Source organism: Colletotrichum aenigma (assembly GCF_013390185.1).
Source record: "Colletotrichum aenigma strain Cg56 chromosome Unknown KSG_Cg56_contig04, whole genome shotgun sequence".
Classification (NCBI taxonomy): domain Eukaryota; kingdom Fungi; phylum Ascomycota; class Sordariomycetes; order Glomerellales; family Glomerellaceae; genus Colletotrichum; species Colletotrichum aenigma.
Genome location: NW_023500910.1, coordinates 1,630,950 through 1,838,688, shown reverse-complemented (window position 1 = coordinate 1,838,688; position 207,739 = coordinate 1,630,950). Strand labels below are relative to the sequence as shown.

The 207,739-nt window shown below is 51.1% G+C and overlaps 59 protein-coding genes across 59 annotated transcripts; 30 read left to right on the top strand and 29 right to left on the bottom strand.

Annotated features, from left to right (window-relative positions):
- Positions 1–909: 909 nt before the first annotated feature.
- Positions 910–1,867, bottom strand: CGCA056_v006369 (uncharacterized protein; the record flags this gene model as incomplete). The annotated part of the gene is made up of 4 exons (XM_037321620.1): positions 910–1,282; positions 1,334–1,661; positions 1,714–1,782; positions 1,840–1,867. The coding sequence occupies 4 exons, from the start codon at positions 1,865–1,867 to the stop codon at positions 910–912; spliced, it is 798 nt and encodes a 265-aa protein (XP_037179269.1).
- A 4,102-nt stretch (positions 1,868–5,969) lies between these two features.
- On the top strand, positions 5,970–8,393 carry RINT1 (RAD50-interacting protein 1; the record flags this gene model as incomplete). Its single annotated transcript, XM_037321619.1, has 2 exons — positions 5,970–7,872; positions 7,924–8,393. 2 exons carry the CDS (start codon positions 5,970–5,972, stop codon positions 8,391–8,393), a joined length of 2,373 nt encoding a protein of 790 aa, XP_037179268.1.
- An 870-nt stretch (positions 8,394–9,263) lies between these two features.
- CGCA056_v006367 (putative prefoldin subunit 3) lies at positions 9,264–10,213 on the top strand (the record flags this gene model as incomplete). Its single annotated transcript, XM_037321618.1, has 6 exons — positions 9,264–9,298; positions 9,362–9,487; positions 9,604–9,715; positions 9,769–9,867; positions 9,918–10,043; positions 10,097–10,213. 6 exons carry the CDS (start codon positions 9,264–9,266, stop codon positions 10,211–10,213), a joined length of 615 nt encoding a protein of 204 aa, XP_037179263.1.
- A 1,064-nt stretch (positions 10,214–11,277) lies between these two features.
- sec14 (Sec14 cytosolic factor) lies at positions 11,278–12,493 on the top strand (the record flags this gene model as incomplete). Its single annotated transcript, XM_037321617.1, has 4 exons — positions 11,278–11,454; positions 11,527–11,576; positions 11,638–11,761; positions 11,819–12,493. The coding sequence occupies 4 exons, from the start codon at positions 11,278–11,280 to the stop codon at positions 12,491–12,493; spliced, it is 1,026 nt and encodes a 341-aa protein (XP_037179262.1).
- Positions 12,494–12,894: 401 nt separating this feature from the next.
- On the bottom strand, positions 12,895–13,652 carry mis14 (Kinetochore protein mis14; the record flags this gene model as incomplete). Its single annotated transcript, XM_037321616.1, has 2 exons — positions 12,895–13,389; positions 13,479–13,652. The coding sequence occupies 2 exons, from the start codon at positions 13,650–13,652 to the stop codon at positions 12,895–12,897; spliced, it is 669 nt and encodes a 222-aa protein (XP_037179261.1).
- A 9,698-nt stretch (positions 13,653–23,350) lies between these two features.
- Positions 23,351–25,339, top strand: CGCA056_v006364 (uncharacterized protein; the record flags this gene model as incomplete). Its single annotated transcript, XM_037321615.1, has 1 exon — positions 23,351–25,339. One exon carries the CDS (start codon positions 23,351–23,353, stop codon positions 25,337–25,339), a length of 1,989 nt encoding a protein of 662 aa, XP_037179260.1.
- A 1,653-nt stretch (positions 25,340–26,992) lies between these two features.
- CGCA056_v006363 (putative bolA-like protein) lies at positions 26,993–27,472 on the top strand (the record flags this gene model as incomplete). Its single annotated transcript, XM_037321614.1, has 2 exons — positions 26,993–27,080; positions 27,234–27,472. The coding sequence occupies 2 exons, from the start codon at positions 26,993–26,995 to the stop codon at positions 27,470–27,472; spliced, it is 327 nt and encodes a 108-aa protein (XP_037179267.1).
- Positions 27,473–27,831: 359 nt separating this feature from the next.
- Positions 27,832–30,210, bottom strand: Ap2b1 (AP-2 complex subunit beta; the record flags this gene model as incomplete). Its single annotated transcript, XM_037321613.1, has 3 exons — positions 27,832–28,656; positions 28,701–29,907; positions 29,981–30,210. The coding sequence occupies 3 exons, from the start codon at positions 30,208–30,210 to the stop codon at positions 27,832–27,834; spliced, it is 2,262 nt and encodes a 753-aa protein (XP_037179266.1).
- Positions 30,211–31,879: 1,669 nt separating this feature from the next.
- yjlB-2 (Uncharacterized protein) lies at positions 31,880–32,582 on the bottom strand (the record flags this gene model as incomplete). Its single annotated transcript, XM_037321612.1, has 2 exons — positions 31,880–32,226; positions 32,402–32,582. The coding sequence occupies 2 exons, from the start codon at positions 32,580–32,582 to the stop codon at positions 31,880–31,882; spliced, it is 528 nt and encodes a 175-aa protein (XP_037179265.1).
- Positions 32,583–32,948: 366 nt separating this feature from the next.
- On the bottom strand, positions 32,949–35,603 carry adl1 (DNA ligase 3; the record flags this gene model as incomplete). Its single annotated transcript, XM_037321611.1, has 2 exons — positions 32,949–34,535; positions 34,587–35,603. The coding sequence occupies 2 exons, from the start codon at positions 35,601–35,603 to the stop codon at positions 32,949–32,951; spliced, it is 2,604 nt and encodes an 867-aa protein (XP_037179264.1).
- A 573-nt stretch (positions 35,604–36,176) lies between these two features.
- On the top strand, positions 36,177–37,187 carry CGCA056_v006359 (Eukaryotic translation initiation factor 3 subunit K; the record flags this gene model as incomplete). The annotated part of the gene is made up of 2 exons (XM_037321610.1): positions 36,177–36,343; positions 36,653–37,187. The coding sequence occupies 2 exons, from the start codon at positions 36,177–36,179 to the stop codon at positions 37,185–37,187; spliced, it is 702 nt and encodes a 233-aa protein (XP_037180227.1).
- Positions 37,188–37,530: 343 nt separating this feature from the next.
- On the bottom strand, positions 37,531–38,845 carry CGCA056_v006358 (putative 20S rRNA accumulation protein 4; the record flags this gene model as incomplete). The annotated part of the gene is made up of 2 exons (XM_037321609.1): positions 37,531–38,655; positions 38,729–38,845. 2 exons carry the CDS (start codon positions 38,843–38,845, stop codon positions 37,531–37,533), a joined length of 1,242 nt encoding a protein of 413 aa, XP_037180228.1.
- Positions 38,846–39,172: 327 nt separating this feature from the next.
- Positions 39,173–41,078, bottom strand: cct6 (T-complex protein 1 subunit zeta; the record flags this gene model as incomplete). Its single annotated transcript, XM_037321608.1, has 6 exons — positions 39,173–39,411; positions 39,461–40,460; positions 40,517–40,753; positions 40,809–40,830; positions 40,886–40,980; positions 41,037–41,078. 6 exons carry the CDS (start codon positions 41,076–41,078, stop codon positions 39,173–39,175), a joined length of 1,635 nt encoding a protein of 544 aa, XP_037179731.1.
- Positions 41,079–41,978: 900 nt separating this feature from the next.
- FLCY (Farnesylcysteine lyase) lies at positions 41,979–43,773 on the top strand (the record flags this gene model as incomplete). The annotated part of the gene is made up of 3 exons (XM_037321607.1): positions 41,979–42,105; positions 42,176–42,696; positions 42,745–43,773. The coding sequence occupies 3 exons, from the start codon at positions 41,979–41,981 to the stop codon at positions 43,771–43,773; spliced, it is 1,677 nt and encodes a 558-aa protein (XP_037179003.1).
- A 1,240-nt stretch (positions 43,774–45,013) lies between these two features.
- On the top strand, positions 45,014–47,699 carry vid27 (Vacuolar import and degradation protein 27; the record flags this gene model as incomplete). Its single annotated transcript, XM_037321606.1, has 2 exons — positions 45,014–45,032; positions 45,265–47,699. The coding sequence occupies 2 exons, from the start codon at positions 45,014–45,016 to the stop codon at positions 47,697–47,699; spliced, it is 2,454 nt and encodes an 817-aa protein (XP_037179001.1).
- Positions 47,700–48,489: 790 nt separating this feature from the next.
- tpsA (Alpha,alpha-trehalose-phosphate synthase [UDP-forming] 1) lies at positions 48,490–50,186 on the bottom strand (the record flags this gene model as incomplete). Its single annotated transcript, XM_037321605.1, has 3 exons — positions 48,490–49,396; positions 49,449–49,821; positions 49,883–50,186. 3 exons carry the CDS (start codon positions 50,184–50,186, stop codon positions 48,490–48,492), a joined length of 1,584 nt encoding a protein of 527 aa, XP_037179002.1.
- Positions 50,187–52,698: 2,512 nt separating this feature from the next.
- Positions 52,699–54,054, top strand: CGCA056_v006353 (uncharacterized protein; the record flags this gene model as incomplete). The annotated part of the gene is made up of 2 exons (XM_037321604.1): positions 52,699–52,890; positions 52,954–54,054. The coding sequence occupies 2 exons, from the start codon at positions 52,699–52,701 to the stop codon at positions 54,052–54,054; spliced, it is 1,293 nt and encodes a 430-aa protein (XP_037179727.1).
- An 875-nt stretch (positions 54,055–54,929) lies between these two features.
- CGCA056_v006352 (Bifunctional protein gal10) lies at positions 54,930–55,952 on the top strand (the record flags this gene model as incomplete). The annotated part of the gene is made up of 1 exon (XM_037321603.1): positions 54,930–55,952. One exon carries the CDS (start codon positions 54,930–54,932, stop codon positions 55,950–55,952), a length of 1,023 nt encoding a protein of 340 aa, XP_037179000.1.
- Positions 55,953–56,581: 629 nt separating this feature from the next.
- On the top strand, positions 56,582–57,595 carry CGCA056_v006351 (uncharacterized protein; the record flags this gene model as incomplete). The annotated part of the gene is made up of 1 exon (XM_037321602.1): positions 56,582–57,595. One exon carries the CDS (start codon positions 56,582–56,584, stop codon positions 57,593–57,595), a length of 1,014 nt encoding a protein of 337 aa, XP_037178998.1.
- A 468-nt stretch (positions 57,596–58,063) lies between these two features.
- CGCA056_v006350 (Cytochrome c oxidase assembly protein COX20) lies at positions 58,064–58,751 on the bottom strand (the record flags this gene model as incomplete). Its single annotated transcript, XM_037321601.1, has 2 exons — positions 58,064–58,302; positions 58,382–58,751. 2 exons carry the CDS (start codon positions 58,749–58,751, stop codon positions 58,064–58,066), a joined length of 609 nt encoding a protein of 202 aa, XP_037178999.1.
- A 795-nt stretch (positions 58,752–59,546) lies between these two features.
- Positions 59,547–66,345, top strand: pol2 (DNA polymerase epsilon catalytic subunit A; the record flags this gene model as incomplete). The annotated part of the gene is made up of 3 exons (XM_037321600.1): positions 59,547–60,157; positions 60,224–60,366; positions 60,413–66,345. 3 exons carry the CDS (start codon positions 59,547–59,549, stop codon positions 66,343–66,345), a joined length of 6,687 nt encoding a protein of 2,228 aa, XP_037179342.1.
- A 970-nt stretch (positions 66,346–67,315) lies between these two features.
- On the bottom strand, positions 67,316–69,721 carry CGCA056_v006348 (putative transcriptional regulatory protein; the record flags this gene model as incomplete). The annotated part of the gene is made up of 5 exons (XM_037321599.1): positions 67,316–67,811; positions 67,870–68,442; positions 68,498–68,919; positions 68,971–69,191; positions 69,244–69,721. The coding sequence occupies 5 exons, from the start codon at positions 69,719–69,721 to the stop codon at positions 67,316–67,318; spliced, it is 2,190 nt and encodes a 729-aa protein (XP_037179341.1).
- A 645-nt stretch (positions 69,722–70,366) lies between these two features.
- On the bottom strand, positions 70,367–71,510 carry CGCA056_v006347 (2,3-dihydroxybenzoate decarboxylase; the record flags this gene model as incomplete). Its single annotated transcript, XM_037321598.1, has 3 exons — positions 70,367–70,709; positions 70,764–71,141; positions 71,209–71,510. 3 exons carry the CDS (start codon positions 71,508–71,510, stop codon positions 70,367–70,369), a joined length of 1,023 nt encoding a protein of 340 aa, XP_037179344.1.
- Positions 71,511–72,511: 1,001 nt separating this feature from the next.
- CGCA056_v006346 (uncharacterized protein) lies at positions 72,512–73,133 on the bottom strand (the record flags this gene model as incomplete). Its single annotated transcript, XM_037321597.1, has 3 exons — positions 72,512–72,649; positions 72,698–72,927; positions 73,052–73,133. The coding sequence occupies 3 exons, from the start codon at positions 73,131–73,133 to the stop codon at positions 72,512–72,514; spliced, it is 450 nt and encodes a 149-aa protein (XP_037179343.1).
- Positions 73,134–74,535: 1,402 nt separating this feature from the next.
- Positions 74,536–75,993, bottom strand: CGCA056_v006345 (Uncharacterized protein; the record flags this gene model as incomplete). Its single annotated transcript, XM_037321596.1, has 1 exon — positions 74,536–75,993. The coding sequence occupies one exon, from the start codon at positions 75,991–75,993 to the stop codon at positions 74,536–74,538; it is 1,458 nt and encodes a 485-aa protein (XP_037179346.1).
- Positions 75,994–76,350: 357 nt separating this feature from the next.
- sirI (putative aminotransferase sirI) lies at positions 76,351–77,235 on the top strand (the record flags this gene model as incomplete). Its single annotated transcript, XM_037321595.1, has 1 exon — positions 76,351–77,235. One exon carries the CDS (start codon positions 76,351–76,353, stop codon positions 77,233–77,235), a length of 885 nt encoding a protein of 294 aa, XP_037179345.1.
- Positions 77,236–78,015: 780 nt separating this feature from the next.
- On the bottom strand, positions 78,016–79,119 carry CGCA056_v006343 (uncharacterized protein; the record flags this gene model as incomplete). Its single annotated transcript, XM_037321594.1, has 1 exon — positions 78,016–79,119. One exon carries the CDS (start codon positions 79,117–79,119, stop codon positions 78,016–78,018), a length of 1,104 nt encoding a protein of 367 aa, XP_037179348.1.
- A 1,082-nt stretch (positions 79,120–80,201) lies between these two features.
- Positions 80,202–81,374, top strand: CGCA056_v006342 (Uncharacterized protein; the record flags this gene model as incomplete). The annotated part of the gene is made up of 1 exon (XM_037321593.1): positions 80,202–81,374. The coding sequence occupies one exon, from the start codon at positions 80,202–80,204 to the stop codon at positions 81,372–81,374; it is 1,173 nt and encodes a 390-aa protein (XP_037179347.1).
- A 3,888-nt stretch (positions 81,375–85,262) lies between these two features.
- Positions 85,263–87,644, top strand: YSL1 (Metal-nicotianamine transporter YSL1; the record flags this gene model as incomplete). The annotated part of the gene is made up of 5 exons (XM_037321592.1): positions 85,263–85,515; positions 85,584–85,669; positions 85,740–86,553; positions 86,701–87,511; positions 87,620–87,644. The coding sequence occupies 5 exons, from the start codon at positions 85,263–85,265 to the stop codon at positions 87,642–87,644; spliced, it is 1,989 nt and encodes a 662-aa protein (XP_037179350.1).
- A 757-nt stretch (positions 87,645–88,401) lies between these two features.
- CGCA056_v006340 (Carboxypeptidase Y-like protein) lies at positions 88,402–89,757 on the bottom strand (the record flags this gene model as incomplete). The annotated part of the gene is made up of 5 exons (XM_037321591.1): positions 88,402–88,475; positions 88,594–89,147; positions 89,204–89,329; positions 89,377–89,434; positions 89,505–89,757. 5 exons carry the CDS (start codon positions 89,755–89,757, stop codon positions 88,402–88,404), a joined length of 1,065 nt encoding a protein of 354 aa, XP_037179349.1.
- A 402-nt stretch (positions 89,758–90,159) lies between these two features.
- Positions 90,160–91,923, top strand: cpy1 (Carboxypeptidase Y; the record flags this gene model as incomplete). The annotated part of the gene is made up of 4 exons (XM_037321590.1): positions 90,160–90,491; positions 90,557–90,688; positions 90,763–91,522; positions 91,633–91,923. The coding sequence occupies 4 exons, from the start codon at positions 90,160–90,162 to the stop codon at positions 91,921–91,923; spliced, it is 1,515 nt and encodes a 504-aa protein (XP_037180290.1).
- A 709-nt stretch (positions 91,924–92,632) lies between these two features.
- sdnM (Transcriptional regulator sdnM) lies at positions 92,633–94,161 on the top strand (the record flags this gene model as incomplete). The annotated part of the gene is made up of 2 exons (XM_037321589.1): positions 92,633–92,854; positions 92,920–94,161. 2 exons carry the CDS (start codon positions 92,633–92,635, stop codon positions 94,159–94,161), a joined length of 1,464 nt encoding a protein of 487 aa, XP_037180291.1.
- Positions 94,162–94,365: 204 nt separating this feature from the next.
- Positions 94,366–94,876, bottom strand: CGCA056_v006337 (uncharacterized protein; the record flags this gene model as incomplete). The annotated part of the gene is made up of 2 exons (XM_037321588.1): positions 94,366–94,557; positions 94,616–94,876. The coding sequence occupies 2 exons, from the start codon at positions 94,874–94,876 to the stop codon at positions 94,366–94,368; spliced, it is 453 nt and encodes a 150-aa protein (XP_037180296.1).
- A 2,769-nt stretch (positions 94,877–97,645) lies between these two features.
- On the top strand, positions 97,646–99,602 carry CGCA056_v006336 (uncharacterized protein; the record flags this gene model as incomplete). The annotated part of the gene is made up of 5 exons (XM_037321587.1): positions 97,646–98,431; positions 98,498–98,581; positions 98,646–99,129; positions 99,239–99,547; positions 99,595–99,602. 5 exons carry the CDS (start codon positions 97,646–97,648, stop codon positions 99,600–99,602), a joined length of 1,671 nt encoding a protein of 556 aa, XP_037180297.1.
- Positions 99,603–100,409: 807 nt separating this feature from the next.
- On the top strand, positions 100,410–101,126 carry CGCA056_v006335 (uncharacterized protein; the record flags this gene model as incomplete). Its single annotated transcript, XM_037321586.1, has 1 exon — positions 100,410–101,126. The coding sequence occupies one exon, from the start codon at positions 100,410–100,412 to the stop codon at positions 101,124–101,126; it is 717 nt and encodes a 238-aa protein (XP_037180298.1).
- A 189-nt stretch (positions 101,127–101,315) lies between these two features.
- Positions 101,316–103,570, bottom strand: CGCA056_v006334 (uncharacterized protein; the record flags this gene model as incomplete). Its single annotated transcript, XM_037321585.1, has 4 exons — positions 101,316–101,804; positions 101,864–102,273; positions 102,341–103,382; positions 103,529–103,570. The coding sequence occupies 4 exons, from the start codon at positions 103,568–103,570 to the stop codon at positions 101,316–101,318; spliced, it is 1,983 nt and encodes a 660-aa protein (XP_037180299.1).
- Positions 103,571–104,827: 1,257 nt separating this feature from the next.
- On the bottom strand, positions 104,828–106,059 carry CGCA056_v006333 (uncharacterized protein; the record flags this gene model as incomplete). The annotated part of the gene is made up of 4 exons (XM_037321584.1): positions 104,828–104,871; positions 104,930–104,975; positions 105,034–105,532; positions 105,785–106,059. 4 exons carry the CDS (start codon positions 106,057–106,059, stop codon positions 104,828–104,830), a joined length of 864 nt encoding a protein of 287 aa, XP_037180292.1.
- Positions 106,060–108,382: 2,323 nt separating this feature from the next.
- On the top strand, positions 108,383–108,889 carry CGCA056_v006332 (uncharacterized protein; the record flags this gene model as incomplete). Its single annotated transcript, XM_037321583.1, has 1 exon — positions 108,383–108,889. One exon carries the CDS (start codon positions 108,383–108,385, stop codon positions 108,887–108,889), a length of 507 nt encoding a protein of 168 aa, XP_037180293.1.
- A 1,191-nt stretch (positions 108,890–110,080) lies between these two features.
- Positions 110,081–110,820, top strand: CGCA056_v006331 (uncharacterized protein; the record flags this gene model as incomplete). The annotated part of the gene is made up of 4 exons (XM_037321582.1): positions 110,081–110,260; positions 110,335–110,374; positions 110,443–110,544; positions 110,738–110,820. 4 exons carry the CDS (start codon positions 110,081–110,083, stop codon positions 110,818–110,820), a joined length of 405 nt encoding a protein of 134 aa, XP_037180294.1.
- A 2,908-nt stretch (positions 110,821–113,728) lies between these two features.
- On the top strand, positions 113,729–114,060 carry RALF (Rapid alkalinization factor; the record flags this gene model as incomplete). The annotated part of the gene is made up of 2 exons (XM_037321581.1): positions 113,729–113,975; positions 114,041–114,060. 2 exons carry the CDS (start codon positions 113,729–113,731, stop codon positions 114,058–114,060), a joined length of 267 nt encoding a protein of 88 aa, XP_037180295.1.
- Positions 114,061–117,344: 3,284 nt separating this feature from the next.
- CGCA056_v006329 (uncharacterized protein) lies at positions 117,345–118,593 on the bottom strand (the record flags this gene model as incomplete). The annotated part of the gene is made up of 2 exons (XM_037321580.1): positions 117,345–117,818; positions 117,883–118,593. The coding sequence occupies 2 exons, from the start codon at positions 118,591–118,593 to the stop codon at positions 117,345–117,347; spliced, it is 1,185 nt and encodes a 394-aa protein (XP_037179399.1).
- A 1,804-nt stretch (positions 118,594–120,397) lies between these two features.
- On the bottom strand, positions 120,398–121,087 carry CGCA056_v006328 (uncharacterized protein; the record flags this gene model as incomplete). Its single annotated transcript, XM_037321579.1, has 3 exons — positions 120,398–120,430; positions 120,480–120,696; positions 120,753–121,087. 3 exons carry the CDS (start codon positions 121,085–121,087, stop codon positions 120,398–120,400), a joined length of 585 nt encoding a protein of 194 aa, XP_037179398.1.
- Positions 121,088–127,574: 6,487 nt separating this feature from the next.
- On the top strand, positions 127,575–127,916 carry CGCA056_v006327 (uncharacterized protein; the record flags this gene model as incomplete). Its single annotated transcript, XM_037321578.1, has 1 exon — positions 127,575–127,916. One exon carries the CDS (start codon positions 127,575–127,577, stop codon positions 127,914–127,916), a length of 342 nt encoding a protein of 113 aa, XP_037179407.1.
- A 4,716-nt stretch (positions 127,917–132,632) lies between these two features.
- On the top strand, positions 132,633–133,627 carry wsc1 (Cell wall integrity and stress response component 1; the record flags this gene model as incomplete). The annotated part of the gene is made up of 3 exons (XM_037321577.1): positions 132,633–132,981; positions 133,049–133,539; positions 133,613–133,627. 3 exons carry the CDS (start codon positions 132,633–132,635, stop codon positions 133,625–133,627), a joined length of 855 nt encoding a protein of 284 aa, XP_037179406.1.
- Positions 133,628–136,457: 2,830 nt separating this feature from the next.
- Positions 136,458–138,248, bottom strand: CGCA056_v006325 (Vegetative incompatibility protein HET-E-1; the record flags this gene model as incomplete). Its single annotated transcript, XM_037321576.1, has 3 exons — positions 136,458–137,133; positions 137,389–137,886; positions 137,977–138,248. 3 exons carry the CDS (start codon positions 138,246–138,248, stop codon positions 136,458–136,460), a joined length of 1,446 nt encoding a protein of 481 aa, XP_037179405.1.
- Positions 138,249–138,760: 512 nt separating this feature from the next.
- On the bottom strand, positions 138,761–142,553 carry CGCA056_v006324 (uncharacterized protein; the record flags this gene model as incomplete). Its single annotated transcript, XM_037321575.1, has 3 exons — positions 138,761–142,221; positions 142,273–142,323; positions 142,382–142,553. The coding sequence occupies 3 exons, from the start codon at positions 142,551–142,553 to the stop codon at positions 138,761–138,763; spliced, it is 3,684 nt and encodes a 1,227-aa protein (XP_037179404.1).
- Positions 142,554–143,407: 854 nt separating this feature from the next.
- Positions 143,408–145,592, top strand: NUP37 (Nucleoporin NUP37; the record flags this gene model as incomplete). The annotated part of the gene is made up of 2 exons (XM_037321574.1): positions 143,408–143,460; positions 143,516–145,592. 2 exons carry the CDS (start codon positions 143,408–143,410, stop codon positions 145,590–145,592), a joined length of 2,130 nt encoding a protein of 709 aa, XP_037179403.1.
- A 1,605-nt stretch (positions 145,593–147,197) lies between these two features.
- Positions 147,198–147,581, bottom strand: CGCA056_v006322 (uncharacterized protein; the record flags this gene model as incomplete). Its single annotated transcript, XM_037321573.1, has 2 exons — positions 147,198–147,421; positions 147,482–147,581. 2 exons carry the CDS (start codon positions 147,579–147,581, stop codon positions 147,198–147,200), a joined length of 324 nt encoding a protein of 107 aa, XP_037179402.1.
- A 1,352-nt stretch (positions 147,582–148,933) lies between these two features.
- CGCA056_v006321 (uncharacterized protein) lies at positions 148,934–149,250 on the top strand (the record flags this gene model as incomplete). Its single annotated transcript, XM_037321572.1, has 2 exons — positions 148,934–149,122; positions 149,179–149,250. 2 exons carry the CDS (start codon positions 148,934–148,936, stop codon positions 149,248–149,250), a joined length of 261 nt encoding a protein of 86 aa, XP_037179401.1.
- Positions 149,251–150,464: 1,214 nt separating this feature from the next.
- ace2-0 (Metallothionein expression activator) lies at positions 150,465–152,948 on the bottom strand (the record flags this gene model as incomplete). Its single annotated transcript, XM_037321571.1, has 3 exons — positions 150,465–152,113; positions 152,162–152,693; positions 152,736–152,948. The coding sequence occupies 3 exons, from the start codon at positions 152,946–152,948 to the stop codon at positions 150,465–150,467; spliced, it is 2,394 nt and encodes a 797-aa protein (XP_037179400.1).
- A 4,367-nt stretch (positions 152,949–157,315) lies between these two features.
- On the top strand, positions 157,316–159,749 carry CBSCBSPB3 (CBS domain-containing protein CBSCBSPB3; the record flags this gene model as incomplete). Its single annotated transcript, XM_037321570.1, has 3 exons — positions 157,316–157,549; positions 157,796–158,723; positions 158,782–159,749. 3 exons carry the CDS (start codon positions 157,316–157,318, stop codon positions 159,747–159,749), a joined length of 2,130 nt encoding a protein of 709 aa, XP_037180374.1.
- Positions 159,750–165,445: 5,696 nt separating this feature from the next.
- Positions 165,446–167,380, bottom strand: CGCA056_v006318 (Heterokaryon incompatibility protein 6, OR allele; the record flags this gene model as incomplete). The annotated part of the gene is made up of 1 exon (XM_037321569.1): positions 165,446–167,380. One exon carries the CDS (start codon positions 167,378–167,380, stop codon positions 165,446–165,448), a length of 1,935 nt encoding a protein of 644 aa, XP_037179807.1.
- Positions 167,381–168,796: 1,416 nt separating this feature from the next.
- Positions 168,797–170,434, top strand: SPT10 (the record flags this gene model as incomplete). Its single annotated transcript, XM_037321568.1, has 1 exon — positions 168,797–170,434. The coding sequence occupies one exon, from the start codon at positions 168,797–168,799 to the stop codon at positions 170,432–170,434; it is 1,638 nt and encodes a 545-aa protein (XP_037179803.1).
- A 1,073-nt stretch (positions 170,435–171,507) lies between these two features.
- Positions 171,508–173,350, bottom strand: cct7 (putative T-complex protein 1 subunit eta; the record flags this gene model as incomplete). The annotated part of the gene is made up of 4 exons (XM_037321567.1): positions 171,508–172,646; positions 172,697–173,018; positions 173,076–173,242; positions 173,305–173,350. The coding sequence occupies 4 exons, from the start codon at positions 173,348–173,350 to the stop codon at positions 171,508–171,510; spliced, it is 1,674 nt and encodes a 557-aa protein (XP_037179804.1).
- A 633-nt stretch (positions 173,351–173,983) lies between these two features.
- CGCA056_v006315 (Heterokaryon incompatibility protein 6, OR allele) lies at positions 173,984–175,696 on the top strand (the record flags this gene model as incomplete). Its single annotated transcript, XM_037321566.1, has 1 exon — positions 173,984–175,696. The coding sequence occupies one exon, from the start codon at positions 173,984–173,986 to the stop codon at positions 175,694–175,696; it is 1,713 nt and encodes a 570-aa protein (XP_037179800.1).
- A 4,891-nt stretch (positions 175,697–180,587) lies between these two features.
- Positions 180,588–181,040, bottom strand: CGCA056_v006314 (uncharacterized protein; the record flags this gene model as incomplete). Its single annotated transcript, XM_037321565.1, has 1 exon — positions 180,588–181,040. One exon carries the CDS (start codon positions 181,038–181,040, stop codon positions 180,588–180,590), a length of 453 nt encoding a protein of 150 aa, XP_037179801.1.
- Positions 181,041–181,211: 171 nt separating this feature from the next.
- Positions 181,212–181,544, bottom strand: CGCA056_v006313 (uncharacterized protein; the record flags this gene model as incomplete). The annotated part of the gene is made up of 1 exon (XM_037321564.1): positions 181,212–181,544. The coding sequence occupies one exon, from the start codon at positions 181,542–181,544 to the stop codon at positions 181,212–181,214; it is 333 nt and encodes a 110-aa protein (XP_037179794.1).
- Positions 181,545–182,303: 759 nt separating this feature from the next.
- CGCA056_v006312 (uncharacterized protein) lies at positions 182,304–182,689 on the bottom strand (the record flags this gene model as incomplete). The annotated part of the gene is made up of 2 exons (XM_037321563.1): positions 182,304–182,373; positions 182,427–182,689. 2 exons carry the CDS (start codon positions 182,687–182,689, stop codon positions 182,304–182,306), a joined length of 333 nt encoding a protein of 110 aa, XP_037179806.1.
- A 1,342-nt stretch (positions 182,690–184,031) lies between these two features.
- CGCA056_v006311 (uncharacterized protein) lies at positions 184,032–184,586 on the top strand (the record flags this gene model as incomplete). The annotated part of the gene is made up of 1 exon (XM_037321562.1): positions 184,032–184,586. One exon carries the CDS (start codon positions 184,032–184,034, stop codon positions 184,584–184,586), a length of 555 nt encoding a protein of 184 aa, XP_037179805.1.
- Between the last annotated feature and the right edge of the window lie 23,153 nt (positions 184,587–207,739).

Genomic DNA, 207,739 nt, shown 5'->3' with positions numbered 1-207,739 from the left:
TTGACTCTTTTCTTGTATAAAGTGCAAAAACAAAAGCTACCTAATTGTGATGTTTCCCTGTCCACTCTCCACATAGTCAAAAAGTCGATCATTATCCGAGGGGTAGGTTATCGTAGAGTCACCGCAAGCAGAATAAGACGAGGTGTGTGTGTTTTGGCATGTTCAATTTCATTTCCTCTCATCTCATCTTCATCTTTGGTTCGAGGCCATGACACTCTTATCCCGTAATCATGGTCGACATACTCCTACACACATTTCCCATCCCGTTGATCCGTCCAAGTAAAAAAAAGTTTGTTTCCCTTCATTTCCCTCATGCCGTTCTCTTTTCGGTCTTCTCTTTTTCTCGTGCTGCACATACCACAATCCTCTCTCGTCGACTCTTCCCGTTCATTACCCTCGGGTACTAATCCAAAGAGTTCAAGTGACCGTGTGCCACGGCCTCGGTATCGTCGTCGTCGTAAGAGTTGAGGGTCATGAGCGAGAAGTGGCTAAAAAGACCCGCGCGGCGTTGCTGATATCGTCTATGCGTTTCATGCTCTCTCTTCTCTTTCTTTGCTCATCCGCCGCTTGCGAGGAAGCGTTCAACATTAAAAACATGGGGGGTCCCATGGAAACTTCGACATGTTTCCTGGTGTCGTGGGCCCCCTGCCGGCCCAAAAAATTGAAATGCCAAAACAGCAAATAGAGTATAAAAACAAAACACAATTCGAAACGAAAACGCCAATGTCCCTGATGCTTGGTGTGTTTTTTTGTGCTGGACGATGATGAATGTGCTGATGGGTCTCGGTGAGGCGTAAAATCGCGCTCTCCCCATGTACAAAGCGTTCCTTTCGGGCTTCGGGCCCCATCTTCTACACATCCTGTCGTCGTCGTCAAATCTTGTTCATCTCTTCAACTCGGTTGGCGCGACTAGCCGACCATTTGGCTCAGGACGCGGATACTCAGGATCATGACTAGCAGACCGATGGTGACGATGATGAGTAGTGTGAAGCTGAACCAACCGAGGACCATGGCGGACGATCCGACACCAGATTTGACGGCTCCGTTGCCAAAGTCTTGAGCGATGATGGAAGCTGCTACGGAGGCGGTGTGCTGCCATAATACCGACACCAGCACGAAGATGGAGGCGATGAAGATGATGGCGAGGGAGATCTGGGAGACGGGTCGCGAGGGGAAGGGCTTCACTTCGCGGTCGGAGCCCTCAGAGTCCTCCTCCTCGTGCCATCCGGGGAAGGTAGCCAGAAGCAGGAAGCAGACGAAGGCAAAGATAATGGCGATGATGCTGGTGGTTGTCAGTAGGCGGTTTTAGAGGTGATTGGTAGACGAGACTCACATTAGGTAGGGGAAAACAATCATATCCTTGAATTGGGCGGCGAGCCAAATCAGGTTGAGAGGATCCTGGTCGACGGAGACTTCATTGGCCAGAGCGGTGGCATTGTTGCTGCAAAGCCAACTGCCACCGTCGGGGCTGATGCAGATACCAAAGTAGCCGACACGAGCGGCGAGACGCGCGTCGCCAGCGATGTTCTCGATGGCGGTGTGAACATTGTAGTCTACTTGCGCCGTGTCAGGGACGGCAGTGTAGCTGTCATAGTACAGGGACAGGAGGAAGATATCGGGGATCAAAGGTGATGACGATGAGCAGCCTGCCAGTAATAGAGCTGCCGGGTGCGTTAGTGATGGTTCTTGGAGATGGCGACCGATGGAGCTTACAAAGAAGGATGATGGCAATTGCGATCAAGATCATCAAGACATGGTGGTATCCTAGGAACGGCACAAACCCTATGGAAGTGTTAGCTCAAGCTGCCGCTTTCCCAGAACGGAGAGGGGTCGACTCACGATACCAGCCAACCTGGAATTTCGCCATGTTGACTATGTGTTCCTACTCCTCCACTCTAATTAGAGGTCTCAAGCAACCCTCGCCCGTCCTCCGTGATAGCGGAGCGACGGTCGGGTTCTGGTCCAGGCACCTTCAGCGTTGGCACGCTGCTTGTCTTTCCTTGTCGTCTAGGGAAGGACTAATCGTGCGGGGAGTCGACTCGTGGTGCGAGGAATGCGAGGTCTCGGAAGTGAATGGCGTTGGTGCCTCGCGAAGAGTGAGGAATGTAAAGCTGGATTCAAGAAGAACCGGACTGCTGGAGAACACCGCGAGGAATGCGGGACGGTGTTGGACCTGCGAGGTAGACGATGGAGACTCTTTCCTGTATGTCAGACACTAAACAAACTACCACTTTTTGGACGCTGTCTCTTTTGGAATTGACGGTGAAAGAAGGACGCAAAGTGTTTGAGTGAGGGTAGTGTAGAGTGGATGTGACGGGTAAGGTCTTCAAAGGTGGGCGCGGGAAGAGGTAGGTAGGTAGATCTTCTCGTGGATATTGGGATGGCTGGGGAGCTCAAGGGGAGGGGAGGGTGGACTTAGTTTTGTCTCTGGATCAGGTTCCCGCACAAAAAAAAGGTGTGTCCAGAGTTTGAAGGCGGGATGTGCCCGCAGATTCGGGATGGACGGGAGGTTTGTACGTAGAGGCGGTTGCAGAGGTGAATATTCAGATGGCTGGGTGATGGGCAAGAGAGAAAAAGGGTGATGGATGGATCTTGATGGATGGGAAAAAAGGCTCCAGGATGAGGTGCAATTGGTCCTGCCATCCCACTTAGGACCCAAACGCAGCCAAGATGGACAGGAAGTGCGGTCGTTGCAAGGCGTTACGTAGCTACGCCAACCTCCTCTATTTACTCGTGGCGCAAGGAGCGCGTTGTCCGGGCGATTCGCAGCGTTGCAGCGGTTCCTGGGCAGCCCCACTTTGACGCTGTTCTGGCTCCCAGGTTCGTCCGGGGGTGGCCTTCCAGGCGTTGGGTACGTACCTTTCCCTAGCTGCTGTGGCTGCTGCGTTGCCCGACTTGGAAGGCGGGGGCCCACTCTAGCCTGTCGCCAACTGCAAAAAAAGCCCGGTGGCTGGGTGACGTCTTTCCCTTATTCCAGGGGTCCCCCCCATCCCGCGCCAGGTATGCCCATCGTGTCCAGGCGCTCACCCCCCGTCAATCTAAGTCTGCATCTTAGCGCACCTCTTGTTCCTGGCATCGAATTCTAGCCCAAGCTCTTTTCGGGCGCAATTCAGGCCCTCTTCTCTTCTCTCTTGCACTCAGCTCCTCTTCAACGACGCGGGATTGTGGCCGGCATCGTGCAGCTTTCCCTGTTTGTCCGTCGCTTGCTTCAGCCTGCCGCTCACCTAACCCAATCCAAGCATGCACACGACTCGACGCGGGAACAAGGCCTCGGGGGTTCCTGCATTTGAAGATGACACCCGGAGCATGGGTCCAGCTGTTGCCTTGCTTTTCTCCCTCTTCGACTCGCTGTCGTCGATTCTTGGTGATGCGTTGTTTCCGGCATCCCAAGCCCGTCCGTCTTTGCCCACCCCTTGTTGGCACGGCGACTGCATCTGAATCTCGGATCCCATAACCCAACACGACGGGCCAAGAATCCTCTCGTGGGACCTTACAGACTCGGCGCACCCTGCCACAGATACGGTCAGCTACTTTATCTTCTACAGCTTGCCACTTCTGGACGATATACGCAGTCGACTGGCTCCCCTGCTGGGCGGATCCCTCTCGCAGGAACCCCAGACGGCTCCGTGCTTTTTTACCCATCGTCAAGACCCATCGGTTTCCTATCAACTCCACCACACAAAGTCGGACAGCCGTTGCCCAACACACCGCTTGCGTCTCTGATGGCGGTCAACGATCTCCATTCTCACGCATCGTTCGAAGATGCCCGTTGACAAAAATATCTTCCATCCCATCGACATCTGTCACTTCAGCTGACTGCTGTCTCTCGATCCCGCATGGACGGATGTTGGTGGGCGCTAACGCTGTCTTGCCTCCACTGGCTTAAAATACCCGGCTCGCCGGCACCCGATTTGTGTAGATCTCGGGAGTCCATGTGTTCAACCTTTCCAGCCATCTCCCGTAGCATCACTATCTTTAGGCGTCCTTGACAGCATGGAAATGCCGCCATCACCATCTGTTCGCACAGAACCAAGCCACAAGCCATTGACGCAATCTGCCTGCGTCTCTCAGCTTCCTTCACGGATACACAGACAGTACACTAGCCAGCTGTTCAGTCTGTTCTGGCCATCAGGAGCAACAACAATCTCATGGTGACTCACTATCAGCCCGTGTAAACCCTAAGCCACAACTCATCAAGCGCTACCAAGCCTTCTTGCGAGATTTTGTGACTGACTGTTGCTGGGCTGGACGGATGTTGGAGGTGCCGAAGCGCTGCGTCTATTGACAATAATATGTGGCTGGTGACTAACTTCGGTCTGTGCACTCGTTGAGCTGTCTCTTGACCCAGGATCTATCGAAAGTCTGGCATCTGCTTCGGCTTCCATTCAGCCGACAAGATTACGGACATCGTCTTCGATGCTAAAGTAAAAGTTGGATCTGCAATGCAGACCATTCCCCCAGCAGCTCCAGTGTCGTCTTCACGATCCGCGGGTCGATCGCCAGCAGTCTCCGCAGTGGCCTCGGCCAGCCTTGTCCAACCCACTCTAATCAGATGGTTATTTCCTTTCCGATGGCATACAGGAGCGAGAATATACGATGAAATTATTGTCGGTCGTCCGATATGGTCCTGGAAATCTGACGGAGAGAGTGCAGGGCACCGGTGACTTTTTGTGACTATTGTCGTTATCGTCGTCTTCGTCTTCGTCCTCGTCTTCGTCCTCGTCGTCGTCTTCGTCCTCGTCGTCGTCTTCGTCTTCCGTCGTCGTCGTCGTCGTCGTCGTCGTTATCGTCACTGTCGTCGTTCATTATGTAAGTAGTTAAATACGTAGGAAATACAGCCACGCGGACACAGGAAAATTAGACCGTCTCGGGCATAGTTTCCTGGAAAACAAGGTCATCGAGCTCTATGCCAGCTGCCTTGGCTCGGTCGGTTCCGGGGTCTCACGTCCTCCACACATCCGGTCCGAATTGTGGGTCTACCGGTCCCGGCCTGCATCCACTGAAATGTGAATGTCCGCGCGGTCTCCTCCGTTCCGTGTTCGTGTAATTTCTCGTCTGCACGTCCTCCTAGAAAAGGTGAATATGTGTTTTCAGGCAGGATGATCCAGCTTCAAGCTCCAGCGATTAAAGGATACTTAAGAAATCCCCTAATATGTAACCGCGCGTGAGTTATACTTCTAGTGGAGACTGGATAACGGCTATTAGGGACCTCTGAATGAGACCACCTAATTTTCCCGTGTCTGCGCGGCTATATTTCCTGTGTTCTTAAGTACACCTACTTTATCGGAGACGATAGTAGCAACGACGACGACGGTGAGGTAGAATATTGCCACGAGAAAAGTAGTCGCTCTGCCACAGGAAAAGTAGGCGGCCTTCTCTGAATTATTGATGTTAGCTTGATACAGTCTAAAACGAGATGCTAAACAGTAGGTCTTGAAGCTCTCCTGCGGTTTTGACCAATCTGAGGTGTGATAGCTTCAGTGTAAAGTGAGCAAGCAGGGGCCTACACCCTGGCTTGTCCGCTCTTGAGATCAAACTTTGCGCAATGATACCCACACAACGTCCCGCGTAGCCCAGCGGACAGAAAATGGGTTAGATGCTCCGGTGTCGCAATGCAAACTTCTCAGTTTCATAGGTCCGATTCTCATCGGACTGAACTTTTGCCCTTTTTTTTTTTTTTTTTTTTTTTTTGCTCATGAAGAGAGGCCGTGTTATCGAAGTGCACGCTCTTTATTATTGTTTTCAGCATTATCCAATCCGTTCTCTGTCGCTTAAGCAAGGTGCCCGGAGAACATCGGTTAACTACATAACTACCGTACATTAGCACACAGCTCGATAAATGCGTATAACCCCACTACGGAGAAGCTCAAGCTCCACGTCATTGTTCAGACCATACACTACCTTAAGGTACGTTGCGATCTCAATATCCCGACTCGCACTGTCGCAACACCACGCCGGACCAGCCCGCTATGGCAACTATACCCGATGCGCGCGTCCAGACGGGCGGCGCCTTAGACATTCGAGTCGAAGATTTCCTCGACGACAAGCTTCAATCCACCACCGACCTCGAGAACCTCGACTCCCTGATCGCCAATGTAGAGGTCCAGCGCAGCCAGCTCCAGTCCCAGCTCGACAACGCCGTCAAACAGCTCGACGAAGCCCGCCGCACCGCTGGCGACCGCCAGTCCTCGCTGGCTCAGCGTATACAAGACTTCCAGGAGCTGCAGCACAGCATCGACGTCCGTGTCAAGATCGCCGCAGCGTCTGATGCGCCGAACCAGGCCATTGCCAGGCTGCAAAGGCCTATGAAGAAGCTGCAGACGATTGAGTTGGCGCAGAAATACCTGATACTTTTGCAGGACGTGGACAGGTTGAGGGCTGAAGCCCGGTCGCATCTACCTGAGAGCCCCAAGGCCGCGCTGGAGCCGTACTCGAAGCTGAAGCAGCTGTCTAGGCGGTTGGAGGAGCTATCCGGGCCGGCGGACGACGCGGCTGTGCACCTCGTCAACCATGTTCGCAACGTCGCTGATAAGTTATGGGACGAGATGAAGAAGATTATGTCTGGCGAGCTTGAGGCTATACTGAGCAAGAGGTCGTGGCCCTTGATTGATCCGACATCTGAGATGGATGAGGAGTGGCTGGCATGCTTCGAGAAGCTAATCGACCTACAAATTCCCGAGGTCACACTAAACAAGTCGATCGTCAGCCTTCTTCCGTTTGACGTCATGAGCAAGATCTTTGTATCAGAGTTCCGCTTCCACTTCATGAGCGACAAACCAACAAGCAAACCTGACGCGATAGGGACACACTGCTTCCCTTGGTTTCTGGCAACCATTGAAAAGTGGGAGGACTTCTTTAGGGATAACCTCGGCTTTGCTCTAGCTGCCAAGCTTCGCGATACTCCTGCTGGAAACAGCTTGGTGTACGTCGACCCAGTTTGCGCCTTCATCACGAGCATGCTCCCTGTCATGAGGGAAAAGGTCAAAGCCGCGACCGCAGATGCTGCTAATAACCCGACATTCCTGAGCAGTCTCATGGGCCAGCTTATGACTTTTGATGAGAACATCCGCTCCAAGTTCAACTACGACGGCGGAAATGCGGACCAAGGCTGGCCTGGTCTTGCGTCCGAGGTTCTGGAGGAGTGGTTCGAGCCCTGGTTCCAGGCGGAGAAGGCATTCGCCATGGAACGTTTCCAGGCCATCATGGCAACACCGGACGCGCGCAACATCGATTACGACTATACTGGCACCGGAAAGACGAAGCCCACCTTTGGCGCTGTGCGGGTTACTGACCTGCTGAGATCGATCACGACCCAGTACGAGAGAGTCCGGACGTTCAAGCACAAGATCCGCTTCTTGATCGGCATCCAGCTCGACATCCTCGACGAGTTTCATGATCGCCTGCGGGGTTCTCTCGAGGCCTACCAAGCGCTCACATCAACCGTCGGCAGGACATTGCACGGCGTCACGAAAGAACAGCTTGCAGCTCTCGAAGGCACGGGCGCTCTCGAATCACTGTGCAAGGTCTACGGTAGTGCTGATCACGTCGTCAACACCCTCAAGGATTGGAGCAACGAGGAGTTCTTCGTCACGCTGTGGGACCAGCTTCAATCACGCGCGACCAAAGATGGCGAGCCTTCCAGAATGTCTGGCGAGATGAGTTACGAAGAGGTCAAGGATCGCACGTCCACGGCTGTTGGGTCCGATACGGACGATGGCATTCTGTTTGACGAGACGATCGCGGCGTATAGTCTGCGACGTAAGACGGCGCAGGATTTCTTGGTCAACGCGCTTGCCGACTCCCATTACAAGGCCTCCAGGGCCTATGCAACGAGAACGCAGTGGACGACCATTAGCGATAGTGGCTCAGAGGGTAAGTAGACCTGCGATACCGACACCGAAGCATTGACTAACGTTGCCGCAGTCGACCCGTCTCAACTGGCCGTCACCCCTGAGCTGGACGAGCCACTGAGAATCCTAAAGCGCAATCTCGACTTCCTCGTCAAGGCACTCAGCACCGCCGCCTTCCGCCGCACATGGCGCTCCACCCTCGACAAACTGCAGGATCTGCTCTGGGGCGAGGTTCTTATGAGGGCTAGCTTCACGGCGTTCGGTGCAGCGCAATTCACCCGCGACGTGAACGCCATCTTTTCGCTCGTTGAGAGGTACATCCCCAACGGCGTCGGGGCGATGACTAGCCTGGTCGATGCACTGAAACTGCTCAACCTGCCGACCGAACCTGTAGAGGGAGGGCTGTCACTCAAGGAGGCGAGCGATAGGGTGTTCACTGATAACACGGAGGCGAAGAAGACGTTGGAGGAGCTGGATATCGACACGCTTACCCCCGCGAACGCGAGACACATTCTGCAGCGCAGGGTTGAGAATAAGGAATAGAAGGGGGTTGGTTTGTGCCCGGCATTAGACTTGTATGACGGCGGCATGAAAGGCTTTGTAGAATATCATGATGATGAAAGAGGCTGGAACCAATGAACACTTCAAGCTGTATCTATCCACTCCTGGCCCTAATCGCGGGATCGTGCAGACTTTGCGGCCCCGCTCCACCACACACAAGTCTCCGCAACGGCGCAGGTTTTCAACAGTTGAATCCGATATGGTGTAGTGGCCAACATGATGCCCTCTCATCTTCGATGCGAGGTTAGGCATAGCCCCGAGTTCGATTCTCGGTTTCGGAAAATGATCATTTCTTTTGCCTTTGTTTACTATTTTTTGCTTCGAATGTGCTTATGAGTTCCTTTTAGGCGGTATGGAGAGATGGCTTCCAGCGCTGTAAATGGGTTAATGATATTTGAGGCCGTAAAAGATAGAGTTGATGCAAGTCGAAACAATGATGCGTGTGTAGTTGACGACGAAGACGGCAGTGGGTGGATGATTTGAAGTCAGAAGTCACTATAATTACGATGGTGGTAAATCAGCTGAAGAAACTGACGTGCACTTGCAAGAAACATGAAACCACCATTCCCATTAACGAACAGGATAATCATATAGAAGTATTTGAGGCGACCATTTACATCTCTGTGTCTCGGTGTGGCATCTGTGTTAAGGTAGCTAGCTACCCCACCATCCGCCCGTACCAAGTCAAGTTCGGTGGCAGGGAAGGTACCCCTCACCTCGGTGAACAGGCCACCGTAGATCGGGTGAGTAGCGGACCGTCACTGCAGCTCCCCTCCACACCGTTGGCGAAAAATCGCAAGCTCCTTCCGACCAACAGATGATGCGCTGAAGCACCATCTCTTTATTTCTACAATGTCGGCAGAGGGAAAGAAGCCGGAGACGGCCAGGTAGTTGCCTCCAGTTTATGTTCAGTCATTTCGACGAAGCTGACCGATTTTCTCTGTACGCAGCAAGGATGCTACGCCTAGCAACCCTCGAGGAATCCCCAAGGCGCCGTTCGTCGACAAGGTCGAGGACTACGTCACGACCCGCGAAGATGTCGAGCCCACTCTGCGCAACTTCCAGGAGATGATTTCGTGAGTCGCCCAGCAATGGACGAGCGCCCGCCCGCAATTCGAATCGGAACGGACACCGAAACGACGAAAGAGGGACACACGACAGGACAATTTGGTAACACTTGGTGTACGTGCAGGAAATACCAGTTCATGGAGCTGAACCTTCAGAAGCGCATGGCTGGATTGAAGGACAAGATTCCCGACATCCAGAAGACGCTCGACTCCGTGCAGTTCTTGAAGCTGAGACAGGTTGGAGTCCCCAGTCGCAGGGCAACAAGATAGGGGGTGTTGACACTGCGCAGGATGAGGACGAGCCGATTGAGACGACTTTCGAGCTGAACGACACTCTATACTCCAAGGCGAAGATCCCGCCGACGAACGAGGTCTACATCTGGCTGGGCGTGCGTTTTCTCTGAACAGAAGGCGTAATGATGATGCTGATCGAAGCCAGGCCAACGTGATGCTGTCGTACCCCATCGATGAGGCCGAGACGCTGCTGCAATCCAAGCTGTCGACGGCGAAACTGAGTCTATCAAACTGCGAGGAGGACTTGGACTTCCTGAGAGAGCAGATTACGGTACGTTCACGCCCCTTGCGCTACCTGGAACACCACCCATTGACAGAGAGCAGACCATGGAAGTTGCCATTGCGAGAGTCTACAACTGGGAGGTTGTTCAGAAGCGCAAAGACAAGGAAGACGGAAAGGGCGCCGAAAAGGACGAGGACAAGACCAAGGCCGGTGGCTAGTCGGAGAGTTGATACCAATTAAAAGATTTCATGATATTTTTTCAGCAATTCAAGGAGGCCTCGTGTGCGAATGTTCCATCCCCTAAAAGATTCGTCATGATGCGGCCCCGGAAATTGAGAGCCTCAAACGAGTCCCAGGGTTAAATGACGGGCAACCGGCCTAATGAGCGTGGCTTAGCCATCAAATACATAGTCCGGATTGTGAAAGACCCCGGCTGCCGATGGTGTCTTGAGCCTAACAGAATTGTTCCGTGCAACACCACGGACGGAATCGTCCCAGCGCAGCGAACCGCCCACCAGCAGACATATGTCACATCCCAACAGCAACCTCGTTGAGAACCATCCGATGTCTCATAGGGCCGGAATTAAGCCAGTCAGCCACTTTTTTCCGTGCCACTGCCACCACTCGAGTTGCTCGACTCATGTCGCCCAACGAAATAGTGCTGGAACACTGCATGCTACCACGCTTGCTGGCCGGGTTCCAGGTTCACTGGCAGGGCTGGGTGCCGTTCGCCGAGATGCACTAATCTACCAATCTACAGCGCCTCTGGCCGCGCGTGGGCGGCGGTTTAGTGGGTTACGTAAGTGTCGTGGCGGGCGATGCTCATGGAGCTGATGGGAAAGAGCATACGTACTTCGTATCTATTAGATGCGGGTGCGCAAGTGCGGTGTAGGCTGGCTAGTACCATTTTGAGGGGCAACCAGGGGCAACAGCGTGCGGGACCGGTCGCTATGACGAATTTTGGCATACGGCCAGCGAAGTGCACTTTAATTCAACCTCTCAAGCCGCCCCTACACTTGTGCAGGAGATCTCTCTTCCTTCCCCACAGCCAGGCCAGCTCCAGTGTCTATTCTCTCCTGAACACCTACGATCCCGGTCGCCCTCTCTGTGCTCTTCTTCCTTGGAACAACAACTGACTGACCGTCGTGTTGATTCAAAACCACCGCCTCTCCCTCCTTCTTCCAACCCCGCCTTTTTGGGAAATTCCCTCTTCAACCACAACCACCTCCTCCCTCTACACCGTTCTTCTTCCTCGTGAAGAAGACCCTTAAACAGCCCCACCATGGCCCAAACCGAACTCGACCCCAAGTATGACCAGTTCGACTACCCGACTGTCGCCCCGACGGCCCAGCCCGGTCACCCTGGCCACCTCACCGAGGAGCAGAAGGCTCAGGTCGCCCAGCTGCGTCTGATGCTCGAGTCTGAGGGCTACTCTAAGCGTCTCGATACCCTGACTCTGGTACGACTTCCCGGAAGCTAGACCGCAAGATAAGGGTTGCGTGTCCAGTCCCGGCTAACATGGCATACACAGCTGCGTTTCCTGCGCGCCCGCAAGTTCGATGTCAACCTCTCCAAGCAGATGTGAGCTTGCCCGCCGTGTTTCCACGATTTACAAGACCGTCGACTAATCTTCCGTTTCCAGGTTCGTCGAGTTCGAGACCTGGCGTAAAACGACCAACCTGGACGACACCATTGCCGGCTGGGACTACCCCGAGAAGGCCGACATCTTCAAGTACTACCCCCAGTACTACCACAAGACCGACAAGGTTCGAATTGAGAAACACCTTTGGTCCATAGGCAAGGTTCGCTAACGATCACAACAGGATGGCCGTCCCGTCTACATCGAGCACTACGGTGGCATCGACTTGACCGCCATGTACAAGATCACCACGGCCGAGCGCATGTTGACCAACCTTGCTGTCGAGTACGAGAAGTGCGCCGACCCCCGCTTCCCCGCCTGCTCCCGCAAGTACAACCACCTTGTCGAGACCTGCTGCACAATCATGGATATGAAGGGAGTTCCCATCACTCGCCTGCCCCAGGTCTACGACTACGTCAAGAAGGCCTCCGTCATCTCCCAGAACTACTACCCCGAGCGTCTCGGAAAGCTCTACATCATCAACGCTCCCTGGGGATTCTCCACCGCCTGGAGTGTTATCAAGGGCTGGCTCGACCCCGTCACCGTCTCCAAGATCAACATCCTCGGCGGTGGCTACCAGAAGGAGCTCCTCAACCAGATCCCGCCCGAGAACCTGCCCAAGTCTTTGGGTGGTAAGTGCGAGTGCCAGGGCGGCTGCGAGTGGAGCGACGCCGGCCCGTGGCAAGAGAAGGAGTTCACGAACGAGCCCTGGTGGGCCAAGCCCAAGGCCGCTGGCGACGTCATCGAGAACAAGGGCGGCGAGACCGTCACCGCCCCCGCTGGCGGCGCGGCCCCCGCCGGCACCGCCGTCACCACTGACGGTGCTGCCGACCCCGCCAAGGCCCCTGCTGCGGCATAAGCGTCTCCTGGTAGATTGCCATGCTTGAGTCGAAGCTCGGGGAGATTGTTGTTTTGGGGGCCAGGCGCTATTGATACTGGACGACACCAGTCAAAGGTGAGGCGTTGGCGAGGCTTGTTGCATGAGAGTTGATGAAATTGGAGCGGGCTTGGGGATGGTTAAAAATAAGAGCTTCTGTTGTAGAGTCGCTCATACACGCGTTGGCCTTGGCTGAAATGTTACCTTATCTACAATATACATACTATCGCTTTCACTTTAACTTCTCGTCGTGAATTAGCATATTTCGTGACAACCAGATCCAACATGGATAGACGTGAGATTTTGACGATTAACGCGTAGAAACGCGTCGGCAGACTTTATGTGGTATAACCCAACGCCGAAAACTCCTGAACCCAACCGCCCTACGATCTTTCCGTGACGGTATACTCGCCGGCGACCCTCGCCCTCTCCATCTTGGCCACAGTCGCAGGCATATCCTTCTTCAGCTTGCCCAGCCTCTCCACCGCGCCCCCGAACGCCGCCTTCGTCTCGCCCTGCCTCTCCACCTCGTCCAGCGGCAGCACCTCCGCGTCCCTCGCCTTCAGCTCGTCCTCGCGCGCCTTCTTAGCTGCCTCGACCGCCGCCTCGTCTGCGGCGGTCGACGTCTTGAAGTCCTGGGTGATGGCGGCCGCGACGCCGCCGGGCACGCTCTTCTTCAGGGCGGCTATCTCGTTGAGGAGGTCCTCCTCCTCGCGGGCGAGGTCCTCGACGCGCTGGCGCAGGCGCGCGTCCCAGGGCTCGTAGGCCTCTTCGGGCTCGTCGGGGTTGCGGTTGGGGGAGAGGAAGACGGCGGGGTCGGCGTCGAGGCCGTTTATGGAGAGGTTCGGGGCGGCGTAGGTGAATGTCTTGTTGATGTACTGTTTTTCGCGGGAGAAGGTTAGCATTCTGGATTTGCTGTTTTTCGTTTCTTGTGTTTGGTGTTTGGTTGGTGGATTTGGGTCCTTACCTCGTTGACGAGACGCTCGATGGGCGCCCTCAGTTCGTCCTCCTGCGCGCTGCTCCCTTCGATCTGGGGGAAAGCCTTGTCGAGCTGGTCCTGCGCGGCGCGGCGCACGTTGTCGAGCAGGTATGCCAGGTCCTCATTGGACTGCAGCTCGATTTTGCGGTGCGCTTCCTCCATGGCCGCGATAGCCCCCCCTTTTTGTTTTTCGCCCTTGATGTGAAGTTCAGAGACGCGCTGTTTTTTTTTTCCCCGCCGGAGGAGAGTCGTCTGTCAGCGGCCGGAGGCGGGGGTCGTTGTGAGAGGTGACAGCCCGGTCGCGATGTTAATCTGGCCGTACAATTCAGATCGGCACGCGTCTAGATCCGTCGGCCGACTTCTGGGAGCGCACTTGTTGACGGCCCCTCCTTCTACAATATCTTATCGCGTCCCAATTGTCATATCTTATCTCTATCGATAGGCACGCTGCTGTGCCACTGCCGCATGTGACCCCAAGCCACATCCACTGCAACGTCCCCCGAACAACTGCCGACGTAGCGGGGACTCGATTTGCACTTTTTCCCCATCATCCTTCGTTCCTTCCCTGTTGCCCCTACCATGTTTTGTCAGTGAGGCGAGCGAGTTGGCAAGCAGGCCATTCCCAGTAATCGGGGCCGTCCCCCAATGCAAGGGTTTTGACCTCAGATATTCCGACTTACCAAGCTGAGGATCAACCGCTTGGACTCATTTAGTTCCTCAGCCTAGACTTTGAGAAAACGACAACCTGGTGTCATCTGCCCTCATGAAGGTACTCAGCAGAGGAGATTTTGGCCTGCTGAAGAGGTGTACTCGGAGCCGATCTCGGCCCCACACCGAGCCGGTGCGCCCCCATTGATCATGGGATCGGACGCACGGCAATGCTCTTCGCAGCATCACGTCTGCTAGGTACGACGGAGAAAGTAGAGGATACTTGGACACTGATCCGGATAGAAAGTCACTATCTCACGACAGTCAGAACGGACTTTGCGGTCTGCTCTCCTCTCCTTCTGTCCCTCTGTCACCCTCTTCTCTCACCCCCTTCTCTCACCCCCTTCTCTCACCCCCTTCTCTCATCCCCTTCTCTCATCCGCACTGGATAGATTCATCTCGTGGCAATCTCGTGGCATACCTAGAAAAGTTGTGCAATCCTCTTCACGGCATCACATTTCACTTCCTTGATAGAGACACAGTCTTGAACATATCGATTCCTAACAAACGAAACATCTCCATTTCCGTCACGATCGGAACGAGTTTGCCTCTCACTCGACAATCATGATGTGACCCGTCTCTGCCTCTCATATCTACCTACCCTTACAAGCTAATGCTGTTCTAAAGGCATTCTACTCCTCACGTGCCGCTTCCCCTGTTCCCGCTTGCTCCGTTCCTGCTGCTGCTGCGGCCTCCGTGGACTTTTCTGCGTATCTGCCGAGCAATAAAGCCTCCATGTCTATGGCCTCGCCCTCGCTGGTTTGTGGCTTCTTCATTGCCGGTAGTTCTGTCATGTTTAAAAGATCCAGCGGTACCACATCCAAAGTCACTTCCTCACGACCCAGGTCTTGCATGGCAAGACGGGCCGCGGGCACATCCTTCAGGAGGTCACCCGTGAACACAGACACTTCCAGTCTTCCTCCCCCAATTCCCCCACGCAGCACAGCCTCACGCCACAGCTGCGGTGCGGTGGTGTCCTCCAGAATGGTCTGATCAGGCGCACGGATGAAGATGTGGGCTAGAGTGTCGTAAATCTCTACTGCACTCATTTGCGTTTGCCTTACCTGAAACCCCTGTTAGTGCGTAATTTATTGCCCCTCCACGCTACTTTTACTTATTTATACGTGCTAACGCTAAAAATATATTAATTAATACGAATTATTATATAGATTAATTATTAATAGCTTTAGAATATTTTTTTTTCTTAGAATCTATATATTATCTTTTTTTTATAAAGTTAACTCTTCTTAAGTATATATTTTAAAACGCTAAGGGGGCTAAAACTATTGCTGAATATATTAATTTAAAGTTTATAGTATTATTATTATCTATTCTGTTTATATTATTAGTAAATTAATATACATTATTATAAAATCTAAATATAAATTAACTATTAATATTATTAAAAAGTCTTTTTTATAAAATAATATTTATATAACTATGTTTTATTTTTTAGTAGTAATATATTTTAAATATATTACTAATAAAAATTTTATTATTAAATTTATCTAGGAATATAAAATATATAAAATATAGCTTTTTTGTTATTTATTCTCTTTATTAGTGCTATATTTAATTAAAGTTATATTAATATTATAAAATAGATAATATTAAAGCTATTAAATAATAAGTAATAAGCTTAATTAAAGAAGTTTTTATTTATCTATTATTTTAGTAATAAATTAATTATAAAGTTTATTAAATATAATATTTTAATAGTTCAAATCTATTATTAATAATAAGAGGTATCTAAAGATATATTAAAACTATATTAAATAATAGGTTTTAGATATTATAAGATATTATTAATTTATAAAGAAGTGATTTTTAAGTTTTTATATAATACAATTAATTATTATTTGAATAAAGTTTAAGGTTTTTTTATAGAAAAGTTTAATTTATTTATATTTATATTAATAATTTCACGTTATTTTAAAAAGATATAATAAAAAAGATTTAATGTATTATTTAATAATAGAATTAAGCTATATAAGAAGTATATATTATACTAATTTATAACTATATTATTAATATATTTATTTTTATTAACAAAAATAGTATTACTTATTAAAATAATATTAAATATATAAATTAAACGCTGAAAAATATCAAGCCATTAAAATAGAGTATTATAAAAAGAAGTATATAGTATTATATTTGCTAGCTTTTATTATTAATAGTTTTCTTAATTATATTATTTATCTTAGATATATAGATATTAATAGCTTTTTAACGTTATATTAGATTAAGAACTTTATACTACTGAAAATAGAGAGGTTTTAGCTTAAAATCAGTTTTAATTATTAATAATATAATATAATATAACTAGAAACAATTAGAAAATACTTACTAATAGTATAATATTAAGTTACTATATTTACTTATATTTTTATTAAACTTTAATTTTTTTTTAAAATGTTTTTTAGTAATTTTAAAAACTATTTATAGAGGTAGTATATAAAATATAAATAGATTAAAATAATGAACGCCTTTTTTATAAACTTTCTTTATAACTATATTTTTAAAATAGCTAAAAATATTAACATGATTTTACATTATTTTTATTACTATAGTATTAATATTAAAATAGATAGAGATATTAATCAAAAAGAGAGTTTATTATAAAGTTAAATTTATAGTTATAGTTATATTTAATTTTAATATTATTAAAAACATTTTATTTAAAACATTATGATATTAATATAAAATAAACATAATTTAATCTTAATAGTTAGTTAGCTTCATAAAATTTGAATTATAATATATTTCTCTTTAGTTATAATATTAGAGGTATATTTTATTTATTAAATAAATTATTATAAGTTATTAAAATTAAGATCTTTATATTTATATAAAAAAATAAAAAACAACCTCTCTCTATTTATTAAAGTTTACTATTATTATTATTAAGAAATTAAATAAGAGAAATAATAAGAAAGTAAATATTATTAGTTACTTTAATTAGAAAGTTTTATTTAATAATATTAGCTAGAAATATTATATTATTTAGAAATATCATCTTATTTATTTAAAAATCTATTAGCTTTTAATATTATAAAAGAATAGATATAAACTATGATTAATTATTAAATCTATAATATTTCGCTTAATTTGAAATTATTTAATTTTACTTTTAATTATTTTTATAGTATTTATAAAGATATTATTCTTATTAAACTGATTAGTTAGTGCTTTTTAAAGAGATTTAAATTAAAAATAAGCTTATAAAATAGTATAAAAAATAATAAAGAGATTAATATCTTATTTAGTATTTTTAGTCCTTTTTATTTTTTAGAGATATTTTAGATATTTATAGACAAGTTTTAATATAAACTTAATCGAAAGAATAAATAGAGAAAAAATGAAATTAGTAAATCTTATTTTTTAGTATATAGTAATATTAATAATAATTTTATTAATAATAATATTAATAATAATAACTAAATAGAAATATAATACTTATAATAAGAATAAATTAATAATATAATAATAGTAATAATATATTAATTTAGTTTATTATATAGAGGCTAAAATAAAATACATTAAGCTTATGAATACTATTTCTATTATTTCTATTACTATTCATTTTTAATATAACTTTGCTTTATAGTTTAAGTTTATTTCTATAGAAATATTTATTATAATATAAAGTTATATTAATAACAATATTCTCTAAAAACTTATTAATAGTTATTTCTGTATTAACTATAGCTTCTATTTAAACTATAAGATATTATTTATAAATCTAAAAATAAATAAATAGACTCAATGAAATAAGAAAATAAGTAATATCATAATTGTTGATGATATTATTATAATTATAAAAATATTTAATATTTAATTTATATTTATAGAAAGCTTAAATTACTTAATATATATTTTAGGCTTTTTCTTATTTTAACTTATTAATTAACAACAAATTGCCTTATTATCTCTATTGATATCATAGTTTATTAATATCGCTAACTTTAATAAAAATAAGCTTAATAAAGTTATTATTTTAATATAAAGTTTATAAAGTTATATTAAATTATAAAAATATTTTAACAAAGTTTTAAAATAATATTATTATAACTAAAAAAGTTATTTAAGTAAATTTTATATTAAATAATACTAATAATAACTACTAAGATTTATAATAATAATCTATAAAGATTAATATATACTAATTAAGTAGTTTTAATATAATAAAAATAATAATTTTAACTTATAATAACTTATTTTTCTTTTTATTATTTTTAATAATATTATTAATTTATTTTTAATATTTAAATAGCTATAAATTCTAATTATTAGGCTTTTAGTAGTTAATATAAAACATGTTTTTAGAGAATATAGCTTAATCATTTAAGTTAAAAAAATAACTTAAATAAAGTTAAATATAAAAAAGCAATTATAATACTATAAAGTATATTTATAATAGAAGTTTTTAATTATATTATAGATCATATATTTAGCTTAGTTATTTATATTCTTTTATTTAATCCTTTTAATTTTAATATCTAATTATATTTTAATATTATTCTTAGAAATTTTAATCTCTATATAAACTTAAAATTCTATAGGAAATAATAATAATAATAATAATAATAATAGTTATAATAAAAATAATAATATATATTCTTTAAACAAATTATCCTCTTTAATAATAAAATTAATTAGTAGCTTTATAATAATCTCAATAATAGCTTTAATAATAGCTTTAATATTATTAACTTCTAGCTATTATATCTTTTTAATTTTATTAATATTATTATTTATTACCTCTAATATTAATAAGTTATATTACTTCTTTATAAAATTTATTTATAGCTAAAGCTACTAAGTAGTAACTTTAATTATAGGTTTAAATATACGACTATTAATATAAAACCTTTTGTTTTTTTTATATTTACTCTATTTTAAAAATTAAAACCTATTATTATTCCTCTTAATTAAGTTTATTTTTTTTAAAAGCTAATAGAGGATTTAGCTAACTATTTTATAATTAACTAAAAGTTTTGTATTATAGCTATTGTATTAAAAATAATATCTTTTAAATTTAATTAAAATTAATATAATATAAGCTTTGTTTTATAATCTTCTTTTTAAAAAACTAATAAATAAAAAAGATTTTTATATTATTAGCTCTATTAATAGAGGTTTTAGTTTTAAAAAGATATTTTTATATTTATATAATACTACTAACTTTAATAACTATACTAGTTATATAGGGGTTAGATTATTATTATTTTACTCTAATATTATAAAATTATATTTATATTACGCTCTAAATAGTATTAAAAAGCCTAAATTATGTTAAAAAGCGCGTTAATTAATATTAGTAGCGTCGTTATAGATAGTAAAAAGTAGCGTGGAGGGGTAATAAATCGCGCACTAACAGGGGTTTCAGGTAAGGCAAACGCAAATGAGTGTGATCTGATGCGGTATATAATCTGGTACCCTCCACATTGTGTGAATAGGCTGAGAGCTCCAGGTGGGAGTTCCACAGGATGCGTATGTTCACATCACCACCTGCAGGTTCGTCATATTCCGTATCATCTGCGAGCTCGGTGCTGACGTTTTGTCGCAACCATCTACTTCTTCGACGAGTGATGCCATCTTCACTGCCCTCACTTGGGGATCGAGGGCGTTTTCGTGTCTGGTCCCACTGGCCTTTGGCGTATTTCTCGATCGCTGCGGCATGCTTCGACACTAATCCCGCCTTCTTGCCCTCCTTGCCGTTGGTGGGGCGCACCTTTCCACTCGGTATACCGAAGTCCAACTTGATGCGTGTGTCCGGGAGGCAGCGCACGCAGATGGAATCGATTCTCCCCTCGATGTACGGCAACTTCATCAGCTCTCCGCCTTGGTCCGTGATCAACTTGTTGGCCTTGGCGACCATGAGGAGATGTAGATACAAATCTCTCAGAGTGATGATGTCGTTGGGAGGAGCTGGCAAGGGTCCACCGGCGGCTAGACCCAGGGCTTCGCAATAGAAATCGTAGACAACTTGGAGTTTGCCCTGTTTCCAGGCTGCAGCAACTCTCGCAGAAAACTCCGTCCTCCAGCAGGAGAGCCACAAGGGGTACAGAGGGTCAGTCAGACGCCAAAGCTCGTCCACGGCGTCTTTGCCGTGACGAGCGTCAATCAATATAGCGTCCTGTTCCACCTCGGGGATATGGCCCTTGTTGGCTGGTACCGGGTGGAAACGACGGACGTCCCTGGGATCGAGTCCGCGTTGATCCTTGTATTTGAATTTGCCGCTCTTCACTGTCTGGGCCAGCTTCTTGCCGTGGTCGATCCAATCCTTCGGGTCCTTCCACACCACAATCTTGGCAATGCCAAGCTTCTTGAAAGACTCGTTCACTTTGGAGTCGCCGGGGTTCTTCTCCGGGGACCTGTACTTGTAGGCATGCCGATCGGCGGGCTTGAGAATTGTATCGAATGTGGGGTTGTCATCGGCCATGGCTCTGGGAGATATCAGCAACTGAGGTTGGGTAAGGTAATTTCTTGAGGGGCGGACCTTTGCGGGGGATGAATTCGATACTGATAGAATCGTGAGGACCCTGGAGCCGATGGGGAAGACGACGGCGAGTAAAGAAAGCGGCGGCGGCGACGACGACGACGACGACGACGACGACGACGACGACGACCACGACCACGACCACGACCACGACCACGACCACGACCACGACCACGACCACGACCACGACCACGACAGCGACGGAAGATGATGGTAGCGAGAGATGATGGCCGATGATGATAGCGAGAGCCGGGGATGACGAGATTCGGGGATGTCGAGAGATGAGGATAGAGTGAGACGAGGGTAGTGAGAGATGAGGATGGTGAGAGACGTTGGTGGTGAGAGATGATGTTAGCGACAGACGATGGCGTCAAGAGACGGAGATGGTGCTGAATGGAGAGAGACGGTGTTGAAAGCCAAAGGTGACGCCGATGGCAGTCGGTGGTGTCAATAGAGAGCAGTATCTATCAGGGGATGAGGGGGACGATGGAGATTGAAAGAGAGGAAGAATTCAATCTTTTCGAGAATACTGCTTTGCAGCAGCGGACCTCAGTTCTTTCAGGGTAGCATACGAACGGAAGCTGCCTGACCGTCTCCAGCCTTCTTCCTCCCGTTCCCGTCCCCCTTGTCGTGACTTCGCCGCAGCTTCTTGTACCTCGCCCCTCTGCATTGCATATGCTCAGACTCACAACCAAGTGGGAGGCTGCTCTTGGGTCTTGCCAAACCTGCTACTGGACAGACATTCTGAAACATGCAAACAATTTGGACTGACGATGGTGAACCTGGCATTCCTAATGTGGCTCCTTGTCTGGGAAATGTTCTGGTGAACTCTTTCACAGTCATCTCTGGAAGAAGGTGTGTCTCTTCCTGAGAAGAAACACCTAAGGAATATCTGCCTAAATAAGCACCTTCAAGAACAACAAAAGCATAATATGTTCCTGATTACGAGATGTTCCTCCCTCTACTCTACCTGAACAGCAGGATGGAGAAGGGAATCTGCTCAATTTAGAGTCCCAACGAAGCAAATGCACATCTGAAAGCTGCAGTACCTGCATAATGATGGGGCAGCAGAAACTTCTGCTACCGTCTTATGAGTATCAACCTCCTTCCTTACCTTTCGCCCTCTTTAGCTGTGGGCTCCTTCTCACCTTGGCCTGCTTGAAACCAGCTTGGTGCCAGTGATAACTGGGCAACAGACCCATGCTGTTTGTTTATTGATCGTGCCGCGAAACTTGGTCGTAAGCTTTGCCCATATTCTCAGGCGCGAGTGAGAAGTAGAGCCAAGATAACGTGGTATACGTACTTCTACTTCGTCTTTGGTGTCTAAGACCAGTCAAGATGAGTTCTCTATCTTCACCGCTACGACAAAATGCATTGACCAGACGGATACGGGAAGCCCGCAGTTTACATCACTTTGGTGGATGTCTGATCTACCCGCATCTCTGTTTGTCCTCTTAGCTCGGAGCTGGCGCTCACCTCGCCAGCTGGGAGAATGCCATCCATCATTGCCATTTTAGCTTTCGTTAGTAGAAGAATGCACAAGCTCTCAGAGGCAGGTTCTAGCCATGATAGGATGACATCTCTAATATTGTCTCAACAGTCGCTATCTTTTTGTGTGCTTCCACCGTTCTTTTGCATTTGATGGCATGATCCGGAGCGTAGCTCCTGAGGCGGAGCGGAGCGAGGGAGTTATATTTAGAAAGATTGGGCGTAAAGACGATATCAGGGGTCTCTTCGCTAATTAATCGCCTTTTTTAGCCCCCCCCCCCAAAACCCCCGCTGATTAGTCGGCTGAGCTACCCTAATGTGAGGCTATTCCGAGAGGGCAGGAGGCAGGTCTTTGGGGGACAGGTGTGAAGGCAGATGTGAGGGCTGCGCTCCGGGATTTTCGCTGAAGGCCTGCCGGGCGCCAACCCTTTAGCGTCCGTAGGGTCTGATAATCCGGTGGCCAGAAAGGAGTAGTCTTTGGCTGTTTGACGTGGATGATGCTAGGTTCTGCCTTGTCTGATCAAAGAGCTTCAATGGCGGGAGAGATCACTGGGAGAGATCGCCGCGAGGTCCATGCGCTGACATGCAGGTACCCGACTGATGGATTGACGACGTGTACGTACAACGTAAGTTTGGCACTGTTATGTGGTAGGTTTTTTGATGCCTAGGACGGAGGCCACTGGGCAGCTGCACCTCCAACCCATCAATCTAGCTTGTCTTGGATCATTTGATTGCTTGCGATACAATTTTATTTCCAATACTTTCCGTGTGTTACCTTGACAAGAATGCAGGAAAACTCGGATGTGGCCATTCACATACATGCACCTTTCTCCAGCTGCTTGTACCACAAAGCTTACAAGGTTGTCACCATCTTTTCTGTGTCACCTTTTGATCTTCTGCGTTTCTCTTTGAGCCCCCGAAGTCTACGCACGTTCTCCTTGGAGAGACCACAGATTCTACCGGAACATTGTTTCCTTCTGCAAGCCTTTCGGAGTTCGCCCAGGCTCATTCTACTTATGATTCACTGGAAATCTTCGACAGAATAGCAACTGGTAAGGTGTTCATCGACACTCACTCCCAAGCGCATCTCTCCATCATCACTCATAAGTAGTCTGACATCAACACCATCAGGTCTCAACCACCAGTACCTCTCATCATCATGGCCACTTGGATCAGTCCTTCAGAGGTGTACGCCGTTGGCAAAGAGGTGACTCTGTACCCATACGAACCGGTCCGCCCCCATGGCATGCCACAGTACGACCGCAATTGTCTCCCATCCGACCTCCGCCCTGGCGAGCTGCGCGACTTTGCCAAACCTGATAAGAAACTCGAGGCCAAGATCAGGATCACGGAGGCTATTCGGATTGATCAGAATCGATATTCGCAGATTTTTGCCTGTGAGGTTGTGGCCGTCCCGCGCAAGGAACGCCCCGCCTGGTACCAGCAATCTCTCAGTCGGACCGACAAAAGCATGAAGCAAGAGCCTCTGACCAGGAAGCTTGTCTGCAAGACGATCGACGCGCAATTTTTCCCGAGCAGCTTTGGCGGTCCTTACAGCAACTCGGAGGAGGCCGACGGCTTGCTAAGCCGTATCCACGCAGCCTATGCCTACTATCGCTGGAACAAGAAGACCGGTTACCCGCACACTATGCCGCAATTCTATGGCGGCTGGGCCATGAAAGTCGCTGGCGGTATGGACGAGAAGGGCCACACGGTCTCAAGACACGTTGGTTTAGTTCTCATTGAGCACATTGACGGCTTCTCTGTCGAGGACTTGTGCATTCGCGATGACGATGATCAAGACTGGGGTACCCTCGCACCGCGTCCCGGACCTGTCCGCTTCCGTACAAACGGTAACGAATACAAGAACATCACCTTCGACCTGAAGACTCGGCAGCTTGTGATGCAGCAGGCGATTCACGGTGTTGTACAAGGTTTTCAGCTCGGTGTTGAGCACCACGATTTCGGTCCGTGGAACATATTCGTCACGATGCGAGATGGATACCAGGGCCTCAGAGAGTTACGAGTCGTGATTCTTGACCATAATGACACTCAGGTATGGTACGAGACTAAGTACGCTAAGAAGTCTGGCAGAGCCTACTGTCTACAGAAGCTACCTCATCCCGTCCACCCTGCCGAGAGATGCAGTGCTGTTGCCCTTGAGAAGTGGCGTGGCTTTTGGCCCCCTACCTCTGATCAGTGTTCTGGGGCTGATGCAGACAAGCAGTTCGCCGCCTGGCTACGCCACAAGGACGTGTTTGGGCCCAAGGTCGAAGCGAAGACGCCCCCGTATCGAGGCATACCCGATGAGAACTTGCAGTCAAAGCGGTCCGAGAAGCATTTGAAGAAGTCCGTTGTGCAGAGGCCCTACGCCCAGAAGACGTACTCCACCTTCGACACACTGGACTTGATTGGGGAGAGGGAGGATGCGATAGATAACCCCATCATTCCTACCATCATGGGCGAGCTGGGAGTACAAGATAAGCCGGAAGAGTTCGTGAAGGGCATCGAGATGGCCCTGCGAAGGGCGTTCCTAGGGGGCTACCAAATGAAGTCGGAGGTCAACGGCTCGCCTTATCCTGGACCAGACCATATATGGTGGAAGGCATGGCGAGATGGCAAACCTGCTCCTCATGGTCCGACAAGCGCCTCATCGAAAGAACTCGGTTCAGAATCCCTCGACTTTGTGCAATCCGACGCTCCGACTCCAGTGAACAGCCCGTGTCCGGAGACTACCCTCCAGCGCAAGGTCGAGACATCTCCACCTCCACCAGTCTTAGAGCCCCAGGAGACGACCGCGGTCGTCAGGAATCAAGCATCTCGTCCCGAGGACGCGGACACAATCGCCGGCAGTCAAGCAATCCGTTCGGAGGAGGTAATCAGAATCGCCAGCAGTCAACCACTCCGACCCGAGGACGCGGAAACAATCGCCAGCAGTCAAGCGCTTTGGCCCGAGGAGACTCCATCACATTACCCTTGCGCCGGAGGGAGAACCGTCCGTCCCAGGGCCCAACGACTCCCACGGCTTTGGCTCAACAGTTTCCTGGTCAGGAGAACAGGCCTACATCATCGTCTCAAGAGGAGATGGATCTTGAGGTTGAAGGTGACTATGGTTGTTGAGGCCTGCTTCCGGCCGAAGAGGAGGTGAACGCCGGAAGGGTACGGCGAGGCACATACATGGATGTTAGAGTGATTTTGAAAATGTTTGGTTTAGGTACTTGGGGCTTCAGCTAGACTGCGTCTATTCCCCCGCCTTCTCATATCCAGGGAACTTTGGAAGAACGATGTTTTTGACTATCCCAGACACATGTTGGACAAAGGAAAAGGAGAGATCAGAGGCATAATGACGCGCACACAAATTGTTTTCAGCGGTCACGGAAGTCGGACTAGATGTTGGCATTGTTGAGTGGTTGGACTGGATTTGAATTGGTTTCCTTTCTTCTTATCCGCTCGTCTTTCCTGATCGCTGACTTGTGATGTGTTTGATTCGTGACCTCGCACCGGGTTGCACGAAGAGTCCAAATATGTGACGGGATTAGCCCTTGCTGTGATCGTCAATGAGACTCGAGCATCAAGATGGGCTTTATACCGTGTGGTTATAGCTGTTTCCAATCTTCCCATCCCACCAGTCATGATAGCAACCGAGGTGACCATCTCGTGCCTAATGCCAACAATTGTATGCCGCGATCGCCTTCCGAGCCATTCATCGTCAGGCATAGAACCCACAAGGGGGCAGCATGTCGAGGCAGAAGAAGCGTGACCACCTGTTGTGAGGTACGCCTTGTAGTACCCTCGCCCATATTTTCCTCGAGGTGGTCTGGCATTCAATGGCAGACTGGCGCTGAATGCTTGTGAACGTCTAAATCGTCGCCTCGGTCGGCGGGGTGGCAGTCAATTCCACGGGCGGTTCCAACGGAAATGAGAATCGGGCTGCAAACAAAAACGACAAGCCCTCCTTCCCAGCATCGGCGGGAAAAGAAAAGTGTTTCGACATCCTGTTGGATGTATTCACACGTCCGAGATTACGACCTTGCCGCGGTCTTTCATCCTTTGATCACCGCCACGGCCAATCTCCATCAATGGCGTCGGGACGGGTGTCGCGTACACGGTCCAGGATGAGCAGCGTCTTCTTCAACAACGCAAACTGATTGGACAAGTCATGAGGAAATATGCTTGCAAAGTTCGAATCAGACGTGAATACGAACAAAAGGCCTCTATCCCCAGCGGATCACGACGCTCGAAGAGACCTTCTGAAGCGAAGACTTCAAGGTGATCATCTCGGGTCTCGTACCCTGATAGAGGCGTTCGGAGCGGTTGAGAGAACTGGAGCCATCCAAATCTTTACGGACTATTCCTCAAAGTGCAGCAGCACCTTCCGCAAATTCTTCAGCCTTGAATAATTGTGCAACGCTGGGTTACTCACTCCCCAAGCATCAGATGTCGTGCAAACAAAGCGACCCCCCCTGCCACGAGAAAACATCTCGGGGCAACACCGAAGATACGTACCCCAAAATCCTACCCGCACGGCCCAAGCCACCGAGCCAGACCGCCGCAGTGGAACCCATCCGACAGGCCAGGCGCTGACAGCACTCACAGCTGCACCTCAGTCCAGCGCCCGATAGGAAAACCCCACCATCTTATCAATCTAATCACCGAAACATCCCCAGCACCTCACGTTTTCGACAACCATTCCCTCACCTTCCCCAACCCAACCCAACCCATCGTCGGCGCCTCACTCCCCCTGCTCCTTCCCTCTTCGCCGCCAAAAGCCACAACAAACACAATCTTCGAAACACAGACAATGGCCGACCAAATAACTGAGTCCTCCCTCCGCGACGCCCTCGCCCAGCGCCTGCAGGCCGTCCACGTCGAAGTCACAGACATGTCCGGTACGCGAAACCACCCCCCTCCACCCTCCCACGATACCAAAAACGTCATACCCCGCCGGCGCCGGCGCCGGTGCCGCTTCCGCGATCCGCGCAACCTCCTCCCAACATGACCTGCGACGCAACAGCTGACCTCTTCTCTCTCTACTCACACAGGCGGCTGCGGCCAATCCTTCACCTCGCTAATCGTCTCCCCCGCCTTCGAGAAGCAAACGTCCCTCAAGCGCCACCGCCTCGTCAACGCCGCCCTCAAGGACGAGATCGCCCGCATCCACGCCTGGAGCGCAAAGTGCCAGACCCCCGCCGAGTGGGAGCGCGACCGCGCCGCCGCCGCCGCCGACGGTCCCCCTCTGGACGGCACGGTCGGCGGACGGGTGGAGGGCGTTGCGCAGTAATGGGAAAAGGAGGAACGTTTTCTTTAAATACATACCCAGCCCCTTCCTTCACTTCTCCACGGTCTACGGGTTGTGGGGAAGAAACATGGCATATTTGACGATGCGGCATGAGGTTCGGATATCATGAAACGGAGGACATCATCAGGATCTCTCGGACGGCGCGATAGGTGTTTGGACCAAGACACCCATTTTTTCGAGTATATACATTTTGGTTTGCGGGAAATGTCAATGAAAAGTTGAAAAAAGGAGGCAGGCTTTTTCATGGCTTCGTTCTTTGTCATATATCAACCTATTTGAAACTTGCTGCTCCAAACAGCATGCCTGGACTCCGGACGAAACAGCCCCCATTAGTCCTACATCTAAAACAACCCCAGCAAATCCTCATTCGTCTTCTTTCCGTTGCCTTCACTTGGTTGTGCGGGTGGGTTCTGGGTCTGGTTCAACTGCATGGCCGCCGGCAGGGGCTGGCCTGATCCCGTGTTGCCAAAGTCAAGGCCGGAGAATCCATTCATCAAGTCGTTCATGCCGCCACCTCCTGCTGCTCCAGGGCTCATGGGGTTCGCAGCTGCTTGTTGCTGCTGCGGCGGCGGGGCGTCGAACAGACCCATCATATCAGCCATAGCACTTGATGGCGCGCCACCTGAGGGGCTGGCAACTCTGTCTGGAGTGTTGACATTGCTGTTCTGCTCAGCAGACGCAGGAGCAGCACCGTCGAAGTCGATGTCGAGCAGGTTTTCGATGTTGTTTTGTGGGGGAGGGTTGCCGTTGGCAGCTGCCGCCACCGACGCGGCGATAGGGTTCTCGGCTGCCTCCTGCCGTTGTTCGCGGATGGCCGCCCGCTGAATCTCGTCCGCTCCGAAACGACCCTTGCCGACGAATGATTCCGGTGGCTTGTGGTATACAGATGCAAGAGTGGAAAGCTCAGCCAGCAGCTGCTCCAAGAGGGCAGGGGGAAGACTGGTCATTGTTGTGGAGATGGCCGGCTTTTGTGAGAGAATGATATTCTTGGCGACGTCCAAGTCACCCGACAACAGACGCCAGTAGACATAAGCTCTGTCGCGAATATCGGGGTTGTCGTTATCGGTTGTTGCCGATTGCAGTATCTTCTGTACAAGGCCTTGTGTGTTGCCAGGCTTCTTCAGGAAGAGCTTGACAACTGCTGTGAGAATTTGAAGTTGGGTCTTCTGTAGTTAGCGGTGGAATCGACATGTAGGGAAGAAGGACAAACCTGTGTGAACTCCTCCATGAAGCCGTCTACGAAGCTCTCAAGAATCTCATCCGCATTGCTAATCTTCTCCGCATACTCACCGACGATCCAGATAAGCGATCCTCTCGCTGTGGGCTCGTCGAGTTCATCGATGTGCTGGCATAGCGTAGGAATGACGCCTTCGTAGCCGGGATATTTACGCAGAATATCCTTAATGACAACCACGACCTCCTGCACAACATAGTTGACCTTGGTGGCAATCAGATCCAGCAGCGCATTGACGCACTTCTGGCTGGCGCTCTCAATCTTGATCGCGACCTGTCCAATCGCCTTGACTGCGCGCTTGACAAAGTCCATGTCGACTTCCAGCGCATACTCCTTCAACTCTGCGAGAAGCTGATCAAAGTTCTTGTCGTTGGCTATCCGGACCATAATCTCAAGCTTCTGAAGCTTGACATAGGGTGGGTCGTTGTATTTACAAAAGAAAACACGCAGCTCCTTGCTAAGAATGTCGGGCTTGGCCTGGAGAAGGAGGTCGATGTTGCGCAGAGCGACGTACTGAACTTCGGGAGCGGAGGCGACAAGCGTAACCAGGGGAGGCGCCATCTTCTTGAGATACGCCCGCACCAGCTCGGGGTTGATCGCCTTCATGTGGATAAAGACGACCTTGACAGCAGCCAAAACGACACTAGGGTTGACGTGCTGGAACTGGGGTGCTACTCTCTCGCAAATGTGCTCGGACTCCTTAACGTCCACGGCGGGGTAATCGGCCAGCGTGGTTAAGATCGTGACGCGTCCCCATTCTGTGCACTCATTCAAAGCCATCAAGAGCTTCTTGAGCGTTGCTGGGGTCACCACGAGGGCTCTCGTCTCTGGGGCGGTTTCGGTGATTTCTGAGAGAGCCTGAACCGAGTTTGCGACGACCATGGGGTTCGGGTCGCCGATGAGCTCTTGCAGGGATTCCAAGAAGCCGTTTTCTATACACATGGTCGGGTTCAAGTCGAAAAGCTTCGCCACGCAAATGGCGGCTGTCTTGCGAACGTAGGGCGACTCGTCTCGTAGCGTTTTCCGCAGCGGTTCCTCCATGTAATCCACCATCTTATCGACTCTGATACACCCCATCGTTCGGATCGCTAATGCACGGATAAGTGGATTTGGGTCTTCGGAATCCTGAACGAAGGTATTGACGGCAAGAATGCAGAGGTCGGGGTGCGACTTTGCGTAGTTCCTTTGGCCCCTGTCAGCAACTTGCTTTGACACAGTCGTCGCCGGTGATAGCGACCGACCCCGCGGAAACTCACATGAGGTATAGATAGACGAGCTTCTTCTGGTCCAGATCTCCAGTCGCAATGTTCTTCAGAACGTCGGGGAACAAAGCTGAGACATCCTTGCCCAACGTCATCGCCATGATGGTCTTCTGAATGGACTCCTTGCGCTCGTAGGCATATTGAGAGACAAGACCTGCTCGCAGTTCGAAAGTCTCTCCCTTCCTCGGGGGAGCAAAGGCCCCACGAATGCGATTGACCGCCATGGTGCTGGATGTGTTGCGTGTCGTCGAGGGGCTCGGTGGGTGCGGTGGTAGGACGGAAGATGGAACGGTGAACTCGCGTCAGGAGCGGGTCGGGGGAGTGGGAGAGGTGGCCAGTCCGATCAGGACCTGGACAAGCTCATCCGACACGAAACCGTCGGCGATGTGACAGGCGGGTGCTTTCTTTGTGTCGTCAATGTTTTCGGGAGATGCAGCGAGTGCACCTAGTCGGAATTCGCCAAGAAGATGAGGTGGTCGAAGAAGTACCTGTCAGTGGAATGCCCCCCTACTGCGCAGGCAAGCGTAACCTTAATCCCGGCCTGGCCAGCCTGGCAGTCTGGCAATGCCTGGCTGAGGCGCCGCCTTCCCGCTAAGTGAATGGACCTCACCCCTGGATACCCCCACTTTAGCTGCATGCATGTATCGGGTCGCTCGTCGTCAGAGATACCAAGGCACCTGCTTTCTTGGTGCTCTTACATCAGTCCATCCCGCACTTTCTCATCACCAGAGTCTCGATTATCTTCTGATACTCAAGAGAGAAATCACACTATTTGTGAATAGAAAGCGATCTATAGATCTTAATCTCTATCTGGCGGCTTCGTTGACCCGATAATTACAACCCCTCTTTACCTCAAAGTATACAACCAGGATCACCATGGTAAGCCACAGCCTCGAAGCTTTTGACTGTTGTGTTTCTGACAAAGGTCGTCAAGGCAACATTACCCAATCTTCGCCGTCTCTTCATCGAGGCAAGATCCGATGATGAAGAACGAGAAGTATCGAGGAAAGCCGTAAGTTTATCGACAAGAAGATGTGGCGGTACTCAACTCACAGTCTATTTACAGTTCTATAACGCCGTGCTCTTCATGAGCTCGGTGGCTATCTTCAGTCTGATAGCTCAGAGAATGAACGCAACCAAGTGAGAACAGGTGTAGCCACAAAACGTTCTTATATCCAGGACCGGCATGCCGAGAATCTTGGCGTTGGCGTTTGCACCCGATGGACGCATGGGCAGATGGACGCATAGGCTTGGATGGAATCCCCCCTGCAACGTCCAGCGAGAACGGCACCGACACACTCAGAGTCGTCGATCCGTCAGGAGCAACTCTGGTTATCTTTTGCACGAATAGATCTCGGCATCTCCGATCTCGCGTTCGGATCAGCAGGAGCTTTCCTGGCACCTGGCGATGCGAGCCTGCAATGGCGGCAGCTGGCCGACCTGACGGAATGACGGACAGAAGTCGGATCATAAGACGGCCGTGTAGACTGTTTGCTCTGAACAAAACCTTGCGTTTCGTTCAAATTCGCCGCTCACAAGGACTATGAGCAGCATGACGTTATGAGCTGTGGGAAGCAGCATGACGTTATGAGCTGTGGGAAGCAGCATGAATAATGATTACTTTAATTACTCAAGCATCCGAATGCATTCTAAGCCTTTCAGGTCTACAGACATGAAGCGCCTACGCCTACCACATTTTTTTCCCATTCACGGGCATAGTTCCGACCCCAACATGGTAATCAAATCACTTGATCTTGGTCAGGATTGTTCCTACCTTGAAGCAAATTATTCGTCAAAAAGCATGTCTGGTAAACCCAACAATCAGAAAAGGGTTCAACGCCGAACATGAATTCCGCTTTCCAAATTGAAGCTAGATAATCTATGATTTGAACCTTAACCCCTCGCAGCCTTCCATATCTTTATCAACGGCCCATCGACACCATACAAAGGATCCATCCTCGGCAAACCGACCCCCTCGACCTCTTCGACAAGACCCTGCTTCTCCTGTAATGGCTTTCTCCCCATCTCACTTCGCCACTGCGGAGATTCCTCAGGATACACTCCAACATATCGATACTCCTTCTCCCCCGGTGCCGCCTTCTCATCAGCGACGGAAGCATGCGCCACACCGGCCGGTACGACAACAACATCGCCGGGTCGCACCCAGCACCGCACGCCGCTGCCGGCGGGGTCAGAGCCGCCCTCGCCGAAGACGAGCTCAGAACGGCCTTGGAAAATGCCTGGATGTAAGTCAGTAAGAGAGATCCCGAATGCGTCTAGACAGAATGATGAATGGTTACCGTAACATTCGTGAGTATTGGGATGGAAGTGTTTCAACGTGATCGTTCCCCAAGTCCCCTGCGCAAAACAACCACCTCATCAGTTGAAGGTAGATAAGTAGAAGATCTAGATGACCGACTTTCTTCACCCACCCGTACTGCTGCAACTTCTCTGATACCTCATCCTCATCCAGCTCGTCGCCAGTGCCCAACACTCCACGATACACTAGCACAGGGAAGTCGCTATTGGGGCAGTGTTCCGTGCGCTTCACCAAATACGTTTCCGGCTGGATCTGCTCTCCATCGGTGGTCGTCATATTGGTGGTCGGCTCAGGTGGGATGGATGTCGTCTCCAAATAAACGGGCGGCTGCATTTCTGTTCCCGTGGCCATCGTTTTATCCGCCAACACGTCTGGCAATCAGGTCCCTTTCAGGAAGCTCCAGGCGGGCAGAAGACCTGCGTCATCTTTTTGCCCAAATGATCTTGGCTAAACTGCTGGGTGGGTGTGGTCAAGCGATGATTGACTGCAGGCCAGTGTGGGAGGTACGACGAGTTATCTCCGAACACTCGGAAGTCGACAAGCCAGCTCCGACGATCCCCTCCCATAGCCGCCTTTTGCCTCTCACATATCTGATATTGGTATCTTAAGTTCAAATACTTACAACATCGCCAAACAACTTCTTTATTCCTCATCTTCATCTCCCGCCACAGCACCCTCCTTAACAGGCGCCTTCGCCTCCTGCTTCCTCCACAACCCAGCCAGAAACTCATTTGTGCTCGCCTCTTCGAGCCCCTTGTCCTCCCTCTTCTTCAAAAACCTCGGAAACCGCAGACTCAATCCGCGGTCCTCGCTCACCAGCCCAATAGCAGCTGTGTACGTTGGGCTCAACGTCACATCCGCAAACGCCATCTCCCATACCTCCTGCGGCTCGAACCACACATCCGGCTCCGGGCCAGAGTACTCCACGAACGCAGGCTTCTGCCCCCGAGTGTTGCGCCCCTCCCCCGTCGCCTCGCCGTCGTCGTAAAAGTCCCGGTTTGCCTTGTAGAAGGCGTCGGTGAAGCCCGACATACACTTGCACACCACCTCGAGGGACCCCGTGTCCTCGTTGCGCACAGCCATGAGGATCGGCGACCACCACTTGGCCTTGCGGCCCTGGCCGTGCCAGCCCGCGACGGGGATCATGTCGAGCGTGTCGAAGCTCGAGCTGTAGTCCTTCTTGACCTTGAGCCACGAGTCGAGGCGCTTGTCGGGCTCGTAAGTTGCGAGCAAAGGCTTGCGGCGGCCCTTTTTCTTGGGGGCTTCTTCGTCCTTGGCACTTTTCCCTCGCTTCGTTTTGGAGGGTGTTTTGGGTTCCTCGGCTGTCTCTCCGTCGGCTTCGGCGGCATCGTCGCCTTGATACGGGATGTCTGTCAGGTTATCCAGGATCTTGACCATGATGCCCTCGCATTTGATGTCTGTCGCTTGTTTGAAGAAATCCAGGACGGCGTCGGAATCCTGCGATGTAGCATCCAAATTCTTGACCCAAGTGAACTGGTGTGGAACCTCGATGAACATGGAGCGGAGAAGCTCTCTCCTCTCCCGGAATGGTCTGTCCAGCAGGGGCTGCCCGTTCAGGAACATGAGGTCGAACGCAAACATGCACACATCGACCTGGATGCTGCCAATCGCTACATCTTTGCGAGCGCGGTTCGTGAGTGTCTGGAAGTTTTTCAAGTCTCCAGTTTCTCTATCCACTGCCACAACTTCGCCCTCCATGATGAAGCTGTCCACCCCTTCGCCGCGGATCTTGGGCATCAACGCGACCAAGTCGGGGTATTTGTCGGTCATGAGTTCTAGGTGCCGCGAAAAGATGGTGACCTTCCCCTTCTCATCGCAATGAATTTGTGCGCGCTGGCCATCATACTTGAACTCGCATGCGAAGTCTCTCCCTTGCAGCTTGGTGAGCATTTCCGAGAGGTCTCTTGTGATGCTGCCCAACATGGGTCGTAAAGGAATGTGCAGTGTCAGGCCGCAGCGGATCAGAAGTTCGTCGCAGACACCAATCTCTAGCAAAACCGGGACGAGATCGTTGTAATTTGGCCGCCGCGCAAAGCATGCCTTGACGATTTCTTCTGCCTTGCTCCATACCTCGGCCAACTCATCCTTTTTCAGTTTCTGCAAGTCTTTCGCAGACCGCAGAGGAAATTCTGCTCCTGCAGGACGCGAGAGTAGGAAAGCTCTTGAAAGGGCGATCAGCATAGTCGTCTTCACAGCGCCAATTCGTAGCTGAGGGTCGTGTTAGTTTTGAGGACGTTTGTGAAGAAAGGCTTTACTCACATGCTGGCACAGAGTCCGCACAATGTACCTGCTCTCTTCGCCACCCCGCGCATCTTGAAGCAATCTATCAACGATTCTCTGCTTGGCCTCACCACTGCCCTGCCCTTGACTATTTGCGATCTTAACCAAGGACTGGTAGACAGCCTGAATTGTTAACGGCTTCGGCTTACGCAGTGTGAAGCTTTGTTTCTTCTTCGCCTCAAACGCTACGTCGCCCGCGTCGCCATACTTGTCGTATATTGTCTTCAAAGCCCGACCGTCTAAGCCACACACCTGCTTTAGTGCCTTAGATATTGCCGACCCACCCAGACCCAATTCCAAAGAGATGTAAGGAGGTGAAATGGCATTTGTCGCTAGCCAAACCGCCGGAAGAAGACTGTCTGGATCTGCTTCGATCAGAACCCGGATGGAGTTGACCAAGGTGTCGACGATCTTAATCCGGCTTTGCGTGCCGTTCACTAACACGAAGCATCTTGTCAGGAATGCGTAAGATGCATGGCCTCCTTCAGACGCCCACTGCTCCTTGAGCTGAGGGGTAAACTCTGATGGGTCAAACGTCAGAGGACTTTGATCTAGGGGAATCGTCGCTGATGCGGTGTCTTCCGCGTTGGCTACCGAAGACAGTGACAGAGTGTTCTTCTTGGGCGCCTGCGGTAGCACGACAGCTGGCTTGGACGGTTCGGCGACAGCTGATGGTACTTCCTGAGCTTTAGATGCCTCTACTGGAGTAGACTCTTTTGCAGGCTCAGGATATGGCGTTGAGGCAGCTCTCTCATTCTGGACTTCGGCATCCCACTCGGCTTGCAATTTCCGTGCAAGCTCCTCATCCGTCAACTCCGAATTCTCCCCATTCACTGAGTGGTTGTTCGGCGTGGCCTCTGATGTATCCTTTGGTGTTGCTTTAGGCTTGGTGCTGCCATTCTGCCTCTGTTTTGAAAAGAAGTACTCTAGTCCCCTCGACGGCACTCCGGATGAAGATTGGTCGTTGAGCTTCCGCTTCTTGGATGGGCTGGGCATGGCGGCGAGATCAACGGGGAAAGGCCGTTGCAAAGATCATACCGTTTGAAGTAACGAATGAGGTTGCTCAGCTCAGACAAGATCTTGAGTTAATAAAGAATCGGAAACGGCGTCATTTCTTGTCGATAAACAAGTCACTTTAGGGTCGGCATTTACAACAGCTCCGTCCTCGTCCCCTGCACGCCCAGCGCCTCAGTCAATGACGCTGCACCAGCCATCCAAACAAAGAAGGCCCAAGCTCCCGAAAGAGGTCTTAGTCATCAGGGACAGGTGGGTCTCCGGGAGGACCCGGCGATACCTCTTTTCCGTCGCCGGCGCTAAGCCCCTTCCATCAAGCGACTTTCACACAACTTGAGAAATCTTTCCCTGCCGCTGCTGTGTGCGCGCGCGTGTGTGTGGCCAGCCAAACAGCGAAAAAGAGTGCAGCCCCACCAAGGCGGTTTTCTCTCACGAAGCCCGCCCCCCCTCCACGTCGTGAACGAACCTCGAATCCGACCTCGACCTACACCTCACACCCCCGTGATACCCCCCGCCCACCACAACCACATCTCCCCCCCTTCAGAACCAGCAGCCATGTTGAACGGCGAAGATCCGCCCGAGCGGCCCGACTACATTGTCAACATCATCAATGGCCTCGAGCGTTACAACCCCGAGGCCGTCGTCACCCTCGAGGCCTACCTCCAGGAGCAGTGCGAGCAGAAGACCAGTGACTGCAATGCCAACCGCACACTCCTGAAGCTGTGAGTCTGCTCCCTTTTTCCGTCCTCGTTGTCGTTGGCCCCCTTTTAGCCTCCGAACCGAAACAACCAAGTCTCTTCTACTCTTGCCCAATCTTGTTGGTCTTGCGCCGGTTTACATGATGACCATAAACGTTTCCTATTACCTGACATTGCGCCGGTCCGGCTTCCGTCATGAACCGACCAAACGTCGCAAATGAAGTCAAACCGTGGTGATACCTGAACGAACACCGGAAAACAACCTTCATGTTCATCAGCACCTTTTCGAATCCGACCATCGGCTAACAAAGTCCCCCTTCTCTCTGCCAACAGGTACCAGCTCAACCCCGACCGCATCAAGGACGAGGTCGTCACCAACATCCTCGTCAAGGCCATGACCCAGTTCCCCTCCCCCCAGTTCACCCTGGCCCTCCACCTCATCAACGCCTCCGCCGCCGCCCAGGGCGAGCTCCACGAGGCTGTCACCAAGCTGCGCACCCTCAACTCCCAGCTCGAGGGCGCCCAGTACGCCCGCTTCTGGAACACCATCGACGGCGACGACCTCTGCGCAGACCTCATCGCCGACATCTCCGGCTTCGAGGACCTCATCCGCGCAAACATCGCCGGCCAGGTCTCCCAGGCCTTCCGCGAGGTCTCCCTCTCCCAGCTCGAGTCCTGGCTCGGCCTCAGCGCCGACGCCACCGCCAAGTTCGCCTCCGAGGTCGCCGGCTGGACCGTCGGTGACAACGGCATTGTTTCCATCCCCCGCAACGCCGAGAACGAGGCCAAGAAGGCCGAGATCAGGGAGGACGTCAACGTTGACATGTTCTCGAGGGTTCTCCGCAGATCATGGGAGGAGACGGCTTAAGAATAAAAAAGGTTTGAGGGCCAAAAGTTCTGGATGTTGTGGGCGAGAGGATGAATCAATTCTGCTTTCTCAAGGAGAGAAAGAGAGAAGAAAAGAGGTACCCTTGGCTGCTTGACGGCTCCGTTAATGGAGTTCAGGGCTGGAAGAGAAGCATGGCGGCAAAATTACCGGCGTTCATTGTGACTTTGGAATTGGGAGAGCCATAGAGGATATCCCCGAATATGAGACATGCCACAAAGAAGATCTGTCTAAGAGTGTCGTATGATGTTGTTCACTGCCACGTGTCTATAAACAATGCTTTTCCCATCCCCCGTTGTGTTACATCACGCCTCAAACCAAACGCTCATCGCTTCGCGAGCTCCTCCCACTGCACACCACACCACTCCTCAAGATACCCCGCCTCGCCCGCCTCAACCCCCCTCTCCTGGCAATCCGCCTCGCACACCCCGACAATAACAGTGCCCCAATCCATGCCCTCCAGCGAGACCTCCTCCGCCTCCAGCTCCGCGATCGCGTTCGGCGTCATCTGCACCTCAAACACCCTGCCCGCGCCGCAGTTCCCGCACCGCGGCATCCGGCCCCCGCTCGCCGTCAGCGCCTTCCCCACGGCGTCCGCCTTGGAGTACAGCAGCGGCGCGCCGCCGAACTCGTACCGGATCGCCTGCTCCGGGTTCTGCGCCATGCGGTCCGCGAACTTCTGGAAGACCGCGTCCATCGACGACTCGAACACGTCCTTGGTGTCCATCGCGCCGCTGCTGCCGCCCGGCCCGTCCGTGTCGACCTCCATCCGCGCGTTCGGCGGGATCGCCGCCGGCTCCGGGTCGAGCGTCTCGAACTCCGCGTCCGCGAGGTAGGACAGGCGGTACGGCTTCGGCTGCGCGGCGGCCTCGGGCCAGGGCTCCGGGGCGGGCGGCGGGCCCGACGGCGTTTGCGGGTTGTTCAGGGAGAGCGTCTCGGCGAAGGTCTTGGGGAGGTCGTCTGCGGCCGTGTCTGCGGGCTTCTTCGTCTCGGCGGGCTTGGAGAAGGGGTTGGATGCCGGCGCGGCGGTGCTGAACGGGCTGCTGCTGGACGAGCCCGTGCTGAAGGGGTTCGCGCTGCTGGCGAAGGGGTTCGCTCCGGCAGAGCCACCAGCGCTGCCGCCGAACAGCGCTCTGCCGAGGCCTGGACCGGCCTCCTTCTTGGGCTCTTCTTCCTCCTTCCGCGGGGCCTCCTTCTGCGCGGGGGCGGCCTTCTTGGCGGCGACGGCGGGGGCGTCCTTTGAAATCCTGACGCCCCTGACGGCGCGGATGCTGCCCTGCTTGCGGCGGCAGGTAGGCTTGCGGCAGGCGAAGACGTAGAGGCGGCGCTCGTGGCCGGGGAACTTTTCGGGCAGCTCACCGTTGAGCTGGAGGAGCTGGACCATGATGTCGTTACAGACCTTGCAGCGCGCGAGCGCCGCGGAGGCGGGTTGCTCTGGGTTCAGCCATTCCTGTGGAAGAAGCAGTGTCAGTTTAAGATGTGGTTTTTGGAGGGGCATCAGAGGGGTTGCGATTAGGACTTACGGGGCGTCCGCCGAGGCGACTGATGGTATCTTCGTCAGCATCACTTGTGGCGTATCCGAGTAGAACATTAGTCTCGGTGAATTCCTCCTGCGAGGAATCGCTGTCGTAGTCTGCCATCTTATTTCTTTGGGTGCGCGTAAGTGACTTTTGGACTGCTGAGTTGGGCTGCTGCCGTACGTGGGGTCAAGAATTTTTGGCCGTCGAAAATGTTCGATGCGGGGCTTATCTTATCGCATCTGTAGCGGGCGAGGGGTCAACAACGTCCCAAGCTAAGGTAGCCTCACTCATGGACCGCTTCAACGAATAAAGCAGGCATTGCACGCTACAATTCTCATGGCTTGTTCGTAAATGGATAGCATTCCAGTTCTCAGCTTTTGATAGGTCTAAGAGCAATGCCTTTTGTCTACCGTGCCAATACTTTACATCGAAAATCCGGTGAACCCATCACTCCTCAGGTCCGTCCATACCGGGGCCTGGGCCGCCTTGTCTGCCCATCTGTCTCGCCTTCAGCAACTCGTCGCACAGCAGCAGGTTGGAGGCAATGCTGGAGCTGGAGGCGATGCAGTTTCTCAGCACCCTGAAAGAGTCGAAGATTCCCTCAAGCTCGGGGTCCATCGGCTCACCCGTTGCGAGGTCCAAACCCACAACGTTGCCATCGGCGTGCTCATCTTGCATGGCAGCGACTGCAATGTGTTAGTTCAAGCGTAATAACAGACAGACAAAAATACTTACGGGCATCCTGGATGTCAAGACCAGCGTTAGCAGCCAGGGTCTTGGGAATGATGAGCAGGGCATCGGCGAATGCCTCAACACCCCACTTAGCCTTGCCCTTCACCGTCTTGGAGAAGGCATCGCTCTTCAGGTGCGCCGCGCAGGCCACCTGGAAAGCGCCTGCACCGGGTACAACGCTCTTGTCAACAATCATGTTGTAGACGCTGCGCAGACCGTCACGGACGGCATCGGTAACCTGGGTAATGGTGTGTGCGTTGGGGCCCTTGATGAGAAGGGTAACGGACTTGGGGTCCTTGACCTCCTCGATAAAGGTGTACTTCTCCTCGCCCAAGGTCTGCTCGTAGACGAGACCGGCCCATCCGAGGACATCGGGTGACAGGTCCTCGACACTGTTCTGTGCAACACCACCGCAGATGAGCTGCAGTCTCTCCATGTTTCTCCTCTTGGCGCGACGCAGGGCAAGGATGCCGTTCTTGGCCAGGACATCCAGAGACAGGGGGTCGATACCCTTCTGGTTGACGATAACAAAGTTCTTGTTGGGGTCGTTTCCGCAAACCTCCTTCTTGAGCTCGACAATCTTCTTCAGCTTGGCGTCGACGAATCGGCGCTCGCTCTCCACCAGCTTGTCCCTTTGCTCCGCGCTGGAGTAGAAGAATCCAGAGTTGATCTCGGTCTTCTCATACTCCAAGCTCACGTTCATCGTCAGGATGTAGGCGTTCTCGACGCGCTTCGGCATGTCGGGGTGGCGGGCGCCGTGGTCCAGAGCCAGACCCTTGATAAGCTGGGTGTCGGAGGCGGTACGGTGCTGCATCTTCATAATCTCAACCATGTGCAAGTCGGGCTTGGCGGGGGCCTGGTAGATGGCGAGCACGGCGTCGACGATATCGGGGGTGAGCTTGGCAGCGAGGCCAGAGTTGAGCTTCGTAGACAGCGATGTGCGGGCGACGGAAAGGAGCAACTCGCGGTCGACCTCCTTGGCGAGCTTGAAGCCATCGAGGAACTGTATGTCTAGTTAGTTCCGCATTCTCTGCGTCGTGCCATCTGCGAAAGACGCACCTTCAAGGCCTCGTTCTTTGCAATTTCGAAACCATCCGTGATAATTCTAGGGTGCAGTCCTTCCGAGATGTAGCGATCCGCCTGCTTCAGAAGCTCACCGATCAACAAAACAGCCGACGTCGTACCATCACCACAGATATCGTCCTGGGCAGTCGCAGCTCGCGCAATCATGACGGCGGTGGGGTTCTGTATTTGCATCTCCCTGAGGAGAACGTTTCCATCTTTTGTCAACTTGATCTGTTCGGCGCGCATTAGCAGCGGTCCAGGGGTAGGGAGGGGCGGTATGTCGCACTTGGCCGGAACCGTCAACAAGCCTGGGAGATATTAGCAAACATTATAGCAATGAGTAAAGATTATTTGGTGTCGTACATCTTTATGGTGCCCAGAGGGCCGAGGTTGGACTTGAGGACATCCTGCAGGCCTTCACCAGCACTGATGTTGACCTTCAGGGCTTCACCCCGCCGCTACTTGGCTGATTAGCAACACAAACAAGGCCCGGCAGAAAAAGGGCAATGCGCACCCTGGATTCGGCCTTAGGGTTGAGCAGTTGGGCCGCAGACATGATGGCTGGAGGTCGTCGAGAGGCTCGTGAAGGGGGTATCGATTGGTGAGGTTATTGGATTAGCGACCTGACGTGGAGTGTTCTCGAGGGTTGACCTGGCCTGGTCCGGGGAGCTTCAGATGCGGGACTCTGGTGGTGACTTTTTTTCTGCCTGGAGGTGGCAGGCGGTCAGCTAGCGGTGGAAGGTGCTGGCTCGGTGCCTGAGTGCTTTCTCGTTGGCGCGACTTCTTCTTAGCTGCATATGCCCAATCTACCTTTGAGGGATATGCATCTAAAGGAGTCTACATGTGTCAGCAGATACTGACGGCATGTCCTATGGTCTGTGCGTCGTTAGTGGGCGGCCGATAGCTACTGCAGCACGGCAGGCGGGAGCAGGGACTTTGGGGGTCTTGGGGTACCACCCGAGTGAAACCTCTACTCTCTCTACCACTAAGCTATAAGCCGCTGCTTTATCAGGAGCTTGGAAGAGCTTCATCGCCGGGACAGTCTTTCTCAGAGCCACAGCTGTATCAAACCTTTGCCGATAAGTTTGTCTGGAGCATCGTCGGTGAAGGGCAACTTACGAATTATTCAGTATTTTTCACGGAAAGATGCCCCATATCGACCTCCGCTTCCCCTGAACACGCATCACCCCGGTCCGGCAGGGAGCAGAGCCACAGGAGTAACACCAATAAAGCGGCGGTTTGTTTACTCACCCAGAGTTTAATTCATTTGGGGGACCTCCCGGGCAGTACGAATTACGAATCTCATTCATGCTCCCCCTTTCATCCTCTTCATCCCCCAAAAACATGTATTGAGATCTCGCATCTATCTCTCTTCAATTCTTCATCACTCTTTGCTCTTGCCGTTGCATATAATCCTTCTAAAGCTTGAGATTGACTGATAATCCAACAATACATCATGTGGGGGTCCAAGCTCTCAGCTGTGCTCTCCGCGCTCAGCTTGACGGGAACTGGCGTGCCCGCGACCGAGACAGAGGTCGAGATTGTCGCCTTTGACAGCAGTGTCAAGCAAGTCGCCATTATTGGTTCGTAGGCACCGCCGGCCTCAACAGTATTTGAATTATTTGTAAAATGTAGCGACTAATCCTCCTCCAGGAGCTGGCGCGGGTGGCTCTGCTGCCGCTTACTACCTGCAACAGTATGCCGAGGCAGACGGCATTGAAGTGAACATCACCGTGTTTGAGAAGACCAACCACATCGGCGGTCGGACTTTGACGGTTGAAGCTTACGATAACCCGCTTGAGCAAGTCGAGCTGGGCGCGTCCATCTTCATCGAGGCTAACCAGATTCTCTACAACGCTAGCAGACGGTTCGGCCTTCCCCTCAAGGAGCCCGAGTCCGGCAGCGACGGCTTCCTGGGCATTTGGGATGGCGAGCAGTTTGTGTACACCCAGGACGACAGCTCCTGGCAGTGGTGGAACCTAGCCAAGCTCTTTTGGAAGTACGGCTTGGCTCCCTACAAGGCGCAGAAGCTCGTCCAGTCTACCGTTGATACCTTCCTGCAATTGTATGAGGCGCCTCACTTCCCGTTCCGCTCTCTGACCCAAAGGGCGTTTGAGCTGGACCTTCTGAAGGCGACTTCGGTTACTGGAAAGGAGTTCCTCGCCAACAATGATGTAAGTCATCACACGCGTCAGACTAGATCGCTCGCTCACCTGATGTAGATTGGCGAGCTGTTCTCTGACCACATCATCCAAGCTGCAACTCGCGTCAACTATGCTTCCAACCTGAAGTACATCCATGGTCTGGAGACCATGGTATCCATGGCGCCTGAGGGCGCCAAGCAAGTCATTGGCGGCAACTGGCAAATCTTCGACACCATGCTGCAGAAGACTAACGCGACTGTGAACCGCAACACTACCATAACCTCCATGGAGGTCAAGACTGGCCCTACAAGCTCCAAGTACTTCATTTCGGCCAAGGACTCTCACGCAGATGCCGCTGCCGAGGCGGATCAGTACCCCGTCGCCTTCGACAACGTCGTCATTGCCACCCCTTGGCAATACAGCGACATCAGCGTTGCGGAGGACTTGTTCCAACACAAAATCGACGAGATCCCTTACGTCAAGCTCCACGTCACGCTCTTCGCCTCTCCGTTCCGTCTGTCGCCCGAGTACTTTGGCATGGAGCCCGGGTCCAAGGCGCCCGACACGGTCCTCACGACTCTCAACCCTGCCGACGAGGCCAAGGCCGGAGCTGACGGTGCCGGCAAGGCCGGCTTCTACTCCATCAGCACCCTGAGGACAGCCACGAACCCGGAAACCCTCATGGACGAGTTCATTTACAAGATCTTCTCTCCTAAGCAGGTCACCGCCGAGTTCCTCTCGCAGCTTCTCGGAGTAAAGGTCCCCGAAACCATCGTCTCCAAGGACAAGACCCAGGCCGTTGACCCCATTTCGTGGTACCACCCTCACGTCTTCCACTCCTACCCCATCGAGTATCCCCGCGTCACCTTCCAGGACCCCATCCTGAGAGACGGTCTGTACTACCTCTCCGGCATGGAGAGCTTCATCTCTTGCATGGAGACCAGCGCGCTCATGGGCAAGAATATTGCCAAGCTAATTGCGGAGGACTTTGCCGTCTCTACTGAGGCTGTCAAGGAGGAGGCGGTTATGATTGAGAAGGTGGAGGAGGGTGCCCAGGAGGTGATTGAGCAAACGGAGAAGGAGCCGGTTGTCGCTGACGAGCTATAGGCTGTCTTTACTATGGGCTGGGGCGCAAATGGTCATGGTTTCGTTCATTACAGCGCTCGTTTCAAATGAATTACCACTGTAAGATTGATTTCTCATTTTGAACAACTGCTGTTGGATCATTCTTTTTTGTTGGTTTTAAGTGATGAGCCCCACCATGTTATAGTATGAAGACGTGTGTTGAGGTGTAACATGCGCAAATGCACTTCCAGGAAAGAGGATTGATAATTCCACGGCTCATGTATGATAACTCATATTGGTGAGGAACACCATGGAAAGGACGTGGCGAGCTTCAACCTTCTCTAAGCCTCAATTCACAATCAAAATGTTACTTTGACAGAGACGCCCGACATCAGTAAGTGGTTGGTTTTCAGCTTCCCGAACCACTCGGATGATGAAGTGTTTTTTGGAAACAAACAAACAAAATGGCTTAGTCAGAGTTTGAGAACCTAAATGAGTGCATCCAACGGCTGAGATACCCCCAACTCAAACAAAAAGTGAGCTGATATTCTGTAGGTCGAAGCTCCCGGAACGTCACATCTCGATTTTCAGGTCGCTAGGGATCAACCTTCAAGACATGGCTGAATGATAACTGCGTTATCAATTATCAGAGAGCCGGGAAACGGTATCTTACTCAGCAAAAAGAAGAATATACTTCGTGCACCTGCTGCAAGTAGGTACAAGATCCAAGTTTCTTGCAGTCTGCAGCAGACAGCAGACGGGAGGGAACCCGGGCGGCGGGAAGGTGCTGCTGTCACTCACGGCTTGCGCCGGTAGGTACCTACCTTCCAAGGTGCTGTTGGGCCCAGGCCCAGACCAAGCAGGACTACCCACCCCCGGCATCCAAGGGTCCCCGCCGCTGTGGCTGACGTATCCGCAGGTTGCCGTGGCGAGAAAAATTGGAGGAAAACAGAGGGGCGGGCACCGCCACAGGCCACCTTTGACCCCTCGTCCCCTCCATCAGCAGCAGCAGCACCAGCAGCTACGACCGTGACCCGAAAACCCAGGAAAGCTACCTTTTTGTTATGACGCATTTCCTTCCCGGTCGTACCTTTAGTGCCTGATCTGTCTCTCTCTGTTCATTTCGTGGCCAAGGCCTGGCATTTTCCGCTCTCTCCTCCTCTTTCTCATTCCACGCCGACGGGAATCATTTGCTTTTGCGAAGATCATAAATACAAGCAACTGCGCCCGCGACTGATTCCCTTCTTAAACCGAGCCCCTCCTCCCCTCTCGAGCTCTCAAAATGTTTGTCCTCAGAAACGGTAAGTTTACCCCGCCACCCACCTGTTGCTAACGGTCTGTTCTGCCACTCTGTTTGCTCTTGTCCCGCGACCGCAAATTCCATGTGAGATTTGTTGGTTGGGCCTGTTCGTCATCACCGTTTGCGACCAACAGGTTGGCCGACATTTTCCACTTTTCCTTCTATTTGCGACATCTGCACTACACACACACACACTTCATACGACATTTTCGCTAATACACCTCGTTCAACAGTGGGCAAGCTCATCTTCGGATCCAGTAACCAAGAGTCTTTGATCGAACTCCCCCAAGGACAACTCTACCTCGTCCGCCCACTCTCGCCCAAGGGCTACTCCGAACTCATCTTCAAGGACGCCGCCGCCCGTATCCGACGCACCGCACAGGACTTCCAGTACCAGCTCGTCATCCAGAGAGTCTACGAGGAAGGCGAGGCTGAGCTTCTGGCCGAAGAGGAAGGAGAAGACGCCGAGATCGATGCACTTGCCGCTGCCGAGAGAGACGAGAAGACCTTCCTGCTCGACGAGGCACTCCACTTCCGAGTCGACTTTCGTGACGGCAGTGACAAGATCCTTGCCTGGCGTGATCTGAGCGGTGACACCGGCGACGTCTACGAGTTTGTTTGCGATAACGTCGTCTCTCCCGGCCAAGTCTCCCAGTTCGACCGCATCGCGAAGGAGTGCCAATACGAACGCAAGTACCGCAAGCCACACACTACCGCTTCCGACGCCGACCTCGACCAGTTCGAGTTCGAGGAGGAGCATCCCATTCCTCCTGCGAGCCCTATTCACAGCCCGACGCTGACACGCTCGATCGACTCTTCCGACGGCTTGTTTGTGCCCCAGACCCCGCCCCAGGCCGCAAACACCTCCGCCGAACAAGAGCAAACGCCCGTCAAGACGCCTACCATGCCTAAGAAGAAGGACACGGCTCCGCCCAAGTCTGCCGAGGCTCCTGAGGCCCTCAGCACTTATGCTGCCGAGAAGGCGGAGTTGCACTTCTTCGACTTCCCCTCCGGCTCGTTTGTTCAGCAAGATGCCGCTGTCACTGCCACTGTCACGGAGGTCGGCAAGTGGGAGTACTGGCTGCAGGTCGAGAGCGAGGACCGCGCGTGGCTCGGCATTCCCATTGTAGCCGATATCAACCCCGTCTTCAACTTCGAATTTCTGTCCTTCATTTTCAACCAGTTCTCCCCTGATGGTTCGGCTTACTCTTGGCTTCTTCGGTTCAAAGACCAGCCGACTTTGGAGCGGTTCCAAGACGCTCTCCTCCGTGCCTTGTGGGAGCAATTGAACGAGACCAAGTGGGAGAAGATTAAGGAGAGGGAGCAGGAGTACATCACGGATGCGTTCAACGACCTAACGATGGAAGATACCCCCGAGGAAGAAGAGGAGGAGGAAGAGGATTACGAAGACGCCGAGGATGATGCCCAGCGCAGCGAGCACTACGATAGCGACGAAGAGGAGGATGACGTCGCTACCAAGGACGAGGATGGCAACGTTAACTCACAGCTTGCTGTTGGCTACAAGCACGACCGATCATTTGTCGTGCGCGGATCCAAGATCGGTGTTTTCAAGCACACGCCTAACAACAACCTTGAATTCTCGACCAATATCTCCAAGGTCGAGACGCCGAAGGGCACACTGTTCAGTCCCAAGAAGGTCATGCTTCACAACGAGGACCGTAACATGATTTTGCAGAATGAGACGGACCCCAATAAGCTTTACCGCATGGACCTGGAGTACGGCAAGGTCGTCGACGAATGGAACGTTCACGAGGACATTCCCGTCTTGAACTTCGCGCCAGAGAACAAGTACGCCCAAATGACGCACGAGCCCACCTTCCTGGGTATCTCCAAGAACGCCCTCTACCGTGTCGATCCCCGTCTGTCCGGCACCAAGCTTGTCGACTCCCAGCTCAAGCAGTACGCCTCCAAGAACGACTTCTCCGCCATCTCCACGACAGAGAAGGGCTACATCGCCGTTGCGTCCAACAAGGGAGACGTCCGCCTGTTCGATCGCCTGGGCATCAACGCCAAGACGCACATCCCCGCCCTCGGTGAGGCCATCATCGGCCTCGACGTCTCCGCCGACGGTCGCTGGATTCTTGCCACCTGCAGGACCTACATCCTCTTGATCGACGCCATGCAGAAGTCAGGCAAGAATGAGGGCAAGCTCGGCTTTGAGAAGTCCTTTGCTGCCGACTCCAAGCCTCAGCCGCGCCGTCTCGCTCTTACGCCTGAGCACGTAGCCCAGTTCGCTCACGAGACCGGAAAGCCCGTCTCCTTCACCCCCGCGCGCTTTAACACAGGCACGGACGCAGAGGAGAAGAGCATCATCACGGCCACGGGACCGTACATTGTCGAGTGGAACCTCAAGAAGGTCCTCCGTGGCGCCAAGGCGCCCTACCTCATCAAGCGCTACGCTGAGGAGGTCAAGGCCGACGACTTCAAATTCGGCTCCGACAAGAACGTCATCGTCGCCTTGCCCAACGAGGTCAACATGGTCGGCAAGCAAGGCCTCAAGCGCCCCACGCGCGAGAGCATCGCCGGCCCCGGATGGGCCAGGCTGAGCATGGGCGGAGGACGCAGCAGAGACTCGGGCCGCATCGGAACCCCGCAGAGCAGCCGGTACAAGCTGGGCAAGGATGACATCGTCGACTCGCCTTACTGATTTCCCTCGGACCTTGTGTGTGTATACACACACTCTGCGTTGTTTCTCAGACTTGCGTACGCATTGATGTTGGAACGTCTCTTTTTCACGACGACGGGCGTTTTCCCTGGAAATGGATTTACAGCACCACCAACCCCCTTTCAAGGCACGGATGTGTTTCTTTTTTTTGCTACCATTCAAATGCAGCCCTTTCGCTTGCTTCTATTCTTTGTGTCTCTCTCGAGTGCTCACATGAGAGAGTCACTTTACCCCTTTAGATACCTCTTGACATCAGAACAAATTCAATTACATGAAACAATCCCCTGCTTAGTGTCGTTGTTATGTAATGTGCTCATGGTGATTGCTGTGGTTTCATGCAAATTGTCTGTACTGACGTCATGGGGTTTAGGAGGCGTGGTCTCACGGCAACACTTGAGCTGCATCGGTTAAAACCGTTCCTTCAGTAGGTAGAAAGTCTAATGCTAAACCAACATAAACTCGAAAATACGAATGGGACAAGAGAGATATTGTTCCTGTGTTGTCTGACACTCCCCAATACCCTCTCCTTCCCACGATAGCATGAGAGGAAAGATCCCGTAAAAAAAAACTCCGCTTGGCTCGATGCCCTCTGCCCAACCTGTCGTTAACTGGTGATTTCGCCTCGCTCATGTGCTACCATTTCCCAAACAGCTATGCTTCGGCGTGAGGAGTATTTGCTGGGTGTGTGTGTGGTTTGCGAGGTTGGGGTATGTATGTGTTTCTTCTTTTTCTTCATCATGCTTTCGTCAAATGTGCCGCCTATAGCGGCCCGTTACGCTTCATGCTTCTCCTGCTTGCTCTCCTCGCCATCCTTGACTGTTAGGTTCTGGACGCCCTCGACGGCGCTTTGTAAAGCCTTGCTGACCTGACCGACGACGTTGCCGCTGATGTTTCTCAGAGTCTTCTGTTGGGTCGTTTCCTGAGATAGGCGGGTCATTTCGGCGACGAAGGACTGGCCCCACCACGACGAGGTGTACTTGAAGACGTAGCGCTCGAGCTTGCGGAAGTTCGTCTCGCGCTGCTCGGGAGACATGGTGACAGCGTCGTGTATGGCGTTTGCGAGCTCTTCCGTGTTCCAGGGGTTCACGATGAGGGAACCGTTAAGGGATTGGGCTGCTCCAGTGAATTCGGAGAGAATCATGACACCGTGACGTTCGCGCTGAGTCGCAATGTATTCGTACGAGACCAGGTTCATGCCGTCGCGCGTTGAAGAGACGAGGCAGACATCTGAGACAGCGTACAGAGCGGTGAGCTCGTCGAAGGAGACGCTCTGGTGAAGGAAGTGGATGGGCATAAACTCGATTGTGCCAAACTTTCCGTTGATCCGACCCACCAACTCGTTGACGACAGCGCGGAGGTTCTGGTATTCTTCGACATCCTGACGGGAGGGCACGGCAACCTGGACGAGAACGATCTTGCCAATCCATTCGGGGTGTTCTGTCAGGAAGACCTCGAGTGCGTGGAGCTTCTGGGGAACGCCCTTGATGTAGTCAAGACGATCAACACCGACGATGAGCTTGACGCCGTTAAACTTGCGCTTGAGCGCATCGATGCGCTCCTGGACCTTTGGCTTCTTGAGACCTTCAACGAACTTCTCGGGATCAATACCAATGGGGAATGCGCCGACGGTGACGAATTTGCCGTTGTAGTCGACGCCATTAGGGGTTGTTGGGGTTCCGCTGAAAAATGTTAGTCGCAATACTTTGCTGTAAGTCCCAGGTGTGAACCTACAGGATGCGAGAGCAACTGCTCAAGAAATGGCGAGCGTAGTCGTATGTGTGGAATCCGATGAGATCACAGTCAAGAACACCCGTCAAGAGCGCCTCGCGGACGGGGAGGATGCGGTAGATCTCGGAAGATGGGAAGGGGGTGTGCAAGAAGAAGCCAATCTTGACGTTCTTCTTGGAGTCGCCAATCTCCTCGCGCAGCATCTCGGGAAGGAGCATGAGGTGGTAGTCGTGGACCCAAATCAGGTCGCCATCCTGAACATCGTTCACAACGGCTTTGGCAAACAGGCGGTTGACTTCGCGGTAGGCGCTCCATGCACTCTCGTCGAATGTGATTTCACCGGGGTGGTAGTGGAAGAGGGGCCAGAGGATGGAGTCTGAAGAGCGAATTGTCAGTTTCACTGTTGCAGAAGGCAGATTCGGGAGGATTGTCCGCACTGGAGAAGCCGTTGTAATGCTTGTCGGCAAGCTCATCGTCAATGAAGACGGGGTGGGCATCGTATTCGTCCTTGAGACGCTGCTTCATGCCGGCGATCTCGTTTTCGGGAACCTCGAGGCCCGGCCAGCCGTACCATTGGAAGCTTGTGGTTTTTGACAGTCCACTGAGACCGGTGACGAGACCACCAGAGGACATGGAGAAGGAATAGCTGCCATCGTCGGAGCGCTTGATGGTGATGGGTAATCGGTTGGAGAGGAGCAAGAGGCGCCCGGGGGCGGTGTCATCGTCGACGAGCGCAGGCATGGTGGGAATGGGTTGCCCGGCGGTGCGTTTGAGTTGAAAGGTGGGAAGGGAAGAAAATCGTGGGTTCCTTCGTTCGGGTGGGAATTTGGGGAGCAGCAGCAGCTAGCTTAGTGGTCCTGTGGCGGTGGGAAAGGTGTTAGCTGAGTCGTTGTCAGGCTGGGATGAGCTTGCGGGGGAATGGAGGGGTAAATGTAGGTTCGGCTGGTGTCCTGCACTATGAGGTACCTGATGTGCAAGCGACGCAATAAGGAGCCAGGGTGTTTGTCGCTGTAATCCAAAAGCGATGGGATTGTGAGCCAGGGATAGATGCAAGCTTACCTACCTAGCTTTGTTGCTGGTGGGGAGCTGTTTTTTTGGGGGTGGTTCGCTTGCTCAAGCCGGAGCCGTGAATGAAGCAAGCAAGCAAGCAGCGGGAGGAGACAGCGGTATGTAGATGGAGAGAACAACAGTGATCGGGCTGCCCGAATCACAGGAGAACACCGAGTGCGTGGAGGGTGACACAAGCCAGCACAACAAGTGCGATACAGCGTGGTGGAGGTCTTCGTCTGGGAGGAAAGGAAAAGAAGAAAAAAGTAGCTTGGGATGGATGGCTGGATGGAAAGAGGCGGAACAGGGCGGTTAGTTGATGGTTGGCTAACGTGCTTTCCTAACGTCGAATTACCCGTTTGTTGACTGAAGTGACGGAGCTTCGTTCTGGCTGGGCCGAGCCAGGGTGACAGTAGAAGAAAACGGGAGGTGCGAGGTGTGCGGTGAGAGGTGACAAAGTGCGTTGGGTTTTGAGGGTGTTGAAGAGGAGGGACGGGAGGCAAGGACAACGGGTAATCAGACAGGGCAGCTGCTGCTCCCCGGAAGTAGAGGTACCTACTTGCTTCGTGTGATTTGCTGGGCAGGTTGGGCAAATACATGAAAAGCTACCTTCATAGGTAAAGTACGTCGGCGAGACTCTCAGAGGGATGTTTTACGCGGCCAAACTGCAGATTAGCTTACCTGTATCTAAAGTTGTTGACCAACTGACCTGGGGCCTGGCGTTACTGAGGTGCCATCTACGTAATTTTGGCGTGGACCCATGTCGTGTTAGTCCTGGGGCCAAATTCCGGTCTGTCACTGCTTCCCACGTCTCTGTCATTTTTTATGCTGATTTAATCGCAGCCCGTTCTGGACCCCTCCAGTCATTCCGTCCTCCTCCGGCATATGCATCTGCTCTCTTTGGCCACCTTGAGATACCCATTTGCTCGTCTTACCGAGGAGGTTACCGGACAATTAGGGAATCACGCCGAGCTCATGGTGAGCGATATAAATCTGCAGGGCCGTTGAGCCGGATCTCCTCAGCTGCCCGACTGCAACGACCCAGAAAAGGCCCATTGCCTCGAGAGGGAGAGTGAATAAATCAGGTACCGGTACCTCCAGGACCTTGACGATACCCGCTCGACGGTGGAGAGGCCGGCGCCGAGGAAGTGGGCACCACATCGGCGATAGAACACAGAATGTTCACGATGCCTCTGAATTTTTCCTTCCATCCACTGCGCCAACGACTGGAAATCTTCAACAAGGGAGCCTCATGTCTGACAGGTGAACCCTGACCTGTCGGGCCCCCCAAACATAACGCAAGCGTGCCGTCATCTGTGAACCGTAGTCCGCATCCAAGGAAACGGCTCCAGCCAGAAAGGTGTTACCAGGTTGATACAAGTTGCTGAGGCCCTCAAAAGGAGCTTCCGCCCCGGCAGCTGAGCGACCTTTCAACGTTCAACCCGTCTTGCTGGCCAATTGCGGGCGCCAGAAGCCCAAAGAGCGCTCCAACCCAATCATTCAGCCCACAAGGTCTCCGTTGGGCGACCGCAGGCTGGCATCGAAGGGCCCATTTTCTCCCCGGGAATCCGGACCAAAACTTCCTTGAGCGGGCTGCTTTAGTTCCCGGCCCGAATTGACCCTCGCACCGGTCATGGTTGTGCCGATTTTCTTCGTTGGTAGATTCTAGTTCCTTACAGTTCCTCATAATCTAACCAGATGGATATTCTCAGGTGATTTCAATTGATCATCTCCTACTGCTTGTATTCTTTCAAGCCAACCTGATGGCGCATCGCTTGGTTCACTGTCCTTGAAAACAAGCATAAGGCATGTAACAGTATATTTTCACTTTATGGGGGCACTGAAGATGGATTATATCAAGAGTGCATGTCATAATGCTGGAAGCGCTCAAGGTTTCCTCCATGACTTGGACTCATTCCCTTCGCTGCTTCCAGAGCTTCAGGTACGTAGCGAGAAGCTCAGACCAATGCCGGGTGACTTGAGCCCCACTTCGGTCCAAGCCAGTCGCAGCTGCTCCCCGGTTTCAATTGAGATGCGGGCAAGCGCGCCGGCTTTGTTTCTCTGCGACGCGACGACAACCGCGAAGAGCTGCTCGAGCTCTGCCGGAACACGTGTATCAACCCACGTTCATTAATCCAGTACCTGTGCGCTTCTCTGTTCGAACAAAAGGGATATTTTTCGTTGCTTATCCCTGTCACGCGAGGCCATGGCTCCCTCGGACAAGAAGATCGAGACGGAGCTTCTCAAGACCGTCCGTGAGGTCTTCGAGTCCGACAAGGATGAGCTAACTGTGAACACCATTCGCAAGCGCGTCGAAAGCGACCTCGATCTTGAGGACGGATTCTTTTCTACGGGCGAATGGAAGGACAAGAGCAAGAAGCTGATCAAGGAACTCGCTGTAAGTGGCAGGGCGCGCGCAGGTGCTCTTGCGATCTACAGCAGCTGATGAGCCCCGTGGCAGAACGAACTACTCGCCGAGCCTGGATCCCCGGAACCCGAGGAAGAAGTTGTCGCGAAACCGAAAAAGGGAAAACGTCAGTCGGCTGCGACGTCCCCGCCAGCGAAGCGCAGGAAGCGTGCATCTGCCGCCAAAGAGGAGGAACCCGAGGACGAAGAGTCCGAGGTCGAGAAGCCCAAAGCCAAGAAGAAGGCAGCCCCACGGAAGAAGTCGCGCGCCACCGTCGATTCTGATGAGGAGCCGAGCTCCGTCAAAGCGAAACCCTCCAAAGCCAAGAACGGACGCGCCAAAAAGGCCGAGAAGGTCGAAGACAGCGACTCCGATGCGTTGTCCACCCCGCCCGAGAGTGACGATGACAAGGCCGGCAGTGACAAGGACGAGGCAGAAGATGAGAAGCTCGAGGCTTCCCCCAAGGCGCCGGCCAAGGAGAAGTCACCTGTCGAAGCTAAAGATGAGGAATCTGCCGAGAAGCCGGAAGCTGCCGACGAGAAGAAGGAAGAACACCCGACGCTCGATGATGACACGACCAGCGAATTGTCTGACGTTATAGACGAGCCGCCCAAGCCGAAGCGCAAGAAGAAGGAAGCCGGCGCTCCCAAGGCGCCAAAGGAGAAGAAGGAAAAGAAGGAGAAGAAGGCGGCCGCGCCCGAGAACCCGGACGACGCTGAAATCAAGAAGCTACAGTCTCACTTAGTCAAGTGCGGCATTCGTAAGATTTGGGGCTTCGAGCTGAAGCAATACGGCGACAATTCAAAGGCAAAGATCAAGCACCTCAGAGGCATGCTGAAGGACATTGGCATGGACGGCCGCTTTTCGGAAGCCAGAGCTCGGGAGATCAAGGAGCGCAGAGAGCTCGAGGCCGATTTGGAGGCGGTGCAGGAAATGAACGAGAACTGGGGCGCTGGTGGCCGATCGTCGAGGAGCAAGGCGCGCGGTCAGCCGGCGAAGAAGGTTGTGGAACCAGAGCTCTCTGGCGAGGAGAAGGAGAAGGACGATGAAGGTGATGATGATGAAGAGGAAGAGGCAGTTGTGTCGTCGCGTGCCCGTGGAAAGGCGCGTGCGGACCTGGCGTTCCTCGGCGACGACGATGAAGAGTCGGATTGATCACCGGCACTCGCACAGAGGAGCATTTTCTTACGGACTTGGAGCATGATTTGGCTGACTGCACTTGCTGCAGGTTGTACTGTACTATATACCATTGGCGCACGCATTGTCATGATGTTTGGATGGTCATCGCGGAATGTCGGCCGAGGCGGTAATGAATATGGAGTCGGATGCCATTAGGAACCCCGGCACCCGTAGCTTTTATCCAGCGAATTTGGTTTCTGATTGGGGTTCCTCTCTGACTCTTGGCAAGTTCCCTGCGGCCAGAGCCGATATCCAGTCTGGTGGGAATCCGGACTTGAAGCGAACCTCTCAAGGGCCAGGTATGTCTGCCTATCCATCTGTCACAACAACTGGTTCCGACGGCTCAAAGCTGCTTGTGGGCTTCTTAAACGCGCCAGTCAGACGTCAGCATGGCCGCTGGACACGGGGCTAGGGGCTTGACGGGAGCCGATTTGGCGTCCCTGGTTGCGTGAGGAGAGCGCGTTCCGCAGTACGAGCAAGGAGAGGGGAAGCTTGGACGGGCGAGTGCCCATGCCTGTGTCTCCAATTTACCCCGCCACGAGCGAGTGCCCCGCCGACGCCGTCATCTCTCTTCAGCACCTTCCCCCTCCAATCCTCGTCCAACCACCCCACTGCATCCGCCAACAAGCGCAATACAAGCAGTAATAGCCTGAATTGCAACTCTCGTCGCGTTGCCCAGTGAAGCAAGGCAGATTTGCGACACTTAAAAGACACATCCCCTCTACCGCGTTGCGTGATTTCACCTGGACACGTTGTAAACATTACCTGAATCCGGCAATTCGTGACCCAAATACTCGGATTGGATTCACCATTGCCTCTCACTCACGACCTCGTCACCTACATCCGTAACAATGACTGATGCCCCTTTCGAGTTCTTGCCCCTGGGCGCCATCCTCCAGTCCTTCAAGGTCAAGGGAACCAACATCGTCCAGGGCTTCCCGACCCAGGAGCTCTACGAGAAGCACAACTCGCCTTACTTTGGCGTCACCGTCGGTCGCGTCGCGAACCGCCTCGAGAATGCACAGCTCAAGTCGCTCAACGGCGGCCAGACCTACAAGCTCGCCGCCAACGACGGCGCCAACAACCTGCACGGCGGCAATAAACCCTGGAGCAAGCGTGTGTGGGAGGGCCCCAAGCCCGTCGGCACTCGCGAGATCCCCGGCGTCGAGGGTCTCAAGGGCGGCGAGAGCGTCGAGTTCTCGCTCACCAGCGAGGACGGCGACGAGGGGTTCCCCGGCACCGTCAAGGCCACCGTGATTTACACCGCCGGCACCCAGGAAGTCGAAGGCAAGGAGGTTTCCGTTCTGGGCATGGAGTACGAGGCGAAGCTGGTCGACGGGGCCGACGAGACGGCCATCAACATGACGAACCACTCCTACTTCAACCTCACAGGCGACGAGACCTTTGCCGGCACCATCGCCACGCTGGCGACCAACGCCTACCTGCCCCGCGAGAACGGCATCCCGACCGGCGGCCCCGCGCCATTCCCCGGCATTGAGGGCGGCAAGGCCTTCGAGCTCGGCGTCGACGGCCCCGAGGTCGACGACTGCTTCATCGTCAACGAGAACCCCGACTCCGTGCCCATCGACACGCGCAAGGAGCCGCTGAAGCTGCACGTGCACGCGAAGCACCCCAAGAACGGCGTCAACCTCGAGGTCCTCAGCACGGAGCCCGCTTTCCAGTTCTACACCGGCGAGGGCATCGACGTGCCCGCCGTCGAGGGCGCGCCGGCGAGGGGCAAGAGGAGCGGATTCTGCGTGGAGCCGAGCCGGTGGGTGAACGCGATCAACATGGACGGGTGGAAGAGCCAGATGTTGCTGAAGAAGGGCGAGACTTATGGAACGCGCATCGTGTACAAGGCTTGGAGCGATTGAGTGGGTGCTGGGTGTGAAGCTTGATGAGAATTGAGGATTAAAGTAATGATATCAACGTATTGGCCTCGTACTCATCCGCCAGACGCTATCTTCATCGTGCATGACCTGGGTCAGTTTCCCTGGTACTTCGGCCTGCGGATGAGAATTCGTAAGCGCCTGATTCGGCTCATGAGATACACGCCCGTGTGCCATGAAAAAAATAGCCGATGTGACTGATCTGATGATGGAGATGAGAGCATAAAAGATGGGACGAAGACGAGCTCTCGCAGGGTGCGCAGCTCACCGAGGGGCGCTAGCTTTATCTTAGCGTCTTTTGGCTGCTTATCGCGCCAACGCAACGGTTAGCGCAGGGACTGCCAACCTCCAAGGAAGGATCGCCCCGAAGTGTAGCTGCCGGACGTACTCAACGAACGCCAATTTCAACCTCTCGACAACTCCCTCACCGACTGCGACTTTCCTGTTCTACACACGAGATACCCCTGGTCGAAATAAAACCTCTCTACAGGTTAGGCGGTTCAAGACTCACGGCGACCGCGACGCTCTGCATTCTTCAAACTGACAATCTTGGAGTACCTTCAACGAGTCAGACGCCCATTTCAACACCGCCCAGACGGGGCGAGCCATCAATCATGACAGACGCCTTCCCGACCCCGACGGCGACGCCAAAGCGCAAGAGAGACGAAGAGGCCCCTCCGCTGTCGCCCATCTACACCACAGCCAAGTTCTCCTTTCAGCTCCCGGATGCTAAGAGCGACGAGGACGGGAGCGCGAGCCCGCGCAGCAAGGTGGTGCACAAGTTCCGTGGTTTGGCGCTCAGCGGTGGTGGTGGTAGTGGTGGGGGCGGGGTAGCCCAGCAACAGGGCAGTAGCCAACAACCTCAGCGCCAGGGCCCCTACGACCCGACTCGCGACCTGGGTGACAGCGGCGACGGAGCCTACGACGACGACCCGTTTGCGAGCCGCAAGAGAGCCAAGATACCCGAGCTGGAGATGAAGGACGCCGACGAGGATGAGCCGGTCGCGGTTCCGGACCCTGAGGTCAGAAGTGATCCGGGCCTCGCCCCGACGACGGGTGTGAGCGTGGCCGCGCCTGAGGCAGCGGCTGCCGCGGAGATTTCCCCCGACGGCACAACGGCTATCGCTACGAGCACGGCGGCCGTGCCTGGCCTGCAACGACCACAGACTTTCTTCAACCGGCTACAAGACGCAAAGGCTAGAGGACGCAGACGAGCCGGCACACCGCCCCTCAAAGGCCGCAAGGGCAAGAATGCCGCGGAGGCAGCACCTCGAGACGAGGACGAGGAGATGCAGATTGTGGACCCCGTCAGAGCGGCGCTGACGTGGAAGGAGGAGGAGATTACAATCTACGACCCGGACGACGAAGACGACGACGGCACGGGAATCAACGGGGTCGGGTTCATGCCGACGGCGGCGATGGCGTACGCGCGCACGCAGAAGCGGCGGCTGCAGCTGGCCGAGTATAAGAAGCGGGAGGAGAGCGAGGCGAGAGCCCGGCGGAGTCAGCGCCGACGCGGCAGCGGCGCGGGCTTGGGGGTTAAGATTGACACGAAGCCAGCTTCCGGAAGCGGCGTGCGCAAGGTGCGGTTTGACTCGGAGCCGAATACGATTGTGACGAATGGATGAGCCGGTGGGCACGACGAGGTTGTGCTGGAGAAGGCTTGACTTATGGCTCGGACGAAGGCCGGTGTTTATGGGCGTTTACATGGTTTTGTTATTCTGGCACAGGCGTGGGCGGCAACGGCATGGCTTGCATTTGAGGTATTCGCTACTTGGCTCTTGGGTGTACCGCTGTCATTAGACGATGACCAGTCTGGTATCTTTATTTCATCGACGCAGGAGAAGCGCCACTGCGATTTTGCTACTAGCAAGCAAGGGAGTCTGGGTGGACGACATTGATATAGTCTTTCTTTTATACCCCAAACACGAATTGGACTGGAGATGATACAAAGCTTTTACATCTTCCCATCACGACGCATGCGTCGTGCCCAATGCCACCGACGCTTTCTGTGCATTGCGGAAGAGATATTCGTACATGGAACGATCTGTAAGAGATTCTCCAAAGATAGGGGTTTGCGTATGTTTTTTGCTTTTTCACCAGAACTTATACCAAGCCTTCTGGCTAGCCTTTGCGACCTCCTCGGCCTTCTTCTGCTCCAACGCCGCCGCGGCCTCCTTGCGGCGCTTCTCGGCCATGGTCTCCTGGTAGACCTCGACCGTCCTCTTCATCCTGATGCGCTCCTGGAGGCGCTCGTACTGGCAGTACTCATGGCGGCCGGCCGCACCGAGCAAGAAGCTGCCGACGGCCCAGTTTGAGGCCTTACCGATAGTGCCTGAAGGGTTATGTGTCAGCTCTAGCTCATATGCGTCTTACCGATCCGCCATGGAACGTTAAAGAAAGCGGAGCATTACCCTTGAAGACCAATCTCAACCCGCCCACGACGAATCCCGCCGCGATACCCGTGAGCAAGCCGTCCCTCGCGCAGGGCGCCTGCGCAAACGTTGTGAAATCCTCCGACTTGATGTTCTTGACGACCTCCCAGGCCGTGGTGGGTTTCTGCGCGGCGGTGGCGCCCTCCTGTACGGGGAAATTGGCCTGGAAATCCTTGGGGTCGGGCTTCGGCGCTGCTGCTGCCGTCGTCGGTGGTGATGTCTCTGAGCCAGGTGCGCCCTCGCCCACTGGCCCTTGGGTTGACCTCGACCAGAGGTACAGCTTCTTTCCCTCCTTCCCGTCCTTCCGGGGGTCTGGGATGCTGACGGGCTCTGGTGTTTCTTGCGCCATTGTTGCGTGTTGGGTTTGGCTAACACGATGCGGCCTTTCACTTAAGCTTCTCACTCTCACTCAAAATCTGTTCGTGGTCTGAGATGACGTCCACGGATTTCTGCGTTGAGATGGTCTGTGCGTCTAGGTGGGAGACAGGCACCCCACGCGATTGAGTTGGTGAGTTGGATTACAGCTGATTTGGGTATTTTATTTTGACAAGTTGATGAAGAGATATGAGTCGCCTTGGAATTAGTAGAGTCTAAAAACTTATTGAACACCAATTGAAACACCAAAACCTCCATAGTTGATCACATTAAGATGGCACTGAAGCTGAGGTCCTAGACTGGAACAAGCTTACCTAATTCCCCAATGGAAGCGCCCTAGATGCACCCACCCCGGTCCCCTGGCCAGCCGGCTGGCTTCACTTAATTGATTGCGGGTCCGTCACTGAGACGTGCATTCGTCGCGTAAAGTCGCGCCTGGAAACGCGTCTGGCCGTCGCTCTGGACCACCATCCACCCCGGCCCGCGATCTACCTAAAAGTTGTGCATCCGGCCCCCCCTAGACGTACACAAAAGTGACAATTGCCAAACTCCCACTCGTCCAATTCCAGAGTGTTGGATAATAACCATACCGTTTTTGTTTTCTTCGTCCCTTTTTGTTCCCCAAGCCACCACAACTCCTGAGATACCCCCTTTGACGGCCAGTCCACCTCATACGAAAACTTCAGCATCGATTTCGTCCTAGCATCCCGCCGTCGAATACACCCCGCTACCGAATGAGAGAGAGGACCACGACATAAACGCACCCGCGATGCCCAACACAAGCCTCCGGCGCCCGCAAAAGGGCTTCCGCCGCGGCGGCAAACAAGCATACCATGGCGCCCGCACAACGCGCACCTTTGCCGCATCAGGCCGCAACGAAGCCACCTCGGCCGACGAGAAGTGGGAGCGCACGCGGCTCGCGCACCAAATCGACGAGAACATGGGCTTCGCGCGCTATGAGGGCGGCAAGCGCAAGGAGGGCTGGCTGGTCAACGTGCAGCCGACGTCGGTGGAGGACGACCGCAACCCGAGCGGCCGGGCGGCGCTGGACTGCTACTTCCTCGAGGACGACGGGCAGACGTTCAAGGCGACGGTCGAGTACGACCCGTACTTCCTGATCGCCGTGAAGAAGGGCCGCGAGAGCGAGGTCGAGGAGTGGATCAAGCGCGTGCCGGGCGGCGGCGTCGTCAAGACGATCAAGCGCGTCGAGAAGGAGGACCTGAAGATGCCGAACCACCTGCTGGGGTACCGCCGGACGTTTCTGGAGCTGCGGTTCGCGAACGTGAACGACTTGATGGCGGCGAGGAAGGACATCATGCCCATTGCGGCGAAGAACAGGAAGAATGTGGATGCGATGGACGCATATGCCGAGGTTGCGACGTATGTTTTGGCCCCTGCGAGTGTGTTTTTTTGGAGGGGAGAGCGGTTTTGCTGACTATTTGACAGGACGAACAGCGACTTTGACCTTTTTGACGACTCACGAGATGACGATAGACGAGCTAATGCTTCTTTTGCCGACGCCAGCGACTTCATTGTCGATATTAGAGAGTACGACGTACCGTACCATGTAAGAGTAATGATAGATATGGGTAGGTCTGACTTTGAACGCGGGCGGGATGACGCTGACCGTGGTAGATATTCGGGTGGGAAAATGGTATTTCGTGGACGTCAAGCACGGCGTCACAAAAGTCACAATCAACGAAGACAGGCTAGCCATGGCCGATCCCGTGGTCATGGCCTACGATATCGAGACGACGAAGCTGCCCCTCAAGTTTCCCGACGCTGCCATCGACCAGGTCATGATGATTTCGTACATGATTGACGGCCAGGGATTCCTCATCACCAACCGAGAGATCATTTCCGAAGACATTGGCGACTTCGACTACACCCCCAAACCAGAATACCCCGGCCCTTTTATGATCTTCAACGAGCCGGACGAGAAGGCTGTTCTCGAGCGATTCTTCCTGCACATCAAGGAGGCGCGGCCGACGGTCATTGCGACGTACAACGGTGACTTTTTCGATTGGCCGTTTGTCGAGGCGCGAGCCAGTTTCAACGGTATCGACATGTACCAGGAGATTGGCTGGAAGAAGAACAGCGAGGATCAGTACCAGTGCAACTACAGCGTGCACATGGATTGTTTCCACTGGGTCAATCGAGACTCCTACCTGCCGCAGGGATCTCGAGGTTTGAAGGCAGTTACCGTCGCGAAGCTCGGATACGACCCCGACGAGCTCGATCCCGAACTAATGACGCCGTATGCGCAAGAACGACCCCAGACGTTAGCAGAGTACTCAGTTTCTGATGCCGTGGCGACTTACTACCTGTACATGAAATACGTCCACCCCTTCATCTTCTCGCTTTGCACAATTTTGCCGCTGGGCGGTGACGATACGCTGAGGAAAGGTACCGGTACCCTGTGCGAGATGTTGTTGATGGTCCAGGCGTACCAGAAGGAGATTGTACTGCCGAACAAGCATGTGGCACCAAGAGAAGCCTTCTATGAAGGACACCTGCTTGACTCAGAAACGTACGTCGGCGGTCACGTCGAGAGTATCGAAGCCGGCGTCTTCCGGGCAGATATTCCCGTCAACTTCGCAGTCGATCCGGGCGCGGTGGACGAGCTTTTGAAAGATTTGGATGCTGCGCTTAAGTTCAGTATCACGGTCGAGGAGCAGAAGTCCATGGACGACATTGTGAATTACGACGAGATCAAGGAACAGATTGCGGAAAAACTGCGTTCACTGAAGGAAACACCGAACAGAAGCGAGCGCCCCCTGATCTACCATCTCGACGTTGCTTCCATGTACCCCAACATCATGACGACAAATCGACTGCAGCCTGATTCCATGATTCAGGAGTCGGACTGCGCCGCATGCGACTTCAACAGGCCAGGAAAGACTTGCGACAGGCGCTTGCCGTGGGCTTGGAGAGGAGAGTACCTACCTGCCAAGCGTGACGAGTACAACATGATCAGGAATGCACTGGAAAACGAAAAGTTCCCGGGCAAGTGGCCCAACTCGCCGATGCGGACGTTTCAGGACCTGAGTCCCGACGAGCAGACGGCTCTCCTGAGGAAGCGACTTCAACTTTACTCTCAAAAGGTCTACCACAAAATCCACGACTCGACGACGACCGTCAAGGAGGCCATCATCTGCCAGCGCGAGAACCCCTTCTACATCAATACGGTGCGTGACTTCCGTGACCGTCGCTATGACTACAAGGGCAAGGCGAAGGTGTGGAAGGGCAAGACGGAGTCACTCAAGTCGTCCGGCGCGGCATCTTCCGAGGTGGACGCGGCGAAGAAAATGATCATTCTGTTCGACTCGCTGCAGCTTGCCCACAAGGTCATTTTGAACTCGTTCTACGGCTACGTCATGAGAAAGGGTTCTCGTTGGTACTCCATGGAGATGGCCGGCGTCACCTGCCTGACAGGAGCTACGATTATTCAGCTTGCCCGAAGCCTTGTTGAGCGTCTCGGTCGCCCTCTGGAGCTGGATACTGACGGTATTTGGTGTATGCTTCCAGCCACGTTTCCCGAGAACTTTGCGTTCAAGACCAAGAACGGCAAGAAGGTCACCGTGTCCTACCCCTGTACCATGTTGAACCACTTGGTTCACGCGCAGTTCACCAACCACCAGTACCAGACGCTCAAGGACCCCAAGACGTTCAAGTACGAGACGCACAGCGATAACTCCATCTTCTTCGAGGTCGACGGCCCTTACAAGGCCATGATTCTGCCGACGTCGAAGGAGGAGGACAAGAACTTGAAGAAGCGATACGCTGTCTTCAACGACGACGGTAGTTTGGCTGAGTTGAAGGGTTTCGAAGTGAAGCGCAGAGGTGAGCTGAAGCTCATCAAGATCTTCCAGCAGCAAATCTTCAAGTTCTTCCTGGAGGGCACGACGCTGGCAGAGTGTTATACTGCGGTCGCCAAGGTGGCCAACCAGTGGCTGGACGTGCTGCACAGCAAGGGTGTGACTCTTGCGGACGAGGAACTCATGGAGCTCATTTCAGAAAACAGAAGCATGTCCAAGACGCTCGAGGAGTACGGCAGCCAGAAGTCGACTTCCATTACCACGGCCAAGCGTCTGGCCGATTTCTTGGGCGAGCAGATGGTCAAGGACAAGGGTCTGAACTGCAAGTTTATCATCTGCGCCAGGCCGAAGAATGCTCCAGTCACCGAGCGCGCCGTGCCGGTCGCCATCTTTTCCGCCGAGGAAACCACCAAGCGGTTCTACCTGAAGAAGTGGTTGAAGGAGGAGCCTGCGGACACGGACCCGAGAGCTTTGTTGGACTGGGACTATTACCTTGAACGTCTGGGTTCGGTCATTCAGAAACTCATCACCATCCCAGCCGCTCTGCAGAAAGTCCGCAACCCCGTCCCCCGCGTGCCGCATCCGGACTGGCTTCAGAGGAGGATCAACATCAAGGAGGACAAGATGAAGCAGAAGAAGCTCACCGATCTCTTCACCAAGGGCCCATTGGAGGATATCACTAACCTCAATGGCCGAAACCTGAACGACATGGAAGACTTTGGCAGCCAACTGCTGAAGCCGAAGCCGGTAGCAGCCGTAGTGGCTTCTTCGCAGCCGGCTCCTGTCGCCCAGAAGAGAAAGTCTCCCGAGCCCGCCGAGAAAGCAGACCCGTTTGCTGCGTTGCCAAAGGTTATGCCCTCCCCGTCAGAGGACTACGTCGGCTTCCTCCAGTACCAGAAGCAAAAATGGAAGATTCAGAAGCAGGCCCGCATTCGACGCCGACAGCTTTTCGGTGACCGGCGCGGCAACCAGAGCAATATTCAGGCTACGTTCATGAAGCAGGCGCACATGACCTTCATGAACACCTGGCAGCTTCTGCATCTCAAGGCCACCGAGACCCCTGGCGTCGTCAACGCCCATGTTCTCATCGATGCCAAGATTCACACCCTCAAGATCAAGGTCCCGCGGCAGGTGTTCTTGAACTTGAAGAGTGGCGATATGCCGGACGTAGACATCCCGGGCTGCGAGGTGGAGCAAGTCAACCACACGCTTCCCAACGGGCACTCTTCTGTGCATCTTTTCAAGCTTACGGTCCCTGAAGACACCTACTTTGCCGAGGCGGACAAGTTCTCTTTGCTTTTCAACCACCCCAGTGTCGAGGGCGTGTATGAGAAGCATCTTCCCCTGAATATCAGGGCTGTCCTCCAGCTCGGTAACCTCTGCACAATTGACGAGCAGCAGCACGCTGTACTCGGAAAGGGTCTCGACCAAGGATTTGACCTGTCTGGTCTGAAGCGACCGTTGAAGCCAAGAACATATCTCGACTCGTCCCCAATGGCGTACATTTACATCTCCCATGTCACTGCTGGCGACAAGCAGATTTTCGGAGTCTTCTCAACAACACGGGACGAGGCACACGTCATCATTCTGCAAAAGGGCAGAGACTCTGGACAGGACCTTCCCAACGTCCCCAGAATCTACACGGAACTCCTTGCTCGACGCGCTGAGGAGGCCGAGGGCACCAACTGGCAGGACTGCTTCCGTTACCAGGAGAAACTCACCTTCAAGATCACGCAAGTGACGACCAAGAGAAAGGCGCACCTGGAGCTCAGCGACGTCGTCAAGAAGATGAGAAAGGACGAGCTGCGACCGCAGATGATGGTTATCCAATCCTCACAGCGCAACATGCTCATCACTGACGTGCCGATCCTGGGCGACTTCCCTGTGCTTCCGCTCAAGTACGATCCCGCCGACAGCTCCCTTCCGCCTCTTGGCTGGCAAACCGTCGTGGCGAAGCGTCTCGTGGGACATTACCTCGGTCTGGGGTCCTGGATCTTGCATCTGACGACCCTTGCCCGCTACGGCGATGTACCACTTTGCAACCTGGAGCGAGAAGATCCCCGCTTCCTCATCGACATTACATATGCCCGCCGTCTGCAGAACAACAACATTGTTCTCTGGTGGTCCGGCAGCCCTCGCCCCGATCACGCAGGCTACGAGAAGGACGACATCACGGGGCCGCTGCAAACCGTGCAGATACCCTCCGTCAACAACCCCGGCACGTTCTCCTCGGTCTGCATTGACCTGGAAGTCAGGAATCTCGCCATCAACACTATTCTGACATCGTCTCTGATCAACGAGCTTGAGGGCGCCGACTCCATCTCCTTCAACCCCGCCGGCGACTCTGCGGCCGGAGAAGAAGTCATCACGTCAGAAGGCACCTTTGCCAACGCGGGCGTCCTCGTGCTTCGTGAGATGGTCAAGAGTTGGTGGCAGGAGGCGTGCAAGGGGAACACCATGGCAGACGTCATGGTCCAACACCTTGTCCGCTGGGTCGAGAATCCGGACTCGTTCTTGTACGATCGAGCGCTGCACTACTACGTGCAAATGATGTCCCGCAAAGCGTTCCAGCAGCTCATGGCTGACTTTCGCCGGGTCGGATCACAAGTCGTCTTTGCCAATTCGAACCGCTTGCTTCTGCAGACAACCAAGGCCGAGGTGGGCACGGCGTACGCCTACAGCCAGTACATTATCAAGTCGATCAAGAGCAAGCCTCTGTTCCACTTTATCGATCTCGAGATCAAGGAGTACTGGGACTACCTCGTATGGTACGACGAGTTCAACTACGGAGGTAAAGCGTGTCAGGAGGTCGTCGAGGCGGAGGTTCAGGAGCTCGACACGGTCATGCACTGGCAGATGGCCACTTTCCTGCCCATACGCCTGCAACCCACGTTCCAAGACTGGGTCATTGAGTTCATCCAGCTCATGCACGGCCTCAAACGCCCGCAGGGTGAGTTCGACTCGACGCCCCGGCTGACGCAGCTTCCGCAAAAGTCACTTGCGGAAGGCGCCGAGGGACAAATCATCCTCGGCAAGAAGTTTGAGAAGCCTCTGAAGAAGGACATTGCCAACCTCGTCAACCTGCAGAAGAGGGAGCTCCTGCACCCCGAGCTGGCGGGCGATTACTCCTTCCCCCAGCTCCCGGGCAGCCACCTCGCGCACCTGTCCTCGCGGAACGCGGTGCTGGAGCTGGTCAAGGCCCTGATGCAGGTACTTAGCCTGGACAAGAACATCACGCTCGAGGCGCGGCTGCTGCGGAAGGAGCTTCTCGCCATGTTCGACGTTAGGGAGTTCAGCAAGGAGGGCGCCTTCCAGAACCCGAGCGAGAGCCTCAAGCTGCTGCAGCTCTCGTGCGACAGCTGCACGATGGCGCGCGACCTGGACTTCTGCAGGGACGAGGACCTGCTGCCGGAGATGGGGCCGGACGGGAAGCGGCTGGGCGCCGAGACGCGGCCGTGGCGGTGCACTTTTTGCGAGGCCGAGTACGACCGCAACGCCATCGAGGAGATACTGCTGGCGCAAGTCGAGGCGTTTGTGGTGGAGTGGAGCACGCAGGATCTCAAGTGCACCAAGTGCGGTGCGCTCCGGCTGAACGAGTTTATGGAGCATTGTACGTGCTCCGGAGAGTGGGTTGAGAGCGTGAAAAGACAGGAGATCCTGAGGAAAGTTGGTGTGTATGGGAACGTGGCCAAGTTCTTTGGCTTGAGGATGCTGGGAGAGGTCACGGAGGGGTTGAAGAAGGGGTTGTAAGGGGGTCTGGTGTGCATATACATGGCGTTCATGGTGATTTTCGGGGCTTGATGAGATATTGAATACACATTTAATGCATGAACTTCTAAGCATTTATCTCTTATATTTCTCATCGCTTTGACGTCTTTGTGTCGGCCGGTTGCATGTAAAGCGCCGTTGAAATGCCCGGAGTCCCACTTTTCCTACCCGGGCCCGGGGTTGGCGGGCTTCCTCCAGTGGTGATCGGGATGGATCACGGAGTTACTTCGTGTGTTGATCGCGGTCTAATTTGACAGACTGCCTTTTTCATCATTGTTGACCGTGTGAGCCGGCGACCGGGCGCGGCTTGCGGGTAGAAGCGGATATCGGCCAAGTGTGGCAGGCAGGCTGGCAGCCCTCAAATCGAACACATCACATCAGTTGCGGTAGTTGGGAACGATGGAGCCGAAACCACGACAGCTGTCTCGCTCGTCTCTTCGCGCTTCGGGCTTTCGTGCGTTCGCCTTATCGCTGCTGGTGACGTTGATGGTACAGTATGCAGGCGGGGTGCGGTATCCGACGGCTCGCGCTCGCGCCCTTACCCGCCATCCGGCTGTGCTTAGGTGCTGCTGGTGTTGTTTGATGAACCACCCATACCCGCCGCAAGCCGCGCCGGGAGCTGCGTTTCGGTTGGAGCTGTTTGGGTGCTTATCTATTGAATCCGTCAGATTTCATTTTCGGGGAGGGATGGGAGGGGCCGGGTGTTGGGGTTTTGGATCCCGTGAGGTGCTTCGGATGCGGGGTGTAGTTGTGGTGGTGGTCACTTTGGGATAAATTGCTCTACGTGGTTTGGAGCATCGTGGAAGAGATCTTTGGCTTGTGAACAGTTTTGGTCTAATTCGTGATTTTGCCCATTCGGTGAGAATGATAGATCGTAATATAGTCGTAGATGTACATAGTGTCATAATCTCCATACCCGTAGAAACTCCAGACTCCTGCTGCGCCCTTAACCTCAAGCGTTGAACGGAAAGCTATCCCACTGAAAGATATTCAAACTCTCCCAGTCGATGCTCAAATCATCGTCGTCAAGCTGGACCTCGGGCCAGCTACCCGGGTCCCCCGCGCCCAGCCCACCACCGCTCATACCGCCCTCGCCGACCACGCCCTGCTCGAATCGTGTCAGCGGCCAGAAGCCCGCCTCATCCTCGCCCTGATGTCTTTGAGAAAACAAGTTGCTGCCGCTGCTGACGGGACACGGCGGGTCGAGGCTGAAGAGCTTGGAGACGTAGCGGCTGCCGCCGACGGGCGCGGGCTTGGAGCGCCGCTCGGAGATGGCGTTGGAGAGGGAGGTGAGGATCTCGAGGTAGTGCGCGGCCTGGTGGCTCTGGGCGGCGAGGAAGGCGAGGACGTCGATGGCGCCCTGGAAGGCGCGGTCGGTCTCGATGTCGATGGCGGATTTGGCGAAGTTTTCGACGCCGAGGACGAGGCCTGCTGCGAAGACGAGAGCTCTGTTGGTGGTGATTAGTGCATGTTGTCTTACACGCATAGACGGGGAGAGAGACATACTTCATGATACACATGCTCCGCTGCAACAGCCCCGCCTTGAGCGCGTCGGCGCACGTCTGGGCGAGGTACACGGCGGCGTCGATGCAGGCCGCGGCGAGGGGCGGGTGGTGGATCTTTGCGTCGGAGCGGTTGCTGTTCAGGGAGGAGATGAAGACCGGGCGGGTGGCGAGGGTGACGGCGAAGTAGTACAGGCAGGAGACGTGGATCTTTGCGATGGCGACGCGCTGGGTTGACGACGAGGAGGATTCTGGCTCGGACGGTTGGTGGTGGTGGAGGGAGCCCTTGAGGGACGGGGGCAGGCCGCGCTTCCAGGCGTCGATCTTGAGGAGGAGGTGCTCGACAACGGTGGCGGAGACGTCCTTGTCGTGGTAGAGGGTGTTGTTGATCTCGTTGATGATGTCGATGATCTCGCAGGTCGCGGTGAGGCACTGGGCTGCGTAGTCGTCGGGGTGGGGGGGCAGCTGGTCGAGGGCGGCGCGGATGTCGGTCTGGACGCCGGCTGTGGCAGCGGGGCGGCCGAGGAGGGAGTTGACGAGCTTGTCGAGGATGCGGACGCTGATCCAGACTCGTAATCTGGTGGATATAGATCAGAATGGTGAGAGAGGGTGTGAGTTGGAGGACGACGTACCGTAGTTGGCCCTTTTGGTCCGGCTTGCCCATGAAAGAGCTGGGACTGTGGAGGCCGAGGGCGAGGGCGGCGCGGGCGGCGATGGAGAGGTACATGTAGGCCGTGTTCCTGCGGCACTCGCCCAGCATGTAGAAGGCCATCAAGAGGAAGAGTCGGACCATGTGAAGGTCGGGGTCCTCGAGGAGCTCTGCGAATGCTTGGCGCTGCGCTCGTCGGAAGCAGCTCCGGCCGATGGTTTGCGCCTCGGACGCGCTGCTGCACTGCGCGCCTATCGCTATTACCATTTCTCTGATGGGGTCGGGAAGGATGTTGGGCGGTGTTGAGGGACGGTCGTCGCATGTGTTTGTTGATGACTGGCTCTGAGCTAGGTGGTAGAGCTGCTGGCGTTCACTCGGGTCGAAGATGTCGATGAGGCCTTCGGTCTGTTTTGTTGTGAGTCGTTTGTATTAGACTATGAGAAGGAGTTTACGTACTGCAGAGTAATAGCAATGCAGATACGCCAGCTTTTGTTGCACATTCAGTTCAACTGCGGTTTCTGCCGTTGGGGAAGTCGTGGCGCGTGTTTCTGGTGACTCGACTTCGAGCATCGTCTCGGTGTCATCGTTGTGTGAGAATGGAGAGGGACCGATCTGCCCGGCGACGACTTGGCGGACTGTTTGGAGGAAGGATATCGCTGCGGCGCCTCCCACGTACACTGGCCATGAAGCGTTAGGATGAATAGGAAGTTATCAGGAGACCTCACGCACCCTGTTCACCGTGCAGACTTCGAAGCATTCGCGACGGGTTCGCCAGCAGGGATGGATCCGTCGCAACCTGCGTTTCTCTTGGCGGCGTCAAAGGCCGCGGGTCAACATTCATACTCGTCTCCTCATCCTCTTGCTGAGAAGCGGGCGGCGACAGGCGAAGTTGTCTCTGCCCATTCGCATTCCTACGCGACCGATCCCTTGGTGACACCGGCGAGCTGACCGAGACCGTGATGGACTCATTATCCAAAGCCGGCGTCGCGCGGGACCTCCTCGTCCCCCTGCCCGCACTGCTTTTTGAAATCTTCCTCGTCCTCGACCCTCGCGGCAGCTCAGTCATACAGCAATCCCGCTCCAGCCCGCGGCGCACGCATTGCGTACACGGCGCGGTGCCGCTGCACCTCTTCTTGGCCTCGCGACAGAAGCTGCAGGCCTCCGCGGCCCTCTGGCGCAGGCTCTCGGGGACTTTGGGGCGAGGCATGGCAGATGTGTTTGGAAAATGCGAAACGACTAGCACGAATGGCGAAATCGCATCCCTTGAATTCATGGAGTAATGGGAAAAGGAAAATCTGGGGTTTGGAGGGGTGACTTACACAGACAAGCCTTCTGGATGGGGTCGGCTGCCGGCTTCCGGGGGGGCGCTGGATCCCCTGCTGCCGGGACGAAACCCCACTACGGAAGTTCCTAACGAATTCCGGACCCCATACCCCACACATCATCTGCCAACGTCACTGCGCCCGGTTGATAACGAAGATTTGGGGTTGAAGGATTTGGGGCACGTGAGCTCAGTAAGGGCATGCAGGTAGAGGTGGCTAGTCATCGTTTACAAGCTCTGTGCTGCTGAAGGAATGGCGCCGTATGATGACGTGTCTAGCTCTCTTGAAGGGGGTTGTACACGACGAACATGTGCACGCCAGTCTTTGATGGCGGGGTTTCTTATAAATGGGACTATTGATCGAATTCATAAATCCCATGTCTCTTTTGCGGTTTTGCATGATCGGATTCTGGGAAGGTGATTACAAAATATTGTAATTTTTATCATATTCAATGAACCAAGGATATTGATCTAATCTGCATTAAATGCCACAAAGCCTGTCCATAACTAAGTCCTGGATATTTACATTATCTAACTCGACAGTTTCGCCTCGCTATCCTTGAAATCCGGCAGCTTGAAAAGCTTCTTGGCGTTGTCTCTTCCAATCTTCCTCTTATCAACGACATTGATGGGAAGAGCGTCGTACCAGTCACAACCATCCGCGAACGATTCGAAAGGGTAATCAATGGAGAAAAGAATCTTGTCGGCGCCGACCTCAGTCATGCAGAACTGCAAGGTGGTTGTTGAGAAATGACCACTTGTTGTGATCCACAGGTTGTCCTGGATGTATTCGCGCAGCGTCTTCTTGATGGACAACCCCAGAGGCTTCTTAACGTCTTCAAACCAATGGGAGATTCTCCAAGCATCAAAAGGGCTCGCGATCGTTAATTTGAGGTATTCAGGATGCTTGGAATGTTGGGAAACTCACATATGCTCGCCCAGATGGCCGAGGATGATTTGGAGCTTGGGGTGGCGGTCGAAGACGCCGTTCGTGACCATACCAAGCACGTGCAGACTAACACCCTGCGCAAAGCTCAGGGGAGGACCAATAAGCCATGAGCGCTTAGCCCAGAGCTTCTCGTGAATCGAGCCGGTCGGGTTCCTGGGGTGCAGGTAGAAGGGAACATCCAACTCGGTCACGGTGGACCAGAACACGTCCCACTCAGGGCCATCATAGAAGATCATATCGTCTCCATCAGGACCAGCACGCTGAGTGTCGTTGACAAGAGCGCCGAGGAATCCGTATTGTGTCACACAGCGTCTGAGTTCATCTGCAGCCTCCTGGGGATCGTGCATGGAAAGCGTGCTGGTACCGCATTAGCTCGACGCCGTTCTTTTCTTTTTCCCTAGCGCTAAATTCGGCAGGAACTCACGCGAACGCGCCAAAACGGTTAGGGTGCTTCTTAACTTCCGGGGCGATGTAGTCGTTGATCTCCTTGGCCAGGATCTGAGCCTCCTTGGGGTCCCAGATGTCCTGCACACCGGGCGCGGTGTACGACAGGATTGTGAAGCCGACGCCGTGCTTGTCCATGTAGTTCAGTCTGATGTCGGCGACATCTGAGATCTCGGCGGCGTGCTTCTCGGGGTCGACGGCGAAGAGGGACGCCCACCAACGGGTCTTTTCTTGGAATCTCGGGAGGGCGAAGGCCTCCTCCAAAGCGATCTTGCCAAGCATTTTGAAGGTTTTACTGATTACGAATGAAGGGTTATGAGATCGTTTCCGTAAGGTCGTGTGAGATTCGCAGGAGGATGAAGAGTGTAAATGCATATGAAGTCAGATGAAGCCTGGAATAAGGCTCGACTTCTCTGGGCACGCGAATGACATTTATATGTAGATGCAGCTCCCGGCTGTATGCGACTTCATCGTCACACATAAGCCGAAACGGCCGTGGGATGACCGCTTGGCACAGATGCTTCCCCGTGGGAGCCCCAATTCCCCCTCTCTCCCACCGGAGACGCGACTATGCACCGGGCCGCCGAGGTTCTTTCCGCGTCGGGTGCTTCATGACCCTGTTCCCGGTGTGTTATCAGGGTAGCTTTCTTTTGTATTGCAGAAATAGTGGTAAACCAGACTAGTTTGAACATCTCCAGGAGGAGGTTCCGTCCAGGTGTTCCGCATTGTCGGGTAGCGCACCAGAACACGGTGTGGGGTCTGCGGCGGGTACGGTCGTCTGTTCCCTCAGCCGCTCCGACCCGATGTCTACTGGATCACTGTCTATTGGAATGTGAGACGATGCTGCCGAAAATATCTTCACATTTGGCATCAGACAATTTGTGGAGAAGCGTTCTAAGGCACTATCAAAATATACTGAAGCATGGATACCACACAAAGCTTAAAAAGTTCTTTGAAGTCAGACCGTTCATAGGTGCGTCTTGCCCCAAGAAAAGCGACACAGGTTGATGACAATCGATTGACTATCCTGACCATGTTATTTCACAATTAACAGCCTGAAATCAGACCCTAAACTCAAAAGCTTTTGCTAGGACTGTGAAGGTTCATTTGGCCTTTCCCAACCACGTCCAAAGCCCGGCATGAGATAAAGTCAGGGACACGTTGGCAAGCTGACGGAGAAACGAATCGCGAATACATGAAAAAGATACTCAGTCCGTAGAAAAAGGAGGTAAAAACGATGAAAGAGTTGTCACAGGCCATAGTCACCAGCAATATAGGTACCCTTAAAAGTTATGAAGAGGGTCACCGATCAAGCCAGAGAGTTTACTAACGTCAACGCCACTGCACTGTTTGAAGATACCACCGCCAAACCCAGCCAAGGCAGAGCCCACGGTAGACTGAAGGCTTGCGACGTAGCTCCACTGTGCATAACGGTCAGCTCATGCCCGGTGGAAAGTTGAGCGACTTACCTGAAAGGCTGTTATGCCCTTGTCATGATACGCCAACCAGCGGGAGGTCTGGTTGGAGTTCTGGCCGTACTGAAATGAATCATCGACAATGACGGTGTAATCTCCGTCGTCGGCACTCCTGGAGAAGAAGCTGAAGAGGTAGCTGAACCAACCGGCTGACGAGCGAATGTTTTTGTTCTTGAAAGAGTCGAGATAGCTTGTCTGTATGAAGAGGATGCTCTGCTCATCTCCTGTAGTAGAGTTAGCCGGGGTATCATAAGAACGAAGCTGTTGGCAGAGACTGCAAAGAGTGCTCACCTTTGTCTTTGTTGAAGAAGGGAACAGATTAGTAGTCTTGGGAATGCATCTTGAGACTCTGTTGCCATTCGACCGTCACCTTTTTGTTGGTGATCTCGCTGGCAGGGACGTGGATTCTGTTGCCCTTTTCGACGACCATTTTGACGTGGCTTGATTGATGTATCTTGCTATAATTTTGAGTAGATAGTTTGAGAAGAATTACTCCAAGTAGGTAGGTACAATTGGGGTGTTGTATTGAAGGACAACAGCTCTTTATCAGACCTCATCTCATGCTGATCGACATGTGGCTGCCCCTCATTTCCAAGAGAATTCACAGAACCATTTCGTAGGTTCGAAACCTTACACCAAGCTTTCCCTTGGTCCCCTTCTTTGAGACCCAAATGTCGCGATACTTGGGATAGTGCATTCCTGATCTAGTTCATTCCGTCGGCAATTGGGCGCAGCTGTCATTTGAACTCAGATTGAGACGGCCTCTTCACAGCGCTGCCCCGTGCAATATTCACGTATTGCGCCTCAACGCGATGTTTACGAGCTTCATCGTCAAATACAACATTGCTTCCGCTAAAAGGCAAGGGAGTATGTCGATATGATGTCACTCATCAAATTCACGAATGAGAATTAGAATAGGAAAAACCCCGAAAAGATGGATGGATGAAGCTTTCTCCGAGTCCCTGAGTTCAAATCTGACAAGCCTCCACAACCCTCGGTCCCTTCCGCTCCCTCTGCACCCCGCCTTTGCATTGGTCTAGACCAAGATGTCAGGGTTCAACCCAGGCTGTCACGATTTGCGGTGAGTGTCTCGCCCGATCACTCTCAGCCCAGAACATCCAGTTGCGGGGGAGAAACCACCATCCCAGGCATCCAAGGTGAAGGGTTTCATAATATCCTTTAGCATGTGCATCTCTAAACTGCTTTCACCGTCTCGCCACTCCGTAGAATCAATACTTGGCTTGCGTGTCTAGATACTCCCGTCACTGCCGGAGGGCCGGAAGCCTTGTGCCAATCATAACAGGTACCCCGCCGACACTTCGGCATCCCTACGCAGCAATTGGCCCCACTGATCGGGCCCGGCTGGGCCATCAGGCTTTATAATTTTCGCAAATTCTTAGTCAGGTGTCGCTGAAAGAACTGGGTGGCCGGATGAAGATATCTTCTGGCTTGTGGCGAATTCTGAGGCTGGCGTCCTAGTCTATGCTCTGAGTTGCGAGAGAACGCGTTGAACCTGCTATCTGGCGACTGGGCCGTCTTGTTAACTACGCATGTACCGTAGAATGCCAAACTTCATCCGGAGCCCTTTCCCGATCTTTGCTGCAGACAGATAAGTCATGACACGAAAGGGCCGCCTGTCGATAGGTCAATGCGCATTAAGAATCATGGCTAACTATTTTTACCTGCGGCTGATGGAGAGACCACAGGCTCCCCGCCTCCCCAATGAGAGGCGCCGTTGAAGTGCGACCGTGAAGAGAACAAAATAAATATGATGCTTGAATATGATATATGTATGATGTGCCATATTTTCGTCGGCATCCATGGTCTCGTAGCTAGTTACTGCCAGGTGGCCAAAATATCTTCCCAGGTGATTTAACCAGCTTTCCCCCTTTCCAAACGTATCTAATATTGTCGCGGTCTACAAAAAGCTTCATGTTTTCCAGGGGATCAGCATCAAAAGCAATGAGATCAGCGTCCCATCCCAATTTCACAAGCCCCTTCTTTGGTGTGAAAGCCCCAAGTGTCTCCGCAGCATTAATGGTGGCAGCTTCGATGGCTTGTAGTGGAGTTAAGCCGGCCTTCGTTGCTAGATAGACTTCTTCACAGTTGTGCCCAGGGGATAGAAGGTCCCGAGGGTCGCTGGAGCATATGTCGGTTCCGAGAGCAATCTTTACCCCCAAACTGACCGCTGTACAGTAGGCCTTGTGAGCTATGCCGGCTATGTGCTTCAGCTTCGCTGCTGTCTCAGGGGGCATGCGATCGAGCTTCTTGAGACCGGCATGAGTGATGTAGGCGGTGGCTACGAGAGTCACACCGTGCTTGACCATCAACTGGGCAACTTCCTCGTCAATGTAGCTTCCGTGCTCGATGGTCCGAACTCCAGCCTTCACCGCAGCGATGATGCCTTGCTTGCCATGGGCATGGGCAGCAACAGTTCTCCCTTGCATTGCAGCCTCATCCACAATAGTCCGAAGCTCTTTGTCAGAGTAAGACCGAAAGCTAGGGTCTTCATTGACGCTCATCACGCTGCCGGTGGCGAGCACCTTAATGACGGTTGCCCCACGACGAATCTGCTGGCGGACAGCCTTTCGGCACTCTTCAACACCATCTGCCAACGCGAAAATGGATTGACCAGACCAAAGTCGTTGACCGGCATTATCCGTACCTTGCCGCGACCACACCGTGTCGAGAGGTAGGGTGACAGCATCGCAACCTCCGCCAGTCATGCCGAGGGCAGCACCGGCGCCATAAACAGTCGGTCCCATGATGTAACCAGCTTTGACCGCAGCGTACGCTTCGAGGCCGTAACCGGAGAGCTCCTTCACGCTGGTGACGCCGGACATGAGAGTATCGTAGAAGCCGCGGGTGATGGCTGCGCCAGCCGTGGCGGGATGACCGAGAATTATCTCAGGATAGTCGACTTTACCAATGCCGCAGTAGTGTATGTGACAATCCCAGAGACCGGGCATGAGACAGGCGACGTGGGCTCTGGGGGCAGCCGCAAGCTCATCGTCAATGCCGGCTTGTTTGCCAACATAGGTGATGGTGCCTGACTTGATCGATATTCCTACGGCTGCTTGATAGATGGGGTCGCCGCGGCCTGGGATAAGCTGGTCGGCGAAGATGCATGACAATTCGCTATCCTTAGGCTTTGAATGCTGCGCGTGTTTAAGTCTAGGAGATGAAACGATATGCCATTCATCTTCATCAGAAGGCGAACATGTCGTTTGTGTCTGGCTTGCCTGTTCGGATACGCCAAGCAAAAACTCCGAACAGTGAGCGCAGGCCATAGCTGAAGAAGGGGTCGTCCAGGTGAGGGTCTGACTAGTTGGCAACGAAAGAACATCAATGTCAATCATAACCCTGGAGTCCACAATATAGCCTGTCGTCAAAAAAGATGTCCTCGGTCACAAAAGTCGTGGGGGTAAGTGATTATCAAGATGCCCCCCCACAACGCCACGATAAGCTATCATTTATGCGGGAGCGCAGCCGTTGACTCGATACAGTAACTCGATCGCGGGGGCTCCATGTTGATTGGTCGACATCACCCTTGAATTGAACCGCGTTTTTACGCTGTAATCTGGGCCAACAATACTTGCGGAAAGTCTTGACGTTGTTCTTCAATCATATTCTATTCGTCAACGAAAATGGCTCCAATCTCCGACCTATTATCCCAACGTGCCATCAAAAGCTTCACCCTAGGCGAAGGGGCAGATTACTTCTGGAAAGTAAAGAAACTCCCACAATACGAGGCAGAAAAAAGACCAGATGGGTTCATTGATCTGTCTGGATCTGTGAATAACCTTATGCACGACTGGACGAAGGAATACGCCGACGAAGCGATCCGCGGTATGGATGCCCATTCACTGCTGAACTACGGCCCCCTTCATGGTTCAAAAGACGTCCGGCATGGTGTTGCCAACGTTTACAACAAATTCTTCAGTCCGAAATGTCCCATTTATGTCACGAGTGTTTTCGCAACCAATGGCGTGAGCTCAGCAATCGATATGCTCGCCTGGGTTCTTGCAGACCCAGGTGACAAAATATTGATCCCAGCTCCGACGTTCTTCATGCTGGACTTCGACTTGGCAGCACGGAATGAGATCAAGGTAGTCAAGGTCGTCACAGACCATCTCGAAGATCCTTTTGGTCCCGGTTCCGCTGAAGAGTTTGCCGAAGCCATTGCCATGGCAGCGGACGGTATTCACGGTAGTCGGGTACGTGCCGTCTTTCTCTGTCATCCCCAGAACCCACAAGAACGTTGCTACTCCAAACAAACCCTCCGTGCGTTGGTCGAAACGTGCCGTCAACGGGGCTTGCAACTAGTGGTTGATGAGATATACGGCCTATCGCATTTCGGAGGCGAACTCGAGCCTTTCACCTCGGTCCTGGGTGCCACGGACCAGAGATCAGAAAGCCATGTGCACAGTCTCTGGGGCTTGAGCAAGGATTTTGGAATGGGCGGTCTGAGACTTGGATTCATTGTCTCTAGAAATGAAACATTGAGAGAGGCTTTGGCCAGGATCTCGTGAGTTTCACCCATTACATCTTCGAGCTTGGTTTCTAAACCATGCATGTTAATGAATCATGGCATAAGTTGGTTCACCTGGCCGACTTCGTTCTTCGATAGCTTTGTGTCTCGCCTGCTTCAAGACGAATCAGCTTTTGAGAACTATGTACGCACATACCAAAGCCGGCTTGCACAGGCTTATGAGAAGGTAACGGAAGCTCTCCTTCAACATCAGATTCCGTTTCAGCCGGCAACTGCTGGGTTGTTCATCTGCATTGACCTGAAAAGGTGGATCAACCAATTTGAGGGAGCAGATGACCCCGAGTTGCAGTTGTGGAAATATTTTGTGGATTCAGGGGTTGGCGTCAATCCAGGAAAGGTAAGCTACAGAGTAAAATTGTTGATACGAGTCAAGTGGCTGATCCATAGCTTAGTTCGCAGGCAGTACCGAAGCAGGCTTTTTTCGGCTGGTATTTACCAAAGATGTTGAGGCTACTGTTGTCGCTATCGTGAGGATGGGCTTGGCACTTGAAAGGCTCGAAGCGAATGTCCGAAAGAAATGGGATCCTACTTTGCGGAAGTAAAATCAAGGGTATGAGCGAGAAAATGTCATTTGAACTCGAGAAAGGATTGATTACTATCCTCAAAGATCACCGTGAGAAGGGCATCGTTTGTCGCGCGAGGATATGGGAGATATGTTGCGAATGACTGGCTTGAAGTGGTAGATTGTTGACTTCAATGGGAAAGCCATATGATAGGTCTTCGCGAAGTACTATGCCTATTGACTATGGAAACGAAAATGCTACAATCGGCACTTGTCGTCGTCGAGATTAAATCCATCTCTTAACTGCCATTTCCATACTGTAGCATTGGTATAAGACTGGACCACTTCGAAGCAAGGACCAAGGCTTCCCTCTGTTGGACAAATTATCGGGTCGCCTGACGCCACAATTTTGTACTCATCAACGGCTGATGAGCCAGCATACTTGGTGAGAAGATCAAAGTAGGCGTCTGTTGTACAGGAGGAGTCATCAAATCGACAGAGGTTCATCAACTCGACAACTACGTCGTCCAAACTCCGAGTATTATTCCAGCGAGCGCGCACCTCAGCGTCAACATTGGCCAAGTAGATGAGACCGCGGCCGTAGGGAACGGTTTGTGCCGTTGATACAGTCCACGAGTGATCCACCGCCTCTTGGTCGGTCAAGTTGATTGACGGGTTTTGGTAGTAGGCAATCGCCTTGGTGTTCATTGCCGTCACGTACTCCAACGTGCTGAGCAGCCCCGCGCGCCACAGGTTGCGAAGTGAGTAAAACTCGGCAGTGCCCTCCCAATATCGGGTTTGGTCGGAAAGATTACCATTGTATATGTAAAGCCAGTTATGGGTGATCTCATGAGCGAGAAGTAGCTCAGTGTCATTGGTGGTGGTTTTGTTCCGATCGTGCCACCCGAACGTGAAGGAGTTGTAAAGAGCTGTACCTCCTGTTCCGACGTTCTCATTGTATTGAATGAAGACCTTGTAAGGCTTGATGCCGTCATCTTGCCAGAACTTTGCCGAGTAATCGTAGAAATCTTTGATGAATGAGGCGAGATAGGTTACGTTGAAATGTGGCTGCTCAAGCCAGTACATGTTGAACTGGCTATCTTCTGATACAGGGGAGCTTGAGAGGATGGGTCCGACAGCAAAAAACGTACTCAGGAGATCGTCTGTGGTTCCGTTGATAGTGACAGGCTGAGGCCCTTCGCCCAAAGTCCAGACTCCTCTAGTCCCCGAAGGGGAGTTTGACAGGTCCCAGGACAAGGTAATTTGAAATTCAGTGGAAGTGTCATCGGGGACCGGGACCAAAGCCCATATTGATCCAAGAATGCCACCTGCATTTTCTCGGATGTCGAAAAGAGGACCCATTTTCGTCGTTTCGTTGACTTCACGGAGATGTGCGGTGAAGGAGATTGCGACAGGGGGGACAGCGTCTCTGGTAGCGTTCAAAAACCGGCTTGTCAGGCCAGAAGACCCAGTGCCCTCGGTGATGATCAGAGGAAGGGTTCCAGCTCCATCAGTTACAGTCAAAGACCCCGAATCGTATTGTGCAACGGCTGGCCGGCAATAGTGAGTGGAAGCGCGACCACTGTCTCGTTGGCTTTGAAAGAGATGTCCGTGGTGAGTTGACCACTCAAACTCTTCGTTCCATTATCAGGAGTCAAATTTGGAGTGAGGGTGATGTTGATGTGCGGGAATATAGCTGCGGTTGCCTGATTGGCAAAGGCCAGGGCCAAGAAAATGCTTTTCATCGCTTGATGGTTGGCGAGAAGGGCGAAGTCGACGGGAGAGAAACGAAGTCGTTAAACAAAGAGACTAAGTTGCCCGGATCTGATGAATCAAGAACATGATGAATAGTCATAGAATATCATGGATAGCGGGAGGATAAATACGCCTCCGAGACTGCTTGCAAATCCAGATATCATCAGTATTCTTCAGGAGCATTCCGGCACTCATAGCGCGACAAGGGTTGTTAAATGACAGTTCGTCATCGGTTGTGGAGACACTTTGAACCCATTTCCTAATTCGGGCAACAAGAACGCGGTCTCGTCTGGCGATGGGGCCTAGCCTAGCTTCACGAAGCAACCAAGAGGACGTAAATATACATACAATAGCTAATAGCCATGTCAGCAAAATTTGATCCTCGATCGCTCAGTCATTCTGTTTCAATATTCTTTTGCAATTCTGCACAGCCAACAAAGATGTCTCCTAGACGCGTAGGCTCCATTCTGCGATCCCTGCAAGATGGTCTCATACGTCTTGCTCCTGTTACGATCATCTTACATTCAGCTCAGCTAGCGTCCCCGGTAGCTTCAGCAGCTTCTGTCAACAATAATGCATGGAGTCTGGTGGCTACCGGAGACCTTCTTGGAGACGTCGTCACCACAAATGATTCCCGAACACAGGCATTGTGAGACATCACACGATCGGCGGATTTCGCCTTCTTCAACATGGAGGGCCAACTTTTCCGTGACGCAGATTTCACTGGATATCCTTCTTCGGAGAACGGAGGCGACAACGACTACGGGAATTTTGGTGGCGGACCAACCTATGATCCCAGTCAGGCGCTCCTCCTTGCAGGCCTTGGCTTCAACTTGGCCTCTCAAGCGAATAACCACGTCTGGGACTATGGATTCGACGGTTATCATGAAACAAGAAACAATTTAGAAGCCGCCAACATTACTTCCGCTGGATCTGGAGCTAGTCTGGCGGAAGCTCGCAATGCCTCCTTCGTACAGCGCGGTAATACGCGCCTTTCTCTCGTCTGTGCCGCCGGAACCCATACCCCCGAGTCGGTCGCCGGCGCCGGGGACCCCTCGGACAACCTTGCCCCGCGACCTGGTGTCAGTGCTCTTTGCACATCGCTGACCACAGTTGTTGATGGCGAGACCTTTGCCAACATTCTTCGTGTCGCTCGTGCCCAAGGACAATCGGATTTAACGGACGATGTCGCAGAAGTGACTCTGTATACCGGCGAAAGCCCCATGTTTTGGTCTTCTTGGCGGCGTGCAGACTCCAATGAGACAACTCCCAAACTCGATTGGAACACCAACGAAGATGACTTCAACGGGATTATTTCTTCAATTCGGGACGCAAAGGCCACTGCGTACCCCACCGTATTCTCACTCCACGCCCATGAGAGCGACTCGGGCGCATACGATTCAATCATCCCTCTCCCTCCTGCATCGACGGTACCCGCATCGTATATCACCAATATCAGTCGGTCTGCAATTGAGGCTGGAGCGGATGTGGTGCTCGTACATGGACCGTATCATCTCAGGGGCATTGAGATATACCAGGGTCGCCCCATTTTCTACAGCCTCGGCTCCTTTACTTACAGTCTTGGGCTTCACTTTCGCGGGGTCTCGTTGCAAATCGAATGGGATGATCGTCTCATTGCCCATACCGAGTTTGTTGATGGGACTGTCAACAAGATCGCACTTTACCCCACGATCCACAACCAACTCACCAACGACACATCGGTGGCTGACCGGACCATGCCAAAACTGGCACCTCCTGCCGAGGCCCAACGCATTTTGAACTATTTGCAAGAAGCCTCCAGACCATTCGGAACTCTGATTAATATCAATGGGAGCACAGGTTATATACTTGTATCTCCGTAGTTACGAAGTGAGGGCGGGAATACGGCAGACAAACACGGATGTAAATATAAGTGAACAGTTCTATTACCAACCCTCATGTTATCTTTGCATTGTTGAGCGGTTTTCAGTTCTGCCGACTTCATAGCGTTGTATCCTTCGGATATGACTGTATTCTAAACTACGTTCGACATTTCCATCGTCTCCGTTGTCCCAGCTTGTCGTGACCAATCATTTCCATCCAATTGTTTGGGTGCCGCCATTGTCGCTGGGCGTCTTGAAAAAAAACCATCTTTCACCTGCGCTGCTGGTATATTGTACGATACCTTGGAAGAACTTTTATGTGGGAAAGTAGCCCAATTTCAACTCTAATGAGCTACGATGACATCTCAGAACACCAATCAGAGTTCGAATTATGCATCTACAGGAATGAGGTCGCTCAGGTATCGACCATCAGCCTCTCTGCCACACAAAAGCACATGCTGCCCACCGCCTTTGGAGAAAAGGACTTCGCGGGCTTCCCAGGCTGTATATGTAAATGAGGCTGCAAATATTGCGCGGCCAGGTTTCGCAGCCATGTACCTGAGTAACGCCTGGTTGCAAGATCTGGCGGAGTGCAACGGCGTGAATGGGCCCTCGTAAAGCACGCCGACAGCCATCGACCTCTGAATGAACTGCTGTAGCGCCTCAAAGCCGATTCTGCCGGCTCCGAGAATGGAAACCTGAAACAAAATGGAGAAGATTCCGATTCTGTACGTATTTCTCTTTTGACACTCAACTGGGTCGAGTTCGTCGGTGATCCGAAGCAACAGATTAAGCCATTGGTTGCTTCTCATTGGAGCACAATCGAATGCGTCCGCCTCGTTGTTCACAGTAATTCCTATCTCTTGTGTAAGTCTCAAAACGTTGCTCTCGGTGCATAGTAACTGGGCGAATGCATAGTCAGCCCACGTCATGGCCATTTGATGAGTCGGAAGGCGGAGAGGCGCATAAGGTCTGGCGTAAAATGCTTCCGAGTCGGGTAAAAGAGCAGAAAATATTCCTTCCGGAGCTTCGCATGTAGCCAGGGTAGACTGAAGGTTTCTGAGCTCTTCGAACAGCTCCTCATCTGGGAGCACAGTATCGGGCTCCGTGTGTTCATCTGAAGGTTCTCCAAATGAGGTGCCTTTCAAAATTTCCCACCACTGCGTCACTTTACTCAACGTCGCCGCGGCTGAATCCCCCCTTTCATAGAAACATTTCGAGAAGAGCAGTCGCTGGCTGATCCTCGACGCCTGACACCCAATGACCTGGATCCTTTGTGGTGGATGTACCATACTCGGTCCCAGTTCCACGAGGAGAGATTCACTGGCTGACTCAATCCCCAGAGGATGTTGAGGCCCTCGACAGGCCAGTTCAAGGTATCTGAGGTGTACCCAAATGCGTCCCAAGTCTTTGCCGGCAGTAAGCGAAAGGACCTGACTGCGATGATTGCGGATGCCATCGTCAAGCACCGCAAGAGCCCGCCTGAGATCGATAATTGTCCCAGTCTCTAGTTCGTACAGTGTAGCTAGAATCAGGATGGTTAAACGAGCCTCCCATGACATATCTGGATGCGTTTCAAGAATTTCTGAACATTTGCTGACATAGTTGAGTGCCCTAGACGAATGAATCGGTGCTGGTACCCATTGACTATGGTCGGATGAGTGATGCCCATGTAGGTTGGCGAGACTGGCGGCCGCCAAAGCCATAGCTGCATATCGGAGGGGGGCGTTGTAGAGCATCATCTTCCATAGTTTGTCGAGGCGGACGGGAAGATTGTTCATCAGGTTCAACCTGAAGTGGGCTAGGTATGGCCTATCTTCAACGGGAACTGGGGCCGGCTTTCGTGTCGATGGCAATTCTGGTTGTTTCTCAAGGCCGGTCCAAGAAGCTGGAAGTAATCCGCGTCGCGAAGTCCGATTTGCTGTGCAGAAGGGTGATTGATTCTCAGGATGGGAGGTTTCTGAAGCCAGAAGAGTTTCATCTGGTGGTGTAGGATTGTCCGGCGATGAGATCGTCGTTGCAGCGCAGGAACCCCCGCCACATTGACTTGTGGGTGACGTTGGAGACGGCAGCAAAGACGGCATCAATAAATCCCACGGAAGGCATTGAGTATCCCCTGGCAATATTGGAGACACAGGTATGAAGTCGGTCATTGACGATGTCAGAAGCTGTTCTGCGTCGAGGAAGAACTCAGGTGACAAATGATCCATCGAGTCGTCTCTACGCCATTCATGAATGTCGTAATTGGCGGCTGAGTTGATGTCTTCCTGTCGGCCACCGGACACCAATGATGCGTTGTGGTCATCGGATTCAAGGACTGGTGGGGTAAGCGGCAGTGGAGCAGTGCTTGGCTGCTGCCGTACCGCATCCGCTGTATCAAGCTGATTGACTGTCAATGTAGCTGGATAAACAGGATTTGACCGCTTGCGGTCTCGTGTTGCCAGCTTTCCAACAGCTTGATCTTTGGTTGAAGCAGAACTTCCAGCCATCTTCAAGCGGCGGACCTTGTTGGCAGCCCACTGTGTTGCGTCTTTGAACTCGAAGGCGCCAAACTCATACTCGCACGAACTTGATGTTGCAGAACAACGCCGGCAAGCCGGTCTCTGTTCATCACACTGCTTTTCAATCAGCTTTGCATCACACCAATCCTGTCATCTCACTACAACGCACCTTTCTTCGCTTACGTCGGCACTGGAGACATCCCGTTTTCGTTCGGGTAATGTCTGTTTTCTTAGGTCTAGCCGGTGCGGGATCGTACATGATGACGGAAGGGTGCCAAGCTGGGCGAGTGATGGTCCAGGAGTGTGACAGATGGCCAGAGTCTTCATAAACATTTACGCGAAGACACTAGATCGCAAATTGCTCAGAGATGTAGCTGTGGGCGAATCCAAGGTTCATGATGAATCACAGACGAACATAGCCATCTCAACAGCGATAAGAGTTCGGCCGCGAACCTGGCACTGCCCAGATAGGAGGATTGTGAATGCGGGGAAACAACTGATTCTACATTGTTTGTTTGTCTCCCCGGAGCTACCCTGCCCCCTGGTTTGGCATCCCCACTTTCAGCGGATATCCTTGCAGTACATGGCGTGCGGAATTGAATCGCAAAATATGGGATACCGGCAAAGACCGAAATCGAAAACCTCGACACTAAGAGGCATAGTTCGAGGCAAACATCCGGGTTGGATCCATGTCCTCCGATATGCGATAGATAAAATGGCAAAAACGCGGAAACGGTCAGCGTTACTTGGGCCGCGAATAACCTTACATGGATGTGACAACGGGTGTTCGAGTTGGCGATCTAACCCAATCGGGTCAACGAGAACGCACGGCGAAGAACACCGTGTAAGCCAACTGATCACCCCAAGCTGTTATCATGCTGCCGTGAAAACCGGTATCCTAAATTCAGTTGGTTTCTCTTAGCGCACACTCGGACTGGTTATCACAAACCTGGGACGCACATAGCTTATCTTATTGCCGTCAAATCGCCCATGCAGATGCGTTGATAGCCACAAGATCCTTTCCAGAACGGCATGACGCAAGTACGCAGCGTTGTTGTTGACTCCAACGGGAAGTCAGGAGCCAAAGTACAGTCGTTGCCGCAATGCAGAACTTATCACGGGGTTTGGTTGGCCTTACCAGCTTATCATGCCGCCTGCGAGATAACGATGTAGGGCACTGGTCGATAACAACACACTTGATGCAACGGCTCTCATTGAGCATGATTGTGAATCATTTGAGTATCATTGTGATTGTGCATAAGACGCCCAAATCTGTAAAAGTAATCTTCTCAAAAGGTATTACGGATTGGTATCAAACCCTGTAGGCAACCTATTACTCTCGACTGTCATATGCGCTATGATGGCAAGCAACTCTCAAAGCCCCAACATGCGTTCCAACTCAGGAGTTGAATTTGAGAGCCAGCCCGACGGCACTGGGTTCAAGGATGATGGAGAACGAAAGCAAGAGACCAATATTGAAAAGTCTGAGAGCGTCATTGAAGGCGTCACAGAGGAGCAGGATCAGTTCAAACCTCTTCCTGGAGTGAAGCCCTGCGATGGAAGAAGAATCTTGACCGTGCGTGCCGTCGCGACAGGTGTATTCTTGGGTTCGGTCATCAACTGCTCAAATCTTTATCTTGGTTCGTGACCAACATGGAATTTCCAGCCTCAGAGAAACCGCACTGATCGTGATCCCCGGGGCTCGCAGGTCTGATGACCGGATTTGGCGCTGATGCCACTTTATTTGCGTCCATTTTCGGCTACGCTATTTGCAAAGCTCTGGAAAAGTCAAAGGTACGATGAGTTTTCACCCATATGGCCGGTCATGTAATTTCCAGCTAACCAAGCTTTACTCATGAACTAGATCCCCTTCTTGAGTGGTGATTTCGGGCCTCATGAGAACAACATCATTCAAGCCGCCGCCCTGGGATGCATCAGCATCGGCTTCATGTTCATGAGCGGTGTCCCTGCCATGTACCAACTACATCTCCTGGGGCCGACCCCTCAGTCGGACTTTGGAAGAATGATTTGCTTCGCCCTTGTTGCAGGATTCTGGGGACTTGGGTTCACCGTGCCGCTGCGCAACTTATTCATCCTCCGCCTCGCACGTCAACTCAGCCTGTACTTCCCGCTTGGAACGGCGTCTGCGATCACGATTCAGACGCTGCATTCGATCGAAGGCAGCACAGGACAGGCACGACAACACGTCAAGGCCATCAGCATCTCGTTTATCTTCTCTCTGATTTGGTCTGTGGCAACATCATACGCTCCCGGCATCCTTTACACCTGGAATCCCTTATGGTGGATTTTCAAATGGGGAGGACGGTCTGTGATTTCTGCCATCAGTTGGGGCTGTTTCTCGTGGTCGTGGTCACCTTCAATGATCGGGATAGGCGCCCTCATTGACTTGAACGCGGCACTATCATATTTACTAGGAACGGTACTCGCCTGGGGAGTGGTGGGCCCGATAATTGTCGACAGAGGCGCCGCTGTTGGCATACCCTATGCACCTGACTATCCCGAGCTTCTCACATACAACGCTTTCATCCTGACTCAGTTCAGCACCACGCCCTCCCCACGTTACTGGATGCTTTGGCCCGCGACATTCATGATGCTTGGCGTCTCTCTCACGACAATTCTCCTCGAAGCAAAGAACTTTGCACGGATGTCCAAGTACGGTATCTCTAACGTCCAAGCCAGGGTCACTCGGCGGAGATACTCAGGTGCAGGTTCAGAGATGGTTTTGAAGAAAGGGGAAATCGCCGGGGAAATTGCAGATCCTGTCGCTCCCGAATATCAAGTGCGATGGTGGGAGTGATCCTCAGTGACACTTGTCTCCGTCATCTTTGCCCTTGTGGCTCTCAAATACGTCTTCGGTATCCCGCCAGCACTGAACTTACTCAATCTTGCTCTCGGCTTCATGTGGTCTTTCGTCGTCATTCAGGTTTATGGCGCCTCGGGCACAACACCCATCACAACTGTTGCGAAGGGCTCTCAATTCATCACAGGTGGCATCCTGCGCCACGAGATTCAGCAACGAGGCTATGAATCAGTAGCTCGGATCAACCTCGCAGAATGTGTCATAAGCTCGGCGGCTGCTCAACAGGCAGGTGAGTTGTGTCAAGACTTCCGCACCGGCTTCTTGCTCGGCACTCCGGCACGTCCCCAGTGGCATGCGCAGATGATTGGCAATTTCGTCGCTGTGTTCCTGTCGCCAGCGATCTTCCTCTTATTTGCAAAGGCATTCCCATGCATTCTCGATGCCGAGGCAACGACCTGCCAGTTCACTCTTCCAGCGGTTACATCCTGGCGCGTCGTCACTCAGGCAATCTTCATGGACACATTTCCCATATCTCAGTCCAGTTGGATCTTTTCTATATTGATGACGCTTCTTGGGATGGGGAGTGTTGCCCTGAAGCGATACCTTGTCGGTCACAAGAACCTCAGCGCTTTTCAAGTTTGGGTTCCGAACATGTCGCTGGTGGGTCTGGCGATGACCATTCCAGGGTCCTCAGTGACTTTGACGGTTACTATCGGAGCTGTGGCTGCACATCTGTGGAAGCGATACTCCCCAAGAACTCATGAGAGATTTCTTTACGCTGTTGCGGCAGGTGGAGTGGCCGGCGAGGGCGTTGGGTATGTTGTGCAGAGCATTCTGCAGATTGCTGGGGTGGCGGGGGTGGGAACAACATTAGGATGCGTGGCTGAGATTTGCTGAAGGATGTTTGACTGATCTGCTCATAGAAAGCCTCAGCTTGGAACTCAGTGATCATGTTTAGTCGTACCGCTGTGCTTGTGGGTTTCTATAGCTATTCAGATGAACTTCCCTTACTTGTTTCCCTGATTTAACTATATTTCACATGCGCTGAAAAGGCCTTTGAAACCTGGGCGCTGCACGAAAGAGTCAAACATATAAAATTAAAGCATTCGTTCTCTGTTTGCAAAGTTGCCCCTGGCTCGAGACTTCCTGCGACAAGAAAAAGTGATCAATGATTGAGACCCCTTCTGTCTCACCTAAATCTGAAGCCATCTCCGCACCACTGCGCCTACAGCCTCTGGCTGATTAAAAGGCGCAAAGTGACGTGCCTCATCTACTGTGTACATAGAAAGCCGATCATTGCCTTTGAATGTTCCACCTCTTGATGTGTCTACATTATTGGCTGAGGATACCAAATTCCCTCGCTGATAATGCCAATCGCTAAAGCTCTCTGCGCGAAATGAGGCCTGTCCTTTCCAAGGCTGCTCATCCAGCATGCGAATCTGACCCGGCGTATTACTGTTCAAGAGAATTATCAGCACCAGCCACGAATGATCCGGCAGGAAGAGTTGAAGGATGTGGCTCACATAATAATGTCATTGTTGCCGTTTATGAAAAGGATCCGGATGTCGGTGTTGTCAAGCAGCCATGTCAGTTCCCTAGTAACGGGAAGGAACACATTCTTTGCTTCAGTCCACCTGCCGTTAGTGTCAAAGTCGATAAGCTCGAACGATGTGTTCGGGAACCCTAACATCTCCTGTACCCAGGGCTAATTGAAGAACTCAAAGGTTGCGCCTTTGTCGAAATCTGAGCATAGCGGGGGCTTTTGGCATTTCAGACGACCTGGGGACAAAAGTCAGTTACCTTTCCCATCGCCTGCATCTGAAATAGATGTAAAATGATGCAGTCAATATTGAGCACAGGGGTATCCTTCCTAAGCGTTGAATGAAACCTAACTTACTGTCGTACGGGTTCCAACCTCCAGGTCTGACATCCGCAGCATAGGGCGCCCCCACAGTCTCGTCACAAGACATAGCGGCCGCGAGGCAAACCTCCTTATCATATGTCTCACGGCAGATTTGTCCGAGAATTTCGCAGTGAGGCACTGCAGCTTCCATCAAGTCACACGCCGTGCTGTTCATGAGCGGCGCCTTGCGGCCGTCTCGGCGCCAGTCTGAACAGAAAAAGTCATAGTAACCTACAGTCTGTTGGGTATTATCCACATAGCCATCTGTTATGATAGCAGATTCGATATTCAGCGGCTTGTATGTCGCACGACTTTTTCCAGAGTCGCCAATCTCTCTTTCCGAGCGCATGATGTGATGCGTGTAGCCGGTGACATAGTGACCTCCCATAGATTCGCCAGCAATGTGCAGCGGTCGCTCACTGTGTTCAGGGAATACGTCGTTGGTGAAGGTTCTGAGAAACCTGTGAATATCGCGGCCACCCTCCTCGAGGCTCACTGGAATATGACTGCGGTTGGTAATGTGTGAGAAGCCAACCCGAGCCGGTTGGCTAGAGGAGAAAACCCTTGTCAGTAGGCACCCAGGCGCAGGGAAATGGTGACTTACTCGACGACAACAACATTTGCATAATCAATCCATGAGTATTCCAGAGTATTTGTAGAATTTCCATCCTCGTTGACACACGGGCCGATACCTTTGAAAAGCCCTAGTTCTCCCGTTGCTCCTGGGCCGCTAAAGGGGTGTGAGCCTTCGCTTCGGGGAAGTTGTCGATGACGTACCCGCTCATCCAAAGTACCAAGGGGGCATTTTCAGGATCATGCCGACTCTCAAAGTACCCTACGCAATATCATTAATTTGGATCAAAAGCGAAACCAGTCTCTTGTCGTGTTGAAACGTTTCTACTCACAGAAGAAAATGGATTTATGATCGGTGATATTGACAACACCGGTCCAGTATTGTGACCCTGCATCACAAAGTTCTTTGGGTTGTTTTCGTAAGGTGAACGGTGCGGGCTGTTCTTCCGCTAGCACCGGCGGCCGGGCCCCACCAAGTGTTTTCTGTTCGCCGGGGCCGGAGCCGGGGCCGGGGCCGGGATGCAAGCCGAGTGCGCTAGCACCGGCGGCTGCGACGAGAGCGCAGCATAGGGCCAGCAAAGGCATTGTAGTAATGCTACAAGCGATAACCAGGTATGGCAACACAGCAGAAGAGGGAGAAATTCTTATTGAATAATGATAGGACGTCTGTGGTATTGAAGAAACTGCCCTGCAAGGGGCAATCGCATTGATGGGAGCTTTCTTCATGTACTGTGGCTGCCAACGCTGTTTTGGTGGCCGTTGCATTGGGATTCGTCCATAGTTCCCCAATTTTCTGGGTGGTTATTGACCTTCCCTTTTCGACCTAGGGCGGTTGACATTGCCCAATGTGGTCTGCGAGAGCGCCGATACGTACATCCCGCGCAATGTCCCCGGGGTTTGATGATACAACAGCTTAAGGCTAAAGAGAAGCCCTCAGAACATACTGGCTCACTCCATCAAATCCAATCTGAGAACAAAGACGGAGAAATGAGTGTCTTGGGAGCAACTCCGATCGGCCGAGGCTTACTCCGTTCGGTGGGACTGATCATTCTGATACTGTCGTGTACCACGGCCAGCACCGTCATCCCACCCAAGTCCACTCTGCTCCCAACGAAATCTAACTTTGCTGCAACTCAAGGCACGCCATCATTTTCAATTCGTCTCAGCAACGAGACTTCTCAAGTCTGCAACAGTTCCACCCCGGGCGTCTCGGGATTCATCGACTCCAACATTGGCGATGATGAAAGTCACATGTTCTTCTGGCTTTTCGATTCCAAGAATGATCCGTCGTCGGATCCGCTTATTCTCTGGATGACAGGGTATGCCACTGCTTCACCATGCTGCTTTCATCGAATCGCTTTGCTGATATTTCGTCAAATGACAGAGGCCCTGGTGCTTCCTCTACAGGCTATGGAAACCTCATGGAGTTGGGCCCCTGCCGAATAGCTCCTGAGGGAGGTTATACGATCGAAAATGAGTTTGGATGGAACAAGAATGCCACCGTTCTCTTCGTGGAGTACGTATACAGCATCAATATTGCAAATTATCAAGGGGCTGGGCAAATTTGGTACTGATTATTCAACTTCCTAGCCAGCCGATCAGCGTCGGGTTCTCAAGCGGCTCAAGGGTACCACCAGGCTTGACAGAGGCATCGCGAGCTATGCACACTTTCCTGAATCAGTTTCTCACTGCATTCCCTCTTCTGAAAGAGGTCGACTTTTATATCGCAGGAGAGTCGTACGGAGGCTCTTGGGTGCCGGCACTGGCATCGGAGATTTTGCGCAACCAAGAGAACACTGATGCAGGCAGGGACGAAGATCCTGCACAACGTCCCTTGTCTCGCGGGTTGCCTGGAAGTAACCAGCAAATCAATCTTAAGGGTGTAATGATCGGCAATGGTCTAGTTCGTCAGCCCGTGCAGAACCCTGGAACCTTCGAGGCATTGTGCTCCGGCCCCGACGGACTTTTCAACACACCACAATGTCTCGAATGGGCTCCGAGAGCTCTATGGTGCGAGAAGAATCTCGGAGTGTGTGAGACGAAAGGCTGGACCTTGTCCGAATGCAAAAGCGCACAGAAGCTGTGCTCTGAAATGGCCGAGGTTGCCATCGACGAGATGCATCGTAACCCGTACGACTGGCGCCGCACATGCGGTGACGATCCTTTGGGTTGTTACCCGGAAATGGCTCATATAGACAAGTACCTAAACAGCAGCATCGTCAAGAAAGCTCTCGGGGTACCGGAAGAGGCACCATTCTTTGGTGTCTCTTTCGATGTCTTCAACCTCTGGGAGGAAATCGGAGATTTATGGAAGTCGAGTGCGGTATACGTCAACTATCTTCTCAACTCGGTAGGTCACCCTCCAGTCAGTAAAGCTCCAATCATTGTCACTTATGTTATCGATACATGTAATTTTCTGCCGCTGTGTGGTTGCTGACGCTGAACCTCGTCGTTCCTCAGGGCATTCGAGTCCTCATTTACGTTGGCGACAAAGACCTGTACTGCAACGCAGCAGGTATGAGAAGGCTTGTTAACGAAGGCTTGGAATGGAACGGCCATCCGTTTTTTCGGTTTCGGGAATATCTGCCATGGTATCACGGCTCGAAACGTGTTGGTCGATGGAAGTCGTACGACAGTCTTACCTACGCTGAGATCTTTGAGTCTGGTCACCTTGCGCCGTTCGATTTACCAGCGGAAGTTCTGTCGCTTGTATCTGGCTGGCTGGTCGATGGACAGCCACCGGTGAGATAATGAATAGTCTGGTTCGCTTATAATGCCAAGGAGATCTTGACTGGCCGTGGTCCCGTATCTCCGATATGGATTCTCCAAGATCTCCGAGCCAACACTATGTTGCTGACCTTATCCGCCTTACAAAGATTTACCTGTTCCAAACGACGACATTTTCAAGTGTTCAGGCTATGATCAAATAGATGTCAATGTGTGATAGTCTTCACAATTTGGTGTGCATTTGTGCCACAAGTAGTAGACCAATGCATGGTTTCGCGTATGCTGCGGTAAAATCTGCCGAGCTTTTCGTTTCCCGATTTTGTGTCATGTCCGAATCCAATTCCAATTCGGGCAACTCGTAATTCTCGTTGCCTGCGACTCCTCCCCCAATTGGTCTTTTGTTCTGTCGAATTCATTGAGACCCCCACAAAATTCGGACCTGTCATGGTCTTCCCCAGAGGAATTGTGCAGAAGAAGATTCCGCTCGGTTAGCAGTTTGTTGGATTTCTTCCTTGACTGGAATGGATTTCGCGATTGGACCGAGACATGCCAAGACCCAAGACGGTAGGGGTAGGGCTCCACCAAGTGTTGACCTGGCCACAAGCGGCGGGATGCAGGTGGGAGTGCGCTTAAATACCTTATCAGCAGCGAAAATGAAAGAAAAAACAACCTGCCCACGATCAGATTTCCGTGTCTGTTGCATTTCCATCGCGATTTGCCCGAGATTTTCGCTATGTTTTCGTTCTTCAGAAGCCCGCAGGTCCCTAGCATTGTCCCGACGGACACTATTGTCCCGCTGAGCGCCGGCGATGACAATTTCGTAAATAAAAGCATCGTCATGTTGTTCATGATGCGCTTTGACGACGTTCTTGATCCCGACAAGTTGAGAGTTTCTCTGGAGAAACTCCTTGAACGCGATGGTTGGCGCAAGCTGGGAGCACGGTTAAGACTCAATGTACGATGCATGCGATTTGAGACTCTTGTCAACTGAATCTTACGCGGTCGCTGAACAATTCTCAGGCGAACAAAAAGCTAGAGTACCATATACCTGCTGAGTATGGTCCAAAGAGGCCAGGCATCGCGTACTCTCACGTCACGTATCACGTGGATATCGAAGAGCACCCTCTAGCTTCAAGGTTACCAAAAGCCAGCTTAAAGCCAGCTGTTGTCGGGGATTCCACCGATTTCCTACACTTCACGCATGCTTCCAATGGACCGAAGAGCCTGGATGACTACATCTACTACGACAGGCCGCAACTTGCTCTGCACATTGTAACATTCAACAACGCCACGCTGGTGTCCCTTAATTGGCTGCATACTTTGTTCGACGCCCTGGGACGCCAAGAGCTGATCACCGCATGGACAGCAATGCTCGATGGGCGCGAGGACGACATCAAGCCGTTTCATGGCTTTGGCGACGACCCTCTGGCAGATCTTGGAACGAAGCCGAAAGAGGAGTACGTGTTGGCCGACAAGCTTTTGTCCAAATGGCAAATGGCATGGTTCGTTTTTCGCCAGATCTGGGAAACCATATACTACCGGGAAGAGGAGACAAAGCTAGTCTGCATGCCTGCCACGTACTTGAAAAAGCTGAAGTTATTGGTAAATCAGGAGGTTAAGGCTCAAAATGCCGGCAGTGGCACAGCTTTTGCTAGTGAAGGCGATGTTGTGTCCGCTTTCATAACTCGCCTGTTTATCCAGCACCTACCTAGCACGTCAAACCAGACCATCGTCATCATGAACGCTTTTGGACTGCGTTCTGCCCTAGCCGACGACTACCTCCCACCCGACAGGGCCTACGTTGGAAATGCGGTTACCGCAGTGTTGGCAATCTCATCGGCGAAGGATATCCTCGCCAATCCGCTTAGCTACACGGCCTGGGCCGTACGCAAGGCCATCATTGACCAAGGTAGCAGAGAGCAACTCGAAGCCCGAATTGCCGCCCAAAAGGCCATGGGCTTCCCCCTATATGGTGACGGTGGCATGCAGATGATCACGGTCTCGAACTGGTCAAAGGCGAAGTTCTTCGAAGCAGATTTCTCCGCGGCAGTGATCAAAAAGGGTGCTGACTCGAACACGCGTCCCGATCGATTGGGGAAGCCAGCCTTTGTCATGGGCGATACAATCTCCAAGGGAATCAGCCTCCGAAATGCCTCCAACGTGGTAGGTAGAGATGCCGATGGCAATGTTTGGCTAGGAGGTGTTTTGCGCAAGGGACTATGGCCAAAGATTGCTGAGGCTCTGGAAACCGATTCTTATTGATTCACTTGGAAGCCATGACTGCATAAAACACAATACCGTGCTGATGCACGAAACCTCGAACTGTCTAGAAATTAAGAGTCTTTCATCCCAATTCTCTCGTATACCTATCCTGCAGTTCAAACTGCAGGACCAGAGCTGCCTTTATCCCACACGATGCTTCTTCAGAGTCCTCGAATATATGTGAAAGCTTCCTGTATCGCTTAATCAAGACATAGGGGAAACTTCGCCTTCCGCCGACACTGAGTACTTCTGACCGTCTCTGTTCATCAACTCGATGACCGCGCCGATGATAGCATATAAGTCCGGGGTTTCGCGATTGTTATTTTTGACGTTGTTCATCCATCCATACGCATTTGGAGCATCAAGCATGTTCCCGAAATATGACAGGTGAAAAACTGAATTGAGTTGTCAGAATCATAGCCCAGACCAGAGAGACAACAGGCTTTGGACATACCTCATGCAACATGTTTGCCGTAAGTGATTTGGAAAGCAATCCGTCCATTGGGCGAGTGTCCACAGGAGGCCTTTTCGCTGCACCCTTGCTGTTAAAATCTTTAAGCGCATCGGGCTTTGTCACCTCAGTGAAATCATCCTCAATCCAACCCCCAAAGTTCCTGGACCGCTGAAATTTGATCCATAGCGGGTGGAAATTGATGGATTCAGCTATTCTCTTGCGGCCACCCGTTGGAGGGGCGTCTCTCTGTGTGATCGCCATTGTGCGTGGAGTCGGGACCTTTTCCCAGTCTCCCCCAATTTCCTCGGAGTTTTCCTGCTCAATGAACTTTTCGAGCGTGTGAGGCTGGAACATATGATATTTCCGCACCACATCGTACGGCTTGTCGAAGGGACCACCTGCGGGATCTGGCACTGTGACAATTTCTGGTCGGCAGGTGATAATCTGGGAACTTCAGCAAGCTTATGGATGGAATGGGGCACGGAGGTGGCCGTCAACGACGAGTCTTGGTTCTCAGGACATGCCGTTTAGGGCTGCCCTGTCACTTGTGCGGGTGACATAGCATCGACTGAGGCAAGACTTACAAAGTCATTGAAATGTTTGTCGCTATTCCCAAGATCAATTCAGGCCCTGGACTGTCCGAAGCGGCCCAGTTTGTCAGCGTCGCTGCCGACAGGGCCTTCCATTTCTGCAATCTTATTGAATCTGTCTGTTGGATAAGAAGATCATCGTGTGAGCCGGCACTGTCTCAACGATTGACGTTTATCCAGCCACTTACCTCTTATCTCCTTAGCAGCAGTGTTGTAGTTTTCCAGCCCGCCAACAAGAGGTGCGATGGCGAGCTTGGTAGGAAGACCAGTTATTTGACCGATGCCCGGGATAATTGACAATGTAATCTTGGAAGCAGCTCTCTTCGCCCAGACCTTGGCGTCATTGACACTCTTTATCATAGCATCGGCTAGTTCTTTATCGAATAATTCATCTTCGGGTATTTTTTTTGCCGTTTTCGTCGGTATCCTTCACCGTCATGTCTATTGAATAGTCAGCTTATTACTTGAAGTCCATAATTCTGGAAGACAATGATCAGTGAATACTGAGTTATGGAATCAAAGCTATGTGAGAATGAGGACACAACGACTTACAGCAAGACTTGTGAAGAGTCCAACTGACTTTCGTGGCAGCTTCAACGACAGACACCGCATGCAGGGCAAGAACCGTGACATGAAGTAGGCGCATTGCAAAGACGATAAGAATTGTCGAGAGAGCTCAAAAGGTTATACAGATAATACTTTTTCTCCTGGATAGTTGACAGCTGAAGGTATGATGTGGTTCTGTATGGTTCCAGTGGTGATGCCGTGGTTTGAGATGAAGGAAACTGACGTTTCTTATAAACGAAAAGACCGTGAAAATTACAGACGCATGGTATACAGTACACATGATTATTTCTGATCAGCTGAAAGACTCTTGCCATCAGATGCGTCGAGCAGGTTGTGGCTATCAATAGAATTGCCCACTTGTCTTGGCCTTGGGCTGTACGAGCGTCAATTCCTTTGCCCCAAGGGAACGAAAAAGATTGAGTACATTCTTATCCGGTGCGGCGCAAATTTTGCGTCTCATGGTCCCATTTACAAAAGTTCATCTCTTGATAGCAGAATTCAGTGATTTCGTTCGACGCGAAATGAGGCACAGTAAACCCTGAAGCATTAATCACACAGCCTCTTGGGATGAATGCCTCGGAGGATGCAGTTTGGGGTCAGCAAATCTGCGTTTCCGCCTTGCCACCGACGAGTTCGGGGGCTGCTCAAAGTCACCGGGTCCCGTTTAACGTCACATCGGAGGCCGAATTACTAACAGCAAAATGCATTTCGGAGCCGGGCTGAACATGCGGCACGGAATCGGAAACCTGTACGGCGACCTCGCTCAGCCATACTAAGCGCTCCGAGGCTTACGCCAAGGCGGCACCGAAGTCTCATCATGCGACTCAGGATTCTCTGGGTGGGCTGGATTTAGCATTGTCACCAGCTTTACGGCCGATTTGGAGTCGTGCTGGATGGCGCATTCAATTTAAACATGCTGATCAGGAACCGAGAGGCTGCTATCCGTGCCGCGAACTACTTGTAGACGCAAGGTACGGCCACCCCCATTTGGCAGAATATTTTGAATAACACCAGTTCTGACTTCAGTTAAGGACACAGCCTTGATTATACTGCAGGAGGAAAGCCAGTTCAATGCGGCGGGAGAAAGTAGTATTGAACGCTAGGCTTTCTTGGATTTGAGTGAACAGCCAGGCGTCCCTGAAATAGCATCAAAAATGAGGAGATATCATCTGACCTTTATGAGGGTTCTTTTGTGCTGCAAGTGGCACTACTCTCCGCATATTTAGGACGTCTGTTCTCTCCTAATATGGAGTTCATACAATCTTCTGTGTCACTCAGATCACAAAAGTCAAACTTGAAATTTCTCTCTCTTACTCAGGCATATCTTTATCTTCTCATTTCAATCCAGAAACCATATTATCCTATAAGTCGACTTCCACTTCTTTACGATGAAGGGCATTGTCAACTTGCTTGCCAGCTACGGCTTGTGGATACAAGCCACGACTGCCGTCCAGCTTGCTCACCAACCTGCTGTCACAGTCACTAATGATGCGAAACTAGCCGCTCGACAAACAGCGAGCCCTAGCACCAATCTGTGAGATCTTTTTTGACATTTGACAGAAGCATTGTTATCAACTGACTCTTCTTTCAGAGTGAACATCGCCGCAATCGTGCCGACTGAATCTGGACAGATTGGGATAAATCCGCCTGGTCCTGAGCCTACGTATGCCTCCAAACTTCCGTCCTCTTAAAATACTCCCAAAGTCCCTTTATCAGTTGTTGACGCATAGATGATTTGAAAGCATACTCTACCTTTGTTGCTCGACAGGTGATTCTCTTCTGTGTCCATGAAAGCCCGTTAACATTGAGGCTCACACGAGCTATCTCACAGAAGAAGGAGGTACAACGAAGGCAAGTCACCATCCTGTACTAGATGAAAAACATTCAGCCCACTGACGTACAATTCTCTCAGTGGATTGGAGTTGATCCCAACTACATCGCTGTTACAGTGGTTACTACGACTAAGAAAGGTGGGGAGACAGCAGTGGCCACCATCACCAAGGGCGTTTCCGCTGCGAAGAATGGGGCTGGCGGTTTAAGTATTCTTCTGAGTCCAGCTGTGAAGAGTAAGCTCGAGGCAATTGCCAAGCAAGTCACTCCCTGCGCCGGAAAGCGTCGAAGACAAAACCGCAAGCGTCAAGGCGGACCCTCTTGCGGCCTCGCGGACTTTGTCCAGCGCGTCGGCGCGGACGCCGAGCTACAAGGCAGCTTTGCAGAACCCCTCACAGATCAAGTCTGGGACCAGATTGACGAAGGGTATGAAAGCGACGACCCGATGCAGGACGGTGGCTGGGAAGGCGATGGTGAGGACCATCCTGCTGGAGAAGATGAGGGCTACTTCTCTGGTGACGACGAGGGCTTCTTCGAGGGCGCTGAAGAAGGTGAAGTAGAGACCCTCGTTTTCTCTTCGGAAGAGGAGGCCGTTGCGATTGGAGAGGCGCTGTCCGGCGCCGACGCAGCAGCAAACGCTGCTATCTGGGGAGGATCAACTGTCACGGCTGGCTCTTTCTTGGCCTGGATTTGGGCCCAGGCATCGGCCGGTAAGGGAATCTCAAATGCCCAAGAGATACCCGCAGAAAGTATCCACAAAGTTACGAAGACAAAGACCTCCAGCACAACAACGACGACTTCATCCGCCAGCTGCCCCACTGACGCCCCTGTAAGTACTTTGTTTTCTTTTGTTCATGACAGAAAACATGAATCGATGACTGACTAATGCTTGCAGCCTTCATGTGATGGTTGCCAACCTGCTAGTGTGGAAGTCAAGGAGGCCAAAGCCACAGGCGTGGTAAACTGGCTGTGCTCTGAAGTAAGCGAAGGCGCGATCCATTTACCATCAGCCCCCATGAAAACCTGCTAATACTCGAGAAAAGGGTGACTCTAAGGGCTGCACTTGCGACCCGAAAGTCGAGGATGTGATTCCTATATATGAGGTCAACTATCATCAGGCCATCTTGGGGGCTTTCGACGACCTTTCAAAGAGCCCCGAGCAGCCGACCGAGAAGCCGAGGATTGAGTGCCCCGGAGGCCTCTCGGATGTCCCGAGCGAGTTCTTTGTGAGCAAAACATCCAGTAGCTTCTGTGAAGAGGTCATGAAGGACCTCACCAAGGAGGTGACCGATGCCGGGACGGCCTACGACATCAATGGCAACAGAATCGCGATCCTCAAGCTAGCGAAGGTGGAGGGAGAAGCTGGACAATCAAAACGTTCTCTCTTCGCAAGATCACCTCCTGAAAACTCCGACAATTATCTGGACTACAAGTTCTACATGTCATACAAGCCCGGGAATCGCGGCTGTGTTGTCCCCAAAGAGGACCTTTGCCGCAACGCATACACGGAGCTTGTCAAGAGTAACTGTAAGTGTCCAAGAAGATCCCGCGACACCTATCTGGGCTGACAGATAATGCGTGGGCGGTACGAATCACGGCTCGGCGGGCGACCGCATGTTCTATGATGCTTCTGTAGATGTTGGCTGCGGCAAGTTCACATGGAAGGTTGAGAAGCCGGAAAAAGCTCCGCCTGCGCCGACCCTGGGCGAGAGAATCTGCCACGACAAGCACAGCCAGTACGACGTGTACGACGGCCAGCAAGATGGATGGTCTTCAAATGGATGCAGATTGTCTGCAGCTGGTAAGACAATGAAGGCAGGAGACAAGGAGGTCTACTGGCACCCTGTTGGTCCTGAGGCCGATTACGACCAGAACTTCAAGATCTCATGGATCGATGGATGCGAGACTAGTGTGGCTGAACAGAACCTGGACTCTCCGATCGAAGGTGATGCTGGTGTTACATGCGCGAGCCTCATGAGGGCTAATTACAAGAGCTATAAGTCTTAGTACAATCGTCGGGTTTTCTTCGCAACTCGTGCTAACCGTTGTCAACTTTTAGGCAACAACGGAGGAGCCGGTGGCTACAGGGACGCGGGTTGTCTGAGATACGACTTTTATGTTACAGTACAGTGATTGTGGATTGGTTCTACACAACATTCAGATCATCGGCCTTTTCACTTACCCCATGGATTTGCCATAGAGGTTGGCCCTCGCAAATGTCTCCGTCAGATCATATTCAATATGCCAGAGCCTAATCAAAACTGAGAAGATGGGGAATAAGGATGTATCTTGTTGGCGAGCCGCCATCTCCATACAAGGCAATTGTCTCCCCTAGCTATTCAATTTAGAAATCTTGAAAGGGTTTGAAATGATGAAGTGGTCTCCAAAGTGAAACTGGGGTGAACGGGATGAGCAGCAGGAGAGGTAGGGGTGGAGCAGCCAAGCAAATCAGTTTAGGCTCCAGTGCTTTGCTGAATACAAGATGCAAAGAACCAAAAATAGTCTTCCATTGGCGGTGGGCAAAATAAAAAGTCACCAGTACCCTGAACATTCTCACCATCCTTTCTCCCTAGCTCTATTCATACATCTACATCATCAACCCAGCATCTAGTTCTACCCAAACAATTATTATCACGTCAACCCATTCATTCAATCAACCTAGACGGCCGTCGGTCTCGCAAGCTTTAGTCAGCTTACACAGTGCCCTTTACGCTCACATAAGCGAGCGGCATCCTGATTTTCTCAATCATCTTTTTCTCGCATTACCTCACCCAGGCACTGAGCCATTGTGTTTGCACAAAAGCATCATGGGGAAAAGAGTTTACCCCCGCACCATCGTGGAAGAGGCCCCGAGCCATGATGGCAAGCCCTGCTACGCGGCGTGGGAAATGTTAGAAACGGACCCAGACACCCAGACGTCGCCAAACGCTTCCAATCGACCCAAGTGGTCCATCCATGTCTACGAGACCACGCCCGCGGCTGGCGACCGCGAGTACATCAAAGGAATAGCAAAGAAAATTGAGGAAAAGACGCGCCGGGACCGTGACAGGCGCGGAGCGCCGAATCGCATCGATGTCCACGGCTTCCCGCTCCCCGCCGACTTGCCTGAAGCAGATCGCGTGGCGCGATGCGCTGCGCACCATCGCGCCGAGGTCGCTATGCGAAACGCCTCCGGCACGGCCGACTTCTTCATTCCTCCGAACTTCAGCGAGTTGTGGGAACACCATATCATCATCATTGACAACCCTGGCGCAGGAGAGCCTGGGGGTGGCGCTTTTCTTACCGTGTCTTTCGGTATGAGGCCCGAGGTCGCGGCCGAGGGGCTTGGGGGTCCCGATTATGATATTGCGCGATACACGGGCAAGTGTTTGGGTGATAGGCTGTGGAGTTACATGAGCTTCGTCGAGTATTTCTACGATTCATACGTTGAGAACGGGAGGATCTACAGCGACTTGGAGAAGTGGCGACGAGAGGCCGAGGCTGGAGGGACCATCCAGCAAGTCGAGCAACATGAGGGGGCGTAGCTGATGGACAAGAACATTGACGGGAATAAAAAATCATGTATTACGGAAACAAATACCAGATCGTATTCAAAATTCATATGCTGGCTGAAGGAGCACAACGCCGCCCATAGCAAAAAGGACAAAAAAACAAAAACAAAAAGCAACGCCTGCGCCTCGAAATATATTTCCATTAAACCACGAGCACCTGTATCACAGGAGCGCCGGGGCGCCAATGTTCGCCACCGTGTTGCCGTCCCTGTCCAAGGTCATGGCGGCGTTCCCGTAGGCCCCGTACGGAGATGCAGCCCCAGCAGGCTGCCGGGGAAACGCCATCTTCGCTCGTGTCGCGAAGCCGTTGGTTCCGAAGGCCTTATCCACCCACTGCTTTGCAGCGTTGGTATTGTCGCTGCCATACTTGAGTTTAAACTCTGTCTGAGCTTCGACAGCCCAGATCTGTGCTCTCCCTTCGATGCCGCCGAGATACGTGTCGATCCAGTAGGCGTAGAAGGACCGCAGCGATGGATTGCCACCGCCAGTGCGGGTTGGCTCATCAGGTTGTGATCCCCAGGTGTAGGTCTGGTCGAACTCGTTGAGGACCAAGTCTATCCAGTTGGAAACGCGCATCCACTTGTTCCAGACGTTCTCCTTGGTGCTGGGCTGGGTGTGAGCGTATCTGAGGTAGTGGAAAACGCCGGCATGCTGGAAGACACATGTGAAGTCAATAGTTATTCATATCTGGTTAAGGCAGGATCACTTACACTTCTGATCCAGTTTCTGTTCAGGTTAGCCGCGCTTGGGTGGCTACTTGTCAGACCAGTCGGCTGGCCTTCCCCGAAAAAGGTCCCCTTGTGTTCGTTGACTTCTGCCTCTACGAGAGCAAAGTTCTTCGTCGTCTGGCCAAGCGGCATGCCCCCATTGCGCTCAGATAGGGGATCGGATCGTGCAATGGCGTAGGCAAGGACATCATCAAGCGGCGCCCCTCCCGCGGGGATGCCGAGGGGTGTATTACGTGATTGCAGCTTGTGGTTTCGAGGGTTGTTCTCATCCAAGAAAACTTCTGCGACCCAGAAAGACTGTGGCTTCATGGACATACCGATAGGAGTCAAATCTCCGTCTCCGAGCCACTCGAAGAACCTGGCTAGCGTCTGTTTCTCGTACACGTGGTCGTCTAAGCTTAAATGTTAGCTACAACACCAACACGAAATCGAAGAACTACAAGAGGGGGCAAAACATACTCTGGAATTTCTTCGTATCACCGACGTCTTTTTTAGTATCAAACTTCAGATCTCCGCCGCATTTAGCATCGCCCTCGAGGTAATAGTACTTGTCGATGTTGCTGTCCGTAATTGCGTCCGCACACGGCTTATGTTTGCCACAATCAATAAAGAAGGTCATGCCAGCAACATTAACCTTCGGATCGTCCTTGGTCAAGGCCCGCTCCGATAGAAGGCCGTCACGGGCCTGGAGGCCGGAGGCGGTGCAGCCACTCTCGCTCTTGGGGCTGTCCAGGACGCAAGAGTCGCCAGCCGCCCGCGACACAAACATGGATCCCCATCGGGCGTCCCGCGCTGCGTTCTTCGCCTTCGACGAGCGGCACGAATCGCAGGTAACCGCCGTCTCGCTGGGGCTCGCACTGCTGGTGCTGGTCGTTGTAGTTTGCGGCTTGTCGCTGGTCGTAAGGCCTCCATCTGGCCCAGCGGTTGTTGTCGTGCCGGCATCCTTCGTCGTCGTAGTTGGAGGCTCTTCCATCTTCGTAGTCTTCGGCGCATCATCCTTCTTGGTTGTCTTCGGGTCCGGCTTTGAATCGAGCGTCTTACAGTCGCCCTTCTTCTTCCGCTTGCAACCCGTGCTGGTTCCGACTGAATCGGGCGCGTTGACCAGCGAGTTGAAGGTGCTGTCGTAGTCGAGCTCAATCTTGTCGATGCCGCAGCTCTTCTTGACCCAGCCATCGAAGAAGTCGGTTGGGTTCAGCGAGTTCTCCGCGAATGATTTGGCGCCCTCGACGGCTGCCTTCGTCGCTGCCCGTGCTGAGGCAGCGGCCTGGCCGGCGCCTGGGACGAGGGCGAAACCGATGTTGATGCTCTCGACGACGGCCTGAACGAAGACACCGCAGATGATCTCGTCGAGCTTGGCCAGGCCCTCGATGACTGGAGTGATGAACGCCTCGGCGACTGGGTCAATCTCTTCGGCACAGAAACAGTCGCCCGGGAGCCATTCGTAACCGTCAGGGTCTCGGGGATACGGCCCTTCTCCGTTGGGGATATGGTCAGAGTGGCACTACATTTCATGAATATGATTAGCGAAATTCGCAAGGCCAGATCATTCCTTAAACCCTTGAGGGAAACCACTCACCCCGACCCTGTCTTCTGGCTGGCCCTTTTCCTTGCAAAAGGTCCTACAAGGGGTCAGGCCGTCGTTTTGACGGTCTTGTCAATGTAGATGACGCATGTGCCATCCTTGGCCATGGCGTTATAAAATTGATCCAATTTCTCATCTCTGCGAGATACTTCGGATACCCGAAGAGCGCTGGTGGTGGCAAAGAGCAGACTGCCGAGTAATGGCAAATACGCGAACGCCCTCATCTTTTCGCAATGACGCAGTACAGAAGCCCGGACAAAAGGAGAAGTGAGAAACGATGAATGGTATCAAGTACAATAGCTTCTGGTTTTGGTGAGAGTGTCCAACGACAGCTATCGAGAGTTGCCTTTATATATCCATATGTTAATAGATCATGCTAGGTCATGATAGACCGCAATGAAGTTGAGCCACCTCGAACTATTCCCATATTCTGATTTTGTTCACGAGCGGGTCTTCATCCTTGCTCGTCAATTACCGCCCGAAGCCCAGAGGAACGCATCAAGTTGATGTTACCTTGGCCTCGTGGGGATGTAAGATCTCGGCCGAATGTGTTACCTCTGGAAGCGCAGACGCAGTTGAATAACCCACTGATCAAGAATGTGTCTCTTTTTGTTATTGCCCAAGAACTGCGCCCTTGCTAGCAGCATCCTGAATGCTTTGCGCGCCGCAATCCAAAATAGGATCGCACTCATCCAGGGGTTCGCATATTTCTGAAGGCGGCACGGATAAGGCCTGGCCAATTGCATTGTAGGCTTGTCCGAGGCAGACTCAGACGCAGCTGGTCCCCATGTCTAATTGAGTGTCAGCTTACTGATCTTAATTGCCAAGAACTCCAGCCGTCACAACAGCCAATCAGCCCTGTTCAGTGGCAGCCTGGAAAACGGTCAGCATGTCGCCTGCTCTTTCGAAATGGTTTTGGGTGCGTGAGAAGCCAAGCGCGTAATTGAATCGGACTCTGAGGGAGATATCCCACTTTCCTCTGCACCATTTCAAATGGATGTCTATCAAGCGCCGGCCTAACAGGCCCCAAGGTCACAATTTCTTCGAGGCCCCCAAGGGTACGTTTTCAAAGTCTATTTAGAAATGCGGCATGAAATACCATAGTCCATAGTTGCTCCCGCTACATGTAAGCGATAGTCCCGAGGCCGGTAAAACAGTCTTGCTCAACTGCGCTTATTCCGCATCTATGGATCATTCGTTTGATGAATGCAACTATCCTAGCTCTATTTGCTTGGCCGAATTAAGAGTCTTCTTGGTCTTTATCCAAAGAAACCTGGTTCGGTTCGGCGCTTCTCTGCGCAACGAATCAATCAAGCTGCAGTTTGCCCTCAGGAAGCTACAGTGCAGCCACGATCAAACATCCTTCATGACTTCATAAGTGCCATCCCTTCGTGCAAGTTGAACTTCCCTGAAACATTCCTCGTCAGCACGTACGTGGGATTGGGAAGAGAAAGGGCAACACTCACTCTGTGGGGTGGGTATAAATGAGCCCATCATATACGCAATCCAGCTCTATCAATGTCAGAAATGGATGAAACTTGTCTCCCGAGCCCCGTTTGTAAAGTCGCACACCGGGCGCTGCACCAATATCCACATAGCCCTCTTGAGGGCCGATCCTTTGGCTCAGCGGTGTACTCAGCGTGACGGATTCGATAGTCTTGAATGAGGATAAGATGTTTTTCAACCCCTGGGCGTCGAACTCCTTGATGCAGCAGAAGCTACTGTTAGCTTCAATGCCGCAAGTGAGGGATCGCGCTGCAATCCATATGCAAACGTTTTTTAAATTCTTGAACTTGTCGAACCGTAGCCAGTCGAAGTCGTAAACGTCGTGGCGACGAGGGATACCAGGGAGGTCGTAATTAGCACACATCAGCAGCGCCGGGAAGTCCGGACTTAGAGACTGCTCCAAGCTTCGGGCATGTTTGAAAAACGCCGGGGGCGTTACCCCCGGCTTAGCCGTCTTCATCGCTGGGTGTATGGCGCATGCGCCAAAGAACATTTGGACTGTCGCCAGATCGGTGAATATGAACGTTGTCGACTCGTATATGGATTGAAGGCACTCATTAGAGCTAAAGTTGTAAGTATTCAGTTATGGCCGAGTCATATGATAACGGGTCGCCACCTACATGGCCTTGCACGACAATAGCATGGGAATGTATGCGGTTGCCCACGGTCGATGGGGCGTATTCTTCCTTTCTGTTTTCTAGCAGACTATTGTCGTGGTGCTGGATCCACGGATAGCTGAAATACCGTGCTTTTCGAATGCGCGCTCGCCGTAGAGCCAATGATTCATCTATGGAGACTGCAGTCGTCTGCAGTACCGTGGCGCATTGTCATGCCGGTCTCGCACTATCTTCTGACCCAGCGAGACTCCGAGCTGTTCTCTCATTTTCTCAATGTCGCGTTGTAGTTCGTCCTCGACCTGGTACTCCGCAGTGCACGACCATCGACAGAAGTGCTTGTCCTCCGCGGTGCCATGCCACAGAATATGCTGGCGAAGACCACATGAGCGCCACAATTGGAAGTAGATAGCATCGCGGACCTCGCGCGGCAGACGGCTGATGAAGGCGGACTGTGTCTGGTAGTCGCAAATCATTCTGACGCTGAACGAGTTGGCTAAGATATCAATTGAGCTGTCGAATGTCGTTTTTGTTTGAGCGATCCTGGCGGGGTTGACGAAATGCTGGCAGCAAACCTGCTGTTGCAGTAAACAGCGCAAGCACGACCCACGTGACTGTCTTTTGCATGGGTTGACAGCCCCCAAGTTGAAGGATTTGCAAAGCCACACTCAATATGTGAATGGAAGTTAGGGTCGAAGTAAGAAGGAATCTGTCACAGTTTCATCCATTGTACCTTTTCAGGATTGGCTGGTCATTGGGCCGCTCTTGTTCGCTATCATAAAAGAAGGGGCTCTACTATCAAGAGACCTGCCCGGCGCCTGGTGACACAATCTCAACCATGTAACGAGATGTTCCCGCACGTGAAAATTGTCCATACAACGTGTTTTGGTCATGAACCTTTTGCGATGGACTTACTCCACGCGTCCGTTACCGTGGACATCGGAAAAGAAATAAGAAGAAAAGAAAACATGTCTTACTCTGTGAAGCGTTTTTGACAGAGGCGTTGAACTTTGGTAGTAATTCTCACTAAAGGACCACGTGGTACGTTCCGAGCTGTTCCGTACGAGCTAGATCTCCCTTGGTATGTAGAAAGACTATTCCTCGCAGGTTCTTGCATAGTAAACGGCTGAGCAACATGTCAGCGAGTGAGTGCAGCCTCAAGGTTTCCCCCGTCGTCATTGACGCTCCCGTCAGGAGGTCATGTTTCCAACCTAAAGCTACCTCACGCGATCATAATCATTCGAAAATTCGAGATTCCGATCGATTTTTCGTAGAAAAGCCAGTGAGGGCGAGAGGACAGGCTTGGTAGCAAGGTATGAAGATAATGAGCACTCGCAATAAAACCACTCAATGATCTACATTTTCTTCCACTCATTCGACAAGATCGGCCATCTCCGTTTGTCTTACTCCGCGCCCGTAAGAACAGGATATCATATGGCCGCGTCGACAAGAGGTGTGTAGTTAACAGTCGGGATATCAGCGGGTAACAGCATGCGATGCTTACTGAGTAATTTCTGTGCCAATCAGTCATCTAAACGCCCGATAATCTACTCTCTTGACAGACCACTTTTCTTCCTACATGTTTCGTGAAGTGTGGAAATTGCTCGCTAATGCCGGGCGCTTTTGTTCATGTGCCAAGACTGGCTGCATTAAGAAGGTGGCTTGTAGCCGAGACAAAATCGCGCAAGGAGGAACCGATGTCTCTTAACCGACGTCTCTTACGCATGGCCAGCTACTGGATGCTGACAAGTGCATGTCTAACGACTATCATCTTTGTCAAATTGTCTTGTTGTTTTAGTCAGACTATTCCTTAGACTCTTGCCCAGACCCTAAGCAAATCAAGTAGTGAGAATTTGAGATCCGTAGAAACAATCCATTGGTGCGCCAAGTAAATCCCAGTTTATTATGAATCAAATTGTAACTCTTCTAATGTACCCGTCCGTCAAAGCAGCATAGACCGACGATCGAAATGCAGTCAGCTCGTATTTACTCTGGGGATGTTGTAGAAAGTTTATGGTGCCGATTGACCGCGCTGTACCTTCTCCCCACTTATTCAGGCGCCTGGGTAAATATGCATTGTCTCCACATAGGTATCTGAGCTGTCGTAAGTAGCAGTAGCCAAAGCATTCAACTATAAGCCCATACTGGTGAAAATACTACCGGACATCTCAGTGGCCTGCGATGTTCGAGCAGTGAGAACAGATTTATCTTCTTTTACTTAAAAGAATGGAAGAGCGGGAGGGACAAGAGAGCGGGCAGAGGCGCTATATTTCCTTTTGCCATTGTCAGTAGGCAGTATTATGCATCATGAGAGTAGTGTAGGCCGATCATGCTTATTTCGTTTTTCGTGAAAGACCCCGGTACTAATTTGAGTCCGCCTTTCCACGGTTCCACGAAAGACCCCCCTGTACCTGCATCTCGAAGCCCCTGTCATGCCACACTACCCGGGCGAAAGCGGCTCGGGTCGATCCTTGAAGATCTGGGGATTTTGGGGAGCAATAACGATCCTTTGAGGTCTTGGTGTAAGACAAGCTGCAGGCCGTTAAGCGACGTTATGAACGAGGATTCTTTAGGGGCACGTGATGCGATGCCTTCTTCGTGGTGCAGCGGCGACACAGGTTGTTGATAACTCGACTATAAAGAGGGCGTAGAGTCATCTCCTTTTTTGCAAACATCCGCAAAGCAGATCAGCTCAGTAGCCTCAGTAACCTGATCAGAAGACACCAAAACGGCCACAATACAACTCAAAAATTGTTCAAACTTTGGTCTCATAACACCAACTTATAACTACTCAACACCATGAAGTTCCAACTTTCTGCTCTTGTCTCCCTTGGAGCCTTCCTCGCTGTCGAGGCTGGTGTTGCCGGCGTCTCACAGTCGCAAAGTCTCTCTGCCCGCGATGGCGTCGACCTGGCTGTCCGGTCCGCCGCTGCCAACATGACTTGGGCCGACCTCGAGTCCGGCGCGGATGCTGCTGCCATCTGCGGCTCTCTGGGTGTTTTCGAGCTGCCCGAAGGCTCGGACCCGGCTCTCGTTCGACTTTGTTCCGATCACCCAAGTCTTGGCCGACCCGGCTCCAATGCTGGTGGAGTTGGCACTCTGGCCTGTGCCAAAAACCAGAAGGGTTGCGATAAAGGATACTGCTGGAAGCAGTGTGGCGAGAATGGTGCTGGTTGGTGGTGCTGGACAGCGCTCGGCGACGGCTCGGGCCCCTGGAAGACATGTGTTGCGGGTTCTGATTGCGGTATGGGGGATCCTTGCGGATGGTCGAAGAATTTGTGCCCTAAGTGTGGCTGCAGCTGTTAAGGCAAAATGAGATGCTGAAGAGTACAAGAATATCTGGGGGATTAAAGAGGTCATAGTTGAACAGGCAGAGTCAGTCAGACTCTATGGTCCATTTCTAGAGCACGTCAAGGTACATCTCAGCTTCCACATAGATACTCGCGGCGTTGCGCCATGATCGGCCAGCAAATATCAACACTATAACACATTGAAGTCACAGAGAGTGGACGATGAACCTGTTATTCACTGTAAATTCGATGGTGCAACACCATTTCTCTGCCCATTCCCCCACCTGGTCCACATGAGAAGTAAACTGATGATAGAGGTGCCATAGATGCTGGTTAGTCACGATTTTCAGAACGTCGACTCGAAGACAAAGCCTTGTGAGCACCGCCTGGTTAGCTCCAATAGCAGTGCAGCTGAAGATGGCACATTTCAGACTTGAACGTTAAACAGTCTAGACTCAGTAGCATTAAGAGCTGTAATTGCTATGCTTTACAGGCTGAGCTCTTGTTAACGCAGAGACAAACAGGGATTAACGCGTATGAATTTCACATGGTAATTCCTTTTCAACTGATCAGGTTAACGTCACAACAAGGTAGGCAAAAATTAGCATAATATAAGCAGGATTCACAAAAGAATCGGCCAGCGATGGTCCTCTGCAGCTTTCATTTTAGGACTCGGAAGCTGACTACAGGAACTTGTACTTCGGAGGATTGATTGATCATTGCCATAATTCATATCGGATCTGTAATACCTAGTCTACTGGCAGTCGGGGTAACAAAAGTCCTTCCGAACGACTCCAGCAAGGTACGAGCGACGACACAAGTGGAGTTGGGCTGATCGCTAACGACGCTGAGACGAGAATTGTGATTGAACTGTTACGCCGAAGTCACCCGACCAGGAGACGGGTTCGATCCCACTCAAACCACCCTTGACAAATGGAAGCTTGTACCCCGGATGTCGGGGAGTTCTACCTAAAAAATGGCATAAGCGCGACATAGTGTTGCACTCGGCTCTGAACATGTGGTGCCGTTTCCAGCAAAAAATCGGCAATCGTCGTGTAGGACTCGCGATCTTCCAGGGGCACGATCAAAGCATGTAGCCAGGCGCCAATGCCCATATATACACCTCCGCGCTTGGATATCCCCTAAATCCGTGCTCCAAGAAAACAAGTTTTATCGTTATTTTCCGAGCAGGAGGGTCAAGCCAGAGATGTCGCTCTCAGAGCCGCCCGATGGACTCGACCTCACCGATACCAAGGTCCCGTCGCTGGTGTCTGGGTTCGTCATCACATGGGTTCTTGGAGCAGCCACCGTTGCGCTGCGCGTTACAGCGCGGAAGCTTGTGGGAAACAAAATTTGGTGGGATGACTGGATCATAATCGTGTCTTTGGTAGGATTTCACCCATGTCCCGGACAAGTCGCTATCGTCAATATGGCCAAGGACTAACAAGCTTTTCCTACCAGATATTTTCAGCAGCTTTCATGTTCGACGTTACGTGCTACAGTCAGTTAAGCCTTTGACACCGCAATGTCTGACGGATTACCCTGGACTTTCAACTAACAGTAACGCAGTGACCATAAATGGCGGCTTTGGAAAACATGTTGGGGCTACGCCAAACGGCCTGAGGGTCTACTTCACGGGTGTTTTCATCGCCGAGTATCTGTATACGATCAGTATTTGTTCTCGTTAAAGCGGCGATACTCGCTTTTTACTGGCGAATTTTCAGCGCCCGACGCGAATCACGGCTTGCCATTTATATCTTACTAGGTATTACTTGCGCTTGGGGAATAGCAGTGGTAAGCCCGCCCCTTGACAAAAGCAGTCGCAAGCTCGTCAATGTTATGTTGGCTAACATTTAAGCTGCAGCTCTTGGTGTCGACCTTTCAGTGCCTTCCAGTGTCGGCGTTCTGGCTCCGATTCGACCCGAATGCCAATCTCTCACCGTCTGATTACGAGTGCAGCGTCAACGTCAAGACATTCTTCATTGCGAACGCAATACCAAACATAATGACCGATGTTCTCCTCCTGCTACTACCAGTACCAGGCATTTGGAGTTTGCAACTTCGCAAACCCCAAAAAATAGCTCTGGTGGGAATCTTTACTCTTGGCATATTGTAGGTTCCCCCATCTTAGAGTTGTGGCCAGAACTGGCGCACTCATTTTCGTGCTACTGCTGATACCAAACCTTGCATACACAGCGTCACTGCAGTGTCGTCATCCGTCTGCACTATGTACTTGCAATTGACTTTGCCGACCCTGACACTACGTGGTTACTAACCGAAGAGATGATGTGGACTGGCATCGAAGTCAACATCGGCACTGTCTCCGGTATGTCAATTTCATGACTCCCGTTCTAACAATCATCCGGATACTTACTCCCCCAAGCGTATCTACCGTCTTTGAAACCAATATTCAATTTGGCACTGCATGGTAATGTTCAACAAAGTAAACCAGCCACGGGAAGTGACTTGGGTATCAGCACTGCAGGAGGCTCTAGCGGGCCTTACAAGCGCGGTGGAGACCAAAGGAAGAGTGCATTTGGTACGAGAACCTCTGAACGACGAGTGATGGAGGATATGCATCCATTATCAAGTCACACAACAGATCACGAAATGGACAGCTGGACAGAGCATGAAAGTCAAGAATTGGTAATAGAGCAGACAACCAAAGGGCGGATGGAATCAGGAAAACGCACACAACAATCCTGAGCCTTCATTGGGTATAGCAACAACGTACTGGGGTATCTGAGGTCTAGCAAATTTCTAAACCACGTCTAATCACCATGATATCGGTATCCATACTTACAATGTCAACCCAGTCATCCCCACTTAACATGCCCTCACTCACTAAACCATTTCTCTGAGAGTAGCATCTCGTCTCACTTGAAAATGAGTCCAGTAGTACCTGTTGGAGTCTCGATACGTTATGGTCATCGTCAAGCATGTGATGTGTGTATCGGATCAACGGCGCTCAAAGTATTTGGCTTCGTTAGCTGCCAGGCTGAGTCGTAGTACAACGAATATGCCCGCCAGGGCGATGTTGTTTAATATCCGAGAGTGATCGGGTCCCCTTATGAGTGGGGTTCTAATAGTTTTGATGGTGTTCTTGGAGCCCAGTGGGGCAATATGCGGCCATTTGAAGCTACTTGTCTCCCCAATAAAGTTATGACAGACTTCTAGAAGGTCGCTGACCTCCCTTCAGATGGTCACCGGACGACAAAGACCCTTGAAAGAGATACTTTACTGAAATGTGATTGGACAACAAAGCTCTACGGATCTCCTAGAAAGGGGTTCGAAACGGCCATGCCAGGACATTACATGAGTCCAAACGCTCCCAGCGGTCCGAACTTAGGATGCAGCGCCTATGCCGGAAGCTTTATATAAAGGAATCCTTCATCGGGTGTTCTTCCCTGGCTGGATCTACAAGCTTAGACCTTTTGTATCCATCCCGAGATATAATGCCCGTTAAAAGTAGGGCGAGCGTCAGTCGCCAGTAGCGGAAGCATGGTCGAACATACATGTGTCGCTGACTTTTCCACGCATCCAATCTAACATGATAAACCATGCAATCGACTTCTAAGCGTTGAAAGTATTTTATTAACCGCATAGAATGCATCCTATCTCTCGATTAGCGCCTGTCAATTAAAATCATCCCGAATCGGTCTCAATATTCTGGTACCTTATCGTACGATCGAGGAAGCTTGTTTTCTCAGGCCGGCTACCGGCAACACGATGAGAAGCTTGGGTGAAAACCAAGAACGAAACGAGATCAAAGTTCGGGACGAAATGCCAGATGAGAATCCCGGAAAACTTACTAGTCCGCGATGCTCGCATGCTAGCACGTCGCACGAGTCTCTCGGAGAACGCCCTGCAAGGTCGAGAAATACATACACATACCTATCTAGAGAGCCGAGAAAGTCCTTCCAGTAAATTCACGAACCTTCGTCGACTCTACCTAGCCTTGTTTTCTGATGAACTTACATCCAAGGCGATGGAAATCCATCTTATGCGTTGTCAGACATGGTGTTGTACATCAAAACTAGCAAAAGCCGTGTACGCAGATGGTGCTTGAAGACGAAATTGAAAGCCGGCCTTTCCTGTATTGACTCATTGTATACTGATGCTGCTTCTCACAATGAAGAATTCAGATGTCAATCGGAAGGGTCCGTCCGCAATGGTATGGATGTTGCGCATTACATCTTCTGAAATGGCCATGGAACTTCACCGGGTCTTCAGTTGCGGAATGATTCAGGGCATTGTTCTGTATGTGGTCCCTGATTAACAAAATTCAAATCCTCTTCTCCGTTTACGACGTTTTAATTGCCTTCAAAAGTTGACAGCTATTACTATACACCACAGCCATGACCAAACGGGATGCTTCTGACACGCCGCAAAGTAAAAAGACCATCATGTGAGCCCTGCAGTGCTATCTTCTATGAAATTGGTGCATCAGGTCTCCGTGATACTCGCAAGAATGACTGGACTTCTTCGTTTCCACTCTGTGCCGATCGGTTCTTCTGAAGTGACGCGTTTATTGTTCGCGTCGCCGTTTTATTCTATTGGGGCAAGCAACGAGACCCGAGACCTTCGCGATTTCGCGGTCTTTCAACAAGTCAATATACCTCTAAGTAATGGTACTCGACTCGAAAGAGCATGCTCTTCGAGAATTGCAGATTGAAGTAGCTGAACAGATGTTTCTCTTGTGTCTTTGTTGCCTATTAGAAGGACGGCTGTCGCGCCAATTTCAGACGATGAATCATTTGACTTCACAGTATTCAATACATCGACCAAGCTAGATATCTCTTTTTTCACGTCACTTCAATCCGCTTTATATCCTTGCCTGCTGAACCATTTCAGCATGAAGTTCGCCGTCTTTACCATCATCGCCAACTCGGCCCTGATGATCACCGTCGTTCCCCTTGCGTCCCCGCAGAACAAGAACATCGGGAATCCTGCCCTCAAGAAGGGTAGTACACCTTGTAGCCGACGTGGTGCTAATTACGAAAACTGCAGACCGGGAGGCGGTGGTTCTGGTCCGAACCCCAATTCGAGCCGTGGATGCAACAAGATCACCGGGTGCCGTGGAGGTCCTGGGGCTAAGAAAGGTATGGTTTTATCCTTCAACTTCAAAATTTTCAGAGGAGAAAGTTCATTCCATTTCCCTACCTAGGTGCGAATAAAGCGCCATGACTTGGCCGGTCTGTTCTTTAAAGCTCTCCCGCTGCCTTCGTTAATGAGCACAAGGCAATCAATCATGGCGAACATCACTGACAGTGTTGTTTCAGTATGGCTGCTCAATCATTTCGGTCACTACAAAATTTTATACAAGGCTCTTTTTGAGATTATTCAATAAGACTGTCATTAACTCGATCCAATGTCACCTCATGAGATTATTGCTGGCGGTCTGCGCTACAGTCCGTTGCGTTGACAGCGTCCGCCCCCGACTTTGACCCGGATGGAAAATTTTCCGCTAGCCCGAAAACCCCCTTAACTTCCTAAAACTTCACACTTGAATAACTCTATGCGTACGTAATGCGCGAGAATAAAAATAATACCACTATAATTACCTAATCGAGGGCTATCGATTGATATATTTTTTATTCTCGCGCACTACGTACGCATAGAGGTATCTAAGTGTGAAGTTTCGGGCGATTTGGTGGGTTTTCAGCAAAAAGCCCCTTTTTTTGCCTTTTTTTGGGCCGAAAATTGGGGGGCGGACGCCGTCAACGCAACGGACTGTAGCATCGCTCGCGACGTCTCATCAGACACCAGGACCATGGTCTCCTCCTGTTTAAACTTTCGGTGGACCCAGCTCAATGCATGATTGAAAAATTGAAGGAATAGAGTGGATAGATGCGTTCCTACCTTAGATATCAAGATCTGCCGACATCGTCAGGTCGGGTCCGAGATGAGGCCGATTATTGGCAATAACCAGTGCAGAGATGAACTAAAGACTTCTCAACTCTGCTTCAATAGATTTCCTAGAATACTTTCTTTCGGACATAAAGCACTTGGCTGTCGTGCGACGGACTCTGGTGAAGGCCGGCTACTTCTTGTCGGACGCTATCCCACCGGTTTGTGGAGTATCGTGTCTTCCCCTATGTCATGTTGTTAGAAACCATAGCACCGTGATTGGTCCTTAGATGACTTGATGCTAAGTCATTGACGATGCCAGCCAATCGCTTGCACATACACTGCATGGATACATACGCTACGATCCATTCTGAAAGTCCGTCTCCGTCAGTCCATTCTTGGCAGAGTGCGAATGTCCGCCTCACAACCTTGAGCATAGTGTTTCTGGAACTACGGCAGTTCATGGAGACAGACGAGTTTATGAGTTTCTGTCTTTGTCAGTTTCTGATTTAAACGCAAACAGTTCCTCATGCTATCATGACTCCAAACTCGCAACTTCGATCTACTGCAAAACAAGCAACATACAAGCGATGGACCACCTGCATAATACCTCTACCATTTGGGGTCAGCCATCGATCTATGATGGCGACAACACGTCATTATTGGCTGCCCTCTTAGCCATCACTCTCATTGTGACCATCCCTTCCTTCTTTCTTTTCAGTGGCGCAAGCAAGCTTCCGATCATCAATCCCAAGAAGTTCTATGAACTCACGGCTTCCCGTTCGGTCTTTGAATTTGCTGTAGCTGGGCGGGAGCTTCTTGCATCAGCTCGAGCGAAATTTGGTCCCGTACCTTTCCGCGTTCACACTGATATGGGAACCTTCATCATTCTTCGCCCTGAGCATGGCGAAGAAATTCGCAATGATCCCAGGTTCGGGATTGATGAACCCATCATTGAGGTGCGTCTTGCTTCAAGGGGCTTGGTGCATTTTGCACGGGAGAACTTCAACATGTTCTGACTTCACATGTGGCGTAGTTATTTCAAGCCCATTACGCCGGCTTTGAACCGTTCATGGAGGGGGCTTTGCCAACGAAACCACTACAGAACGTGGTCAAATTCAAGATGACAAAGTCTCTAGGTCGGCAGCCTATCACAAATCTTTGATAGAAATATCGCTAATATCGGGGTTGTCTTTAGCCAAGATAACGCAGCCGCTCTCCGAAGAATGTGCTTCGACACTTCACGCAGCTCTTGGCGATAGCGAAGGTATTCTATAGCCAATACCAAAGCGTCTCCAACTAAGCAAGCATGCTAACATTTTTCTCTAGAATGGCAGCCTGTCGCTCTTGGAAATCTCATCATTCGCCTCATTTCCAAAATGTCTGGTCGCATTTTCGCGGGTCCGAACCTTAGCAACAACGAGCGATGGTTGGATTTGATCGTCAATTACGGAGACAACAGCATTGAGGGGATGCGGAAACTTCGACTTTGGCCCACGATTCTGAAGCCCTTAGCTGTGAAATTCATCCCTGAGTGCAAGAACCTGCAAGCTCAAGTCAAGGAAGCATGGGATCTTGTCGCTGCTGAGATCCAGGCGCGACACGCCAAGGGCGGCGAAGCAGAGTACGAAGATGCCATTCACTGGTTCGAGGAGTTGGCAGGTGGAGATCGATACAACTTTGGTGCATCGCAGTTGATGCTTGCTGTGGTGTCGATTGGAACTACCTCTGATCTGATCACGCAGACCTTGATTGATATCCTTCGTCGCCCTGAGCTGATACAGCCCTTGCGAGAGGAGATCGTGGCTGCTATTTCCGAAGGCGGCTGGAAGAAGACTTCGTTGTACAACATGAAGCTCCTTGACAGTGTCCTGAACGAAAGCCAACGCCTGAAGCCGAATCAGATCGGTAAGCTTTTCGTCCAAGAACGTGTCAATTTTGCGCGACTAACCGCTGTTCTAGCTTCCATGTTCCGGCAAGCACTTGTCAACATTACTCTCTCCGACGGCACCAAGGTCCCAAAGGGCCACAAAGTCGCCGTTTCGACCGATCGAATGCGAGATCCGAGTGTCTACGAGAACCCGGATGTTTTCGACGGCTATCGCTTTTTCCGCATGCGCGCTACTGAGCAAGGAGCACCGAGTCAGCTGGTGACCACAAGTGTGAACCATCTTGGGTTCGGGCATGGCGAACATGGATGCCCCGGTCGTTTCTTCGCCGCCAGCGAGGCTAAAGTCATTATTTCTCATCTTCTTCTGGTGTACGACATGCGCCTAGAAGACGGGACCGAGCACAACATCCGGAAATTTGGTTTCGCAGAGGAGGTTGACCCGACTTTCAGGATCTTTATGAAGAGACGCAAGGCGGAAATCCCCCTATAATTTTCAGATCCATTTGGGTGAGCCACTTCATCCGGAACTATAGATTTTGACAATTTTTGGCAGCGAGATGTATTTAGTCAGGCCAAGGGACTCAAATAATTGTATGTTTTGGTGAGAAATACAGATTGGCTTAGTAACGCTCGATAATCCAATACTTTCCAGTCTACATGATGTTCAGGTGTACCGTCCTTATCCTATTCAACAACGTGTCTTCCGATCCAGTGCATCCTTCAAATATACTCATATCCCGCAACCATCAGAACTGCGGGTATTCATTTTCAAATGCCACTCCGTCATAGAATCCAACGCCCATGGGTCGACATCTCGATTCGCCTTAATGAAAACTGTCTCGTAGGGATGGACATTCATTCCAAAGTACTCCTTGTCAAATAAGACATCTCCAGCTTGTGTAGCTTCACAGTACGCCTCAACTCCACCCATGACTGTATGTGCAGCTGTCATCATTGCATCGACTTCGTAGCCAGCTTTCATGATAAGACCTGTCGTCCCGATTTCAGCATGGACAGCGGCGTTCCAGTCTCCATAACACCCGCTAAGCCCAACCGGGTTTTCTTTTGAACCGAACTCATCATCTTGTGATGCAGAAAGCGCGAAGGCAGGGTCGAGTAGAATACCCATGCCCACATCATCTGTTGCGAGGATCATGGACTGGACATGCATTCTGGGTTGGCAATTCACCGTCATACCAACCAGCTAGTAGGATCGCCCTTTTAGTAACTTGCGGCTAGGAAAGAGAATGAGCATCATAAGTACTTACCTTCGTTGTCTCTGTGATTTTCCCAAGATATAAGTCGGTCCAGCATGATTTGCTCCACCAGGGTAAGAAAGGGCCTCTAATGCTTGCATTCATCGTGATAAAGCGCTTGTACCTCTTCCACAGATTATTCTTTCGAAGGACTTCTCCAATGGCACCCAAGTCGAAGCATGTGTTGTCCCGCTTCACAACCGTGACGTTAGGCTTGCGAGGAACCATTCTCGCCGCCCCTGAATCTCCGTTAAATATGAACACGAAGTCGGCCGCATTGTGAAGCCCCTTTGTAATGAAGAACCTCAGGTTTGCTCGGGCGTTGTCAGACTCAGAATAGGCGTACACAACAAGCGGTCTATCGCCTGCGGTCGTATTGACTGATGCTGAGATTTCGGGCTCAATGTCGTCTTCTGGAAGTGATGTGTTTTCTAAGTCTATATTGGCTGGGCTTGAAAATATTGGCTCTTGATCGTCGTCTGACAACGGTGTGTCTTCCGCAATTATATCAATTGGCGCTGAAAGTACTGGATCTGAAACTCCATATTGTGCAGGCTCAGCTGCCAAGGGCTGGAAAGGTTCCTTGTTAACTGCCGATCTAAACGGTGCGTGATATTGCTTGCTCTTGAAATACTCACTATCCATGCCCGGTGTGGCAAAATCCACCATGCGGATACGATGAGTGACACCGCAACGAATATCGCGATCTTCAGAGGCACCCATTGAGCCTTGAGAAGAGGCATTGTAGAGGTATCGCAAGAAAAAAATGCGTCAAAGAAAAAAAGGAGAACAGACAAATCACTTGGCAGCAGAAGTAAAGGTGTGTGCTGAAGATAAACGTTCCAGGAACGTGGGAGGCTTACGTGCCTTCTCGACGCCAGCGGCTGAATGAGATAACTATTGAACAAACACATTTGAGTTTCAGGCGCTCGGCGCTTCCATATAGTCGAGCTAGAGAAACTGACACACGGATCAGCATTACCATGCTTGAATGCCGAAGAGTAGTGCGGTTCTCCGGAATGTTCCTATCAAGGCTTCGTGGCTCTGGACCTTGGGCCTGGCCGTTTCCGTCAACGAGTCATACCGGCATTTCGCGCGGTGGAGACAACACGCAATTGGCTTTGCGCCGTCAGAAAGCACCGGAACAGCACCCGTATCTTTCACCAACATTTTGAGCACCAAAAGTTCCAACGTGCAGTCCGAAGACGTTGAAATGCCAAGGGAGTGCTCAAGCACCATTGTGACCGGCAGACCTCACCCCTTGCTCAGTGTGACCCACGAGCGATTTGAACGTTGTGGGGTTTGCAGGCCAGTCTAAGGGTATTTCAGGCCAGACCCAAATATCGCGATTGACGGGACATTTCATCCCAAGGTTGATCCAGGCTCCTGGCATCTTTTCGCAGCAGCAGACTCATCTCGACAGCCAATATCACGAATCTCGAGGTTTGTTTCGATTTGACGTTTTCGTCTGGGAAGAATTCATCATCCTCTGTCCACGTAATCAGTGTTTAGTGGTCATGGAATTGCTCTTAGGTGGCGACAGCCGAGACATTCTCCCACTGGTACAAAACGCCCGAGACATAGCTCCTGTCCGGCGCTAATCTCCAGCCACTTGAGCTTCCTTGGTGTCGACGAAAGCAGCTGTTGGGTACCGCAGTCGTCAAGCTCCCTAACGGCTTCATCCGTTGACATTTAGGAAAAGTTGTGGGCTCAAACTTTTTTGCGTCATCTCAAAGTTGGGACACCCGGACAAATGACACGCTGCCTGGCCTAGTGGTTAATAGACGAGCATGTCTCGCTATTTGGAGCCGCAGAATGGACTGACGGCGGTTGCCATGTTCATGACCTCGAATTATGGTACTGCAAGAATGACTTTCTAGCCAAGTGGGTAAGTGCTACCTGGTCATGCCGATCGTCTAATTAAGCTTGTCTTCTGTGCCTAAATACATGTATGCTCTCTTTGATTATTTGGCAGTCTGATGTACTCATCGAAATTTTTATTTTTGCACTTGGGTTGGGTAAAAGGTCCCTTCTCGCCTAGTGCACAAAATGAGATGAGATCTTTTCCCGCCACGAATCGGCATATCAGGGCGCTTGCAAACGCAGTTTCGGTAACTTGACTTCTGATCAGGCTAGTCGAGTAATTTTTTTGATTAATTATTGGGCATCAAATACTCAAACATGGTTTCTATCTAATAAGCTGTTATTATTGTTGTTTAACCTTTCTCACGGTTCGCCGGCATTTCGTGGATAGTTCTTTGTATGTTGATTCCGTCGCTGGATAGCTCATGCTTGTGTCCCGGAATCACCTCCGCTGGAAGCTCGGATTTCCGACCGTAGAATGATGGAGGTTTTACATACGGCAGTTCTTCTAACTCGTTGACAGTCCTCGATCTCCCTCGCCGCCTCCACCACATGAACATGCCACCAACAAGGACAAGCAAAGCAATCACAGCACCAACTGAGGCCCCTACCGTCGTGGAAAGAGGCGGTCCGGATGATTGATTACTTCCCCCTGATGCCCCTCTTACTTGTTCCGTGGTAGTAGGGCCTGGTATCTTTGAAGTTGCCGTCGCAGTCGGGAAAATAGTCGCGCCTGTATTGCTTACGCTCGTCGAACTCGCTGGGAAGTTGTATCCGTTGACTGGTACTGCCCAGATAGTGACTTCAGCCGAATTGACTACGCTTGTAGTCCTTTTGGCTATCCCGCCGTTTGTTCCTATTGTAAGGGATTCGTATGTAATCGTTTGTCCAGGTGTAGCCATCGACAGACACTGAGACGGGAAAACGGGTCTATTCGGTTGCGGCACGTTGAACGAATAATCTCTGCCTCGGGACATCAGCCGCATGTCTCTCAACGGAATCGGTAATTGTGCACGTACGACGGACAGCAGAAAACGTGCTGTACCCCTCCAGCTTCCAGTAGTGTTTGTGCAGCCGTGTAAAGTTGGGGGCACTCGAACGTCGGACCCAAGGCAATCGATGTCGCCTGGCTCACGGTCTGAAACCACCAGGAAGTCACCGCCTCCGGAAAACACGTCACTGCTCCAGAGTCTATGTTCATTCCGAAGTACGGATCCCATGCGAGAATTGGGCCTTCGTCAGATTGACGATACGTTCTCGAAGCACAATCGGAGTTCATCGGCCAGGGGGTCGGTAGCGGGGAGTACACAGTCGGCCGACCGCTGGCCGTGACCACGGTGGGTGTTGTGGCCATCACGAATCCAGGATCATGGGCTTTGGGGGAGAGAAGAAAGCAGAGGAAAAAATGCTAAGAAAGAATATCGTTGCTTCAGAATGCATGCAAAATGAGCGGGAGAGACATGGCGTCCTGCAATACCACACCACCAACCGGCCGGGAAGGTCGCTCATCTTAATGCAGGCGTTTACAGTTCCAACACACTTTTGTCTTCCACGACAACCAGATCAACTCTTCCGGGGCCCGTTGGAAAACCGCTGTTGGTTCTCAAGTGACGAGGCAAGGGCCCTGGTCTGAAAGTCCAGAAAGAGACAAAGAGACTCCGCTTCAGAAAGAACCCGGCATAGCGCCATCTTCAACAGCCTATGGGCACGCGACCGCAATTTGTTGTTGGTAGCAGGTTGGGACAATATCCTGTGAGAGCCGAGCTTGGCGCCTACCCAAGGCCAGAACCTGAGCAACGGGCGGCAACCACCAACCCCTCATAACGGGGTTCCTCGCGCAGCTTTCTTCTTTCGTTGAATCTTCTCGGAGCACGACCCAGATCTGCGTGCGCCCTGCTCTAACGTCTTCCCGACACCGCCAGCGATATCTACGTCTTAAGCGGGCGCAGCCCAATGTTGCGGCGCAGCATATCTATTCCCTGTCTCTCGTCAAACATCAACAATTGATTCGAATAAAAGCATCGACGATGAAAGAGAACGGTCGCGCGCAGTCCTCAGGGTCAAGTTACGCTGTGACCCGGACGCGTCGCTCACGGGGCTGCACGATCTTAATAATCGTCCTTGCCTGTGTCCTGGCTTTCTCATTCTTCAAAGGCAGCAGAGAAGGTTCAAAAGTGAGTCGCTCTGCTCGACGTCAGGCAGTGTCAGAAGCTGCTGCTATTTGCTCTAAGAACTAACTTCACGCGCAGGATGGCGCGATCGCGGATCGACGAGATGTGAGGTCTCTAACCCAGGAGAAAGATCAAGTTCGATTGGGCGGTCCTATGGTAGGAGAACCAGAGTCAGCTGGAGATTCGTTTTACGCGTCGGATTTACTCGCAAAAGCCGCCAAAGACAAGCCTGGTTTTCCTCCTCCTGAGGGAGAAAACAACGGAGTGGACGGTTCGGCTTTCTCCAAGGATGCCGACTTTTATGCATCGGATGCTGTTGCAAAAGCAGAAGAGGCAAAATTAAGGAAAGGAAACACATGAAGTTTTCAGTCGATGAGATTACGCAATACCCATAACCGCTTGACGCTACCTTTCCAACCGAGGACATTCGCGCCAGACGGCTGAGGCATTTTGGTAAGCTTGATGCACAAGCATACCGTGAACACTGAAGATTGCATTATTGAAGCTACATATAAACAGACTTCTAGATATTAGAGCCTGTGAAATGCCACTCCGTTGGTGGCAGTTGCAGTACGATATCATGCGTGCATTGAAGGTCTAGTTGCAAAACAGTCTAGAGGTCTCGATGGCAAAATGCCATCGCACACAGAGGAACCTCGAAACCAATACGAGTGTATTGCTCATCAGATTGATACTAACTGTGATTCGCCGTAGCACGACTGTCATTCGATCAGGTCTGATGTGATCATGAATGATACAAACATATGATGCAAAGTTAAAAGAAACCACAATTGTTTCTGGGTCCATTGTCAATAATGTGAATCATGTTCGAGGAGCTGATGGTGAGTTTACGAACCAATCCTCTTCTAATATTCACAGTAGAGAACTTTCAAATACATCATACTACAAGCTCAAAAACTTCCTAAAATCACAAAAGGCCATAGACATTCCAATAACATACTGATGGCAAAATCCTGAAAAGGTCAATACTTTATGCAAACACATTACATTTCTCTCTCGGATCTTACTACTAGTAGATGGAGGACTTCTTACCCGTCCTTGTGTATCATTGTGGCAACTGGCGTAACGTTTCGTGCTGACCAGACGATTCCTGTCACCCCGTGTGACGCGTGACTAGAACCCAACACAGGATCCCGCCTTGTCCAGGGTCGGCTTCATGCATAATCAGGGATCCGTCGTTACCGTAGCATACGGTATGTGCAATCAAAGTGTTTCCGTTAAGACCTCTCGCCGCTTTTCCGCATCACCGAGTCATTCATGACTGAATTCAGGCGGGGGATTAAATTTGAGAAGAAATCAAATCTTGAGCTTTACACTAAGCCATTGAAACCTTCCATATTATCGATGACAATCGAATAAATGGGACAGCCCCAGAATAATGTCATGTGTAAGTTAATAAATACTGTTGTATTATCGATGATTAGTATTTCTCGAACAATTCTCTCTTGTCAAATACTAGACACAAACAGGAAATTCGTTACACCTGTAGCATGAGATCCATCTGAAGTAACTTAAACAATGGAAAACTTGTGATACATACCAGAAAGGAGCACATTGCGGAAGACAACTTGGAGATATTTTCTCTTGACAAGTTACCGGAGTACATTTCCCAAATAGGATGACCCCAGCAAATGACCTAACGAACGGTTTCCTTTTCTACTCTTCAAAGACTGCTCGGTCTCTTGGATTATGGTCTCTTGCCCACATGTATCCGTGTCATGGTTGAGTTAATGAGAGCCTCTCTTGATCTACTGTTGAGGCAGTCTGAATGGTCACTGAGTTACAAGTGCTGAAAACCTGGTTGTGCTCGAGATTTCCCATGGACGAGAAGAATAGACGAAACGCTTTAATACCGTCACTCATATTATGCACAGGCATTATCAGATAGTAGTAATACTTAATATTAACCATGGAGTGGTACACAGAATATCAAGTCAAGTCAAGTCACGGCCAACAACTCAGTCGCGAGCACCATCATCAAAGCAACAGACGTTGCTTCAATAACTCGCCAACCAATCACCACCTTTGCCGTTACCCGTCACTCATCGTCTGAGCACAGCAACTAAGCCAGCAATTCATATGCGGATCACCGGCCTCCGGCCTCCCACGCGGCTAAGAATCCATCACGTTGATCCGAACGCGGCATTTTCCACGACCTCTCAGCCCCCGATCCTTACTAGGTTCTCCAGAACGTCACGCCGTTGCGAACGAAAACGCCGACTAGTCACCCACTAGTCCATGAAATAGAGCAGCCGAGAAGGGAAAAACTTTAAATACCCCCTTAGTGCCGTTCCCAAGTAGCTCTAGAGTGTCGAGAGGCAGCTGAAGGGACGCAGACAGAGCGTCGAGTACCACCGAGCTTAAAAATCCTTTTACTGGGCACCGCTGCCAAACGCACGCGGCCAGCGGTACGAATTAAACCCTTAGCCAGGAACGCGCGGCCACGGATCCCACTCACGGCTCAAAGGTCGCCCCTTTCCACGTCCGTTTTCAGAAGCACGCACCGAAGGGGGCAATCCCCAGCTAATCCACATCAATCATCAATTGAACACCAGTTCGGACGATTTTTGACGGCAATGTGGGAGGTAGAGGGTTGCATGTAGGGCTTCTTGTTCACTATGTAGTGTGCGAGGCGTAATTCACGGAACCCTTCTTGAACTCCACCGGCAACTTGCAAGGCAGCATCTCCATTTTCATCACAATCGGGTTCAGCCTCTCCCCGTGGCGAAAGAAAGGGGCCGATCGAAGTTGATCAGGAACATTCGAGGCCTGGATACATGACGCAAGAAGCATGCGTGCCTGAGAATGCCGTTTGGGAAGCAAAAAGATACACGATGGTCTAGACTCGATCGGCGCTGGGTGGGCTGGACTGTTCGGCTTTGTGAGTGGTGAGCGGACAGGTTCCCCTCAAGACGCGTCTTGTTGCTCGATTCGATGTGGAGATGTAAATAGGGCCTGGTTGGTGAGGGACACACACTGGGGCTCTTGCGGCTCCGCCCTGCGTTCGAACATCCAACAACGGGCCAGGTTGGGGACGCGAGAACGAGCTGAAGGATGGACTTCTGTGACGGCCGATGAGGAACTATCGAAGAGACCAATGCAAGCCAATGCCCCGTTTGACGTATCTTCTTGCTCGGGATACTTTTTCCTTTCTCTTTGTTGAAAGGAACCTGGACGCGGCATATGCAGATGTTCCTGTCGATATCGGGTCTAGAACTGGAACATGATCCACATTTCCCGAGAGCGAAGGCAGCTGAAAGGATGCGCGCGATCTTGTCGCAGCGGCACAGCGGGTGTTGTGGGCGGCAGGCGTGAGCCGGGCTTCCGGCTCGTGGAACCTGGTTTCTACTTGCCTGCTCGCTGCGGCCTGCAGGGGAAAGGCGTCGCGTGGGGGCTCGGAATAGCTGGTTTTCCCTATTCTGCTGTTCGAATTCCGTGGGATGATCATCACGTTAGGGCTGTGGCATTTTCACAACAAGGCGATGTCCCAGTGGTCCTCTGTAATCATGAATGAGGAACAGGCGATCAGGCAAAGTGCAGATGCGTCTATGTTCTAGATGCAAGCTCTGCGGGCAATGGACGTTGAAGCTAAGAGCTCTAATTTTGGCCTCCGACGGCGTTGTGAGCTATGCGGATGGAAATTTAACCCGTGATGTTGAGGAATTCCACTGAAAGGAGGATGTGTCTTTGGTATATCCTCGAAGTGCGAGATAAAAGGCGATGCGCATTCTTTGAAGACGTGAGCCATCAAGTCGGTACAGAAAACTGCTAGTGGGCCAAGTAAATGTAAACATCAAGCCAGCGTTGCGGCCTCGTGTAATTAAACATTTGAGACTCGGTCTCAGCCGGCTGACGGGACTGCCACAAGCGAAGAAGGTTATGTCCGGAAAAGGACGAAGTTTCTGTCCCAGTCGTTACGTGCCAGGGCCGTTCACACCCAAGCCCTAGGAATCATGACGCTGAGATAAGACCCTGAGGTTGCGACTTCAGATGAAAGGGCGAAATAGCATGTCTGTCCCGCTATCTTCGGGACGGCGGGCTCGGGCCTCGAGGGGGGGATACTAGTTATTATTAGGGCCATGGCGACCCGGCGGGATGTGTGGTAGGGCCAGCGGGAGATAGGAGGCAGAAAGCCATCGTCATTTGACGGGACGGATCCATTTGGAAGCCGTCGAAGCCATCAAAGCCATGAGAGCCCCTTGGGGATTGATCTAGGAGGGCCATGTACTTGTTGCATGGGCGACAGCGGCGCCAAAGATGAATGCGATGGAGATGCACTGAGCCGCACGGGTAGTTCCAATCTCTCTCCTTGTCGGCGTTTAAAGGGGGCTCGGGATCGGTCCCCGCTCGTCGCGGAGGGCGAGGAGAAGGATCGGTGGCACAGCGATTTGACAGAACCCTGAGAACGAGACTGGGCCGCGCCGATGGCGGTTTGGACTATCAGAAGATGGGACGGCCGGTCTGCTGCTTGGGGCGGGATGGCTGTGCCTTGCTTTTCGGGTGACTCGTGGGTTCATATGTCTCTGCTTGGCCTCTGGGCATAGCTGGGAGGGCATCTATCAACTGGGAAGGTGCCCCGGGCACACTGACTCGATTTCCATCTCCAGAGCATCCACAACGAGGGCGGCACGACATTTGTGGGTTTATGATGTTGGCTGTGCAGGATCGCCCCTGTAGAGACGCGTGGTTGTGGACAGCGAGTGGGTGGTTGGGGACTGCATTAGAATAAACAGAACAGCGCAGAATGAGTGCGGTATGCAGTCCCATACGGCGTCGTAGTCACAGGATGGAGTCGGCGGGCACGGCGTTGGTGCGGTGAGCCTGAATGTGTTGGCCGGAGGTCGCAGGCCAGGAGGAACCGGCAGCCGGGTACCGACTCGAGATAGGAAGCTCAGGGGGCCGATCAGCGGGAGAGATGGAATCCCTAGAGTTGTATTCTTCGGGATGCGACTCGTGGGCTATGAACGCTGCTTTGTCGGTGGACTACTACTACTCTGAAGGTGGGATTAAACTGCGGGAGAGAGGTTTCTGTGCATGTTCAGTTCAATGGTTTGCTCGTATTAATCAAGCACGATGGGACCCGTTGGAACGCCGGGAAAGCTTCCTTCGCGAATCACGGCAGAGCCGGGATGGATGCTTGATGCTTGGGCAAGCAATGAACGGTGCACGCACTCGAGCGACAGTGTTGCTTTTGCGACTGACGGGTGGCATCTGGCGATGATTGCGAGAGTCCGGCGTGTCGGATCCTGTCGGCAGATTTCTTTTTTCACACCAAAGCTCGACATGAGCGAGATTGCATGTCTGTTCGTTCGCTGAGGGTTGAACAGCGCCAGACGCAGGGCAGAGTTGACGGCAAGTTCTTAGCAGACAGGGAGAGCGTTGCTTCTTCAAGAGGAGGGGGGCTCGTTTTGTCAGCTGGGAAAAGGGCCCCCAATCAACTCACGACGGTGTAGGTATGTATGCGCGACCAACAGCGGGCTTGCTGTTGCAGAGTTTGCCTGCTGACACATTCTTCGAGGACGAGGCCTTGCCGGAATGCTTTAAGTGAGGGCGAAGTGAGGCGAGGCGAAGAGAGAGAAGAGTCGCGGATACAGGGCGCGCAGCATCCTCCAAACTTGCTGGCAAATGAGTATGAATGCGAACCCGAAAATGGCAGAAGCAAACAAGAACGCGGCTGGCGACGGCAAACCCGACCTGCTATTTGCTGCGATACTGGCACATGCCATTCTCAGTACACGCCTGGAAGATTACCAAAACTCCTTCGGTCGAGATGGCGGCGCGCCTGGCATGCAGATGATCCTCGAGACATTCGACATCATCTCCTCCGCTCTGGGCGGCATTATCGATTACCCTAAAGGCCTAGATTCCGCTGCATTCAGCTCCCTCGTTCATCCTTGCTGGAGAGTCGGACTTTGGTGCATCGAGGGAAGAGTTCTGTCTACGATCAAACAAACCTCCTGCAGACCGCCGAACCGCAACGCTATGGAATGATCAATTATCTCTTATTGATTGCTGAGGCTGTGCCCACAGCACCAACGAGGAAGAAGGAAGAAAAAAGCAACTTGGCCCAGGCCAACCAGGCAAGACCTGCATCGGATGTCCAAGTGTGCGGACGACTAAGGACAAGCTTCTCGATTAAGCGTTTCTCTCCCAAACTCCACCCCCTCTCTTCCGCGGCCCGGCCGGGATGTGCGTGTACACGCACGTATTGAGTCCACTGCAGCCAGAGAGAGTCTAGGGGACTTGGAGAGCCCTGAAGAGCGCTGCTGAACCCGTTCGAGGCACTGCCTCTGCCCAGAGGAGCACCCCTGGAGGATCTCATTCTGAATTGGAGGAAAGGGGAGGCTTTCCCCCTTTGGATCGGGTTGCTTCTTGGGGACGTTTGGCCCGGAACACGTTTTTTTCTGGCGTGATGGATGATGAATGCTCATTTGAGATGTCTCTTTTTTTATCCTCTTACCGTTTCGCAATGAGTCCCGCGTTTCTGTTCACTGCTGTGTCATCCCGTATCACGGGCAATGAAGAGAGGAATCAAGACTCGATAAGAGCCAGACACATGAAATGCACCACTGCACACCATCATCACCTTGATGGCAGTCTTCGAAGGATCCCGTCAACATTTGAAAATGCTCCCATGTGCTGTCCCAATGCAAGCCACCTGCTCACGGCCATGCAATATTGATGACAGATTTAGACATTTTCATCAGAGGATGAACGGGCACGCTGTAAGCCTCTCTGCAAGCCTTTCCCAAGCCTCTTGGCCCGGCCGCCCGTCTCGTGTCCTCTGTCCCCAAGAGTCCCAAGAGAGACACACTGGGGGGAGTGGCATTATCCCGCTGCCCAATCTCGCCTCCATCTGCTGCTGCCGTGCCGAGTGCACACCACTGCACATCCAGAACAGAACACCTGGAGATTCGCTAGACGGGTCTAGACTGCGGGCACAGCATTGTACTCAACGGCGTTTGATATCCAACGTTGTGTACGGGACATTGTAATGCCACGGCATAACCCAGGTGGTTGATGATTCGCAACGGCTTTCTGACATGCAGTCTGCAGCCTGTCATTGGGAGCAATCAACACCTAGGTGTGGCGTACTGATGACCGCACATTCAGCCATCATCATCACCAGACAGGGGCTTCAATACCGGCTGATTTCTCATGCGCGGGCGTTGCATGTACGAAGACACGCACTCACATTCACATTCATAGTCTCCTCCCCAGATGCAAGGCCCAACTCCCTCTCTCGGTAGTCGCTCGGTCTCCAACTCGGCCAGCAGCCAATCTGCCTTACCGATCGCGGCCCTCATCCGGGGGACCCATCCCAGTGGCACCGTCTCCATCTCCCATCTCCAGGCGTGTTGTTGGCGTCGGACAAAAAATAGCTGACGACAGCGCCCCAAACGATAACGGTGCTGTTAAACCCACTGCAGACTGCTGGTAGTGTGAAGCAACGGACAAATGAACGCCGTAGAGAGGCCCTCGGCCGCCTTCGACTTCTTCATATTTCTACCGTTTGTTTCTCTCGTTTCAAGTTTCAACCTGCGACTCTGGTCAGCCCCTTGGCGGGTTTCGTTTTCACCAGCCCGTCGTTTGGGGCGACCAGCTGCCGTCAAGACGCAGAGAGAACAGGATCAGCACCAAGGCAAAACCTGCGACCAAGCCTCCAATGAGGCTTGTCCGTGTCGTGTGTTGCGCTTTGCCCGCCGCGAGCCGTCAATCATCAGCGGTCGCAAAAGTATGAGGTGCCGTCAAATCGCCAGGGACAGGCCGGTGATTGATGGCTGTACGGACAGAGGAGAAGGGAGACAGACCAGCAGCTACACTACTACTACTGCACGCTGGAGCCCCCATCCATAGTCCGTCCGAACAGTCACTGACGGGAAGGAGTCAAACGCCAGAGACGGAGGCACACTCCTTTGCCGCCCTGCACCGCCTTTGCATACACTCAAAGTTCAGACTGTTCCCCCTTCCCAAGCACGTTCAGCTGGGCCGCCAGTTGCGACGAAGCCCAGGAGGAGGAGGGCATTTTGGCGTGGCCGAGCGAAGGTTCATCCTGTCAGGCTATCGTGGCACCAAAAGCCAAAAGGTTGCAACGGACGCCGGTGCGCAGGCGTCCCGTCAGACCGTGTGTACGGCCACGGGTACCTGTGTTTGTGCGGCGGCACAGTCGGCTTTTGTGTACTCCATTGGTCGTCCCAAAGCCTGCCCCGTCCCAGGTTCATCCAGATGCACTCGTGTCTGGGATACCGTATGCAGCGCCAGGCGCGTGGCACCCTGACAATCAGCGTCAAACGAACACACACACAATGGGCTGCAGGATGAACAACGGCCCAGCAGATGAAAGGAGAGAGAGGACTCGTGCTTGTGCCTGCCTGTCTTCATCAATTTGCCGCAGTGTCGCACAGCAGGATACCGGCTCCAAGGCCGAATCTCGCTTCCACAGGCTGCGCCGCTTCTGTACCATCGAGGCTAGATTCTGGCTGCTGGCGTTTGCAGTTTCTCCCAACGGCGACGGTTCATCATCACGACGGTTTGAGCAAACGGCTGTAACGCTCTTCCATGGGGGCATCAGCGTACGGTTCCGTGGTTGGCTCGCGGCTGGCAGCCGGGCGATCGGGTGTGTGTGCCTCCAAAAATGACTCTCCCCATGAGGGAGATCACGAGCATGCATCGCCCAAACCAAGGAACATGGACATGAACCAGGCTCAGTCTTTACAACTCGACAGGATGCCCCCATTCATAAAGCCGTCTGGTATCGTTAGATGATGTAGCGCGTGTGTCAAGTTATCCACCGCCTCCCCCTTTTTTTCTCCTTTGGCACATAGTGTCTGCACAACCACGAGTTATGAAGAACCGCGACGACCTTGGTGGTGGTGTGTTGCATTTTGTGAAGGATTGAATTGGAAAGTGGATCTGATCACTCGACGGCTCGCGACAGCGTGTACCGGGAACCGTTGCTCATGTTAAGACGCAACGAGGCCTCCCAAGCCACGCTGCTAACAGGGTTCCGCGCTCTCAGACGGTAGAGTGTACGACCGCGGCCGATGCTGCAAGTGATCTGCACCAGTCAACTGCGCCCCTCGACGGTAATTCTGGTTCCTGAATTCTTGCCAGGGAAGACCTGATCCGGGACCCCTGCTTCGTTCTGCTGCGGGAACATCCAATCGTCGCCGACGTTGGACAGCAGGACGGGTAACCTATTCCAATGGAATCCAATCAGATGGGCTCTTGGCCAGGCACGGCATGAGGCCATTGGACAACGGCGGCCGCGTCAAGCCTGCTGCCCAGTCTATTCCCAAAACCGCCTGGACGCCAGTAGTAGCGGTTTTTTCTCAGCTCGACTGAGTGTGTGTGTGTGAGTCCAGTGTCTCCTCTTCAAGTCACTCTCTGGGTCTGTCTGGCAACGCTCCCCCAAGCCCAAGAGAGGAGGACTTGCTGCCCGTCTTTCCACCCCTGGCCCCATCACCCCTCTCAGTGTTGCCCCGTCTCGTAGCGCGTGCGTGTGTGTGTGTGTCCCGTCTGAAGGCCTTGGATATTGCCGGGGACCCCCTAGGCTGTGACTGATGCTGCTGCACCACGCTGTTCAGGGCTTGTCCCGGTACGAGCCATTCCCTCACAGACGCTGACTGGCCGACGTGACGGCGCTTTTCCCTTCTGTCGAGAGTGTGTCCACCAGCAGACGACATCGCTGTGGCCCTCTCGACAAGCCCTTCTATGCACGAGTTGTGCACACACCAGATGGCAGAACGGGTCAAGAGACGGCCTAAATGACCCTCAGACGGACCGCCAGAGACTGTAACAGGCAGACAGAGAGAGAGAGAGAACGGTAGAGTTGTGCGCGTGTGGGTGGGCGAGGACTTACATAGAGGACGTGTACGTACTCTGGGTTTACACCCTCCATCTGCTCCCCCGAGCCCCCCGGGATGCCGCAAAGTGGACTCGCAATCTCGCTTTTACTCCTCATCTCAACCCACTCCGCGCTCGTTTCCCTCTTTTCAACAAAACAAGCCATTCCCTCCAATTCCACCCGCTGTCACTCGTTCCTATCTCCTCCCCTCCCCCCCAAGTCTCTCCCTCTTCCATCGCCTGTTACTCATCTTCGATCCGCCAAGGTCTCCTCCTTTCCCTTGCTCCTTTCGCGCTCTCCTTCAATGTCATTTACTCGGTGATACCTCTTTTTCTCCCCCCAGCAAAAGAGACTCGAAGGACACACACGACAACAAGAGAAGGGTTTTTCGACACGAAGGCAGCACGCAAAAGAGAAGATCGTAGGCCCGCTGTGCCCGTACATTCTTTAGGACTCTCGCCTTGTTTCCCGGACGCACGACCTAGACACGGTCCTGCCCGCCCCGACACGCTCGCTCGTCAACATCGACCAACACCCCCGATCAACCGAATCAACGTATTCAATCGACCGACAACTGTCTAATCGAACGGGAGGAATATCAATCAGCAAAGAACAGAAATCGAGGACGTCGCCGAGAATTTCGAGTTGGAAAAATCACATCTGGTGGCCGATTGAATCCGCACGAGCCATTTAGCCCCTGACCCGTTCATCGACCCTCGAACCCGCAAGACACGACACACGAACCTGTCACCGTCTTCGAGTCCTGGATCAGATTCGAGACCGCCCTTCATTCAATCTGCTCTTTTTTGTTTTCTTTCTTTCCTTTCCTCACTCTCGCTATACCCCCTCAAATCGTCATTATGAAGTTCTCATCAGCCTTCCTGGCCGCCGTCTCCGTCGGCGTCGCCACCGCCCAGTCATCAACCGCCAGCTCGGTCCTCCAGAGACCAAGTGAGAACCCAACAGTAAACGCCGTCACCTCTCACGGCTGCTACAACGCCAACGGCACATCATGGAAGATCTACCCCGTCGACGTCACGAAGCTCAGTGTAGGAAAGTGCACGGATGAGTGCAAAACGAACCAGAAGAAGAACGTCGCTGCTCTGAACGGAGAGGACTGCTACTGCGGCGACGACTACCCGCCCAAGATCAACGTCGTCAAAGACGAAAAGTGCAACTTTGGATGTCCAGCATACCCGCTGGAAGCTTGTACGTATTTCCATTTGAAGCCGCTCTCACAATCGAAGATCAAGAAGTAAGCTGACACGAGCATCAGGCGGTGGTGTCGAGGACGGCTTGTTCTACTCCGTCTACAACACCGGTATCAAGATCGTCGTCGCCGACGAGGAGCCCGCCACCACATCCGCCTCCTCCACCGCGAAGGCCACCACAACAAACGCCGGCGGTGCTGTCGAGACCATCATCGAGACCCCGACGCCGCCGCCCGCCGAGACCACCGCCTCCGACGACAGCAAGAAGAGCGGCACCAACGTCGCCGGCATCGCTGCGGGCGTTGTCGTCGGTGTTGTCGCCATCGCCGCCATCGTCGGAGGCATCTTCTTCTACGTCCGCCGCAAGCGCAACGCCGAGATCGAGGAGGAGCACCGCCGCAACGCCGCCGTGAACGCCTTCATCGGCGGCTCCAAGCCCCCGAGCAGCAGCGGCATGTCCATGACCGACTCGCGCATGGATCCCACGCTCGCCCACCGCCGCATGAGCGACGGCAGCATCGCCGACAACCAAGATTACTCGCGGAAGATTCTCCGAGTAAGTTTTTCCCCTCTTCACAGTGAAGAATGTGAGACCCGGAGAGCGACGAAAACTGACATGATATGCCTAGGTTACCAACGCATGAGCACCTCACTTCGTGACGACGAACGACCTAGCCACTGGCTTACTAAATTACTTTAACATTCTGGCATCCGTGGCGTTTAGAGGTGTTCCTATTTCTCCGACGCTGGCTTACTCGGGGAACAAATCTTCCGATAAAAAGAACGACCAGTGTCGTCGGAAATTTCATATGTATCATGGTGTAGGGAACATATCTCGGATTTACGATATGGGTTTGCGTTGGATCATCTTCATCGTTTGGACACAAACCGCCGTCGGCACGAAACACCCTACGCCGTCCACTCCTTTTGCGATCACCTTTAGACATTTCTCTCGGATAACTCACACCTACAAATCAAGGGAGGGAGACGACATGGGGAAATACAAAAACGTCTCGGGATGGTTTGGCCCTTTCTCTCCCTCCCCTGATCAAACCTTCGCCAATCAACCCCATCAATCACCCACACACAACAACATCATCATCAACATCTTAACGCACAAACGTCCTGGCCCGCCAATCGCCCCCGCTGGGCACTTTTCGCTTCTTACGATTCCCTCTCTCCGGGGGAGGTATTGGCGCCGGCCGAGATATTTTACAATCTTCTTGCTTTTTAAAAAATCTCATCGGCGGCGGTTGGGGATATCCTTTTTTTTTATAACGACATTTGATGGAAAGAGTTGCGACGGAGTATTGGTGGCGCCCTTACCCCCATCTTGTGTGTATAGTACAACGGCTCCCTCATATTATGGACGTCCGCGGCGGTTCTTTTAACAATGAAATGGTTTACATATACGGTGGTCTTGTTTTTCAATTATTGCCTGACAGTTTTCCTCATTGGTCAAGAGCCGCCGCGCGACGAAGGGACAAAAGAGGGAGCCGGATTTTTTTTGGGACAGTGTTGGGCTAAATAAAAACCCTCTTCTTGGTTAAACGGGCTCTTTTCTCGACGGAAAAGAGAACATGGGGTTCCAAGGGGTTTGGGGGTTTTCTCGTGGTGCTGGAAATCTTTCTGAAAGCGTGGTCGATTGTACTTGAAGGATTTGGACCGTAGTAATCGAACATTCAAATGACCTCATATCTCACTGCACACTTGGCTTTTGGCGAACGACTTCTGACAGCTTTGCGCGTGGGCTCCCAACTCACGTATTCGCATTGACGGGATGATCTTGACAGTGAACAACGGCCGTGAACTGGTGGTTCCTGGGGAAGCCCACCGACAGCCGTTGGGTGGTGGTGGTGTCTAAACCTCCGAGCGCCGGGCCCTCCGAGCACCGAGCCAAACGGGCGGGCACCGAGCTCAGCTCTGTCACTATATCACCGGGGAAGACTGCCTCGAGAAGTTCAAAGTCACCTGACCAGACGACGAACGGGCTGAGCCTTTTTCTCTCTCGCGTGTCTTCCAAGGTTGCCCGAGTCAAAATTTCTCCGCTGGTGTTCGCCAGCCCCCAAGCGGCGAGAGAAACTGCGCCGCCTGCCCACCGACTGGGCCACTGAAGGGCGGACCGAAGGGACCCAGATCTGGGAGTGAATTAACCTTGCTAATTAACGCTGTCTGCTGCCCACGGCCCTGCCCCGTTGCGTGCGCCTATCTGTTCTCTGCCCGGTTTTTGGGTTGCTTTGGAAGAAAGGCCTCCCAGCACGTGGAGACAAGACAGAGTCAAGAGGAGGAGGGAGAGGGTGATTGGGCGCGGCAGAGGGACAGAAGGACAGAGGGCCAGCGTTTGTTAGGCGCAAGACTTGGGTGGTTCTCAGCTGGTGGGTGCGCTGGGGAAGTTATTATGGGGTGGGTTGTGTCATGTTAAGGACCCCTGACGATCGTTTTTCGGCGGTGGTTTTTTTTTTTTTTTTTTTTTTTTCCTTTCTGTGTGGTTGCTGCGCAGGCCGCGCTAAGAGGGAAGACGGATGTACGTGGGTGTCAGTGTGTGTGTGGTGGTCGGCTGACCAACCGGTCGGCGCTTGGACTGGTCTTCATTGGTTTCGGCGTTGCTCAAGGCGATACGGAGCACGATGGAGATCTTCTTTCTTTCAGTCGACGAGTGGTTTTGGAGGGGGTTGGTTTTGAGTGTGATGTGTTGGATCCTTACTTGCTGCGTTGTTAGGTGTGCTGTGTTATGAATGGGGGGTCTTCTTTGTGACTTGGCATATGGAGGGGCGGACCCTGATCCTCTGGCTTGATTTATCCCACTTGGGCCCCCCGTCCGCCCCCGACGCCCCCGTTTGCCGGCTTGGCCTGACGACATTTGACGGCAACCCGGACACACGTGAGTTTGGTACAGGTCATTGGAGGTTATATTTGACCTACGGCGGTATATGATGAGCTTGGAGGCCTTTTGGGGGCTGGGAGGTGTTTCATCAAGGGAGTCCCCGAGGGGATAATATTTACCGTGATTTACTGGTGTCCACGGGAGCCCTACCGTAATTCGGGTTCGGGGATTGGGTTGTGGAGTTTCTGTGGGCATTTTGATGTTTGCTGCCTTACGGGAATTTGGGTCCTATTCTCCGGTCTGATTACGGTTTGCTGGGTCTTGTTTTGATGGCCTGATAACAGAAAGACGAATGGGGGAACCCTTTGGGTCGATGGTCCTGGCGGGCGGGCGTGTCGTTCGGCGCCGAGACGGTGGTCGGGCTTGGGAAGATGTATGAGGATCTTGGAGGTCGGGTTTGAGGGTGTTGTATTTTGACGAGCGGGATGACGTCGGGATCGCTGGGGGATGAAACGAGGATCGGCTGTTGGATTTCTCTGGGTGCGGCGGGGACTCTGGAGACGAGGGCACGAGGTCTTAGAGACTGATCATGAACAGATCTATCTTCAGCCAGTGATGTGAGATACTCAAATAACGCGCTTCAGAAAAAACTACCACTTCTTCCTCTCCAGTCGCTTGGACCATCTCGGTTTCCGCTCGCCATCAGGTTCCGGTAACACGGCTTTTCTCTTTCGGAACGGCATGTCGTGGCTCTGAGAAGAGGTCGCCCCGTCACTCTCATGATCGGAAGCCTCTTCAACCTCCTCAACAGCACTAGACCATGTTGACAGTGAAATAGTGATCACAAGTTCATTCACCACCGCCTCTACCTTCGTATTATTGTCACCCTCTTCTGGTGAGCAGTTGCATTTGAACAAAACGCTCGCTTTTCGCCCGTACAAATGACTCGACTTCATAGTGCTGTATTCTTTGGACAACTCTTTCAGACCCATCCTGGCGTATCTCAAGATGCCTTCCTCCCTAGGGTCTCCAACTATCCCCCAATGACTGTCTGCCGGATCATCATAGAAGAATCTCACGTCCATGTCTTTGTTGACCAACTTATTGATCACCAACGCTAAACGTAGTGGTTTCAAATCCACCGGGCTTATATAAAGCAGGCCACAAAAGTCGTCGGAGAGGGCGTCGCCGCAGAAGTTGAATGTGCAGCGGTTCCATGCGGTTCCGGGCCATGCGGCCAAATGTGATGTCTTGAATCCCTTCCGAATTTCAATCGGCTTTGACGCGAAGCCTTCAAGAGCCTCACTGTCTTCCGGATCTACCACCCTGCGACAATAGGCACCTTCTGGATTTGTTTGACAACTTGACCGGTCTTGTAGTCGACAACAGCTCTCTGATGATATGCGCACAAATCCCTCTTTAGTGCTCAGAAGGGATATGAAAATTTCGTGAGGTATGTCACAAGTAAGACACTCCATATGAAGTGGTATCTGGACGCACTCGCTTCGAGGGGTTGTAAAAATATCAACATTCAATCTTATCCCTTTATTCTCGAGTCCTGTGCCAGGCCTTAAGGCGAACACTTCGCGACTGATGTGGCCAGAAGACGCAAATTGTTGGGGAGACGTGGCGAAAAGTCCCCTAAAGCTTTGGGTTGGCAGGGGTGGTCTGAAAGGAGCCAGCCAGGCGAATATCGACGTGTCTAAATGCAGGCTCGCGATATTTTCCTGTAGTCGTTGGAATGCTTTCTCGCCCTCGCCGTACAGCATCGGCATGTTGATATCAAAAACACCAAGGAGGCAATATGCGATATCTTCTGGCCGGGTGGTCTCTCGATTCGCTGCCCAAGACATCTTGACTGCGACCAGAACGTCCTTAAGTCGTTTAACCATCTTCAACACGTCAACGTCTATTGTTGTGATAGTGGCCAAAGTTGACACGTTGTTCTCCTTGGTGAACCTGAAGTTCCAGTTGGCGTCGTAAAATCTGATATTAGCTGGGGCTATGAGCTCTTGTAAGGTCCAGCCACGACTGAACCATTTGCAAGAGGCCATCTCTGAAATGTCGTAAAGCTTCTTGCTATGCGACATTATCTTAGATGCCGAAGATAATGGCGCAAGATCATCCAACCAAACGAAACATATAGCTGAGGTTCGGTACCACACAAACATGGCATTGATGGCTTCACTCAATTCGGCACTGCTGGTTTTGTCGATGCAGCAAGTGTCGATCCAGGCGTACCGCAGGTCTTGTTTCAATGCCAGCTTGCAGGTTTTGGCGATTTTGACGAAGCCGGTCCTTTTCATCGCCTTTGGAAGACGCTTCATATCCTTGAATGACACTTCGTCGTCGCCCCACGTGTGCGAGAGGATGGCATAATCGACCGACGACGGATCCACAATCTGCTCGAGACGCAGTGTCTTGGTGTTGATGAGCCACATCTTGTCGCCAAGAACGAGGTACGGAAGGTCAAGGACGGGGGATCGAGATGGAGGAAGGGTGAGAATGGAGAAAGAGTGAGAGGAAGAACAGCTGAGGGTTTGCTTTGAGGAGCATTCCGCCCAAGGCTTGACGTCGTCAGATTCTGGAGAAGAGGTTGAAGAAGGGAAAATGACATTCGCAGCCTGATTTCCAGGCGGCTACTGTCACGCGCTTAGCATCCTGCTGAGACAGCTGCCTCGAGGACGGCTGCGCCAGCCGTGAGCATGCCGATTCCGCCAATCATCTGCGGCTACCAAGCACCTGCTGCCAATCTTGCAGCAATTGCTGATGTGGCCAACACATTGTGGCGTCCATATTTGGAATATAAATTTCGGCATTTCCGTCAGACAGCCAGTCACGTGGGCCATAGCCCTTACCTTGTCTAGGCACCGTCTTGAGTTCCCAAAGATGCATATGGAATACTCCATTTAGAGCAGCATTGTTACTGGCATTCGTTGCGTCTGTCTTACGCTCAGTCTACATCAGGCGCTTCCAGCTTCGAGTGGATGTCACTCTCCGCGCATTCCGCGCGGTGCTTCCTCCAATCCTTCTTCTGACACTCCCCACTGCAGTACTTGACCTGCAAGCAGCGCGTACACTTCTTCAACTTTGTACCGCTCTCAGCCCCCGACTTGCCACAGGCTCTGCACCTCTCCACCTGCTGCTGTCTGCCGCCTCCACTCCTTCCCCAGGTCTCAAAGTCGACGCAGTCATCCACGAACGGGACCGCGAAAGTCGGGCTGATGGCAATGCGCGTGGCATACTTTGACGCGGTATCCCACTCGGGAAGCGCAACGAAGTTGTCCGGCAGTTTTCCCTGACCGCACGAGCAGAGTACCTGCTTCCCCGTCTCCGTCGATACGGGCACCTTGCCCGTCTTGCGGTACTCGCACGACGACTTGTGGTCCCAGGTGCGGGTGCGCTCTGCAAGCGAGGGGAGCACCTTGCGCCAGAGGGTGAGCTCCGCGTCGTCGACGCTAATTTGGGCGCATTCGAGCTCGCGGAGCATGAGAAGGAAGGGCTCGAGCTCGTGGATCATTTTCTCGGTGAAAGGGATCACAGCGGCATCGAGAACGACGGAGCCGGAGGCAGGATCGAGACGGACGGCGGAGACGAGGATGAGCATGTGAACGCCGGTGTCATCCGAGGCGTGGCTCAGGCACATCAGACCAGTCTGCCCTCCCTGTAAGCCCGAGGCGAGCATGAACATGGTGAACACGGATTCTTTGAAGTTGAGGCGAGTGGATCGGGAGATGCCATTGCCGCGGCCTGCTTGGGCTTGCTCGCGGACTTTTTTCTCGCCGAGGGAGAAATGACAGGCAATCATGTTGACCATGAAGCGGTTTGCGGCCTTGTTAGTTATATCGATGATGGGAAGGCGGTCGAGGTTGAAGTGCGGGGTGTTGAAGTCCACCGGAGTGTGTGATAAGCTCTTTGCGAGGGTAGTGGGGAAGGTGAAGTCCACAAGAGGGCTGTCGACGCCTCCGCCTGTGGCAGGGGCAGCAATGGGCGCGATGATTTCGAAGTAAGATGACTTGCGGGCGATTCGGATCTTTGCTTTGCCTTCGCTTGCGTCAACGGGTATTGGAAAGGTGATGGGGTAGATGTGCTGCTTCTTGTCAAAGACAACGTTAACAGTAAACGGAGTCACTTGCTCAGTCTCGATGGGAACTTTATCGGTGAGTAGCTTCTTGCCCTTGGCGGAGAGGAAATCGAGATGGCCAGTGATAGTTGCTATCTTGTCTTGCTCTGCTGTCATGTTGGCGGTAAAAACGGCTTGAGTCTCTCCCTTCGCCTCTGTGGCAGACTCCGCGACGGCACCGGCGGCCTCGCAAGTCGCGGGGTATCGGGTCTGACTAGGCAGATACTCTGTGATGAATACGCTGGATTCATCTGCCAGCTTGCTTTCGTGAACCTTCAAATCTTGGCCAAGTGTTTTCTGGTAGACTGCAATGTTCTGGGCAGAGCTTTGAACCTCGAGACGTACGAAAGCCGTCTTGCGCTCGACTTGAAGCGCGGAAGATGGGACGTAGAATGACGCGATGAGAGGTGAGTTACCGGCCCATCCGGCGGGATCAGGCTCAACTGTGACGGAGAACGTATTGGAGGATTCTCGGTCGCCACTAGGCTTGACGGTGCCCCAGACGAGCTGCACATCATCGAAGAAGTTGTGCCACTTGTGGTCGGCATCCTTGCCGGATACCAGGGAACCTCTGACGGTGGGGGACGCGATCTCCGCCTGGTGCGAGCCAGTAAACATGCGTTTGATCGCATTGTTCGGGACCACAAGGGTTACGGCGACAACCTCTGGGATCGATTCCCAGGAATCGAAACCGCCGAGGTTGCGGTTTGGCTTAATTTCTCTCTGAAGCCAAGGTTCAGAAAACAGCCCCTGGGTGTGCATCTGCAGCGAAAAGTCTTGCCGCAAGTTGCCAGTGAACATGAGGCTTCTTTCGAAAGAGTACTTCTCCAAGAAGAGGTTAACTGTGCGATCAAAGTCGGAAACAGATAATCTTAGCTTGAGGTAGCGCATGAGGGACACCAAAGTCCCTCGGTGGAAGTTTGTGTAGGCTGTATTGCGAATGAGCTGAGCCATCGATGCCTTCGATATGGAAAGAAGCTTCATCGGGTTTTCATGGGCAAAGATCTCGAGGTAAAGCTTAAAGAGCACGCCTGCAAGGACCTCAGGGTCAACCTGAAGTGGCCCGGTGGTGTCAACTCCGGAAAAGAACCTGCTCTGCTTCCAGTTTATGCGAGTGTGTAGCTGAGTTTGGACGTCCTTCTTGTCTTGCAATGTGCCGGCCATGAAACTGATTAACATCTCGTCGACCCATGACACAGCGGTTGTGTTGGTCCAGTATTCCACTGCGCTGGCACCAAGAAGCAAAGACACAGTGGGCCCGTGGCCGTAGAGAACTCTGTCGAATCCTTCCTTGCTTGTGTCCTCTCTCTTCAGCAGAGTTTCCGTGAACACAGAAGACCATGGCTGAGGGGTAAGCAACGGAAGCGCGGACGTGAGGAGGTTGATCGTGCCGACGTGGTCTGCGAGGTTGGATGTATCGATGGCATCAAAAGAGGAGGGCGCGGCTAGCTTGCCTCCGTAAGCATCGGGATCCAGACAAAAGGGCCTTGAGTCAAACTGCCTGCGATACCAACCAGCTGAAGTTTCCTTTGTGGAAACAAAATGCTGAAGAGTCTGGCAGAAAGCAAGAGCCTCGCTCGCGACGAAGCGGATCACAAGCTTTTTCTCGCGTAGGAGTTTGCCGCAAGCAGTGCCCCATTCGCGAAACTGGGTTTTGGCTGCTGCGAATGCCATCAATGGTCCATCCTTCGGATCGGGTTTCAAGGGAGACGCGTCGGTGAGGGCTGCGAAACCGGTCGCAAGGTGAAACCCGAGGATTGGGTCGGCGCCGTGGTGCAGGACTCTGTGGTTTGATAAGGGGGCGATGAACAGAGGATTAGGAATGTCACCGGACCAGCTGTGATTTGGTTTTGAGGTGTCAAAGTAGGCATCGGTCGCGTTGGTGATGGCTTCGAAGTTTCCCGTCGAGAGAGGGGCAGCAGATCGCATGCCGGTTAAGCTTTGTCCTTCGCCGCCCATGACGACCTTTCTAATTTCTAAAGATCGTTTGATGGCAGATTTGAGGGCAGCCTCCTGTCCAGCTCGATCGTCTGCAGAGGCAGTGTCAAAGCATGTTTTCCAGATTGCGCGGATGTCATCAAAGGTAGCCTCATCGACGAAGGGGAGGACCTTGCCATAGGAGCTAGCCTTCCAAGAGTTGAATGATTCGGATGCAGCAAGTAGTTTCTCGAGCTGATTCGAGAGAAGCTGAGTATCGGCCTTGGAGATGCGTAGGTCGTAGAAGAGATTCCAGGCTGTGTTGCCGGCGGCGGCGTTATCGAGGAGCAATGAGAAGAGCAAGACATCGCGAGCTTCGAGACGGTCAGTTGCGGCAGAAAGGGACATCGGAAAAAGTCACATACCAAGAGTTGCCTCATCCCAATCGTTGCATGTCACGTCGAATTTACGACTCGCTATGAGGAGGTCAGTCGCTAATCCGTGAATGCATGTCACATGTGGGTATCGCCGCACGCAGTCCAACCTCGTTGTACGCAGTGTGCAAGATGTTTCTCACATCTCCGCAGCCCAGAAGAAGTAAATTGGCATCAATTCCTTGGGGCAGACCTCTAGCCAAGTTGACGGCAGGAGTGTTGCCTACAGGGTAAAAGAAAGAGATTGAATTGGCGACCGTTGGGGTGAGCATCTTGGCGGCGGCAACGTATTTACGACAAAAAGCCGAAGCTTGTCACGAGTAGACAGAGCGTTCAATCAAGTACTTATTGGCTGTCAGTATAAAGATTCGTAGCCGAGGAGGGGTAACATACGGTCGAGCGAAAACTGGATGAAATAGCCTTGTCCAAATTTGAAGCCGGCGACTGCTCATCGAACGAGGCAACGAGGGGTGAACGTTGCAGTGAGGGGCAGATTCCACCAACTACCTGAGGTAGGGGACCTATCCAGGAGCTGACGTCTTAAGTAGGCAGGCCAGTCAAGGCTCGCGACCAGAAACAAACAAGCAAAAGCCCTTGAGGTCAAGAGAAGGAAGAGGATCACCGATCTGGCGAGTAATGCAGGCTGTCGACTCCCGTCCAAGCCGATCAAGGAAATGTGACGATCGTGTGTAGTAGCTGCTAGAGCTCCCTTCGACAGCTGCTCGCGGGGCATTTTCCTGAGGATGCCGTGAGTGGCGGCAGCTGGCAAAGGCTTATCAGCCACACGATCCAGAGCACGCCGCCTGGACTGGACGTGGCAGAAAAAGCTCAGTGGGTCGTCAGCCACAGCAGCTGCACCTGCCGGCTGCGATGCTTTTCGCGACTGTTGTCGCGTTTTTGCTAGACATCCGGCATCATTTATTGGCAAAACAACCCACCACTGCGTCAGACCCTGCTACGAGCTCTTGCAGCATTCAATTTGAAGCCTCAAACTGCCTCAAAATACCTTAACTTTGATCTTGCACTGTCAAGTCAGACCAATACGACCTAGCGCCTGCTGCTTGCTGATCATCACCTCTGAGAGAGGTCGACGCTCGACACAAACAATCACACGAGACGTCCCGCCATGGCTCAGCCCACGCCGCGAGTCCGGCGCACGTCGCAAAATACGCAATACACGTACGTCTTCGAGACAGAACGCCTGTGAGGAGCGTGAACACTGACCTGACCCAAGCTACAACCTCTCGAGACGTATCCACGATGTCAAGACCTACCCCGTCCAGTCTCCCCAAGGAGCCACCATCTTTCTATACGGCCACGACAACGGCGTTTCCATTGTATGGAAAGGCGGCCGCCGCTTCAAGCCCGTGAAGAAGCAGCCTTCCCCACCCGAAAAGCAGAACGGAGCTACCGACGACGCTGTCATGATCATCGATTCAGACGACGACGAGCCCGCGTCCAAATCATCCAAAGCACCGGCTCCTTTCACCGATAAGCCCGAGTTCGAGGACATCGAGGAGGATACCCCATACCCGGAGATCATTCAAACGCTGGATCTTTCCCTCGGCACGGCCGCGCTGCACTTGGCGGTGTTGCCTATGACGCCATGCCCTGCCGATGATGCGGCCTGGGAAGGAGCCGACGTCCTCAAGGAGAAGATGGTTTTCACCGTGGCCTGCGCTACCAACGAGCTCTATGTCGTTGCACTCCCTCTGACGCCGCCAAGTCCCGAGAGCAAAGCGCGACCTGAGCTGAAATCCAACTTGTTGGCTGGCAAGGCTGGGTCTGGTGTGTGGGGGGAGAGGGTCATTTTCCTCGGTGGACAATACAAGCACAGCGAAGGCATCGCCATGTCATTAATCAAGCCCAAGACTGAAAAGTCTGGCATTTCACAAAAGCCACGCCTGGTCGTGGCCGCGCACACCCGCGAGGCGTCCGGCACTCTCCGTCTCTGGGACGTTCCCCTGGATGTACAGCCCGGCGAAGCCAGCGGCCGCATCAACCCCTTCCAAACCGAATATCTACCGAGTCCTCTTTCAAGCATCTCCTTCAACCCTACACATCTCACACAAATTCTGACGGTTTCTACGCCTCACGCCGTTCGCATCTATGATTACGCGCAGCCCTCCTTGCCTCCGGACGACCAGGCCGTAGGGCCTTTCCCCAGCCAAGGGTCATGGCTTCTCTCCCTGTACCACCCTTTCACTCGTCCCACTTCAACGAGGAAACCTATCCTCGATGCTGCCTGGATTTCCCATGGCAGAGCCGTTCTCGCCCTGCTTGCCGACGGCACCTGGGGAATCTGGGATGTGGACGGCGCCAGCCCGTTGGGTGGTTCCCTCCTTGGAAAGAACAGCTCTGGAATCAAGGGTGCGGCGCTGACAGCCTTCAACGCGACTGGGCATGTTGAGGGAACGGGTCCCTTGCGGGCCACAGCTGCAGTGCCAAGGTCGAATGGCAACGGGCAGTTTGTGCCTATGACACCCCACACCCGCCGTGATGCTGCAGCATCCTTGAGTGCTGCCGGCTCCCTGGAACGCCTCGTAGCCGTTAAAGGAGGCATTGTGGTGACGGCCCTTCCCGGCAACAGCTCAGGTTCCGCCGATGAGAGCGTTGTGCTGTGGATTGGCGGTCTTGATAATGTCTCCGTCATTCCCGCGGTCAGCCGATTCTGGGACTCGCAGCTGCGACGCAGCTCCGGCGGCGGCGTGAACCTGTTCAGCGGTACTACGCCTACAAAGATGATCCGACTCCACGACTTGGCTACAGGGCTATTGGGCGAGAGATGCTGCGGCGTGGGTGCAGCAGTCGACTTTTCCAAGCTCAAGGACAACGATGGTGGTCTTCAAATCGAAGTTTTTGTCATGGGCGAGAGCCGACTGGTCATTGTCCAGGAGTGTGAAGATGCACCCGGCGCGAAGATTGGAGGTGTGGTTTCAACCCGCCGACGACTTTTCGACAAGAAGGAGCAACCTAGCGCCATTATTGTCCACCCCCGACCGGACCAGCCCCGCAACGTCTCCTTCAACCTCAGCGTCAACAAGACGAGAAGCCTGCGCGATCAGTCCTATGGACGTGACAGCATTGCCCCCGACGACGATGCCACCCACGACTTCACGCTGCCCATCGGCAGACCGAAGTCCAGCATGGGCTTCGGCGGCTTCGCCAGTGGCCTGGAAGCCGCGGCGGACGTGCAAGGCGACGACGCAGGCCGCGACTTTGAGGAGGAGATGCTGGATATCATGGAGATTGATCAAGCTTTGACGACGATGGAAAGCGGTGGTGGACGCAAGAGGGTGTCATTCACCTGAGATCTGACCTACCGATGTTGGCTGACGAAAAGATTGAACTAGAGAAACAAAATGTACGATACCCATGGGCCGCCCACACGTACGTCCAACCTCGTTGGTACGCGGCAAAGACTAATGCAAATGATGCCTACTTTTCTTCTTCTTTTCTCTTCCCCTTTCATGCAAACACAATCGCAAACACTCGCCGAGGTCTCTTCAGACCAAGGCATCCGCACTTCAAGGTGGAGCGCAAGGAGAGATTCATCCTTGACTGCTCTGTATTATGAGCGGTACATCAAGAACCCCGTCCTCTGGGTTTACCACCGCAAGGCACAAGATCGCAAGATGAAGTGTTGTCGGGGGTAGGCCAACCATGACGGGGCGAGCCGACGTTTCCTATTTCAATGGACAGGGAATTTTTACGGGTGGGGGCATCTGGGTGGTTCGGTCTTGCGAATTGACCATTTGCTCTCCCAGCCTCCGCGTCATCCTGTCATCTGTCTCGGTTCCCGGACTCCGGTTGCTTTTGCGGCCGGGGGAAGATGGGACGGGCGGGGGATGTCAGGGTTGGGAGGTGGTGTCGTCGGTACATTTTCCCAAGTGATTGTGCGTGCAACGGTCCAGACTTGTGATGCGTGACTTGCTTGGCTTTTGTCTTACTTTCTTGCGGTACTATGGTATGATGGGTAAGTAAAACCTCCCGGACTGGTAGCGTGGGGATTGGCGGCCCACAGGAAGCTCTGGATTAACTACTGACTGGCTGCTGTGAGCGATGTACCGCACCTGGTCTGCGTGAGCCACAAATACTTGAACAGGGGCTTTTACTTTGGCCTGCTACCGCAGTATATTGCCTTCCCCTTCTGTGCCTTCTGGTGATTGCTCAGCATCGATGAACTTTGCGAGATACTCGGTTTGTTGCGGTACTCATGCTGTCAACCCTTTTTCCTGAAAATAGGCAAGATCTCCAAATGAAGAACCACAAATGCGGCAAGTCGTCTACCCACAACCACCTTCATCTAGGCGCAATCTCGAAAAAGTCACATCAGATTGCCATGTCGCATCTACTCTCCGAGCTAAATGAGGCTCTTTCGCAGCGAAAACTCGGCCATTCCGGGATGTAGCCGGTTGGGAAAAGGGGGCGTGGGGGCCGGTCCAATTTGGCTCAATTAAACAAACTTTGGACCATTGTCTACTTGACGATAAGCGTATCTGGCCACCAGGCAGGCATGAGCCCTGGGCAGTGGGTTCTCAGATAGATTCCGTCAGCGAGATAGACTTTTCGGGCGGGAGTGATTAGTCTTCTTGTTCTTGGCAGGTCTGGATTTGTGAATGTTGAAGCGATGGTGTGAACGAGTCGATAGCCACGTTAGGGCACATGGAGACCCTGCGAGATTCATCATGTGTTGTGCAAGAAAAGATGTTCATATTCAACGCTTGTAGTAATGGTATCAAAAGGTCTATAGATCAACTCTGCGCAACCCAGCTGCCTCAGTAGGATGTAAAAAATCATAATGTCGTCAAAAAAGGCCCTTCGAGACCAAGAAAGCAAACAACGGTCGTCCCTCTTCGTCCTCTACACGCCCCGAAACCTCTTCCCGTCCTGGGCAGCGCATCTCTTTCAATGCTTCAACCCCATCTCGGCTCGTTGTCGGGAATCTGAGGCATCCCCCGCGGCTGGGGGGGCGCCGGCGCCTCGGCCCTCTTCTGGAGCTCCTCGCGGGCGCTCTTGGCCGTCGACGAGGGGCTCGGCTCGGGCTCGCAGATGTTGGTGTTGGGCTGCGGCTTGTTCTTGCAGACGAGCCCGCCGCAGCAGGGCTTCTTTGTGTCGGCGATGCTGGTGAAGCAGAAGCCTGAGAGATAGGTGTTAGTTTTCTGAACGAGGGTTGTGAGAGTGAGTGAAGGTTACTAACCTCCGTTGGCGATGCACTGTCTCTTGACGAGGCCGGCGTCGACGCTGATGGCGGACGCGGCGCCGACGATGGCAATGAATGTGACGAGTGTGAACTTCATGATGGAATGTGTCTAGTAGTTGTGTGTGTAATGAAGGTGTTCTTTTGGGTTTGTATCGTTGTTGTTCACAAATGTTGTATCGTAGCGAATGTGTCGAAATGAAAGCTTGAAGATAAACTCGTAAGGTTGATGATGGGCAGGACTAAAACGCATCCCACTCGGAATCGAGGGATCTCGCAAGCTATTATATGCCCCATACTCAAACGTCGACAAACCCCCAGCCCCTCCTCTGCGAGTCGTGCTATTACAAACAGCCGTAATATCAACCCGATCTCTTGGGACAAGCGGGGAGGCTGTGCAGTCTTCGGAAGGCGGCGACGCGGTTACACACCCCACGGCACAAACTTGCGCAAGCAGATGAGCGAAGGTGACGGGCGGCCTGCCGTGCAACGGCGTAAGATGACCCCCCTCTGCGGGTACGCGTACGCTGGTTTGAGCTGGGTTGTACCAGGTTTCGGCGGCGTGCCTTTTTTGCGCGCGTGTGTGTACCTGCATACAACTCTCTCCCACACACTACGCTTTCTGCCGTCTCAAGGCTGGGCCGGGCGTAAGACGTAGGGCGTGCGTGATCAGTGGTTGCGGGTTCGTCGGATCGTACGGACTCGTGACAAGGGAGACGGGGAGGGAAGCTCCTGTGTGGGAGCAGTCAGGACAAGTCCTTGGGGAATAACTCCCCCGGGGGGGAGCAAGGAAAAGACACACAGCAACCAACACCTCCGTCGCTGCTCCAACCGGAATTTAGAGTTCACCACATCCCAACCAACTATTCTAGAATCCCGCTGCAAGGCGACACTTGCGGTTTCAGACCAACCCTCGCCCACCAATCGGCGACCAAGGCCCAGCGCTCAACGTTAAATATAGCAATCTTCATTTTTGTCCTGTGTCGTCTGGAGTTCGAAGTTGGGATGAAAAAGCCCGACACCCTCCTCCTCCTCCCCCTCCTCTTTCTCCGAGCAGAAGATTCAAGAAAGTGCTCAGCCAACTAACGCGTCTTCTCCGTGAAAGATCGGACGTCGCTGGCTGGCTGGTCATCGCATCGGAACACGGCCGATGACAGAGCAGCGCAACATCCATCACCTGCCACGGGCGTCCTACGCGTCCAGCCGAGACCGGCACCGCTCCTCGAGGTATCGGCCATCCCACGTTCTCGACGGCAGGGCGATGTTGATTGTGGCATGAAGGAGCTCGAGCCGCGTGATGGTAACTCTGTCGCTCACGCGACAGCCTCGTCGGCGGCGCCGAGCGCTGTTGGGAGAACCTTCTCACTCTCGCGAAGATCGTCGGCGACAAACTCAGTCCGCTCCATTTCTGTCCTTTAACAATGCGAAGACTTCTTCGTCAAATGCTGCATAATGCTGCTGCTCTGGGCTCCTTCCAATACTACCTCCTCAGAAGCCCAAGAACTGCAGAACAGTTTCAACAGTACAAACTTTTCTCAAAACCCCCCCAGCCCATCTTACGCCTTGGCAAACTCCTTCCCCCTTCCCCGCCCCCAAGAACCTACAACAGCCAACAACCACGCTCTCCTTCGTATGATGTACGTACGCATCCCATGCCAAAAGAACATGAGACGAGACGAAAACACCGCACAGGGCGGACTCTTGGGCTACTCCACACACCTCCCAACCCAACTGATTCGTGGAAGCCGCACGAATCATCCGGATCTTGACTCAACACACGCACCGCACACATACTGAATCCGCGTAATCGCACACAACCCACGCAGCCATCGCAACGTCCGAAGCAAAGGCTTGTCATGCATTGCTATTTAAATTGTAAAGTGGCGTCCGTGCAGATGAGTGAGAAAAGTTCGGATGGAGGACACTTCCCTTCCTTCTCCGCCGTGCGTTGATGAGGGTGGACCGGCCAAGTTGAGGCCGATGGCGGTGCCGGGTACTCGGCCCCACTAATACCGGCGTCGGCCCGGCCAGATCTCTTTCTCTGACTCTCGTCCGCCATTCACCGAAAAGCCGCCGGACGTACCCCATACCTCCAAACCTCTTCAAAACTTCATTCCTCACCATCTCGACATCTTCCCCAGCAACAGTCAACGTTCCCTCCGCCACCAACGCTCCTCCTCTTCCGGCTTCGTACTAACGAGCCAACGACTGGAATCCAAAGAACCACCGCCACATCTGTTGCAGACATCTGCCATTCCAACAACTGAAACCCACACCCACCCACCCATCCTTTCCCCAGCCAACCGACCAACGCAAAGGGCGTGGAGGTCACGTTCGTGGCTCCAGAACACTGGATGACGATTCCTGTTCCATTCATGGAATGTGCCAGTGAGTCACGAGAGAAAAGTTTCACTCACACACATGCATACACACAAATCAATAGTCACATTGTCGCAAAACGTCCAGTCCAAAAGACTAAGTAAGTGAAATTCAATTTCAATTCATCATATACCACTTCCCAATCATCGTTCTAAATCCCTGACCAAGTAAATGAATCTCATGATCGCTGGCCGAGGCTCGCCTCGCGCCAGAACTAGATCGAGCTCCATTTGTTCCCGAAAAGAAAACCCCCATCAATACCGAATATCCCTAAAAAAGGAAAAATGCCATTTCCTGAATCGCCAAAAGTTGAAATCCCAATAAACCCCCGTTTGCCACCCCTGAAGAAGCCGAACCCTTTTATTTTAACCCCCAATAGTTGTAGTAGTACATCCGTCCCGGCGAGCTGATATCGCGAGATTATCGTCATTACGTTGATCCGGGGCGCGTGGTGCTGCAGACTTGAAGCCAACACACAAAGCGTAACATAACGTACAGAGGTCGCCGTGATTAGACAAAGGAGCCGTGACGTCGTGAAGATACCCCTTTTCCTAAATGGAAACCCAATACGCCAGAGACCCCAAAAAAGACCAGAGTGTTGTCATCATGAGCTGCCAAAGAAGACGTCGTCGTTGGTGAACATGTTGACGGGGTCATCGAACTCGTCAAACTTGTTCATCATGAGCATGTTGGACTCGCGGTCAAACTGGACGAGGCCCTCCTCGCCGGAAAAGGTCTTCATCAGCATCTCGTCGTCGGGGTCCAGGCCCAGACTGGAAATGCTGGTGTTGCCGACACCGACGCCGGCGTTGCCCCGCATACCGGCGAGCAACGAGTCGTCGCTGAAGCCGGAATTATTGGGCTCGGCGTCGAAGAACTGGTTGGGCGGGGGCGAGGATGACTGGGAGAGCTCGGGCGGGGTGTTGTACTCGCTCTTGGCTGGGGACTCTGGTTGCTGGGACAACGCCGTTGGCGCCTCCATCAGGGCCTCTGGTGAGACGTACCCCGAGTGGTGGCTGCTGGCGGCGGGTGACGGTTCAATGTCCAACTCCTTGTGGATTCTGGGGGGCGACGAGGGCATTGGCGCAGAAGACACGGTTGTGATCTGCAGAGGCATGTCCAGGCCTGGGCGCTCGACGCTGATGCCGCCCATCCCGAACTGCTCGTCCATCATGTTGAAGTCGTTCTCTGGGGAGTTGACCGCAGAGCTGTCCGAGTATCCGGACTGCGACGAGGTGGAGGTGGAGGACCTGTTCTTGGTCCTGGTGCGGGCGGACTTGTTGACGCGCTCGTCCATCTCAGGTCGGTGCTTGCGGGGGCGGCCGCGCTTGACGACCTTCTTGACGATGCCGTCGAAGGCTCCGATGCACATGCCGCGCTGGCGGTGGCGGGTGAGGGCGTCGTGGCGGGCGAAGCTGTTGCCGCACTCGCAGGGGTAGGGCTTGATGCCGGTGTGGATCTTGGCGTGGCGCTTCAGGTCGTGCTGGCGGACGAAGCACTTCTTGCATGTAGGGCACTGATATTGGCGATCGTTCAGATGGGTCTGGACGTGGGACTTGATGTTTTCCTTGCGGCCAAACTTCTTGCCACAGTCCTCGTACACGCAAGTCCACTTGCCGTCGCCAGGATCGGGGCCTTGGATGTAGTTTGCGATCTCCTCGATGGTGACACCGGTGTCGGTCTTGGTCTCCTCGATGTTGATGCTCGCGATGCTGGCGGCGCTGGCAATGCTGGCAAGAGACTCGGTACGGCGGTGAGGAGAAGTACGGCGGGACATGTCGAACGAACAAGTGGGGGAAGAGGACGAAATCTCCATGTTGGGATGCCTCAGATCGGGCCTGTTGTCGAACGCCGCGTGGAAGTTCATGAGAGGAGTGTGAGGGGTGGATTGCGCAGAGAGATCGGAGGCGGCGAAGTCGTCAGTGATGCCGTCGTAGGTGCCCTGGATCTTCATGAACTCGTTGTTGAAGTTGTTCATGTTCATGAAGTCGGCGGTGGGCATCGACTGCTCGTACATGGCCGCCTCGGTCACCTGGGTGGGTTGCTGGGGGACGGGCATGGCGGTCTGCTCAGACTGTCTCCGCAGCTCCTCAAAGATGTTCTGCGTCCTCTGGTTCGACCTCCTCGTGGGCTTGAGCGTCTCCTCCATGGACTCGTCGTAGCCGTCGGCGAAGCGACTCGGCCTAGCGGACATTGGCTCGTGCTTGATAGCCCGATCATGAGGCGTCTCCATAGGAGTGGGAGGAAAGTAATCTGCGACTTGTAAGTCAATGTACGTAGATGATGGTTCGCGAAACGTACTTGTTGCATTCTGAGTAGGGGGTGTCATTGGTCTTGACATCTGCTCAATGCCCATGGTCTCGAATTTGCTGACCCTCTCCATGATGCCGTTGCTGATTCTCCGCGACGACCGCCTCGTGCTGGCAGTCTCTCCCTCCGAGATCCAGCCCTGGGGAGTGTTGGGAGCGTCGCTAAAGTTCATGAAGGAGGGTGTCGAGAGGGCGCTGTCGGAGCCAAAGAGCTCAAAGTCCTTGTTGCCTCCCATGCTGGCGCCGTAGGCCTGCTGGTTCTTGGCCATCATGCCGTTCATCTGGTTGCCATACTGGTCGAACTGGATGGGGGTGGAATCGAAGCATGTGGCGTCGAAACGCTGGGCGGCCGGCGTGCCATGGGGGGACATGAGGTAGTTCTCGTGGTCGTTGGCGGCCACGAACATGTGTTGTCGGTGCTGGAGTTGTTGTTGTTGGTGGTGCTGTTGTTGGTGAAGGTGTGCTTGCTGTCGGGGGCCCGGGCGTGCTTGTATGCGTTGCTGCTGCGCTTCTCGCAGAACATGCTGCGGTTGTTGTGCTAGTCCTGTGTTGTTAGTAATACTTACCTGCGCAAAGTCCTGCCTTGTTCCGTTAGGAGACATCACTTGTCTGCGAGTATCCAGGCTGAGGCCCCGGCGGTGGCCGAGGGCACGTTGGCGCTGGACATTGTTAGGCAAGGGCTGGATCTTCACTGCTTCGAATGCCGTCGGTGTCGAGTTTTGGCGTCGGTGCCTGTGACGGGCATGAAGACTGCTGGTTGGCGGAGTGTTGGACAGCATTGTGTCGCAAGTCGAGTCCGGATGGGATAATTGTCGTCGGTTGGTTAGGTTGTCGAGGGAACCTTTTTGGTCCGAAACTGTGTGTAAGTTGGGTGTCAGCATCGACATCGACATGGACAAGTGCTCCATCATCACCATCAGCGACGGGAAGAGGGAGGAAAAAGACTTACCTCACGCAGCGCAAGCACAGCTGGCCGGGCTAGGGGGAGGGTTGGTTGTGCTCAGTCGGGGTCGACTTCGCGGTTAAAATCAGATAGAATCTGGTCTGGACGCCTTGTTCAGGCGAGGTAAGAAGGACGAGAACGCAGCACGCGTGCGGTCTCTACCTAGGCAAAGGTAAACTTGTCAATGGCAACAGGTGATTTGTGATGGATACACAAGAAGTGTTGGCTTCTTGGTAGACAGGCGGTGAAGGTGTTTTGGAGATGTGGTTTGATGCAGTCGCGATGGACGACGGGAGAGGTTGAGGTAGGTAGAGGATGGTCTTCCTGCAGTAGTGGATTTGGGGCGGGAGGAGGGGAGGAGATTCAAGATTCCACTTTGGAGGTGATCTGGGTGGGTAGGAATAGTAGTAGTAGTAGTAGTCGAAAAATAGTAAGGAAGGCAGCGGTAAGGATAGATCGATAGCAACGACTGGGTGCCAGCAAAGCGATGCAAAGACGGCTTCTGGTTGGAGGGGCGCTGTATCTGCGGAAACCAGACCAGGCTTTTTGGTGGTGGGCGGGTATCCAAGACGTGATGGGCTTTGTTGACATGGAGGGCCGGCCGTCGCCAGGGCAACAGCACTGGAGGAGGGCCCAGCTGCGATGAGCGCGGCGCACCATTTGGACCTGCCGCAGCTGCCGCAGCCTGTAGCTCCCGCCCTGCGACCAGGTGTTTTACCAATGAATCGATCTCTCCAGTGTCCCAGTGTCCCAGTGTTCCAGGGTACGTAGCTCGTCATCCCTCTAAAACACCCATGGATGCCTCTCCAACTCGCCAGAGCTGACGTCCACTTCCTTGCAATCCATCCTTTGCCGAACCAGGTTCGCCGCCTCTTGGGCCAAGGTTCTCTCTGGCTGTCAACATGTTTCTTGCTGCTAGCTCTTGTGCTAGTGTTATGAGGAAAGTTGCACCATCTGGCTGGCTTCTTGAAGATGATCCTGATACCCTGGCTGAGGTATTCGATGATTGATGCCATCATGCTTCTATCATGCAGAGTGCTCTTCAGCATCGTCAGATACAATAAACACCCGTCCGCAAGGTACCAATTGAAACAACACAGCCGACTTACACCGACACGTTGCCCTCCCAGTGCCGTCAGCAGAGTGGACCAAACACCACATCCCCGTCGCCCTTCAATCCTTCTCCGCAATCGAATCAAAAGACCGTGCTCCTCCTCCTCCTTGCCTTGTTCCTCCTCCACGTCCTCTTCCTACTCTTCGTCTCCCCCTTCCGTCACTCTGGGCCTCGATTCGATCCCCCGATCGCACAACCCCGGCAACCGGACCTGTGGAGGACACGCGCGAACGCCCATCCCATCCCATCTTGGACCTCCTCCAGTCTCACCAGCCCAAGACCGCTGGCCAGCGGCCTGGAACCGAGCCATCGCACAGCACCTGCCCGTCGTGCGTTTGGTCCAGCCACAATCACACAAAGTCTTGTTTCACTTTGCTGTCTCTCATCAGCCCGACTGTGCCGTCCATGACGGGATTAAGAGGCCACTGATCTGCTGTCCCTTGCTTGATACGGATATCTAGGTTTTTTTTTTTTTTTTTTTTTTTTTTCGTTTCGTGGTTTGTCGGGTTCTGCAGCGTACATGCCTCCCTCGCACCCGAGGACGGGTATGCTGTACGAGGCCATCTGCGCATTCTCCAGGTGAACACTTGAGGCCGTGCTTCGGAAACAACGGCTGCCGTTCATATGTTGGACGCATTATTGCTCGGCATCGGGTTGGTGGTGGCGGTCGGACACATGTCACCGGAGTGTTTTTGCGCCACTCTACGCACCGAGCGATGCACCACCAATCGCTGGGCTCCCACGTGGGATACCCACCACTGGGAATAGCTTCACTTTTACTATTGCACCAGTGTACTCCTCCGACGACTTGCTTGCCATGGCACTGATATACAGTAAAGTCTTGCCACCTGAACATAATCTAAATATTTGTCGTGGACACTGTCATCACGTATGTAAGCATTTATTGTCATGATGTTGCAGTCGCCAAGCTGCATCCCAACCTCAGCATTGTATAGTTCGAATAATCCTCCTGCGTGTGTTTCTTCATGTGTTCAACACTCAAGACCCCGCATAGAAAGAGGTGGCGAACACAAGCCTCGCGCTTCTCGATGCCATGGTGGTGCTGGGATGCCGCCACGGGAGAGGATCGCGGCCAATGCTTCTGGAACACCCAATGGGCTGCATCGTTCATGGCTTCGGGAAAGGATGGGGAAAATATGCTAAGGCTGAATGCCCATCTTAGGCTTCTGCAGGAGAGTGTCCGCACTCCCGTATCGGCATAAAGCTACCGCATGCCCATGCGGTATACGTAGTTACGCCTAAGTAGTGGCGATATTGATGCCCTCTGGCGGCCGTCCAGAGGTCTTGATGTCAATTAGCCTGGATTTCTGCCGACGTCTGATTTGTCGGGATATGCCAAGAGCATCTAGCTAGGTGTATTTGTACACATAAGGAAAACGTCGAAAGGCAGAGGAAGCTCTGATGCGGCTGGAATGCAGGGCATCACGATTCGAGATGTGGTCAACCGCAAGCACATGGCTTTTCCTCGGACGCTTTGGACAGACACAAGACAGCATGTCTTGTTGCTGAAGCAGCAGCAGCAATGCATGAGCATCGACCAGGACCAGTCTGCCGGGACGGCAATCACGTCTGTGCAGACTAACTGGGAGAGGATGTCATGATCCGACCAGACGATGACTAACAACTCGGTGAGCTGACGATAATCCACGGAATCCAAGGTGTGCGGCAGATTAGACAGGTGAGTTAGCTGAGCATGTCAAGCGATGTTGGCCCTCAGCCGAGCTTCACACGGAACCGGCCAGAGCCGCCCCGCCGGGTCGGTCAGGCTTGGAGTTGGTTGCGCCGTGGCCGCGATGTCTGCTTGGGGAAGATTTGGGGGGCCGGGGAAGGGAATGGCAGGCGTTGGTTGGACCATGAGCGGGGTGGTGGTGCAGGTTGTCGGCCGATGATGATGCGTGTTTTAATACGGCGACGAAGAGTGGACGGAAGAGGAAGGGCAGAGCTTTTGTGAGTTGGCTTTGCAGAGGGAAACGGGTGCAATTATCAGATGACATGCATTTCGCGTGGACAGGGTTCTGCTGCCTTAACCCAGGCTGATATTTCACCGCTGCTCGGTTGGTTCGTGGTTCATGCAAGGGGACCCGGGGAGGGGGCGCACATGTTTTTCCCACAAAAGTTTTGCATGAACTCTTTTTTTTTTCTTTCGTGTCTGTCAAGAAATGTCAATTGAGTTTTGGGAATTTGGAGACCATGTGAAGAGATGATGCTATTTTGCAGGGTCAATTGGATCACGGCGACACGCCCTCAGAGACCCGTGTTATCACGATGGCCGCCCACGTCACGTAGAAGACACCCGACTCACTCCAGGCCTATGAAGCTGCCGGTGCCCCATGGCCAGGTGCCGTAGAGTCCCGTTGTTGGAGGCATTTGTTCCGGTCACAGGACTCGGCCTCGGGAGCTTCAGGGACCGTCAGTGTGGGGCGGTCTTGGGAAACGACGCCTCGGAATTGGACGACGAGGAGGCCAGGTGCCGATTGCGGCCCGTGCACGGTGTTTCCACGGCTGGCTGGCCAGTGACAGGTCGCCGCGACAACCAGGGTGCAATCAGCGAGTCCACTGGATTGCATACGGGCGTGCAGTGCAGCAGCACCTCAGGCGTCTGCTTCAGTGGACACCAGCGCCAGAGCACCGGCACCGACGCTGGACCTCCCAGAAATCGTGCCCCCTTCCTGCTTTTGGCCATCGGTCCTCTTCCTCGCCTTTGCACCTCCTAATTAATTACCTGCGCCTGCCTGCCTCTCCCTCAACCACCACCACCCTGTCGACCAGACAAGACCGGATTGGACATTGTCGTCCTTGTCTTTGTTCTCTCAGCCCTTCCCCTCATTCTGCTCCTCCTCCTCCTCCTCCTCCTACTCCTCCTCCTGCTGCTGCTCCTGCTGCCGTCCTTCCACCGAAACCTGTGACAGCAAAAAAAACATCCTTCAACCCCCCCATCACCAAACCCGAGAAAAAATAAAATAAAACCCCGACTCCGGCTGTTCTCGGCACCCACACCCTCCACGCACACACACAAATAGGGACCGCGCATCAACCCTCATCAGCTCGCAATCTAGCAAGTTCATGCGATGTCAGGCAACACCCTTAGAGGAACGCCCAATCGCGGCCAGGCTCGTGGAGGCATCCCCTTCAACAACAGCCCCTCCGGCTCTGCCGCTCCTCATGGGAGCCATGCCGCCGCTGCCCAGCATCCCGCCTCCTCTGGCATCCCGCGCCCCGTCCTCGATACCCAGCCTACCCAGAGCGAAGTCAGTGGAGCGGGCGTCAGTGCCAGTCGTCAAAAACAGTCCAAGAGAGATGAGGTTAGTCGACACCCTGCCAATACTGAGCCCTTACCCCGGACGTGATATCTAGATCTTCTGCGCATTGCATTGCACCGCATTGCACAGCAAAACCAGACACTCCTGCCCTGCCTGCTCCTGCACCGCCGTTCCGTTCCTCTCTCCATGTCCGTCATTGTCGAGCCTCGCTCCGCCCCCTCGCCTCGACCTCCCCGGACAGGCGCACAACGGAGAGAGAGAGACGCAATGGGAAACCTCACCTACCAGGAGCTCGAGCGAGCCAGGCTGCTAGACAGAATGGATACTGACTACTACGTCAAGGCCATCCGCAAGAAGATGGAGAGCGATCTCTCCAAGAAGAAGCACCTCACGAGCCGAGCCCGCCACTCGCGCAAGGCCCCGCCCGGCACCGTCCTCGCCCTGAAGCCGAGTCCTGCCCTCCAGATCAAGCCCGCAACCACCGTCGCCGAGGCCGCCCAGTTGATGGCCGCGAAGCGCGAGGACTGCGTGCTCGTCACCGACGATGACGACCGCATCGCCGGTATCTTCACCGCAAAGGATCTCGCCTTCCGCGTCGTTGGCGCTGGCCAGAAGCCGAACCACATCACCATCGCCGAGATCATGACCAAGAACCCCCTCTGCGCCCGCACCGATACCAGCGCCACCGACGCCCTCGACCTCATGGTCCGCAAGGGTTTCCGTCACTTGCCCGTCATGGACGAGAACCAGGACATCTCGGGTATCCTCGACATCACAAAGTGCTTCTACGATGCCATGGAGAAGCTGGAGCGCGCCTACTCCTCCTCGAGAAGGCTGTACGACGCCCTCGAGGGTGTCCAGTCCGAGCTGGGCACCAGCCAGCCCCAGCAGATCATCCAGTACGTCGAGGCTCTCCGCCACAAGATGTCTGGCCCGACTCTCGAGTCTGTCCTCGACGGACGTCCCCCGACCACCGTCAGCGTCCGCACCTCGGTCAAGGAGGCTGCTCAGCAGATGAAGGAGAACCGCACGACGGCCGTCCTCGTCCAGGACCAGGGAGCTATTACCGGTATCTTCACCAGCAAGGACGTTGTCCTTCGTGTCATTGCCCCCGGCCTCGACCCCGCCACCTGCAGTGTCGTCCGTGTCATGACGCCGCACCCCGACTTTGCTCCCATGGACATGAGCATCCAGGCTGCTCTGCGCAAGATGCACGGTAAGAAATGCCCAAACCCCGCCAAGTTCAGGTTTGCGCAGTCACTGACAGTTTGTAGATGGCCACTACCTTAACCTCCCCGTCATGACCTCCGACGGCGGCGAGATCGTCGGCATGGTCGATGTCCTCAAGCTGACATATGCGACACTTGAGCAAATCAACACCATGTCCACCGCCGACAGCGAAGGACCCGCATGGAACAAGTTCTGGCTTTCGCTCGACGACGGCACGGAATCCATGATGTCCGGCGAGGGTAGCCACACCCACCACACGAACCTCGGTTCTCGCATCATGTCCCCCGACCTCACCCGCGAGCGCATCGGCGACAGTGTTGCTCCCGGTGACTCTGCTTCGCATGTCGGTGTCGATTCCCCGCCTCAGTCCGAAATGACCGGTCACAGCCCGGTTCACCAGTCTCCCGCCGAGCTGCCTTTCCCTTTCAAGTTCAAGGCCCCGTCCGGACGTGTGCACCGCCTGCAGGTCATTGCTTCCCAGGGCATCGGCGCCATGGTGACCAATGTCATTTCCAAGCTCGGGCATGAGGTGGATGCCATTGGCGGAGCCCCCGACATTGATGAGGGCAGAATTTCTGGCGGTTTTGCGCTCAGCTACCTCGATGACGAGGGCGACGAGGTCTCCATCACAACAGACAACGACCTTCTCGAATCCATTCTTCTCGCCCGCCAGGGCCGCAGGGAAAAGGTCGACCTTTTCGTGCACGACCCCGAGAAGCCTCCCGTTGGTGCTGGCCTGACTGTCGAGCCGATTGCCCTCCCGACGCCTCCCATCTCCGCCACCCCCGACCTGCGCCACAGGAGGAGATACGACGACGAGGACGACGATGCGGAGGATGAGGATGATGACATTCCTCGCTCGAGGAGATCGCGCCGCCATAGGGCCGCCGCGCACGAGCCTGAGCAGGTCATCCAGGGCGTGCCCAACGAGCTGCTGCTCCCCGGTGCGATTGTGACGTTGGCGGTTGTTATTGTCGGAGTCTTCACCATTTCGCGCATTACCAGTAGGTAAGGGATGTCTAGAGATAGAAGGGGCGGATCCCATTCATGACTTGACGAAAGGTCGTTGGCGAGCATGCATTGTAGATATGTATCGAGCATGATTGTCTTTAGACTTGAGTACCCCGACGTTAATTAATACACCGCAAACCTCATTGGATTGGACAAAATTATTTTTTTTCATCCCCGCGAACTCGTGAATTGTCAAATCATATGCTTCGGTGACGAGTCGAGTGAACCTGGTTGAACAGCAGTCAGCCGCATCCTGTGCGCTTACCTAATCCGTCATCCCACCTTGCGGCGGAGACTTCCGTCCAGCTTCCCGAAAGCTCCAAAAATTGTTCCTACGCAGGACGGACCGCAGCAACCACCCCAAACCACCACGCTGCCCCATTCAGCCATGATTGTGAGGAGCATAGCCGCCCGGCAAGGTATGTCATTCCCATGTGCCTTCTTCCAAACCCTCAATTGAACCCAGAAACTAACCTCCGTCTCCCCCACAGGCCGGAAAGCCCTCGCGGCACCCATCGTCTCGACATGCCGCCGCGGCATCCAAACCGAGTCCCTCATCGGCGAGTTCACCCCGGAGCAGCTCGAGGCCTTCACCACGCACGCCGCGCTCCGTGCCGGCGGCGCGGCCTCGAAGGGTCGGTACCCGGAACACGTCCGCGAGGCCATCAAGCCGCTGCGCTCGACAGCCTCGCAGTGGAAGAAGTTCAAGGCCGCGCAGAAGGCGACGGACGGCATCGGCTCATCGGTCGGGCGGGCGTACGTGCCCTCGGAGCTGATCAAGAACCCGCCGAGCCCGCGCGACGTCACGCTCGAGCTGCTGATGGCGAGCCAGACGCACATGGGCCACCACACCTCGCTGTGGAACCCGGCGAACGCGCGGTATATCTATGGTGCGAGGCAGGGTGTGCACCTGATTAGTCTGGAGGTCACGGCGGCGCATCTGCGGCGGGCGGCGCGGCTGGTGGAGGAGGTGGCGTACCGCGGCGGTCTGATTCTGTTTGTGGGCACGCGCAAGGGGCAGATGGAGATTGTGACGCGGGCGGCGCAGCTGGCGGGCGGGTGCCATTTGTTCACGAAGTGGACGCCGGGGAATGTGACGAACCGGGACCTGATCAATCGCGGCAAGGAGATCAAGGTGGTGGACGGCAAGGACAAGAAGCTGAAGGGGTTCGAGCGGTTCGAGCGCACGGCGCGGCCGCTGCTGCCGGATCTGGTGGTGTCGCTGAACCCGATGGAGAACTACACGATGCTGTACGAGTGCGGGCTGGCGAATATCCCGACGGTGGGCATTATCGACACGAACGCGAACCCGGATTGGGTTACGTACACGATCCCGGCGAACGATGACAGGTAAGGGCACACAGATATCGTTTGTTTGGCCAAGACGGGAATGATGCTGACTGGATGTGGCAGCTACCGCTCCGTCGCCGTCATCGCAGGCGTCCTCGGCCGCGCGGGCCAGCAGGGCCAGAAGCGCCGCCTCGAGGCCGCGAACAACGGCACCATCTCGTGGGAGGTTCCGACGCCGGTGCTGAAGTACATCAAGGACACGAGGAAGGCGCACGAGAAGGAGGTGGAGAAGCAGCAGAAGGCGGGCGTGTACGTCGCGAACAGAAGCGACGCGGCGGCCCCTGGTGCCGGTGCCGATGGGGCGCAGGTGCCGCTGAAGAAGATGGTGGAGGCGCAGCGGGAGCAGGCCATGTTCGGGGACGAGGCGCTCGAGAGCGAGATTGAGGAGGCGGTTGACGCGGACAGGATGGCGGAGGGGGCGTTGAACGAGCAGTTGAGGAAGGCGCTGTTGGAGCAGGAGTGAGAGATCAGGAGAGAGAAAGGATAAAAGCAAATGTATGAGTGTGTACAATAGTAGAATTGCCCGTTGAAGGGTTTCTTGCTCTGAATTGGTGGTTTGCTGTGATTTCTGAGGAGGTTTGTTACCGGTTTTCCAACGACAATATGAGGCGGTTGTTGGACGTAGCTGATGCACCCCCCCCCCCCCCCCCTTTGTCTGAGGCATCGCCGGCCTTCCCACATGCCGCTTCTACCACCGCTAGATGACCAACATCAAAACAGGGCCTTTCGGTCTTGGATCGACCATTCCTTCTAGTATTTATTGGCCCGTCTTGCTTTCTCTATGTAAGAACCTCAAGACAATACTCCGGCTCGTTGGGGACATCTACACCGTCGTCTTTTTGTAGTGGGGGAAAGCAAAGAGGCCGTCGTCGCTGAAGCCGACTCGCACGTGGAAAAGGCAGAAGGCTAGTTCACCTAACTCCTCAGTCGTCTCTTCTTGTATTTCTTCTGGCGTATACCTTTGGGAATATTGCGGAGACGGACACAAGCGTACCATCATCCCCCAAACTTTCATCGGCCACGGGGGCAGTATCTACGCATCTTGACATCGGTTTCACGGCCAAGGCTGCCGGAAGAACCGAAATGGACAACAATTTTGCCTTTGTGAGGATCAGAAACGTTTCCCGGGTCGGACGTGATTTTATAGGAGACTTGCCCAGAGTTGTCGTCTGCTGTGTCGTGTGATGGTGCGCGAGGTATATTTAAGTAGTATTTCGGGGGCCGCTACTGTTTTCTAAGGGCCACACATTGTGTCTGTTGCATCCTTCATCTGTACAACCAAGGGGATCCCGTTCAATGAATTTCCGCATCCTGAAGCCAAGTCTCAACCGTGGCGATCGCACCAAACCCACGCTCGACATCTTCTCTGGCTACCGTGTATGCCCGTCTCATACGAGAAGACCGGCGACTGCTAGTCAACGCAGGCACTGTGGAAGACAAGATTACTGTTAGACAGCCTTTCTTGATCAAGCCGATAGGGTGGGCTTCATGCTGAGCCACCATCGTGGGCATCGGAATCTGCCCTAGAGAGCTTCTAGTTAATTTTCTTGATGGGGTTTGAGAAGCTTTGCCAGTCTGTTCTATATACAGATATGAAAATTGATTCTCCACTTAAAGCCTCGGCTTGTGGTTCTCTGCTCCCAAGGGGTTCAAGGCGGAGTTCATGGCGTTGAGAAGCCGGCTTGAGAAAGTGAGTCCAAAGCTGCGATTGATGCCTGGGCTCGGTGAATATAAAAGAAATTCTGTTCTGTGCACTGGAGACACCCAAAGACAGCCCAAAGACAGCAACCAATTTTCCATGATTCCTTGCGTTCTCCTTGAGCAGGCATGAATTGAAACTGGAACTAGTATTGACACGGGAGCATGACTTTGGTTGTTTTGGGCCCCGAAAGGAGTCGGGTTTCAGGGACTTTTGCTCTTCTCTGGAATATTATTCTGTCTTCATCGGCCAGGGATAAGTGAAAAATGCCTCTAAGGGTGGACAGCGATTGGCCTTCCTAGCCGGAAGGGAGCGTCGATGCGGCAATGCGCGGATCTGACTGCGGTTCGGTTAGGTGTCACAGCACGGCGGAATTTCAAAGTCTGGTCCACGTGAACCCAACTCAGAGGTGCCCATGACATTGTGCGGTTGGTTTAAGAGTACTTTCCACATTCTGTTTCGCCGTTTATATTCTCTAAAAGACTAATTACCTTGCCAGATTAATCTCATCAGCTTGTTGCGGTCACAAGTAATAGATGTTTTTTAAGTGACGTGCTGAAGATCTTCTAGACTCACGGAAGCAAATTCTTTGGGTCCACTAGCGGGAATGATCAATTCCTTGATAGTCTCTAACGGTGCTTGGCCATTGCTTACTCTAAGAGAAACGTAGATAGGGACCTTATCTTAGGGGATGACAACATCACCTGAGCTGCTGCTTGTATACGGGACGCAATATGTAACTGTCGGAGACGCCGCTGGACACCGAAAAGATAGGAATTACAGCCGCAAGCGCCCCAGTTATACATTTTGGGAGCAAGACGTCGATAGTGATAGTTCCGCTTGGGTTCAGGGCGTTGCACACGTTAACCCTACAACATTACTTCATATTGCCCGGTCGCAAGACTTAATTTCACAAGGTGTCTATTTATAAGACGTTGTCTTAATCTCAGCCTCAAAACTTCCGAGGTATCAAGTGTCAGCTACGTGTCAAGAGAGCAAAATGCTCCGCTTGCGAAGCAGCAAGTGAGGAATTCGTTAATCTCTCAAGGTATAAACAGTGGGAACTCTAAGCATCTGAGATGGACTCAGCAGGGGAATGACTTGACTTCCAAATACAGTCCAAACCTATTGATCGGTCCGTAGCGGCGTTCCATCAAATCTCTAAAAACAGATCATGTGCTGCCTACCTTGTCTACGAAATCCCCGGCGTTCCGACAAACCCCATGGCAAGCCCGGGAACGCCGTTGGCTGTGTATTCAAGAAGGAATACACTGTCAGCCGGGAAGGTGGCTAATGACGGAAGAAGTGAAGATACTCATGGAATTTGATGTGCTCTTTAAATCGTGTTGTCTTGTAGCTCTTGAGGCTACTAATGCCTGCTACAAACATTGTACCAGGGCAATGGATAGTTAGGGAAAACGGTACCACCACATTTCCCGATTAATTGCTAAAAGAGATCGACTGTGGCTCGCGCGTTTATACGACCCCGTGGTTCCTCAGCGGAGCCCATCTTTCCGCTGTGTACTCAGACAATTGAGAAGACATTGAAATCGGCTCTGGCCATGTGTCTACGTTCGTCATGCCGAAGGCTGGGTAAACCAACTGCTTAAGATGCCTGGAGAGCATCTGTAAAAAACGGCAGTGACTTTCCCACATCGCTTTGCTAGAGTACCGCCCATGGCTGTAGTGTCTTGACCTTATCTACATTACTGGCCCATAAATGATTGGCGAAGGTACATAAGTGATAAGCCCTTCTATAGTATTGTCTTTACCTCCAGATTGATCCAGGTCGCTAGCCGGTCCCATCTGATTTGCTCCGCCGTTTGTGACTTATCAATTATGTATAAGCGAGCAACGGCCAGTGTGGTAAATGGTATATTGCTGAGATCGGCCGGTGGGTATCAGCATGATACGACGAAGAATGCCTCAAGGTATGTTCGACTTTGGCGGATAGGGTTCCAGCCACCTCCAACAAACAGCCGAACAACCAAGATCACATTGTTTCCGGCAGAGTTCACACAAAAAGTGCAAAGGCAACGTCTTATAGGCCGCATTTCTCGTCAAAGTAGAGAGTGTCCGCTTAATTGGAGCTCGAGAGGGTAGGAATTAGTCTTGTCATATTTATTGAGACCACCAAGCACCGAACGTCTCTTGGCTCTGCAATTCAATGGCGAGCAAATTCCTCAGTCATTTACACTCTTCTGAATCATACTATTCGGTAGCTGTGTTCAAAAGTGTAAATTCATTCAGATTGTCCAACAGTTGCTGATATTCTTTCCACCAGCCATGCTGTGACTTCTAGTCAACTTCGCTAGCTAGAGTATTCGGGCATTATGATCGATCGAGTAAGGCAACGGACAGGGAGCATTAGAGTATAGTCCCCGCGAGAAATGAATCACAGTGAACAGCTCAATGCTACATTGCTACGAAAGTTCCGCGTTATGCTGTGCCTAGACATGAGAGGCGACTGCAAGCGATTGGAGAATTCTTTTGCCATTTGCATGGGATCGAATTTGGTGTGCTGAAGACTGGCTTTTTATTGCAGGCTACCTATTGTCAGGTTGCTTTTGTTTGAGACCCGTCATTGCAAGCCGAGAAAGCTCTCTTAGATCTCAATCTCCTAGACCCGTCTTCGTTAATCACCAGTTTCAGACAATCGTCAAGTCTACCAGGCTTAACCCCCGAGCCCTCAGACGGACGGGCGCCATTCTCGGATCAAACCACTCCCAATCGCCTTCCCCACCATATCTCCATAGCAGCCTCCCCGTTTGTTCTGACTTCTGCTCCCAGCCATCAGGCAGCTCTTCGAGACGAGGATCATTGATCGTGATCATGCCGCTTGGGTGGATGAAGACCGGTCTGCTGAAGGTCTTGTAGATCATCTTCCACCCCTCTGGCAGTGGACCGAGAAGCCCCTCGAAGCGCATAAGACTGTGCAAAAAACATGCCCCTACAATCCTGTACTTCAAATTGCCAACAGGCCTCATGATGATGGGCATGTTGCACCCCAAGATCACGAAGATCTCGTCACCCTCGCGAGCTGCGCCGGTACCGAGGGCGAACTTGCCTGATGTGGTTCTCACAAGCTGCATGCCTGTCATGCTTTTGGAGAACACGTCCAGAGCGCGAGACCGGGAGGCAGCTTCGAGGTCTGATGGCTGTTGTGGCGCGTGGCCCGGAACACCGCTGAGGAGGATGTCCTTAAGCTGCCAGAGCTCCAAGCTGGTGTCGTCAAAGGCGATGTCCTCCTTGAGATGGCCGCGCGCAATTGTGGCAATCATGTCGTCGACCGCAGCGCCATCATAAGCTTGGATACCCTGTGGGAATGAAGCGGCTACCCAGGATGCAAATGTTCTCTGAACATCCTCCAGGCTGGGTCGAGGGGGCATCGGAGACGTCTTTCGAGCGATAGTTCCAACGTGAGCCCCCGTGATTTTCAGCTTTCGATCAGCTGAGATGTTGTACACTGTCTTGGTGTTGCTGCTGGCTGAGCCGATGCCGTAGACACCAAGCGAAGGCACCGGGACCGTGAGTTCGGGAACCCAGCTCGGGCTATCAGCCATCTCACACATCGAGAGGATGTTGGCAATCGAGACTGTCCTCAGATAGGTCTCTGTATAGTCAAAGAAAACATCTCTGGCACTCTTCGTCTCAGAGTAGTCTGGCTCTATTTGGAGCAAGTCCTGAAGGCCGAGGAGACCATACACCCTGTCTCGCTCATCCTCACACTCGCAATGCCGAGTCATGACGAGCATGTACAGGAAAGAGTTGACTCTGGGCTTAGAAAGGGCTACATCACACGCCGTTTCCAAGATCTCTCGAAAGTAGCCTTGTGACTCTTCGTCCAGGGCAGGTTGGTGGTCCACGGTGTAACTTCGCAGGTGCTTCAAGCCGTTGCAGAACTCATACCAGCTGAGCTTGCAGTCGCCGCTCTGGAATAGGGCGGAGTTGTTGGCAAGCCAGATCTCCTGGCGGATCCACACCCTCCTGAACCATGCATCGGCGAGGAGGGTTACCAAGGACCGCCAGTCAGCTTCACGTAGTTGCTGGTCAAAGTCTGATGCGAAGTCCCTCAGGATGTTCATTGCTCGGGGTACATCTTCATCTTCGGCGCTGAGCCAGAAAATGACCCTCTCCGCGTGGCGGTAGATCGCGCCCATGCGCTGTACCTGAGCTGCCCGCTCGGTGAGGTTGCTCTGATTGATGCATACCGCATCGCACCAGAGACTGCGGGTTTGTAATATGTGTTCATCACTGGTGTGATGACGAATGTGTCTGAGAGCCGACGCCAGATTCTGTCGAATCTGGATCGTGCCGATATCCTTCGAATCGTCGTCCAGGATGTGTAGAGTAGCTGTTTCACCCACCTCTCCCCAGACGTAGGACATTGCTTCATACTCCGGCGGAGAGACTGACGAATCAAAATGCCGGTGTGTGATCCGAGCCCGGAGAGGACTGTCCAGGTCACCGGGGGAGAGGAGCAGCACTCGAATCTCGTGCTGGCTTAGGGGTTTGTACACGAAGTCTGTCGTGCTGGACGACATGGACGCCGCCATTTGAGACGCTGGAGGCACTTGAACCATCGTGACGGCGAATTGTTCAAAGATTAAAGATTGATGGCAGTTTGAGGCGATACAACAGTTTGTGAGCTTAATCGAGGGATGCGTAACTAAAAACGCAAGACAGATGGGCACTTCATATAGCAGAGCCCATTCCATCAGCTAATACCAGGATATCGCTGGAATTGATCTGGACCCGAGAGAACGGCTGAAGACAGTTTTCGTGCGGTTACACACTTGGCGCCTCGCCTGTTCAGCTGGTCTTGGTATTGCACTTTCAAACACATTCCGGGCCTGTCTGTCAGACTCCATGAAAGGGAGATAAGAACACTCATCGGAAAAATTGGCCCATGTGATCTTGAATCCGGAACGCCATCTTTCTTCTTTGGCGTCTGATGTCGGAAGCTTTCAGACTGGCTCACGATAACATCGTTGGTGGTCATCTCAGGGCGACTTTTGGTTGAAACTCAGGGGAAAATCTTATTTCGGTATGTTTGAATTGAAGATTATGGGCTTGATATACATGATGAAGCATGGCATTGGAGAGCCTTGTCGTTAGATGTGAAAAGGAGCTGTGCGTGCTAACCTGGGAATAGCCTCACTCAGCATCACACTGGGAAGCCCAGCCACATGTGGCTAGGGACCCTAGTGGCTCGGTCATCAAATTACATAATTCATGCCCCGCCCCCATGTTGAAAACTTCGCGCCTGCGCATTTCCCCTCCCCAAGGTCGAAAACCATCATCAAACGAACATTTCAGCACGCACAAGCCCAGGGCAGCGAGCCAGCTCCGTTTTCCACACCCCGCCAAGGTCAGGCATTCGTGCATGGTAGCTGTGGTGTCATCGGCTGAAACTGGGCAAAGCAGGACGCACGCGCGCATCATAATCAAGTGCAGCGGCCACCCCTTCAAGCCACCACAACGACCGCATTCGCGTCGGAAGCGCTGTCGCTGCAGACTCTCTACATTTGTCGGCGTCGCCAAATCGGCGTCTGAGCCGAGGTCGGTCGTTTGGGAATTCCCGCAGCCAGTCGGGGAGGGAGGTCCGGTCCTCGACCAACAGGAGGAAGAGGAGGACACTGGCCAAAAAGTATTCTCCAAAAACTCGGTAGGCTTTATTTTTTGCAGCCTTTCCTTACCAATCAATCTGCATCTTTGCTTGGCGACATCAAGAGAGGGGTTTGAGGGAGAGAAGAGGAAACGCAACGCGCCTGAGGCTACTTACCGTCTGCTTCAACTGCTGCCTGCTTTGCTACACATGTGAAATGTTGACTAACTCCCTATCGCTTGTGAGGTTTTAGCATCAAGTTCGTACGTATAGCGAGCGACTTGTTGCAAACGGCGGACTGCCCAAACCCCAACACGGGCTACCCCTCTTCGTCTTACACCGCTAGAAGGGACAGCACAGGCCCCCTCCGCGGAGCCGATCCGTCGCAAAGATGCCGGCCATGCTGGACGACCCGGCGAGCCCCACAATCTACCGCGTCTCCGGCGCCCCGCCGTATCCGGACCCGAACAAGCCCGAATTGCCGGCCGACATCGTCCCACGTCAAGTGACTCTCCGGGACCGCCAAACTGTCGCCACCATCATCCCCTTCGCGTCCCAGCATGAAGTCCCGCAGTCTCTCGTACGCTACCTCAGCGACCAGCTCAACAAGGAAATCGAGGGCGGCGACACCTACCCCATGACCGACCGCATGCCCGCCGACAAGTTCGGCGCCTACTGGTTCCAGAACTTCGGCGCCATCATGCTCCTCGGCAACGTCGACCGCGCCGACCTCACCGAGGACATGGATTGGTCCCGTGAGTGCCTCGGCAGCTTCTACATCAAGCCCAACTACCCCGGCCGCAGCTCGCACGTGTGCAACGCCGGCTTTCTCGTCACCGACGCCTCGCGCAACCGCGGCGTGGGCCGCCTCATGGGCGAGTGCTACATCGACTGGGCGCCGAAGCTGGGCTACACGTACTCTGTGTTCAACCTCGTCTACGAGACCAACGTCGCGTCGTGCAAGATCTGGGACGCCCTCGGCTTCAAGCGCATCGGGCGCGTCAAGGGCTGCGGCAACCTCAAGTCGCACCCGGGCGTGCTCATCGACGCCATCATCTACGGGCGCGACCTCGTCCCCGGCGAATCCGAGGAACTCGTGAGTGAAGAGCGTTTCGACAAGATCAAGTTCTACCTCAAGTACGGCAAGTACCCGGCGGGGGCTGACCGCGCCGAGAAAAGCAGGCTCCGCAGCGCCGCGACGCACTATAAGCTGCTGGACGGCGACCGGCTCATGCTCAAGGACAAGGAGGTCGTCCCGGACCCGCGCCTCCAGTACGAGATCGCCCGCGAGGTCCACGTCGCCAGCCATGGCGGCATCAACAAGACGACGGCCACCATTGCCGAGAAGTACCACTGGAGCCGCATCAAGGAGACCGTTAGTGACGTGATTAGGAACTGCGCGGAGTGCAAGGAGCTGGGGAAGATGCCGGCCCCGGGGGGCAATGGGGGTGCGAGGGGCAGGGCGGCGGCTGCGGCTGCTGCTGCTGCGGCTGCCTCGAACAAGAGTGTGCCCATGACTAACAATTCTCTTTCGAATCCTACTTTATCTGCTTCTTCATCTACACCGATGCCGTCTGCCGCGAGCGTCAGCGCCGCGGGTCGCGTTCTTGCGCTGCAACCACATCATCTACCGCCGTTATCCCCGCCGCGGTCGTCGCCGTATGCGGAAGTCGCGTCAATACCACCGTCACATACCCTCCGCGATCCATCTGATTCACCTTTACCTCGACATCCGCATCACAATCCCATGCTACAAGACGAATCGTACCAGCCTATCGACCCGCAGATCATTGGACCGCCACCGACGTCGCATGATCCGTATAATCATTACCACCCACACCACACAGACTTTCAAGCTTTGCTCAATGCCACGGAGGCCGAAGAGACGCCGGAGGAAGCAGCTGCTGTGGATCGAGACTTGGATATGCTGATAGAGCAAGGGGATGAGGAGGAGGATGACGTTGATGAGCCTATGGGAGACAAGGGACGGGACAAGGAGATGTATGGGATGGGGTACTCTGCGGGATAAGGCGAGTTGACGACATATCGCGTTCGTGGGCAGCGGCGGTGGTATTTTCTTTTGCATTTTCTTATGACCTTTTTGCATACTTGGCAGGCATAGCACTCGAAGACGACGAATAGACTTCCTACCTTACTTCTCATGCATCGTCTCGAGTAAGAACGCTGGAAGGCACAGTGCCAGGGCCAACTAGCTTACCTGGTTGCATGTACGACACCAACTGAGCTCGCCCCTGACACGATTCCGACATTCAAGAAGCTCTCTCTTTTTTTTTTTTTTTTTTTTTTTTTAATAGAATCGGTTTACTTAGGTGGTGTGCAGATGCTCCTCGAGTGCCTCGTGCATACCAGCAAATTGCTTCCCAGGCTGTCAACTGACTGAACTGTCAAAATATCAGTTGTCAATCATGAATACCGCACCAAAATCCACGGGCAGTTTCTCACCGCCGAGCCACAGGTAGGTTTAAATTGTACTTCTCGGTGACGGCTGCCCATCCACTTAGGGTACAGCTACCGCTAGTGTTCCCTCTTCGAGATTACATCAGCTGTGCATCCCACCCGCCTATCGGATGCTGCAAAAATATAGCTCGGTGCTTTTTAGGTTTCTTCACTGCATTTTAATGACTTTCGGAGGTGTCATATCGACACTTGTAAATTTGTGTTTGACAGCTCTCAGTTTGCATGTCATCTCTATGTCGTTTTTCAAGAACCCCGCGCTGTCAGAGAGAACATGGAGTTCTGGGTAAGCCGGCCCGATTTCATCACCAGCTAAGCGGTACTAATCCTGCACTCGCTCGTGTCAAGTCGTGAACACCGCAATTTGACATCTGAAGAATCAATCGCGACAAGGTAGCCTCTCCCGTGCGTACATGACCTATATGCCGTCGTTAGGATTTTCGTGACATCAATGCTGCTCCTTGATGAAAGCACGTGGACCGCTCATGGCAGACGACAAATGACCCAGTCTATTCAGACTTCTGGAAGCCAAAACCCCTGTGGGGCAATTCTAGGTATCATACAGACGCCATTCATCAAATCCTTTTGACTTTTTCCTTTTCCATTCATTTTCCAGTCATAACCACCTTACCGGCGAGGCATGCCCCGTCCTCTGCCTCTCAGGGCGCGCTGGGCAGCACCAGGGGGCAGGGCCTGACCGGGGGCCTGAGGCGCGGCACTCTCCTCGTTGCGGATCGTCTCGTCGACGCCGAGGATGAGGCAGCTGGCCTCGGTGGCAGCCTGGATGGCGTTGACCTTGACCAGCGCGGGCTCCCAGACGAAGCGCTCCATCATGTCGGTGACGCCCTCGTTGTTGAAGTCGACACCAGACCATGTGTTGCCCTTGCGGTGCTCCACGCGCAGCTTGTTGAGGATGTCGGTCGCGTCGAAGCCGGCGTTGTCGCAGAGCTGGCGGGGGATGATCTCGAGAGCCTTGGCGAAGCTCTTGATGATGGCTTGTTGCTTGTGGGGGATGTTCTTGTCGGCGAAGCGGTGGAGGTAGGCGGAGACCTCCATCTCGGTGGCACCACCACCACCGACGATGGTGTGGTTCTTGATGGCGCGCTTGACGATCATGATGGCGTCGTGCAGCGAACGCTCGACCTCGGCGATAAACTGCTCGGCACCACCACGCAGCATAAGTGTGCAGGTCTTGGCCTCGGGGCAGCCCTCGAAGAAGTTGAAGCGCTCGCCACCAATCTGGCGCTCCTCGAAGCTGCCGCAGGTACCGAGGTGCTCGGCCAGGATGTCAGAGCACGTTGACTGAACAGTTGCGCCGGTGGCCTGGACCACGCGCTCCATATCCTGGGCGGCAACACGGCCAGCGCAGAAGACGTCGCGGTCGGCGAAGAACTGAGTAGCCAAGTCGCCAATGGGCAGCTTGCTGAGAACGACCTTGGCACCGGTCTTGTAGATAGCCTCCAACTTTCTGTAGATAATCTGCCACTCCGCATCGACGACGGCCTGGTAATCCGAAACCTGCTCGACGCGCACCTCGGCGTTGTCCTTCTCGGCCTTGAGCTCCAACTCGACGTTCAGGCACACAATCTTGGGCTTCTGGAAAGACTTGGGTTGTTGCTCGAAACCGGCGTAGGAAAAGGTCTTCTTGAAGGCGACACCGTTGACAAAGAGGGAGTCGGTGAGGGAACCACCGGGAATCTTCTTGACGCCGATCAACTTCTCGTTCAGGTCGTCTTGGTCGAGGGAAAGGACGGCATCGACAACCACTGCGATACGTTAGAACTGGCACTATCGGAAGGCAATCGTGTTGACGTACTCTTTGTGAAGAAGTCTGTGTTGCGCTTAATCAGCTTGCTCGTCATGGCGGTGGCGGCCAGCTTGCTGAGTGTTTCCCTCCTGTTGCCCTCGTTGGTATCGATCGCGATCTCCTTGACCTTGTTGACCGCCATCATGGACGCTCTTCTCAGACCCTTGATAATGACCTGGGAGCTGACGCCCTGCTCGACGTGCTCCTTGATCTCCTTGAGGATCTCGCCGGCCAGGACGACGACGGATGTTGTGCCGTCACCGACTTCGGCATCTTGTGACCTCGCAATGTCGACGAGGATTCGGGCTGCGGGGTGGACAATGTCGAGGAGCTATCGGCGTGTCAGCAATTCAACCTCCATTGTGCTGCCCGCATCGTTCTTCCTGACCTTCATGACAGTAGCACCATCGTTGGTGATGGTCTGCTTGCCGTTGGCGTCGACCATCAACAGGTCGCCGCCATAGGGACCGAGGGTGGACTTGATGGTGGCTTGGACAGCCAAGCATGCGTTGATGTTGGAGATGATCTGACCCTTGCCCTGAGAGGTATCGGTTCCTGCGCAAGAGACTCGTCAATCGTGGCCCGCGGGCGGGCAAGGGGCGGTGGGGTAAACTCACCCTCTTTCAGGACGATAATGGTCGGGGTCTGGCCTCCGAACGACATCTTGGTGGATTATTTGTGTGACGACGAGTACAAGGCCAAAGGGAGCGTGTCGTTGGGTTTGGCGAGGTTCGTGTGTCGTCGCGGGGAGGCTGAGGTTCGGCTGTTCGTGGCCCAAGAAGCTTCTGGAGCTCCCAAAAAATTATTGCAGCCTTTCGTGATGCCCGCCGGGCACGGACCAGTGTGTGTTGTTGCCTTACCTGATGTGGCGATTATGTAATTGAGGAGGGGTACTGCGACCCCAGTCGCCCCTGCCAGCTGCAGCCCCACCAACGCTCTTCTCCTTTCATCAACACTTTCCCGGATGAGCTCTGAAGGCGCAGTCCTCCTCACAATACTCAGCATTCTCACAATGGATAATTTTGCCTGTGAATATCTGCCGAGTGGCAGAATTGCACTTCAAAAGCTATCCCTGGAAAATGGCGATATCGACCTAGAGGTGCCCAGCTGCGCCTTCGTGGGCAGCCAACCATTGCTATGCATCCATCCTACCAATCGGCAGCATCTTCAACTGCAGGCTGACAATCCAAGCTAACAATCTCTCTCAAGCTCATTCTCACCACTCAATCCCTGCCTCCTTCTCACTACAGACAACAGGAAGCAGGTTTTGGATCGAGTACTCGCGTCAGACTTGCTATGTCAACCATCACCTACCGCGAAGGGCTAAGCGGCCAGGAGATTCGTCTCCTTCGTCTTCTGCCTGGCGAGTGGCTCGAAGACCTCGCTGCGGAATTATATGTCGCCGACCGGGATCAAGACTATGTTGCGTTATCCTACGCTTGGGGTAGCACTCGAAGGTTCAACAAGATCATCGTCAACCGTCATGTCCAATTCATCACCTTCAACCTCGACCGGGCGCTGAGGGCCCTTCGCCGAACCACAGAATCCATCGTCATCTGGGTGGATTCCGTGTGCATCAACCAGGAAGATTCTGTCGAAAAGAGCCACCAAGTCGGATTAATGCACGACATTTTCGGTTCCGCCACCGAGGTTATCGCCTATGTGGGCGATGACTTGGATCGCAGTCGTCAAGATTACTCTCGCCGTTTTGCAAGACTTGGACTGGCCGATCCGGTGCGTTTCACTGGCAAACGGACGGACTTGCCTATTATCGAGAGATCGATCAGTCTTTGGCAGAACCCGATGTCAGGGTCGCTAACAGAACACGAGGAGATGCTTTGCCTTTACAGTATTATTTCGGCGCCATTGCATGAGAGCTCGGCGAATCTAGCACGGCAGTGTATGTTTGACGCGGTAAATCCAATTTCGCAACGGCATTTCCGACTAATGTCGGAGAGAACTCGACTTTTCGCTGTTAGCGACTGGTGGAATCGCATGTGGATTATTCAGGAAGCCTGTGTTGCAAGAGAGCTCACCATTATGTATGGTCGCGTTTCGATGCCGTTCAGTATCATTGGACACGGTCTACACGCTGTTTTCAACCCTTTTGCCACGGATTCCACCGAGTTTGCCACGGTGTTTTCCTTCTTGGCTGAAAAGGCCGACGCGATCGACTTCCTACGAGTGACATCGTACAGATCACTACCCTTCGCAAACAACAGTCCGCTACTCTGGTTGCTAAGAAATTTCCGGAGCAGGCGATCATCTGAGCCTCGCGACAAGATATTCGCCCTACTTCGACTTGCGCTTGACTTGGAAAAGGAAGCACTCGTGAGTATTGATACCGACTACAACGTTAGCGTCCACACACTCTTCGCTCGCGTGGCCTACAGAATCATCAAGCAAACTGGTCTTCTGTGGGTTACAACGTTTGACCTCCTTGCGAAGGCCCGGAACGATGTGCCTTCTTGGGTCCCTGACTGGTCATCAGACTATGCGGTTCCCGACTGGGATCAACACCGCGTGCGCCTCCACGGAGAGCTTTTCCAGATGTTTAATGCCAGTCGTGCTAGGTTCTTTCACTCTAAGCAGGACGGCTCAGAAGCTCTCTATGTCTTACCACAGCAGCATTTTCAACGCTTGGCTGACGAGGATCGCGTTGCTGGTTCCGACTGGGAGCCAGTTCATCGCCTACCCACGCAGGTAGCTCCAGAACACCCCGAAACAAAAAAGTCATTTGTCTTGAACGTCTCCGGGGCTGCGTGTGGAGATGTTTTAGGCATCACCGATTCTCTCGCAAGCGATCTCGCTAACCTCGAGGAGATACTCTATCAAATCATCACAATATGCCGGCTTTTCAAGGATGAATGTCAGCTGCAATATCGCAAGCCTTTCGTGGAGATCATTTCGCGTATTCTTTGCTTTTCAGCGAGAATCCAAAGGGTCTCTGGTGGCTATACACCACCACGTTGGCTTAGCAGCGCAGAAGAAAAACAGTTGTCTTACTGAATATTGGTCCGTTTTCTGGCGTCCGCCTTTGCGAACTACTGGCCGCGCAACGAATCCTACAGCGAGGATGATATCATGTTCTGGAACAAACACCTGCAGGACAGCGAAGAATGCAGCTTGCGCATCAGCGAGTGTGCTGGTGATCCACCCTTGTTTTGGACAATTTCATCTCAAGCAGAGAATCCCGCCAGTGACGATGATCTAAGCCTTCCGCTCTTCACATTTACTAGCGATTTCAATCTCAGAACCGAGCATGGGGATGTCAAACCAACGGGGATACGGCCGGGAGATAATTGTTGGGTTGAGGACACCATCAGAGCTGTGGCTAGTGGCAGTCGACTCTTCCTGACCTCCAAAGGCCAGCTCGGCTTGGGGCCAGAAAAGATGCGCGCAGGGGACGCGCTCTGCATCCTCGAGGGCGGCCTGATGCCTCATGTCTTGCGAGGACGACAGCAGAAACACGGGATGATCATGGTAGGAACATGTTACGTTGAGGGGCTCATGCATTGGGGAAGCGAGGCGGAAAATTACGCGGACAACGCGAGGGACACTGAAGGCCTGGAACACAAGCTGAGGCGACGATTACGGGACCGCAGTATTTCGCAGGAAGATTTCCTGCTTTACTGATTCAAGCGCGACACTGAGTCGGTGGGTCGACAGTCTATTTGAGCAGCCGCTCCGAACAGATGCCATGCGGCCGACCCAGCCTGATGGTCCTCTGCCATCACGGGCAGCCCCTTATTCTCATTAACCTTAGCACGTCATTTACCTATCGCTGTTACTCGTCAAACCACATGCTATGATGCAACCCACCGGCATGCGTATCGACCAGAAACAGACAAGGACAGGAATTCACAAGTCATCACCACGACGATCAAGCTGCGGATCCGAACTCCATTGGGCCCTCCTATGGCGCGGGATAAGCTTTCCCTAATAGAACAACATGCCTTAGCCAATGCAGTGGGCCCCGCCCCCCGTGCGACACGAGCGGAGCGGAAGAGCTCTAGAATCGTTTGTCTGGCCTTCTCAGTACGATGTTAGCCAGCAATTATTCATGCTTCATTTTTCCCAAGTGCCGGGGCAGAACCAGCTCATGCGGCTTATCAACTGCTAGGAACGTTTACACCGCATCCCTGGGACAACGACCCTGCCATCATTCCTCCCTAGGCTCAGCTCAGCCTCCAGCCTCACGTGGGTTTCATTCCCTTGATTGCCCAAGCATGCAGTGGAAAATACAGGGGCGCGAAGCATTCCCTTCAGATCTATGGACAGCGCAAGCCACAATCAACGATCCTAACCCGACGGAGGAAAGCCCAGCTTAGTCACCGGAGTGCACTCCATGAGACTCTTCTCTCCATTTTCTCTTTTCGTATCAACTCCGACGCGGCAGTCGACCGGCCGAGATGGGGGGAAAGACAAGCGAGACATTCGCACACTGGCCACAGGGAGAAGAAGGGCAGAGGCCTGGAATGATTGGCGCACAAGGGCGTTTTGCCTTCATGCCTGACCCTGGGAATCCTCATTCTGCGAATCCCTGGTTCCTGGGATGTGGGTGAGACCGTCGACGCGGCGGTGGAGGGATGAGAATGGCGATGCCTCGTTTCTTGTTGTCCCCACGGGCGTTGGTCTTGGCAAAAATGGAAGGGAAGAAGAAAAAGGACGAGCCTTACCTCTTCTCTCGACCGTCGCCCCTTTGCGTTTCTGGACATGCAGACGAAACTCTAACTTCGACCGGCTCTCTCCGCGATTCATCTTTGGTGACTAGAAGGAAGTTTCGTTGTCTCTTCTTTTGAATTTGGCCCATTTCTCTATTAGGAGAAGCTCGTGGCTCTTAGCCTCGATCCTCGTCGAACTCTTTTCACGATCCTGCCAGTGCTGCTGGAAGCAGACATCCCGGCAAGATGATTTGGCTGCAGAAGACGGCCGTTTTGGCCGTCTTTTCTCTGTTGCCTACCATACATGCACAAGCGACTGGCGGTCTCAACGGGAATTGCTACGCGTTTAATGGTGCGCAACGGCCAGTTACTAGCGACGACTTTTATGCCGACGCCGCGAATATGACCCAAGAGAACTGTTTGGATTTCTGTCAACCAAAGAACTACACTTTTTACGGAGTAGACAGCGGCCAGTCGTGTTATTGTGGCAGCGAGATCAATCCGACTACGAGTGTAACTGCAGATGATAATTGCAGCATGGCGTGTTCAGGAGACGCCGCGGAGAGCTGCGGTAGTCTCAGCGCTCAGGTTGTCTTCACCGTCCCGGAGTCAACCACCACTTCCACCACCGCCTCAAGTACCGAGTCCAGCACTGCTTCCGAGACAGATTCCACTGCTACCACTACCGATGATGCTACTGCTACAGATAGCACAACTACCGCGACCGACGAGGCTACAACCACTGATGAGTCCAGCACCGCCACTGATGAAGCGACTACCACGGACACGGATGGCACTACGACAGCCACGGACGAGGCCAGTACCACGACTGATGAGGCCAGCACAACCACTGATGCCGTCAGTACAACCACCGATGAGGCCAGTACAACCGCTGACCCGGATGAGGTCGCCACTACAGACAGTAGTACATCCACTGCTACGGACGAAGCTACTTCCACGGATTCCAGCTCAACTGAGGAACCGTCTAGTACCACTGAGACATCCGTTGAGGCCACCAGCACAACCGAGGACGCCGGTACAACGGAAACCTCCACGGAGGCCACTAGCACAACCGAAGATGCCAGTACAACAGAAACCTCAACTGGAGTGACAAGTGCGACTGAAACCTCCAGCACGGAGACTTCCAGCGAGGCGACCAGCACTGAAGAAGACGTCATCAGCACATCGACCGAAGCAAGTAGCTCTACAGAGGAAGCGAGCACAATGGCGACCTCTACAGAAGCAACTAGCACAGATGAGCCAAGCTCAACTGAGGCTACATCGACTGCGGCAAGCTCGACTGAGGCTTCATCAACGGAAGCTACATCAACTGACACCAGCGCCACTGAGACATCTGCCGAGATTAGCACGACTGAGACGTCCACTGAAGCTAGCACTACGGCCACACCCGCGGAGACCAGCACTACGGCGACTTCAACTGAACCCAGCAGCTCGTCAACGGAGGTCGAATCTACCAGCTCGACGGAACCTGAGTCTACCAGCACGGCGGAAGTCGAGTCTACCAGCTCATCACAGGTCCCGTCAACAACAGCATCGCCCACCGAGACTTCCGCCGAGCCGACTACAACGTCCACTTCTTCCGAACCACCGATTGCGACGAGCAGCGCCACATCTCCTGAATCATCTACTGACCCAACGACGAGCAGCACCAGCTCGGAGCCTCCTGTTGAATCGACTACTGCCACATCCAGCTCCGAGCCTGAGTCGACCACCAGCAGCGCGACATCTGGAGCCCCTGTTGAGCCAACGACAAGCACCTCCTCTACTGCGGAAGAGACGACCAGCAGCACAAGTTCCGAGCCCACGGTCGAGTCGACGATGTCCTCCACGTCCGAAGTTCCCGTTCAGTCGCCCACAAGCACTTCAACTGAGCCTCCCGTGCAACAGACTTCAACCTCTTCTACGGAGCCCTCGGTGGCGCCTACAACGAGCACCACAACCTCCGAGCCTCCTGTGCAGCAAACATCGACTGCCTCAACAGAAACTCCAGTCCAGCCTACGACTTCGTCTACTTCTACGGAAGTTCCAGTCCAGCCTACGCCTACTTCGACGTCTTCGACGGAGAATCCTGTCCAACCGACTACGAGTTCTTCCACTGAAGCCCCTGTTCAGTCAACTTCGTCTTCAGCACCTCCTGTTCCACCGACGTCGAGCAGCAGTACATCAGAGGCTGCAGTGCCAAGCTCAACCCCATCTCCATCGCCTTCCCCGTCGCCTTCCCCGTCGCCTTCACCATCCCCCTCACCTTCACCGTCGCCTTCACCGTCCCTCTCACCTTCACCTTCGCCTTCACCATCCCTCTCACCTTCGCCATCGCCTGAGCCCTCACCTTCGCCTGAGCCCAGCTCGTCTCCATCACCGGAACCTTCTCCCAGCCCCTCGCCGGCTCCCAGTCCATCACCAGAGACTTCACCAAGCCCGACTCCCAGCCCCTCGGAATCTCCCTCTCCGACTCCTACCCCAGAGCCCGAGTCTTCCCAGAGTCCGACACCCGTGCCCTCCTCGGCAGATGCGCCGCCGAATTCCACCCCACCGGCAAGCCCGACATCACCTTCATCAGGCGGAACGGTCACCTCGGCAAGCCCATCATCTTCTGCATCTGTCTCAATCTCTGTACTCAGCACCGAGCCCGTGGCATTCGAGGAAGTCTTCAAAATTCAACCTGGCGAAGCTTTGATCGTGAACTTTGAGGTCATCGACCCTGTCACCGGTGAGAGGTCCACTGCGCCGTTCGTTGTGCAGTCTCAGGGCTGCAGAGGTGTCACGCCCGGGGAGTCACCATTCAGTGGGAACACGCTCACCGACGCTGCAAGCTATAGTGCGGCCACTTGCGCCGTCTACTGCGCGACCAAGGGGCTCACTAATACTGGTGCCGACCAGGGCACCTGCTACTGTGGTAGTGTCATCAGGGATCTTCCTCTCATCCCCGCGGAACAATGTGCGGCGGCTGGGAACAAGCGTCGTCGTGGTTTCCGTCTTGGCAAACGCCAAAGCGCGGTTAACGCCATTCCCTTGTTTGCAGTCATTCCGGCATCGCAGGTGGCCATCACTCCTGCGACTGTCACATTGTCGTCCTCCAGCATCGCAAGTCTTCCATTGGCGAACAGTGCACCTGCATCAACCACTGCGAGCACCATCTCCGTGACGACGTCTGGAGCTAGCACTGCATCTGTCAGTGTTCCGACGACGCCTGGTAGCCTGTCAGGAAGCAACGCTCAGTCCAGCCCTGTTGCGTCCGGATCGAGCCCCGCCTCTTCGTTAGGGTCTGCATCTGTCACACCACCTGGAGTCAGCTCCTTGCCCAGCTCAGTGCCTTCAGGCAGTTCACCACCAACTAGCCGTGGACCTAGCAGCTCGGCCATATCTGTGCCGTCAACAATTGTCCCGTCAACGAATGTGCCGTCTAGCCCAGTCTCGAGTCCGGCCGCCACTGGCGAATTTGTGGGAGAGTTCATCCTGGCTATTGTCGGCGGCATAGCCCCGAGCAGTATCCCAAGCAGCAGCGGCTCAGGCTCCAGCACCCGTCCAGTCTTGACTCCGAGCTCGTCAATAGCAAGCAGCTCTCTAGCTACCAGCTCTTCAGGCCCTGTGTCTGTGGGATCCAGCTCTCGCACTTCGAGCACCCCTGGCGCGTCAGTGTCCTCGTCAAGTGTTGTCTCCTCTGGCATCGGGAGCTCCTCCGTCACAATCAGCTCATCTCCTGCCTCCTCTTCCGGAAGCGCTATCTCAAGCGCGTCTTCTGCCCCCCCGGCATCCCCTGTTATTACGGCACCAATCTCCAGTCCATTTTCCGTGAGTAGCTCTGCGACGTCAAGCAGCCCGGTGCTTTCAAGCTCGCCTCAGCCCAGTTCCCCGTCATCGAGCTCTGCTCCGGCTAGCTCCTCATCAAGCTCTGCTCCGGCTAGTTCCTCATCAACCTCTGCTCCTGTCACCTCCTCGTCAAGCCCACCTCCATCGAGCTCCTCACCCTCCAGCTCTGCTCCCACCACCTCACCAAGCTCTTCGCCTTCCAGCTCGCCGCCGGTTACTTCGTCTTCATCCAGCCCCGTCCCAACGACGTCTTCGGCGAGCTCTCCCCCAATTAGCTCCTCGCCCTCTAGCTCGCCGCCGGTCACTTCGTCTTCATCATCCTCTTCCAGCTCCGTTCGGCCCAGCAGCTCCCCGCCTCCCATCGTTCAGTCAGAAAGGCCTTAGTCGCTGAAAAGTTCGCCTCTTCTAAGAACGTTGACATCTTCGATGTCATCAGCATAGACTCTAGGAACGTCGACTAGCGCGGATTGTTCGGGTCTACGGTATGATGGACGCGGATCCGATTTGGTGCCTCATGTGTTGTGAGCACCTCTGGATTCGAGGCCGTTGAATGTGTGGCGCTTAGTTCAGCTGCCACAAACGAAAATCAGTAATGTGAAGGAGAGTGTAATTCGGCTTGAGTTCTTTTGTAATGAGTAGAGAGTATAGACGCGGAAGATCTGAGTTGTTGTTGGATAACAGCATCTTGTTCAACTTATTGAGGACGATCTCTACTGAAACCTGTGGTGATATATTCAAAAGCGTTTACCTTCGACATTATGTTTGGCAGTTTGGCCCACTCTTAAGGGGACTTGGTAGGTCCTCTAGAGTGGAGCGAAACTGCCAAACTGGAAACTATAGAAGGTAAATGGTTACACGTGTGTGCCGACAGGTTTGATACATGTTCAATTCTAATGTAGTGTTGTAACGTGAATGTCCTAGGTGTACACCGCAAGCGGCACAGTTTTACGGGATTAGCAGCTAGGAAGGTATTACAACACCAGCGCACATCCAAAGTATAGGCAAACATAGCTTTCGTAAAGTTATTGTCACACTAAACTATACAGGCAAGTAGAGTAACCGCATGAGTTTCAATGCTTCATCTACCAGAAATTCCATCAATGCTTCGTGAAGACGGTCGCTTAACCGCCGTAGCAGTACTTGCTCAGGTTGGGGTTCAAGTTGCCGCAGACGCAATCACCGGCGGGGGCACTAGTAGAATTGTTAGTTATCACATTTGGGCATGAAGATACAGTCCGACGTACCCGTGCTTCTGGAACTTGTAGAGGAAACCGTCGGGGTTCTCGACGGTGGCGTCAGGGCATGCCTTCAAGCAGGTATCGTCGACCGGGACGCGGTTGTTCGGGTTGTCAACGCAGATAGCTGCGTTGGTCCACATGCAAGCGTTGGCACCCTGCTTGTGGCAGGCCTCAAGCTGGGCCTCGCAGCACTTGTCTGTGGCAACCTCATAAGCCCAAGCCGGAGCGAGGACGGCGAGAAGGGTCGCGGCAATGAAGGAGAATTGCATTGTGATTGACGACTTTTAAAAGGAGCGTGTGAATGACTGAAGAATGGATGTAAAGACAGATAAATGTTGGATGTCCTGCTGGTCGGAATTACGGTTGGTAGGGCTGGGAACTGGTTCTTATACTATCAGGGCTACTAATTAGAAACAACCATTTGAAAGTGATGAACCGTGAGACTCGGGATATGGCCCACACGGCTTTTGCACATTGATCCAATTTCCGAATACACTGCCTCCATTGCGGGATACCGAGGAGAAGTCTTGAGGCAGACAACGGTAATGTATTTGACATCGGCCAGTTTGTGACTAGCGTATTTCTAGAAGTGTAAAGTTGATTAAAAATTGGGTCCCTCATGAATCGTACAACTATAGATGACAGATCAATTAAGCTTTTTCTCGCTGTCACGCTGTCAACTTCAACTCTAGAGAGCCGCAATCGAGCACCCCATGTCACTGGATGTGTGCTTGCTCTATGACGCATTAAAGATTTTGGCAACTTTTCTCCGAATGGGTTTTTACTTTCCATGGCAAAGCCCGAGCCGACGCCTTTGAACATTTCGTAACAGTACGGCTGGAATTGCCTTCGGAAGTTCCCATGCCATGAGTCGTAAAGTGTCTGGCGTGGATTTACCTCCCTAACTAACTTCTGTTACTCGTCCGTGTCCGCCCCCACCCTATGACATGAGCATTCAGTGAAAACCCGAACAGGCGCACCGGTAAGCTTTGGAATAAAGTTTACATGTTCATCCATTATTTGATCTGATTTACGAGACTTGCCGTTCGATATGAAAAGCATGAACTTGGCAATATACGGTCGGTCTCCGAGGGCAGAACGTCGTCAACACGTCGTCTCATTCTCGTATCCGTTAGACACGCTAATGACAAAAGTTCCTGCGGGACGCCGTTAAACTTTCCGCTTTCGGAACATCAGACGACTGACCGAAGTCTGAAAGTCGGGATCCCGACAAGAGCATCTACTCTCGAACTACAAGATTGAGTTTACATGTTCATCTAGCATTTCCTGGATTGGAGGCGCAGATCTTGTTGCCTGGGATGGTCATGTTCCAAATGAACTGTATGAACTAAGAGAAAGTTTTCTAATGTCTGTGAGTCTAGTGCAAGTGGAACTTTTCTTCGCATTCATTTTCCGGTATCCCCGAATCCCCCGCGGAGTTGGATAGTGCGGCTGATGGCGACCGACTTTGTGATAGGATGAATATATAAGCTTGACGGCTGTCATATCTTTCGTTGTGCCATCACTCACAACAACACCATTCACTCTCTAGAGCTCGAAGCATACACTCTTTAACCTGACACTCTTTTATTCGTCACACAAGCTTCCATAATGAAGTCCTTCCTTCTACCTCTCGCGCTCTTCATCGCCGCCGCTCAGGCTCAGCTCATCCTCGGCGCGCTTGCTCTCATTGAGTTCACCATCGAGATTCTCGAGGCCGAAGCCGTCGTCGCGACCGTCGAGGTCTCCGTCGACGCAGCCCTGACCGGTGCTGAGGCCGCCGAGACCGCCGTGATCGAGGGCTCCATCACCAACGTCGGCACTACCGTCACCCGCGTGGGCGAGGGCGCCGTCGAGCTTGAGGGCGAGGCATCCCTGTCTGGTTTCGGCAAGGTTGCGACCGAAGGCCCCGGCTTCGCGCAGGGAACCTTCACCTACCGCCAGCCCTACCCCCTCGGCGTTGGCGCGGGCCGCAGCGCGACTGCAAACCCGCAGATCTCTCTCAACTTTGGCGCTCGCACCAACGCCGTCCGCTCCGGAGGAACCACCCAGATCAACTTCAGCAACCCCTCCATCAACAACGTCCGCATCACCAACCCCGGCGGAGCTCGCACCAGCGTCCGTATCAAGGGCCAGCCCCTCACCAGACTTCTTTCCTCCAGCTAAGCGGCATATCACGGAACGGGGCTTTGCAGAGGAACTTCTCAGTCCAAGCTCGACACAACTGGCCTCACTTCAGAATTCTGTGGAAGTTCCTTTTGAGGTCGTGGCTGAAAAACGAATGCATGAGTTGCTTTTTACAAGGTGGAAATGGGTTGGAAAACCCTCATCGTATGGATTTTGTTGGCCGTGGTCTGAATACATCTGTGAACTGAAGCAGGGATGAGACCTCACTCTCAAACTAAATAGCATACGTACTGTTCAACAAAAATGTTCCAATGAAATTTTACTTTAGGTGACTGCGGCGGCCTACTGACTGAAAGAAATGTATAGTCAAGCAAGACAGAAAGCATCTTATTTTAAAACTAAGAGGGTGGAGAACCCGGTAAACAGAGACAAGGGGTACCACGCTTACAAACGTTCAAAGAATGGGTTCTAGATACAAGACAGGCGGTTACAATGTGTGTGACTTGCATTATGACTTTGAGTCTGAGACCCGACTTCCTCTGAACGGGCTACTTTGGTCCAGGGACCGCTTCTTCCCGCTCATTGGCGCGATGCGGATCCGCCACACCCTACTGCGCCCCTAAAGCTTGGTCCACAGCAAACACCATCTTCCCTTGATGTTCTGGCCTGTGGCAAGCAACTGGTTTGCTTTGATGGCGTCTCTTAACGAAGAACTTCACGTATTTGAGGGGTCCATTTGCCGGTTCGAACCTTGTTCAGAATCGCCTCAAAGCCTTCGCAAAACACGTCTCCCAACTTGAAGTATCAACAAGGTTGATTGATCAGAAGCAGATGATGTAATGAAGACATCCATCCCGCTTACTGTCAGGCTTTCTTACGGCAACCAACCGCCATCAAGACAATTGGAAAGAAGGATTTACTGCATATGCAGGTCAGACTCTCACACGGCCGTCCACGTGTTCACATTCCAGCCGTCTCCACAGCAGAGGGTTATATCATAAGGGGCCATCCAAATCAGCGCAGATTTACTCCGAACTCGAGGCCTGTGAAATCAATGGATAGCCCTTCAAAAAGGTAGAATCTTGTGCTCATTAACGTTTCATGCTTGTCATTCTCATATTTCTACTCTCAAGCGCTTTAAACATCATTGTGTCGGTCTGAGATGTCCTTTAACGTTCGAGCTGCGGTGCTTCAGGACATGGACATGGTCCATGCCATCTATAACCACTACATACTGAATACGCCAACTGACATGCATCATGTTCCTCCTTCTTTGACTTCATTCGTCGCCGAATATGAAGATTTATCGTCCCGAAATCTACCATATCTCGTTGCGACAGGTTTTCACGAACTGGACATGCCTCAACCAATGACCATGAGTACCGATATCTGGTCACAGCAACAGAGTCAACCTGCAGAACGTATTCTCGGGTTCATTCATGCGTTTCCGTTTCGCGGATACAAAGTTGGATGTTCTCACACAGCCGAGCTTGCTGTCATTTGTCACCCTGGGGCGATTAAACAAGGCGTTGGGAGTGCAGTCATGAAAGAATTCCTCCGCTCCCTGGAAGAGGGCGAAGCGATTGAGCAGATATTGGCCTTTATGACGGTGCTTGAGGATCCAGAAGAAGACAACAGAGTCAGAAGCTTCTATGAGAAATGGGGTTTCAAGGAGGTTGGGAAATTGGTAGATGTGGGCCAAAAGTTTGGACGCAGGTAAGAAAGTAAACCTGTACATAAAGTCTTCGCTAACAAGTTGTGGGTTTTCCAAACGATGGATGCAGCGTTCGGTAATGAGTTGTGAACTTTGAGATAGAGCTTTCTTGATCAACGATCTCTCGCGTCTCAACGTGGGCGTGGTTTAGGATATGCCAGAAGGAAGTGATTTGAGGATGGGTACATGGCACCAGATGCTACTTGAGACAGCCTCAATTAGAGACATGGCAAATTGCACCAGAATCCATCTTCACTTTCAAAGGTGATCATATTTAAGGAAAAAGGTACTTTGTCGTAAATTATGGAATACCATCACTCACATGGAGACTCTAATGAATGACACCCGTCCCAAACGCTCAAATCTCCTGCCCGTTATTCTTGGCTCTGTCCCAGCTTCGCCATCCGTCAAATCCTTCAGGAAAGTTGTTGATGAGGCGTTTCATCTCTTCCATCACTCTTATAAGCAGGCTAGGTCAGTTTGGAGTCTGTATCCATGTGAAAGGTGGCTAGACTCACATTCCACGCCATCTAAGAGTCCCAGCGTAAAGGACAGATTCGTGCAAATTGAACATACTAAATACTGGGTCAGCGAGACCAGCCATTCAGTTGACATTCCAAAGGTAGAGGTCTTACATCGAGTATTCCTATCGTCCCAGTCCTCCACAGGTTCCGACTTTGGATACTTCTGATGATATGCTCTAACATAAGGCTTACCGATCCTACAATGAGGGTAGCGCCATGTCCCAGGCTCATCTTATTAGTTAGCTGGCTAGGCCTTCTATCATAGGCTATGGCGTTAAGGTTAACTTACACTCGTGATGCCCATAGAGACTACAAGCGTCGAATACAATAGGATTTCCGGTATCCAGATCTGTACAAGCGTTTCCATAACAGAGATCGCCATGAATCAAGCAAGGCTTGACCGTTCTGCCATCAACCTCCATTGGACGCAAAAGCCTCGGAATGACGTTGCCAACGAGAGTGGATGCGAGCTTGCCCATCTCCTCACTCCGGCCTTGGGTCTCACCTTCCAAGCGAATCATGTGGATAAACGCTTTCGTGAAGAAAGCTTCCCAGGTGTCTGTCCATGATTTGTCCTGTGGAGCATTACCGCTGAATGTCGTTACGGGAAACCCAAATTTTCCGTTTGGGAATTCGCTCCTCAGGTGTAGCTCTGCAATCTTCCACACAAACGCATTTATGTCGGGAAGTTTTTCAGCCATCTCATGAAAGGTCGCCAAGTAAAAGTGGCATTGAGAATCTGATTCGTAGGTCCCCCAACCGATAGGACGCGGAGAGCATTCAGGCAGAACGCCATGCACTGCCGTCATAGATGTGAACTCGCCTAGCATCATTACATGGCCTCGTTGGCCATGACATACCTAGAGACGACGATATCAGTTACAATATGGAAATCATAAAGGATTGTCAAGTACCTTCATGAAATAGGCTATTGCTGAGCCGTCTTCCTCGACAATGTTTATACGTGCTGTACGACCCCAGAAACTTGGGCCATGTGGAATCATCGATTTGAAAATGCCTTTCTCAGGCAAGACTATTTTGAGCTTCAATATAGTCCCTTTTATTTCGAGTTAGGCCGTAGGATTCAGACGTACACTTTCTCACGTTTTCGTCGAGCTCCTGGACAGCTTTCTCTGGGACTTCCAGTTCGACATCATACTCAGTGAATTGCTCATATGCAGCCATCAGAATCTTGGTAAACCTGGCCGGGCATGCCTTTCCAGAGGATTCGACAACTTGAGTACTGGGCACAAGCAGAGTGACAGGGAAGTTGGGGCCTGATTAAGAATCCTGATCATCGTAACCCCGCTTTACCGCCTCGCCCGTGCTCACCTAAAGACTGCAGTTGCCGAAAGCACCCAGACAGCCATGCAGTTAGCCTTAGGCCGAGCATCCGATAAGTGAAATTGCACTTTGAAAACGGAGAAGCTAAGCTGAAATGTGGTGTGACAGAATCCTATCACCTGCGGGGCGCTCACTGGCTGGTACGGAGCAGCCTGATATCGCATTTTGTAGGGGGTGCCCCAAATCACGATTTGATTCGGCGCGCCATACCGCTCTTGCAGACTTGCATATGCAGAAGTACACTGCCTCCAGAATACTAAGCCCGAACAGTCCGTGGGGTTAAATGTAAGCGAGGCTCTGTTCGAGGAACAGAGATAGGCAGACGTCGAGTCGTCTAAGGTACGTTGTGTGACTACCGTCTTCTCCATCTGCGAATGCTGGCGCAGACCAGAACACCTGAAATCACCATCCAGCTCGGGCGCACCAGTACCAAACTAGGAGCAATATTCCGACCACACCATATCGATCATATCATGATAAAGCCATCAAAGCCATGGACAAGGTCGGTTCTGTTTCATACGCAAAGGAAAATTACACGACCTATACAAACTCTTACTGCATCAATGATCCTGACACGCATCATGACCGCTAGTTGACCCCTCTACGGAAAGAGAGCAACGGCTCATCAACGTTTTCCTCCCGCTTGGCCCGAACCTTGACCTTTCGAAGTCAGAGAACGAATCAGTATAATAAGGAGACAGCAGAAGAAGTAGGTGGACCATACGGCCTCGTTCTCCTCTCAAGCCCTTCCGAACCGATCGTCGATTTTGTATTCGTTCATGGGCTTCGAGGTGGCTCGAGAAAGACATGGAGCAAATCTGAAGATCCTCTTCACTTCTGGCCCAAAGAATGGCTTCCGAGGGATACCGACTTCAAACATGTTCGAATACACTCTTTCGGATACAACTCCGACTGATCTCAACCGCATGATACCGTTCTCAACGTCCATGATTTTGGAAAGTCACTGCTTGACGCTCTTGATGACTCCCCTTTGATCAGGCGCGATGCAACTGTACGTTGACACCCTCTCCTCAAAGGAAACATAATCGAGTCCGCGTCGGGCTCTGAACTGGGGCTCCTTTACATACACGTACAGTTCAAGAACCCTGCTAAAATAGCGCCTTCGTGCCAACAGCTTCCCCTAGTCATGGTTGGTCATTCTATGGGTGGCCTCGTTATAAAGAAAGCAAATATCCTTGCCAAGCGTGATCCGATATATCACGGCCTATCAGACCGATTCAATACCTTGTTCTTCATTGCGACACCTCACAGAGGAGCTGATTCAGCACAACTTCTTTCCAACTTGCTACGCGCAGCGTCTTTGGGAAATCATTCTTACCTGACAGATCTGCGCAAGAACTCACCTTCCATCGAGTCCATCAACGACGAATTCCGACATATTCACGACCAATTGAGTCTGTAATCTTTCTACGAGACAGAGCCGACAAACCTTGGAATTAGAAGCAGCCTGATCGTGGAGAAAGACTCCGCAATTCTCGGATATGCGGGGGAAAGAGCAGCCTACATTAACGCTGACCATCGAGGTGTCTGTAAGTTTGATACGCCGGAAGAACTCAAACTACCTCATCCTTCGTCATGCCTTCGCCCATGCGATTGAAGGGATTTCCGAAGGCTGTATGTACTCGTTTCCCAATTATCTTGAGACGGCTAGGGTGTCGCCGATTCTGATTGTAGAACAGGGTCCAAGTCTAGGGCAGAAATACAGCGAGAGCATAAGCAGCGCCTTGATAGATTTCTAGATGTTCACCAACCCCCAGAAGACCAATAATTACACCACAGCTACTTGAAAACTCAGAGTACCTGCGACTGGTTATTAGAAATGCCAACATTCCAACAATGGAGAGACTCTGGGGCACAGAATGTCTACTGGCTAAGTGGAAACCCCGCATCGGGCAAGTCAGTCATGTCGGCTCACGTCAAGGACCATCTGGAAGGCGCCAATTTCTCATGCAGCTACTTCTTCTTCACTCATGATTCGAAGGTCGGCTCAGACTTGAGCCATTGCTTACGATCCATCGCTAACCAGATGGCGTCATCCAACGTTTACATCCGAGAGACCCTGCTAGCTATGATCGACGATGGCTCCCAGCTTGCAAAGTCCAATTCCAGAGCAATATGGCAGAAACTTTTTGTTGGGGGTATCTTTCGAACACCCCTGTTTCAACCTTACTTCTGGGTCCTCGATGGCTTGGATGAGTGCGAGGAACGCCATGAGCTCGTCAAGAAGTTGGGGGAAATCCCACAAGAATATCCATTGCGCATCTTTGTGACATCCCGGCCCAGGGCCGTGCCTGTTCAGCCTTCTGGTGTTGGTACCCTTCGAATGAGCCATGAACAGCTTCGCAAAGAGGATTCCGCGAAAGATATCCGCACAATGATCGAGGCCAATATGCATCTGTTTCCAGCAAAGAATGACTCTGCGCGTCAAGAGCTCATACGGCAGATCATCGAAAAGCAGACAGCTGCTTAAGCTGGTGGTCGATGAGCTTCGTGAAGCATACTCTCCAAGAGACATTGAAAGAATACTCGACAGCGTCCCTGTTGGCATGGATGCATTGTACTCCAGAATCCTGAAGAACATGGAGCAAGCGCAGTATGGAAAAGAAGTCGCAAAAGCAATTATCCGCTGGACAGTGCTCGCAGCAAGACCATTGACAGTTGACGAGCTTGACGAAGCTTTGCAACTGGATTATCAAGACACTATCCCTGACCTGACACTGAAGGTGGCGTCAGCTTGTGGCCACCTCGTGTATGTGGACTCGAAAGATCGAGTACGCATGGTTCACCAAACGGCAAGGGATATTTTGCTGCAACCGGACCTCAAGTCTGAGTTTGCAGTCAAGTCAAGCGAGTGTCACAGCATATTAGCCAAGGTGTGTCTCGGATATTTATCGGGGAACGAAATGAAAGGTCCTAGAGGACGAAGATCAAGCGCCGCTCGGATTTTATCCGAGCCCTCCCCATTCGCGAGCTACGCTTGTAGCTCATTGTTCGAGCACTTGCGAGGTACAAGTTCTGCTGACGGGGAAGTATTCTTGTTGCTTCACGACTTTCTGACATCGCCAAATGTCCTGTGCTGGATCGAGCTAGTTGCCAAGTCTGGAAATCTTGAGCCCCTTGTGCGTACAGCCAAGGTCATGGATAGTTATCTGAGGCGGCGCGTGTCGAAACATCCTTCTTCTGAAAAGGATAAGCACGTCATAAGTGCTGCATGGAGTGTCGATCTACTTCGGTTGACATCGAAATTCGGGCGACAACTACTGATGGCACCATGGTCCATCCACAACCTTGTTCACCCTTTCTGCCCACATGATTCGGCAATTTACAAGCAATTTGGGTCCTCAAAACATTCAATCACAGTGGAAGGACTGTCGAATCAGTACTGGGACGACAGAATATCTTGTTTTGTTGTCCCTGGAGAGCAGACGTCTTCTGCGGCCTATGGAGAAGGACATTACGCTGTCGGATACTCCTCCGGGCTAACCGTCGTCTTCCAGGCGACCTCTTGCCAAGTTCTGAGAACTATGCACCACTTCGAACATATCAAAAGTCTTGAATTCAGCCACTCCGGAAGGATGCTAGCATCTGGCGGTTTGAAGAGCATTCAAGTTTTCAACATTCACACCGGCGACCAGATACTGAAGAAAGACGCAGGCCATCAGTGTCTCGCGTTATCTTTTGACAGTCTCGATTAACATATTTCAGCAGTTTTAAGAAACAACGAGATGATGACCTGGGCAATCGGGAATGGTGATCGTTCACACAGCAGAAGCCTGGTTGACAGCTATCCTGATTCGACAAGCGAGCACACGGTGACGGCACGGGCACCGTTAGGGGCTGCCTTTTCATTAGAACTGCAACTTTTGGCGATAGTTTTCAGAGCCCCCTCAATAATGATCTGGGACTTAAAGATCGATTGCATCTATGGGTACTGTAATCGCCGCCCTGACATTCAACCCGCGAAGACCCTTAGGCAGGCAGGCCCCAGCGTTGAATGCTATTTTCTGCTCGACGCCAGGGATAAAGCTCATGGCAGCAACTTACTTTGACGGCGAACTTATTCTTTTTGACCCCGAAGATGACATTGTCATTGCATCAGCCATGGCAGGGGGTGAGGTTCTGGCCTGTTCCCCCGATGGCAAAACCCTGGCTACGGGGGATTCGGCCGGCAATATTCAACTGTTCGAGTTTGAGACGCTGAAGCTACTGTATCGAATCAATTGTTTCGACGATGGAATCAAGTCGCTAGCTCTTGACGTGGATGGCCGACGTTTTGTGGACATCCGTGGTTCAACGTGCAATGTCTGGGAGCCTTCTGAGTTGATCAGACAAGAACCCGAGGATCAGAGTAGCGATAGCGATGGCATATCCACCACAGCCAAAGAAGTCAGCTTGGCTGACGATGGAGATCTTGAAGTTATCACCGCTTGTGCTGTTCAATCAGCAGGAGAATTTGTCATTTGTGGGAAGGACAATGGATCAGTCTGCCGTTACGATGCCGAGACAGGTCAGCAGCTGCGCATGCTCTATGGCCATGGCCCAGGGGCGGCAATCACTCATCTAGCCTTCGACGTTCAGAGCGACTTGATAGCGAGCGCTGATGATTCTAGCACGGTGATGGTTCATAGGATGTCTAACATGGGATTTGCGGACGTTGGAGGGTCGTTGGCACGTGTCAAACACGACGACGCGATAAGTCAACTCTTCGTGGATAACAAGGGACTCTACATAATATCGCCATCCGCCATCTCTATTTTTAACCCTGAGAATGGGCAACGAGTCAAATCATTCACTCGAGGGCAAAGTTCTGCGACAGGCGGAGATCCAGAAACCATGGCGCCATCAATTGGGGTCCATCACCCACCAGTCAAGCCTTGGAGATGGTCGATGAAAGCTGGTCAACTCATTATGTTGGACTCAAATGGCCCTATTTCCTTCAGCTATGAGAGCCTCCAATCTATAAAGAAGCTTGCTGCAATCATCGATTCAGAGAACAACTTTCGATCTTCGCACATTTCGGAATACAGTGGCACTCCGGAAACGGCCATTCTTTGCTTCAACGATCAATACCTGACTATGACTTCACCATCTGTGAACCCACTTGACCCGCCAATCTTTTCCCTCCGACCGTCACCGCAGTCGAAGAATTTGAGAACACTCTCACCCGACGCCGCAATTAGGCGACTTGATAGATGTCTCGATAGAATCCTAGGCTCCGTAGGCTCTAAGCTTATATTTATTGACAGATGCAACTGGGTCAGCTCTATCGAGCTAAACGCGAACCACTATGCGCGCCATTTTTGTGTTCCTTCCGATTGGATCAGCAGGAATGGGGTTCTCGTCGAAATGACGGAGGCAATGGTCGTCTTTGTAAGGAGGGATGAGATTGCTGTGGTCGATGAAATACCTATAGCTTGAGCGGCTTTAGAATCTTTCAAACTCATCGCTTTTGAGGCAGACGATCACACGGACGGTGACGTATCATTTGCTGTTAAAGGGGATGCTTCTTGCCATAAATAGCGTAAGATGAAAATGGCATGATCGTTGTACTGGTACATTGTCAGAAAAGCAGGACCTAGAACAAATTGCATCATCTACATCTGCAAGAAATTGAACAGGACTGCGTGTCAAGCTTTCTCGTTTTAAAAACCGGTTGATCACAGCGTCCCTTGAGAATGAAGTCTGATTAGTAGCCCCAAAGCATTGTTTTAGAGCATCACTTGTCAGCCTCCTGCATCGAATCATCTTCGGCAGATAGCTCTCAGCAAGAGCTGCTCATCGTTTTGTGTATCTTCCATGTCACATGAATGGCACTTATTCTACAGAAGCATGGGCTTTCAATTGTCGCAATATGGCCTCGACCTCCAGAAGATTATCCAACAAGCGAAATCCATTCCATGCCAGCTTATGCTCTGAAGATGCCAACCTTGGCTCTGCATCTTGAATCGCCCACAGCATCCTCAACCTGACAGGCCCTGCGAAACATGCAATTATGGAAAGCTGTGATAACCTTATGATCATGCCTTACCAACACACGTTAGGGATTGCAACAACGTTCATGCAAGTATTCCCCTCGTGACAAATACTCTGAAGCCAACTTGGACCTTCGGATCAGCGTGCTTAGCACCAGCAGACACGTCTTGAATGTCACTATCTTCAGCACCCAGAATCTTGGTCAGTTTGAATCTATTTTCGCAAATTCAGTCACTGGCGTTCTCCCAGATACTTGTACCGAGCCCATCAGTGGTACTGATGCGGACGGATAGGGGTATTGATTGTGTCTGGAATTGTGTGCAGCTCAAACAAATTCAACCGCTAGGATTGAAATCACGCGTACATGAACGAAAGCGGGTCTAGGAACTCAAACTAGCAAATTTGATTGATCTTGCAAGCAAACAATGGAATTAGCCGAGAGACTGACTAGACTTCCTGATGCTGTGCCAGCCAGCTTCGCCAGTCAGTTTGATGGACTCGACCTACCCACCGCTTGCTATCAATAGATTCTTTCCAGCCTAATTTGCCTTCATTGAAAGCAGTTATATACGCGAGGCCGATGTACTGGTTCCAATCATAAGTAGCAGTGCTTTCGCGTGCTTGCTGAAGCAGTTGTCGCGCTGTCTGCGTATCGCCTACGCAGTTTTCGCGTATCTCAACGCCACGTGCTTCACCGTAAACTCTTCCTAGGTCAGGAAAGGTTGCACGGAAGCTCTCAACGTGATAAAGCCCGCCTGCAGTAGCTTGTTGGTCGGATACAGCACAGATGGTATACGCAGCCAGATCGTTCAAGGTAATCCAAATGTGCTCCTCAGTGCCGGTGCCAAAGTATGAAACAGTACCCTCCTCCACGTTGATGGCATTCCGTGTCCGGTCGCGATACCATGGATATTCGATTATCCCCCCAGTAAAGCCGTACAAAGGCCTGATGGTTGACGAAATCTCAACAGTCCGTTTGAACGCAATGTAAGCATCGTAGTTCTCATGCTCGCCGAGTTGAAGCCTTGTCCAATCATAATTCCAAGAGGCAGCGTGAAATATCTAGGCCATGGTTTAGCAAGCCGCCCGATTCGAATCACTTTCTAAACTTACTTTCACACCAGCCTTTTCCGCGGCATACAGTAGCGCAAGCTGCGCCCCGACCACAAGTTCAGGACTGTTGTTGTACGCACATATCACTGCGTCGACTCCCGCTACAGCATTACTGAGACCCTCCAGGTCGTAGTAATGGGCAACTGACATGAAGCTCTCAAGGCGACACGCGATTTTATCGGCCAGTTTACCCGCATTCCGTCCCATTCCGCGAACTTGATGGCCCCAATCCAGCGCGACTTGAGCGCATGGCTAACCACACATTCCCGTGATACCTGCGATGAGAATGAGCATTGTAGCAAGAATTACACGGTGGGTTGTTGATAGCGCAGGTACAGCTTCACGGAGCATGGAACGAGACAAGGACAAATATGCCGCGCACGCAACTCAATATGAGGGGTACATTAGTAACAAGAGATGTTCTTAATTATTCATGCCAAGTGATTGCGTTCAGAAACCTGTTATGAATCTTTCTCATTATGTTACTAATCATGACCTAATTATGATCAATATGCATGCAAATCTGACTGCCGACAATAAGGTGATCCTTATCCCCGCATAAACAGCATGAGTGTCTAGATCTAGGGTTCTTCAGGCCGCCAAGAATGCTACGTGTTAATTTGTGGGATGGGTGCTTGAATCATCGATCGGCGAATCTTTAGTAGAGGGAGTTTGCAAGATCTCGTAGCCCTAGCCAATGAATAAAGTCTATCGGTCAGAGGGGCTTTAGTTAACAGCGTGGAGATATAGATGCTCTATTACACCTGAAAGAACCTAGACAAATTGGCGCTTGGTTTGAGGAATAAGTGAGTAAACTTACATGTCTCAGGCCTGTTATCCAGACTTGGGTTGGAATAGAATTTTGGGGGTTTTCTGATGTCCATATCGATACCATACATGGCGCCATTGGCCGCATCCGCGAGGAGCAGAAATGGTTTGGCCGTTGTCCCCTGGCTTCGGGGTCCGCGTGTGGTGGCTGGTTTCAGGACGTTGATTCCATTGAGGAATCCGGCGTTTGGATCTTCTGAGATAAGCGTGGCCGTTGGTGGCGTACTGCCTATCGTTCGCCAGTTCGCCAGATCAATGCTCCAGATCGACCACATTCCTGATATTGGAGTTCCATCGGCCGAAGCTGGCCCGCATTGACGGCAATAATATTGTCCCGTTACTCGAGTATTCCCAAGGTTGAGTTAACGGCCGATGAACTCGGGAACTGGTAGACCAAGGTAGCGTTTCCAGTATTCGTGTCAACCGACCAGAGGTCACCAGAATCATAGCTAGTAACAAGCAAGCCGCCATTCATTCGCTGGATTGCACATTCTAACCAACAGGTTCCTAGGCTAGATGGTTGCCGAAGGACGCGTGGGTGTTTGGCGCCATTCGGTCGAGCAGAAGCGAGGCAGTAGAGGCAAAACCAGCTGGAGCAGGTCGACCAACTGAAAGACTGCATCTTGCGAATCAGTGAAGACAACAGTGTGTAGACATCTGAGACTTGTAAAATAGCAGCGTCAAATACGTTACAGGTTGCTTCGCTTTTGTGTTATTTCGGGCTCCGTGGTTGTTGTCACTAATTGAAGCCTGCACGGGTTCCCGTGGCAGGGACCTTGCAGAAAGCTTGAATTCTTTCACAACCTTCGACGGGGTTGGTCGCACAATCCGGCAGGTCCGGATCCCATTGCTATACGAAGGTAATGATTGTTGATTATTATATTTGTAATCATTGGTTCCTCAATTTGGATTAGACTGAGGTAAAGTTGAACCTGCACTGATCACGGGATTTGAACTCACCAGATCACCAGGTGAAGATCGACACTCGTTCGTCCCAATTTGGGGTCTCTATGGTGTAGTCTATAGCATCTGAAAGAACAGTAATCAAATACCCACATATTTACTGCACGATGCCATTTGCAGATTCATACAGTATGAATTTCATCGAGCAGGAAGTCTCTGAAAGCATTCTACAAAGGTAATTGCCTCTGAGTGCGGAGTGTTCGCCTGGCCCACTTTCAGGTAAATATTGGTTGATCTTATATATGGTATGAGATTCCATAGTTTCTAAGCTTAGAATGGGGATTGCTGTCTCTAGCAACACAAATGAAGTGTTGTAGGTGAAGCATGTGGACTATCGCTACTTTTGAGGGTACTTGTACATGGTTCCTTTGAAACTCCACAATGACCATCCCTCGTTCTTCTCGTGTAAGCTATGTACACTTGGGCCCCGAACATTTCTGCGCGGCCTGTAGTCCGGTTTCACCTACTGGTGAATTACGTTTAGGAACAAGAGAAGAGATGCCTGGGATGTGGTCATGTGGAAACTCTACTTGTGAATGTGAACTATGAGGCTAGCGTTCATTTTCCTTCCCTTTTGCCGAGGTTGTAGAGGGTCTGTCTGGTGGCTCTGGCCCATCCGGTGCGAGAGCAATGGCGTGCTTGACATCGGTGAGAAGCTCTACCTTAGGCTTTCCAAACCCAGTCCTCCGCAAAGTTCACCAATAGGTAGAAAATATGTACCGATCGTTTATTGTACGACCTGGTACTTGGGCGGTTGTTATTACGCTTCCACAATTATTAAGCACTTTGACGTTTCGATTTGCTTGAAATATCTCCATGCCTCGGCTTGAAAATGTATCGCCTTGTCGAGGTTTGCTAGTAGAAGGCAGCGGTGTATTTGATTTGTAAAGCAAACTCAGTCTACATGTAGCATCGCGACATTACTAATAGGCATCGCGGTGAACACCTGTACTCTAGCGTCATTATTAAAGCCAAGCGTTAGTGTTCGATACCTATCACAGCAGATCATACACGTTACTAAAGACACTACCTAGAAAAGATGACTCGGTATAGAAAGGTCGCGGTGTTTGGTGCGACCGGTCGGGTCGGACGTGAAGGTGAGGAATCCGCCCGCGATACGGGTGTGTGCTATATTTGCGCCAACGCTGACATCAAGCCAGTGACTCGAGCGCTCGCTGAAGAAGGGTTTGACGTTGTGCCAATTTCACGGCAAGAGACGGTTCGTACACATCCGCCGCATGCCCAAAGGCGGTGGCCTACACAGGAGGGCTAACAAATCATGCCAGGTTGTCGCAGGAATTAAGACGCAGAAACTTGCGTCGCTTGAAACCTTTGATGTTGTTGTTTCCACGGTTGGTATGTCGTATGGGCTACGCTAGCAAAAGTCGTGCTCATAGTTTCAGGTCTCCACGGGAAAGCTGCCCAATTGGACTTGATCCAGCAAGCGAAAGATCAAGGCGTCAAACAATTTATTGCCAGTGAATATGGTGTGCATCCGGACACTGACGCTGGCAAATCGGACTTCTTTATCCCCACGCGTGAAATGCGGCAGATACTCCATGAAGCTGGCTTCCCCGACGGTTAGTTTCCCCTCTTGAACTTCTCGCCTACTGCAAATCCCCTTGGCGCTATGCCTTGTCCGCTAACAAGTACTTATGACTAGTGCAGGCTGGACCGCGATTGCCAGCGGGTTTTTTGACAATATTCTGCCCTTACTTGTGGGCGCAGACGTGAATGCACTCAGCATCCCCGTCAGAGGAAGCGGACAGGTTCGACATCTATTTACACTGCGGTACGATATCGGTCGTGTGCTAGCTGCTACTTTTGAGAGACCGTTGGAGTACAAGGACACCTGGATTACCGTTGCCAACGCCTGGTACACGCTGGAAGAGGTTGCGCACAAAGTTGAGCAGTTCACAGGAAGAGATTGGCAAGTCAGGAAGATTCCGACAGATATGAAGATGCCCATTCTTCATCTGGTAGAAGAAAACGGTTGAGACATCCTGCCCCCTGGTTCGGGCCAAAAGGATGTACCTGTCGAGCTGGGAAACTTCGAGGAAGTTGCGATCCGACAATACGCAAAGTCTCTCATTGGTAACTAATCAAGTCAATGTATCATATCATGACCGCAGAAGTCCTTAGCGCGGAGCTGAGATCTATGTGGTGACCAGTTGTTATTCTTTGCGGTAATCTCATCAGATTACAACCTAACGGCGGAGATCAAGCTAACATACTTACCTACGGAAACAAGCGTATCGTTACTAGCCCGGGTCCTTAAAGCAGATAGCAAGATATTGTATATGTAAAGTTAGGCTTTAAATTACCTATACTATAAGTACTTATAGGTACCCACTTAAATAGGTTAAGTTATAGGTATACTTAGAATATAAGTAAATAGGTTTACTAAATATATAGATAGAAATAAAGCTAGATATAAGTTGAAACTTTATTTATATTTATAAGTTATAAATAGTAAACTTTAATGATAACATACTTAATAAGTAGATAGTTAGTTTAATTTATAATAATCTATTAATAATAATTAATATATGATAGTTAAATACGTTATATTAAATTTTTGTATTTATTTATTATTTATTATTATTATACTTATTTTTTATATAAAATAAAAACTAATTCTTTTATTAAAACTATTTTATTTCTAATATTCTATTATTCAATTTAAGTCATGTAATTTATTTTATTATTATTTTAAAGAAAAAGAATTATTTATTTAAATTATAGTTATTAAATATATCTTGAAGTTTTCTTTTAAAAAAATAAATATGTTTTTTATTATAAGAAAATAAGTATATTGTTATTATTATTTATACAACTACATAAAGTATTTTTAGAAATAGACTTTTATAACGTATTATTTTTAATAGAAATATTAATATAATTATTAACTTTAAAAACATTATCTTTTTAGTTTAAATCTTCTAAAATGATATTTTTAAAATTATTATTTTAAAAAAATGATATCTTTTTAATTATTTATTTATTAATTAAAGTTTTTTGAAATGATATTTCAATACATTATGCTTTAAAAGTTTATATTTTAAAAATTAATATTTCATTAGTTTAAATCGTTTAAAATAATATTATTGAAAAATAATATTATATTACTATTTTGAAGATAATATTATTTACATTACTATTTAAAAAATAATATCTTTATAATCATATTTAAATAAAATAATATCTTTTTCTAAAAGGTTTTTTATAGCTAAATTAATAAGAAAGAAACTTTTAAAGTCTATTTTCTTTAAACTAAAAATATTTTCATTATTATTATTAATATCAAGATTTCTGATAAGATAAATTTTAAAATTAATATATTTTTAATTTTAATCTTTTTTATTAATATTTAAATTATTTATAATGTTAGATTAAGTACAAATTAAATTTATAGAAATATATTTATGACTAAATTATTATTATTTAATTTAGTAGTAATATTTAAGAATCTTTATTACTTATTAACCTTTTCTTTTTATTAATATTTATATCTTTTAGTTTAAATACAAATAATCTATAAAAGCTTTTATAATGATATCTTTTATTTTCTTTAGATTAGCCATAATATTCTTTTATTAAACTTAAAAAGTATTAGTGAAAAGAACTAGTTAAAAATAATACACTTATTATTAAAAATACTATTATTTTTTATATTTAGTTAAATAATCTTAAAACCTTGTAATATTAAATATAATTATTTAATAAATATAAATAATAGTATGATAAATCTATAAAACTATATAATTTATTACTAAAACCTAATTAATAAGAATTAAAAAGAGAAACAAAAGATACATATTAAAAAAGATTATAACTAAGAAGTTCTTAAAAGTATAATAAATAGCTTTGAAAGTATTAATAAAAATATATTTAATTATGAACTTAGAGAAAAACATTAGAACCTTTTTAAGAAGCTAAATATATATAAATTTAAAAGTTAAATTATTTGTTATAGCTTAAAGCTATTTAATTTCTTAAATTAAATATATTTTAAAATATTAGTATTATAATAATTAGAGAGAATTATAGTAATTAAATTTATTATTAAGCTTAAACTAAGAAGCCTTTTTAGTTATTACTTTAAATTTAAATTTTAAATATTTCCTTTTTATTTTGAAAATTAAAAAGTATAGCAAATATATCTATAGTAATATTTTTATTAATAAATATAATAAAGCTTAATACTTTTTATAACTAAAAAACAAATTTTAATACATAATAATAAAATATAGAAAAGAAAGTATTATACTAGAAAGTAACATAAAAAAGGTTAAAAATAGTAATGTATTAGAAAGAAAGGAATATAGAAAAACGAAATTAGATTTTAAAACGAAAATATACTATATACTTTTTATAAATAAATATAAAGTAATAATTATTAATTATAATTATTATATATAATATATAATAATAGTTTGCATAGAACAATTAGAGAAATCTTTTAGTTATTTTATTAATATGTAGCTTTTTCCTTTTTTATTATAAATAAATTGAAAATGAAATAAAATCTACTAAAACAATTATTATTATAAAGTATTTTCATTTTTTACCTAAAAAGTTAATTAAGTAATATTACTACTGATATATATTTTAAGTTCATATTTATAATATTATTATAATAATCCTTAAAGGTATTATAGTAATTATATTTTAAATTATTTAATTAGATTTAATGTTAAAAAGAAAAAGAAAGTAGTAGAAAATTACTTTTTAAACTTATATACCTAAAAAGCTTGAAAATACATTAAGAGTTTCTTTTAACTATAAACTTAAGTTTGTTAACTATAAATTTAGCGAAATATAAAGATATTATATATTAAAAAACTTATAATAAAGAAATATCTTAACTAAAATTCTTTTAGTAAAACTTAATAAAGATCTATGATGTAAAAAATAAAAATAGACAACTATTAGAAAATATAAATACTTTTAAAATAAAACTATTTAAAGATATATTAAATATTACTTAAAATAAATTAAAACTAATATCTTTTTTAGTTTAATTTTTAATTTATTTTATATTTCTTATTTACAATATTATTATTAACATTAATTTCTATAACTATAATAAGTTAACTTCTTATATTACTAAGAATATTTATTTAGAACTTTTATATTATATATGTAACTTTAATAAGTCTATTTGTAAGATTAATACTAATTTAGTATTTTAATTTTTTATTTTTAATTATTTCTTTTTGAATTTCTTTTTAAAATATAAATATTTAATATTATAATTTCTAGAAAGACACAATTATTAAAAATAATGAAAACATTATATATAAAACTATTTCTTTCTATAAGCTAAATAAAAATACCTAATAACCTTTCAACTCGTTAGTAAATATTTTTAATTATAAAATAAAAGAATAATACAAAGTATATTTCTCTAAAACAAAATAAATATTATCCAAAATATTATTAAATATATAAGTTTCTTTTATTTTAAAACATTTTTCATTATATTAATTAATGTTAATAAGCTATAACAATTAGTTTTTAAAATTTTTAAGCTTTATAGTTACTAATGTTAAAACTATTTTAGCTAAAACTGTTCTATTCAAATTACGTTTTATAGAAAATATTTAATAGTTTCTAAAAAGCTAATAAACTTTATAATAAAAAGAATTTCTTTTAAACTTAAATCTCTCTTATATTAAAAGAAATATTTTTATAACTATTTCATAAAAGTTCTCAAATTTAAAATCTACGAAAGATAAAAATAAAAGCTGAAAAAAAGCTTTTTCTAAAAGTAGAAACAATAAATATAATATAAAAAAGACCTTAAGAGAGATTTAATAAGTTTACTAAAAATAAAACTTAAAAATAAAACATATTTATATTTTAAAAGGATATTTATTTATAAACTATATATAAAGCTAATAATCTTGATTGTATATCTTAACTTATATATAAATTTAAGAAATAATTACAATAATTAGTATTATAAATAAAATAAAATAAATCAAATTCTTTAATTTTATTAGAATTTAAAATAAAATAAAACATATTTTTTATTATAACATAAACGCTATTAATAATTTATAGTAATATTATAAAATCTAGCTAAATTTATTTTATATTAACTTACAATATTAAAGTTTTAAAACTTGTATTTAAAGAAATAATAGAATTTTAGCTTAAATATAATGTTTTATATATTGAGTTTTTAATATTTATTAAATAGATAAATAAATAGAAAGATAGAAATAATAAATTTCTAAATGATAGTAATATAGAGAAATTCTAAATAGATAACATAAACGGAATAGAAGTTTAATTTATATTAAAAGGTTTTAAAATATATATAAATTCTATAGAATAGCTAAATTATTATAAAACAAATAAAAATAGTTTTATTTCCTCTATCTAGCTATTTCTCATTTAAAATAAATTAACATATAAACCTAAAGTATTTATTTAAATATAACCTATTATTTAGTATTTACTAAGATTATTATAATAAAATTATTATAACTAAATGTTTTTAGTTTAGATTCTTAAAATTTATATCTTTATAGTTTATATTTTAAAAATAATATCTATAATCTATATTTTAAATTCTTTATTTGTATATTTTAAATCATTAAATCTATATTTTAAATTTATATCTTTTAACTTATATTTTATATTCTAGCTTTTTATATCTTATGTTATTAATATTTATATTTTATATCTCAAATTCTTTGACTTATTAATTGTATAATTTCTTTTGTTTTAATTAATATTTTTTAAATTAATATCTTTCAGGTTAATATCTTTTAAGTTATTACTTTTATAGTTTTCTTTTTTTAAGTCAATATCATTTAGGTTATGATTCTTTAGGTTATAATTCTTATAGTTTTATTTCTTTAAGTTATTACTTTTTAAGTTCTAATCCTTATAATTTCATACTTTTAAGTTATTATTTTTAAGGTTTTTATTTTTTAAATCTTTATCTTTTAAGTTATTATGTTTTAGGTTTCTATCTTTTAGAGTTTTATTTTTTAAGTTTTTATCTTTTAAATTATAATTTTTATAATTTCCTTTTTTTAAGCTAATATCTACAAAGTTTTTGTTCATTAGATTATACATAATAAAACATCTTTTATTCATATTTTTTCATAAACCTTTATCTAACTAAACTCTCTCTTATTAATATTTTCTTCATACAAGGCTTTTTTTATTAAAGCCTTTTTAATAAATAATTTCTTTATAAATAATTTATTTTTCAACATATCCTTTATTTTATTTTTCTCTATAAATATATCTCTTATTAATCTTTGTTTTCTTAATATCTCTTTTATTTTAGTTTTATTTATTAAGATGTTTTTAATGTCCTTTTTTTTAATAAATTTAGTTTTTCTAAATAACATTTGTATGATATTATTTTTATATATTATATCTTCATATATAAAAGTTTAATTAGTATGATAATAATAGCTTTTTGTTAAAAATAAAACTTATATCTAAAGTTTCTAAATATTTAAAATATAATAAAATAAATTTAAAATATATTATAGATTTATCTTCTTAATATATTTTTAATTAAACTATAACATTCTTGTTAGAAGTAATATCTTAATAATTTATTTTAAAAACTTAATATTACTATTATTAATTATAATTTATTTGGTATAAGTGGTAACAAACTAAGCTATTAGAAACTAATAAAAAAGATTAAAAAAACAAATTTTAAAATAATATAGTAAGTAATTCTTTTATAGATTTCTAAAGTATTGTAATAATAAAAGCTTAAAACTAAAGACTTTTATAATAATCTCTTATAATTCCTCTAATAAGCTTTTTAAATATAGCGTTAAAAAGAAATTCATTAGCTATCTTTTAATAATACTTAATTTCTTATAATACTTATATTTTAATATATTAATATTATATAACTTAAATAAGATTAAAATGAATAAACTTATTTTTTAGTTTATATTTATAATATATAGCTTTCTTTTTACTATAATATATAAGTATGTTTTAGTTTTGTTTTTAAAATAAGTTTAAAGTAATAGTAAATAGTATATCTTAGAAGTTAAGTCTTAATAGTAATTAGAAATTAAATTTTAATAATAATTAAAAAGAACTAATAATTAGATAAAATTTAAATATAAAAATATAATAATAAAAACAAAGATATTATAAATTATATAAAATATAATTATAATAAAGAAGAAAAAATCAATAAATTAAAAATAATTCTTTATTAATAAAAATAAATCTCTATAATATCTTTTATTATTAATATATGAAGTAGTTATTATTTCTCTTTATATCTTATTTTATACTTCTTCTTCGTTTTAAGCTATTCTATTTACACCTACTTTAAAGCTATATTAAGTTAATATATTTAAATACTTTTGTTCTCTTCTATTATTACTTTGTTTTATTTATAATATTAATAACTTTAAATACTTTAATCTTTACAAATATTGTATATTTATTATAATATTAGATATATCAAAGAAGATAGTAAAATAACTTAAATAATAAGTTTTATATTTATAATATTATTATAATAATTATTTAAACATTTATAATAATTATGTTCTAAGTTAGCTAGTTAGGTTTAATGTAAGCGAGGAAAGAAAAGTAATAATAAACTACTTCTAAAATCTATATATTTAAAAATCATAAAAACGCTTATAACATATTAGTTTAGCTAAAGCTAATTTTATATAAAATAGAAATAGCTAATAATAAAGTTATTATATATTAGAAGTAAAATTAAAAAAGATATTTCTAACTAAAATTCCCTATTTTAACTTAAAAGAATATATATATATAACCTATAGTAAAATAGATATAACGTGGTTCATCAGTCAGCGACGAATATCAGTTAGCGACAAACTTTTTCCCATCCACGTAGTGGTATTTACTATTGCACAACCACAACACATTCAATTAACTATTCCTCATTACTATTCAAATCATTTGATAATTCCACATCCTTAGAACAGGTTCTCGCATTATGACCGGTCTCGCCACACACACCACAGCGTCTCTAAGCTGGCTGGGCTCTCTTTAATAGAACCCCCTCCTCATCCTCTCAAGGTGCTGGACGTTTCCCTTTTTATTTCCCTTTAAGCAAAACCTAAGATTCCTCTATACTAAGTGCCCCTCTAAGATGGACCTGCATTCTTTTAGCCCTCTGGTGCTTAGTAAGTGCTATATTCGCATCCTCAAGGGTATAAAGCTGATCAGTCAAAATAGTGATTAAGTGCGCTATTGCCTATACACCTTTTGATAATTGCTTAACTGCAGCAATAATTAGTGTTAGTGAGCTTCCTTAATGAGCAGAGATGCGACCTTTGATAAAGTTGGACTGCAAGACAGTTTGTTGTGGGTTAGAGGGCGTTTGCGACTGCTAAGGTGGAGGTGTTGGAGGGTTAGCTATGGGAGGTGTAAGCATCTGTAAATTCATATCAAGCTTTTTGATAATATAGTCTGGGTCCTATGGTGAAATTCTAGCGCCTTAGAAAGCAGACCTGATGTTTTCCTCATTAAAAACCTTATTGTAGGCTTAGTGGAAGGCAATAAAGAAGTCAGACTTAGTGATATGATTTATAGAGGCTCTGATGAATTAGTTGATTTTATCACTATATATGCGTTTTAAAGGCGAATAAAGGGTAATATCTAATAGCTGTAGTAGATATGATGAATATGCAGGCATACTAACGGTTATAATATTGTTCTATTTGTAGTAATTATCAAACTTAGCTGATAAATAGCTCTTATGGCTGTCGATAATAAGCATCCAGTAGACGCCCTTCATTTGGTTCTTAGTGTGTTTATTAAAGTGTTTAATCTAGTTAAGACCTATCTGATTATCTGTCTATCTATTAGCAGTAGGTTTGATCACCTAGTTGCCTAGAAAACCTAATTCTATAGTCCAACTGGCAAGATGATATACGCCCTTGATGATCACAAACAGAGGGATGCACCACCCACCTAAATTAACATATTTAATAACTATAGCCTATTTATGATTACTAGGCTGGACAGACTTTGCTTTGCTGTGTCGATTAGCGTGTGTAACCACTATTAACATAGTGATCATGTCTATTATGAAGCCAGTTTCATCAAAATTATATAGGTCCCCCTCTTAGATGCCATACTTAGCTATTATGTTGCATAATAGTGTAAACCACTTTGATATAACCTCAGGATCTTCTTAAAGAGCCCTTTGATAATCGTATAGACGATTAAACTTAGTTTTCAGAGCAGGCTGTAAGTCCACAAACCGCCTAGCCTATCGCTTACTAACAGGCTTGCTATTACAGGCTTGCAGCAGGAGATTAGCTATATCTTCCACACTGCTGAGGCGGAAAGGAAATCCTCTGGAATCCTGTTTAATAACATATTAGAGAAGTGTTTTCTCTTCGATCAGATTGAGTTTATGTCGTTAGGGTTGAGCTTGTTCGCATCGCGGTCGGTTATTCATTCTATCGGCTAAGGTGCTCTTTAGGATACTGTAGGTCTTTGCAGCACGCGAAATGCTTAGGTTATTACCTGCAGCGCGTGTCGATCGGATCGCTTTAATCGCGAGAATGACTTTGTCTTCTTGGGTGTAGATTGGCATTATGGTTGTTGAGATTTTACGCGTCAAAGGTTTAAGTGATTTGGACGTAAGAGTGTTTAGAAAAAAACGTCTGGCTGACTGGTCCGACCGGCTGACTGATGAACCACGTTATATATTTTAT